The sequence below is a fragment of the Alligator mississippiensis genome, chromosome 3 (assembly GCF_030867095.1).
Source record: "Alligator mississippiensis isolate rAllMis1 chromosome 3, rAllMis1, whole genome shotgun sequence".
In the NCBI taxonomy this organism is placed as follows: Eukaryota; Metazoa; Chordata; order Crocodylia; family Alligatoridae; genus Alligator; species Alligator mississippiensis.
The window spans coordinates 193,743,596-194,031,953 of record NC_081826.1 but is presented as its reverse complement, the minus strand read 5'-3'; the positions used below and the strand labels follow the sequence as shown (position 1 = coordinate 194,031,953).

General features: G+C 43.2%; 4 protein-coding genes across 8 annotated transcripts in view; 2 read left to right on the top strand and 2 right to left on the bottom strand.

The window, feature by feature from the left end:
* Positions 1–19,446, bottom strand: part of CFAP95 (cilia and flagella associated protein 95) — a 41,823-nt gene extending 22,377 nt beyond the window's left edge. The window contains exons 1-3 of one of the 2 annotated variants that reach the window (XM_019478219.2): positions 19,278–19,361; positions 12,632–12,768; positions 4,902–5,010 (exon numbers count right to left, since the gene is read on the bottom strand). In XM_019478219.2, the coding sequence (XP_019333764.1) occupies positions 4,902–5,010; positions 12,632–12,636 (114 nt within the window). In that variant the 5' untranslated portion in view covers positions 12,637–12,768; positions 19,278–19,361. Of the gene's footprint in view, positions 1–4,901; positions 5,011–12,631; positions 12,769–19,277 lie in introns of both variants that reach the window. The other variant, XM_014608658.3, reaches the window with a different exon arrangement.
* A 7,267-nt stretch (positions 19,447–26,713) lies between these two features.
* Positions 26,714–44,571, bottom strand: LOC102559085 (uncharacterized). Its single transcript, XM_059724779.1, has 12 exons — positions 44,456–44,571; positions 39,333–39,565; positions 39,110–39,241; positions 35,243–35,329; positions 34,452–34,743; positions 33,450–33,732; positions 33,067–33,303; positions 31,334–31,410; positions 30,594–30,698; positions 30,288–30,499; positions 29,766–29,930; positions 26,714–27,319 (listed from the first exon to the last, which is right to left on the bottom strand). The coding sequence occupies exons 2-12, from the start codon at positions 39,557–39,559 to the stop codon at positions 27,196–27,198; spliced, it is 1,941 nt and encodes a 646-aa protein (XP_059580762.1). The 5' UTR covers positions 39,560–39,565; positions 44,456–44,571; the 3' UTR covers positions 26,714–27,195.
* PTAR1 (protein prenyltransferase alpha subunit repeat containing 1) lies at positions 44,460–101,391 on the top strand. The gene is made up of 7 exons (XM_006265191.4): positions 44,460–44,686; positions 58,015–58,184; positions 66,066–66,132; positions 75,641–75,745; positions 79,071–79,284; positions 88,149–88,465; positions 90,260–101,391. Exons 1-7 carry the CDS (start codon positions 44,460–44,462, stop codon positions 90,603–90,605), a joined length of 1,446 nt encoding a protein of 481 aa, XP_006265253.2. The 3' UTR covers positions 90,606–101,391.
* A 42,230-nt stretch (positions 101,392–143,621) lies between these two features.
* On the top strand, positions 143,622–288,042 carry APBA1 (amyloid beta precursor protein binding family A member 1). Of its 4 annotated transcripts, XM_019478127.2 has the most exons (14): positions 143,624–143,820; positions 190,322–190,509; positions 234,129–235,333; positions 254,388–254,489; positions 257,528–257,567; positions 262,117–262,262; positions 268,519–268,551; positions 269,621–269,707; positions 270,701–270,886; positions 274,405–274,584; positions 275,350–275,562; positions 282,641–282,760; positions 283,909–284,049; positions 284,470–288,042. In XM_019478127.2, the coding sequence occupies exons 3-14, from the start codon at positions 234,182–234,184 to the stop codon at positions 284,539–284,541; spliced, it is 2,472 nt and encodes an 823-aa protein (XP_019333672.1). In that variant the 5' UTR covers positions 143,624–143,820; positions 190,322–190,509; positions 234,129–234,181; the 3' UTR covers positions 284,542–288,042. The 4 variants fall into 4 exon arrangements, with proteins under 4 accessions (XP_019333675.1, XP_019333672.1, XP_019333673.1 ...); XM_019478128.2 differs by lacking the exon at positions 190,322–190,509; XM_019478129.2 differs by lacking the exon at positions 268,519–268,551.
* Positions 288,043–288,358: the final 316 nt, after the last annotated feature.

Below are 288,358 nucleotides of genomic sequence, written 5' to 3'. Positions count from 1 at the left end.
TCTGGAGACAGAGAACCTGCCTGAGGCTTTAGCATCATGATTCTAGCTAACTGAGACACTACCTGAGTGAAAAGATCAATATGGTCACTGTGAGCTCCTCTGTCCTGTGTGATTCTTCACAGAGGCAGGACCCCAAGATGCTAATCTGCCTAAGAGCCCGAAATCCAAATCATCTTCTCCTGCTCCTATATCTGGGCTCCAGTTGCTCCATCAGGCTTTGTGTAGCTTTATCACACAAAAACACCAGGGTGAGTCAAAGAGATTCAGGCCAGCCAGATTCAAGATTCTTCATAGTCAGCTACAATTTAACATTTGCCTTCACCTGGTGGGAAAAGGGGATCCCATAATGGCCAGATAATTATGGGAAGAGACTGTTCTAAAAATCTAAAGGTTTTATCTCCATTTCTTAAACAATGAGAGTAATCCAGCATCTATATTGGTATCAACATATTGACACAAAACATGTATGGTTCCAACAGTGGTCATTATAACATGATTTTGTTCACCTGGGTCAGCTGTTTTGTAAATCAAAGGAAATCCTCGTTAAAACGTGTGAGATGTGTTTAATTTGCTTTAACACACTCTTGGCAGAATATACAGAGAAAATACCAAGCTAAGTGTTAAAATAAATCTCCTAACCCATTGGCTTAAAAGTATTAGTGCACCCCCTTGTGTTATAAATGATCACTCTAAATCTTTCACGCTTGTCTAGCCTACAGTTCTACTGATTCAAATTGTACCTTTAAGGATGCAAGAGGTCCATCAAACCAACTCTCACTTCTAACCACAGTGAAATTCATTGATGTCATACAAAGGTACATAAAGTGTTAAGCGTTTACCATAAGACACAGCTGAAGAAAGAAGAGTGTTGTGCTCTCTTCACTACCAAATTAAAGCCTTGTATAGCTAGCCACAAATCTAATTAATTACTGAAGAGAAAGATGCCTACTTGAGGAAAACATTGTATAAAAGTTAGCTTTCATAATTTAAAAATAATATTAAATTATAGCATATACACTCTACACAGGGAACTAGTTTGTACCATACGCTTACAGTCCCAACTATTTTCTACAGTGCTAGAAAAGCTGAAAAAATATGCCTGATTCTGGTGGAAATTAGCTGCATGGATCTCCCCTACTGCCTATTCTTTTTTAAATTACAGCAGATTTAGGGGAATTTGACAAAACTAGAAATGCGTGATGCACAGAAAACCTATTTTCAATTAATACAATGTATCATTTATGTATGTCTATGACTTTCAATAGCACTGGAAGTTAAATAATTCTGTTACAGGTCACAGAATTACAAAGATCTCAGAGGTGTCACAGGGCCCAATTCCAATGTAATCTAAGATTTTTACATGATTTTATTTTCCTAGAGACCTGAATAATAAGAAAGCTAGACACAGAGATTTAGTTGACATATTTTACTGTAGTTACTGTTCCCTTGGAACATGTTCTTTATTAATTGGCAGGAGTGGCAAAATGTTTCATTTAGTAATGGTTCACCGTAAAGGATAATATTCCCCTATTGTTTTAAACAGATATGTATTTTGTATTGAATGTGCTTAAGTAGAATTGAGATAAAAACACAATACTAAGACTTAACACAAGGGTGTCAATGTCAGCCTACCCCCTGGGCAAGATCCAGACCATAGGCTTTTCACAGGCCAGATGTTGATGCAGCAGCAGAGCAACAATTGCTTGCCCCTGCATCACAAATGCATTTTGATCGCAGCCCCCGCCCTATTTATCAGCCCCAATTTACTGGATTCCTCAGCAGAGCCTACAGCTGCAGTGGGGGAGCAGAGGGTAGAGTGGGGAAAACAAGAGGCACAGGGGTGGGGTCAGGAGAAGGGAAAGCAAACTGCAGGTGCCCGCACAGCACACACACACGCCATGGTCTCTCCTGCACTCCTCCTGCCCATGTGCACCCTCCCCAACCTAATGAACCATTCCAGCCCAGTGCAGGCAGCAGCTCTAATCAGGCTTCAGCCCCAAGAACCAGGACAATAGAGCTGAACCCCTACCTGCCCCAGGCCAGTACTTGAATCCAAGACAAGTTTTTTTTTTCCCCCTTGCAGACTGGGGGGGAAAACCTCATCTTGGATTCATGTAAATATGGTATTCCCCCTCCATCTGAAACACCTACACCAATTATAGACTTAGTGCTACTTTTGATGCATCTATGCTATATTGGTTTTTTTAGATACTATACCCATATTAAAATTACAATCTGTTGCTTTTTTAATGTAACCATATAATTCAGTGCATCAAACTCTGTTGCTCTAACAAAGACAGAATTGAGACTCTGTTCCTGCTCTCACTGAAGTAAAGATTTACTTCAATAGGAGCAGGACTGGGTTCTTAAATCAACAAGAAATGGAAAAGAAAAAAGTTAAAACTCCTTAAGTAACAATAATTTATTTCTTTTGGGCATGTCCCAAAACCAAAATACTTTTTTTGTAAAAAATACATGGAACATAATTGAAACCAGTATACTAATCCACCACTTCATCTGTAAAACCTCTTAATGTAAAAGCAATATTTAAGGCTATCCTAAATGTCATCTTTTTTACAAACATTCTTATCAAGTACAAAGAACACATGCATTATGACAGTACAAACACCTTGAAGGTGATCATTATGCAAGATGCACAGTAAAGAATAGTAAGAACTCCAAGAAGGATGGAACTTGTAACGGGAGCATCTACATGTGAAATTAACGCATATAAATAAACTCTGGAGTTCATTACTCTGAAGTTTTTAGCTCTCGGACACACTGTTTGAACATGTGTCTGGGAGCAAAAAACTCTGGAGCAATGAGCTCTGGAGTTTGTTCATGCGCAGCACATGGGGCCCAGTGAGAGCAGCCTAGGGGGCTGGTTGAGACATGAGGATGCTTCAGTGCAGGGGCTACTCGTGCCTCAGCCAACCACTCCACAGCATGTGGAGCCCCGTCGGAGCAGCCAGCTCCAAGCTGAAGCACCCTCATGTCTCAGCTAGCATGAGGGCTGCCTGCCAGCTAGCATCCTCGTGCCCCAGCCAGCCTGGTCACTGTCTACACTTGCGTTTAAGCACAGTAATTTACTGTGCCATCAGACAGTACTTGTGGCTGACAGGACTATCCAATGGCACAGTAAATTAGTCTACTGCGCAGTAAAGCGCACATGTAGATATGCCCACTGATTATATATCATCTTCATAAATAACGTAGATTCAAAAACCATGTTTCAAAAAGACTTTGATCCATTAAAGTAATCTAGAGTTAATCAGAGTGAGAAAGAGGAGGAAGATGCCAACTTTGCACATTAGTAGCCAAGAGAGACAGATTTAAGCATGGAATATTTGGTATTTGTGAGTCAGATAAGTGAAAAATGCTCTTGAGTGTCACAACCCAATTAATCAGTGCCCATGCCACTAGCAAGACCATCCTCATTTCACACACTATAGTCAACCAAGGGTTAAAAAGAAAGAAGTCCTTGCCAAAGACTTAAATTTATGCCCACGTCACATCCAAGAAATGAAACTTAAGCATAATTTATGATTGGTTAGAGGAAAAGGGGATAGCCCTGCCATAAATCCCTGCGATTGGTCAAGAAACAAGCGTAAGCCCCTCTCATGTAACGGACAGAAAGCCTGACCCACTACCTTGTAACCTGATAGTAACCTGAGAGCACAAAGAACTGCTGCTTGCCAGATAATTAAAGATTCCACATAGCAGTTCATCATTGGACACCTTCGTTAGACACCTCTGTCTATAAATAGTTTAGCAACTTCCGCCCAAGTTGGAGAAACTCTAGGAGAACTCTGGGAAATTCAAAGAGGAGACACCTAGACACCTAAGCTCATCACTAGAGTGACTGACAGTTTGATCACCCGTCAATACTCCCCGTCAGCGCTAATTTTGACGTAGTAAAAGCCCTGCAGGCTCAATAGCACGCTTTCAGCACTCCGTCCGTCATTAATTGATTGTGTAACCTGAACCCGCGCGCTCAACTATATAACTGAAGCAACTGTAATGGGACCAAGGCTCAGCCTGCGTCGTACGTCACTATCTGGGCGACGTAAGTAAACAATCTCCTGTAACCAACACGCGTCTGTGTCTGGTTAATTTCACTCATCCATCACCTACCCACCTGTCAGGTGAAAGTTTTATTACCCCAGCTCCGGGATTCAGAAAGCAGCAGCGGCCGGCTGCTCTAATCCCGACATTGAGAAGAGGATATTCTAGTTTACTGACACCTTTATCCTAGAAATGACAGTGTGATTGACTACAACTTTCTGTAGTAAATTGCTATAATACAATTTTATCTTACTATAAGGTTTCATTAGAGAAAATGTCTCTGCTTACTGTTGGCAAATTCATTTTTGTTTCTCTATGCTAGATCCTCAAGTGGTGTAGATGAGCATACATTTATTTCTGTGGAGCTAAACCCCTTTCCACTAGCAGGATACATGGCCTGGACATTTCCTAGCATTGTAGGTTGTATTATATTATATATTTTTGAAAATGTAGTTGGAGGGGGGAGGGATTTGCGTGCTTCCATAATATCAGAACATTTTCCCATGTTTCTTACCTCTTTGTTGTTGTCATCATTACATTAAAAATAAGCATAAAATCAGTCTCATATTCATAACTCTAACAATAAACCACACTAAAACACCTTCAAGGAATTTGGGGAAGTAGTTTTTATATAACTAAAAAAAGTCTTAATTTGCTGGCAGCGAATTCAAATTTTAATTATACTCTCTAGAATGAAAGTCTCCTGTTATGCTTATGTAACTGGTCCATATCTGAGGCCCTAACAGTAGATTCTCCAAAATCAAAACCAGACTTAATCTTGAAGAATGATTTTATTAAATATCTTGAATTTAAAAAGAGAAAGTGAAATTACTTACTTCATCCATATTTCCAAGTCTCCAGTAAGTAGATCGACATAAATTCTTTGAACCCAAAGGAACTTGGTTTATATTATAATCCTTAGGTTCAGCCTCTCTGTCTTGAAGGCTTAAAAAAATGCACATTTATATGTTTATTTGTAAAAAGACAAAAGAATTATTAACTCTTGCTTTGAATGCAAATTGAAATTTCACTAGACATACATAAATATGAACATATATCTTACACTCAACACTACTTTCTCTCTTATGCTACTGCTATTATTATTAGTAGTATTAATATTATTAATTATTATTAATAACTAACCAATCATTCAGTCCTTCTTCCACTTTCAAAACTGTCATAACTCAAAATGGACCAAAAAAACCCAACAACAAAAAAACAAGCATAATCCAATTTTAGAACAAAGCATCTTTTGATAAGTGAACATATAGCATTTACTGAAAAAGCACTATATAAATTACAGTACAAAAACACTACAAATATATTACTGCATTATGTAGTAAGCCAGAAGCAAAGTACAGCTGTGCATTTTTCTGTCAAGAACTAGCATTCAGAAATGTGACATGTCCAGTAGACATTGATTCACAATTAAATATGATGCACAAACCCTAGAAGTTTTTCTAATTAGAGCAGTATCTAATATTCAATTCAAAGGGGTCCATACCTCCATTTGAAATTTTTTAGGAGTCCGCAAATGAAAAGAGGTTAAAAAGGGTTGGAGACAAATGTTCATTTTCCCCTCATTTTAGGATTAAAAAAAAACAACACCCACTTTTTGAATGTATGGAACTACTGTATTTTCTGACATAAAATACGCTCCTGAAAAAGATAAGGACCTTAGTTTTTAACGGCACAATGAAGTAAAAAAAAAAAAAAGTTTCCTTGAAAATACTGGGAAAGCACAGGCAACTGGGTAGGGGACTGAAGAACAGTGTGGCTGCTGTTAACCCCCAAACTGCAGGATACTGCAGGTGCTTCTAGCTGAGCCAAAATGCCCAATAACTCTTTTCTTCTCCAGCTGAGCTGGGTGGGGGAGCCAGCAGCACTTACCGGGCCAGCTGAAGGCCCATCTGATCCAGCAGGAGCTCTGCCACAGCACCCAGGGCTTGGCTCCACTTAAATAAAAAAAAACAAAAAAAAACTTCTATACTAGAAGCCTCTGCCACAGAGAAAGAGAAAGTCTCCACATCCAGCAGCTAGGTATCCCTGCATGCTCACTAGACTGCCCCCTGTGCAACACATGTAGCATTACTTTCTTTTTTCCCCGGGCAGAAGCTTGAGCAGCAGGAGCTGTTAGTACCACATTTCCTTGCTTAAAATATGCATCCTGATTTTTTTAGAAAGAAAAGGTGCATTGTATGCAAGAAAATATGGTAACAGAAAAACAAAAGGATAACTGAACAAAAAACCCCATATTTGGACACCAGTTACAGAATTCAAGAATAAGTTTTTCCTTTCCTTCTTGCCTGTAGGAGAAGCACATCAGTCAGTGTGGGTGAAATCTGGGTCTTACCAAATTCAATTGGTGTTCTGACACTGAATTCAATAAAGTCAGGATTTCATCTCACGTGCACGTGGGTGGGCAGAGAAAAAATGAGCAGCTGAAGCAGAGAAAGTATAAATCGGACTGCCATCTTCATGTTGGAGATAAGGTTAGTTCTGAGTCCATGGCACTGTCAATTAGTCTCACCTGCTTGGCTGTTTTGGGAAGCAGCCGATATGCACAGATAAATAGCCTAAGTAGGTCATTTGTTGAACTTCGGATGACCTTCCTACTTGGGAGCATGCTTAGTTAAGCTCAGAAGATGCTGGGAGAGAGTGCCTAGTACACAAAACTGTGTCGTGTGCACAACCCAGTGGAGCTATGTGCACTTTTAGTATATAAAGCCAGGTGTGTGCATCTGCTGGTCTGGCTCGGCCCATGTCAATCTGTGTACTGAGAGGGTCCTGTGAGCAAGAGAGAGACTGTCATTGTCTGAGTCTGTTGATTTGGTGTGCGTGAGAAAGTGATAAAAGTGTGCTGAATGAATGAAGTGGAAATGGTTTGGTGGAGTATTGGTGTGTTGGGGTGAGTGACCGTCGTGTGGTGTTGTGCCTTGGGCTATGCCGCGACTGTGGATGTCCAACGAACTGAGGACACCATTGGCAGTGAGGCCGCCATAGAGCTGGCCATCATCCCCACCGGCTCCTACTCCTGAAATTCCACCTGTCCTCAACGCTGCTGGTCTCCTGGTTGTGATCTCCCAATGAGAGTGGTTAGGGTTGGCTCCCTGGATTTTCTCCCTGGATGCTCAAAGAGCTTAAGTAGCAGCCCTCTGCCCTCCAGTGTAAGTATCACCAGCTCTTGCTCTCCCCTTCATTCCCTTCTCCTCCCTTCCCTATAGCAGAAGGTAAGAAGCCCCTCAGATAATCACCCTTGGTGTTATCTACACTCACTGTGACCCTGAGTGGCAGAAATCCAGTATTTAATAAAGTTTTCCCCTCATATAATAAAGTTCATCCCCATACCTGAGTCAATATTGCCTCCAAGGTTATAGTGTTTTATTGTGCCCCTATAAAAATTGAATTGCAAGATAGGTATTAGATTAGTTAGGTATAGATTTTAGGAGTTATAGGAATAGTTTTATTGGGTGTGTACTTGGTTTCTAGTCAGTGCTGTTATTTGATGTATCTGTTGTCCAAGTTATTTATATTTACCTGTTATTAATAAACTGATCAATTTGTTTCAATTACACATCAGTGTGTGAGTTTCCTTATTTAGTCATAGTACAAGCGGATGCCGGATTGATAGGGTGGTGATACATATGCGTAGTCAATATGTTAGCCAGTGCAGGGCCAAAGATCACCCCACTTGGAACCAGACTACTGGGTCAGCCATTAATTGGGGAGTGCTAATTAGGTCCAGGTCCAACATTCATATTACTGGCTTGTCAACCTGTGTTGTCACATTAGCCCTCTCAACAGTTCCATGCAGATGAATAATATGAGGAATATGGCTGAGTGTTGTTGGATTTGAAGGCTTTATAAGGTGGGGGGAAAAAACAATGCATTTCCCTTAACAACCTTGGTCTATTTATTGCACATGCCAAGATGGGGCTCTGAACTGAACTGAAGTCTGTAATGTAAAATGCCTAATTATCATGTAAATCAGGGCAAGAGATTTTGAAAAGAAATCAATTTTAAAACATTAGGAAAAACCTCAATATTTTGCAAAATAATCTTAAACTGTTGGCACAGTATTCCTGAAATTTAAATTATTAATAAAATACCAAAAACAATGCTCATGGGTCTACCTTAAACCAAAAAGGCTACAGCTGGCATTGTGTGCCTAACCTTCACCTTTGTGGCTTAGTATTTTTTTAGTTTCTAGAACTGCTGGTTGGTCATTGAAATTCTTCAGGAAAGGGACCTTGTCTTGAATAGAGAAGCAGATCAAAATCTGAAATCCTCCCTATATATTTAAATCTTAGCCAGTCAATGTGTATCAACTTTGCTTGACACTACAACCCTGTTATTAGTTGGGTCCTGGTAGGTTGAAGGTAGACGGCCAGTTGTGATCTCCAAACAGAGAAAAGGCCTGGGACCTCTGGGAAACTGTTTCCAACAATATGGAACCCAGCTGCAACAAAAGTTTCCTTCTGCAGCAGTTTTCAGGGAACAATGTTGCTAGTGGGTACTTCCCACAACAGGGACAATACGCCACATTTCTAGCTACTGACAGGATCAGATTTAGTACTATCCTACTTGGAATAACATTAATTTTTATTCAGCTATCAAGTCCAGAGGGGAGAATACCATGGCATAGAGTTACCATCTTGTACTCAGACATAGTCTCATGACTGTAAAGACCTAACCTGTGGAGTAGGAGCAGATGGGTTTCCAAAAATAGAGAAGGGACTGCTCCCCTCTTCCATGCTCATCAAAACTATGTTTTCACTGTTTCGATGAAGAGATCCACCATCTCCAACATAAAGGTATGCTGGCGATAAAAGGGAGACACCATTGCCATCTCTGAAAAAGCCAATCATGCATAAACCTCAAGGTGGACAATATAGTGGCCTTCAATGGACACACCACTACATTCGTCCCCAATACTTCTCAAACGGAGCAACACTATGAGTACTTTTTAGAGGAATGCAGAATGGAAGAATATATTATTAGGACAATAAATAGGAATAGTTAATCTTTACATAAACCACCCTCCGTACAATTCAAAAGAAGAATTAAGTGTGTATATGGGGGTGTTGTTTAGTTTTAATATTGGCTCTTTTCTTATACCTGTCAGAACCAAGTAGTTGTATGCCTATGGCACAGTGGAACATTCCTTTGGTTTGATCCTTAGTGGAATCTCCCGCCATAGTGGAAGATCCCGCTGTCAATCATTCTAAATGCTATGGCGCAGTGGAAAATTCTGCTATGTCAGAACCCAGTAACTATATGCCACAGTAATGGAAAGTTACAGCTTAGAAAAAGTTCCCGCCAACTTTATGCAAACATGCACACCACCATTGGCCAGTTCCAAATTATTCATATTTGGTGACTAGCGATTGGCTTGTTAGTCATATAAAAATTAGAGCAGTTTCCGCCCACGTTAGAGAACTCAGAGAACTCCGCACATTTCTCGGAGTTTGGAGAACTCTGCATACACCTTGGAGTTGGAAAACTCAGTGCTTTTCTCGGAGTGAACCTGGCGCACTGATCACCCACCAGCGACTCCCCGTCACACAACACTCCTGACGTACCCTGACCCCAGTACCGCAGTAAGCCAATTACGGGAACTTCATCCCGGTTCTCTCACGTGTTTAAGAGAGTCTTTGTAACTCATTTGCAACTGCAACTAAGTCTGTCAACTCTGCCTGCGCCCATACATCTGTGGCATAAGTAAACAATCTATTTGTTACCAATATGCATCTGTACCTAATTCCACTCCATCGGTCAAAAGTACCCGCCTGCCGTTTCGGGGCTACTGGCCACAGCCCGGCCTACCACTCGACCGCCACAATATCTTTGTGCTTTCTAGTTGGACTCAAAATGCTTACAGCTTTATTGACTTTATTGAAACAAGGAAATGTTGAAAATATTGTCATGAAGACTACATTTGCAATATCCTCACCCTCTCTGTGTGTAAGTGATCAGACTAATGAAACAGAATTCTGCAAACATGAATTCAGCATAACTCCCAATGAAGTTATAGCAGTCTTTTCAGTTAAGGAGCTGGGCTTGTTAGCAGCAGGGCTCCCTAGGCTACTTTAAAAGCATTCATGCATTAAAATAAAAATAGAAGAGAATATAAAAGCACTGAAGAAAAAATAGGGTTTTATGCCAAACAAATCAGGATAGTTCTCTATATATGTCATACTTTGCCTTTCAACAAGTTTTAAAACTGAAGTTCCAGATCACTCCTACAGCTCCAATGGCCCTATTTTCAAAAGTAAATGTGTTAAACCTGGCTTTATTGATAAATTAAAAAGCTGAACTACTTATATTCTGCCTATTTGAAATCTCCCATTCTAGTGGGAACTAAACCACTAAGAGAAACCACGCTTATAACATTTTCTAGACTTGACTGAAATAGGGAAATGTTTAAGGCTGACAAGTTATTCTTCATTTCAGAAATGTAGCTTTTTGGAACTCAGCAGTTATTCTGAGAAGCCACACAACTGATGAGGCCAGACCCTGATGGCACAACAGAGTCTTCAAGAGGCCACTCTCCAGTCAAGTATGCACTATGCCCTTATTTATAGTGTATCCCAGTGATTCTTAACTGGGGTTTCACAAAATCGTTTTAAGGGTGTGCAAGGTGGGAGGAAGCAAGTACATGCTCAGCCCTGCCCAGCCACTGTGTGAGGAGGTAAGTGCTCACCCTTCCCCACTCCCCAACTACCTGGCTCCTGTGCAAGAAGATAAGCACTGTAATAAGCAAACTAGTTTTTGAGAAGGGGTTCTGCTCAATTCACAGAATTATGGAGCCTAAAAGGACTAAAGACCACTGCCACATCCACAAACACAGCCAAAGGTCTAAAAGGTCTTGCACTTTGAAATGCATATTTTCTTTGAGACGGATACAGGCTAAACAGGAAATTTGCACTGAGTTTCAAAGTCTCATGCCCCAACAGTTTAATAAAGGTATTTAAAACAGAAGGAATCCCGCACCCTATCCAGGTAAACATACTTCTGATTAGGAAGCAACAATAGCTGAATAGCATCTGGGAGAACACAGCTCTTCATTCTGCTTCATTAAATTTAAAACTCCTTATGATTGAGATCCATATACTGATTGATTTGGTAGCAAACAGTGTAAACGGATAGGAATATAAGAAAGTAAGTGGAAGATAGCTAAGTACAGCCGCAGCGAACTATAGAATAAAAATCTGAAAAAGTTATTACTCAGAGTAATTCATACAATAATTGCTCACACTAAAAAATAGATGTATAGCTAGGGTGAATATACATCCCCGTTTGGCCGGGATAGTCCTGGATTTTATAGGTCATGGTGGTGTCCCAATCAATTGGTAAGAATTGAATCGGAAGTCCTGGAATCACAGGAGTGCAGTCTGGCAGAGAGGTGAAGGAGTATGGTGCACCAGGCAGGCAAGCACCACTGCTGCTGCACATGAGAGGCAGAAGGACTGGAGCAATGCCTAGCCCAGCCTGCCTCCTACATCTACCCGCTACTGAAGAGGAACCAGGCTGGGCACGTGCAGGCAGGGTAGCACCTGTTCGTCCATCCATCTGGCACACCACGACACTCTGCCTCCCCGCCAGACTGCACCCTGACTGCTGCCTGGCTGCCTCTGCTACCAACCGCACCGCTGATTTGAGGGGGGGCATCCCAGATTTCCTTAAACATAATATAGCCACCCTATGTATAGCTCAACTTCACTATAACAAATGCCCACAGAACTAAAAGAAAAGAGGTATTTGCTACAAAAAGCGTTAGTCAATGATAGGATGGACATATGTCCTGGTTTGATTGGGATACTCCTAGATTTCATAGGCTGTCCCAGCCAGTTGGTGAGCTTTTAAGTAAAAGTTCCACCTTGGGGCCACCCTGCCCACACATGCCTGGCCTGGCTCCTCCTGAGCAGCCTGGAGGCAGGGGGCAGGCTGGGCTAAGCACTCCTCCTCCTACCTGGTGGTAGGAGCCAGGGCGGGGAAGGGGGAAGCCAGGACCACAGCCTGGGTACCTGCACAGGGTGAATCAGGATGGCAGAATGGGATGAGCAGGACAACATGGAGACTCACAGCCAGACTTCATTCCCCATATTCAGAGGTTGGACCCAGCTGGAAGTGACCCCTGTGTGGTGCACCCCAGGCTCTGCCAGCCCATGCTGCATGGCCACATGGCACCTACCCCCCACTACCAGCAGCCTTATGCCCTGCCAGTGCAGCCACTGCTGAGACTCAGGCAGCTGCCAACAGCAGGGAAGAGGTGCTACGTGGCTGCACAGTGTGGGCTGGCAGGTGCCACACAGAGGCTGCTCCTAGTGCAGTCCAGCCTCTGTGCACAGGGAATAGATCCTCTGTGCACAGGGAATAGATCCTAGCTACAGGTCTCTGCACTGTCCCCACTGCCCCACTCCACCAGCAAGGCTCCTGGGAGCCAAGGGGATCAGGGCTGTGTGTGCGCACATCTGTGCGGGAAGGGGGTGCAGAAGCACAAGGTGCGCATGTGTGTGTATGCACGCAAGCCTCCTCCCCGCCTCCGTGTCCCAGATTTCCTTACCTCATCCTGGATTTCCCTAAAATTATTATGGTCACTCGAGTCAATGGTGCAAAAAGTCACTGCCTGTTGCTTACGCTTGTTAAAGGTGGGAGCTTGCTATTAACAGGGTTTGTTCAGAGGAAGTAGTATTGTATATGCTGCAATAAAATTATACAGACTTAGAACAACACAGCAAATAAAGATTTAAAAAAAAAGTCAGATCACTCTACAGTAAATTTGAAAAAAAAATATCAAGTTACTTTAAAGTTGCTCGGGGTAATATAAAAACAATCTACCTAAAATGAAACAGCAATCTAACTATTACAGGTTATTTATTTATCAGATATATCTTTTTCTGATGTCCTTAAAAATGCAGACCTATTGGTAAGCACAGCACAATTTTCATGTATTTTAGGATCATAAAAAAATCAATTTAGTAAAATTCAGTTTTATAAAAGACATGCCAGAGTACAGAGAAAAGTAAAGGTTTAGGTCAAAAAAGTAATGTCTCATTTTCACTCTAAACAACAAAATCCATTCCCTTTATTGAATTTGAGAATCAGGCTGGCTCTCTTATTAGCTCAGCACTCACCAGAACAGATAAGGTTATCATACTTGTGCACATTTCATTCATGGTTATTTCCATCCTTTTGTGAACTATTTTATTTAATGTTTTATTATATTTAAGCAATAATTTAAATTTATTTTGCACATAGACATTACAATGAAGCAGTAAGAGATCCATTTCTCCAAATTTTGTTGCACTGGCAAGAAATGTAACAACCAATTATGAACCAGATTTACAAAAATGGAAATCCATATAGAAAACACACACACAAAAAAGCATATCTGCAATTGCATGCACAGTTACTAAGTTTTCCTTTACCTGATTTTGCATGTGCACAAACTGTTAGAGAGCTAAATAGCTTTTCTACACTTGCAAGGATATTTTACAAATAAGATTTTTCTATATGAATCAGACTTCTAACCTTTAAAAATAGACTATATTCCCCTCTCACTGTGCAAACAGTGGAGTCTACAAAATAAATACTGACTCCATCTATCCCACTGAGACAAGAAGGAAATCAGCAAGAGCTGCATCAGAGTATGACAGAATTTGGACTGTTATTCTCTCTGGCTAAGTGCAGACATTCAGGGAGGTTAGATCATGTTAAAAATAGCCACCTGATCTAAGGTAAATTGGGATGGGAGGGATGAGTGGTGTGGGTTGGGGGTGGGACACAGGGCAAGCAGGCTTTGGAAGGGGGGTTAAAGGTGGGCAGGTAGAATCTGCAGAAGTGATCAAGGCTGGTGGGGGGGCCAGGTGGCATCCATGGGAAGGATGGGGGGCAGGTGAGGTTCATGGGGGGGGGGGTTGCTGGGGTCTGGAAGGTTTGGTAGGATCAGGGGGAGCTCATAGGGTCTGCAGTGGAGCTTGGGGGGGGGACCTGTTTTTAGCCCCCTAACCCCCGCCCCATGAATACTTACTTGCTCAGCTCCCAGCAGCAGCGAACGCTGATAAATCTGGCACCTGGAATGGCTTGAGGGACTGGGAGTGATGGGGGGACTGGCTGGTCTACGGTGGGGATGGCAAGAGGCCAGGGGGGCTAAAAATTGCCCAGTGCTATGGGGGCAGATACAAAAAGTGCAGCCCCAGGGCCAGAGCCAGCAGCTGGGTTTTCCCAGCCCCGGGGCTGTGAAGGTAACTGTACAGAAGTTACATGCACCAGTCTAATCTAGATCGATTAAGTCTGAGTGTACATCAATCCAGGTCTATCTAAGACTGGGTTCTGCCATTTTTAGACTGGTCTGTATGCGTGGAACTTCTGTACTGTTATGCGTTTAGATTGATTTCCGATCACTGAGACCAGGTCTAAGTGTAAGGTCCATACCTTGGCAAACAAAGTAGATTGGGTGGCCATTTTTAACCTGATCTAACCCCCCAGCCCTCCCAAATGTTTGCATTTAGCCTCTATGCAAGAACTGATCAGAGCATGTATTAACAGTAAGCTTTAAAAAAGAAAAAAAAAAAATCAATAACTTCTGGAAAATGTCAGAAGTACTCATGAAAGGTAGACAAGAATAATTACAAGTAATGAGATTTGGAGCCTAGACTGAGAAAGATTAAACATAAACATGCTTAGGAGTCAACTTGACTCCTTACAGGAACCTGAAGTTACTGAGGTCCCTACCAATATAGCCCTTCAAAACCTTCATTAGCCCATCCTTATTGCCATTTAATCTAATCTTTTTTATCCCCTTCATTTTCAGTCTACTTTTCCATTACCCACACAAGTCCACATGACCCTCTGATTCTCCTTTCTTTAACAATCTCATGAACCCCATCCTGTTATACTGCACATTCAGTTGCTTCCACATGGACTCTAATCTTTAATTTTTTGTTCCCCCATGTACTCAGGAACAGCAAGGTCTGATAGAACAGGAACATCAAAGGACTAGAAAGGCAGAACTGCAGGAGAATCCATATAAGCTGGCATTTAGCCAGAGGTCTAAAGAGTTGACAGTCAGCCAACAACAGATGGTAGGCAATCAAAAAAGCTGGTAATAGTTATGTTCCACAAGATATCAAACATACAGCCCACAGGGCTCCTTCAGGGGCTGGAAATTAATGGGTGGGGGTCCACTACCAAATTTTGGACTATGGGAACTCATTTAAGTGATGGCACAGTGAACAATGATTGCATTAACTCCTATGGCTCCCTGAGCTTGACAAATTATCGCTGCTGCTGCTAAGCCTGCTAACAGAGTCCAAATTTGGCCCACAAAGAGACCCATGGTCCAGATCAGGCTTGTCCAACATATGGCTCACAGGCCACCATGCCGTTTTCTGAGGCCCAAGGTGCTGCGATGGGAAACAAAAGTAAACACTGTTTACTTTCATTCCCACCACTTGTCCCTCCCCCAGTCCCACAGCAGCTTCCTAATGGCTGGGGAAGGGACAAAGTTCCCACACGCACCGTGTCAGCTTCACATTGCTGATGCAGTGCAACTCCTCCCCTCCCCCCTAATTTCACAGTGTCGCTCCCTAGCCCCGCCCTCCCTTCCTCATTTGCATGCTGGCCCCGCCCTGAGCCGGTCCCTGCCAGCTGCACAGGCTGGAGCAGGTTGTGGTGCAGTGGGCAGGTGGTCGCAGATGCCAGTTCGGAGGGATGCTGCAGCTGGGCCCGCAGGAGATGCTGCTGCCGCTGCTGCTGTGACTGTCAGGGTGGGAAGCTGGCACCGCTCCCACCTCCCCGCATCCCCCCACACCCGCGGACATTGCGCTGAGGGTGGTGAGTCGCAGGCCCCAGGGAGGGAGGGAGCCCTGCCACTCGGGCTTGGGCTGCCCCAGGGGAGAGGGAGCAGGGGAGTGTCCCTGCACGTCCCACACCCCCCTGTAGGGTCCCCACATGTCCTCCTGGCTGCTGAGCCCAGGCACGCAGGTGTGGGAGCATCCTCGAGGCCGCCCAGGTGGCAGGCAGGACATGGTGAGGTCAGGAGGCACTCTTTGACCCCTGCGCGCCACGGCCGGACTGGACAGGCTGCGTGAGCGCCCGCTCCTGCCGGCCCACTGGGTGATAAAAAGTTCATGATCCAGCCCTACATTCAAAAAGGTTGGACACCCCTGGTCCAGATTCAGCCCAGGGAGCCGAACTGCTTGAGATCCCTGCACTACGATAAAGATGTTTAAATGTGAGAGGAGACACTCAGGACCTCAAGAAATGGTATAAATTCAAAGGCTACTGAGCCACACTACAAAATTCAAGGCCAAATACCAACTGCCCCATCAGAACTAAATACAACCTCCATCTGTACTGCAGCCCTCCCACAATAAGAGTCTCACTCTCGTGCAATTAACACTTCACCCACCCCATTTAACCCCCTTATGCCAGTGTTTTAGTGGCAAGGGAGAACAACAGACACACAATAACTTTTATTTTTACCTTTGTGAAAGAACAGCTCAGATGCTAAAGCAGTGCAGTCTCAACCTTTTTAGAGTCAAGGCACTCCCCACAAAATGCTAGCTCTTAATTTCCACTTGTATTTTGACTGCAGGAAAAATACTAGAGCCATTCTTCTGTTGCAAAGAATGCAACAAGACCACAGCAGGTCAGGATGTTTGTGTCACTGTGGATTCCTACTTGAAATCTATGGGCTTATTTTGTGAACGATGTGTAGGTGTTTGCACACCTAATTGTGCTGTTTTTGCATGGCACCTCATCACCCTTAAAACACTTATGGAACATTAGTTGAGAATCACAGTGCTAGAGTTAAAGGTATCATATAAGAATGCAGCAATAGGCGGGAAAGTTGAAGAGAGTATGGTAAATTCAGTAAATACAACAGCTTCTATTAGAACCCTTAAAAATGAGGGGTGCTAGCAGCTCCAAAACTGGCAAGTTCCTTTAATGTTCAGGGCAACACCAGCCTGAAACTGTCAGAAGTTTAAAAATGAAATTGCTACTAAGTATCAGGACTGCAAATTCTACAGCACAGACAGCAGCTCAGCTGGATTATTCTTAATGAGTATTAATTACATTAACTTTGGGCAACTGCATAGCCTTGTTTCAGTCACAAGTCTATGCAATTAAATTGAATATACTGTAATCAAGATATAGCAATCACTAAAGAGAAACCTAATGCAAAACACAAATCAGGAGAGAGAATGAGGCAGAAAGTTTTCTTACCCACACTTATTCTTATCTATCTGCAATATAGCTTGTGTCAGTTATGAGACAGACTCTAATTGTTAGGGTAGAAGTTGGCAAACTGCTGGTAGGCAACACCTCAGTAGGAAATAGTGAAGAGACCCATTGTTGAGGACGGACACTGAGGAGAGTTAAAACTGCTGAACCACTTTAAAGAGCAGGTTGGCAATCTATGGTCCAGGGGCCAAATGAGGCTCATGAAGAGGTCTGATCCAGCCCATGAAGGTCTGATCCACCACAGGGGAATTAGAGGCACAGGCCTGTGCCATACCACCCATTCTTTCTACACTAATTCTCTCCACCATGGAGCTTGCTACTCTGCCATGTCTGATCTTCCCTTGCTGCAAAGGGGTCAGGATAATCTGCAGCAGGAGTGACAGCAGATGGCAAATCACAAAGTCTGGCACATGCCAGCCAAGACTGCTAACCCCTGCTTTAAAGGCCCATATCTGCCATATTTGTTTTTATGCCATGCACGCCCTTCCTCCAAAAATTAGCCTTCCAAAACTGGAGTGCATGTCTTAAACTGGAAAGCTGATTTTTCTTTCCAGAACAGAAACACAGAGACATTGTAAAATGGCTCCTATTTCTATTCCTTCTCTCCCTCCCAGGAACCACAGAGAGAGAAGCAGCAGCCACAGTTTTAACTTTTTCACAGCTGAACTGAAGCAGAGTCTAATCTTCAGCTCACTCACCCCTCCCTTTCCTGCACAGGCAAAAGCAGCCAGTTCAGCTGTGAAAGGGTTAAAACTAGCTTTTGCCATAGCAAGAAAGGGATGTAAGGAGAGCTGAATATTAGGCTCTGTCTGTGCTCTGGCAGCTGTAACTGTGGAAAAATAAGTTTTTCTTCATTCTGCCTTTCCCCAAACAAGATGCATATCACATTTGAGGTGGGTGATATACAAGAAAAATACAGTATTTGGGCTCTGTTGAGATCATAATAGGTGTTTACACCACCATTCATCCTCAAAATATCATCTCAGCACTTTCCAACACATTAGTAGTGTGATGCCTTTTGAAGTTTCGCTCCCCATTTTTGCTTGGGGATAGATTTCTCCCATTCTTGTCATGCTCCTGCTACCATTATGAGTACATTACTTACCCTAGTAGTTATTGTGAGAAAACAAGGAGAAAGAAAAGAATCTTATGCAAGCAAGGGAACTTACAATACACACAACTTACCATATTCCTTGCCTCCCCCTGCTCCCACAACTACAGAGCCAACCCTATCATTATTTACTGGGTGCACAAATAGACCCTTAAATTACCCCTATACTCACTGACTGCTCATTCTTGGGAGACCACTAGCTTCTAAACATAGGAACATGTCATAGACTGTTCCAGAAGAGTAGGTTAACTAGGGCCGTAATCCTCCAGCACTGACTTTGGCAGGAGGTAGAAAAATAACAGCCACCACCACCACCGTACCACTCATGGAGCCAGCCACCAGTGCCCCCAGGCATCCATGCAGGATAAAATGACCAACTAACCACAAAAGGCACATTTATGGTGGATCATCTTTGTGGCTAGTCCCTACATATCAGGGACAAAGCATAGAGGGTGCATGTGAGTGCACGTGCACCCCCTGAGCATGGCGGTGCACCCCCTGCAAAAAGGCAGTCACTTCTCACCACCCCACCAGTAGTGTCTGCGGGTGGTCAGCAATCCCCGCTGGCTGCCACCGACACTGCTAGCAGTGTCTGCGGGAGCTCCCTGCTCACTGCCGCCGTGCTCCCATCGCTGCTGCCAGCACAGCCATGCCCCCCCAGCTGCCGGGGGCATGCGCCGTTCATGGCACATATGCCAGGCGCACTCCTCCCCACCAGAAAGACCTGAGGCTGGTGGAATGAAAGGACCAACCAGCCCCAAACGGCGCTACATTTACGGCAGACCAGCTTTCTGGCTGGTTCCAAAGCACCATACATGGCATACATGTCATGTGTGCCAGGCCCCCTTACCTGGGCAGCAGGAGGGTGGTGTTGCTGTACCGCGTGCAGCCTGAGCGCAGGCTCAGCGCCCCCTTGCGCTCCATCAGGTCCATCCCACTCCCTGTCGCAGCACCCACCCTCCAGTGGGAGCTCTCGATGTAACCCTGCGCCTGGCTCCCCCCCCACCAGAGAAAACAAATAGTCCCTCAAACTAGCTGCACCGAGTCCCTTGACGTCAGAGGATTCTCCCCCGCAGGCGGCGCTGCTGCATCTCCCAGGCAACAGGAGACGCTGAACTAACAATAGGAAACGCTCCGCGCTTGGCGCCGGAACTACTTCCCCGCGTGCCTCTTCACACGGGGCCTCAGAGGACGGTCCACCTACACCCGGGAACGGACTACATTTCCCGGCGTGCGCTGCAACTGCCGGGTTCTCGTAGCTAGGCAATAGGGATCACAATAGGCGGAAGCGGTTCTTCCCTAGACGCCCCGCCCCCTCCTGGGGGCCGGCGTTGGCATCTCCGCTCAGTCACGTGGTAGCGGCGCGCGGGTGGCCGCGGCCGCCTCACGAGGGTGACAGTGGGTCGCAGTACTAACCGTTGAGTCTTTGATTGACCCGGGCGTCCCGCCCCTGCGGCGCTCGGGCCAATCGCTAGGCAGCAGGCAGCTCTGTAGAGCGAGTAGGAGAACCCGAGCCGGCCGGAGCTGCAGTCAAGCTGTCTGATGACGTAGATTCCGACGAAACGAGCTCTTGCTCGCGGTAGCTTGTGCAGCTGACTCAGTTAGTCTCTGAGGGGCAGCAGAGCCCTGCCCCTCCCCCCTCTCATGCCGTGACTTGCAAGACTGTGGCTTTTCTTGGGGGGAGGATTTACAGCTGTAAGACAATAATATTTCCTGGGGCTGACTGCATCATTCCCTTTGAGCAAATTAGGTCTCAGCAGGGGAATTCATACACCAAAAGGACTCAGGAAGGGTTAACATGTTAACCCATAAATGTTTCACATATGAAAAGGGGTCTAGGTTGCAGCGATTTTGGTCTAAGGACAAAGACAGACAAGGTTCTTTGGGTAAATCCAGTATCTTTTCTTAGACCAATGCAAATAGTTGGAAAATTTCTTTACAAGCTTTCAGGTATAAATACGCTTTGACAGGCTGAGGAAATGTCTGCAGTTGGTTTTTGCCCTTCCTAGATGTACTAGTAAATGCCCGTATGCATGTGATAAAGCCAGACAATGAAAACATAAATTGGTAGATAGTATAGAGGTTACCTGGGGAGTCAGATGTTAGGCAGGTTGTGTGTCATAAATCCAATGTCTATATTTAGTCCATGATTTTTTGTATCCAGTAGGTTAGAAATAAATGTTTCGGTTACTCTAAACGCCAGAAGATGCTTTTGTTGCCTGCAGACCTCTCCAGCCTTACCAGAGCCCTGCCAATGCCATGCTTCTGGCACACCCAGGGGCACCAGTCAAAATCAAGAAACAGACGCACAGGCAGCCCACAGGATCCACCTGGAATAGATCTACAGGACAGAAAATACCATCTTTACTGGAATCCAAGACAACTTTGAAATTAAGGCTACCCGTGCAATAATTAGATCCTCTACAGGAAAAATGTATAATTTTTGTTATAATTTTCCATATATAAGAGCTAATTATTGGAGGGTTGTATTTGAATGTGCCCCACCTATAGAGAGAGGCAAGCAGTGGTAGGGAGGCAGGTAGTGGGGGAGTCAGAGTGGCTTGACCTGGGAAGTGGCATAAGCAGGAGGCGGCAACAGGGGAGGTCTTCTCATTCTCATTGAGACAGTAGGATAATCGGCTAGTTACCTTGGGTGTCTGTACACACATGCACAGAGCCTGGGAAACAAGCAGGAAGAATTGTAAGTCCTTGAACAGTCATGGAGCTGATGTGATTGGAATAACAGGGGCTTGGTGGGATAGCTTGTGTGACCATAGCACTGTCATGGATGGGTACGCATTCTTCACAAAGGACTGACAGGAGAGAAGAGGAGGAGGAATTGTGCTTTATGTAAAAGAGCCATATGATTGCTCAGAGCTCCAGTATGAAACTGGAGATAGGCCTGTTGAAAGTCTTAGGGTCAGGGTCAGCAGTGAGAGCAACAAAGGTGATGACATGGTGGAGGTCTGCTATAGACCACCAGACCATGAGGATGAGGCTTTCTTCAGTTAGCAAAAGTTTCCACATCACAGGCCCTGGTTCTCATGGGGGACTTCAGTCCCCGTGACATCTGCTGGGAAGGCAACACAGCACTGCACAGGCAATCCAGGAAGTTTTTGAAGTGCTGGGATAACTTCCTGGTTAAAGTGTTGGAGAGGCCAATTAGGGGCTGTGCTTCTCTTAACTGCTAGCTCACAAACGGAAGAATTGGTAGGGAATGGAAGTGGATGTCAACTTGGGCAACAGCGACCACGAGATGACCGAGTACAGGATCCTGAAGAAAGGAGGGAAGGAGAACAGCAGAATATGAACCCTGGATTTCAGAAAAGCAGACTTTGACTCACTCAGGGAATGGATAGGCTGGATCTCCTGGGAAGCCAGTCTGAGTCCAGGAGAACTGGCTGTACTTTAAAGAAACCTTACTGAGGTCACAGGCACAAACCATCCTGATGCACAGGACGACTAGCAAGTATGGCGGAAGACCAGCTTGGCTTAGTAGGGAACTCCTCAGTGAGCTAAAACACAAAAAGGAAGCTTACAAGAAGTGGAAACTTGGACAACTAGGGAGGAGTATAAGAGTCTTGCTTGGGCATGTGGGTATGAATTCAGGAAGGCCAATTTGCAATTGGAGTTGTAGCTAGCAAGGAATCTGAAGGGTAATTAGAAGGGTTTCTACAAGTATTTCAGCAAAAAGAGGAAGATCAGGGAAAGTGTGGGTCCCTTACTGAATGCCGGAGGCAACAGAGGATGTGAAAAGTACTCCGTACCTTTTCTACCTCAGTCTTCACAGGCAAGATCAACTCCTGGGTTACTGTACCTGACAGCACAGTTTGAGGGGGAGGTGAGCAACTGATAATGACAAAAGAACAGGTTAGGGATTGTTTAGAAAGGAGTTGTCCAATGTGATTGCAGAGCTGCTAGCCATTATCTTTGAATACTTTTGGCTTTTGGGAGTGGTCCTGGATGATGGAAAAGGGCAAACATAGTGCCCATCTTTAAGAAGGGGAAGATGGAAAATCCAGGGGACTACAGATCAGTCAGCCTCACCTCAGTCCCTGGAAAAATCATGAAGCAGTTCCTCTAGGATTCCAATTCTACACACTTGGAGGAGGAGAAGGTGATTAGGAACAGTCAGCATGGATTCACCAAAGGTAAGTCTTGCCTTACCAACCTGATTGTCTTCTGTGACAAGATGACTGGCTCTGTGGATACGGGGAGAGCAATGGATGTGATATATCTTGACTTTAGCAAGGCTTTTGCTATGTTTCCCACAATATTCTTGCAAGGAAACTTAGGAAGCATGGGTTGGATGAATAGAGCGTAAGGTGGATAGAAAACTGCATGGATCACCAGGCTCAGAGGGTAGTAACCAATGTCTCGATGTCTAATTAGCAGTTGGTGTCAAGTACAGTCCCCAAGTGCAGGTTGGTCCTGGGGCTGGTTTTCTTCAATATCTTCATCAACGACCTGGAAGATTGGATGGAGTGCAGCCTCAGCAAGTCTGCAGATGACACCAAGCTGGGGGAGTAGTAGATATGCCAGAGGGTAGGGTTAGGATGCAGAGAGACCTAAAAATTGGAGGCTTGGACAATCCCATGCACCAGTACAGGCTGCAGAAAAGGAGTTAGGGTACTTTACTGGTCTACTGGGCTGACTTCCTCCTGGGGAATGTGAACCCTCTAAAAAGATCATAGGATTGTAGAAAACAGAGCCGGAATGGACCTCACACGGTCAAGGCAGGAGCATTCATTCTTGACTAAACTATCTCAGCTAAGTGGCTGTGTAGCCTGTTTTGGAAAAATTCCAAGGATGGAGATTCTACAGGTTCTCTAAATAGCCTATTCCAATTTTTCACCACCTTCACAACCAGCAAGATAGAAACAGGTTCAGAAGAAAATGGGCAACTTGAATTACATAACTTTAAGGAAAAGATAACTACTCAATTTCAGAACTTTTCATCCATGGAATGAAACACTAGGTGGTGAGCACTACTGTGTCCCTTCATTCTACAACTTAACTTGAAGGAAATTTTAAAACAGAGGCTGTTTGAAAATAAAAGTAGATGCTGAGAAATTAACTTTCACAATGGTGAATGCTTGTTACTTTCTGGGGAGAAGCATTTATTTAAAAAGTATTGCAAATGGGGGTTACATTGGACTAGAAGCTGAATATGAGCCAACAGTGTGTCTTATAGGGCTGTGCAAGGCTTCGGACAGAGCTTTGGATCCGGAGGTGCTTCGGACGCTTCGGTGTCCAAAGCAGCATGTCCAGATGGAAGCGCTGGCTTTGTTAGGCCTTCCGTAATGGTTCAGCGCTTCCAAAGCGCTTTGGAAAAGTGTCAGAGCCGCTTTGGAGATCTGGCCATAGGGTACAATGGGGAAACAATGAAATATCTATAAATTTGTTGTTTTTTTGTCTGATTTGGATGAAATTTGCAGGGATTGTAGTTTCTGCTGAGAGCATGAAGCCTGCCAAGTTTCAAGATCAGTGCGGGGGTTCGGGATGAATTGCACCCCAAATTCTTGAAAGCAAGATTAGTGCAGGGGTTTGGGGGAAACTGCATCTCAAGCTGCAGACGAGCAAAACTAGTGACATGGGTGACACTGTGTTAACGTGCAGTAGAGTGAAGGCTGCAGGCCTGCTAGCCCTTGCTGTGGGCACAAAGCTTGCCAGCTGTCACAGAGATTGGTGCAGGGCTTCTGGCTTCTGGGGCCCTGCAACTCTAGCTGCTGACAGGCAAAACTCATGACATAGGTGCTTGTGCAACTGACTCTATCTTGGGGCATGGGAGACACTACTGCAGGCCTGGCTGCTAAGCTACTGTGTTACCAGTTACCAATCAATTTCACTTAGGGACTCTTAGGGATTCACGAGTTACCAACCAATTTCACTTAGGGACACTTAGGAATTCACTTAGGGACCAGCTCAATACACAGGACCTAGCTAATGTAGCCAGTTAATTACCATCAATTAACACCTACAAAAGCAGAGACTAAGGAGAGGAAATAATCAATACAGACAATCAACTGCCCCAAGACAGAGACAGTCAGTTGCACAAGCACCCATGTCACGAGTTTTGTCTGTCAGCAGCTAGGGGTGCAGAGCCCCAGAACGCCCCTGCACCAATCTTCTTGACAGCTGGCAGGCGTCATGGCCGCAGCAGGGGCCACCATCCCTGCAGCTTTCAGCCTGCTGCACCTTAACGCAGTGTCACCCATATCACTAGTTTTGCTTGTCCGCAGCTTGAGGTGCAGTTCCCCACAAACGCCTGCATTGATCTTCTTGAAACTTAGCAGGCTTTTTGGCCTCACCAGGAACTACCACTCCTGCAGTTTTGACCCCCCTGTGTTATAATACATAGACGTGACATGAGTTTGCTTTCAAGAATTTGGGGTAGTTCCCCCCAAGCCCCCATACCGATCTCCTTGAAACTTGGCAGACTTCATGCTCTCAGCAGGGGCTACCACCTCTGCAAGTTTCATCCAAATCAAACAAAAAACAACAAAGTTATAGATATTTAATTGATTCCCCATTATACCCTATGGCCAGATCTCTGAGGCGGCTCCAAAGCTTCGGAGCCACTTCGGCCGGATCGAAGCAGAAACCCAGTCCAGAACTCCAGATTGGATCGCTAGCATCTGAAGCGGCCGGATCCAAAGCCAGATTGGATCGCTGCCGACTCGCACAGGCCTAGTGTCTTGTTGTCAAGGCTAACAGCATACTAGGCTGCATTAGTAGGGACATTGCCAGGAAATAGAGGGAAGTTATTCTATTCCTCTATTCACCACTGGTGGGGCTATATCTGGAGTACCATGTCCAGTTTTGGCCCCGCCCCCACAGAAAGGATGTAGACAATTTAGAGAGTCCAGTGGGACAACAAAATGGCTAGGGGGCTACAGAACATGACTTACAAGAGACCAAGGGAACTAGATTTATTTGGTATGGAGAAGAGAAGACTGAGCGGGGGTTCAATAACAGCGTTCAACTACCATGGTGACAGATGACAGAACAAGGAGCAATGGTCTCAAGTTGCAGCAAGGGAAGTTTAGGTTGCCTATTAGGAAAAAACTTTTTCACGAAGAGAGTAGTATAAGCACTGGAACAAGCTACCCAGAGGGGTTGTGGAATCTCCATCCTTGGAGGATTTTAGGACCCAGATAGATCATCCCAGCGAAGGCTTTGTCTAACTGGGGATAGTCCTGCTTTGAGCAGAGGGTTGGATTAGATGACTTCCTGAGGTCCCTTGCAACCTTCATTTTCTATAGGCACTTTTACACGTACTCTGGGGGTGGGGGTGCCTTAATTAGAGTGGTTCTGAGAGCCAGTCTAATTAAAGCTCCGCAGCATCTCATGTATCAGAGTCCCTGCACTTCAAAATGGCAGCAGGGGTGTTTGAACTAAAGCTCATTGTACGAATTTTAGTTCAAGAGCCCCCACCACCATTTTGAAGTGTGGGGATGCTGGTACAGAAGACGCAGACAGTAATTACCACACTCCAGCAGACTCAATGAAATTGAGTCTGCTCCAACCTGCTTTCCCCTCCCAATTGTCTGCCCCTCCCCCACAGTGCCTGTACCCCTTGACACCTGCTTCCTCCTCCAGTACCTGTACCCCCTGGCATCTGCCCCTGCCCTTTTGCCCCCCCCTCAACCCTGGATCAGAATCAGAGTTTGAGCTGCAAGCAGCTGTCTGTCCTTTTTGCTGGTAGTCAAATGCAAGACAAGAGGCTTTTCCCCCCACATCTTAAATGGAGAAAACACCTTGCCTGGTATTTCAGTAAATACAGTATGTTACCTGTTAAAAATATACATTGTTTTTGTAGCAACATTTATTAAGTGAGTCCCTTTCACTGAATTAGTGATACAACCATATAAACAAACAGAGGATCTGTCTTCAAGTGGATATATTTTCAGAGAAGATGCAGATAACATATCATCACCTGCAGATTTACCTTATAATTTTAGAAGGATGTACAACATGGAGATGTATCAAGTAGAAAACTTTAAATCTTGAGAAACTGCCACATTAACAATCCTGAATTTGTGCCTCGTCTCTAGTCACAAATTCTTGACAGACTGTCACAGCCCTTAGACCACATCCCTCTGCAGCCACGGACAAGTCACTTATCTACCTCTCAGTTTCCCACCCATAGAGTATTGTTTAGTTGCACTGGATAGGAGTCATAAAGCTATTTGTATAATAATGTGAAAATGAAAACTGCTAAGGAAATTCAAAGCATAGTTACCAAATATAATAATGTTAAAGTAGATTAAATGATTGGCCCAGTGAGCATAAAAGAGCATCCTTTTATTTAAAAGACATTTTGATAGTTTGAAATAAATACAAAAGTTTATAATCTATGAGATTTTGTGTCATACTGGAAACAAATAAATTACCATACATAATATGCATATCACTTTGTATCAAAAAGTAGTTTTAATCTTTGAGAATTCTCCCAAAATTTTAGTGTATATACATGTTGTAGACAAATATAAAATTAAGAATAGGCCAGTCAGTTATTAGTTAAAACCTGATTATCCATTTCTTGCAATTTTATCAGTACAGAAAGATTCCTGCTCACAACCATTCGAGACTAAATGTTAAATAATTATATCTTCCTACAGAGCCAAGCAATGGTGTTAGTAATTGTGGTAAGTATAAGTCTAGATTTTTGTTTTTAAATTGTGACAGCAGCTAATTAGTATAAATCATATTGAAATAAATCGTGAAACATTTTGTTCCAGGTGTTTCTCCTTCAGGACATCTTTTTATGTCTCCAGGCAGCGTTGGAATATTTCCTCCATCATGTTATCAATATATACATAGGGTTTATTTTCTTTCTTGGGTACCAAAGTCCACCTTCCAGATTTCCTATGGTATATTCTACGGTATCTATTATAAAAGGAAGTGAAAATTATTTTTCTTATGAGAAAAAATATGAATCTAATTTAAAAATATCACATATCAAATAACCATAGCAATAAATTTTGTTCCAGCTTCTGAAGACTTGAGTCATACACTGACTTGCAAAGGATCATAGAAAGTAAGACTGGAAGGGACCTCACAAAATCATCTAGTCCAATCCCCTGTTCAGGGCAAGATCATCCTTGACTAAACCATCCCAGCCAAGTGTCTGTATAACCTGCTCTTGAAAATTTCCAGGAATGGAACTTCCACAACCTAAGTAGCTCATTCAATGCTTGACAAACTTCATAGTCTTAAAGTTCCTCCTAATCTTTAAACTAAATTTCCCCTGCTGAAACTTAAGGCCATTGCTCCTAGTCCTGTCCCCTACAGCCACAGAGAAAAGCCCCTCTCCTCCTTCTTAAAATCATCCTTCAGGTATTTGAAGATAGTTAACAAATATCCCCTCAGTCTTCTCCTTTCCAGACTAAATAACCCTAGTTCTTTCAGTCTCCTTATAAATCTTGCCCCTAAGGTCTCTAATCATTTTTGTTGCTCTGCACTGGACTCCTTCCAGATTGCCCACACCACTGCTCTTTGGTGCCTGAACTTGCATAATTAAGGACTATGACATCAGACCCTACAATCTGCCCAAAAGTAATTCATTCCTTATTCCTTTTGTTCGTTAGGTGAAATCAGTGAAGTTATACTAATTTAAAACTACTGAGGATCTGGTTCAATGTGCTTTGTCCTCCTGATACTTGAAATGGGAATACTACTTATCTACCAAAAAGGGGTGCTCTAAGGCTTACCATGAAAGTAATACATAGTTATCCAAAATTCTTAATGAAGAGACAGATACCAAACAACACAATAAGATGGAATATACTCACCCAGTCATTTCTCCTATCACTCATATTGTAAAAGCCAATTCATGCATGCACCCGGTCTCACACAGGTCTACATGCAGCAAATTTTCTAGGATTTTGTAGGTCATTCTTTCAATTGAAACTTAGCTGACCTTCTCTGTGCCAGAAGCTAGTAATTATTGCCAGTATAACAATAGAGGTGGAAAGGGATCCATATAGAGCAGGGGTAGACAAAATATGGCCCATGGGCCAGATCCAGCCCACAGAGGGACTTTGTCTGGCCTGCAGCAAGTCCCTCAGTCCCACCTGGTGCAGGCTCCTTCCGGCCCATGGGTACACAGTGGGGCTGGGGCAGCTCCAGAGCTAGACTGCCTTTCTAGGCAGCCCAGATGATGGCGGCTCCTTCTGACTGCCACCACTGGCTCCAACCCTGTGGTACTGGCAGGAACCCACATGCACAGCCTCAACCAAGCCTGCCCCACACCCACTCCAGACCATCTGGAACCCACACGCACAGCTCCAACCCCAGCCTACCCTACATCTGCTCCCGACTCTCTTGCTTACACTGAGCAGTGGCAGCAGCAAAGGCAGCTGGCCAGAAGCTGCTGCTTGGCATGGGGGAAAAGCAGCCTCTGCCCTTTGCCGTTGCTGGGCCCTTCTTGCTGCAGCCACCCGGAGCCTGCACCTAGGCTGCCCTATGGCACCTCTGCACTGTCACTGCCGTCCTGCTGGATGACCTGGAGGTGGTGGTTACCATGGCAGAGAGGAGCTGAAGAGCAGCCCAGGCACAGGCTCTGGGCAGCTGCAGTAAGAAGGGCCCAAAAGTGGCAAAGAGGAGGGGTTGCTTTTCCCTTGCATTGAGCAGCAGCTTCTTCCCAGCTGCTGCCACTGCTCAATATACAGGTGCAGGTGGGCTGGGGTTGGGCCTGTGCACAGCTGGTCTGCTCTGGCCGTAGGTGCGGAGCAAGCCAGAGTCAGGGCTGGACATTGGTGGTGGCAGGGAGAAGCTGCAGGGCGCAGTCTCTGGGCTGTTTTTAAGAGAAGGGTGCTGACTGGCCTGCAGCAGCTCCCCAGAACTGCCTCTATGGCCCATGGGTCCAAATAATTGCCCATCCCTGATATACAGCATTAAATGGACTAAAAAAACCCTATGTGAGATGGAAAAGTAATGAATACCATCATGGTTTTTTCCATGGCTCTCCTTCATGACTGGAACTAGGATCATTCTAGCTGCTGGAGATTGGGAATTGGGCTAGGGCATGTGTTTTCTGAGCATATCTGAGTACAGAAATATCTGTAACCTTGTGTGCTCTTCCACAGAAATTACAAAGAAACCTGAACTTAGGTTAAATATAAAGAAAGAGTGCTAAATTTTCCACTGGCAAAACTATATTGAGAATTTGTCCAATAATAAATATATATATATATATATATATATATATATATATATATATATAATAATACAGGCAGAGATAATTGTTTATGCACTTATTTTTCAGAAAGTCACAGTTAATTTGTTGTAATGTACAAACTAAGACAAGGGAAATAAAGTGTAATAGACTTACATTAACTGATTTTGTGGGTTGTGCATGGTTTGCCGGTTCAAATGCATATTGTAATCAATTGCTGCCAAAAAACATCTTGCTCTGTAGACAGGGTATGTGTATTCATATCTTTTGGTAGCATACATATGCACATGCTGCTGAAACTGCTCCAGATCAAAGATGGATCTTTATGAAAATAATATATATGTTTTCAGAAGCACTTTAATATCTTAATGTCAGGAAAACAATTATTATATAACTATACATAAATGTTCAGAAAAACTTAAAAAAAAAAAAAAAGAGTAATTCCTAAGTAAGCAATGTTTTTTTACCTTTATTTTCATTTGTAATTACAACACTTAGAATTAATTTAGCTTTTATTTTGTTCATGGTGTAACACTTCTAAATAATAGTTTGAACAATTTAGCATATAAGCAAAATTATATTTTTGCCATACATTTTCCACTTAACTGAAGCAGGGAGGGAAGAGAATAATTTGGAGGGAACAGACAACCTATCATCCACAATTCAAGTTCATTATACCTAAACTGTAGAAAGTATGGGATGTTTCTCAGAAACTTTTTATCCAAAATTATTCTGCACATTTCAGTGTGAGGTTTGCTTCCCTTTTCTAGCCATTCCTTTTCTCTTTCATCCATTTGAGGACCATGTTTGCACCGTCCCTCAATGATGCCGTTTCCACTAGCCCACTGATGTTCATTGACCACATGGTGAACTAAGCCACACCACATTCCCTACAATGTTAAGAAACCATGATAATAAATATAATTTATTGCAGTAAAATACTGTATTGGAATATTACAATTCAACTCTAAAATTACAACTTACTATAAATTTTTCATATGAACTAGCTTCCTTGCAGCAAAACCAGAAATAATTGACAATATCTGAGCACCAGTGTAAAAGATGTCGACAATCTTTCTGTCTGCTAGCCTGAAAAATAAAAACATATAATTATTAAAAACAAAATGACATGCCTGTGCGCGTACACTTTCTTGTGTTAAAAATACTGGATTTAAAGATTTGACGGCAGAAATCCTATTCTTCTAATGGAAAGATAGATGGCAAGTTTTTAGGAGGCTGGGTTGATGTGTCAAATCTATACAATACCTACCAATTTTTTTGTCCATTACATCATATAAACAATCATAATAATAGTACAGCACATATAATGACAATTCAAGCTCCCTCATGTCACTGAAGGCAACTAACAAAAAAAATCTCAAGAGAAGGAGAGATTAGCTTACACCCCATGCAAACAGTCAAGCTGGATGCCAGTTAGTAATAGCTGTGGTGTTTTCTGCTGGAAACACTGAGAAGCAAATCTTTATCAGGTATAAACTTTTCATATTTTCTATTTCATAGAAATTAACCATGATCATCCTATATCTGGCCACACAGTCATTAGTGATCACATTTTACACCACTGCTGACCTGGGCTTGCTCTGAACCTGTTATAAACTCTGCATCCTATTAATACTGTACTAGAAATGCACAATGATCAACTATACCACTGTAAGAAACTACAAAAATACACAATTATTCTATACTTATCTGAGGAATATTACCTCAATTAATTTGTTTCCAAGGTTTTTGGCACCACCCCATATATCATATGAATGGATGACATAAGGAAATTTCTTTTCTGTCAATATAGATATATGAATTACATTAGTTAATTTTACATAGGGGTTATGAATAAACTGAAGGGCAACAAGACAAACGCATCTGTTTTTTCCTGCTAAATTTAAATTATAGTACATTAGCAGAGCATATAAAATATAACCTATTTAAGACTCAACAATCGCTACAGAAATTTACACATGTGAATAACACACAGTATTTGCCATAGCAGCTAGCTAAATACCCATGCCACTCTTTTGTACCTTCCCCAACATAATAAAAGTACATAGTTTTTAAAAAGTAGATTTTATACAGGTGATTTAAACAAAAGAAAAGTACTATGTTTCAGTACTTTTTACACCAAAAGGAAAACTCAGTTCTATAAAGAAGAATTACTGTGAACCAATGTCATGGTTATATGCAATAACTCTTCTAACTTACAAGGAACATCAGTAGCCCTATTGTGAGTATTCAAAATATTCTGGTGGCACCTTATGGAAGTTACGTTTTGGTACTTCAAGTCTGCATTCTGTTCTCTGAGTCAGCCTCCTTAACCCAACTATCTCCTAAGGTACACCACCTTCCCTCTGCAAGCAGGGAAACTGATGCATCATGAGATGGCTACCTGGTTGCAATACCAGTCTACAGAGGAGAATGAGAACTTGAAACACCTAATGATAACTCCCATGGGGCATGGCAGCAGCATTTTCAAATTGAAATAATTCCATTTTCCACACACAATCCACCCATTTCAAATGAGCTTGAGCAAAAACTATTTTAGAAACCTGAAAATTAAATGTCATTACCTCCTATTTCCACCCTTTCTATTTGAGGTGTGTGTCCCAAGTGTGGAGGCTGATTTCTGTACCAGAATGGAAGCATGGAGATGCTGGAGTGGCTGCCAAGGTCTGTGCTTCTCTCCCTGCAACCAGGCACCATGGGCAGAGCCCACACTTCAGCATCAGAGCTACAGTTTCAACCCTCTCCGCCACTGCTGAATTAGCCATAGCTTTTAGCTAAGCAGCCAAAATCTGATACCAATTTGTCAACAATGGTGAGGTTAAAACTCTAGCTTTTGGCACAGCAGCCAGGGAGTGGCAAGTGATGCTGAAGAGTGGACTCTGTCTCTACTTCGTGTGGTCAGCATTCGGCTATGACAACAGAAAAATATTTTTCTTCCTTCTACCATCCCAAAACAATGTGTCCATATTATTGGGAGCACGTGGTATGAGAGAAAACACAATATTTTAAGATCACTTTGTGCATAGTGTTAAAGCTAAAAGCTGACAATGTTACTTTCACAGTCAATTACTTATTTTTTAAAAAGGGATGCAGGACCCAGGCCCTTGGGGCAAACTCTTAAATCTCTTGATCTTCAAGTAGTAAACTGCTGGAAAGCCCGCAGTTGACACCCAACAGCATCACACACACACACACACACACACACACACACGTTATGTAACAAGCCCCTCCTCCCCCAAAGACACCTGTATAATGTATTTTTCTCACTTCCCCAATCTCAACAAAATCTAAAAGGTCAGCAGATATTTAAAAAAAAATATTTTCAGCTCAATCAAATACGGACTAGTTTAAACCATCCAACAGTACACTGTATACAGCTCATGTAAGTTTGTAAAATATTAGTAAAAAGTTAAGAATGGATAAACAGAACAATTACTTATCAGAGCTGAAATTTGAGCATGTGCTTCAGTAACCACTTCTTTGACCATTAGCTGTTCATCCAACAACTTTTGTAATGCTCTCCGGAAGGCCTCCTTCTCCATAAAAGGGGAATTCAGTTGTGTTTTACGTTTATCCACAATTTCAACACCTAATATTTGTTTGGTTTCTAAGTCCATGAATGAATATACACAATACTGTGCAGAGTGGCCAGGTCCATCCATGTGTCCATCTCCTGCACATTGAGAATTAGAAAGAAGTTTTATTTTAAGTAATAAATAAAATCAAGGTTACTTTTTCTAACAAGTGTAATAAGAACATTTGAAAATCAAAGATAAAACTTGAATAAGGTTTAATTAAGTTTTGAAAGGCTTTATTTACCCATAATGACCACCTCCTTCCCATGTAGTTCCTCCAAAATGTGTTGCTTCATACGACACCAGAAGGATTCTATTGTTGGAACAATAAAATGGCGTTGCAGTCCGAAGAACGTATTTGCACTTGTGAATGTCAACTTCATAAAGTTTGCCATTTGTGAAATTTTTCCAAAATTGTTTCCTGATAGTATGACTGCAGAAGATAATGCAAGGTCTCCTGCATATATCTGTCCTTTTATCAAAGGTTGGGAAGACCATTCAAATGCTACATGTCCTGCACTACATTTCTAAATATAGTTGAGGTTAAGCAAAAACAAAGAGGGAAAAAAAGATGGTGAGGCCATACGATGTATTGTTTGGATATTAACAAGCAATACCATTTTAAAACTATCTGGAAAGTTTTAAAGTGCTAAAGTGCACTTTCAATTAAAACAGTTGGTCACTTTCATTTTCAGATTCATTTGTTTAGGAAAGCCAGGCACTACAACACAATAGTGATTTTTTTAATTGTGGAAATTTCTATCATCCTGGGTTTTTTTAAGTTTAATTTGACAATATATAAATTTGGGGTCCAATTCAAGATACTTGCGTCCACTTGATAATACATTCTATAATAAATATACATACAGAAAAGTACTCTTATAACAAAAAAAAGCCTATTTCCTGTAAACCTTTACTCATGAAAGCAGTCATTCCGTAAATAATAGGATTACTTACATGAGTAACTGAAAACTTGTCATAAAAGTTAGCTATGCAGAGTCAAGGCCAAACTATAGTAAAAAAGAACAACAATGTAATCTGGTCTATATGGGTGGACTTTTGCAGAACTCCGCTGACCTCAATGAGATTATCTGCAGGTACTTGTATGGAGTCACATTTAAGTCACTGTCATTCCACAAGGGCCTACTCAGGCAGATCTGAGCAGGTCCTTAAAAAATTAAAATGATAAATTATTGTGAAACAGTTACAGTATAATGGACAGAGATTAACAAGGTATATTACTCACCCATATCAAATGCACGCAGGAAGAAACAGGCTGTATAGAAACATCAACTTCACCAGCACAAAACAAACATTTTGGCATAACAATCTTTTTTGCTAGTTGAAGAAGGCAGTGATCATATACAATGTGCATTTTTTCATGAGAAATATCCTGGGCGTCATCCAGAGTCATATCATGAGTTGTTTCCTCAAAGCTTTCTATAAAGTCATCTTGTGACCCAGCATCACATTCATCTGTGATACCCAATATATCCTCTGCTAGAGACACATTTTTCAAATGTTTAACTGAAGAAAAACTAAATGAATAAAGACAAATAGAGTGTGCATAAATATAACACATGATTTAAAACATAGTTGGTCATTTAGATGCCAAACATGTTTAATTTCATTTTTAAAAATATAGTATAGAAAACCTAAGATTAAGGAGTTTAAATGTAAATATAGACAGATTATAAAAGTACTCTACAGAATTAGAAATAAGAACAGGATTGTGCAAGTACATGAGAATCAAAAAGAAATTATGAGCAAGTCGGACCAGCCTAAAGCACGGTCTATCCTGCAAGAAATTTAAAAGTAAGCATGTTACACAAAGGAAAAAAAAGAACATTTACAATTATTTTATTTAGAAGTATACAATTAGCTATTTGCAAGATCATAATAAGTTTTAAAAATGTGATTTTTGTCTTAACGACTACCTCTTTAAGTAAACATGGCACCACAGGATGTGTAATAGTCAAAACACTGTCATTTCCAATATTTCTAAAAAAATATATAACAACATTAAATGCTACTTACCTTTTAGAAAGGTCATATTCATTATCAATTGTAAATTCTTCCCCCGAGTTGTCTGTGGAATCATCCTCTAAATCTTCACATGGTAATCTGTTAAATAAATTTAGCTGGAAGTAACATTTAATGTAGTGTAACTAGAGAACTGCTTTCTTTTTTGAGATCCTATATCCCACAGCAAATCGTGGATACACCTTATTATTAAGATTAAAAATTCTCAGCTAAGTACACCACTTCATTATTCAAAATAATAAGCATACCAACCATAAAATAAAACTTATAATTCCTTCTGCTGGAAAACAGATTTCTACTACATAAATAGGATAATAGTAAATGTTACTGTACTTCAAAAGATGACAGACTCTGCATAACAAATTCACACAAAATTTTGCCCCTTTTTTGCACAACACTACACATAGCAAGTTGGCACCTAAAATAAACTCGATTCATTAATACTGGAAAGGATAAATGGAGCAAGAATTGCATAGTGAGAAAGTTATAATCCATTCACTGGACATCAGTTTTATTTATTCTGATCTCTTTTACACTGAGCATATATGAACTACTACCTGGGGTCTTTATAATGTCTGATTTCAATTCAGTTTGCTCATCTGAAAATAAAATTAGCATACTGAATATTTACTCTTCCATATAGTTAAGTTATGTCTGTAAAATATAAAATATTCATTCCCATTACTAATATTGCATCATCCAGCATTGCATGAATCATAATAGCAAAGCTGTTCTCTCTATATATTCATGAAACAGTTCTGCTACGTTGATGCCTGACTCCACCAAATTAAAGTACCCTCCATTTTCTTAGAAGACATAGCAGAATAGACTAACTGTTCAAAACTAACAATTAATTTCTAAGCCAACCTGATGTGTGTGTGTGTGTGTGTGTGTGTGTGTGTGTGTGTGTGTGTGTGGCACTTCCTTGGAGCCACACTCAGGGAGGGAGAGTTATTAAGAGATGAAGGAAGGTGGAAATAGGTCCCTCACAGTCAGCATTTATGTCAGGGGTGGGCAAAATATGACCTGCGGGCTGGATGCGGCCTGTGAGGCCATTCTATCCAGCCTGCGGAGCCCCTAAAAAAGGTAGAAAATTAATATTTTGCTGCCCTTAGTTCCTGTCAAAAATGACTGGAACCAAGGGCAGTAAGACCCAGGGGAAGCCTGGCACGCTCCAATAACAGCAGCCTGCTCGGCCCCGCCCCCAGCTGGAAGCCCCTGCTGCAGTTTCTGGGCTGGGTTTCTGGGCTGGGAGCACATGACTGCCCCGTGCCGGAACCGCAGGTAAGGTTGGGGGGGGGGGGGAAGGGCAGGGGGGACCCAGGCAGGGAAACAACGTGGGGTGGGGTGGGGTGGGGCGGGAAGCAGCCCCTTCCCCATCCCGTGGCTGGCGCCCTGTGCTGCAGCTGCTCACAGCCCATGTGGGCCTGCTTGTGCCTGCTCCGGACAGCCCTGCGGGCTGCGAGTGCCTGCAGCAAGGAACATTGGCCATGGGGTGAGGGAGGAACCATTCCCCCCCGCTCAGCTTTTTCCTGGGCTCTTTCCCTGCGCGGAGAAAAGTGGCCCCTCGCCTGCCCCATGGCCGGCGCTCCCTGCTGTAGGCGCTTGCAGCCTGCGCGGGGCTGTCCGGAGCAGGCACAGGCAGCCCCAGGCAGGCTGCGAGCGGCTGCAGCGCAGGGTGCAGGGCATGGGGTGGGCAAGGGGCTGCTTCTCCCCCACCCCATGCTCAGCACCACCTTGTAACCTGGCCCCACTGCCAGGTGGGCAGCAGGGTCAGGTTACAAGCTGGTGCTGAGTGTGGGGAAGAGCAGCTCCGCGCTCACTGTGTGGCCGGTGCCTCGCGCTGCAGCCACTCACAGCCCGCATGGGGCTGCCTCTGCCTGCTCCAGACAACCCCGCACAGGCTGCGAGCAGCGAGCATCGGCCATGGGGCGGGTGAGGGGCCACTTTTCCCCACGCTCAGCACCAGCTTCTTCCCTGCTGGCAAGCAGGGGGTCGGGGCTGTGCACCTGCCCCCAACCTGTACCACGGGGCTAGGGGGCACTGGGAGCGAGTGGACGGGGAGCCAGTGGGAGCACGGGGCCCACACTGGTGCCCTGGGGTCAGTGCCAGCAGGGCCCAGAACAGGGTGGCCCAGAACAGGGTGGCTCTATGGACCTGGGCCAGCTCCCCCGTCTCCCTGCAGGTGCAGCCCAGCCCAGCTCCACGGACCCCTGCCAGCCTGCACTGCGCTTTGGGCCCCACCAGTGCTGGCCCTGGGACACTGGTCCCAAGACACTGGAACATTGGTCCCAAGATGGTGACTGTGGGTGGGGCACCTGTCAAGCGGTGGGGCAACCCATGTGGCCCTCAACAGCCTGCCAAAACTGGGTAAGCAGCCCTCTGTCCAAAATAATTGCCCGCCCCTGATTTATGTAATGGTGCACATCTTCAGAGGGGCTATGACCCTTTAGACCTAATTTAGCTTCAGGAAAGCCAAGTAGGGATTTCACCTTGGAGATGCTAAGTACCCCAAATTTCAGTGAAATTCAAAGAGCCACTCCTGCAATTAATATGAACAACTCACACAAATCAAGATAGAGCTGGCCCACAATGAAGCAGGAGGCAGCATAGTCCAGCGTAGCATTTCTCAACCTGTGGCTTGCCACCCAAAAGTGGGTTGCAAGAATACATGGAAGGGTCATGAACAAACTTAAAAAAAAAAAATGTATCAACAAACTTTAAAAATAGATTCTCCTTTAAAAGAGAAAAATGTAGGAAACCACAGGTTTCCCCTTGCAGGCTGCAGAGTTCCAGCCTGCAAGGGGCTGCTTGGGGCTGGTGGGGAGCAGGAAGAGGGTGATCAAGCAGGGAACATCACGTGCATGTGATCATGCACATGGCAGCCAGGCAGTGTGGAGAGCAGTCCCGTAGCTCCCTACAGGGAAGTCTATGGGTTGGAATGGAGTGGGGGAGGGGGCAAAAACAACATGTCACAGTAGCAGGAGGGCACAGGTGACACCGCCTGCCCCTCCATCTGCTATGGGGTAGAGCCGTGGCCTGACGGGAGTGCTGGCGGCGGCTGAGCCATGGCAGTGGGGTAGAACCGCAGCCTGGTGCATGAGGGGCTGGTGATGGGAGAAGGTGAGGGCAGCATGGCCCTTCCATCCCCCCAGTCTGTTACTCCTCGTGATGCTGGTGGCATGGCTGGTGTGGGGGTTCCAGCAGCAGTGGCAGCAATGAGTCTTGCTGCTCCACTCTGCCCTCCTGCGCTGAGTCCTGCCCGCTGAGTTGCAGAGGCACTTCCTGCCCATGCCGGTACAGCCAGTCTGCAGCCTCATGTCCACTGTGGGGCACAAATCTGGGGGGGGGGGGGGGGAGGGAACATGCCCCCCCATGTTGCACACACCCACCCCCTGCCCCACACACTGTGGGGCTGGGGCAAGGGGCACCGGCAAGGCTGGGGGGTTAGGGGACTGCGAGTTGGGAGTGAGGGGCAGGGTTGGGAGCGAGGAGCACCAGCAGGGCCAGGGGGCTGTTTTCTACTTAAACTATCGACTGGATTGGACTGGCCAAATCTATCTGTTTACAAATAGATCCTGGTACAAAAAAGGTCGAGAACCACTGTTCTAGAGCAGGGGTGTCAAACCAGTTTGGCCCCTGGGGCTGGATTTGGACCATGAGAGACAAGGGGGTTTTGACACCCCTGATCCAAGCTAACTCAAAGAAAACAACAAGTGTGAGCACATATTCAAAACAAGTGCTAATAAAAACCATTAAAATTTAAAATGTAATGGCAGTTGAAAATGGTATTTTATTGACTTTTTATGCTATTTCACAGAACAACCACAGAGAAAACACATTAAAAAAAAATTAAGTCACCTTTCAGTAGCTGATGTTGAAGAGGTCTGTGGAACATCCTTTTCTGCACTTAATGTTGAGTTTCTATCCACTTTCTGTATTTTGACTTCAGATTCCTTACATACAACATCTCTGTTTTCATAACTGTCATATCTGTATTACAAAATAAGATCAAAATCTCATAATGACACAACCAAAACGGAAGTTGCATTTTCTTTCAGATATATAGACTTCGTTTACTTACAAGTCCAATAAAAACTTGGCAACTTCAGCATGCGAGAAGACATTAAGTGTTTCTCTAAGGGACATCCATCTTCCTATTTGTTCTCTTATACATATCCTTGATTGAGCCCTTTTCCTCTCCAGACTCTTTCTCCTCCTCTTCTTTTCCGAAGGGGAATAGATAGTGGGTCTACCAGGTCTTCTTGGGGGTGGTGATGGTGAAGCTGAAGATGATGACGATGATGACATTGCAAACTTTCAATGAAAGAGAAGACTTAATTAAGCATAATTAAAGCTTTTTACAAATTTCATATTCTGCAATGACTAACAGGTATAATACACTATAATTTTTTTTAAATAGCAATGAAATACAAGTGTTATAGTTTAAAAGCAGGGTTTAAATCTTCATTTATAGCAAAGTTACATCTTAGATAGGCAGGCATAACTCCCTCTGACATACAGAAGAAACAAACAGACATCTGAGGACATGATTTGGTCCTTGCAGAACTAAACTGCATATTAAAAATAACAGATGTAAAAACTGCTAGTCTCATGTACAGATAAAGCAGTAAAATAAAGGTATACTTCAAGCAAAGGACTAAAGAAAAGAAAATGCATTTTAATTACTGTATAAAGACAGTGACACAAGATTTAAATGTAAAATGCATTAAGCAAAACATCAGAGGCTCTTACGTGTTAAGATCTGCATCCTGGAAATACTTACATGGTTGCTTCGCATTATTTTGAAATCACTTGAACTGCTCACGCTCATGTTCAAGTTTTAGGATGCAAGTGTTTGAAGGATCAGGGCCTAACATATTTAAGGACTTTTATGATTTCCAACACAGAACAAGCCTATGGTAGGATTAGGCTGGCATTTGTGTAGGTGATTGAACCTTATGCATTAGCATCGTTGACCAGAGTAAGCTAGAAGACCTTCCCCATGAGCTCTGGCAGAAGGAAAGAATTAGTTTCAGTCACAGCAAGCTCTTAACTCCAAGTAGAGAAAGCAGTTGGTATCAAATGGGAAACTGGGGAACCTACAAGTCGTCCCACAGGACCTAAGAAACCCTCTATAATTTCAATGGAATCACTGTATCCTGCAGTGGAAGACTACCCTGGTAATATCAAAATAAAGGTAACAAGAAGGTAAATGATCCCTCATGGAATAACAGCAAGTTTACATGCCTTGTATACTCAAATCCAGACTCTGAAGTTTAACATTTATTAGGCTCATGGCAGGGTATGTTGGCTTGTTTACAACATTGTGTTTGCTCACCTACAGTAAACTTTATTGTCCTAGGTAAAAATCTTGAAGTAAAGAAAGATTCTGCTTGTGACTACCTATTAAGAAATACTCCAGACCATACTATTTGGCTATCCAAGACAATCTAACAATATTTTTATTTACCAGAAAAACGGGGGGGGGGGGGGGTCTAGTTTGTCTCTTAGGGGTATGGTTTATGCTTTTTAAATATATTTTTAAAAATACAAGTTTTAGGTTTAGGATAAATTTTATCATGTCATAGGATGTTCAACATTACTTCTATACATGCAATTGTGTGACATTCTCCAATGTCAGACTTAAAATGAAGAAAAAAATGTTTGATATCTGTAAAAGTAGTGATCACAGTTAAAGTAATGCCCACTGTTATCTGCACACTGCTCTGGAAGGAAAGAATCCCAAAATAAATGTTAAAAATCCAACAAAAATTAAAAGAAGAAAATAACAAAGATAAAATACATAAGAAATCCCACTTCTTAACTATTTAATGGACAGAGCTGACAATGCTTGATCTGACGCCACACCACACCAGCGAATAAGTTCGCTGCATCACCTCTCTCCTTGGAGAACATCTGTCCAAACTTCCTTGGACACTTTCTTAAAGAAAGCTGAAAAGACTCCAGAAAAACCTGCAGCCAAGACTCCTGAGAAGACTCCAGCCAAGAACCCTTCAAAAAGTCCAACCAAGAGCCCTTCAAAACATCCAGCAAAGTCACCTCAAGAAAGTCCTTCCAAATCAATATGATTGTTATTTACAATATAAATACATTAATGTAGCTATATTACCCATCTGTAATCGACTGAGTACAAAATTCTGGGTTATTTTTGGTGAAAATAGGGTATCAGACCTTTGCTTAGGAACCAATCCCCCATTCAAAACATTGTTTCCTATGGCAAAATCATTTCCGAGTTACAGCATTTCGACTTAAGACGCAGTTTTCAGAAACCAATTGTGTCGTAAGTCTGAGGACTGCCTGTACACTCATTTTATGGGTTCTAAAATTGACACTTGTAATTGTAATGTGTAACATCTGACCTTTCATAAAAATAATTTGATGATGGTTGCCTCAGGATTCTTTTTCTCTCATTTTAAACATGTTTTATACATGTATGCAGATAGACACACATTTGCTTTTAATGAAAACTGATGTACAGGAAAGCACAATTACTGCTTGTCAAGTAATATTTTTGAGACTGACACACAAGAAATTGAATGCTGTCACTCCACTGCCAAGCACTAACAAATTATGGGGTACTATAGCTTAGTTTCCCACCGGCAGGAGTGATATGGCAAGTTCTAGGTATTTTCTCAGTATAACTTGCTTTATTTGCCAGCTTGCTTCCACAGAATCCTGGCTTCATTCACTGTACAGTTGGGGTGGTGCCCACTGACTGAGCAGCCTTCAAGTTTCATCTTCACTGTTCAATGTGTGGCCCTAACCTTTTTTTTTCTTTACTGCACACTGATGAAACCCTGCTCTGAATACAGAAATATTTCCTCACACTCTTTTCGATGGCACTCATCACCATAGAAACTGAGCTCTTCACACACGTTAATTAATTTATTTTTACAACCCCCCTGCAAAGTGAAGCTGTATTATAATTATCATTTTACAATTGGAGAATCAAGGCCATGAACATGTCCATTAATTTGGGGTCCATAATTTGAGGTACCTATGGACAAATTTTCAGAGTACTTGGTATTATCTAGTATTCAGAGAGCAGCTTCCACTGATTTCAGCTGCAGGTATATCAGTCTGCATATCAGTGGCCAGCATCTCAAGTTCTGAGGATAGGACATGAGAACACAATTAGGGCCCAGCTATGAAAGTAAGATGATCCAAGTGATTTGTCAAGTTTCACAGGTATTCATTTCCTAGCTTCTGAAGGCTTGATTTTACAATTATAAAAGCTTTTTTTTTTGAAGTTGCGTGTGGGTCTAGAAAAGTTCACAGAAAAACTAAGCTCCATCATGTGGGATCATAACAATACCCATATGGCTGGTCAGCGGAATAGGCACTTTTAGATCCATAGGTATATTTTCACTGTGTTTTACCGTAGCAACCTGTGAACTCTACCCTGAATTAACTGTGGTAGAGGTCTACCTAAGCTGCTGGCACAAAATTCCTTGTCTCTTGAGCTAATGGAGTAACGTATAGTAATATTAGGTTGTCACCCTCTATTTTGACCAGCTGTTAGTGCAGGACAGATGTGTATTCTGTGAAAACCACTGGCAGATTTTTGCTGGCAGCAGAGCAATGCTGAGACTCCATCCAGAGTCTGAAGTTTCAATCCAGATTCTGGAAGGAAGCATGCTCTAGAGGAAGCGTAACTTCCAATTTATCCCAATCTTGTCTCTGCCACTCCCCACCAAGATCTTGTCCCAGTACCTTCCACCTATGTTTCTTCCCCCTAGGCACTTTTCCCTGTCTCCTTGACCATTCCAAACCCTATTCATCCCTCACCTTGCCAGCAGCAGGTGGCTGAGAGCACAGAAGAGACTGTATCCCTGCTTTGAGTCCTGGCTCTCAGTGCAACAACAGGCAGGAGCAGTAATTGTAGGGAAACTTCCGTTCACTGACTGTGGTTCTGAGCTGGAGCATGCTCATAATCTGAGAATTGTGTGAAGAGATAAGCAGGGTGTGAGGCGATAAGCAGATACCTGAAAGCTCAGGCTTGTTCCTTCCTGGCCCATTCCCCATCCCCACTGCTCATCCTCTCTCAAAAAAGGGTATTTGATGGTATTTTTTAAAGCATCTCCCTTTTTTTGAAGAAACTGTTTGCTGATTAGGCGTTTAGTAATTTGCTTCATGAGAACAGTTAGGCCCTGCAATCCTGTCCTCACACATGTTTGTGCTGAGCCTACAGAACACAACCTATAGAACCTATAGATCATATCCTAATTTATTTGGGTTAGACATGGGCCTGTCACAAACCCCTAAACTGAAAACACTCACAGTACAGGGATATGTGGGGCCAAACCATTCTCTGCTACAGGTTAATTTTTGCCCTCAGATTCACACATCCAGATCCTACCAATTCCAGTGGAAGTTGGGTACTGCAGCCCTCTCAGTAGAATTTGCCCTAAATACTGATGGATATGTTTTACCTTGCAGACAGAAAATGCTTTGGGCCATGCTAAAATTAACTCTAGGGTCACAATGACTGTTTAGAGCAATTTTATCAGAGAAGTAGGCTGGAAGGGACCTCCAGAGGTCATCTAGTCTAACCTCCTACCTGAGGCGGGATTATTGCTCTCCAAACCATCCTATACAATCTAGGTTTATCTACCCAGCTATATCACTACAGGATGCAGTTTTGTAAATGAGCAGATATAAAAACTCTCCAGTTCCATTAATTATAGAAAATGAGGGTTGGCAGGGACCTCAGCAAATCATCTAGTGCAACCCCCTACTCAGGAGGGGGACCATTGCCAACTAGCTCATCCCAGCCCAAGGTTTACCTGGCCAGTTATTGCTGCAGGATGCAATGTTGTAAATAGGTAGAGATGAACGGAACTGGAGAGTTTTTCTCCTAGAAAACGAAGGTTGCGAAGGACCTCAGGAGGTCGTCTAGTGCAACCACCTGCTCAAAGCAGGACCACCCCGACTAGATCATCCCGGCCAGGGGAGACTCCACAACCTGTCTGAGTAACCGAAACCGGGGGCTGCCCCTCACCCCGCTCCGGGGAACCAAAGCAATGACACCGGACCCCTTGGGGCGAGCTGCTGCTGCAGCCCCCCGGCCCATGTCCCCGGAGCCTCCCTGCCCCTTCTACCGCGCCCCGCCCGCACGGGCCCGGCAGAGGCGGGGGCAGAGGCGGGCCGCGGGGGGAGGATCCCGTGCGCCCGCCCGGTTACCTCAATGCTGCCTCCGCCACTCCCGCAGCCGGCGGGCGGCCCGCGCCGAGCCGAGCCGAGCCGAGCAGCGTTGCGCCGTCCCTCCTGCCGGGTGGCTGACCCGGAAGCGCTGCGCCCCGCCCCGCCCCGCCCCGCCCGGCCGAAGATGGCCGAGTCCCCGGAGGAGGTGGCGGTGCTGGTGCGGCGCGTGGTGCGGGACATCCGCACCGCCTTCCAGCGCAACCCGCACATGTGAGTGGCGCGGGTGGGGGGTCGCGCCCCTCGGACCGGCCCGGCCCTGCTGTTCCCCAGCCTCTCGGCCGGGCCCGAGCCAAGGGCAGAGGGAGGGGGGTGCGGGCTCGGGAGATCAGATCCAGATCTTGTTGGTTCAAATGACACTTTGACTCGGCAAAAAATAATTAAAACCGGTTCATTGGAAGAAGCAACCCGATGGGAGACACCCCTCCTCGCAGGTTATGATTTTCAAATCTTGCAGGGGGGCTCTCGTGTCTTTTGGGGGGGCTCTGCCGGCCCCCCCGTAAGTCGCACCCGCCTTACTGTGATTGCCACATCAGCGTGGGGTCGGGCACCTGCTAACCCAACGGGAGGGAAATTATTTGGGCATGTTACAGAAAACAAAAGCGGCCCCAAGCCTGCTCTGCTGCATCTCTTTCTAAGTACCAGGGGGGAGTGTTTCCAGGTCTTTAAAATCTCTATCCAGAAATGGGGCTGGAGGTCATCTGGGGTCCAGCATTGTGGGTGGTGGCCCAAAAGTGGATTGCAAGACTATAGGAAAGGGTTGGGAGCAAACTTTAAAAACAGGTTTGCCTTTTAAAGAGAAAACTGTGGGCAGTGGTGGCTCTTCCCTTGCTGGCTGGCAGAGGTCCAGCCGGCGAGGAGGCTCCCCCTGCCCACGCACCCACCTTCTGCCCCACATGCTCGGATGGCACTGGGTGGGCACTTGCCACTGATGTTTACAAATGAGTCCTGGCACAAAAAGGGTTGAGAACCACTGATGTAGTCCAGCCCCCTGCCTGAGGCAGGTTCACCCCCTTCCAATCCATGCCATACAACTCATGCTGCCCTTGACCCCGCAGCTGCAAGCAAGACCGGAGGGAGGCTTCCTAGTTCCTGACTGCTTTCCTAAGGGCTTGTTGGTAACAGCTGAAAATTGAGTGCATTTGAAAGAGCTGCTTTTACCCTTCGCCTCCTTATGCTTTTGATCCCTATTTCTGGGGTGGGGGGTCCCCCCCATTCATTTGGCATGACAGATTCACCTCTTTGCTCTGAGATTTCTTTTTTTTTTCTTCCCTTTGGCTCTTCTTTACCCCAGTGACAGCACAATGTCCACACTGTTCACCGTTCCACTTCTATTTCTAGTCCGTGGCATTGAGGAGGGGTGTGTTGGCCTGGTTTCTCACACTGCTAGGAAATGTAGATCTGCCGACCAAACGGGAGAAAATTTATTTGCATGTCAAGGAAAACAAAAGTGATCCCAAGCCTGCTGCTGCATCTTTTTCCAAATACCAGTGGAGGTTATTTCAAGTCCTTAAAATCTATATTTGAAACCCATGTTGTCCCTTTAAGGAGAGGTAGTTAGCCACATTAGTCAGAAGTCTCTCAGAAAGCAGGGTAGATGCGTCCCTTCATAGCTGAACTAAATAAACTATATCTCAGCACAAGCTTTCATGAACCCAAGGTCACTTCATCAGATGCTGATGATCCCTTTAAGGACTCAGGCCTGCAATGACATCCACCTGGGCCTAGGGTTCAGCTATGTTGATAAGCGTGATTGGGGCTGAAGTCCCTGATCTTAAAATTGAGCACACAAGTGTACAGAGCCCCTTTGAAGTCAGTGGATCCTTACCTGTGTGTGTTAGGATGTGGAGCAGAAAGAAGCAAGTATTGATTCACTTGCTGAGCGTCTTAGATAAATCACTCAATTTCCCTGTCACTCATTAAACAGGGTTATAATTCTCCAGGGTCGGAGGCTCTGTGTAAATACAGATTGTTGTGAGTTAAAAGGCAAGTTTGTCTAGGGTGGACTAGGAGTCAGGCCATCTGGACTGTATTGCCAGCTCTTGCATTGACCTGCTGTGTGATCTTGATCAAGTCATTTCACCCCTTTGTTTCCCACTCATTTTGCTTTTCAGGTTGTAAACTGAGGCAGGGGTGGTCTCTATGGGCATTTGTACACATGCATGCGTTGCAGCAGTGGGCTCTTTGAAAAGCACCCGGTGCTGCAGGACATGCAGCTGTATAAGCGGCGAAATGCATGTCAGCACTGAGAAAATGGTGGCAGCATGCTTTTGAACTAAAACACATCAGAGGTTTCATAGCTTTTTTAGATTTCATAGACGTTAGGGCTGGAAGGAACTTGGTAAGTTCATCAGGTCCAGCACCATGCCCAAAGGGCAGGAAGTCAGCTGGATCAAAGGATCCCAGCAAGATAAGCATCCAAATGTTTCTTAAAAGTGTTCAGAGTAGGTGCTTGCACCACTTCTGGGGGAGGAATCTATTCCAGGCCTTGAGGGCTCGGACAGTAAAGAAGTTTTTCCTTATGTCCAGCCCAGTGCTTTAATTCAAAAGCACACTGCCAGCATTTTCTGTGCACTGACATGCATTTCACTGCTTGCACAACTGCATGCGGCATAGTGCGGTTCACATTAGCTCACATGCAGAGCAGACTTGATTAATTGAGCCTGCACCGAAGCGGAAGATATCCAGTGTGTCATGGAATGAAAGTGTATGTGTATAAATGCTCTATGTGGTTACCTTGGTCTTGCTTGTGACTCCTAAGTACCGCCATAATACAAAAAAAGACTCGACAAAATATAGTACTGTAATAAAACAACGGTCAATTTTGTAGGCCCAAGAAACTTATATCTGTGAGGTATGACTGTCCCTTATCCCTTTCACAGAGACTCAACAAACCGTGCTGTTTGACAGTTTTATTTAACACTTTGGATGGAGGAGAGAGCTTATAACCAAGATGTATGGTTTTGTAAGATTATGCTTACAGGTATGTTTCCTGTGTTTGGCAGCAGCCCCTTCAAGCATGCCCCGTTTCTCCATGTGAACTGCCCCTGGACACAGAAGCAGGGTGGCTGCATCTTTGTGGCCCTTTGATCTGGCTAATTAATGGCAGTGAGTGCCCTCCCATCCAGATGAGACTAGGCCGCTTCCCATTTAGGAGGCAGGCAGCACATGGCAGTACAGGGTGTTTGGGGAGGGGCAGGTTGTTGCTGCTACTGGATAGATAAGACCCAAATGTAACAAACGGTTTTGGTCGGTGGTCAGGTTTTAAAGTACAGTAGTTGGTGCTGTCGGGAAAAGAAAAATACAACCATAAAGTTTCCCTTGAAGGTTGTGAGCTGTAATGCACTGTAAACAGTCTGTAATTTGTGTGGGGGTTATATGAGAGGACTGATCTTTTTCTGTTCAGTGTAATGGCTGCTGTTCTCTTTGGTAGTGGCACATATCAAGCCCTTGTTCTCTAAAAATATGCTTCTGTTGCCACTTTCCTTCATGTACAGATAACAGGTGATAAAAGTAGGACAGAAGCAGTATTTTAGACAGACCTGCTATGAGGGAGCTTTTGCGGCTGCTACTTCTGTATATTTGTTCTTTGCATAAATAGGCGATTTCTGTGTCTGTAACTATCAAGCTGGGCTCCTTGAGGTGAACATGGGTACATGACTGATGTGGTCTTGTCCTTAAAGTTGCTGCTTCAGTGGAAGGAAGGAGACCCTGAGGCATCTCTTTCTCTAGCGTGCCAGTTTGTAGTTGCCCTTCCAGTTTCTCCCCAACATCTTGCTTATGTTCTGGCTGCACTTTCTCCTTCATCTCCCATCTGTGCCCTCTGTTTTCTCTGTGGCCTCACAGACTTGCAAGACCTCTTTTCTTTCTGTCATGTTGGCCAAGATTTTTTTTTTTTTAAGGAAAGCTTTTCACATTCCAAGCCAAATCGGTCAAATCGATTCCAAATCCATGAGTCGTTCAAGAACCAAATGTGGCCCTAGTACCGGCAAACATCTTCCACCCCTGCCTAGGACTTCATATGTTTCCAAATCCTTTGACAGGCATCCTACATGCAGGCCCAAGCCAGAAAGCTTGGGGTTCGCATGCCCCCAAGTTTGGCTTACCCTTAGCCAGATGGCTGCAAGAGCAAGCTAGGGAATGGTCTCCCATCTCCTTAAAGTCGGCATGTAGCCAAAATCCTTCCAGTGGAAGCTGGTCGGTGGGAAGCTAATTACGGAAGCTTTCGTAGGAAGTCCTGTCTGCAAGCAGACAAGGATGCAACCCTCCACTACACAGTGCCATTTTAATCACATTACCTCTGTCAGGGTATTTCCCCTGCCACCATCGTGGTCATGGTATTTTCCCTGTTGCGTTGGCCAAGATGGTTGTACGGTAGTTCAAGAGGAGGAGATGGCATGACAGTCAGGTGCCTTCCAATGTGAAGCCTATTTCTGCTCTCTCCTTGTACAGCAGGGTCAGGCAGACTGTCTCTGGATGAAATTCGCTGTCTCCATTCATTCCTTTGTGAAACAGCTGCCCAAGATTCTCTGCTGGATGTCCCTTTTCTGGGCCCACATGTTGGACTTTTGACTCCCACCCTCCACCCCCTTCATTTTTCAGTTTTAGCTTTTGTAGTCACCTATGGCTGATTTATTCCTGGCTGAGAGCACTTCTGCATTTGAGGAAATGCACCTTTGGTTTTGTTCAACTCTGCCAGGGTTTTAAATAGGCTGGTCTTACTGAGTAATCAGCATGTTAAAAGAGAGAATATTAAAAAAACCCCCTAAAATTCTGAATTAAAGGGGTGGTCATCTCTCATGTTATATTTAACATTAATACAGAGGAAAATGTTGCATCTTGTTAATGCACATTTAATTCTGCTGTAATTAAAAATTCAACATAAAACTCTCTAACTTTCTTGCTGAATCATGTTCCATTTACGAAAATGGGGCCTGCTGTCTCTGCATACTATGTTCTATTTTTGAACATCTATAATTTGTCAAATTTATTGCAAAATGTCTTTGGCCATAGTCCTACAAACACTTAATCAGATGTATAAAATTACTTACACAAGTAGTTCCATTGAAGCCAAATAGAGTTGCTCCAAATCAGCAGTTATGTAGGTACTGAAGTGTTTGCAAGACTAGAGCCTTCTGATTTTAACAAGTGCCATGTCCCGCTATTCTGCTGGTGTAAGTGGAGCAGAAACATGTTTTCCATCTCAGTGACATGGGACCTGTCCTGCTACTAATTGCATTTGTTGTCTTTTGAATCTGTTGTCAAACTGAAATTCTGGCCCCTTGCAGCAGTGAACCATATTTCCTAGGCAAAATCCATTTTGGGATAATGAAAAGATGATCTCATGCAGATAACACATGCCTAAAACACAGGAAGTTTGTTACATCTGGTTTTATCAGTAACTACTTGTGTGACCTTGATTAATTTGGTTTCTTTCTGTTGTTTCAGTTTCCTGTTAAGTGTGGTAATAAATAATGCTTTATTTCATTTTTGTAGTAAGATTGCAAGCTTTAAGTCAAAGACTGCCACTTAATGTGTTTATGCATATTGCTGAGAGAAGTAGTTCATCCTGTTAGTCTGGAGTCAGGCAGAAGGCAAAGTAAATTTTCACCTTTATAAACCAATTAAATCAAAGATTAGTAGAATTAGCTGTCATAAGCAGAAAGCTTGTTTTATCAAATGCTGTGAAAGAAGCAAGAACTGCTGAATAGAAAGCAGTGATTAGAATACAAAGGGTAGGAAAGTTGGGAGGATAAAAGGTGTGGCATTGCTGAGAGGCAATGTGGGAAGGAGAGAGAAAACAAAGCAGTTAACCCATTGAGGGACAAGGTTTATAAAAGCTAATCCAAGTAATGGGATAAAAATCTATAGTCTCAGTTTAGACCATACTTAACACAATCCAGACTGTGAAACAAGGAATCATCCACAGTTTCTTATTCAAATTCTGAATTGGGGATGTTAAAGTGCCTGTACCCAAAAACTTGCTAAGAATAATTTTTCCAACTATTTGAGTTGGTCTAATAAAAGATATAGGATTTACCCAAAGAAACTTCTCTGGCTATGCCCTTAGATCAGGGGTAGGCAATGTTTTTTGGCCGGAGTGCCGAAAAACACCACAGTGCCTACCTTGGAAGGTGCCGAAGCGCTGGCATGCCAGAAAAACAAAATGAGGGCAGGGGGTACATGGTAGGGTGCTCTACTTGTGCCCCTGTGCCCCCCAGCTCTGCTGCCCCTGCCCCCCAGCCCTGCTGCTCTGTGCCCTCCAGCCTTGATGCCCTGTGCCCCCCACCCAGAGCCCCTGCCCCCCAACCCCTGCAGTCGCTGCCAGCTTGGAGCCTGGTACAGCCATTTGCAGCCTGCTTGCTGCAGCTGCCCAGAGCCCGGGTTGGCTACAAACAGCCGTGCCAGGCCCCAGAGCCCAGTCACCAGCTCTGTGCCGGGAACCGGGGAGAGACCGGGGTTGCACTGCCTCAGGCCCCTCCCCTACCGGGACTCTAAGGCACACGTGCACACTGGTACAGTGCTGATGCCTGGGCTATGGAGCCCAGCACAGCTGTTTGCAGCCTCCTGGCTGCAGCTGGCCCTGGCTCTGGGCAGCAGCTACCCAGAGCCGGAGCTGGCTGTGGCATGCCGAGCAAAATGGCCTCGCGTGACATGCTCGGCACACGTGCTGGGGGTTGCCGACCCTGGCCTTAGATCAACACAGCCAGGGTAGTGAATGCAACCTTGACAGGAGCAGAGCGGAGCTGCAGGCAGCTTGTCCAGAGCTTGCAGGGTAGCGGTTCTTATTTGCTGCACACACCCCCAGGTTAAGCATGGGAAGCATGTGCCCTTCCCAGATTTGTGCATGGGGTGGAGGCGGGCTGCCTGCTGTGGACTCGGGAATGGGAGCTGCACTGGCCTCTTCCTGGCAGCAGGGTGGGGGAGGAGGGGGAGGCTTGACTAGGGCTGTGCTCAGAGTGGGTGGCTACCCCAAAATTCACCATAGCCGCCTCTCCCAGTGTCGCCGCCTCCCACCCTGAGCACAGCCCTGGCCAAACTCCCCCACCAGGAAGACAGGAAGAGACCAGCACAGCCCCCAGCCCTGAGTTCGCAGTGGGTAGCCCTCCCCGTCTCCCCCTTTTTCTGCACACAAATCCGGGGCGGGGGGGCACATGCCCCCCATGCCTCCTCCTAGGGTGCACACTGCGGTGGGGAGCTATGCCTCCTCCCCCCTGCCCGCACCCCCAGACGAGCCACCCAGAGCTCCGGCCCACTCCCAACGGGGTCACATTCACTACCCTGTCTGGACAAAGCCTGTCCCCTGCCCTACTCCCTAAGGCACAGTGGGGTCTTCAGTCTGCCGCCCCCCCCCCCCCCCCCCCGGCATAGCACATACCCAGAAGAGGTATCTCGTCAGTTTGACCAGGCTCGTCCAACGTTTGTATGGATCATGTGCTTCAGTGGGGCTTTTGGGCGCTTTTGATTGAATCAGCTATTAGATAAAAGTGCCCGGAAGCCCCACTGAAGTGCACAGTCTATATAGACGTTGGGCAAACTGGGTCAAACCTACGGTTCACGCTTCCTCTTACGGTAGAGTGCTGTTTTTTGTGGATGGGGGTTCACATCTGTCAGCAGCTTTTATGTCCTTGTGTTTGTGAAGTACCTTTTACTCATCAGATTGACATACAGGGTCACTACTTCCTGGACATTCATTTATTCTCTTAAATTCTAGAACAAAGGAAGATCTTACGTTGCCAAAATGTATACAAATACAACATAATAATGAAACAAGAACCTAGTTTCACTATTTTTATTTTGGTATTAGATGGTGGGGAGAGGAAGTTATTCTGCTTTCATTAGTTTTGAATCCACTGGTTTAATTGTGTTTAGTTTAGCACTTGAGTAGATTTATTTTTTATTTTAAAAGCCTCAATACTAAAAATGCACATCCAAAATTCTGGGTGGGTTTTTCTGAATTTAAATCTTGCCATAGATTACAAGAACATTCAGTTGCTTTAAGTTCAGTATTTTTTGCCATTTCTGTCATAATTTAGTCCCACGTAGTATTATGGTATCTGAAAAGATTTCTAAGCCTTTAACAGCCCAACATAGTGCCTTGGATTCACCTGAAAGGCCATGGGCAACTAAATACAAATCCTTGAACCTGAGAACAGTTACAGGCTTCAGTACACACAAAGGAAAAATGTAATGTAATAAACAATAAGCAATATCAGGAAATCAAGTACATGAAAAAGGTCATATCTTAATCTTACCATAGATAATGTTTCTATTAAAGAAAAATACTTTAAAGGAACTTACTTGTTCTCAGCATTTTAAAATCACAAATTGTAGCCCCCTACCCAGTTTCTGAATGTAAGGCATGGTTTCAAAATTGCTTTTTATCAGAAAGACTACCAAAATGACATTGTAGCCTACCCAGCTACCAAAAGATGGTTTCTGATTTACATTAATTTTTCTGGAATATGGCAACTTGTACACAGCTTAAAACCAATTAACACAATATGAACTGTATTGAATTTCTTTACACAACAACAGTTTATATAATAGTCTCCATTTTAAAAGTGTTGCATCTCATACAGCCTTGTGCATTTCTGAGCAAGTCCTACCTATATGTAAAATATTTAAGGCATTCATGCAAAAATCCAGTCTCCTGGGTTGCATTCTTTTTGTGTTTTGTAGGAGTGGGGATGGAGTGCTTTTCTTTTTCTCTCGTCATATCGCTTGAAGGCTTACTTACAGATTTGGCATTTTTAGTGGTTGAGCATGGGCCGCTAAAATTATATAATACATTTTCAAGGTTGTTGTGGTGGGACAGTGTTTTGTTTTGTTTTTGTTTGTGTAGTTGACGGTGATCTAGAGTTAGGTAACTCTATCACCATTTCCAGCAGAGAATATGCATCCTTTGGTGCAAGGTTGATGAAAGCTTGCCCAGTAGCCACAATTAATCTTCATAATCATAAACTATAGTGACTGTAGATCCTAGGATGCACGGCTCTGTCTTGAATCAAGCTGCTTACCTAGATCAGGGGCATCAAACATACACCTACAAACCAGGTCCAGCCTGCAGAGCCACTCCATCCAGTCTGCTGGGGTTGTGGAGGGCCAGGAAATTTGCAGTGTGACTAGCTGGAGGTAGCACCTGCTGCAGAATCCAAGACCCCATTGCATATGGCCCTTGACTGCAGGGGAGCAAACAGCCCCATTGACTCTGCAGTTGCTTGGTCTGCAGCTGCTAGCCTGGCCACCACTGCCACTATTGTCAACTCTTCCGTGGCAAGTGGCTGCTTGCCATGCTGCTGCCAGTGCCTCCATCTCCACTGCTGGCCCCACCACAGCTGCTGCTGCTTGCCCTGTGAATCCAGCCTATTAGAAAGTGTATGGTGTAGATTCAGCCTGAAGCACCTCACCTTAGTGATGACTGTGGCTTGCTTAATGTGGCTGATAAAATTTTATAGTAGTATCCTTTCTCATATATTGGAAAAGCTGGTGAGCCAGTGGGAGGGGAGAGATTTGGGTATCAATTTAAAAACAGAGCCAAGTATCTTTCTGATTTCTTATCAGGGGCTACCTGGAGCCTCAGAGTTTGTGATCCATGTTGCAATTAGATAGAATAAACTTGGAATCCTTTGTAATTTTTCTGGATTATATTTCAAAGCATGAGCCAAGCATATACACACTTAAGCACATTGCAGTGTTTCATCATTAATTAGTTTAGTAATGATCAAATTGAAGTCATAACTAAGCCTGAATCAGATCAGTATGTTCAAATAACCAAATTAATATAGCAGATATCAAATCCAAATTATGACACGAGAAGAAATTACTTTGTGTTAACCTTGAATTGAGAGAATTTGAGGCAAAGCCTGTTTCCTTTCATTCTGAGACTGCAGCAAGGCACCACAACATGTTGATCTAGCTCAGTGGGGGCCAATCATTTTTGCCGGCATACCCCAAATCAGCCATGCACCCTCATCAATCCCCTTCCCCTGCCTGATCTGCTACTCTAGTTTTCTGCTCCCTGTTCAATCTGCTGCTCTGCCCTATGTTCCCTGCTTTATCTGCTACTCTGTTGCTTGTCCCCTCCCTGATCTGCCACACACCACACACAGAGACTGCCAGTGCTACTTGCAGCACACATGCTGCAGGTTGGCCACCCCAATCTAGCTTATTTTCCCACCACTCTTGATAACGCAGAATATTTTCACTGACTTCGAACCCAGACAGAGTTTCAGTCATACAGAACTGCAGCATTTTGGCTGAAGTAGAGCCATTCAAAATAATCTGTGTCTAATTGTAACCATTTAGTGTTTACCTTCAGTAAACCAGGGCCATTCAACCGATGTTCTGTGTGTGGGCTGCCTGTGGCCCCTGAAGGGTTAGCATGTGGCCCACAGCTGCCACAGCTCCCCTTTCCTGTAATTGCTCCATCAACAGCAGCTGGTTCTTCAGGTGCTCCTGCTCCTGGGGGTAGGGTTGTACAGCAAGAGGAGACCTAGAGTGCAAGAGCTGCATATGTAGTAGGGGACCATAGCTGGGAAAGGCAGAAGCCTGGCTGCCCACACCTCAAGTGGGCATGTCCTGGGGGGGTGCCAGGCTGCCTATGTTGCAAGTCAGGGCAGAAGGGACTGCTTGCTCAGCATGCATGGCCAGGAGGTGGTGGGGAGGAGCCAAGCTGCCTGTTAGGGGTGCAGTGATAGAGATTTGGGGGGGTTGATACCGATAGCTGATTTTTAAGGAGGCATATTGGCCGATATCAATCCGATTTCAAATACAGCTGCTTCCAGCTGGTAAGTCTGTTGTGGTGATAGGGAAGGGGGGAGGGAATGGACGTGGCGGGGCAGATCAATGCCCCCCCACAGTGAGGGATGGTGTGGGGCTGGGGCAAGTGCTGCCCAGTAGGGGCAGGGTGGGGTGAAGGGTGGATCTGTGGCTCATCCAGGGGTGTGTGGGGGGGTGGGAGGCAGCTACGAACTCTGTGTTGCACTCCGGGAGGGCATGGGGGGCATGTGCCCCTGGATCTGCATGGGGCAGGGCGGGTTGCAGCTGCGGGCTGGAGCCGGGGCTGCTCCAAGCTCTTCCTGGCAGGGGCTGAGCTGGGCCGCTCTAGGTGCAGGCAGTGACGGCACTGGAAGGGGGACAATGTGTGTGTGGGGGGGTGGCAGCTGCAGCCACCCCAAATTTTGCCGTAGCCTCCCCATAGCCCCTCTTCCCAGCGCCGCCACCACCTGCCCAGAGTGCAGCCCCAGTCCAACCCCTGCCCCCCCCCACACTGGGAAGAATCCAGCACAGCCCTGGCCCCCACCTGCAGCCCACCCCACCCATGTCCCTTGCAGATCTGGGGGGCACATGCCCCCTGTGCCCTTCTGGGGTGTATGCAGCAGCAGAAGCCGCCCCCCACTCTCTATGCCCCCCAGACAAGCTGCAGTTCTGTCCCATGCCCCACCCCGGTTGGGCAGCACCTGCCCCAGCCCCACTCCCTCCCCCAGCATGGGGGGCGTTGATCTGCTCCCCCCACGTCCCTTCCCTTCCACCACAACAGATTTACCAGCTGGACGCAGCTCTTCAAGCTGCTGGGCTGTGCTCTTCACTGCCTGAGTGCTGTGCTGTGGCTGCACACATGCACGAGCATTTATCAACCAAATTATCAGCCATATCAGGCCAATTTCTAATACACTCAATTTTCTTTATGTTGGTGCGGATCCGATATCGGTCCAACGTATCGGTGCAACTCTTACTGCCTGTGCTATGTGCGCGGAGGAGGTAAGCGAGGGAAGGTGTGCTGGGCCACGTGTGCAGCGGGAAAAGCCTGGGGGAGGGACCGCCCACATAGTGAGCTGCCTTCAGTCAATGACCAGCATCTTATGTGGCCCCCAGGACTGTGGCCTGTTCAGCACGTGGCCCCCAGCTTCCTGGAAGTTGGACTGTTCTTCAGTAAACTATGATAGGTACCTTTCCTATGCACGGATGCATGCATGCATGCACTAATGGAAAAAAAACGAGGGGAGTTTGGGAGAGGAATGAAGGTAACCCTTTGAGAACAAAGATAAAAATGGGATCTTTCACTCATGCTGTTGTGAGTACTAGTTTTCTGGAGGTTTGGTTGAAGCCTGCAATGCACGTGGGTCTCTTTGTTAAGTGACAAACTAGTCAGGATGATTCCCTGGAGGAAAACGCATCTCCCACTTCTGTTTCCTCTGGGTGGCTTTTCCAGGGAAGTGGGAGCCATGTAGCCTTGGATATTGCTAACAGCACAAGAGGAAAAAATCTATTTCCATTCTGCCTGACCTTTGCTTTCATAAGGATTTTTTCCCCTTGCTGTCCCTCATGGATTGCTATAAGGCAAGTTCGGTGACCTCAAGTGTCCCGACAGCCAGTGTGGTCCCATCCTCTCACAGGGGAATCCTTAGGCCTTAAGTCATTGCGGAAATTTTCAGTTGTTAAATCATTCAGCTTAAATTACAGTCTGATCTTCAAAAAATATGAAAAACAGGGCATGTGAACTTGGCTGCTAAGGAAATGGACGACTGACTTGTCAGTTAATACAAATATATGCAGACAATTTTTACTATCTCCAGGAATGAATTTTTTTAAAGACAGGTCATTGTGTTCAGAATTTGCTGAAATATTCTGGACTTTCCAATGACAAAGAATTGGGAACTAATATAAATTTCTAGCTTGTCCCAATGGCTTTTGATCTAAAAATTAGAAGCCATTTTATGTATTTTATTAGAATATATTTTTAAATGCATCGACATTTTAAAAATATAAGTTTGTCCCATGCAAATCCATGCTTGTAATTAGGAAAAGGCATATTGAAGTGAGATGTTTGGGATGTTTCCAGTTGTAAGTTCTTACATCTGAAGTTCACTAAGAGCCAAGTAGGTATGTCAACATTAACAGGCGTAGAATTGACTGACCCAGCGTAGTGTTCAATCTTTTTTCCTTGGTAGGCTGCATGGGCAGTGCCTGGTCTATCTGCATGTCAGATCTAGCCAGTGGCCCTGATCTGGTGCCCAGGGCCCCATCTGGACATATGGAAGGAGGTAGGGGGCAACCTGGGTCCAATCCAGCTGCATGGGGGGAAACAGGCATGGCCCAGCCCCGATTCAGCCATGCTTCAGGAGGGGAGCATGGCCTGGCCCCCAACCCATCCGTGCAGAGAGAACAGGGCATGGCCCAGCCCCATTTCAACTATGTGGGGCGAAAGGGGTCTGGGCTAGCCCCAGTCTGGTTTGTGTGGGAGAGGGGGCACGGGAGTTTGATATTGGAGGAGGGTGGCAGCATAATGGCTGCTGCTCCCCCACTGTCAAATTTCCTGACCTATGGGGAACCCCATGGGCCAGATGGGTGCTTCTGGGGGTAGGGCAGTGCACCATTTGGCCCACAGGCTGGAGGTTGAGCACCCCTGGACTAACAGGAGGAAAAAGAAGGTATACTGAGCAAAATGGGAGGAATTAGCAGACTGTTTTAAGAACAGTAATTGGTGAAAGCACTGAATAAATTAACTAATTACGTTATTTGTGTTTTTTACATTTTAGAGATGAAATTGGATTAATCCCCTGTCCTGAAGCAAGGTATAACCGGAGCCCCATAGTGCTGGTACAGAACAAACTTGGTGTGGAGAGCTGGTGCGTCAAGTTCCTTTTGCCATATGTCCATAACAAGCTCCTCCACTATAGACAAAAAAAGCAATGGCTCAACAAAGACGGTAAGTACTTGATTGACTAAATTCCTCTCTGATTCCTAGTGTGTAGTTTTTTATTATCTATTGCGAAATACCACAGACATTTTAAGAAATACTGTGTTGGGGAGACTACCCAATGCTATATTGGAACAGCTTCATGGCAGAGAGAATGGATCTATTGTACAAGCTAAATCTCCAGTTTCTTCTACCCAAGCTGAAACTCCATTTCATTTTTCTTTTTCCTAAGCTGGCAGCGATGTAAAGAATGAAACAAGTAATTTTACTAAATTAGGACAAATGTTACTGTCCTTAGAGACAATTTTATCTAGCTCTTCTCGATCAGATGTATGGTCATGGTGCTAGGTAGCTCTGAGATGGAAAAGGAGCACAAGATTTTCAAGGCTCAGAGGATTACATGGGGAAATATTAGTTGTATAAACAGCTTGATATTGTACAGTTCCTGTTTATTAACTCATTTTTGTAGGCGTGTAAAGATATTGTTGACTTGGAATGGTTTCTGCATTCCTTTTTTTATCAAAAGATAGTAAATGTATAAATTAGGAGAGATAAGTTGGTATAAAATTGACACACCATTTTTTTTACTGGGCAAAAATCACTTGGCTGTTTCTCTGTAAAACACAGTTGTGTTTGGTGTAAGATACAGCTAGAAGGTTAGATCCATCTTAGCAACATGGAATTTCTCATTGTTCTACTGGACTATCATAGACTTCACTCTCTGAAAAAACTGACGTGCTTCTCTTACATGGACTGAAAAGCATGCTGGTTGGATGGGTACAGTGTTTGGGATGTTACAACTACAAATAATTTGCATTGTGAAGAGTGTAAAAGCCTGTAAAGCTGTAGAATCATAATATCATGTTTACTTGAATCTAATATGAGGCTTTTTTCCCCCATTCAACATGTGGGGAGGGAGCCTTTTGTCTTACAATCAAGTATAAGTTGCGGGGGTGAGAGGAGGAACAGAGGCTGCAGCTCTGACTGCAGCCCTGAGCCCAGGGCTGGAGTTGAAACCATAGCCACTGCCCCCCTTGCCACCTGCCCCCCCTTCCCCCCTACTCCTGCAGCCTCTGCTCCCCACCACTGCTTACCTTCCCCTTGCAGCTCTGGCTCCTGCTGGGGCCTCACTCCAGCTGGGAGCACAGAGTATGTGCTGCCACCAACCACAGCCTGACTACACAGCAGCCACAGCAGCGCTGGCCCCAGCTCCAGAAAAGCAGCTGTGTGGCCAGGCTGGGGCTGGAGGCATCACATGATGCATGCTCCTTGTCTAGGGCTGGAGCAGGGCCCCAGCAGGAGCTGGAGCAGCAAGGGAAAAGTAAGCAACAGTGGGGGAGGAAAGAATTAGGTCAGGCATTGGTGGGAGGGAAGGGAGGACAAGTGCCACAGGCACCACAGGGGCATGCAGGAGCGGGGGCAAGTGGCAGAGGAAGCCAAGCAGGGTTGGCAAGCACTGAGGTGGGGGGGCAGGGGGGGCAGGTAGAAGGGGTACAATTAGGGGATAGGCAGCAGGGGGTGCAGGCAACACGGGAGTAGGTGTGGGGCATGCAGTCATTGAGTAAAGGGGTCAGGCAGCCAGGGCGGCAAGGGTGGGGAGAGGCAGCAAGGGACAGAGGTCAGGTCACTTGACTCCCTTGCTGTTTGACCCACTACCACCTCCCACCTCGCCACTGCTTTCTCCAGGACAATGCTGGGGCAGAATGAATTTAAGATAGCCTTCCAAACATTAGATTCTAGACACGTAAGATGTATAATAAATTTATAAACTTCCATGTCTAGAATTAATTATTGGGGGGTCATCTTAAATTAATTATTGGGGGGTCTTGGATTTGGGTAAATGTGGCAATTTAACAGAATGTGAATGGAACGGGAAAGAGTTGTGTTGAAAACGTTTTGTTGCATTTGATTGGGCCCCTCGGGCCTGGCACTGCCCCTGCATGCCAGGCTTGGGCTCTGGGGCCCAGTGCCACCCCTACCCAGCCCTGCACACTGGATTGGCCATCTTATCCAACATACAGGGCCTGGGGCTCCCTATAGATCCAGAAGTTTGGCAGTAGGGGAATGGTGCCACTGCCCTCCCCCTTTCCCCATCCCCCCTGCCGAATTTCCAGACCTGTGAGGAGCCTCATGGGCTGGATGACAGTACCGTGGTCTAGATCTGGTTCACGGGCCAGGGCTTGAGCATCCTTGGTCTAGAACATATGTAGGCAGAATGCACAGGTCCTCAAACAGTTACTTATAAGGAAAGCCTATAAAACCAAAGTTTGATTCCTGGCAAATTGTTTTCATCAGGAGGAGAAATGGATGGTGGAGCATTCACCAAGCAGCACCATCAACAGCCCACTGCCCTCACAGTTCAGATTATTAAATAGACTAGCACATGCCTCATTTTTTTTCTTTCATTTATCTGAAATAAAGGTGGATTGTTTCAACAAGATTTAATCCAACCTAAAATGCATTGAAGGCCCTGTGTGTTTTTTTTAATATATTAAAAACACAGTTCTACAAGTAAGAGTACAAAACATCTTCTCCTTGAGGCAGTACCAAAAATTGAGAATCAAGCCAAACAGTATCCCATCCCACTCCCCATCAACTGTCTTTGGCACATTTTTTTTCTTACAAAGCCTGGAAAACATAGATATGCTTTGCAGTGTATCCTTATTAGTAATGAATTTGAAGTGTTTGAAATCAAATGTCAGGCTGTCAGGTCCTTCTCTGTCCCGCAGGATTGCAGCTGTGGCTCTGTTATGTTTGCATGCACACATATGCGCACACATGCACATGCACACACGCGCACACACACACACAGCTTTCTTGTAGGTAGGTTCAGAGACATTTAGAAATTTAAAGGTCAAGACTGCTACCTTTACATAACACTGGGCAACTGCTAGGAAGCTAATCCAAATCCTGGAATGCTGATGGTATACTTTTAATTAGATATACCACTTAATAAGTGAGTTGCCTCATTTTTCCCCAGCTTGCATTTCCAGGTGAATTTTGGGTATAGCTGCAAGTAGGGTTTACTTAAGTAAAAAAAACAGGTCTGCTACCTAGCCCTGACTTTTCCCCAGGTTAACATATTTCACTTTAGTTTAACCAATTGAGGTCCATGCTAAGCTCCCCAGGATTTATGTTTGCTAGGAAGGTGGTATAGGTCAAGCTGAATGCCATCAATCTCTTGTTGGCATGCTCACCCCTTTTGAAGTGCCAGCTCTCCCAAGAGTTTTTTCTATGGGTTTTGGATACTAGGAAGGAAGATTATTGCGCCTTTTGGGAGGTAAGCATATTGAAGGTAGAGGAGGATGTCCACCAGGGCCATTTCACTTGGTCTCAGCATGGGAGACCAGAACTATTTCAGGTACTCCAATTCACCACAACAGACCCTTGCAGGCAGAACTGTATTTTGTGAACAGTGGTCTCAAACACCAGAGATATGAGCGTGGATGTTTATTCCTTGTCTCTGGACTAAGGGAGTCATCCTTCAAAACAGTAAGTTTTGCCACTGTCTAGTGTAGGTACAGCTCTAGGGCAGAAGCATTTGCTGGTTGCAGACAGTGTACCAGCGCGTGTGTCACAACCTGTGACATATGCAGAGAGATGAGACAGTTCTGAGGTGCTTGGAATTGTTTTGCCACAACTCTACATATGCTTAACCAGAAATATAAGAGAAGATGCAGGGTCATCCAAGTCAAGTAATGGTTTCATAAGCAAATGTCAGAAACCTCCTCAAAAGAGGCCAGCAGTTATTCTGTCTCTAAGGAAGGCAGGTTCATTTTCTTTCATTAGGACCCCAATTTCTCCCCAACCAGAATTAGGTCATTGCTGTTAGATAACTGCAACCCTGGTACTGACATCCAGCTCAAGTGGCAGATTATGTCCCAGAATTAACGCTCTTCTAAACAGCCAGTCTGGTGTAGTACAGTTACGATGAGATTCTTGGGATGAGGGAAAGATATTCTCTGTTTCTGACAAATAGACTTTCACAAAGAGACATCTGCTCTTGTTTCTGATCTTGGGATTATGCTTGCTTCAGTTGTCTTAAAATAGGAGCTGAAGGCTGGAGGACAGGGTTGTTTGGGTTGCTATCAGAGGCAGAGACTGCCGACACAGTTCTGCATGCTCACAATATTATTCTGACTTCTTTGGACAAAATACTGAAAATCTAAAGCAGGCAGAAAGCTGTAAGTATTCTGTGTAATGATGCATGACCAGTTGCTTTTTGTTAGACAAATTATCAAGGAATTCCCAAATCATGTCACATCATTACATGATTTGCATATGCAAAGTGCCCTTTTCTGGTTATGTAAATTTAGCATTTGTCTACTCTGGTGACCTTTGAAAATTTACCCCAAACAACCTATCTATATTTTCAAATTGTTTCTTTGTTGAAGCTAATTTCAGCTTTTTACACGATAAAACCTCCTCTTTTTAAAAGCAGCCACAGCCACCAGTAGGTTGTTATTGTTGCAAAGGGTAATACTATCACTGTTTTTTGCTAACCTGGTTGGTCAGGCTTTGGGGTAAGCAAAACTGAAATAGCGAGCCCTGTAACTATGGGCCCCTCAACATGTGCAGGCACGATGGGCTCTAATGCACAGTCCACACAATCACACCCTCTGCCATGCCATACCTGGATCAGATCTCATCATGCCTTATTGCTGGGCTCCACCTGCATGGCCAGAAGCAAGCTCCTGCAGCTGGGAACCCCCCTCAGCTGCTCTACATGCCCCCACAGCTGAGAGATCACATGAGCTGCAGTCTTCTAGCTGCGGGGGTGCATGGGGCTGGGAGCCCTGTCAGTTGGGAGCTCCCAGGCTCAAGGATGGACATGGGCCTCCCCAGTGGGGAGCTCCAATCAGCTGATGGGACTCTCAGCCACAGGGGCCCCTGGCCACAAGTTTAGTTAACAGTGTGATAGGAAGCAGCTACAAAATTATTCCACATATTTTGTGGAATAACTTTGTAGCTTATTTCTTTTTAGCGCACCATTAATTGATTGAATGTGTAGCCAGGTGGCCACTTAAGGTGTTGTTATCTGGTTAAGAGTGGTCTGTAGATGTTGCCTAGTAAAGGTTCTAGCTACACATTACACATATTATGCAGTTACCTTCTTAATCCCACAATACATTTAGAACATCCCCCATGTACAAAGTAATTATGACACCATAAAATTGACAGTCCAGCTATAAAAAGAGCCAGTTTGCTACAAAGTTAGTGCTTGAAAATATGTAACAACTTTATAACTGGTTTCTAATTAAATTTAATTTGAAAGTGTGGCAGGGCCCAAATGTTTAATCTGACATCTGATTTTCTGCATAATTCCATGGACTTCAAAAGGACTATTCAGGTGCTTAAACACTTTGGTGGACCAGGTGTAGGTGAATTGGTTTTAAATATGCTAGGTTTAGGGGTTTTTTGTTCAAGTATTATGTAAATATGGGTGCTGCTACTTGAATTTGAAGTATTGGTAAAGCAGCACAATGTGTCTTGCATCAGGCATTTACACAGCAGCCTTTAGGCAACACTGGAGCCTCAGGTGATTAAATTCACCTTTCCCTGGCAGAAATCCCAGTTGAAGGATGCATCTGACCAATCTAGCACCTCTTTCTGCTGTTGGGGGTCAGTGTGTTTTATGGCTCCATATAGTCAGCTGATTGTTAATTTCTGATTGTGCAGTCACCTCAATTGAACCAACCGTGGATTTAGCTCAGTGTAGACTCCCCTCCTTTCCCCCTCTCCTCTTCCAGCTCTTTTCTTAAAACACATTGTGGTCCAATGCCTCTCCTTTCTGGAGATGCAATTAACTGAAAATAACTTCAGGTTTGTAGGCATATCACTCTAGTGTACAACCTACTGAGTATTTTGAATGTAGGGTGAACAGTAGGGAATCTAAACTAACAGTCTTGGCAACGGAAACGGTGATAATTATGCCTAGTTTGTCAGAGATTTTCCTCCCCCTAATTCAGCTCATTAAGTCAGCCTGTAAATTTAAGGATTGTGGCTGTAAGAGAAGATTAACCAAGCTGATCTTGTGACTTTTGGAAGCAGGGGTTAAGGAAACAAACCCAAGATATTGTGTCTTGTCTCTGTTTTACAAGGAGATGCACAGAACACTAAGCTTTTTTATGTTGGTAGGCCTCAGACTAATTGATTAGTGCAGCAGAGTGCAGGGGGAAGAGGAGAGACAAGGCTGGAATGGAATTACTCTTCTCTTGTCAGCCACCCACATAGCTCTCCCTAATTTTATGACATCATTAAATATATATACATCTGATCTGCAGAGTTTTTAGAGGGAGTGAAGCAAACAGATATTTATAGATGCTTCTGTTTATTGCTTATTTTGTGAATTAGTCAGAATAGCTCAATCTGTGGAGAGGCAGCCTGTTCAGAATACATTAAAAGTATTTTCTGTTACATAGCTGTGCATCTAATTAAATGAATTAATGTGCAGTATTTGCTGCTCCTAATTCATAATTATTGTAGTTTTTTCCCTTTCACAGATAGAATTGTTATAGTATTTGCAGTTACATAAAACTGAACAGCTAAAAAGAGTTGCCATCTGTAGCTCACAGTTCTTGTATCAACACAGTCCTTCTGCAATAGCTGTGATAGTTTTAAGATCTCATTCCAATTTTTTGTGAAGAATTCTGTGCGTCTTTACACAGTTTTCAATCACTAAATGGACTAGCATGATTACAAAACTTTACATTTTTTAATCATATTCATACAGCTGGAAGTAGCTCATGATTTGCAAATGACACCAATTTGAGTGGAATTACAGACATTCTGGAGGGCAGGGCTTGGATCCAGAATGACCTGCATAAACTGGAAAGGTGGTCTGCGGTCAATCAGATGATATTCAACAAAGACAAGTGCAAAGTCCCATACTTGGGACAGAATAATTGCATGCACAAATACAGACTGGGAATGACTGGCTATGTTGCAGTACTGCAGAGAAGAACCTGGGTATTATACTGGACCCTAAGCTGAATGTGAGCCAAATAAAAGCCAACAGCATATTAGGTTGTATTAGCAGAAGTGTCACTGGCAAATCAAGGGAAATGATTCTTCCTCTCATTTCAGCACTTGTAACATCTTACCTGAAGAACTGTGTCCAGTTTTGGGCCCCACACTTCAAGATAGATATGGGCAGATTGGAAGGAGTCCAGCAGAGAGTGACAAAAATATTAGAAACCTGGGAAGCATAACTTACAAGGAAAGGCTGAAAGAACTAGGATAATTTAGTCTGGGGAAGAGAAGACTTGGGGGGGGGGCAGGGATTTGATAATAGTCTTCAAATACCTGAAGTGCGATTATAGAGAGGGATAGAAATAGCCTTCTTTCTATGACTGTAGGGAATAGGACAAGAAGCAAAGACCTCCTCAAACTGCAGCAGATGAAAAATAGGTTGGAGATTAGGAAGAACGTTCTGACTCTGAGGTTGGTTAAGCATTGGAACAGACTACCTACAGAACTTGTGGAATCTCCATCCCTGGAAATTTTCAGCAGCAGGTTAGAGACACTTGGCTGGGATTGTTTAGTTAGGGCTGATTCTGCCTGGAGCAGGGGACTGGATTAAGTGACCTTTATGAGGTCCTTGCAGCCCTGCTTTCCTATGATCCTATAATGTAGTGCATAGATACTAGTGTACCCTAGTTTAAGAAGTTGCATTATGCAGAGAGGGAGCTTTAATTTACATTCCCCCATTTGTGCCAGCACTTTCTCTGGAATAGAAATGAAGAGTATCTCCAAGAGAGGTACCATTTAAGAACATATGTCATGGAGAAGAGGCTTTGCGGAGGTTCAGGGTCTGAGAGAACACAAAGGGAAGAAATGCTCAAGTTTTAGCACTGTTAATCTTTGATGGATTTTTTTTCAATCTTTTAGAACTGATAGATGTCACATGTACGCTGCTGCTGCTAAACCCAGACTTCACCACTGCATGGAACGTCAGGTATGTCACACTCAGCAAATGACTTCAGAAAGAGCTTGGCCAGCTGCCTTCAGTCTGAGTCAGCCATAAGCTTTGTTTTAAGTGGGATTTAACAACACAGCAACAGCTTTTTGGATAAGATGTGCTGAAACAATATTTGGAACCTCTTCTGTTCTGATGTCCCTTGTAGCTAACATGTCACATTTCACACCCTTTTTTTTTTCAAATGCAAATTAAAGGTTATGCCACTCTATTTGAAAAGAGATCTTGGATAAATAAGTTATTTTATGGAAGGACTATAGCTGCTGCTTCCACCCATCTATTGGTCAGCATTTTCATCTTGGTTTAAATTCCTGTAAAATTCCACCTCTGTTTGCTAAGATTTTTCATTCTGAGCCCCTGCATTATACGAGGTTACCTTTGAAGAGTAACTGTGTTATATGAGAAACGTTTCTTTGTTTACAGTGAATGAAACTGATTGTAGCTGGCAAAAGCCTTATCAGTGGGTGGCTTTTCTTCTGTTTAATAAATGAAAAAGGGGAATTAAATATTCAGATTTTATATTACATGGAGCCTGGAGTGTCCCTTTTGCCAAGACGTCATGTTTAATCAGCATTTTGTTCATTCTCCCTGGCATCAGATAAACCAGAGTTTCGTTTTGCACTAAAGAGCATTTCTAAACTAACTTACCTTATGGGGTAGTTTAGAAAGCACTGAGCAGTCTGACCGTCTTAAATCCTAACCTGTTGCAGATGTGAGGAAATGAGTTAATAGAATACAGATATATCTCCTTCTTCCCAAGCCACTGGGGGAAGAAAGGAACAAAGCAGTCCCGAAATATAATAATAGTGCTTAAGACTTTTGTAGTGCTCTACATGCAAATCAGTAAGTACACTTAGGGAAATGGAGACAAGCCATATGTATGGTGAATTAGTCTCAGGCTCTGAACTGAATACTTTGACTCCTCTCCTTTCCTGCATAACAAAGGACTTGCCTACTGGATTAGACTAATGATTTGTCTAAATGATCCATCTAGCCTAATATCCTATCTCCAACAGTAGCTAATACTAGGCACTTCCATGGGAGCTGTCAAATCCTCATTAATGGTCAATTAAAGAATAACTTGCCTATAAGAGAAATTTTTGCCAGGCGTCAAAGTGGGTAGTGAATTTCTTAAGAGATATTGCAGCTGATGTAACCATGGAAGTTATCTGTGTAAATGGCTAACCTGCCTTTATTGAGTTCTGCTGGGCTGTTCTTTTATTTTTCCAAAATCTAGGTCTTTATAACATTTTGTGGCAGAGTTCAACACATCAGTTTGTACAGAAGAAAAAAACAGCTTTCTTTTCATCTGTTAAGATAGCCTGTTGCCTTTTTAATTAGGTGTTTCTTTGTTCCAGTATTAGAGGGTGCCCAGTTGACCTTTGCTGTTGTAATTGGCTTAAAGTTACCTCTGCCAGGATTGTGCACCTTTATCATTTTGAGCCTCTGGTAGTTCACTCTCTAGCACAGTAACAATACAGCTCATCTGAGTTAAATATCAACAATTCATGTTCTGCCTTTTAGACATCCCCCAAAGTGAAGGGAGAGCTCTGGGACTGGCTTTGATCCCAGGCATCTCTGCAGATCCTTCAGTCCACATGGGAATCTACATGCCATATCCTCAGTCATGACAGTGTAGCCCTGCTTCCCCAGTATATGTGAAGAGGAAACAGGAATCAGCTTCCTTGCTCCTGATGGTGAAGCAGTTCCTTACATTTCCCTAAGTAAAGAGACTAAAGCTAATCTTAGGTCTTGCACAGAGCGCTTTAGTAGGAATAGTCTCTTTCTGCCCTTCCCCCTATTTCTCACCCCCCTTGAAGGATAACTGGAGGGGTTTCCTAAAAATGCAGCTCTATGTCTGGGTAGATTAAAGTGCTTACAAATACAGGTTTTCTGCTGTTCAGATGGCTTCATGCAGTAGGAAGAATGCAGAAATGAGTCCATTAATACTGTTTTTCTAGTGAGTAACTATCAGATCCAGATAAAGCAAACTCCATTTTTTTTCTGTCTATAGTGTATTTATCAAGGTTTCTGCTGCGAACCAATTCTTTGAAGTATCATTGATGTAAGAAAAAGGGAAGTAAGGGTCATAAAAGGTTGACTCTATTGTGAGAAAAATGTATCTTTGAGTATTCTTGAAATGATAAAATTGATGGGGCATTTAAGTTGAAAAATAGCTTGTGATCCCGTTCAGTAGCATTACTGTGTGTCAACTTCTCAGGAGTTGCTTTCAGTAATGTTCCCTGTCGCTGTGCTGCTGCTGCTTAGTTGAGCCCATTTTTTCTAATAGCAATACATCTCCTGTCTGTCCATCCTCATCACCTTATATTTTAACTGCTTGAAAGCTAAAAGGGTTTGCAAGTGCAGTCTGTTAAGACCATTTTATTTTGAGTCACAAATACAATTTGGATAAATGCCTTGGCAATAAGGATTGTACATTCCTTCATGTAGTGCAATCTGTGTGGTGGTTCCTAAATCTAAATGAAGAAATGGTCATACTCCCATAAACTCTGAAACAAACTGGAAATAAATTATGTTCTTATACTCTTAAACAGTTGTGAAAGATTTAGAGCAATGGTACTCAACCTGTACCCTGTGGACTGGATCTGGTCTATGGAGCCATGTCATTCAGCCCTGGTGGCTCACCATGGGTGCAGAAATTTGGCAGGGCAGTGGGGGAGTAGTAACAACATAAATTCCCATAGTTCCGAGAGCCACAGCAATTAACACTGTCACTGATCCCCCACCACCAAATTTACAGACCCATATGAAGCCCAAATAGCATAACTGAGGGAAGATGACCAGGGAAGCAGTCCCAGGTGCTGCCTTTGGAGGTGAGGGGTGCAAAATTAGCCACCACCATAGCAGTGCGTGACCCCACTGCTGCCATCATCATGGTGGCAGCCAGTGCTGCCCTATGCATTGCAGCTTCCTCACACATGGAGCTGCCCTGCTACACCTCGAGGAAGCTGTGCTGGCCAGCTGACATGGCCCTGCATGCCTGATATGAAAGAGAAACACAAGAGAAGACAGAGTGGAACAGTAGAGCAGTTATCAGTCAGAAAAGGTGGATGGGCCTAGGGGATATGAGCCACAAAAATAAAACACCAGCAGAAGCACACAGCTGAGCGCACCAGAAAATGAAACCTCCCTCTGACTATGTTTGTTAGTGATCAAAGACCTGGGGTGCCTGAGAGAGAAAAAGATTGGATCTGAGTTTTTCAGCTATAGTTGAGTAGTACAGCAACAGTTAACTTTATAAAAAAGGTAAGCACTAGTTTAATTTTCTAGCCAGGCCAGAGTATACTTTGCAATAAAATAAATTACAGTTTGATTATGTGCTGCTATGCCAATGCACAACTTGTTTTTAATTTTAGGAGATAGATGGCTTCTCTTTAAGAGCTCATTAGTGTTGCCATTACAAAGTTGGCCACTACAGCTAGGGCCAGATAGTTTAATTTGCAAATTTGTCCTTGACTCTCATGCTATTTTATACACTCACATAAAACCCATGTGTATTTGGATGGACTGGATTTGACTTTTTTATTGTGTAAAATATCTGTGGAGGGAAGAATAGGCAGGGAAGTATTTTCCACTGCCAGTTCAGGTTATACTGGAAGTTTATGGGCCACATAAGAGTGAATCCAGTGGCACAGAAGTATATGGTACAGTTGAGGGGTATGATAACTGAGTGATAAATGCCGTTACCATAATGGATGGGAAACTAAATATTCATGGAGGAAAGAGAGACCATTTGGTATAGTTTACAAAAGAAATAAAAGCTCTTGTGAGAGCAGCTCTTTCAACAGTATGTCCGAGCCTTTAGAAATGATTCCTTCAATGTACCCACTTCCTTTGCTATTCTTATGAAATGTGGAAGCAGAAAATGTTGCTTAGTCTGCAAGGTGATTCTGTTACTACATTTTTTTCTTAATATATAACAAGAAGAGAAACTGTGTTTCTTCACCTTGTTTAATGCAGCTTGCACAGTAACTAAACACAGTTTAAATGTTAGAGGTTTACTACTGTGCGGGCTGGGAGCGATCCGGGCCCTTTTTCACGCCGCGCGGGCTGTGGCCAGCAGCCTGGGCACACTGGGTCGGAGAAAGCAGGCGACACGCTAGAATTAGGCACAGACGCTTAATGGTTAATTTAAGATTGTTTGCTTACACCGTAGATGGTCGTGGTGCAGGCGGGAAAACTTGCTTGAGTTGCAGTTACAGATAGAAAAGAAGAGAGGCGGACTAGAGTTCCTTCCCGTGAACATTCTTCTAGCCCATCCGGTTGGAGGCTCTAAACTGCGAGCCCGTCGCGCCAACCGAAGAAAGTACTCGAAACAAAGAGCTCTGAATAGACTCACACAAAGTTTGCTAGGTTCCGTGGATCCTTTTTGCGCGCAGGGAAGAAGGATACATCGAGGATTGCGCTCGGTGACGGGGAGAGGCTAGAGGCTGATCAGACCTCTGTTGCCTGCTTGAAATACGCTGGGTCCGATAGGCTCCGCAGCGCTTAGAGATCTTCACGCAGCGTGAAGATCCCTCCTCCTGGTGTTCGTGGAGTCCTCCAACTTGGGCGGAAACCACTCAAGCCTTTTATACAGCTAGCAAGCCAATCGCTAGCCGCCACGCTTGAATAATTTAGAACTAGCCAATGGTGGGGCACAAATTTGAATACGAATGGCAGGAACTCCTTGCAACGTGCATTTCTGTGCTGCAACAAAGAAATGCACCCTGCAAAGAAAGCTACTGGTGGCAGGAATTCTTTTGCACCGGGGTTCTCCTCTGCAGCAGAAAACTCCACCGTGCAAAGAAGCTGCAATTTAGCGGGAACAATTTAGCAGTGCCGAAGCACTCACAAAACAAAAATCACACCCTTGGGTTGTGACAACTACTACTTCCAGGCCAAAAAGTAGCCTTAATTTTGAATCAAGCTATTGAAACTGGAAAGGGACTCTTTCACTCTCTTGAGAAGGTATCACAGAGGTGTATGCAGAGAGCTAGATTTATTAGAGGTACTCACTGGTGGAACCACAGATGGGTAACTGAACAAGGGTCAGCGTACATCAGATTGAAAGTGTCTCAAAATAAATTCAAATTCTCTAAGTCCCAAGAGATGACAGCAACCTCAAGCTCTTGCTAATGGCTCTGAGGCAGTTGAGAGGTATCCTGACATTATTTTTCATATAGGCTAGAATACTAAAGGCAATTAGAACAAAACAAAAACCAGAGTCAGTGACATTGTTGCCCAAGTTTGGTATATTTTTAAGGAGCCCAAAGAAGGCAAATTTGTACGCTTGTTGTCTTTTGAGATGGATTTTAGTCACACCTATAATTGAATCTGTTCTTTTTCAAGGGGGTGCTTTCATGTTGAGAATCTGCAAAACCCAGAAAGTACTATGCTGCTACTGCAGCAGTGAAAGACAGCCAGGCCTTTATGTTTGGAAATCTACCTTGAAGCACTGAAAATTAAAAGGGCAAGTACTTTTGGGACTGTAGAGTTGCAGACTATTATTCACTGGCTTCACTGGAGATCAGTCCACTATATGTGGACTTGCAGCATATTCAATAAATCATTAGCCTCTTAGTGCAACTTATGTAGAATTTAGGTGCCTTCATTCAAAAAAACTGATCTACAACTCCCAACATAGTTTAAAGTTCTGACAGTCCTTAGATACCTAAGTTTTGTGTAGTAAAGTTACTGAGGTGCCTAAAGTTCTGTTGTTGTCTGTGCTCAGAGATACCACTTCCTTGGCTAAGCATATTGGTGCCTATCACATGCATAAATATGTTTGGGATTTACAGACTAGGTACCCCAGTGCCTAACACCCCTGAAGGCCACAAGGCAGAGCATGTTTAGAGCATGCCTAACACATGCTGACAGCCACTTTCTTTCAAAAGCAAACAGACAGATCTGGCCCATGGGCCAGAAGTTGAGCACCACTGGTATAGAGGTTAGAATGCTCTCCAACAAAATTGGAGACCTGTGTTCTAGTCCTCCTTCAGTAGAAGGGGCTCAAACCCATCTCTCCCATCTTCCAAGCTGGAGGCTAAACTGAAATGAAACACATTTTCACCCCCAGTGATGAAGCTGGCTGTTCTACATCGCAGAATGCAAAATTCCCTGGGTCAGATAGAGAGTAAGCAAGACTGTACTCTAGATTAAAACCATATTTGTGTGGGTGAGGAGATTCATAGATGTTAGGGTCGGAAGGGACCTCAATAGATCATCGAGTCTGACCCCCTGCATAGGTAGGAAAGAGTGCTGGGTTTAGATGACCCCAGCTAGATGCCTATCTAACCTCCTTTTGAAGACCCCCAGGGTAGGGGAGAGCACTACCTCCCTTGGGAGCCCATTCCAGACTTTGGCCACTCGAACTGTGAAGAAGTTCTTCCTAATGTCCAGTCTAAATCTGCACTCTGCTAGCTTATGGCCATTATTTCTTGTAACCCCCAGGGGCACCTTGGTGAGTAAAGCCTCACCAATATCTTAGATTCTCTTCTCTGCTTCAGTGTTTATCCATTTTTATTTGGTATTATAATGAAAAATGTTCAAACAGTGTTGGGAGGAGGCACAAAAACTGAGGACTGCTCTATGTTTCCACCACTTTCTCAACCAAAAAAAAGAGTGAGCCAGTTGCTCATTTCCAAAAAGAACATCTTGAGTGCCTAAGTGTAACAAGTGGGCTGTCCTGGGGCCGGTCCAAAGGTTGGCCCACACACCTATCTAGGGCAGTCTGCCTACCTGCCTTGCCTGCCACACCATTGTTGTAACTAAAGATGTTCCTAGGTGAAAGGCTGCCTATGTAATTGCCCTGAAGCCAAGGGCGAATACACGACTCTGAACCTCCCCTTATAATGTCCCATGCCTTGCAGATGGCAGCCACCTCCACTAATACTCCCCCGGCCCCTTAGCTGGGCAGCACTCAGCCTTACCCAGCCCAAACTTGGCCTCAGGCGTCCTCAGATGTACCTGAGCCCCATGCCCCCCTCACTGGAGCATCTTCCCATGCCCTACTCTTTAATGGGGCCTCAACACCCAGCTCCCTCACTGGGCTTCTACCCACTTGTTTCCCCTCAATTGTGTCCTCTTCCCCTGTCCCATGCCCCTCTATATAAACCCCTTTCCTTCTGCCAATCCATTCATAGCATCTGACAAAACATGTGGTCCAGCATCTGACTGGGCTGCTGGGCCTAATGCCCCTTGGGGCTCAGGCCTCACTCAATGGGCCTGGGCCCCATCTCTTCAATCAGCCTGGACCTTGCCTCAGGCCCTGCTCGGTGGGCCTTGGCCCTGTGCTTTTCTGTCAGGGTGTGTTCCGACAGTCAATGGTCAGGGTTCAGTTTCAACAGGGGACACAGATAATTTGCATAAGCCATGATTTAGTGCTGCCAAACCCAATGATTTGACTGTCGGAACGCACCCCGACCATTGAACCCAATAATTTGAATGGGGTGACCATAGGGGCACCTGCAAGGCAGCGGGGACTGCAGCTTTCCAGCACCCCATACTCACCCTTCACTGGGGAGGCACAGGTCTGGCATTTCCTGGAGACTGCCCCATCACAAGCAGCCCTACCACAGGTCCAAAACAGAACTTAAAAGGTCAAAACTGGGGCCAAAGAATGAGGAAGCTTCATGAGGCACAGCTGTCTAAAGCAAATCAAGAAGAATGGAAAGAAATGCTACCAAACAGTCATAGTAAACAATGATATTTCATTTCAATTTACCTAAAAGACTGAAACTAATTCAGAAATTGTCACCCATATTGTCAGGCTACTAGAAAGTCTTATCTGCCTACAGTAGAACAATTAGGATTTTTTTCACCTATGTTCTTCTTAGGGGTCTGATCTTTTTCCCCCAACAAAAAACTGTTGATCAAGCATTTATTTCTGCATGTGCAGACCCACATGAATTCACATCCTCATTTTGATTACAGGGTAAGAGCAACACTTGTACCAGCAGCTCAGATGCACTGAGGTCTTAGAGCTAAGGCCTTAGAGGAGTGATTCTTAACGAGGGTGGAATGAGATCCTTTTGAGGGTATTCCACAAAGGCCTCATACAGATATTCATTTTCTCCTGGGAGAGTCACTGCTTTCCCAGGAGAAACCACAAGTACGCAGATATTTAGTCTTTTTCTCCCAGAGTAAAAATGCTGCTCCAGAAGATTAAACTGGAAACAACCAGGGTTAAATCACTCCAGGACAGTTTCTCTTGGGGCAGTGAATGGCTGTACATGCTGTGGCTTCTCTCAGAAGAGAACATGGTCCTCCAGCATACTTTCCTCTCTTGCCTCCCAGAGAGAGAATGTCATTCACTGGACTCTGCTGCTCCAGCACAGAGCCAAACGTGCTCCCTTCACAAACCCCATATTGTGCTGCAGGGTATTAGGCTGACTATGTGCAGTTGACGTTAGCGAATCAGGGCTGCCCTGTGCATTGCTTACATCTATCACCAGGCAGACTAAGGGAGTCTGCGGATCACACTGCTGTGTGTGTGCAGCACCCCCCACCCCCTCCCCTACTGCATGTTGTCAACACTGCAAGCTTGCCCCTATTCAGGGCCTCAACATTCAATTGCCTATAAATGCAGCTCTGGCTAGGTTTTTCTACAAGGAGAGCAAACCTGGGAGAATTCTCAGGAGAGATTATTTGAATGTGTGTATGCAACCAAAATTAGTATTATTAGCAAATAGATGATTCATAAGATAAACCAGAGATTTCAAATAGGAATCCATAGTGTCAAAAACATTCTGACCTGTTATGGTCTTTCTGGATTCCTTACAACAGAAGAATCGCTCTATTATTTTTCCATAGTTAAGAAACAAGTAAAAACAAAGAGCTGGCATTTTCTGAGGGGCTCCTTGAGCATCTTTACACATGCCTCAGGATGCTTTAATTGGAGCTCTTGGGAGCCACTCTAATTAAAGCACCTGCAGCATCTCATGTTTTCAGTGTACCACACTTCAAAATGGCCAGTGGGGGCGCTTTAATTAAATCTCATTCAAGGGGCTTTAGTTAAAGCACCCCTGCCACCATTTTGAAGCATGCGATGCTAAATACATGCAACACTTAGGCTGCTGGAGCATGCTAATGAGCACTCTCCAACAGACTCAATTAATCAAGTCTGCTTCGACATGTTCTAATCCGCAGGTGTGGGGCATGTGTATAGGTGCCCCTTGAGTCTAACAAGGACTGCCTTGAGTCTATAAAGGTAGAGGACCACTACAATAGCTGATATTGTCCAGGTCAAGTTAGAGAGCTGAGGTTTTAAAATTTACTTTAAATGCACTATACTTGGTTGCAGTGCTGTGCCTTCATCCACTAAAGGTTTGTTTATTTTCAAGCTTTATATTTTGGGAAAACATAGTTATATTATGCTTCAAAGAAAATTACTTGCTTCATATTTCTTTTTTTTTAACGAAATGTATTTTTCGTTAAAAAAATTGTTCTTTGTTTTTACAAATGTATTTTTCTTTTTATTTTGCAGGAAGGAACTAATATTGTCTGGCACTTTAAATCCACTTAAGGACTTACATCTTGGAAAACTGGCATTAACTAAGTTTCCGAAGAGTCCAGAAACATGGATTCATAGGTTTGTCCTTTTCCCACCCTCCCCAAATTTATATACTTCCAGCTCTTTTTCTCTACTTTCTCTTCATTAGGGAAAGTGGTGTGGGCATTTGGAAATAGGCATAGATGATTGTGGGCATTTGGAAATAGGCATAGATGATTGTGGGCATTTGGAAATAGGAAATCTCCAAGCCATCTATAGTAAAATTTACAGCTTTGGCTTTGAAAAGAATCCTCTCTACCATGTTTTGGGTTTGCTATTTAAATAATATGCTTCTCTTTATGTTGTAGGTGTTTGTAATATAGCCATAGTAGTGTATAATTTCCCCAAAATTTTGTATTTACAGCAGCACCCAAAAGCAGCTTGAAAATTGCCATCAAACTATATATTTTCAAATTTTTAACTTTTTTAAGTACTAGTTTTGTTTTACAGACCTGCCAGAAAGATAGGATAAAGTAAGAATTAAGATAAGTTGTAACATTAATTGTATGTAGGTTTATATTCCTTCTTTAGTTTCTTTTTGTGCAACAATCTTATTTTCACCATCAAGAAGATTATTCAATGGCACCATTCAAAGATACTGCATTTGCCGCATTGAATCCCTCTCTAAAATCAAAGATTGTGGTTGGTCTTGGCATCCTGTTTTAGGTACAATAAATGTTTGATCATATTCAAAGTTGTAAATATATGTTTGTTCTCAGTCTTCATTTAAAAATCACACTTAGGAATTTTACCTGTCTACTCTTTCTTTGAAGTAACATCCATTACTGAAAGAGTTTATTTTATGTATAGTCAGTTTATGGTTAGTTAATTGCATTATTTTCCTTCATGTCAATGACATTTCATAGATTTCATAGACATTAGGGCTGGAAGGGACCTCGGAAGATCATCGAGTCCAGCCCCCTGCCCAAAGGGCAGGAAGTCAGCTGGGGTCATAGGATCCCAGAAAGATGAGCATCCAGTTTCATCTTGAAGGTGTTCAATGAAGGCGCTTGAACCACCTCTGGTGGCAGGCTGTTCCAGACCTTGGGGTCTCGGACAGTAAAGAAATTCTTCCTTATGTCCAGCCTGAAACGATCTTGTAGTAGTTTGTGACCATTCGACCTTATCATCCCTTGGGGCGCTCTGGTGAACAAACATTCCCCCAGATACTGGTGGTCACCCCTGATAAACTTATAGGTGGCCATCAGATCCACTTGCACAGTAAGTAAATTCTTGCACAGTATAACAAAAAAGAGAGCCACAGTAAAGCTGAAACATAGGAACAATTAAGAATGTTCTTGTAAAATAAGAAAGGAAGTGGGCAGGAAGTGTCAGGAGCCAGTGGAGACCTTGAAACCGTTCTTTATGCAACTAATTGGACCTCAAGATGATAATTTCACCTCACCACTTTCAGACATTTCTGTAATTTTATGATTGACCTTTTTTTTGAATGGCTAATTTGTAAGTTGTAGAGCCTTTTCAAAGATTACTTTTCTGCAAGCTGATGGGTAGTGTTGGTGGCATTTGAAATGGAAGTGAGCCAGGATGAAGTATACAAAAGGATGTTAAATTACATTTTTTACCTGTTGGTTATTAACTTGCAGGTTCTTATCCACAGATCTGTTCAGTTCAAAAGTTTTTATTAAAGAAGTATCTGATAAGAAACTCCTACATATTAACAGGGTTATGATCAACATAGCCATTGCACATTTGAAGCAGAGTAAAATGCTGTTATACATTAACAAATAAGTACTGTAGCAGGTTTAGCACTATGATGCCGAGTCTAATGTCACCTGGTGGTTGACCCTGCCTGCTATGCACTCTAGCCTCTCTGATGCCTCCCACTATCAAAACTTTGCTGCTATGTGTCATAATTTAGGAGGCTACTCTCAGTTGCTGCAGCAATTTAGGTGCTTTTCTCTGCCATTCTTCTCATCAGATGGCCCGTCCAGCCTAATCTGGACTCACTGTAATGAACCCTAGCAACAGCTGCCTCCTGGCTTTCCAGGTTCACTCTGTTTCCAAGCTGATCTAAGACATTATTAAGCCTAATTGGATCCCCTGCAAGATATGGACCAGGATGAGCTCCTCAGCCTAGGAATCAGACTCCACCTCCTTGTGGTCACATGATTTCTGATGCTCAAAACCAACCACAAGGGTTACTCTTTATCAGCAGCAGCATCCCACTGGGCCCTGCTGTAGCGGTTCCCTAACTAGCTGCCTGGAGCTCTGAATCCACCTGTTTTTGCAGCTTTACAGCTTGGGGCCCTGCTGTCCTTCAGCTGTACTTAATTAACAGAGATTAAGAGCACCTGTTACAGTATTAAAATAAAATAAATCACTTGAAATACCTTGCTTTTCTTGGTGTTTCCATGTCATATATGTCTAGCTTAGTAACAAAAAGGATGTTTTCTAAGGCTGCTGGCAGAAGTTAAGGCAGTCACACAATCAGGCTGGAGAACTTTATGCTCTAGTCCTCAAATCACTTGATCTGCCATGTCCCACACATGCAAGTCACATGATTCTGCAAATGGGGCATAAAATTCCTCAAATCCCAATTGCGTGACTGCTGTCTGCCAGCTTGTAGAGGCGGACACCAGCATGCTCCCTCCTCCTCAGCTGCATTCCCTCCCGTCTCAAACATGGAAGCAGCAACTGGGGAACTAGGAGCTCCCCATTCTCCAGGTGCTGTTTCCACCTGCACCCAGGAGCATAAAAAAGTATACATGGAGCTGGGGCTCCCAATGTCACTCCCAATGAAATGAATGAAGTGAACTACCAGTGTTACACAGAAAGGAATAGAATCCCTTTCGTTTGCTTTTAGCTGTACTGACAGGTGCAACACGCAATAAACTGTTTTTTCTTTTGTTACTCAAGTCAGCCAATACGAGTAGATTTACATGGGGTTTCAGAGCAAAAAAACTAGTTTTACCGTAAAACTTTTTTCAGCATAAAAAGCTCAGGTCAGTATTATGTAAGCCTTTTCAAAAAGGAGTTCTTAAAAAAAAATTTAAACATCCTTTTGCAGAATGTTTTTGTTTTCAGATTCTTTTTTTTTCAGTTTGTTTTCACAGTTATACAACTAGATATGGCTGATAATTAGAACCAAGTACATTAACAAGTCTAGAGCTGGATCAGATGCTGTGAAATGTTTCCATAAACTGACGGCTTTGGCATCTGAATAACTCACAAGTGTTCTATTTCATATGTTTCTTTTCCAACCTTACAGTTTCATGTTAATTCAGATGAAAACTTAAATATGACTTAGTCGCCTTAAGCAATGAAATAAAGAGCAAAAAAGTATTTTGTTTCTTGTGTTTTCCTCTTAAAATTGCATTATTAACCCTGTGCACCATTTAACCAGACGATGGGTGCTGCAACAATTAATTCAGGAAAACTCCTTGCCCACTCTTGTGAATAAAGGGAACATGGGAACAGTGCCTACAGAAAGAATTCAGCGGCTAGTGCAGGAGGAAATGGATGTCTGCTGCGAAGCTGCTGGGAGATATCCAAGCAACTACAATGCCTGGTCCCATCGTATCTGGGTTTTACAGCACTTGGGAAAGCTCAATGTCAAGGTACAGTATAATGACAAATGCACTGCTGCAGCTAAATATCTGTATTTTAAATGCGGATTGTCAAAGGGCACATCATGGAGGGAGAAGTGAATAATCACCAGTGTGGAGTGGCATACACAGCCAATGTCTAAAGCATTGTAGTGACGAAGATGGTTCTGGCATTTTCCTACCAAAGTACCATGCATTTCTCAGGATTTAATGAACCAGTAGAGAGTAGATGAGAGTGTGGGAGAAAGCAGAAAAGAGCACTGAGCATAAATTATGTGCAGGCATAAACTTTGAGAGTCCATTAAAATAAAAAGATGCTACGTGGCACGTCATTCCAGTACTATAATGTTCCTTTTTTTGTTTTGCTTCTTGTACTCTGTCATCTTGAGCTGTCAGAATGTGCATGAAGGACTCAAATAGGATAAAGACACCAGGCAATTTAGAAATTGTAAAGTGGTGCTTATGAAAATGGTTACAAGATCCAAGGGCACCCTTCAGCAGAGTTTATGCTGAGTGTAATGAATTGTCATATCAAAAAGGCAGAACTGGCTAACAGGCCTGTAGTGTGCCTCTTCAGCTTCCACAGAAATGTCTTTTGAAAATCTTCTTGTTGCCCCTCAGGCATATTCATAAGGTACAGCCTATAACAGAATGTACTTAGGACTTCCAACAAGGTGAGGTGGTTGACGTGATGAGATCTAAAATTAAAAAGGACATTTTTCTAATTACTACTTATGCTGTAGTTTTCTCAACTGTGAAGTGAGACGGTTTCCTTTATTTTGCTGACAGTGACCTTTCTTGGTAGCTATATCTGGCTCTTCATTATTTCAGCCATGAATATGACCATTTGTCACCCCATCTGTGTGGGGGTTTTTTGGGGGGGGTTGGGGGGGTTGCTAGGAGAGTGCTGACTACACCTCTGAACTCTGGCCCTCATGCTCCCATTTGGCTTCTAATATTCCATGTTCTAATTTGTCACCAAAAACATTGTTTTTAATCTGTATGAGTTCAATAATAACCTGAAAAGTATGTCATAGTCCAGATATTATAGTCCCCATATTATAGTCCCACAGTCTGACTACCTGTCTCACTTAACTTCCAAATAAAGAGTAAATGTGAAAAATGCAAAAGAATAACAGAATGTAGTCAGTGTGGTGATTATGAAAAGGATAGAGACTTAAGAATCAGGGATTCTCACACAAACTCTTGCTTGGTGTGCTTTTTATTTCGGTGCAGCTAAATGGAGCATAACCATTCCCTCCTTTAATAGGCAGCGGTTGTCTGAAGGACAGAGCACCATCCCTTTTACAACTCTAGATTATAAAACATATATAAAGGCAGAGGGAAGATGCAGCTTGACACAACCTGTTCTTTTTGGAGCCAAATGAGATTCGCTGTCCTCTGTTTCGGGTTCCTATTCACAGAGCTCTGTGAATTGCATTGAACAATGGCAGTTCACAAATAATTAGTGGCAAAGGAAATGCAGGTTACATACTAACTGCCTCCCTGTCAAAGATTTTTTTTTTCAAATTTATGTTCTGAAACTCCCAATTCTCTCTGCTTTCTACTCATCTTGGCAGTCCTCCCAGTTCCCCTATTGGTCTCCTTTTAATCCTGAGGAAAGATCTATATGCTGATTCCAGAATCCTTTGCAACAAATGCTGATACAGCACTTCAGCATCATTGCTGCCCTGCATTCGATATGGTGCTGGATGCATGAAAGCTTTAAAGCTGGGTGGGAAGCCAGGAGGACTGGGGGAAGGGTCTCAGGGTCTCTGTAACTTGGGGAACATAAATAGACAGAATTAGAAAATGGGTAGTTTTAACAGATACAGAATTAAGCAATGTGAAAAGAATTAAGGAAAAGACAAGCCAAAATAAAGAAACATGACTGAAAGACTTTTTTTACTCTTTTAACTGAGACATGAAGGACTATTTTTTTAAAACTGGTCTAATTTGGCATCCTCAGTTGGGCTTAGATTTGTATAACATACTGTGAATGTATGTTTATAATATTTTAGTGTAGAGCTCCCTTTTTTGCGACTAAGAAGAAAATAGAACTCTGCTTTGTCCTTTATCCCCCACAGCTTTTAGTGCCCTTAGTTTTGCAACTAAGTTGAGGTCCCTTTTAAACCTTTGGTTCAATATTATTATTATTAAAATATGGATATTTACACCACTACACTGTCCTAGAGACCAGCTGGGTTTTTTATTCTATTTTTTTCTTAATCTAGACCATTCTTAAAATTAAAAAATGTAAATATATTTCAGTTAATTCTGACAGACCTTGTTTTTGAAAGAGTGTAAGAAGTATTAGAGGAGAGAGTTTGATCCTTCATGTAGATTTTATTACAAACATAGCCTCATTCTTATTTATGGAGGTATGAAAATGGTCTGTGTTATTGGATTCTAAAAATCTCAGCCTGCTTATGAAGTACACCTAAGACCAAGAATCCTACTACAGGCCTTAAATATTTTATCATGCTAGTGTTAGTGGACAGGTCTGTATCATCTTGGCGGGAGGTGACCAGTGGTGTCCCTCAGGGTTCAGTTCTTCTTCCTCAGTTCTGTATCATCTTGGCAGGAGGTGTCCCTGTGCTGTTCAACATTTGTATCAGTGATTTAGATGCATGCTGGCCAAGTTTACAGATGATACTAAGTTATGGGAAAACTGGTCATGCTAGGGGTTAGGATGCAAATCCAAGTGAACCTGGACAAGCTGGAAAGGTCGGCAGAGTGAAACCAGTTGCTGTTCAATAAGGATAAATGCAGAGTGCTTCATTTGGGAAGAAGTAACCAGCAACATGGATATAGGTTAGGAGTGTCGGGGCTGAGGGGCTGTGGCCAGCAGCCCAGGCACGTGGGCCAGGGAAAGGGTCAGCACAGCGAATTAGAATTAGGCACGGACGCGTAGAGGTTGATTAAAGATTATTTTACTTACACCGTAGGTGGTCGTGGTGCAGGCAGGAAAACTTTCTTGAGTTGCAGTTACAAAAAAAACACACACACGTGGAGTTTGCTAGGCTCCACAACACAAACTCGAACAGAGCTCTGGATACACACTCACGGAGTTTGCTAGTCTCCATGGACCGTCCGAAATGAGAGTCCGAAAGGTGACTCTCCACGATCGCGCAGGGTGGGGTACGTCGAGGGATCGTGCGGCGACGGGGAGAGACTCTTGATGGGTGATCAAGCCACCATTCGGTCCGAGATATACGTAGAAGTCCACAAGGTAATCGTGGACTCTTTGCCGGAATTCTCTCGGATTTCTCCCAGAATTCTCGGAATCGGGGTTCTCAGGATCCTCCTGAGATTCTCGGAGATCTCCGACTTGGGCGGAAACTGCTCAAGCCTCTTATACGGCTAGCAAGCCAATCACTAGCCGCCACATGGGAATAACGTAGAAACAGCCAGTAGTGGGAAACAAATTTACATACAGGTGGCGGGAACTCCTTTGCACCGGGGTTTTCTCTCTGCAACTGCGAATTGCACCGTGCAAAGAAAGCTCCATGTGACGGGAAATAATTCTGCAGTGCCGAAGCGCACACAAAATCATACCCTTTGGGTCATGACAAGGAGGAGATGTCCTGGCCAGCACGATGACTAAAAGGGACCTCAGGGTTATGGTTAATCACAGGATGAACATGAGCCTCCACTGTGACTCTGTAGTCAACAGACCTAATAGCATGCTGGGATGCATTAGCTGATGTGTCACAAGGCTAAGGAAGTGATACTTCCTCTCTGCTTGGCATTGTTGAGACCCCAGTTGGAGACTGTGTCCCGTTCTGGGCACCGCACTTCAAAAAGGACATGGAGAATCTTGAAAGGGTCTAGATAAGGGTCACAAGAACGATTGCGGGCCTGGAGGACAAACCTTTTGAGGAAAGAGTAAGGGATCTTGGACTGTTCAGCCTGGGGAAGAGAAGACTGAGGGGGGACTTAGTGACTGTCTATAAGTAAGGTGTGAATGTCAGGAGCTGAGAGAAACTGTTCACTAGGGTGCCCCTGGTGAGGACAAGCAACAATGGCCATAAATTTAGAGGATGGTTTCAGGTTGGATGTAAAAAAAACTTCCTTATGGTAAGGGTGACCATAATCTGGAATAGACTTCAAAAGGAAGTGGTGCAGTCCCCAACCCTGGAAGTCTTCAAGAGGAAACTGGACATGCACCTTGCTGGGATCATTTGATCGCAGCAGTATTCCTGCCCCGAGCAGGGGGGGATTGGACTCGATGATCTTTCAAGGCCCCTTGCAACCCTTAATTTCTATGATTTCTATGATTTCTAAATCACTTCTATATGCATGACTCACAGTAAAATGGGTTAACTTTTAAAGTAGTTCATTCCTGTAAAAGATGTGACCTTCTAGGTTGTACGTGCTGGTCCTCTGGTGGATCTATCTGTTTCTGTTCAGGGAAAAGATCATTGTGATGGTTTCAGGTTCTAGTTCAATGCATTCAGGACTCTTTTGCTCTATCACTAGAATCCTATATAGGCAAAAGGTAAGGCATGGTGGCACCTTAGTTCATAAAGGCATGAGCTTTCATAGGCAACCATCTTCTTCCATAGCCTAGTAAAACCTACTAACATCAACCATAGGCCAGGTGAGGCAATCCCTGTATAAGAGAATGGATGACCATTGTTTCGACATCAATGCCAGAAATGCACAAAAGCCCATGGCAGAACACTTTACTATCCCATCACTGGCCCCAAAGTAGCTGTCCTTAAATAAATAAATAAAACAAGACTTGAACTTGAAACTGGGAACGAAGAAATCATACACAGACTTGATTGTATTAACCATGGTCTCAAAAGGGACTACATATTCTTTATATCTGAACTAGCTGTTAACTCCAGTACCCCACAAAGCGTTAACTGCCTTGTTCATCTCAATTGATCTAATCAACCTACTTTTTAGCTCTCTTAGCATCCTGGCATCCCCATCACCCTCCCACTCGCATGCCCCCATCCTTTTACCTTCTATATAAAACCCTTTCTTTCTGTTAGTAAATTCATAACATCTGATAAGATAGATTGTTGCCAATGGAAGCTCATGCCTCTCTGTACCAGTTAGTCTGTAAGGTGCCACCTTGCCCTACGTATTGCCTGATTTCAGACTAGCACGGCTAACTACTATAGGATCCTATCTACATAGGGTGACCATACATCCTGGTTTGGCCAGGACACTCTTGGATTCCATAGCCCAGTCCTGGCCAAATGTTTAGAAGTCCAGGTCAGAGTCTGGTGAGGAGGCGAGGCAGCATGATGTACCAGGCAAGCAACCGGGCAGGCACCACTGGTGCTGCATGGGGCAGCAAGGCCATACCTCATGCGGGCAGGGTGGCAGTCACCCCCTAAAATGAATAGTACATCTCTTACATTAGAATGGTAGAGGATATGTTGAATATTGGAGTTGGGATACTTAATGTATTGCGCTCGCATCTATTTGCCATGCTTGAATATCAGGTAAAAAAATAATGCTGGGGTTCATAGGGAACAGGTTGATGAACAAAACACTTTGTATAGCATTATGCTATTGCTTGAATTCTTCCAACATCATCTCTCTCTTAAGCAGCAAGCGTCTTCCACTTCTGTAGAGTCTATAAAACTCCGAGACAGTCTCTTTTCTCAAAAGATCTAGTGATTTAGTGGAACTTTGTAAGCCTGTTTTTTTAAAAGATATGCTGCAAGTCAAACAAATTCCTATGGCCTGTGCTATACAGGATGTTAGACTAGATCTGTCCAACTGGCAGCCCATGAGCCACATGTGGCCCACAAGAGGTTAATCTGTGGCCTGTGGTCTCCCACTAGGCCACCATTCCTCCTATTGCTCAGGCTGCAGCAGCAGCTGCGGTCTCCAAGCTCCCCGCTCCCTCCTCCAGTTTCTATTTTCTGTCCCCATCCCAGAGTGCAAGATGCTGTGTAGCTCAGTCTAGCCAGCAGTGCTGGGGGATATGGCAGCCAGGGAGCTGAGGGGCCCATACAGCGCAGGCCACCCACATGGCGTCTAACTTAGGAAGCCCATGGCAAGTCCCAGTGTGGCCCCCAGGGTGTACAGCCCTTGCTAGTGCAGCCCCCAGCCACTTAGAAATTGGACAGCAGTGGACTAGATGATAGTTGGTCTCTCGTTTAGTTTTATCTACCCATTTTCTTAAAAAACAAAGGCAAAACAAACCAGAATCTGACTTTTTCATGATACACATCAAATGCAACATGTGTTATAGAGGTTCTAATGGCTTAAACGTTGTGTTTCTGTTTGAAATATGAAGACAGGGCAAGGTTGCACCTTAGAAAACAACTGGTTTGGAATGGCATAATCTTTCATAGGCAACAGCCTACTTTGTCAGATGCTGTGAAACATCTGCCCTGGTCTTCCTTCTGCCTGACTTTAGGCTAACACAACTATTTCTCTCTTATGGCTCTAGAGATTGTCATTGTCATAGCAAAATTGTAAAACTGTAAAAGGGAGAGGGAAGTTGGTCTCATGGTTAAAACACAAGATTGAGAGTCAGCAGTTCTGGCACCTGTTCCTAGCTGGAAATGATAAAGAGAAGAGTGCCTGAAATCCTGCCCCAGACTTTGGTACATACCTGCAACCTTGAGTTAGGTACCTGTGAGAAACTAAGATTCACAGTCAAAAATCTGTTTCTCAATTATTCCTTTGTCTACAGTGAGTGGCTCACTCTTTTCTTTTAAAACACTGATTGAGGTGACCTCAGACTGAAGGGGTTCACACTCAAATCTCCCATCTCCCAGGAGAATGTCCTAGCCATTAGACTGTATGCTAGGTTGAGACTGGGCCATCCTCTGGGTTTGCTGTTTAAGCTGGTTTACTGTGTAGAAAAGAATAGAAAATCCATGGCAACAGAAGTGAAACTATGTCTCTAGCCCAATTATGAGAGTTCTTTGGTTCTGGTCCCTGCTTCCAGCAGGTTTTGCTTTTTTCATTAAAGAATCATTGGATACAATGCATAAGCAGTCCTGGCAGCAGGGACCATAAGGAAATAGATGGATGGGTACCATTGACATTAGATGGTTTTAAATTTCCATATTGGGAATAATATGGGGAAAAGATTAAATCCTCTAAAGAAATGCATCACTTAGAACTAGACATATTTTTAGGCAGAAATAAGCAAGAAGAAGCACTATCCAATAGTCAGACACACCAATCTCTCTAAAAATCAAATTTAGTGTTCAGAAGTTTTCAAAATAAATTGGGTCTCTTAACAGAAAACACATCAATATTGGCGTTGGGAAATATATTAGCTGCAGGCAATGTTCTAAATATTTACTTCAATTAATTTAGAAAGACTTCCCAGGAGTTCAGTGGTTGGCTGCTTTAAATAACAATTCTGTAGTAAAGAACATATTACTTGGTTTTCTTAGTGTTCTAAGTCCTAAAATGTCAAAATTATTTTACTGGTTATAAGTCCTTCCTGGTAAAAAGATGTAAATTATTTTAAAATCCCTTTTAAGGAACACAATAGCCAATGCTCATTAGTTCAATATATCAAATTCAACCATTGCTTCCCTGCATAGTGCATCTTGCTTTTTGCAAAGTAGCTTGTATGATAAATTTTGGATAGCCATCAACTGCAAGTGTTCAAATCATGTTTCTATCTTCTTGAAGAATCATTCACATCCCATGCTTTGCTTTGGCTTTCCTTTTAAAGTATAGTGAAAGTTGCTGGATAACATGCTTATTGTTTAGGTGGCAGGAGGCTTTTGGTTAGGACCTATTTTTAAGATCTGCCATTCAGACTGCCCCTCTTCTAATTCAGAATGTTATGTCCCCAAGTAAGATGTGAAGGGAAACCAGTCTCTGTGTTCAGGAATCTAAATTTTCACTTCCCAGACCCTGCTTTAGTTTGACTCTCTCCCACTGAGAAGCAGTAGAAGTCTCTCTGATCTCAGTCTCTGCTTCTGAGACCTGTCTTGTCAGTACAGTACCAGAGGGTCACTGTATCCTGAATTAAATGAGATTCCTGTTTTGTATTTTATTTGTTCTAAATTTACTGCACATTTACTTCACTGAATGATTCAGTGTCCTTCTACCATGTGGCAACATAATAGAAGGTATTACAATATCCTTTATAGTTTTGAGTACCCTATTCAAGTCACTTCTAACTCTTCTTTGTCAGGCTAAGTAAAGCTTGTTTTTCAATGTTCTTGTGTGCTTGTCCAAACAGTTCACATCTATCATAACTCTAAAAGATGGACACAAAATGAATGCAATTCTTATGATGTTATTCATCCTGCAAAGGGATTTGTTTGGAAAGCAATGGTTAGTTGTTTGCCAGTCTCCTGAACCAGGTAGATTTTTTTTTTCTTTTTCCTCCACTATTCTCTGGATTTTTTTAAAGTTATTACTCAGTCCTGCTTTAAGCCCCATGTGCTTTTAGCTCTGTGCCAAATCCCTTTAAAGACGGTGCTTTAAAACCTTGAAGGAAAGCTTCTGATGCCTCTTCCTTTTTAAAAGGTGGGAGATATGAAAGCTGTTTTGTGCAGAAATCCCTAGAATATCCCTCAGGGCAAAATCGTGAATAAGCATATCAGAATGCTTAGGTTCAATAATCTGGTCTCCAAATATATACTTGTCTTGTATGTAACAATACCATTTAAATCTGTTGTAAGATAAAAAGTGTTGAATAAGTGTTCTAATGTGGAAAATCTGTATTAATGAGGTAGGCATATGTTTTGGTAAAAATATTTAAATAGATTATTTCATTCTCTTTTTTCTTTAAAATGATTAGCGCAGCAGTGGTGACTAAAAACTGGCCAAAAGCTTTAAGAGACCTATTAAGAGGAGTAAATGTTGATACAGGAAAAATCCATTTTTATATGGATTATTCTACTACTTCTTGTTTTTTGTTTCAGATTCTTCTCGATGAACTTTCTTCAACTAAATATTGGGTATCCATGCATGTTTCGGACCACAGTGGATTCCATTACCGCCAGTTCTTAATAAAGTCCTTGACTGGCAGAACTGTGGCTGACAATACTGTACTGGTGCAAAATCAACTAGTAAACCAACAAAGCTCCAGTCTCCCAAAGGATGAAGAAAATGAAGCGGCAGAAGCCACATGTGCAGAAGAACAGAATGTAGATCTCTCCCAACTTTTAGAGGAAGAATTGGAACTCTGCACTGATCTTATTGATACCTACCCAGGGCATGAAACATTGTGGTGTCACAGGTAAGAGGACACTCAGAAAAGTTTGTTTGATATCTTGATTTGTTTTGAAACATAGGTCAGAGGGAAATCTAGTTATCATTGCTAGAGGTACAGCTGAGCAAAAGACGTGTTCTGCTTTATGCAGAGCATTTAGTTTAGACCTGCACATATGTTAGAGATAATAAATGAAAAAATTGATGGGCCTTCAATACCTTGTTGAAACAAACTCTGTGACTCTCCAGAGAATGGTGTGAGCAGGATAAAGCTTGGATGCTAATTGGTCTTCTTGTTCCTAACATTTGAAGGACAAAAGATGGATTAATTACATAAAACCTCCAAATTGCCAGCTGTATGTATGGGCCTGACTGGATAAAAGGTGGGATGGCTGATGTGACACTGAACTTGTTGCTAGTAAAAAATGCTCAACACTTTTTTTTATCTTCTCCATAAATAAAATACTTTTGTTACCTGAGGGGAGGAGAAAAGGATGGAGTGGAGGCATTCCTTGCATTAAAATAGCGATTCGCAAGCAAGGTGCCATGGCACCCTGGGGTGCCTTAAGATTCTTTCATGGATACTGTGGGGTGCTGCACAATATTAGTAGTGTTACGTTTAGAAACATCTCTCAGTTTATCTTGTGAATCATTTCAAATAGAAATTCAGAGTTGTGGTCTTTTCTGAGATATTTGCAACAGAAAAACCTGCTCCATCATTTTTCTGTAGGTAAAAAAGAGTGAAAACTAAGAGCTGGCATTTTCCAAGGGGTGTCTCAAGTCTATTCAGGAGTTCCTTGAGTCTAAAAAGACTGAGAACCACTGCATTAAAAAATCAAGTACAAAATGAGACCAGATGAGGTTTGAATTGTGTAAGTAGGGTAGGATAGGGAATAACATGCTATTGATGATAATCTGGCACCTTTAATGGGTATTAAATCATTTTGGGGGGCAGGAAACAAACATTAAGTATTTACTGTCATCCATCAATTCATTGAAGAGATCACTTTCATCTTGTCCTGAAAATGTTAAAAATAATTGGGAAAAAATGTTACTGCATATGTGCAGTAGTTGCCTGTCTGAATCAAATCTCTGCTTGGTGATATGACAGGCTGCAGCTTGGCTGACTGCAGAGTGTGAACTGGGGGCCTAGGGAGCTGACAATATGAGTATCTACAGCTTGAGCTAAAGAGTCCAGCTCTATAGCTGCGAGCTGAATAGGTCCATATCTTCTGTAGACAAGATCACAAAACAGTTTCTGATCACTGCTTTACATATGCACACAGCAGTGAGCATTAGTGAGTGATTTTTGGTCTTTGTGAAGGTTCCAGATTAACAGTCCAGTAGATGAAAGTCTTCTGTACAGCCTTGGAACAGGTACAGTGTTCACCACACAAATTGCAATTCCCTTCGTTGTCTGTGCAGTGTTTCCACCCTAAAGTCTGAATTCTTAGTGCTTGACACCGCTGCTGAAACTGTCATTTAGAATGCCAGTTGCGATGGTGACTTTAGTGCACTGGTGTCTGCATCACTGAGAAGTAAAGTAAAACCACCCACTCATCTGACAATATGTGAAATACCAGCTGTCAGATGGTAATATTCAGATCCGTTACAGAGAAGTGAAAAGCTTCATAACCCACTGCAAAACTGGAAATCAACTTCTTCCGTGCCAACAAAATAACATGATTTTTGTAGTCAGGCTGGTTGGGGGGTACTCACTGAATTCTAACATCATTTAATGTCTTCAGCAATGGCAGCAACTTGACTTGAAGCATATGACTTTTTAAATATTTATTTATTTTTCTCTCCTTCCTGTTTGAAGACGGCATGTGTTCTACCTTCAGCACCATTTAAACAACACACTTCTTCTTCCAAATGTATGGTTGACATCGGTAGACAGCAGCGATGGAACTCTAAATAATTCCCACCCCAGTACTGCGGTCAGTCATGTTACTCAAGCCATGGATGTTGACGGTTTGCATGATTCCAACAAACAAGGCTATACCCAAGAAACCAAACGACTAAAACGTGCCCCTACACAGGACTCTCTTGGCCTGGAAATGGAATACAGGTTCATTGACAAAATTTTATCAACTTGTAGAGATGTGGAGCAGGCTAGGTTTGCTACTGCATATAAAAAATGGTTAGTTAATTTTCCAAGTCAGTGAAGGAAAAGCTAAGACCTGCAGGATTCCTCTTTTAGTGCAATATTCTCTTTTCAGTCACAAATGCATGTCATGGTTGCAAGTGTTAGCTAGCCATGTTTTTCTCACTTTTTTATGGTCAGTGCTGAAATTCATATGCAGAGTAATAATCTTTCATTTTATTTATTTAAAAAACTGGCATATCTTTTTATTAAGCAAACATAGTTTGTTTTTCTTTAGTCCTTCAAAGATTTCAGACTATATTTTTACTTGTGGCAGCTTCATGTCATGCCATTGTTCCCCATGAACCTTTTCTGTATTAGTGTGGACTGTGAACAGAGGGGCTTAACAAAAAGATTTAAAATGATTCTGATCCAAATGGAGGGCCTGGGAAACAAGTTAGTAGATCTGTCAGCATAAAATTAGCTTGTTCCTATGTTGTTCCTCTCCAGCATAGTCAAGGCTGGCAATGACTCCTACAGAGCCAGTGGACCCAGATTGTATTTAGTGAGTTTTTACATCTGAATTAGTAACCACTAGTAAAAGAGGAGGCTGCTGTGTTTCTGCCTCCAGTGCCCCTTTTAATTCCTCATAAAGGCAACATGTATTGCTACTATACTGGAATTACGCTTTTTGTTTTATTTGCCTGACAGCTCTATCACATAAGGTCGCTATCAAAATCTAAGCTTAAGTCCATGCCAAATCTGATGCAGGTAGAGATGGGAAAACAAACTGTCTTTCTCTCATGCAACAAGCGAGTAAGGTTAAAGCTGTATGTGGAAGCATTTCTGTCTTTAACATTATATACTTTTATTTATTTATTTATTTTACCTCAAAAAGCCAGAGTTAATGACACTTGATTTACATTTGTGAATGTATTGCATTAACACTACAGAGCCCAACAAAGACTATGCAATCACACACACATCATAAAAACACAGTATACAAGCATTTTAAGTGATGGAAGTAAAAAGGAATTGTGCTAGCTGATTTGTTAAACTATACTATGAAGACAGTTAGTCAGGATTTCTTCCTTTCTGCATTTGTGTGCATGCCTGTACTTCTGTATTTCTAGCTTAGGCAAGACTTCAATTCATTGTCTTCCCTGTCAGTCAGTGGACCTCCTCCTGCCCAACACTTCATGTATATATTGTGATTATACAATTCTAAGGTAGTTTTATCCTGGAATTTCCTTTTGGTTATCAGTGCAATTAAATATGAATAGTCTGTATTGGCATTTCTTAGAACCTCTCACCATCTGCACCAGTGTAGTTGAACTCCTGTAACTATGCTAGTGCAAGCCTCATTGTAAAAATGCTGCCCTGTTTAAATGAAAGCTTGCCACAGGGCTGCTTTACTCCTAAAGTTCAAACATTTTGGAAATTTGGGAAAGCTCCTTTACTATGATCTGTGCTCGTTTTCCCTGTACAAAGTCCATCCTCAGAATGATCAGCTTCATGCTCCTGTTCTTATCATTGAGAAAGTACAATGAGGAGTAGAAATGGAGGTGTGCTGCTTGAAAAGATGTTACTCTCAGAAGTGTGAAGGGCACTGGAGCAATGGGCAGTGGGATTCCAGGGGTCCTAAGTCATGTCTGGGTAGCAGTTATTCTTGCATGTCAAAGGGAAAATAGACTCCCTCTGGTATGTTTGCTTTTAGTGATGTGGCTAAATTTGATGATTTTGAGACCGGAATGAACTAAAGAGTTATTCAGGTCATTCAGGAAATAGGTAGTAGTATTAAAACAGGGTCTCTATCATCTGGGTATGTTTTGGGTTGGGTTTTTTTTAACTCTGAAGAGTTAAACTCCTAGGCCTTGGAGTTCAAAACCACTTTGTGGCTAAAATGAGTTTGGTAAAGATGTGTCAGATTGTACCTTGTATGTCTGTAGTTTGCAGATGAGTGAGTTGAGTGACATATAGGTTTGAGCATCTCCATTGCAAAGCCTTATTTGTGTTAGTGCCTTCTCACCAGTTCTGCAGTATGTCTGGGGTTTGGGATGTCTGTGTGTGTCTGGGGTTTTATTTCATGGTTCTTGGTGCTGAGATACTCTAGGATTCTTTCCTAGTCAGTTGTATCAATTTTAGAAGAACTTGTTTGGCTTTGGGGCAGAAGCGGGGGATTGTGGTTGGGGCTTTGGAGGACCATCAAAACTCAAAAGATTTTGCTGTTTTCTTCACTGTTAAGTACTGTATTTGCTTTTTTTCCAAAATGAGGTTTATTTTCCCATTCAACATGGGGGAAATGAAGTCTCATCATAGAATTGAGTATAGGACCACTCCAGCCAGCAGCTGCAGCAAGCAGTGGTGTCCTCAGCTGATCCAGGTACAGGTGAAGCTGCTCCTTCATCGTGCTGCAAGGAGCAGCTGTGCAGGGAACCTGGCTCTGCCAGGGACATGAGCAGCGGCACATAGGTTCCTCCTTCCAGCACTTGTTCCATGCCTGGCTCCACTCTTTTTCCCCCTCCCACTCCCACCACTTCACGTTCTCCACTGGTGAGGCGTAGTCACTGGAAGGAGGAACCTGCGCTCTCCTACTGTTGTCTCTGGCTATCTGATGCAGGCTATCTCTAGAGCTGCTCCTGCTTCTTGCAGCAGGGAGCAGCTTTGTGGGGAGCCCAGCTCAGCTGGGGACAGCAGCAACGGTGCACAGGTTTCTTCTTTTAGTGCTTGCTCCCAGGCAGAGCGGGGAGGGCAAGCACTGGGAAAGGACAGGTGGTGGGGTGACATATACTAGGGCAGATAAGTGTGGGGAGGTAAGTGGTAGAGGGGGCACTTGTCCCCACCCTGGTATCCTCCCTACCATCTCCCCTGCCATTGTTTTCCTGCCCCTTCCCGCTATTTTTCCTGCTGCAGCAGTGTGGGGGCCCTCCAACAATTAGATTCTAGACATGGAAAAATTATAACAAATTTATAATTTTCCATGTCCAAAATCTAATTATTGGGGGGGGTCATCTTAAAGTCAAAGTCATCTTGGATTCATGTAAATATGGTAGCTGAGTTTCAGCCTGAGCTTAATAGAAGTTAGGGCTATAACTGATGCCTCAGCTGAGTAAACTAGTCCAAATGTAAAGTGTTAACCCCAGGTCAGATGGTTCTCTGTGTGATGGCAGGTGAGGCTAGGATGAAACCTGAGTAGAAGCTTGGGTTCAGAACATGTAGGTGATAAGTGCCTACTCAGAAAGTATGCAGGCATTTGGCTCTAAGTTTGTCAGAGACTGTTTTATCTGTGCTAAAAGAATTTACTTTTAGAGTCAAGGCAGCATCTTAATTTTGTCTTCTCCACTTTTACTCTGTGTGGGTTATAGATACAATGGAAGGGTATTGGAGGAGGGAGCAGACTGAGGAGAATTTGTGCCTTGTGGGACAAATAAAACCCCATCATTTGAGGCAGAGAGGAAGAAAGACAATACTTACTGTACTTGTACTGTAGTGACTGGATTCTGTAGAAGGAATTTCAAGGATGGCAGTGGAACCTGACTTAAAATCCATTATAATAAATATCAGTTAGACTTTTTAAACTCTCAGTCAGCCTTCCTAGAGCTATGTAGTAGAAATAGCCTGATATTGAATTTGACAGTCATTCTGTCATAAACATTTAAGGTCAAACCCTGCCTTCAAAGTTGTGTACAATTCTCATTGATGTCAGTGTGAATTATGCATGCCTGTATGAAGACAGGATTTGGTCTTGTATAGTCAAGTAGTATTACAATGCATTTAAAGCATTCCAGTAGTTCTCAGAATAAAGGTGAGGTATGGTTTTTTAAAATCATTTTACAGAAGTGCTGCCAACTGAAATGTTACCCAAATTGTAGATTTTTTTTTCAATACTGCTTCCCCACGCCCTACCCCCCCAAAAAATGTCTGATGGAGATATTTTCATGATTTTTTTAAATCTCCAGTAGAAGCAACTACATTAAAATTGTCCTCCTGTTTGTGGCGCTGAAAACCCAACCATAAAAAAGATTTAAATCTAAGTGAAGCTGATGATAATAAGTTATACTTTCCCAGCTGAAGAAAATCTAAACAGTGAACTAACAGTATCCATATTTGAAACCTAAGCACAGTTTTTTCACTTTGAAAATAGTGAAAAAAAAATACATTTTCTTAAAAATATTATTTTCAAGCTGTCTGTGTCCTTTAACCTTTATATGAACTGATTATTGTAATTTGGGGGGAATATATTTTAAAACTGAGAATTTTGCAGTGTCCTGCATGTGAAATTTTACAGCTGAGACCAACTAATCAGTCAAATTAAAATTTCTTAAGTTCTAATGGAGAGAGGTGGAATTACGGCATAGTAAAATTTTTTAGATGTCAGGTCATTGGCAGTTAATATATGCATCATTTCCTGAGCTCAGCTTCTCAATGTTAAGTAACATATATTGGCCAATTAGTATGTCAGAGGGCAGCATATCTTTAACTTTTAATGTCAATGAGTTATGCTGGGTGACTGTAACTAGGCAGCACCAAGTACTTATTCTGGATATAAATTTGGGCTTTGACTATCAATAAACTGTTTGAGTGCTTTTTATGGTTAAGTACTTGTGCTAATTCTATCTTTTGCTATACCATTTATCATTTACATTGGTGAAAACTTTAATTGTGCACTAAATCAGTCTTATAGCAATATCTTTGCACTAGAAACTAAGGAAAGCTTTGAAGAATGAATGTCACTTGGAACTTCAGAAGTGAGAACACAGTTAAACAATCAGGTGAAAGTGGACAATCTCATTTCTAAACATGTATTATTTACTGTAATGTGCATTGACTGGTGTTATGTTGGCATTTGATATTTTATCTCGTGGGCTGTAGTTGCTGGAACAAAACTTGCAGTAGCACCAAACCTGGTGACAGCAATGAACTCTTGTAGAAATTTAACATTGGGACAGGTCATGTTTTTATGTACGTGTGTGTTAACATACCCATGCCTGCTTATTACAATATTTGGTTGACCGCTTACGCATTCTTTATAAAATCTTGTTATTGTTTAAATATGCAGAAAATATACTTGTCATTTTATTGCTAATAGCTTAGTTACCTTATGCAGCACTGGTTTAAAGCAAATAGGTATAGTGAAGAATTAATATAGTAAAGTTGGGATTCCATTTTACAACTGAAATTTGCTTAAGTGTTTCACTTTGTTTTAGTGTTACATTATGTATAACTAGTAATTTATGTAAAGCAGTGACTTTGTTACTCTTCAGCTTGAAGTATTTAATTGTTTTTAAACTGTACTGTATAGTATGGACAAACAAATCAAAGTGTCTTGGAGGGGCTTGTCTACATAGCCAGACTTAACAAACAAATGTCTTAAAAATAGGTACTTAAAAACCCCCCATAATTAAGCAACCACAAGAGAATTTAACAATCAGTTTACCAATACTTCATGATCAAAATTCCAAACAAAGGTTGTGTATGGCTTTGCTCTTGCCTGTAGTGCTATTTCCACATGATCAAAGTGTTACTCATCTTTTTGGGTTTTTTCTACGTCAATGTAAAATAATACAATTGTCAGACTGTCTTCAACAGAGCTGTTGAGATTAACAGAGTGAAAGGTAAATGTGACTTTTCCATATCCCCATGTTTGACATTTACTTACAACTAAGTCTTTTAGTTTTATATCAAATGCAAAGAGGAAGAATAATTGCCATTCTCAGAAGGACATAAAATGCAGTTTAGTTGCAAAATAAGATCAGCCTACTTCTCAAAAACATGGTTCTTGTCTTTCCTATTACATTCAAAGAGTGTTTCATTCTGAACTGCTTTCCCCCACCAGTGAACATTGAAAAACTATGGGGAGGTGGCCTCATATAATGTAAGGGTAATGTCGACTACCTCCCAAAAAATGCTCTGATAATGTCCTTAAATGGAGATCATCAGGCTTATTTTATTTTGATCCTCAGGCTAGATCTAGACCCTCTTTTCAGAGGTGAAAAGCAAGAGCTTTATGTGTTAGGCCATCTAGTTTCCCCTCAAGAGTTTAAACAAATGGAGGAAATATTAAGCAGTGTTTAAAGTTGGGAAAAAACATAATTTGTAAAGGCTCTCATCAACCACTGCCTCTGACAAAGCATTATTTTGCCGTCAAACAGAGGAAACCAGTGCTTCCAGGAAAATTCCTTGTAGTCAGTTTAGGCTTTCAAAATATTACTGTGGTCACTAATTATAAACCTGACACTTCCTTGTGGCTTTTACTTAGTGTGCAATGTAACTTCTCAGGGCATAGATTATTTTAGAAAACTAGGGTACATTTTTACAGTTTATAATCATTGGTAAAAATGCATACATGTTAAATGTATAATAAGTGGCTCTTAATATTTTTAGTCTAGAACAGTATTTTATATAGCCCGTAGCTAATACTGTAGCTAGTTGCCTGCTTTAGGCCTGCCCTTCTCACCTGCCTGTATTTTAAAACATATTAGTGATTTCATCAAGAAACTATGGGCCAGATCTTGAAAGCTGCTGGATATCTATCTCCTGGATGGCTCCAAATGCATTCAGCAGGACACTCAACACCTCACATGGCCAAGTCTTTTAATACCAGGGAAAATGTATTCTGTATCTCTGATATGTTACAGATCCTGAATTTCCTGAATCTTATGATGAGTCTGAACACTAAAGTCCCATACCTGTTTTATGAGGCACAAGATTGTTATTTGTTGTCTAGCCAACACATGTTTATATACCATACAACTTTGCTAAAGAGCAGAACTCTTCATTGAAACATGGGTCATTAAGCTTCCTTATTTGTACCATCTGGAACCTGCTATTAATCCTAGTTAATAGTGAAGAAAAAAACACTAAGATCTGTATTTTGTGTGCATTGAATTTTCTGAGTGGACTATGATTATGTTGAAGCAAGGGTAGTTTTCTTGGAAGACTTAATAGTTTGCGTATGATATGTGAATAGCAGTTTAAAGTTGGTGCCTCTGCTACAATAGATTCCTTATACAGAGAAGTAATGAATGGAGAGATGCAACTGTTAACAAAGTATGGATTATCCCATTGTCAGCTGTTGAAAATATCATAAGTGATGTAAAATGTAAATACCCTGAGACAGAATATATTTATATATACTGTGACCATTCCCATTTGTTCAGGTTTTTCCTTTGTGAAGTGGCTACATTTAAAGCAGCGTTCCCCTCCTGCAACAGTGTGCCTGGGAAGGTTCTCATAATTTTATATAATAGTAAACAGGGAGCTTTTTCTAATGGCTCCGGGGAGCACTGAGATCCATGGTACTGCAAATTTCTAGGTCAGTACTATAGAACCTACGTGAACCAGTGAATATTGTTTAATTCTATAAAGCCATCACTTCCACTTCCATCTGAGTAGTATTCTTTACAGTGCAAACATTAGCCTGTCTGGGAGACATGTAAGAAAAAAAATATTTCACTTTTGTGGCTTTGGGATCATTAAAAATGTTATGGTTAAAAACTGTTTTGTTAAAAGCAGCTTTTAACCATAGTACCATTATATTTTATCAAAAACTTTGGGTAGATAACTGTGACCACTGTAAATTCACTGAAAGCTATTTGGTGCAGATGAATCAGGTTAAATTGGCAATATTAATGGCACTTGGAATAGTATGATGACAAAACAATCACAACCTTATGGCACTAGAAATAAAAAAAATATTCAGAAACATTTGCAGTATTCCAAAGTCAGGGAATTTAAAAGCATAAATTATCTTCCAGAGCTTACATTTTAATGGAATATTTTTTGCTCAAAGAGTACCACTGTAGTGAATAGGAATCTTGTTTGAATAGTATCACGAATAAACTAGTCATGGATAAATAACCTGTAATCTGTCCACTTCAGTAACTAGGAAGAGAGGTGGGGCTGTAAATTCAAGTATAGGACCCAATTTTCTCATGCCTGGGTTATTCCTGTGTGAGCTAGTGAAAGAAAATTGTGGATAATAATTCATCCCTTGGGGACAATATGCTGCCCTACTGTTAACTGCATAGTCCCATTCCATCTTTAATTTGTGAATTTTACACAGTGTCTGCCAACTTCAGGGCCTGCTCATCCACTATATCCACACTGAAGCCCAGCTGGGCTTTTTTCCAGAGAGCCTGGAAAGGACAGTGGAACTTGCAGTCCTGGATGCCCTGACAGGAGTTTTCCAAGCTGTGGAGGAGCATGCAGCTTGAATTACTGTAGACTGTGTTCCCTTATAGCATAAATGGGACAATGTGGTAGTCTGGTCAGTTTTCCACTCATTAAACTGGAAGCCCATAGAGCGTTCCTTGAGAGTCCTGCATAAATCATAGTATCATACAAAAAGTAGGGCTGGACGGGACCTAAGGAGTTCATGTGATCCAAAGGTGTCAAGCATAGGGCTCATGGGCTGGTTCTGCAGCAGTAGCATTAAACCCCATTATTTCAATACAGCACCAGAACCCAGGAAGTTAATGCCACTCACCTCCCTTTTCCCCCCACCTTGCCTGCTGCTGAAATCAGGATGTTTTAGTCACCTCCAGCAACTAAATTAGGCAGCAAGGGAAAAGGAGCGGGGCAGGGGGAACAGCATTACTCTCTGGGTTCCAGAGCCCTGTGACTACAGCAGTTTTGGCAGCCATAGAGATTAACACCCACGCAGCCCATGGGAAGCACTGCAATCTGTATCTGGCCCATGGTAAACTCCACAATTGAGATCCGGCCCACAGGACCCAAGTTTAACACCCCAGTCTAATCCAACCCCCTGCTCAAGGCAAGATCATCATCCCTTTCTAAAGGAAGGGTGGAGTATATTTTGGAAGATGCACTGCTCCATGTTCCTTTTACAAGAGTAGACGGAGGGGAGCATGAAAAGCAACACGGGTGATGTACTTCTTAGTTTTTGGTATTTCCCAGTGGCTGATCCTTTTGGGGGTTGGGGAAAAAAGTCATACTGTCCAAGATCTTTCAAAGTGGCCAGTTGTTTTGGATGCCTCCCTTTTAATTTATTCTATTGAGACCTCTTTGAAAGGGGTCTGAGCCCCACTCCTTCATCTGGCAATCCAGTCCCTGTTTTAAGATGAGCACCAAAAGTCACAACTGAAAACCTTATCCCTTGTTTACAACTGAAGATTATTGCAAAGCTGTCAAATTTTCTATCTGTAGAAGCATCATTTGCCCTACTGGTTGCTGGGAAAGATGAGTAAAAATCTGGAGGAAATTGTCAATGTGCACTTAAGTTTCAAGTTTGTTATTCTCTCTGAGATCTTTTTGAGGGCTAGCAACAATGGATACAAATTATTTTAAGGCTTGATCCTGCAACCTAAACTCACATGAATACAGGCTGCTGGATCAAATTGCTACTGCATATACTGCAGGTAAGATGTCAAGTCACTACATGATAGCGTGATAATAAAATGCTTGCTTTGATGGATTAAGTGGTTCTGCTGTCCTAAGTGAATAATGTTATGCACGATTCTAACCTAGCTTTCTTGTGGAAAGAAAGCTGTTATCGGTGTGGTATTTATCAGTTTCTGCTGTCCTTGAGGAAAAACGTAAAGTTTTTAGCTGTTAGTAGTTTAAAAAAAATGGTGAGAGTAGTATATTGAAGCATTCCTAAATGCAACTACTGCAGAAGCAACTATGTTTTGGGCCAGTATTTTTAATAGCTGTGAAAGGATTGTTTGAAATCAAGTACCCTCAGATCACTGGGAGATCAAGGGAACTAATCTGAAAATCTGAAACAAGCAATAAAGATTGTTAAAACAATATTTACTAGTTAAATCTGCCATTTCAACAGCCACTTTCTTTAGGGATACCCAGAAGGGTTATGCTCAGCCATTAGATACACAGAGGTTTGCTGGAGGGATCAGTATTAAAAAAATCCAGACATGGTGGGAAGGATTTCACCATGGCGGGAAGGATGCAGTGCATGCATGTGTGAAATATACAGTAAGATGCAGAACAAGTCTTAAACTGTTGAGATAATATTGCTGATCAATGGCTGCATTTAGTTTGACAGCTGAATTCAGTGCAAAATGCATCTTATGAAAGGATGGGTGTAGAGGTTTTGGGCATAAAAGATGCATTTGATGTAGTTTGGCTGGTGGCAATTTTAACAACTATTGAATGGCTTAATCCCCTCCCTCCCAAAAGTACACTATACATACTAAATTATATTGTGCAGTAATTAAACTGCACAGTTATCTGTTGTCTTATCATCTCATAGTCACTTATAAATCAGTAACTGTGGTGGGTTTTTTTTTAAATGTAGCTACTTCAAGTTTGATTAAGTTTCTAGAATCATGCAGTAAAAATCTTGTAATGGATAACTACTTCTGCTCCTACTAACTGCATCTAACTAACTTCCTTCACATGTTCTACATAAAACAGGACCCAACTGAGCATAGATTTTGATCCTTATAAATTCAGCTTTCCTGTGAAAGGAAGTGGAAAGTCTACAATGTTTAAAATGCCCTGACTTCCAATGCATTAGAAACCTAAGAGAGCATCCTAACGTTGTTTTTTAGTTGTGCACACTAAACTCAGTCTTGTTTATTTCAGGTATTTTGTATTACATGCCATTTTAACATGATCCTATCAGTACAAAAGTATATTAAAAACCAGCCCTAGAATCCTAACAATTCTATGCAGATGTCTTCCAGAATTACAGGTACAATCTTAATGGTGGTGGTTGGCAGAATGAATTTTCCACTTATTTATCAGTAGAATAATTTTTATATGTACTAGTGATAAAATGTATTAAGCACAGCTATAAGTTATTGTATTTCTGTAGAAATTGGAAAATAGTGTACAATTTTTTTGCTAAATATTAAGTTTTTAAATAAACTTTTCATCTCCTAAGATTCCAGTGTTTTGCTTGATGTCATATTTCAACACTGAGTTCAAATTCATTAATGGTTCACTAATAAACATGAAGCCTTAATCGGGAATATTCTATGTTTAGATTACATATTCCCTTTTTATGTATGTGGTATCAAACATAGTTCCTAATGTGTATAAGTAGTCTGTATGCACATAAATAGTAAAGACATTTTCAAATGTGTTTCTGTATATTTGGGTCAGATTTAACATATGGGCAATTTTTGCATGTAAAACTTGACAGAATGCTAGAGAACAGAGATTTTTAAAAACCCTTAGAAAAATGAGACGACAAACAGCGAACTGTACTGTAAAATATGGTGTATAAAAAAAAAACACCAGTTTATGTATCTTCATTCAGATGTCAGTGCATCTCTCTCCAACTTCAACATGGCTTTTGTTGAAGTTCTTGTCATTTCCTAAACCTGGGTTGTCAACGATGGTAGATTCTGCTACATTTAAAAGAGGCTGCATTGGACAATTTTCTTTGCTTATAATGTAATGCTAATCATTTTTTGGAGCTTAAAAGCATGAGCATACTCTTTTTAAATTAAAAAATGTGCTTTGCTAGATTCAGATTCAGGGAAATATTATAATGATGAGAATATTAAGGTATGATAATTTGATCCCAGCCAATGGACTTCTAGGAAAAAATTCTGCTAAATAAGTTGCATGAAGATAACTGATTACTAATCTTTAGATAAACCGTTGCCTGAATATCATGAAAAGCTATTTGAGATATATGCTTACTACTTGCTTTAGGTAGTAATCCTACAAGTATACGTGCTTTAAAATTTGAACCTCTTGAATTTGATTTTTCAGCCGGTGATTTCATTTCTAATGGGATTTCAATTGAAATTTGGATTTTTTTCTCTTCTTTTTTTTTTGCCTCTGAAATGGGTCCTGATTTTTCTACCTTAAGATATCTTTCATCGATCAAGTATAAAACGATACTATTATAGCACCTTGGTACATCAGTGTAGTTCAATTTTCTGTCCAAAAGATACTTTTGTTCCAGGAAGGTAACTAGATTATACTGAAATTCATTCAGTTAGCATGTAGCATTGATAGTAGCAGGCTGCTTTTCTTTCTAGTTTCTTTTAAAACATTTTCATTCAACAATTCCAGAACATGTATACAGGTAGGTAATTACATTTTTTTTTTTACAAATTTTATAGTGTACTTGATCCAAGGCCATTAATGCTCAAATTTGCCTATTTGAAAGATAGCTTCTTGGGCCATCTTCCCCTCCAGACTCAATCCCTTAAAGCAGCAGTCTGCAGCCTATGGCCCACAGGCTGGATGTGGCCTGAGGGGCTATGGCTTTGGCAGCATTAGAACTGGGAGTCTTTCTCTGCACCACATTGCAGTCAGTTGCCTGAGGCTCTGGCAAAGGGGGAGCTCTGCCTGTGCTGCACGATAGTTGGGCAGAATTGGCTCCAATGGGAGGACTGGAGGGAGGGTGATTTTTGCTGCACCATGCTACAGCTGAGTGGTAGGGAGAAGTGGTTGCAACGGTTGGGTCTTAATGCCTGCCGTTCTTGATGCCTGCCCAACTCTGACCCAGACTGGTAAAATACTGCTGACCCCTGTCTTAATTTGTTGCTACCTAAATTGTTAAATATGTGGGAAAAAGCAATTGACCAAATAAAAATAAACTAATGAATACAACCAGGAATCTGGCTTCCTGGCTATACCCCTCACTACACTTTGTACTTACATTGTCCATTCATTCCCTGGGAATAGATGTGAAATCTTCCTGTATTCATAGATCTAACCCATGGAGATGCTTCGTTCACCTCAGTGTACCTAATAATATGTTCAGGGTCCCTTATCTTGAATAGCTTAACTGAACTTTGGCTCTGGATCCCTGTGTTCGTTACCCACCTAATTTAAGTTGTTGGCAAGTTTTCTTGTACTTGAATTTATACCAAAGAGACACCCACAAGGAAAGCTTAGAAGCAGCTGTAGTGGGGGAGTGCTGCTTATTTTCAATTTAGTTCAAAAGCATCAGAAGACCCACTCAAAAATTCCTGGACTGATCTACAATATTTTCACCCCTCTAAGAGTATTATAACAGAACCTGGATCTCATTGGTCTTATCTGGAAATTGAAATATATTTGAATGGGAAAAGAAAAAATGAATAAGGATGACTAGCAGACATGCCAACAAGGTTAAGGACAGTAAGGAGCATGCAGTCATTCTCAGTGTATGCATGTCATAGCAAGATGTAAACTAACAAAGAATATAGCTACTTGAATATGCTGTGTATCCTTTTTTCAGGAAATAGTTCTGAAGCATGGATATGTGAAGTATGAGTTATATAAGGGCTACAGATGAGCCAGTAAAACATTCTTACAAATTTCATAGAATCATAGAGAGGTATGGCTAGAAGGGACCTCCAGAGGTCATCTAGTCCAACCCCCTGCTGATGCAGGATCATCCCTATCCAAACCATCCTATACAAATCCATTGTCTAACCTATTAGCAAAACTACACAGTCAACCCCGACACGGTAAAGTGGGGGAACCACACCACCCAATGGCCTGCTGCTGCAAAAGTTGTTAAAAAAAAAAAAAGCACTCAAGATCCAACAAAGAGGGCCACACACTCTTTCCACCTCCCCCTACTACAGAGAAAGGCAAAACCTCCCCACAGTCCCTATCAATCTGACAATGGAGTAAAATTTCTTCCTGACCCCAAACGTGGTGACTGGTCATAGGTAAGTTTCTGTGTTCTTCCTTTGCCCCATCCCCTTCCCATTTTTTATTTTGTTTTGTTGTTTATGCATTCTACGATGCCATTTTGAAAAGGCGTAGTAGCTGTTACTTTTCAGAGATGTGGATTTTGTTGTTTTGTGTACTTCCACTGGAGCTGTGAACTGCTGCACTTTTGAAAAACATTGAATAAACTTAGTAATTTCTTTCAGTCAAAAATTTGAGAGGAGATGGATCTTCTACAGTATGCTATGTGCTAGGGCAGGAGCGGGCAAAATGCAGCCCGGGGGCCAGATGCAGCCTGCCAGGCCATTCTATCTGGCCTGCGGGGCCCCTAAAAAAATTTAGAAAATTAATATTTATCTTCCCCGACTGCCTGTCATGCAGCCCTTGATGGCTTGCCAAAACTTAGTAAGTAGTCCTCCGCCCAAAATAATTGCCCACCCCTGTGCTAGAGAGAAGTGAAATTGCATGATAAAAGCTTTTCCAATGGAGATAGCTTAGGTGGCAGCAGCATTTTGTTTTTACCTGGTTATCACCACCACATATTTTTTTTAACATGCTCCCACTGTAATGCACCCAAGCATTGTCTGGCTAAGAAAGCAGTAAAAGAGTATCTGAGAGAGGAAAAGTCCTTTGAGAGAACTACATGGCCTGAAGTCAGGAGAATATTTTGCAAGTGAAGGAATTTATTTTGCTCCACAACCTTTCCTCTGCACTTACATACCGTGCCTCTATTCCTGGAAGCCCTAGTTCATGTCTTCCCTGGCTGATGTGGGATTTCTGGTGGCATGGAATCAGCATCTAATGGGTAGATTCCACAGCCTTGGAATTGCAGACTATTACACAGTACTAATAGCTTGCCATTTTTCTCAGTAAAAAAGACATGCTTCTCTAAATAAAGATTGACTCCTTGAGCACAGAGTCACCATCTGATCAGGCAGGGAAGTCATGAAAATACATCAGTGACATCAGTGGTTTCCATAGCAAATGTAGGATTTTTTTTTTTTTGACTGAAAGGTCAAACAGGAAAAGAACATAGATGGAGAGGGCTTTATCTCACAAGTCCTTTAGAAATCTGCCAATTATAAATGTGTAGGCATAAAACAAAACCAAACTGCCTGACACCCCGGTGGTGCAGTGTGAGATCAAAGGTATGAAAGAACAGACCCAGCTACAATCATCCTGTGGACAGAAATAGAAGGGCATAGGTGGGCGTGTCCATCATGGCTCAACTCTTGGAAATCCTTGTTAGCACTGAAGAAAGAGATGAGCAAATCTTCAGCTGGTGAAATTTGTCTTGGCTGCACTCACTTCTGTGGAGTAATGTGAACTTACAGCAGTTGAGAATCTGTCACATTTGTTTTCCTTTAAGACCTAGTACCTACTGAAGGTCCCTGCCCCCTCGCATGGCCTGAGAATCTCTCTTACATGCTCTTTGGGAAGTTCCATCAGTAACACGATCCTATCTGGGACAGTTTTCTTATGGCATGGGGTTAGGGGAGCCATGGGTTCCTACATGGATTATATAGCTTGAGGATGTTACCAAAGTCCAGAAACTTGGGACCTAATTTTTTCACTTCTTTGATCTATGTATAGTCATTTACAACCATGCTGCATAGTTGTAAATAAATAGTGGCAGAACAGAATGGAATTTTTACACCTATTTTATACTCCCTTTTCACAGGTTCAAATTAGTATATACTGCATGAAGCAATGGAGAGTCAAAATTTCAGGATTTGAAGTTCAAAAGGCTCTTTCTAAACCCAGTAGCCCATTCAGGTAGTACGGTTAAGTATTCTCTTATCTGTGACCAGTGTACACAAGGCAGATGTAGTTAGCATTAGGTCCAGCCACATTTGATGTCTCAGTCCAAGTGACTAGCTAACCATTTTCAGCTGGGTCAACTGGTAGCAGCCTTCAGCATAAATCAGACCAGGGCCCAAACTTACACCTCTGGAACTGCAGCAAGACAACTATTCTGACACTATATACCAGTATATCATGAAAGTGCATAGCCATAACTGTGCTCCTGCAACTAGCCAATCTCATGCATCCATCTGAAGGGTTTGCATTATGTTGGTACAAAGCAAGGAATATGTTTGCACAAAGTAATTACTGAGCTATATTGCCATAGTTATGCTCTGAGGGTCACAAGGAGGATTAGTATTGCCAACAATGTTTAATGGTGTCTTAGAGCTCGAGGTACTACGCATCCTTTGGCCCAGGAGTAAACTGCAAAGAACAAGGGCTAGTTACTTCATGGCAGTTTATGGATTGCACCTGCCTGGAAGCCCTTGTAAAGGAATTGTATTTTTACTTTATTTAAGCAATACAACCCGACTTGTCCTAAAATAAACTTTTTGTTTATAGAGATACAAGTTCGCTCTTTTCTGGAAAAACCAAGATATTCCCCATGTGGGGAGAGCTTCTAGAATCCCACAACATCTTATTCTTTGAATTCTCAGATCTTGTTCAATTTTGACTGAAAATCCAATGGTTTTCAAAAGGCTTCAAGGGGAACATATTTCTTGGTTCCAGCTCAGTTCCTGCAGTCCCTGTAAACTCGGTCTATTCAATTTAGCAGTGCTTGACTTGAATGAATATAGAAATTAAAATATGCTTTCCAAACCCATCCATCTGTGGTGGCACTGCCTTGCTGCCGAAACAGCAGTGGTGCTCAAATTGAGAAGTCTGAAAGAGGCAGGTGGGTGGCAGAGGTGAGTAATCATTTCCTTGGGGGCTACAGGAGAGGGGGGGGGGTGTAAAATGAAATGCAAACAATTTCTCAGTCAGCTTCACTTCACACGGGCGGGAAAGCAAAATGTCTTCAGTTATTTTCTTCCAAATCTTAGGCAACTAGTATTTTGTTTTTCCCCTAAAAGAAAACATCTGTATTATTGAAATGGTCATTACTTTGTAAAAAACTAGGGAATTAAGACTTAAAATGATATTTAATACACAATTCAACCATGCAAGCTGCCCACTTCCCCTTTAACTATGCTAATAGAAACTGGAATCATACAATACAATAGAAATAATAAGAGGCACTCCAATCTGCTCCATTCTACATACCATACAGAGTATTCTGACAAGCTAATGAAGAATCCCTTGCATTCAAACTATTGCCTAACTCTATGCCAACTACATCGTTGGTCCCATAAAAGATTGTAGTGGGAATCAGGAATCTTTGCCTCACACAATTTTTGGACCTTCATGGCTACATCACTTACAATACTATTACTCTCTACAAGAAGTTGAGGAACCATCTTATCAGTGTTCTATGCAGCAAACTGGAACAGATCAATAAAACAGACCCAGATACAGTAAAATTTCCATTTTCCGGCATGAGTGGGGAATGCCGGGTGCTGGTAATGTAAAAATGCCGGTTATCTAAAAACACTGGGGCTGGAGGGGAGGCTTGCACATGTTGGTGGGGGGTGAGGGGGTTAGAAGTGGCTTGCACTTGGCAGCGGTACAGCGGGGTGGATGGTGGCCGGCAGTAGTGCAGGGTGGTTGCACACGGCAGTGTGGAGTGGTGGATGGCAGCAGCACGGCGGTGGTGGCATGGGGCTGGTTAATAGAGTATACCAGCTAGTAGAATGCCAGAAAACATGGATTTTACTGTATTAGCATACAGAACTACTCAGACATAACAGCCATTTACCAAGAAGAGATCTCTGCATCCAGCCATGAAGCCTATCACACCTAAAGAAGATGAAGAAAGCAAAACTCCAAAATGACATGCTCCAGCAACAGCCCTACAATTCAATGTAATGTTACCAAGCTATCCAATCATACCCTTAGCCTGGTTACCTCAGTCTTTTTTTCTGCCCCACTTTGCAATTCAAGAAGATGAAGGTATATGGAAACCTTGAGGCTCTTTTCTGCCACCTAAGACTAAGGGAATACAGGCAGTCCTCGAATTTACAACATAATTGGTTCCTGAAAACTGTGTCTTAAGTTAAAACATTGTAACTTGAAACTGATTTTCCCATAGGAAACAATGTTATAATTGGGGGATTGGTTCCTGAACCAAGGCCTGATACCCTTTTTTCACCAAAAATAACCTGGAATTTTGTACAGTACTCAATTATAGATGAGTAATATAGCTACATTTATTTATTTTACACTTTACTGAGACTTAACTTTTTTCAGTACAAGTAGTACTGTAGTAGTAGCAGCGGTGACAAGCGAGCACCAGATGAGCTGCCCAATAAATGGCTCCCAGATGAGCAGCACACTGCTGCTCCACCCACATGTCTGGAAGGGCGTGGGGGGTGCCCTTGGATCTGCCCTGAGCGCAGCATCCCACCCAGATCTGGAGGCACACATCCTTCCTCCCCCATGCCCTCCCAGATAAGTGTCAGGAGTGGCCAGACGAGCTGTAGTTTCTCCCATGCCTGCCCATAGCCTCTTCTCCCAGCACTGCTGTGGACATCTGGGCAAGGAGGCATGGAGGGGCCACCCCAGCACCAGGGGCTTAAGTGTCCAAGAACAGCCCCTGCCACCCGGGCGTAAGTCTCCCTGGCTTCCACTACCCCCATTTCCCTAGTGCTTCCCCCCCACCACCACCAGTGGCCTACCCCTTTCCAGCACTTCCCATGGGGCAAGCTGGCCTCTTCCCTGCTGGCCAGAGGGGCCTGCTTTCAGGAGAAATGGCGGCGGGCCCAATCCTTGTTGCTGACGATCCTCCCCTCCTGCCACGGGGCTGGGGGGGCGCGATCTGCCAGCAGGCTGCCCAGCCCCTGCTATGCAGGGGGATACAGGCATTCCCCCCAAGGCGGCCGTACCCCCTGGGGCCATCCATGGGGGGTGCAAGCTGGGCCGCTGCTGCCCAAAACCTCAGGCACCCGATCCAATGGGAGGAGCTTTCCTGGCCTTCCAGCCTCCTGTGCCAGGTCTCTGCCAGCTTGTGCCTCCCCCAGCAGTCTCAGCTGCACCCCTGAGCTGCTCCCCAGACTGGCCTGGCCCTTCCTGAAGAGCCCATGGGTTCCTGGCAGCTGCAGGAGCCTCTGAAACTCATAATCAACTGCAAGCCCAATCCTTTTTTCCTCTAGGCCCAATCCAAGTCTCCAGGCCATCGCAGCCCTGGCACTGCCTTCCTCACCCCAGTGGGAGCGGCAGCAGGAGCAGCCAGATGAGCCATGGCTTCTTCCGTGGCCACCCATAGCCCCTGCTCCCAGGGCTGCCGGAGCGGGGCCTATGGGTGGCTGCAGGAACAGCCCAGCACTGCCCACCTCACTGTGGGGAGAGCAACGGGGGAGCAGCCAGATGAGCCATGGACTGTACTCTGGGGGTTATGCACGGCTGCAGGAGAAGCCGTGGCTTTTCCAGTTGCTCCCCCCATGGCAAACTGGGCAGTGCCAGGCTGCTTCCACAGCCGCCCATAGCCCACGGAGCACAGCCCAGCACTGCCTGCCTCACCACAGGGGCAGCAGCTGGATGAGCCGTGGGCTGCACTCCAGGGGCTATGGGCAGCCCTGCCTTGCCATAGGGGGAGAAGCCAAGGGAGCTGCGGTTTCTCCCGTGGCCACCCATTGCCCCCAGAGAGCAGCTGCAGCTCATCCAGCTGCTCCCCCGCTGCTCCCCCTGTGGCAAGGTGGGGCTTCCCACAGCTCCCAGAGTACAGCCTGGCACTGCTCGCCTCACCACAGAGCAGTAGATGGACAAGCCGCGGCTCCTCCTGCAGCTGTCCATAGCTCTCACTCCCAGCACTGCTGGAGCACAGCGCCAGCACTACCCACCTGGCACTGGCAGGAACAGCCAGACGAGCCATGGCTTCTCCCATGGCTGCCCATAGCCCCAGCTCCCAGAGCCCAGTGCAGCCCTGACTGGGCAGTGCTTGCTCCAGCCCCTATCCCAGCCACAGTCCCAGTCCCTCCCTCACTGCAGGGGCCTTGATCTGCACCCCCCATACCCCTTCCCTTTCCCCTCCCCTTCCACCACGACAGACACTGTATCCAGCATTGTAAAGCTAAGACCCATGCCAGAACTTTGAAACTGGGTGTCAGTTTACAAGTGTCACAACTCAAACAATTGTAAGTTGAGGACTGCCTGTATTTCCATGATAAAGAGCCAGACAGTAATTAATGCACCATAGATCTGAACCATGCACAGCACAGAGAAAGCTCCTGGACATCACTTGAGGGCCAAGGCCCCACTCTGGACCTGTATATAAACTATTTCTACCTCTTTGCTGACTCTGAGATTGAAGAAAAAGGAAACGTGCGCACGCGTACACACACACACACACACACACACACACACACACACACACACCACCACCACCACCACCACCAGCACTTGCATTACAACCTCAGTCCTACAGAATGAAGTGCCAAACTCTGCCTTAAAAAACAACATTGATCATCATACAACAGGCTGATAAAAGGGGATGCCACAATTATCACAGACAAAACAGCATACCTACAGGAAAATGAGAGAGAACTTTCCAACATAAAGTTTTACAAACTCCTGTCTGAGGACACTATGGCACAATACCAGAAGGAATTAAATAAACTCTTAAAGGAACTATCTCTGGAAGCATAGGAGAGGATTTGTGCTTCCATCTCCTGGGAGCACAGGCCAGGCAACTTCTACTTATTACTCAAGATCCACAAACCTGCTAACCCAGGATGTCCTATTGTCTCTGGCATTGGCACCATCAGAGAGGGAGTTTCTGTCTACATTGACTCAACCCTATTTCTATATGCTACAGGAGTTGTCAGCTATTTTTAAAGATACCATAGATTTCCTAAAGAAATTTGTTTCCATTGACAGGCTTCCACATAACACTATAATAATTACCATGGATATTACATCTCTGTACACCAACATCTCCCACGAGGATGGATTACAAGCTATAAAAACATAATCTGCAACAAGGACACTGCTTCAGTTTCCATCATGCTCTTGTGTTTTGTCTTTGCTGTAACAGGGCCCCTACCCCACCACTAAAGGAATGAGGGAGCCAGGGATCAGCTTGTTGACTCCAGCCTCATTGACAAAGGAGAGCCCTGGGGAGGAGAGAGGCCTGACAGTAGGGAAGTTACAAGGAAACACCTGCACAACCAACAGACCTTGCTCCAGACCCAGATGGCAGGTGTGCCCCCTCATCAACACAGACCCACATCATCACTTAACTAAGTAACACAGATTATTACATTTGGGGACTATTTATCTGCAACTCAACCAATGTCATATAGGCCATCACCTGCTTACAGTACCTTTACAGTGTGAGAATGAATGAACAAACACCAATCTGACATCAGTACAGGCAGTCCTCAACTTACAATGTTTTGAGTTACAACGTTTCGCACTTACAGCATTTATAAATTGACACCCTGTTTCAACTTTCTGACGTCAGTTTCAGCTTTACAATGCTTGATTCAATGCCATGCCATGCCAATGAACAAGTTCACTGTGTTGCCCATCTCCCTGGAGAACATCTGTCCAAACTTCCTTGGATACTTTTTTTAAGAAAGCAAACAAGACTCTTGCAAAGACTCCAGCCAAGAGCCTTTTAAAAAGCCCAGCGAGTTACAATGTTTCAACTTAAGATGTGGTTTTTCAGGAACCAGTTGTATCATAAGTCCAAGGACTGCCAGTACCAAAGACACGTAAGTTTGTGGCAGAGCACCTGAATCATCCTGGACATTCCATCACTGACCTCAGAGGGGGCTGTTCCTAAACAATAAAACTTTAAAAATGAACTTGAAAGGGAAATTATAGAAATCATAGAATTAAAGGACTAAAAGTCACCTGTAAAATCATCAATTCTGGTCCCCTGCCATGAGCAGGAGATTATTGGGCTCAAATGTGCTCAATGCAGTGCTTGTCCAGCCTCCTCTTGAACAACTCCAACGTTGGTGACTGCATGACCTCTGCTGGCAGTGTGTTCCAGATTCTAGATACCCTTACGGAAAATAAGTTTTCCCTTATATCTAGACTAAATTTTCCTCAATTAGCTTATGCCCATTAGTCCTTGTCCTCCCAAGGGTTGCCTTTCTGAAGAGCTGCTCCCCTAGATCTTGGTGTCCACCCCTGACATACTTGTAGGCAGCTATCAAGTCACCTCTTAGTCTTATCTTACTCCTACTGAACAAACCCAGTTCCCAGAGTGTCTCCTCATAGGGCCTATCCTCAAGCTTATCCACATCCTTCCTGAAGTGTGGTGCCCAGAACTGGACACAGTACTCGAGCTGTGGCCTCAACAATGCCAAATTGAGGGGGAGGAGCATCTGTTAGCAACACATTAGCTGATGCACACCAGAGTTCTATTTGCCCTACTGGCGACTTCATCATACTTTTGGCTCATATTCATCTTCTGGTCGATTGTCACCCCCAGGTCATTTTCAGATGCAGTGCCAGCCAGTGGACCACCACCCATCAGATAGTTATGATGAAGGTTCTTCCTACCCAGATGGAGGACCCAGCACTTGTCCCTATTGAACCTCATCTGATTGCGTTCAGCCCATAGGACCAGTCTGTCAAAGTCATCCTGGATCCTTACCCTATCCTCTGATGTGCCCCCATTTCCCTACAGCTTGGTGTCATCCACAAACTTAATAATTGTGCTTTCCACCCCCTCATTGAAGTCATTGATAAAGATGTTAAAGAGCACGGGTCCAAGCACTGATCCTTAGGGGACACCACTGGAGACAGCCCTTGAGGATTAGGCCATCCCATCGATTACAATTCTCTGGGATCAGCCTCTGGACCAGCTGCCAACCCACCTCTCTGTAGACTGGTCAAGGCTAGTACACACTAGTTTAATTGAGAGAATCTCATGGGATTCTTTGTTAAATAAGGAATCATCCATAGACTGGATAGTGTTAAGTATGGTCTAAACTGAGACTACAGATTCTACAGATTCCCATTACCAGAATTAGCTTTTATAATCCATGTGGCAGAATGCCACCTCTGTCTCTCCCCAAAAACTCTGCTCTGTGACAATTTGGTTAACATGGGCCCTGCAGAGGGCAGACGTCCCATCTCTTTAGGTAACCTGAGTTGATACATTCCTGAGGGAGTGGGGAAACCTGCTTCTTCTGCCTACGTGACTGGCTTCACATGCCTGGGTGAGAGGCTTACACTCCCTATTGTTCTAAGCAATGCCAACCTGACTGGGTGGGGGCTAGAGACCCTGCCAGTCTGCCTGGCAACCAGTGATGCATTTCAAATTGGTTGGCTGGCAGCCAACAGGTGCTGGTCTCCATTGGACCAGGTAAATGAGGTCATAAGGGCTATATAGGTTAAGGACTACCCAGGAGGAAAGGCAGAAGCCATGATGAAAACTCAGAGAGAGAAGAGTTGGACCATCTGAAACTTGCTCTCTCTCTTGAAACTGATGATCACTGAACTGCAGAGGGAACTGCCTCCAGAGGGAATCCCTACCTGTCTCTGGATGATACTCGTGAGTAAGCTACCTGAGATCTAACTAGATATATAGCTTGTAGTAACTCAGATGCGTGATCAAAGGCTACCGAGCCACCCTGCTCTATGGAATTTCTCTGATATTGCTCAACCCTGTACCCTATTTCAAAGCTACTCCTTGGTACCAATAACATTCTCCTTTGTACCTAGCATGGGAAATTTATTGGGTCTAGATTATGCCTTGGGGTCCCCTTGGTTCAGCGGACTAAGGGAGACCACCATTTGTGCTTCAGACTGAGGGAAGCACCCCACGTTCTTGAAGTGAGTCGAGTACCTTCAAGGGCTACCAGGCCTGTGTTACCCAGGGGGCACAGTGCCAGGATCAGGCCAGACCCTGGGTGGTGGCGGCACTACCCCCAGGCTATCTGGTGTGCTCCAGGAAGGGAATCAGCCAGACACGAGGCACCCCTAGGGAGGCACTCAAAGCCTGGACTGTGGTCGGGCTCAGTGAGGTGGGTGGCTTAGTGCAGGAGCACCCCCTATTGGCCTGCCCTTTGTATTCTAATCATTGCTTTCTATTTAGCAGCTCTGCTTCCTTCAGTCCCTTCACAGCCCTCTGCTTACCCAAGTTTATGCTATACATCTCTGATTTAGTTTATAAAATGCAAATCTACCCTCCATTCTGCCTATCAGAAACTGGAAACCTTACAGTAGTTTACTAATCCCTGACCTAAAAAAAGTCTGTTTTTCTAGAATCTGCAAATCATTATAAAAGAAGTGTCAAATGAATGTGCTTATCTGGATTTGTTGCATATAATAAATATTGGTGAAGGGTGCTGGGACAACTAGTTGGTTACCAAAGTTGCTAGAAAGAGGCAAAGAAAATACAATGCTTATGTCCGTATTCAGTGGTGACTGTATCAGCAGCAGCAGCATGGGCAGCGGCACTGGTATGGGCAGCAATGCCAGCAGTGATGGCAATGGCATCGGTGGTGGTTGCATTGGTGGCAGCGTGGGCACTGGCATTGGCTGCATTAGCATCAGCAGCAGCGGCTGCATTACCAGCAGCGATGGCATGGGTAGCAGCAGCAGCGGTAGCAGCAGCAGTGGAGGAGAGCCTCTGGTGCTGTGGGTGGCACCTGGTCCTGGGTTGGGTGCTTGGCATCCTCCACCCCTGCTCCTGGGGAGAGTTTTATGGCATGGCCACCACCCCACACCCCAATCCAGGCTTGGTTTGTTAGCCCATGCAGCGGCAGCTGTGTCTCATGCAGCCCAACCACCTGCGCCATGAGGGGCAGGTAAGTCTGGCAGAGGCCTGCTACATAGGTAAGGAAAAAGAAGGCCTAGTTCTTCCTTGGGACCAAAACTAATCTCAATTTGTTATGCATACAAAAAAACCTGTTTCCTGTGTGCCAGAAGCCCCAACTATCCTCTGTTGCTACTTGGAAAATTCAAGATTACCTCAATGAGCTACCACAACACAGCTGTGTATTTTCAACTCTCAAATCTCAGGCATACTTAAAGTAAGTGTGGAGGCAGATGAAAAAAAAAAACCTGAATATAATTTCAAAATAAGTAACACAATGAATTAATACTGTTATTTTCTAGTCATTTAAAGCCTTCTTTTATTTTAATGCTTACTTGAATCAACAAAGGACCTCTAGAATGAGAGGAAACTGGTAGATTTGCACCATTAAAGACTGGTAGGCATGGAGATAATCAAGAAAAACTCTGTAAGGGACCAGGCATAGCAGTCTGGCCAAATGGTTAAGACACTGAGGGAAAGCAGGGCCTAGAGCTGGGTCAAAGGGCAAGAGCCATATACCAAAGCCCGAGGGAGATCCAGAAGCAGAGTCCATGACACAATCCAGGGTCAGGATGAAGGGGTCAGATGCCAAGTACGAATCCTGAGGGCAATCCACAGGGCAAAATCCAAAAAACAGAGCTAAACCAAGGTCAGGAGCCAGGAAACAGAACTATGGGGAAAAAAGTATTATGTGGAGCATAGAAAATCCTATTTTATCATACTTCGTTCTGCACTTAATCTGAGAATAAAGACAATGTAAGGACTAGTTTTTATAACAGTTCCTTGGAGCAAGCTCCTGCATTCTGAATACTTCTGGAAAACTGGCCAATTCAGTAGGATACTTACATAGCACCTGAGTGTTTTTGATAATCTCTCTTTAAAAGTTCAGTGCTACCAATTTGGCATTAAAAACCCAACATGCCTTGAAATAGGAACCAAAACTAAGGTAAATGTCTTAATAAGTAAGCTAGCAAATCATTCTAATTCTTTCCTCCTCCCTCTGGCTCAGTCAATCTTGTGTTTCTTTCTGCAAAGTGGAATTGCTTCAGTAGGGCAGGGTAGAGAGCTTCCCATCCCATCCTTCAACTACAGCATGGGTCTTAGGGCCCTCTTCTGGAAGATGGAAGACATAGATTTAAGTTCTTGGAGGCAGAGGATCCTTCTGGGTGAAGGTTCTAATCACTATGCTGTTGTATAAAAGTAAACTTCTTTCCAAACCCCATTTGTTAAACAAAAAGGGTGACCCTTGTTTGGTTTCTGATAGAAACTGGGTGTGTCTACACATGCATTTACTCCAGCCTAGATTAACTGTGCAGTAAAATACTGCGCAGTAAGTGATTTTGAGTAGGTGTCTACACATGCAGAGACTAGACAGAAAATTTGCTGCTATGTCCCTGCAGCCCTGCAATATGCCCCTGTGGCCACCAAGGGGAGCATCAGGCTCCAGCTCCAGCTGCCAGCAGCCCTCTTTAAAAGGCAGCCCTGCTCTGTGCTCTCTGGGCAGCCTTTTCCTGTGCTCAGGAGCAGCGTGGGAAGCACACAGGCAACATATGGCAGCTTTGTCTGTGCCCACCCAGCCTCCTTGTGCTATGGCTGCCTCAGCCTTTGGCTCTGACAGCAACGAACAATGTCCCAAGATCCTGCTGGCCACTGTGATCACCCTTCTGGCCCACCACGCTGACCAATGGTTGGCCCACAGTCATCTCGCCCCACTTGGCTCCCCCATAACCAGCTACCACCTGGCCAGCTGCAGTGCACCCTTCCAGGGCTGCTGTCACTGTACACCTGCCAACACCAGGGACGCCAACGAGGGGCTTATCCAGCAGAATTGGGACAATGAGCAGTGAGTGGATGCCTTCAAGTTCACCCAGGCCACCTTGCTTCAGCATCTCCAGCCCCACCTGGAGTGCCAGGACATTGGCAAGTGCGAAGCAGGGTTATGCAAAATTTTGCCCGGCCTTTTGTTTTGAAGCTGTTTCGGTATTGGGGCAGTGGATCCCCACACGAGCTGATCTACCCCAGCCCTGCTAGCCCCAGGTGGCAGCACCCAGCTCCAGTCAGCCAGCAGGCAGATGGGGGTCTGCCGGCACCCCCAGGAGGGCTGTGAGGGGCTTTGCTGGAGTCCTCCCAGAGGTGTGTGCCCCCAATCTGCCTGCCAGGGACAGGAGCCGACAGAACCAATTTTCCCAACACTGGGTGCAGGCTGTGCCCAGCACCAGTCTGTCATCTGGCAGGCAGATTGAGGGCCTGCAGCCCCAGGAGGATTCTGGCACAGCCCCCGCAGCCCTCCTGGAGGTGCGGGCAAGCCCCTGATCTGCCAGCCAGATGAGAGGAGCCAGGTGCTGCTGCCTGGGACTGGCAGCAACATCTATCTTCCTGGCACCGGTCCTAGGTGGCAGCACCCAGCTTCTGTCATCTGGCAGGCAGATCGGGGGCCCACACCCCTGGGAGGACTCTGGCACAGCCCCCACAGCCCTCCCAGGGGTGCGGGTGAGCCCCTGATCGGCCTGCCTGCTGCATTTTATGTCTCCCCATAATAACCTAGGGGCAAAACATCAAAACAGCATTGAAACAACAAAACACTTTTAACGAAATGAAACAGAACAGTGCCTTCGGAACGAAACTCAAAACAAAACACTCTTCCATCGAATCATCGAAATGGAAGTTGAATTGGATCAGTGCTGTTTTGCACAGCCCTAGTGCCCAGCTCTCCCTGCCAACACACACCTGGCCCTAGTGCTACTGAACCTGGCCACACCTGCCAGCCTCTGGTATGTAGGCAACCTGTTTGGTGTGGGCAAGGCCACTTCCAGGGAAGCTGTCCTGCAAGTGTGTGGTGCCCTCCAGGATGTGCTGGCAGACACCATCCTCCAGTTCCACGAACCCCAGTCAGTGATGGTAGGGTATTATGCACTGGGGTTCCCTCAGTGTATCGGGGCCATGGACAGGACCCACATACTGGGCACCTGCCCACCACATGGAGACCACCCCTATTACAGTTGCAGGGGATTCTACTCCATGGTCCTGCAAGCCATCATGGACCACCAGGGCATGTTCATGTACATGAATGTTGGGTGGGCGGGAAGCACACATGACACCCACATCTTCAGCAACTTCAGCCTGGTGGGACTCATGGAGAACAGGCACTTCATTTCAAGGCTGCCAGGCCTGCAGCTGGGAACCTTGGCCATCCCGCCTCTGACTATCAGGGACCCTGCCTACCCACTCCTGCCCTGGCTGATGAGGCCCTACACTAGCCACCTGGACCCCTGCCAGTCCACTTTAACCAGTGCATGGGCTGGACCCATGCCCTGGTCAAGTGCGTCTTCTGCTACTTCAAGGGCTGTAGGCACTCCCTCACTTCCCTCCTCGAGGTCACTGAGAACCTCCCCTGGGTCATCATCGCAGCCTGTGTACTGCATAATATCTGCCAGGCCTGGAAGCTGTTCCATGAGGGCTGGATGGAGGAGGCGCAGCCTTCAGAGGCAGCCTGGCAGCAGGAGCACCAGCTGCGGTGGCGGCGGCAGCAGTGGGTCTCCCCACTGAGGCCCCAGGAGAACAGCACACCTGCCAGCGGGGACCAGGGAGTGTGGAAGGCTTTAGCAGACCACTTCCTGCAGCACTCTACTTTTAGCCTGCCTGCCCTGCCACCCATAGACCCCTTGCCCCACCTATCCCCAGCAGCACTCTCATGACAGACACATGTCTAAAGAGGAATCTTTATTCCCCTCACAACACATACCCCATCCCTTCTCTGTCCCCCACAACAAACAGCTCCCTGCCCCTGAAAAAAACAGAGCCCCTTCACCATCCTCCCCACCCATCAAAAAAACCCCTCCTCCCAGTGTGAAAACTATTTAAAAAGTCTCTGCTTTGCTGTCCTGGAGTAGGGGGCCCTGGGGTGGGGGCACCTAGGGGGCAGAGCCTTGGGAGCAGGTGGCCAGTACCCTGGCCTCGGGCTGTTCCCCCATGGGTGTGCACATCACAGCACATGCAGCAGGTGGAGGGCTTGCCCAGGGGCAATGGTGCCCAGTGCTCCTCCAGGGTGGCAGCTCCCCATTCAGCTGGCAAAGTACAGACCCAGCAGGGCCAACATTCAGGCCCAGTGCTGCACCAGGCAGCTCTAGCTCCACACCCACATGGAGTCAGGGCAAGCAGCGGGGCTGGGACCAGGTGGGTGGTAGTGGACCCAGGGCAGAGGCAAAGCCAGGGGCTCCTCCAGGCAGGAGGCAGCAGAAGACCCCCTCCTACATGGCTGCCAGAAAGACTGCAGAGCTACAGCCAGGGGCCAGGCAGCAGCAGGCACACATGAGACAGCCAGGCCCAGGACAGTGTCCAGGGTCTGATGGTCTTCATCTGTGGCCTCCACAGCCCAGTGCAAGATCCTATTTTGGTCCCACAGGACCTAGAGCCACTCCCACTCCAGAGCTAGCAGGTCAATCTGGAAAGTCTCCTCCCAGGCAAAGTCTTACACCTGCTACCTCTCCTGAAAGACCAGGCCCTCCACCTGCCACCTCCCCTCCTGGGCCAAGTCCTCCTCCCAACAGGCCCAGGCGGTGTCCTCCTACTCCTTGGCCACTGCCACCAGCCCCTGGAGGAGGACGGTCTGATCCTGTGTGTGCCAGTGCATAGCCAGTGCATCCAGAGGACCCTGGTCCTGGGTGGTAGCATTCCTGACCTGGCATCCCTGCTGGACCCAGTAGCCTGTCTCCTGCGTCCAGATGCTGGATCTGCAGAGCCAGGAGACAGAAGCTTTTTGTGAGAGTTTGCAACATTTCAGAGATACGATGCTCTGCACCATGGGTGTGTAGTGCCCCACCTTAGATTAGGGGTCAGCCATGCACTGGTGTCCAGGGAGCATGGTAAGTCATCTGGGCAGGCCCTGGCCCATGCAGCTGCTGGCCAAGCCCCCATCCCCACATGCTCCCCTGGGGCTAGCATGCCACTGGGTGCTGGCCACAGGCAGCCTGCCTCCCCTAGCCCATCCCCAGGGTGGGACAGGCCAGGCCAGGCTCCTGGTAGCACCTGCTGCCATGGCTTCAGGCCCTGCTCCCATCCCTCTCCCCCTGCAGGCTGCCTGTTGTGCTGCACTGCTGCCCAGCTCATAGCACTCAGGCTCAGGGCACACAGGGCTCCCAGACACCTGGGAAGAGAAGCTGCCCACACCCCCACCCTTCTCTCAGGGGTCCTCTCTGGGGAGGCCCTTGTGGCCAGCTCCCCAGTGCACCTCCACTGCACCCTGAGTGTGCTCTTGCTGCATGTGCCCTGGGCAGTGTGCAATGGACTATTTATGTGGGCTGAGGGGTGCCTGACCCACTACACCTTGCAGATGATGATCCTCCTGGTGTACCTGCACTCCTTGTTTGGGGCCCTGAGCTATGAAGGTGCAGGGGGCAAGCCTGAGCTGCCCCTCAACCTCTGCTGCTGCCTGAAGGGCTACCTGTGGCCGTGCTACATGTCCCTGCCCCACACTGCTGAGGAGGACATCACTGCTGGCATCAACACCTTCCTTGGTGTGTGAGAGGCCCATGGCCACCTATCTGTGGGAGCATGGGCTGCTCAGAAAAGTTTTGCACTGTGTCCTGCAATACCGTTGCGGAGGGGGACCTCAGGCCACAGGAGTGCAGACTGGCCAGGCAGGAAGGGGGGGCTAGGGCTGAGGGCAGAGGCAGAGGTGGAGAGGGTCTTCCCTCCAGTGCAGGGCTTACCATGTGTCTGGGGCTGGCAAGGTTGGTGGCTCAATGTGGTCCTCTCCATCAGTGATGGCATGCAGCTGTGTCCGGTATCCTGATCCTGCAGTGCATGGTGTGCAGGTGCCTAACTGTGCCCCCACCCCGAGGGAGTTGCTGGCAGTGCTGACAACCAGCAGTGACATGGCTAACTGATCCTTGTGGTGGGATCTGGGGTTATGCAGCTGCCAAGGCAGGTGCTGGCCAGGATGGACTGCAGGTGAACTGTGTAGCCGAGGAAGGTGGGTGGCATAGGACACTCAACTCCTGAGAGTCCCTCCTCCAGTGGCATGTGACTGGAGAGCTTGGTGCAGGGCAGGATCTCGGACAGGCCACCCACGCTGGTAAAAACCACACAGTTGTGGCCTGGGTTCCAGGGCCCCAAAATGTGAGTCAGCTGCCATATAAAGGGCATGGTTTTATGGGCACAGCTGGACCAAGTATTGTGGTCAGTCATGCCACCCACTGTCCCTGCAAAGCCTTGACCTTTATGTGGCACTGCCATGTTGACTGGGAGTGCCTTCACTCCTGCACCCCACCCAACAGGGCCTCATAAATATGGACATTTGAGCACCTGTCCAGCTTGAATTGGCACTGCACTGTTGTGTCACCCCAGAGCACCACAAGGTCACCAACCTCCTCGTGGCTCCAGCTGGGTCCCCAGGTGGAGGGCATGGGTGTGCACACATGGGTGGGGGTGGGCCTGAATGGGAAGAAAGAGGCTATCATGGGTCCTACACCTGTTCTCTGGGTCCCTGTGCAGTTGTCTCTCTGTTGCAGGCCCTGGGCAGCCGCCAGCAGCATCCAGTTCACAACAAGGGACTGGCAGCCACATAGCAGAGGCTATGCCACACAGCAGCTGCAGGCAAAGGGCAGGCTGCTGGGAGCGTGCAACAGGCAGGTGGCTGCTGCTAGAACCAACCTGAAAGCAGCCCTGGGATGCTGACAGGTTAGCCAGGGGAAGTCATCTGCTTGATAGCAGTGCCCTGGCATCCACTAGGCTGTGCAAGGCCAAGCAGCAGCACAGCTCTCCAGAGAGCCAGGCACAGCTGGGCTGTGGCCTATCCAGGGGGGCACACAGGACCTGCAGAGCCCTCAGGCTGCCTGTGTGGCCCAGGGCAAAAAATAAATGCGTGCTTTTATAGCCTGCAGGCAGGGGCTGCCAGTGAGGCAGCCCAGCCCTGGAGCAGCAAAGGCTCCTAGGCTGCACCCCTGGGGCTGGCCTTAGGCCAGCCCCCTAGTGGCTTTGCACACTTAGCAGCAAATTTTCTGCCGGGTTGTGTCTACACACTTGTTACTGTGCAGTTACTAATCACAATTAAATTTGCTACCTGCATTTAGAAGGTAGCAAATTTAATTGCCATTAGGGTTTTTTATTGCACAGTAAGCATGCGCACATATAAATGCATTCTCTTACTGTGCAGTAAATTAGGCAACGGCGCAGTAACGGGTCTCATGTAGATGCACCCACTGTTGAGGTGCTTAACTCCAAGAGGGTTCCATGTTGTGAATTCTAAGCAGGTGCAAGCTCTTTCCTACAGCTAGAGTTGTGTGCCTAGGTGCCTATGTTTCAGTGAGGGCCGAATTTACTGGCTTGTCCTAAGTCTTCCTTAATCATAGGCAGCATGCTGGCTAATGTGTATTCCATTCTCAGGCATTTAATTTATGCTATGCATTGTAAATGGGCCCTCTGTGGCTAACCTAGGGTTGTGGATTCTACTCCAGGGCCAGGCACTTAAAATTAAGGAAGTGCTGTGATGTTCATTGTCATAGAAACTAAAACATTTTGTGGAGCTATAGCTCTTCATTAAATTAATTTTGTAATCTCTGCAATGCGCATGTGGTGTGAGAAGATAGCCCTTTTTATGCACAGGGATTGGCATACTGAGGTTAAGGTCAGAATTTTCAAAATCCCACTCATTTTGGGTTCCCAACTTGAAAAGCCTAGGGCCTGGTAGGCCCTAGCACTTTATGTGTTCTGACGGAAGTTTCCTTGCTATAGGTTACTTCTGTTCAGGCTCAAAAGCAGTAGCTGAGTACCCAGAAAGTGAGGAACACCTTTTGGCACATGTGAAGTTTAGCTAAATATTTATCTACTCTCCCACTGCAACTCTGTTGCAAAGGGAAGGCTAGAATCCAGTCCTCCAAGGTAAAATTTAACTCCCTAATCCTGATACCCCTTCTTCCACTTCCTATAAGCCTCTGCCTCATTCACTAGATACCCTTTAACTTCTCCAACAAATGGGCAAGGGTTCAATAGATAAAGAGTCTTCCTTAACTACATGTCACTAATTCATTCTCAGAGCAGGTTTGTCCTCTGTACTGAACAAGGCCTGGGTCCTGTGGACAAAACAGTAAATGATTATTCAGTGGAACACTGAGTAATTGTACAGTAGGGCTGAGTGAAGCTTTGGTAGCTGATTTGATTTGGAGGAGATTCCGCCTGATTCAGTGGCTGAATCTCCGAATCCGAATCAAATTGGGAGACACATTAAAAGGTCCAAATCGAATAAGAAGCCTCTGAATCAATTTGGAAGGATTCAGAGATATTTGGAGATTCAGAAAGCTTGCAGCAAACAGAAACTGAGAAGAGGGAGAGGGATGGGGTGATCTTCCATATATGGAAAAGGCTGAGATGGGGAGGGGGGGTGGGGGAAGACTGCTCTGATATTGACATCTGTAGCTGGCCAGTGACTATGATCATTCTCTGAGTTCCCTTCCAATCACAGTGCTCTGGGGGAGGGACATAGAAACAATATATAAAGCTGTGTCTGAAGTGATCTGTGCCTTTTGTGAGCTGTCTGTCTCTTGGAGCAGCAGTGTCTGAAAGGCTTAGTCTCTTGCTAGCTAGTCTCTCTTCTTGTAAGTTGTATCCAATCCTTTCCTACCTACCCTTGCCTACAATCCCTATCATTATCCCTATCCATTCCTTTCAACTTATTCTTCCCACAAAATCTTCTTATTTGTTCTTGTTAGTCTGTCTTGATTCTTTCCTCCCACAAATATAAATCTGTGTTTTCCCTGACAGCGTGTCATCATTGTGCAGGAAAGCACAATATATATTACACACACACACATTTTGCAGCACATCAAAAATGAAGCATGCTGGAAAGGCAGGTGCCAGGTCTTCTGGCAGGGGAGAGAGAAGGGGCAGAGGGAGATCTGCAAGTTCCTCCTGCTCCAAACAAGGACGCACCCTCTTTCCTGGCAGCAATGAGTCTTCTGCTGCTAGTGGGAGCAAGGAGGTGGAAGCAGTGCCTGCACTTGTACCACCATCACTAACATCACTAAACAGCAGCAGCATGACATTCTCTACCCCAATTTCAGTTCCCAGCATGAGTCTTCCAGTGCCAGAGGAGGAGCCGGATCTGGAAGCAGAGGAACTGAGGGCCATAGTGAAGGAAATTCTGGGGAAGGAGGAGGATTGTGCTCCACACCCCTCAGCATTCCCCTAGAGGCAGGTCTCCTTCTCTGGAAGGCACTTTGGAGGAGGGTGGGGGGTAGGTGGCTCAGCTCCTCCTGTTGTTGTGCCTTTGCCTGGTGAGGAGGGGGTAAGGCAGAATCCCCGCCCTCAACCCAGAAGCGGGTGGGTAGTGCAGTGTGGGATCATTTTGAGGTGACAGATTATGCTACCTACCAGCACGGCCAAAGACAGATCAGCCGGGGCAAGGACATGAAACACTTCACCACCATGGCAATGCTGCTGCATCTCAGGAGGCAGCATCCCATTGCCCTTGCTCCTCCTCAGCCTGGCACCAGTGGGAGCATACCCAAAAAGAAGTCTCCTCTCTCTCCAAAGCCCCCATCCCCATGAAGCAGAGGCAGGCCACCCTGGACCAGGGGGGAAAGATGGAGACAAAACGGGGCGTATTCCGAAGGTGAGCGAGGTCACCCAGAGCATTGGGGAGATGCTTGCTGTGAATGGCCAGCCCTTCTCCTTTGTTGAGCATCTAGGGTTTATGCAGCTCATGGCACTTTTGGCCCCATTGTACCAAGTGCCTGCAAGCACCACCTTTAGCAGGATGTTGGTGCCCTCCCTGTATGAGGCATGCAGGGAGTACTTGAGGGAGGAGCTGCACAAGGCAGGTCTGCATGTAGCCTTGCACTTCACCTCTAACATCTGAAGCAGCTGGGGTGGAGATCATGCCTACCTCTCCCTCACAGGGCACTGGTGCAATCAGTCAGGCTGTCAGTGGGCGCTGCTTCAAGCAGAGGTGATGGATGGGTTCCACATGGCAAGGGAGATCATGGTAGCTCATTGGGCAGGGTGAACTCACCTGCGGGTTCATGGTCACCAACAACGGGGCTAATATGGTCAAGGTGGTGCATGATGACAACTTTGTTGCCATCTGCTGTGTGGTACACAAGTTCCACCTCATAGTCAGGGACGCCTTGAAGGGGGACAGGGCTCCCGGTGATAGTGCCATCACTACCAGCCAGTTAATTTCAAAATGCAGGAAGGTAGAAAGCTACTTCCATCAAGGGGGGCAAGATACTGTGGGACAAACAGGCAGAGCTGAGCATCCCACAGCAGAAAATCATGCAGGATGTGGAGACTCAGTGGAACTCCACATACCTGATGCTCAAGAAGCTGGTGGAGCAACAGAAGGCCATCCATGAGATGGCCTTGCTTGGGGAGATTGGGATTAGCATCCCCTTAACAGAGCTGAATGGGATACCATCTCCCAGATCTTGGTGGTCCTCAAGCCATTCCTCAAGGCCACCAAGAGCCTCAGCATTGGTGATGCCCTTCTTAGCCAGGTGATCCCCATAGTGAAGGAGCTTGAGAATGAAATGGAGAAGTTCCAGGGGATCCATGTTTCTGGCTGGGGCAAGTCACTTTCACCAGAGGTGCAGGCATTGCTAAATCACCTGAAGGAGGGCATCAAAAAATAGCTGGATCCATTGCAATCCAGTATGGTTCATGTGCTGGTGGGCATATGTGACCCAAGGGTGAAGGGAAGCATCTGCAGCAGCAAAACCCTTGATCACTGGATGGAGGTGCTGGTGAACAGAGTCAGGGAGGCAGAAGGGCAGAGGCAGGGGAATGTGGAAGAGGGGGATCCACTTTCCCATGTCAGCACTCCAACCATGAGTCAATCTTCTCCACCACAGCTGCTGCCAATGTGGGCCAAAGGTATGGCTTCAACTTTGGGGTCCAGAGGCACCAGACCCCACCATCAGGCAGGTAGCACAGAGACCTCAGTGGCCATGGTTGCCTGGGAACATATGTCCTGTCCACCTACCAGTGTTCCAAGCGAGAGGGTATTCAGCATTGCTGGTGATGTTGTGACACCCCACTGTACCTCCTTGGATCCTGGTTTGGTGGAGCGGCTGGTGCTCCTGAAGGTGAACCTCCCGCTGCTGGGGTTCCCCAACCTCACGTGCAGAGTGAATGCCAACTTCCTCACACTACGCCTATTTGCTTTTTTAATTTGTTTTCAGAACCTTAAGGTGCACTTTCACAGAAACCCCTGCACCACTCTGCCTGAAACCTGGCAAGCCTCATGCCAGCATGAGGGGCTACTATCCCTGCTGTTTTCATCCAACTCTGCTTTAACACACACAAATAATACAAGTTTTACTTTCAACAGTTTGAAGTGCACTTTTACAGACACTCCTATACCAATCTCCTTGAAACTTGGCAAGCTTCATGCCCTCAGAAGGGGCTACCATCTTGGCTATTTTCATCTGAATCTGCAGAAAACTGACAAAGTTATAGGTATTTTAGTGATTCCCCACTATAGTCTATGGCCAAATCTCCGAATCGGTACCAAATCTCCGAATCCAAATTGGCCAAACTGAATCAGAACAGTGATTCAAATGATCGAATCGAATCACTGTCCCTCTGAATCAGCTGAATCCAAATTTGAATCCAAAGTGAATACTTGCTGCTTCGCACAGGCCTATTGTACAGCACATGTCCAAGAGGACTGAATTAAGTTTTCATGGGCAACTTCTGGCATTTCCAAATCTTACAGGGTTTGACTTTGCATAATGCTTTTTAATGTAAAATAATTTTGTGCAGCTGCAGATCCAGGAGTGGGGGGGGGAGGGGGGGGAAGGGGTACACCTACAGACACCATTTGGCCATGCTATGCATCTGCATTGAGCTCTGAGCTCACTGCCTGCTCAGCAGAGGACCCTGCCAAAGCTCCTCATATACAGCAAGCTGTATGGGCTGAGTAAAAGTTCTGGCTGGAGCAGCTGCTTTTGCACAACTCCAGAGCCCAGGGAGTACAATTGCCGCCATGCAGCCCCTCTTTTCCCCTGCCATTGAATTCAGAGGGGGTAGGTGAGGAAGGTGAACAGTAGCAGCATCCACGTCCTGGGCTCTAGGAGCCATGCAAAAAATAAGTTTGCCGGTGAAAGTTTGCACTGATCAGCTAGTGAGCTCATAGAGCTCACTGTGCATGCAGAGCTCCACCAGGAGTCCAGGCTGTGAGGCCAGAGCAGAGCTCCACCAGGAGGCCAGGGAGTGAGCTCAGAGGTCACTCTGTATGTGTGGCACAGTCAAAGAGGGGTGCAACCACACCACCACACCCCCCTGGACCCACTTTGATTGTGTGTAAATATATGTATGTATGTGTGTGTAAAATATATATAAAATCACAAAAGTTTAAATTTATTTTCAGCAACAATCTACATTATAGAGAGACATAGGAAGTGCTTAGGGAACATTTCATAAGAGTAAGGAGTCAACAGAATCTTTACCTGACTCTAAGTTAAACAGTAGCTCCTTGTAGCAGTACTATACATGAATTATAGTATCTAGATTTCCTATTGTAAAACCTTCTTTGACTGAATTGTTTGTTGCTTATAGAACCACAGACACTTGGACAATGGAGTTTAACTGCCAAAACATGGTAAGCACTTACTACAGTTTGCTTCTATTAAAACATGCCCATTAATCTCTACCCATTTTTATTTCCCCAACCGCTTTTGCTCAGGAAAGTCCCTAAAATTTTTACTTAAAATTTCATATTATTTTTTGTTCTTTAATTACCTTTTCATGTAATTGTTTCCTTGTTGTAAGACTTAACACACAAAATTCTGTACTTTGTAGGATGGTAGAATTTCACTTTCCTGCATGAAATATGTATGCAGTGTACAGTTTACTTATACGTTTTCAGTAGAAACCTGAAGGACACTTTTTATATTCATGACAACTTATATAAAGAAAATTTAATTGCTTCTTCCTCATTCACCCCTCCCCCATTTTATATACTTCAGTATTATTCTTGTAGGAGTATATTGCAAGACCCTAACAAGAACACATCTTAGAAGGTGTTACAAATACCAGTACATACCTAAAGCTAAAATCAAGTGATAAGATGTCATGTGTTGTATACATAACAAACATTTAATAGCAGGCTACATCACTTTATTACTACTGACATGTTCTGAAAGTAACTGTTTTGTTCATATCTTCTTTTATTTGTCTGTATTGCCTGCAGCCCACTAACACATCTTTTAAATATTTGTAAGCAGGTCTGTTCTTGTTGTGTTTCATTTAACCACCTAGAAAAAGGAAAATGTAGCTCTTCAGTTAAGAACAAGATGTAGGAGAGGCTGATTACAATTGCCTCTGATTTCTAAGAGGGGTGTGTATGTGTGTGTGTATAAATTTGTATACATATATGGACAGTCTATGCACACTCAAAATTAAGAATAAATGTTATATAATAGGTACCCTTTAAGTCAATGGAAGTTTTGCTGTAAATTTCATCAGCATGACCAGGTCCAGTATGCAGAGCCAGTTTTTGGGGTGGGTGACCCGGGCAGTTGCCTGGGGTCGCCAATTTTAAGGGGCCTTCAAATTTTGCAACATGCACTGTATGAAAACTGGAAAACAAAAAAAATAGCATGATTGCCAGCCAGGTTCAGCATGCATTATTTGCTAGGACAGTCAAAATTCAATATTATGTCTCCACTGTGTGCAGTCCTTGGCATTGGCTGAGGGGAGCCTGCCCTGTCCCAGCCCATTGTTTCCACTCCCCCTGGCCCCACTCTGCAGCTGCTTCTCACCCAGCCACACTCCCCACCCGCAGTCTCCAGGCTGGGGAGCTGTACAGCAGGGTGGGGGGATGCAAGGGTGGAGTGGGAAACAGGTTGTGCTGCTGCTGTGGAGACAGGAGGGTTTCCTTCCCACTCCTTTCTTCCTGCAAGTCCAGCAGCCCCATGGGGTGTGCACCAGGGGTCTTGCTGCCCCCATGCCTGCAGCAGGCATGGGTGGATATCGGTGCTGGGTGGAGTGGGAGTGGAGGAGGGAAGGCAGCTGCAGGGACAGCTGCAGGCACAGGCAGAGGCTGTGGGTTGGGAGTGAGGGGCACTGGTAGGGATTTTGGGTGCAGGGCCTGAGGATTGGGAGTGAGGGGCACTGGCAGGGTGAGAGTGGGGCTGCAGACTGGTTTCTCTTGAGCCTGGGACCCAAGCACGGCCAGGGTAGGGGGTGGGCAGATTATTATAATTATTGCGTATCAATTTACACTGAGTTATTCCTCACAATGCAAAATACTTAATATTGTTATATGGGGGAAGGGGGGGAGGGGAAATAAGTTTGCCCGGGGCCGCCAAATGTCTAGGACTGGCCCTGCCAGTATGTTAAGTGAATATTTGTATTGCTGATTAATCATAAAGCCATTGAAAAGCTCATTGTCCAAGGGAGGGTTCATCTGCAAGCAGATACAGTACATGTGGATTAAATTAAATCCTTTGCTGAAAGCCTGCCCAAAATCTATTCACTACATAAATCAAAGCATAGTCCTAGTGCAGGCCGTGCTGCATGGGGGTGAAACTCACCCACCAAATGAAGGAAGGAGCAATCCTCCTTTAATAAAAGCCATGAGATAGTATCACCTTAAGTTGGCTAATATATTACTGAGGGAAAAACAGGCATGCAGTCCATCAAAGTGCAGATCTGTCACACTCTCAAAGGTCTTCTTTCATGAACTGATGTCTCCCTGTTTTTCTAAACTTCCCCAAAACCTTAGCACTGATGCAAAGATTTCAATGCACATTGCAGAGGAAGGCAAAGGCAAATAGGAAGCTGTTGCAAAGGAAATGTACTGCCCTTTCAATGGGAATGCATTTAATTAATGAATAATTTAGCTAAAAATGTTAATAAAAGGTACTGGCCTACTGTCAGGTTTAGTCCAAAATTAGTTCTGGAAAGGGGGTATGATTTTTATTGGAAGGGATCACAAGGGATGTCTACACTACATACTGCAATGCAGAGGCAGGGCAGATGGGGGAGAGGGATGGAGAGCAGTGGCATAGATGCATGCTGCCTTCTGCCATCACTGCCACTGTCCTCAGCTGACCCGGATGCAGGCGGACCCACGGAGCCACTCCTGCCCAGCTGCAACCATGGGCTGAAGTAGTGCAGGGTGCAGTGGTGGCATCACACAGGTTCCTTCCTCCAGCACCTAGCTGCATTACATAAAGGAATAGATATCAATATTAAAAGTAAAGGAATAAAGGGGGGAAAATCACACCTCAGAACAGTGAAAAGCCTGATTAGAAAAAATACACTTTGCAGCAGGCTGGATGGATTTACATAGGAAAGATCCTATGCCTCAGATCTGCCAGGCACTTGGACTAGGTGACCTGTTGAGTTCTCTTCTAACCCTATTTTTCTATGACTCTATGCTCTGAAAGTCACCAATTTCAAGTCTGAATGTATCTCTGGAGAAAAGGGGTATGGGTTCTAGCCATGTTGGTCTAAGGACATAGGCAGACAAAGTTCTTTGTGTGAATCTGATATCTTTTATTAGACTAACTTAAATAGTTGGGGAAAAAATTTTGCAGCCACCTGGCAGGTGTCAAAGTGCCCCACCACTGCCCAAGCGTCCAAGAGGAGCGGCCTCTGAGGCCAGAAGTGATTGCGACACCATCAGCACAGCTGTGGCGTGGGGGTAGGAAGGGATGGGGGAACACATCTGCCCAGGCAGGTAGCCCCATCTCCAGCTCAGTCCCCAGTGCTGTGGACATCTTCCCAGCCCCATTACTGGGTGTGGAGAATGTGCTTCCACAACTGCCTGTACAACCCAGCCCAGCTCCCCCTGACCATGGCGCCCTCGGCAGTTGCCCAAATTGTCCACCCCTAAGGCCAGCTCTGGATGCAGTGTTCAACATTATTGCTTCTAGGGCTGTGTAATAGTTACCAACGAAACCATTTCAATGAAACAAAGGAGAAACAAAGGAAGAGAGGCGTAATTTTGAAGGATGCCAGTTATCAAGTCATTAAATAAACATGTAGAATTGCAGGAGGAAGCTAGCTGAAGGCATTGGAATACAAGAGTTAGATGCTCATTCTAACCCATTCTGTTAAGTAATGGGAGTGATGCACTAACTAATCTTCCACGTGGCATTCTTCCTTCATCTGAACTGGACCAGATTGCTGTAGTCCAACTTAGTCATGGTGAGGAAAGTGCAGTTCTTTGGTGGGGCTACATAAGAAGAAGAAGCTAGAACCTCCTGTCTACTTAAAAAGAAACTCTGCCAGCTTCCCTGCTACTTGGGAATCCACAGGCTGGCAGGTGTTTAAGAGTAGACCAGAACTACAAGTATTACCAGCAAGGGTTTGATATACTTCACAGACAGGTTGAACAGAGACAACACTGCTGGTTCTCAGCTTGTTTCATCTCTACCAATCACTATCCACCCCTATTTTCTCCATAGCAAGCTCTAGGCAGCTCACTCTTATCAAGGTTCCTATCTTAGCAAGGTCCTAAAACCAAGAAAATTGTGCTGCCTGCCTATAATAAAAAGAAGTATAGAGCCAAAAGTCATCAGGAAACTGGTGATACTGGAACCCATAACACCTTTCGATCCCACTTTATTAGTTACTGTCGCAGGGCACCTCAGTGCCTGCTCCTAGGGAATAGAAACTGCCAGGGAGAGAGAGAGCCCTGGCAGAACATAACAAGCACAGCTGTGGGTTGCTGGGGCAACTAAGGAGAGCCAGCTGCCTGTAGGAGGCAGGGCCTGACCCTTATAAAGCCCAGGGCTGAGGCCAGGCTGGCAGTTCCCTGCCAGCAGCCGGAGGGGCTCGGGCTCGGGCTCGGGCTCGGGCTCGGGCTCGGGCTCGGGCTCGGGCTCGGGCTCGGGCTCGGGCTCGGGCTCGGGCTCGGGCTCGGGCTCGGGCTCGGGCTCGGGCTCGGGCTCGGGCTCGGGCTCGGGCTCGGGCTCGGGCTCGGGCTCCTGGAGCTAGGGGGTGAGCAATGCAGGAACCGCTCTAGCTGAGAGAAGGATGGCAGCTCTGAGAGGTTTGAGCACCATGGTTTAGCCAGGAGGCTTTATGTTTGAGTTAATAGCCAGGAGGCTCGAGTTTATGTTCGGCTTTGCTATTAAACTGGTGGTTTGGGTGAGGCTATAGGGGTTGGAGGAGGCCTCATAAAGGGCCCCATGGTGGTGTGGGGGCCCTAGCGCCAGTCAAGGCGCAGTATCCTCATAAAGGGGGGAACCCCAGTGGTATGGGAACCCTGGTGCCAGTGAGGGCACAGTGCCAGTGAGGGTGCAGTGTCCTCAGGGGGAACCCCAGTGGTATGGGAACCCCGGTGCCAGTGAAGGTGCAGCACCAGTGAGGGCGCAGCTGGCGGTGAGGAGCGCAACCAGTGGGTTGTGGGCGGGGAACATAAACCCCGGGTTGTGTGCGGGGTACGCAAACCCCAGCCCCAGAGACAGGCAGCTTTGAGATGCCCTAGCATGGGCATGACGAACCCCAGAGAGGGGGCTATATTATTAGGAAGCCCAGTGTGGGCACGGTGAGCCTCTGAACAAGGGCTAGTGCTGTGGCAAACCCCGAAGCAGGGTAGAGTGCTGCGGTTGCCCCGGTGAGAGGGGGTAGTGGCACGGTGGGCCCTGGGAAAAGGGGGCAGCAGCGCGGTGGGCCCGAGAGTCAGGGGGCGTTACTGAGAAGTCCCCAGAGTGGGCACAGTGAGCCCCAGAGAGGGGGTGATACTATTGAGAAGCACAGCATGGGCATGTAAGGTCCCAGAGAAGGGGGACTATTGAGAAGCCCGAGACGGGCGTAGCGAGCCCGGCTGTAGGCTAGTGTGGCAACAGCCCTCAGATAGGCAAGGTGCTGTGGTGGTCCCCGGAGAATGGGGATAGCAGTGCGGTGAGCCGGGATCAGAGGGGCTAGCTGTGCGGTTGGCCTAAAGGACCGGAGACCCGCTAGAGGGTCCCTGAGCGGGACAACACTTTTAGAGAAGGCCCAGAGTGGGCTCGGCGAGAGTCCCAGTGGGGGGCTGTGTACTAGAGAGAGCCCAGGAGTGGGCTAGATTACAGAGGAGGCCCGGGAGAACGGGCTTGTATCATGACAAACCAACGTCCAGCACATCAGCGAGGCTTGGGGCGTGGTATTAGGGGTTGGTAGGAGCCACGCGTAGCCCATAAGGCTAGGGTGCCTGGGGAGCACCCATCCTACCAGGAGACCCCCAGGGGGTCCAAGAACACACGGGGACCGAGGTCCCAGCTAACCGTGCCCAGGGAGTTGTAGGCAGCCTCCCAACTATACATAAACATCAAAGACATGGCGGGCGAGAACTTGAGGGTGCCCTTGGGCCGACTTGGCACGGTAAGGGGGCCGTAGGGAAATCACGGCCCTCCTGGCGGACCCCGCCGTGACAGTTACATCTCCCCATTGGACAGAACAGTGGAAGGCTAGGACCATTCAGGTTCACGACCCAATAGAGTCCTTGGGGTAGAATTAGTGGCTCAACTCCACTCAATAATACCTCAACTTTTAATTTACCTTGCAGATCTCACAAGCAGATCAGCAACTCCCCTTAATACAAGTGTAATAGATTCTTATGAAGCTGAGAACTGATAACACAACCTTGGAATGCTGGTGGAGGTTTCCATCAGCATGCATTTTCAAATAAAAACAGGCCTGGAAAATCAGGACTCTCACTGCAGAACATCAAGGAAGTTTTTTTGCCTCCCTGCCAGCCATCTGACACCTCCAAGGAAGGAATTCTACCTGATCAACACATCAAAGAGCTACTCAACACAGCTTACAAAGACACCCATGGACCCAGAGGGACAGACTTCCATGTTAAACTTCATTTTTGCACAGAGGGAGCTGATTTCCTACCTATGGCGACTTTTTACCATCTTGTACCATCTACACTTTACACTTTTCCCAGAGCCTGACGAAGGGACTTTGCTCCCGAAAGCTTGCAGAAAAGGACAATTTTCTTGCCATCTTCCAGTTGGTCTAATAAAAGGTATCAGTTTGGAACCAAGAGTTTTAGTTTTTTGTAGGACTCTCATTAGGAATTCAGAGTTGTGTCAGGGTTGACAGAAGTTTTACTAAAAGGTTAGATTATAGATTTGTATAGGATGGTTTGGGTAGGGATGATCCTGTCTCAGGCAGGGAGTTAGACTAGATGACCTATGGAGGTCCCTTCCAGCCCTACTTCTCTGATTCTATGATTCTGTGAAATTAAAATTACCTTTCAACAAACTAACAGCAACATCATCAAGAATGGGAAAAAAAGGTTCAAGGCAAGTGCTGCTAATTGGTGAGGTCATTTACTGTCAAATGACTCTGTCTTGAGCAAGGCCCTAATGATTGCTTGTTTGGAGGTTACTAGAACCTCACTTGTTTTAGGGGAGCAATAAAAACACCTGTCAAAATGTGATCTAAAATCTTCACTGCTGACTTCCACCCATTGTAAGGGACCTGGGTTCATTTTGGGGGACATAACCAACAGCTCAGTCTACCAACATTACACCAGGAAATGTAGTCAGACAGAGGTGGAGTCTAAAGGTAGTAGTGTATGTTAAATCTGCTCGCATCCATTGAGCCATACACCAATTATTTCACCCTGTGAGGGAATCTATTAGTGTAACTTATGCACTAAGATGGATGAAAGGGTAAGTGCAGCTGCCTGACTTCTATGTACCTTTCCTTATCCTTCTTTCAGATATGCAAGTTAGACTCCCTTGTATGTGAAACAGCATGTGTAAATAAGTATAAGGAGGGTCTAGGAAGTACAAGACAGTCTTGTCCTTCATATTATTTTTCAATTTATTTGTCCTAGTAAACTTCCACTCCTAACTGGACACTGCTCCCAATAAAAGCAGCCAAAATTGTCTGGACCCAGCCAATTTTGTGTGCAAAGTAGGTGGTAAATTTGTCACAGGAATAAATACTTGAATCTGACCCTGAATTAAGATATTTTGGGTTCACTACACAGAATAGGCCTTCTCACTGTTATAAGAGAGGAAAAATAAACTCTCTTTGTCTCCACCACAAATTCTGTCTTGGAGAATTCAGGCTAGGAACTGAATACAAAGGAGCTTTCTGTGTGAGGAGTTCTACCCACGTTAAGCTCAAACATATATCTCTGGTTAATTCAGCAACTCTATTTAATTTTCATTAACATTATCCATTTGAAATCTAGTTAAATAAAAAAATTAGTTACAAATAGTTTTAATTATTTTTCCTGCCCTACTCCCTTCTCCCATCTTTTGTGGATTTTTCAAGTATGTTTTCTTTGTTCTGTTGCAGTGTGAAAAACTAACACGCATAACAGGGGAAATGACTAATTTACTCTTCAAGGGGAAAAATGATATGGTATCTACAAAGTGCTGTCAACTGTAGAGTAGGGTAAGTCTGATGTTTAAGTTGACTGTGTCCTTTTACTCTGTTACACAACTGTGAAAGTTACCTGCTTTGATTCACACTGAAATTTGATGCTGATTTCCCCCAGTGCTAATATACATCATGAAATGATCAATGTGGTAGATTCCTGCTTGATTATTTACTCTTTTTTTTATTATACTAAAGACATTTAATTATTTTAAAAATGATTTACCCTTTTTTGTAATTAGTTTTAGTGATCAGGGTGTATTTCATGTTAGATAACACTGCAGTTTTCCTTTAATTTAACTTAGAGAACTTCCTTATTGACAGGCAACATGAAAACTTTTAAAGCAAAATTAAGGAAATTACAGCATTTCAGGATGCTAAACTGTTTTAAATGGGCACACTGGCTTGCAAACGACAGAAAGATTGATACAACGGCAGTGCAAATGTGATTTTTTTTTTTTTTTCATATTTTCATGTGAAGTATCAACTATGAAGTCTGGTTAGTTTGTACTCGGATAATAAGTCAACACGTGCTAATCAGATACTAAGTCCCATAGAAATTCTGCAGATTTCTCCTTGGGGTGCATTCATCTCCTTGGGGAGAGGAGCAATATATGTTGCTAACTGCCCAAAGAAGGAGGCAGAATTGATAGGCTCCAGATAGAGTTGATCCCAAGTCATCTTGGTTGAAGGTAGGGTCATCCTGAGATGATCCTTTCTGAGGATAAGGAAAGGCAAAGGAGGGGGAATGTAAGAATTGTCTCAAAAAGACAAGGTATTAGAATGCCTTCTGTGGCCTTCTAATACCCTCTTAATTGTCTATGCTAATTCAGGTATGTCCTTGTAGGCTTGTCTATCATGCCTGGATGCATCTGGCAAGATGTCCTAACATATTGCTGACACTAGAAATGATTCTATGAAGGAGACTGTTGGAACTCAAGTACATTTTGGGCCTCAGCCAAAGAAGTTACAGCTTGATGCAACAATATTGGATGAAATGTTATGATTGTGTTATGCAGAAGGTCAGATTAGATTATCATAATGGATGCCTACACATGTACATTGAGCCTGCTCCAATGCGCTATAATTTGGAGCAGACTTGATTAATCCAAATCAAGTCTGATTAATTAAATCTAGTCTGCTGGAGAGTGGTAATTCACATGCTCCAGTAGATTAGCATCACATGTATCAGAGTCCCCACACTGAATAATGGTGGCAGGGGTGCTTTAGCTAAAGCTTGTTAAAGTGCCCCTGCCACCATTTTCCAGCAAGGGGACGCTGATACACATGACACTCCGGGCACTGATATATGTGACACTCCAAGAGCTTCTCTGATTAAAGCACTCCCACCCTGCCTCCTGGAGCATGTAGATAAACACCACAATGGTTCCAAGCTTAATCTATAAATCTACCTCTTCACCCTTTACCCAGCTATTTCTGCCAAAATTAAACTAGAAGCCAGAACAGTTAGATGAAGAGGACTCCTTAATAAAACTGTCTGTTTTCTTTTAGTTCATTGGTTAAGAGCTTAGAAATTTTTTCTGACTCTGAGAACATCTCACTGTTATACCACTAAGCATCTTTGCAGGAGTCTTTCCCATGCAATTCCAGCAGCAAATATTTTACAAACCACTAGAGTTTGAGACTGATGCTTTATGACATTTGAAAGCTGTAATTCCAAGCTTTCAGATGGTATTACACATTCATTCCTGTCCCTAGCGGTTCTTGAGCTACTGACCTAAAATTATGTCAGGCCTACACAGGTCTCTTCAATCTAACATGGTTTTTCTGGCTTTGGTCCAAATCTGAAAATAGGAAGTGGTGGACCTGAGACCTGCATAATTTTCAATCCTGTGGACTACATACAAGTTGACTGTCTGTTAGATCATCAGACTAAATGTCTGAAGTGCCATTTGTAAGGTTTCTAGGCAAATAGGTGCATTAATAGATGTGGTATATAGCAAGATAGACATGCTAATTGGATTCTTAAATGGCATATTTTTTTCAGCAATAACAAAGTTTTCATTTATTTTTCTTTAGAAATATCTGGACCCAATTACAGAACATAATTATGAAACCAGTTCTCCCATGTAACAGAGCCACTTCGCTTTTGTACCACTGTGCTACCACAAAATGGTTCTAAAGTTGACACAGCCAGATCCTAAAGGATCACCACAGTATGAGGCAGGGGTTGGCAACCTTTGAGCAGAGGCAGGGCAAATTAACAGAGCTCAGTCTAAGGCAGGCCACTGTCTGCAACACACCTCTCACTACTGCATGCTGCTTTGTGTAATGGATTCTTCTGCCATGTAATCCTGCTAAACTGCTGCTGTCCTGGGTCCATGGGCCATTCATGGCCAGCATCCCGCCCACGGGCAATAGGTTGCCAACCCCTGGTCTAAGAGGTTCATCTGGCAGAGCAGAGTATGTGTATCTGTTGTTCATCATTGCACCTTCCTTGAAGATGGCTAAGGTGAGAGAAGGATGTATGAGCTGTTCATTCAATTTCCAGCTGCCATCTGGGCTCCTTCGGACTTTTAGCAGACAATATAAGACTTGCTTCAGGTTGACAAAAAGTGACTAGTTGGATGGATAACTGGCCTTTCCTTGCCTTTTTCATGTCCTTGTGACAAGGTATTTAGCCAAATTTGCAGATTTGTTGCAATCTGACATGGCTGCACAATGAATGCTTCTGCTATGGCCTAATAACTAGCCAAAGATCCCTGAAATGCAAAGGCCCTTTTGTTACCCCTCTCTTCTGAGTTACACCATGCACTGCTGTAGCCAAGGATATAGTCCTTAATGATGTTAACCTATAACACACAGGCAATCTTGTCTTTAAATTCAAATATATATGAATGGATCTTTAACAAATCAATTTCCATGTGCAATGTTCAAGTTAAGTGAGGCAAAGTGTAACTTAAATTTTTTTAACACATCAGCAATGTTAAACTTATGGAATATTGATTTTTTTTCTCTGTTCCTTAGAAATGTACCTGCAAAACAAATGAGGAAGTTGAAACTTTCACTTGGTTATAATCTAATCCTCATCAGATTTTCCAGATTCAGGGTGGCTAATTTTTATAAATTTATAGTGTTTTGACATACTCAATGGTTTTATCAAAACTCTGGCTCTATTTCTTTCATTTATCTTACAACCTTAGATTTTTTACTAAAGAAAATGTTGATTTCTAATCCTCACATTAGTAGAGAAAAGGTAAATCATACAAACCCTAAATACTCAAAAAGCAGAAGGCAAATAAAGAACATTTTTATTTATGTGTTCATTATTTGCAAGCCAATCTCTTGATTTTGGAGGGATCTGACTCTTAGTTTGGTTATATTTATAACTTTAACAAATTGCTCTGTTTAGTTATGTTTCAAAGCTTATAACTTTGTCCAAAAGTTTAAATCAAGTATATGCAATGTTTTACAAACTTAAAAATACCTCCACATTAAAAAGACAGCGAATACAACTACAGAAGTGGACAAAACCTAACCATTTTTTAAAGAACTAGCACCTAACTTCACCTAAATAAATACATACGTAAAACTGTTTATTAAAAAAAGTGAACATGGCTTACTTCTCACTCCCCTACACAAGAAAATTCCAAAATAAAAATTAAATGCTACTAAGAAATGTGCTTGATGAATGCATTTAATTTATTAAATATGTCTGTCAGGGACAGCAGCTATCAAAAGCTAAGAATATGTTCAAGTATAATAAAAAAGAACCCATGCCATGTAATACTGAAGGAAATAAAGTAAGGGCCAAACTTCTTGACAGTTGTGCCACAAATTAGCCCCACAAGCTTTCCAAGTACCACCCTGATTCCCTTCCCCTCCACTCCCTGCCTGATCTGCTGCTCTGCCTTCTGCTTCCTTCCCTATCTGCTGCTGTACTGCCCAGTCTACTGCAAGCCATACACAAAGCTACCTGTGCTATTTGCAGCACACATGCTACAAATTGGCTACTCCTGGTTTAGACAGTCAGCTACTTCCACAGATAGTAAGCCCTTTGGAGAAGGTATTGTATTTTTAGTGTGTGTGTGTACATAGCAGCTTTCTTTAGGTGCTACCATGGTAAAAGCTGGCAGTAATAATAACATGGTATCTCCATAATTCATATTTGGGGTGAGAGTGCTTTGCAGATTTCTATTGTTTCCACTCCCCATTATAGCTGAAAGTCAATAACTCAGTTTAATCCAATGCGATGGAAAGTACTGCTTCACACCTATTTCTTTCCTGTGTACCAAACAAGGGAAAGAAACAGAGGAGTAACAGTAGAAAGTGCATGCTGGTTCCGCCATTCAACCTGGAAAGCTGTTAGAAGTTGTGCCACTGAGAATATCACAGTTTCAACTGGGTAAGTGCAGTTCATAACTAGGTAACATAACTGTTTTCTCCTCACCTTGATGATAATCAGAAGCCTACTGGGCAATGCCAATTCCTTTTATTTAAGAGTGCTAATACTGTTGAGTTAGTATACCAGCATCTCCTCAGGTTCACAGGGAACCGGTGCTTTATCAGGCCATTTATTCTAATGTAAGAGCAGAGATGATATGAAATGGAAGTGTGACAGGGGAAAAAACAGAAAAGCACATTTAATTATATTTTCCTGTCAAGATTCAACAGTTTTGTCAAGGATCAATAGCTTCAGGGTCTTACATACACACTGTGCTCCTGCCAGTTTGTGGTAGGATGTACAATCAGATGATGATGATGCATTCCACAGAAAGGCACATCTTTCTTTGCTCTGCCCTGTGCCCCTTCTGCAGAAAGAGTTTTTCTCTTCTCATGAGTTTATGAAGGTAGGCAACATTCCCAGGAGGGAGGAAGAGAGAGAGCATGTACATTAGGTCATGAAATAAAGACAGCAAGCAAAGGAAACATGAAATTGTGGGGCGGGGGGTCGAATGTGCTCATTGTAACAAAGGGAGAAAGAAAAACCTGGAGCAGTCACTGCCTAAGCAGAAAGCACTGCAGGATTGTTTGCAGGAGATTTTACAAAATCAGTCTTTCCACCATGCTTTTTTGCAGTCTGCACATATTTGATATGCTTTGCACTTCTAAAGTGATGTAGTGAATGGACTGTGGCTCTGGGATACAGCTGGGCTCTACTGAATGGAATCAGAAGGGCTCAGATGTGTCAGAGGCTCTCCCCTACTAAGATGTAACAGTGACATTCTTCCATGTTGATATCTATGTCTTAGGATATCAGCCTCAGGACAAATGAAGTTCTTCTGCTGATACCTTTAGATTCTAAATTAATATGGTGGATAGTATAATAACAACTGTTCCATTACTAGCTAGGTACAGGTTAGTAATGCTTAAAATGGCTTAATTATCACAGCATTTGTGAGAGGTAGGGAAGTATTGTTAAGCCTCCAAGTCTCACTGATTTGGGATGGGGATGCCATCATTCAATCAGCTTTTAAAATCTTTTTCGTAAAATAAAAACAATTATAATCTTATAACTAGAGGCTTAGAGACCTCCCTGGGCATGAAAAAAACCCAACACATGTACATATAAGCCCCCCCCCCCCCCCCCACGCACTCATTCAGTCAAATGAATACAGTCAAATAACATGCACTTTAATGCAGCTAAATACAAGATAATGGATTTGGCATCCAGGGTAAATTTACAGGATGGAAGACTGTCTCAGAAAGCAGTGACTCAGTGAGGGACTTAGAGGTCATTAGGGATAAATGCCTCCATGTGCCTCCCTTGTGTAAAACTATAGCAAAACAGACTAATCCAATGCTTATTTATAAAAGGAGACTATCCAAGAGCAGGGAAGTGATTTTGCCTCTGTGCAAATGCTTGAATGCTGTGCCTATATCTGGTGTTCACATGGCTAGAAAGGGATAAAAATACTGGAAGAAGTTCAAAGGAGAGCCACAAGCATGAGATCTAAGCACTGAAAAGCAATCTTTGTCGTGTGAGTCTGAAGTGGCTCAATTTATTCAGCTCATTGAACAGAAACTGAGAAGTGACTTGATTGCTATGTAGGGATACTTGAACATAAAGATGTTTGGTAGTGGGGTGCCTTTTTCTGATATCCTGACATGACTGTAACAAGATCCTGTGGATGGAAATTGAAAACAGATAAATTCCACTTTGAAATAAGACACAGCTTCCAGGGAACGGGAGTCATGACACACTGGAATATCTCATTAGAAGAGATGGTGGCCTCACCAGCACTTGGCTTCTATAGGGTGGATGGATATATCATTTTGAAAGATATGCTCTAATTTGGCTTTTAGAATAAATTCTTCAGTCTGTGTGGAGTGTATGGGCCTAAGTAGGATGGAAAATGATGTTGATCACTTCAGCAGCCACTGAAAGTTGTGGATAGCAATCTCCCTGTTTATAACCTTCTTTAATGGGTCCTGGAATGACTGGGTTTGTCTACATTGGTTTCAACATGCTCTTAACAATTGCAGTTCTGCATTAAGACAAGTACTTGAATAAAATCTCCTGCTTCAGGCAGTTGCCTCCAGGAGTCGAGAAGGATTTTTTTCTTGCATAATGCATAATATAATTGCTTTTTTTTTCTTTTCCTTCCTGCTTTCTTCTAAAGCATCAGATTGGCCACAGGTGTCAATAGGAAATAGGATGGGGTATCTTGGTCCTCTGAAGCAGTATAGAAAATCCTTTCGGGTCCTGGGACGTAAGTCTTGTTCATATAAGGTGTATCATACTGATTACAAGCAATCCTTGGATTTACGACACAATTGGGTCCTGAAAACTGCATCTTAAGTCAAAACATTGCAACTTGGAACTGATTTTCCCATAGGAAACAATGTTGTGAATGGGGGATTGGTTCCTGAACCAAGGCCCGATACCCTACTTTCACCAAAAATAACCCATAATTTTGTACTCAATTATAGATGAGTAATATAGCTACATTAATGTATTTATGTTGTAAATAGCAATCATATTGATTTGGAAGGACTTCCTTGAGGTGACTTAGCTGAACTTCTTGAAGGGCTCTCGGTTGGACTTTTTGAAGGGTTCTTGGCTGGAGTCTTCTCAGGAGTCTTGGCTGCAGGTTATTCTGGAGCCTTGTCTGCTTTCTTAAAGAAAGTGTCCAAGGAAGTTTGGACAGATGTTCTCCAGGGAGATGGGGGATGCAGAGGATCAAGCATTGTAAAGTCAAAACTGATGTCAGAAAGTTGAAACAGGTGTCAATTTATAAATGTAAGTGTGAAATGTTGTGATGCGAAACATTGTAATTCAAGGACTGCCTGTACTAGGTTCAGGTTGAGAGGGAGTTTCTGTTCTCTTGAGGTCAGGTTGGTATGGTCCTCATCTTTCTCTACTGGGAACCTCTGAGCATGTCTCATCTAATCAGTTACTTGTTAGTGCAGGACTTCAGGGAGTGGCACTTTGGTCATTCCTGTACTCTGCTTGTGGCACACCTTATAGGTTTTGTGTGCACTGGACTATTTAGTATCGTTTACACTGCAGATTTCATTTTGGGTGTTTGAGTGAAGCCGGCTGGTTTATGACATGGAGAAGGACTAACAGGATGATCTGATGCTGTGTTCTGCCCTTCTATACGTCTGGGAAACCACACTTGAACTGATCAACACAATTTGGAGCATGGTTATGAGAATCAGGTAAACAGAAATACAGATATCTCCTACCTGACCTTCTAAGTCACTGCAGGCTGCATGTATTTCATGATGCTGGCCAACACACCCAGCAGTAGCTGTACAGATAGGTTTTGCTCCCCAAATGTAAAACATGAGTAAAACCCCTGCCTGTGTTAGCTCTCCCTTGTCTCCATGAAAACATGAAGAGTAAAACCCCCACCCTTGTGTCAGCACTTCCTCAATGCCATGAAAACAGGAACAGTAAAACCCCTGTCAGCTTTCCCTCTGCCATGAAAACATGAAAGCGAAAACCTGTGCCCTTGTGTCAGCTCTTCCTCAATGCCACAAAAACATGAAGGGTAGAACCCCCGCCCTTGTGTCAGCTCTTCCTTAATGCCAGGAAAACAGGGAGGGTAAAACCCAGGTCCTTGCGTCAGCTCCTCTTCAGTGCCACGAAAACGTGAAAGGTAAAACCTGTGCCCTCGTGTCAGCGCTTCCTTCATGCCAGGAAAACGGGGAGGGCAGACCTGGTGCCCTTGTCAGCTCTTCCTCAAAGCCAGCGAAACATGAGGCGTAAAACCCCCAGCCGTGTGTCAGCTCTCCTCAGTGGCATCCCTATTGTGCAGCTGGGCAGAGGGGAAAGTGGGGACCAAGCGGGGGGTGAACACGGCCTCGCCCCTGCCGAGGGGGCTGGCGGTTGTGGGAGGGAGGCCGAGGGGCCCGGCTGCACGGGGACACCCTCTCCTCGGGCAGCCTGGCTGCGGGCACCGGGGCGGCGGAGGCGCAGGGCTCGGCCCTCGCCCCTCGTGCAGCGCCGCGCGGGGCGGCCCCGGCGGGTGACGCGGGCGGGCGCGGGGCGGGGCGGCAGCGAGAGGCGGGGGCGGCGCGGGGACGGGCTCCGCCGGCGGCTGCGGAGCCCGAGCAGCGGCAGGAGGAAGATGGTGGAGCTGGGGCCGGCGCTGGAGGCAGCAGCAGCAGCAGCCGCCGCCGAAGTGCCGGCGTGTGCCCAGGCTCGCGGCTCCCGCCTGCAGCCGCCCTGCCCCACCGCGGCCTGCTGAAGCGGCCCGCCAACCCGGTGAGGAGCAGGACAGCCGGGGGTGGCTGCACCGCGGTGCGTGCGGGGCCGGAGGAGGAAGCGGGCGGGATTGCATCCGCCCCCGGCTAGGGCTGCGCCTGCCGGGGATGCTGCGGCGGGGGAAGCAGCGGCCAGGCTTGGGCAGCGGGGGAGGGGAGGCGGATGGGCGGCCGCCTCCTGCGCTGCAACGCAAGAGACCGAGCCAGGCTCGCCCCATCCTCGCCCTGCTCCGCACCGGCACCGGCGCCGGGTCCTGCCATGTGGGGGTTGGGGCTGCCGCAGGGAGCACGTGGTGCTGGCCTGACAGGAGCGGGCTGGGAGGAGGGCATCTCTTCCTACAGCTTGGGCTGCCCGTCCCCCCTGGATGGTTTTTTTTTTTTATGTTGTTCAAGGCCACATCGTTTCCAGATCCAATTGGGCAGAGCCCGAGAGTCAAGTTCCCAAATTCACCTGGGCAGAGCTCGATCGGCAAGTCTGCGTGTGGCTCTACCCCCTCCCAAACCATCCCTCTGGGCTTCGGGGACTCCCCAGACCCAGGCAGGCAATCTTATGTGCAAGCCCTAGGCCTGGAGGCCTTGGGGTTCGTGTGTCCCCGCCCCCAGTTTCACTTGATCCTTGCCAAAAGGCCGAGGCAGTCGGGGTTTGCAAAGAGGTGCCAGGGAGCCCTCCTCCATCCGCCTTGCTGCCTCCCTGCACTTCCCCCCTCTGCTCTCCACCCCTGCGCTGGGAGAGGGACCAGCGGCTGCTGCTGTCACTGTCTGCCAGCAGATTTAGGAACTGCTATTCTTCCCTACCCCCCACCCCAGCCACATCTGCACAGCGCTGTGGGGCCCTTCCATTCAGTTACTGCAGCCCTCTGTGTTTCACTTTTCCCAGAGCTCGGTCTTGTGGGGCGCAGTTCCCCAAGGCTTGTTTTTCTGTCAGCCTGTGTGGAAATCTGCATGGGAGAGAGAGGCCAGGATGGAGGCCTGTGTCTTTGGAAGCGTGATGTTTCGTCGTTTTGCTTCCTTGTGGCTTTATGGCGCTGAAGGATTATGGCTCACTTCACAAGGTGTGCCATAGATCTCTGGCTGTTGTCATAGCTGCCCAGGAACTAAAGCAGTGGGACTAGAAGGCGCGGATGTTTTTCTGACTGCAGGCATTAAGGATGAGCTAACATGGGGCAAATCAGGCATATGGTGTGGATTTCTATCTGCACTGTACATTTACCTTATGCCAGGTGCCAGGAGCCCATCCTACAATCAGTGTTTTGATACCTCTTTGTTAGCATGGATCAGAGGGTCCCAACCAACCTGTTCTGGAAAATATTCCAGTCACAGTACTTTAAATTCTACTGCATTGCTGTCAAAATCTGAACTGGCTGCCCCTGTCTTTGCAGCCTGTGGCTGCCATACCTCCAGAAACAAATACGCAACACATCGTCACCTTTGTTGTTTGGAAAATAAAGGTGGAATATCTTTGTCGCTATTGCAGTGGAGGGATTTAGAAATATTTAGGGGTGAGGTCAGTTGTACCTTTAAATCTATCAGTCATTTTAGAAACTTCTAGTGTCCAAAGTCTACTTATCATTTTAATTTTCTTTTCTTTTTTTTCTACTGTTGCATCATAGACATCTGCAAACCAGACAGTGCAAAGCACAGCTTTTATTTTTGGTTTCTATACTCTTTAGTTATGATCCAAAGTTGTGACAAATTGTGCTTTGAGTAATTATGCAAGATTTAGGGGTAGATTTACATAAATGGAAACATTTAAATCTTAAATCTGTGTTCATGTGTTGGCTTTTTTGGAACTGTCATCTAAAATACAGACTAGTTAGTTTTCTCCTTTTAAAAGCTCTTCCTTGCCAATTAAGAGTGAGCAAGCAGTTACCAGTTTTTAAAGCACCGCTATCAGCTGGTGATATTGTTGGAATGTATATGCTGAAAAGTTGAGTGTCCAGTAAATTGTAATGCACTGACATAGGTAGTTGTAAATTGTGGTAAATTGATCATTTTTCCTGCACTTTGAGAAGTTTTGATGCATTTCTAATTATACAATATAAAATGTATAGAAAGCTTAGTTGAAAGAGAGAATATCTGACTTGTTTAGATTGGAAAAATGGTTAACAATTGGAAATAGTGTGGATTAAAAAGTGGATATAAGCTTTACATTTGAACAGATTCATTAAATGATGGGCAGACAAGGCTTGGGGTACAGCACAAAAACTATAATTCACTGGACTAAGTTATTGTCCTTTTCTCTTGTAGCTTGCAGCAATGCATTTGTTTTGCACTAATGCGTTGTCTTTGCTTAAAATAGCAGTAATGTTTTCAGACTATTATTCTGTGTTCTATCAGATGCAAAGGCCAGCCTTTTAGAAGCCTATTAAAGAAGAGATATTCATAGATTGACCCTTTGGTTATAAAGTGAAAGATGCCAACAGAAGTACATTTTATTAGAAGGCCCTAGTTAGCTAGGAAAGAGCTGTTCTCTTGAGGGGGCAAGGTCTGTGGAGAAAGCAGAAATGCTTTCCAGGCATCCTTTTTCAGTTTCACAATTACTTAACTTCAAAGTATTGTTTATTATATTAGTGACATTTTTTTTTTTCAAATATCTATCTAGGTTTTGTCATTCCTCACCTTTCAGGAGGCACTGGGAGAGATCTGCTTCTAAAAACGTTCCTTGCACATGTGCACACACACTCCGATGTGTAATAGCTTGGAAGCTGTCATCACATTCAATAGCATCACAAAATGTAATGGTATAATGGACATGCTGTCGTGTTGGAAATCCCTAGCCTCCATGGAACCAAAGAAGAAAATTCTGGCAGGTTCAGTTCATTCTCCTGAGACTGATATATTCAGTTACATGCAGTTAGGTGGATACAGTTTTGGGGTATAAAACTGTAAACGTAAAGGTCTTGTTTGCTTTGTGTTACTATGAAAGATTGTGTAACACCTTCAGTTAAGAAAGGCTTATACTTCATTTCCTCAGTTTAAAATGTGTGAGAACTGAGTGAACATAGCAGTAACCGGGAACCTATTTTTTCTCTACATACTGTTAAATTAGGACCCATTGTCTTTAATGGGACAAGTAATGGGATCTATAATTTTCTAACACCACCTCTTGTATGTTGTTGTATAGCCTAAAATAATGTATACCTCTAACAATGCAATACATTTTAAACAAGATTTTGACCTAAAGAAAAGCTGGCAGCTTGAAAATTTTGCTGTGTTTCAAAATGCTTTTATCTGACAGTTTTAAAGATAAGACCTAACTAAGCATTCTAGAATTGCTAGAGATGAGAGGGGAAAAAAAATCTCTGCACTCACTACCTGTTCTTTCCTGTTCATTTACTAGGTGCGTTTGTGTATAGCATTTTGAGTATAGACAGTTTCACTGTTTTAGTCCATGTGGGTCTTTAAGAAAGCATTATGACAGATAAAATCAAAGTGTGGTAGTTAGTCTGAAGTCAGGAAGAAGGCAGAGCATATTTATACCTGATATGCTATACATCTCTGATTTAGTTAGTCTAAGTTTTTGTAAGCAGGGAGCTTACTTCATCAGGTAAAATTGGGAAACTGTGATTTTAAAACCACAAAAATTGACAGACGACAAATCACCTAATCCAGTGCACTATACTACTGCATAAACGAAAGGGTAGATTTAGGACATGAAATGAATTCTTACTTTTTATTTTAAAGTGAGTATAGATTGCAAGGTTTCAGTGTCCCTCCACAATGAAAAAACCAAGAAAATCAAAATGAAGGCTGAAGCTTTCAACCCACATTTAGATATCACAGACCAGACTCTTTCCTTTAGCTATGATGTTTATTGCTATAATGGAGTTACTCCTGATTTACACTGGGTTATATGAAAGAAGAATTGTACTGTCAATCAGTGAATGATTTTACATATACTTTATGCTGAAGAGTGAAGGGCCACCATTCATTAGCTAATTAAGTGAGATGTACGTCTGAATAGGATCCTGTTCATATACCTAGAAGTCAGACTTCTAATATTACAGGAGTGCATTTTTGGTTGTTTTTATTATTGAATAAAAGTGGCAAGTCTTCTAATTACTATGAGCTATTCTCATCTGAAGTAGAACAAATAAATGTAGATTGGATTGGGTTGGGGGTGTTTGAAAACAAAGGATTGATTAATTTTGCTTCATAGTATTGAATTGGTAAGCCTGCTGCTCAGAGCAGTGCAGTAGTTCTCACTGACTAAAAATGTGCTTTTCTACAGAAGTGCATTTTTGTGTTGTTTTACCAGAAGGGGCTGGGAACATTCTTTGTGTGCTGCTTCCAAAATAGATATTTAGCATTTTCACTTTCTATTTCTTTATTCATTTATTTATACATGATGTTGTTCTTATTCTAAACATAAGCTTCATATATCTTAATGAAAAATCACCCAGATCACCTTGCTACCTATACAGACATAGTGCCTACAGAACATTTTCCACCACTTTGTCCAGACTACCTTCAAATGTCTTGAAAGAAATGGTTTCCCCTACAATTCTTGAAGGAAATTTCTGTCCTTGAATAGATCTCACTTTAAGTAAGCTTTCCCCTAATCATCAGTGGGATTTTATGCCATAGAAAGGGGACTGACAAGAGGGGGAATAATAACCATCTCATAGCAAAAGAAAAAGGGAAAATTTGAAAATAAGATGGCAAATTAAAAACTGATAGAAGGAGATACTTAGATGCACAGTGGGCATGTCTACACCTGCATTTGCACTGGCTTAAATTCAGTGCGCAGTAAGTTAAAGTGCATGTGTTAAAGCACATTAGTGTTATGTGTGCACTGACATGAGACTGACATTGGTCCCAAGTCAGGCCACACAAGGTAGTGTTACTCCGCCATAAGGTGTCTATACGTACATTACTGTGCAGTCATTAATTGGGCATAAATTTGATACTTCTATGATGCAGGTCAAATTTACGTTCAAGTAGGTATAAGTTGCCGTATTTACTGTGCAGTATAGGCAGGCACATGTAGATGCATGCCCATACTGCACAGTAATTTCGGTTACTGTGCAGTATATGCACACACGTAGATGTTCCCACTATGTAATTAAACTGTAGAACTCACTGCCAAGAGCTGAAACCAAAAGACTTACATGAGGATTCAGAATGAGGCTGCTCATTACTATGGATAATTTGAGTATCCAAAATTAAAGCCTATTTATATTTTGGAAGAAATATTAAATCTCATGATTAATATCTTAAAACCAGTTCCTAACTACTGGGGATTAGGAGGATGTGTGTGTGTGGGTATAGGTGGATCTAGAATTTTGAAAAGAGGGGTGTAGATGGTGAGGTGCACCATCACCTATAAAACAACACATTCTTCTCCAGTTAAAAATAAATGAGAAGCTTTGCTAATATGCTAGGGTCCCAGGGCTATATTATTCAGTTTAAGACTGAAGCAAAAACAAATATAACTTAATTGAAATGTGTTAAAAACCAAGCTGCAGGCCTGTGAAATAGAAGCTTCATCACCAAGAGCAGCTAACAGACAGCAGAACTGCAGAACAAAGGATAGTTTGGTGGAACATCAAGACCATTTAAAAGGAGAGAGAGTCGTAAACACCTGTGGAAGGAAGAGTTTAGAAGGTATTAGGTAGATTACAATGAGCCATGAAATCATCTGACTCCCTCAGCACTGCCTGACTAGAAATGCTGCTGCCATTGCCTAGCAGCTGGTTTTAAATTTTGGGTGGAGTAAGAATCAAAGGAGGGGGGAGGTGCAAGTGCACCCCTGCTGGATCTGTCCCTGTGCGGGAGGACCAACTTTATCCCACATCTGTCTAATGTGAGTCTTATTCCACATGTCTCTGAATCTAGGAACTGTCCAGCACAGATGACTAGAAGGTAACCTTTGATTCTGGCTCAGTATAGTGATCTTGGAGTACTGAGAAGGGAAGTTTAGGTTAGATATTAGGAAAAACTTTCTCACAAGGAGGGTAGTAAAGCACTGGAATAGGCTACTTGGAGAGATGGTAGAATCTCCATCCCTAGAGGTTTTTAAGATTCAGATAGACAGCCTTGGCTGGGATGATATAGTTAGGATGGTCCTGAGCAGAGGGTTGGACTAGATGATCTCATTGTCGATGATTCTATGCTATGTCCAGTTTGGGGCCCCACACTTCAAGAAAGCTGTGGACAGATTGGAGAGAGCTCAGCAGAGAGCAGCAAAAATAATTAGAGGCCCAGGAAGCATGACTTATGAGGAAAGGCTGAACAAACTAGGGTTATTTAATTTAGAGAAGAGAAGATGGAGGAGGGATTTGATAACCATCTTCAAATACCTGTGGGGCAATATATAGATGAGCTTTTTTTCCATAGCCAGGACTAGGAGCCAGTGGACCCAAGCTGCAGCAAAGGAAATTTAGGTTGGAGAATAGGAGAAACTTTCTGATTATGAGGGTGGTCAAGCATTGGAACAGGCTGCTTAGAGAGATTTTGGAATCTCCATCCCTGGGAGCAGGCTGAGCAGACATTTGGCTGAGATTGCTTAGTCAGGGATGATCCTGCCTTGAGTAGGGGGATGAATAAAATGACTTTGTGAGGTCCTTTCCAGCCTTACTTTCTTATGATTCCTATGATCCGTATATTTCTAAGAAATGATTTTGCTGATTACATATAATTTCTCACCTATTCGCTATCATTTTGTTAGTTTCATGCACTGAACTAAGTGATTTATTCTACTTGATGCTGGCACCTTAGAGGATGGTTTAGGGCTCTAGATTCAAAAGTCAAAGCAGCTGAGTCGTCTTCAGGAGGTCTGCTGCTTTTACATTATGACTTTTGCCTCTTCAAAGAATTGAACCATAAAAATAATCTTCTGAACTTCTATAGCATCTTTTTTATCAACCAAAAGCTTCCTTGTTAGACTTGCTATTCAGACTTGCAACTCTTAAAATTGGGAAGCAAATCCGGAAAATAGTTAAGATAGCAGAGCTACGAAGTCCGAGAAACCCAGTTATCTGTCACCTGGATAAGAATGGCAATTCCCTTAAATTTGACTCTAGTAACAAGGAAGTTTTCAGTACTCAAAATGCCTCTTCATTTTTTTTAGATGAGTTTTATTTTGTAGTTAGGGACACTGAACTGAAGCTAGATTCAGTTCCCAGGTCTTCTGTAGACTCCCTGTGTAAATCTGGAAAATTACTCTCTGGGCAAATCTACACAAGATGTTTACTGCATAGTTGACTAATTATAATTAATTGCTCAGTATACATCTCCATGTCTACATGTGTGCCCCTATTAGGGGGTGAAGGAAACTAATAAACTCCGCAGCAGGGTAGTACTTGTAAATACAAGTATTACCCTGCTGCAGAGTTGTTTTGTGTGCAGCAGCGTATGTGTAGATGCTGGCTGGGGCACGAAGGTGCTTTAGTACTGGGGCTGCCTGCCAGCTAGCCCCACACTGAAGCACCTTCATGCCCCAGCCAGTCCCTCTGCAGCACATTGAACCATCCCCAGGCTGGTAGGGGGACCCCTGTGGGGTCCAAAAGGTGCTGCAGTTTATTGCTGCCCCTGATAGTATGTGTAGATGTGCCCTCTGACTTCTTATTTGCATTTTTACAGGTGCACAGGTGGAGAGAAAGGAAGCAGTAGTTAAATGTCTCTGGTCTATTTAATAGAGCTAGTAAAAAATCTTTTATCAAAAGTTTTCTTAACGGGAAATGCCTTTTCATGAAAATTGGTTGAATCTTTTGTACTAACACCTAACTTCATCAGCAAGGAAGAAAAATAAATGTGTGTAGTGGGGGATGGGCAAGACAAGTCAACACATCCCAAAGTCTAATAACTAATCACCAATATCTAAAAGAATTCAAAATAACAAGTGGATGCTTGTTTGCAATACTCAAGAGGGGAGAAAAAGCAAATAATTCAATTTTTAGAAAAAATTGAAATCTGTTTCTTAAAAAAATTATTTTGTTTTTTCAACTAATATATTTTAAAATCCGAACTGTAAACAAAGCATGTTGTATTTTTTCTTTCTAGCATTCATCTTCACTAGCTAATGGATGAGAGAGTACAACTTACTCAACATGACTGTAAACAGTGTATTTTTTGCTAATATATTTTTAAAATATACCTTTTACCCTAGTTTAAACAACTCTTTTGATGATAATAAAATCAGAAGCTGCATATGGAACTCTGGGATATTTTTAAAGAATGGAAAAGCCTGAACCAATTATCTTTTTTCCTGAGTGGAATCCGAGATGACTTGCTCTAGGGTTATAGGTTGTAGCCATGTTGGTCTAAGGACATAGGCAGACAAGGTTTTTTGGGTAAATCTGATATCTTTTATTAGACCAACTCAAATAGTTGGAAAAATTCTTCTTTGCAAGCTTTTGGGTGTAAATATCCTCAGCCTGACAAAGGGTATTTATACCCAAAAGCTTGCAAAGAAGAATTTTTCCAACTATATGAGTTGATCTAATAAAAGATATCAGATTTACCCAAATGACTTGCTCAACATTTTTTTTTAAGTTTTCAAAATACAGTCCAACAGGTCCTGATGTAGCTTCAAATTAACCTTTGGTTATCTGCCTAAAGAATTTTAAAGACATGGGGCGCATCCAGATGAGTGCAATCATGCAGTATGTGGTGCTGCAAACACGTTTGCAACACCACATACCACACAGTTCGGAGTTCTCCACCGTGCAAGGGCACACTGCCCGAGCATGTGCTGCTCCATTTTTGGTTTTTTCCCACAGGTTTTTTTGACCCCGGATATCCAGAAGTAAAAAAAACAAACAAACAAAAAACCGTGGAAAAAACCCCAAAGCAGCACATGCTTGGGCAGCATGCACTGCTAAAGAGCGGAGCCGGGCTGCCCAGAGCCATGCTGTGGCTGCTGGCTAGGCTCTGCCCAGCATGATCACTGTGGCTGCAGATCCGGGAGGTCCCCAGATCCCCAGGTAAGACTGCTGGGCCTAGCACAGTGCTGGCTCCAGCCTCTCCTATGCCACCCAGGGCCACTTGCCATGCTCCAAAGCGCGTGTGGCATGGGCGTTCCTCAGGGACAAGAAGCAGTGGCTCAAGTTGTGCCGTCATTATTTGTCCCCAGGGAACCAAATGTCCATGCACATCTGGATGTGCCTATGCAGTTTACTTAACCAGCTACTATTGTTGAGAAGAAGGGTAGGAGGCAGACAGCATACTTACTCAGAAGGAAAAATGATTGCTTCCCCAGGAATCTTCTAACCATTGTACAGTAGTTGGGAACTTCATTCGGTTTAGAAGGCAAGTAATCAAAGAGTAGAGTAGTAACATATCCTTTTAGCCCCAGTTACCCTAACAAGCTTTAAAGAAATACCAAGTTTTGCATACTGAAGAAGTGCTGAAATATTAAGATATGTAAGGTTAGAGAAACTCAAGTAGAAAAGGAGTCTGAAGGTTATTTTTTGTTATTAAATTAATGGTTGTTTGCAATTAAAATGGAAGTGCTATTTGTTCAATGAAAGATTTAAGGAATTTATTTTCCTGCTTTTTATGGTATGCATTTAGTTTCGGGGATTATGTTTTACTTCATAAGAACCTCTTCAGTAATTTTTATAGCGTCTGATGAGGTCGTCCCACTGCTTACAAAAGTTTACGCTGTATGTCTCTGATTTAGTTAGTAAATATGGTACAAATCTATCCTGCCTTCTCTCATGGTCATAACTGAGTCCCTATAGTCTGTGTATTAAATAAGAAAGTCTATACAACATAATATTTTAATTCTTTTTATGTAACTCAAACACTCTAAACATTCTTAATATCTTCTCCTTCCCTTAGTGTCCTGTCCTGATGTTCCCAGCTATGATACTTCTCCTTCACTGTCATAGCTAAGCACAGCTAAACTCAGGTTTCTGCTCTCACTCAAGGAGGCATTACCTTGCTGATAGTGATAAGTGACTAACATACACCACTTAAAAGGTTATGGTGACACAATTCAGTTTGTTTAATATTAAATAAAATTAACCATAACAAGGTGAGCTAATTTTATAGTTCTTAAAAAGCTTTCTATTCTAGAAGTATACTGAGTTTAAAAAAAAACAACAATGAAGCTATTTGCTACCTTGCTACATTACTTTTCTAACAACATTCAATTAATTGCTTATGATAGACTGTTAGTATATATTATAGTTATTACTGAACTAATATTATTTAGGTTTCAACTTTATTATGTCTTTAGCCATGACCTTACAATAATTAAATGCTGTCTTTGCACTCAGTGGGTGCATTTACACAAGGCATTTACTGTGCAGAAGACTAATTAACTGCACAGTAAATGTCTTAACATCTACACATGCGCCCTAAGAGGGACGCATGAAACTAATAAACTCTGCAGTAGTGTATTTTTGTAAAATACAGGTACTACCCTGCTCCAGAGACTTTTTCATGTGCAGGAGCGCACACGTAGCTGCTGCCCGACTGGTTGGGGCACCCCCATCTCCACGTGCTGCTAAGTGGCTGCCTGGAGCACAGGGTTTCTCAGCACAGGGGCTGCTAGCCCCGTGCTGAGGCACGCTGCACCCCAGCTGGCCAAGACAACATCTTCACATGTGCTACTGTGCACCAAAAAACTCTGGAGCAATAACCTCTTGAGTTTAGTCTTGCACATTCATTACATGTGTAGATGGGCCCAGTATGTAGTTTAAATATGCAAAAAAAATACTGTTTAACTTGAAAAAGCTTGACATTAATTATTTGTGTGCTATAATGATAACTACCTGCAGTTTCATTATCACTGTAAATTGACTGAAATCACCAATTTTAATAATGATTGAAATCAGCAAGCAGGTAACATTAATTGAAATAATAGATTTTATTCTTGTTTTTCCATTTATACTTTTAAGTTCCTTTCCTAAATAAAGGTTCATTCTCATTGTTTGGTAACCATTAGACTTGTTAATTTGTAACTACTTATAGCCTTTATACACATCTGACACCAACTGGGGTACTTCAATTATCACAGTGTTTGCTGAGATTGTAAATCATGCACACAATCCAGCAAGACTTTAGATTAAATTTGGCACAGTTCTTGGAACAGATTATAAAGAAGCCAACTGGGGGGAGGGGGGGGGGCTTATTATTTGTTCCTTATTCATAGGAAAGAATTGTTTGAGATTAAGTATCTGAGTTGGGGGTTTTAAAACCTGCATCTCCCACTTCCTGGTCAAGCACCCCAACCACTAAATTACTGGAGATAAGATATGGAAGGGCTTTCCTTCCATCTACTTCCTAAGATCTGCACTAAGGCAGTGGGGGGAGGGGCAGCAAGCTTTTTGACAGTCATGCTACAAATCAGCCCCACGTCCTACACCCTACCTGAGTGCCACACCAGTCCTCTTTGCCTTATCCACTGCTCTGCCTTTTGCTTCCTGCCCTGTTTTCCTTTCATGATCTCCTGCTCTGCCTTCTGCTTCCTTTCCTATCTGCTACTGTGCTGCCTGTCCCCTCTGTCATGTGCCACAAAAAGAGATTGCCTAAGCTACTTCAGGCTGGTTACCTGCACTAAGACATGTGCATACATAACTATGTATCTACTCAGCCAGTGTTTACCCTGCTCTGAATGCCCAGTAGCCGTGTGACATCCACACTGTATGAGTAATAGAATAGAACTCTGCATAAATGCCAAAAATGCCATTTATGAGACTGGAAAGCTTGCATTTAGGTACATAAAGAATAATAGAATTCCACCTTAGAAAGATACTTGATATGCATAATTAATTAAAGCTTAAATGTATATCTATTGACTGTCTTAAATATGTACATTTATTATATTAGAAAATTGTGAGGTTTTTTTTACCTACCAGTTGATATTTTTTTAAACTTTTACATAGAAATTGGAATTCATTTAAAACTGCAGAAGACCAGCATTTTAAAATTATTCTAAGTTAATTAAAACATTATTAGATGTGCTGAATACATAAGGAAAAAGGTTTATCAAATCATGTTTTACCTTTAATACTAATAACTTTAAAAAAAAAGAGTATTATCTGTATTTTGTGAATTGAACCAATTGTTTCTGGTCACCAGGTCCTTTTGGATTTGAGAAGTAATAGATCTCAGTCTCAGAGCTAGTTTTATAAATTGGAAGAGAAAAATTAGTATTCTTGGGGGGAGGGGAGTGTTCTGCTACTAATTTCTTTCTCACCAGTGAAAAAGCTGGTTATTGAACAAAATAAAAGGAGACATTCTCTGTGCACCTTCAAGAGAGAATGTAATACCAGAAGTTGGTCCTGTACCAGCTATAGTTACAAAGTTTATTTCATTCAGGGCTAAGATGTTCCTTTTTATTTCACTTACCTTGTGGTAAAAGCAGTCAGATGGATAGTTAAAATGTTAGCTATTCCACGGCAAGTCTTTTTTGAGTCCTCTTTTAGCTTGCTGTGTGGTTGTTTGCCTGATCTCTTCTTGATAGTGGAGGAAACTCCCAACTAGTTCTGTAGAACATTAAATGAATGACCCTTCCATGTATACTACTAACCAAAACTGCATTCATAGCAGAGCAAGCAGTTTTTTTCGGGCAGGCTAAATATCTTACGCAAAATATTGTTATTGGTGTTTCTAAAGAAATGTAAAGCCCAGACTAAAGATTCCAGTTCACATTGATACCTAGGGCATGAGTTGTTCCCATGTACCCCCTTTTTTTTTAATGACTAAAAAAAGCAAAGTGTGTGTTTTCAAAAACGCATTAAACATTGCATCTTTTAATAATCAGGGAATACATGGATTTTTAAAGTTATACTTTACCATCCCAAACCCTCTTAAAATAATAATTAAAAAAACAGATTCAGAAGCATTTATTCAGGACAAATATATGGGTTTTTTGCTTAACTTGAAAATCTTGCAAATTTCTAGAAAGTAGCATTTGAAGCAGAGATGTCAGCAGAAGAAATTGAAATTCTTAAAAAAGATCTGCCTGATGGCAGATGTCCAGGGCCATAGTGGCATCTAACAATGAGTTCTGCAAATCTTTATGCTAGCTTTTAGTGTGTCAGATACTTCAAATGTTCTATTGTTCCCTTGAAGAGAGAGCATTTCCCAGTTTCTGTTTGGAAGCCCATGTGAAAAATATAAAGAAAAATCCCAAAGGTGGTAATTGTAGCCAAGTCAGAGGAGGTCCTAAAAGACTGTTAGGGAATGTTGAAGATTGCCCCAAGACGTGGCTTTATTACAATTTGAAAAGTTCAAAATTAAATTTTACATACCTTGGAATGCCTACATGTAATTGTAAGAGAGGCCCCACAGATATCCTGTGACTTGATCGAAACATAAGACAATTACAAACCACAGACACACACTAGACTTTAGAGATGCTGGGATTATGTTCAACTGTATCATTCCATTACCCAAAGTATTAGCACTTGTTAACTTATAATGGACTAAATGGATATGAGAGAAATTTTATTATTTGGAGTTTGTAATTACTAGGGCAAATGTACTTGAAAAAGAGAGGGAGAAAACAAAGCACTTAGTCTGTATTCTGAGTGCTTTCTTATGTACTATGATTTTCCTTTTTAAAAAGGTGGCAGGAAGAGTAACGCAGGAGTAGGATGGATTTGGCTTTAGTTTGTTTTTCAATTCAGTAAAGCCTAAAAGAAATGTTACCACTTCCTGCCCTATAGCAGCAGCATTGAATGGCAAAAGCTGTAGAATGGCAGGTGTGCAGGGAAGGAGTGGTAAAGGCTGTTGATGCCTTGGACACATGGATCATGAAGGAAAGCTATCTACTATTTCTTTTGTAAGTCTCTTGCTACAAGCACAAAATGAATGAGGTCATAAGGGATGAAGAGGAAGAGGAAAAAAAGGTGAGAAGGGTGGAGGTGAATAATTCAGGGCCTCATATAAGATCGAGAAAAACAGGTAGAAAGGTTTATTTAAAAAAAAGAATGTTTTGAGTGGTTAATAATTGCATGAAAACCAACTAGGAAAAACTTAATGATAAAAGAAAGAGATAGCAACACAACATTTGAAAAAATGAACCAAGGTATTTGTAAATAGCAATGAAACACATGGCTAAGGATTAAAAAAAAACCCCAAACACAAAAATTAAGTAAAGTAAAAATCCTGCAAACTCACAAGGTATATACCTAACATCACCTTAAACCTTGCTTTTTTTGTTTTTGTTTTTCTGCCTCCTTAGATTCAGAATGGGAACTTCCTACAGTGTGTTTTTGCACAACAGCTAGCACAGTTACAACTTTATTTTTAAGCATACCAACTCTGCTGGTGGTCTTCTGCCATTACATTTATAGGAGGGAACAAAACCCACATCGGAGATAGCGCAGTCTTAGTACCATGGATAAAAATCCATTGACTTGTTTGATCTGAATCATAGTCCAAAGAAATCTGTGGGAGTCTTTCCATTGATTTCAGTGGTCTCTGTCACAGGGGGTGGTGGTAGACACAGCAAACAAATATATAAACAAATGCATGATGCCACTAGATATTTGAAGTCCTCATACCGAGATTTAACAGTTTATTTTAAGTGACATGCTGTAAAGTTGGTTATAATCATTCATCCTTAGTTTGAACAGCACGAAGGAAACAGTTGAATTTTTATGAGTGTACAGAAAGAGGGACCATATTGCTTATAGAGTAAAGATGAGCAGTACAGAGAAGAGATTTCTCTAGATGATTCTATTAGTAACTTCAAGTTAGGCTACTTGCCTGGAGGTTTCCAGTGAGTGTCACATAAAAAAAAAAAGAAAAAAAGGCCAAGCACTAGTATGGTTTGGTGGAAAAGAAGTCTGGCTCTGTAGTTTATCAGTCCAGATTTTACGTCTTTCAGATTCTGTGAAGGAAAAACATGAATGTATATGTAAAAGAAAAAAGATTTTTTTGAGGAGGTATCTCCCCTCCTCCTCCTCCTTCTCCTCCCCCACCCCCGCCAAGAAAACAAGTGGTAAAAACTCATGGATGGAACTTTACTTGTAGGTAAAACACGAAGGAACATTGTTGAATTTGCAAGCCTGTCTTGAGCAGTTCCGTATCTATTTTCACAGTATTTACTGCACTCTGAATTATTATGTTTACATGGAAAAAGGCATCAAAATAGGTATCTCGTTTGGTACCAGTGAAGATCTTGCATGTATGGGATCTTATAAAACAAGTAACAAAGGAAGATTGATAGGCGAAATAAGCCATTTGTTTTATCTAAGTCCCTCTGGTCTGTAGATCTCTATTACACACCCATACACACACAAATATGTGTGTGTGTGTATGTAATATTTATATATGTGAGTATATATAATATAAAAATGATACACGCACATATATGTACAGACACACGCACATACATAATAAAGTCCTAAGATCTTCAATGGTACCAATAGAGATGCCTACTTCACTGGCTCATTCCAGGTAAATGTATGTATGTATCTATGTGTGTTTCCTCATTTACCATAGTAAAGAACATGCAAGAGCTATAGCAGTACATTTTTGCTTTGTTTTTTATTTTATTCTAGTAGGTCAAAGGTCCTGAAATTTTGACACCTCTCACCAGATACCTTCCCCTGATTTTTAGTACAAATTACTAGAACAGCAACTATATTGTGATGAGTGAGTCATTTTCAACAGGAGCTTCCATACTGGGTTCTGCCTCTTTAAATATAACCCTGTCATCAAAGTAAGAATAGAAAAATTATCTTAGACTACAGGTAGGAGACACTTTGGTTATCCATCCAAACCTACCATCAGCTTTATTCTGTTGTGTTGCCACATTGTCCTGGCATGTCATGGTTGCTACTGCTGCTGTTCATTTTACAGTGACAAACATGCTGCTAGTATTGAAACTTTCAGGAAGGAACAGTCCTTCTGCATACAGTTTACAGCTTAGACTTGAACTTTACAGCTTTGTTACTGGTTCAGCTGTTTGCCATCTCATTCATGAATTTCATCTTGTGGGGGAAACTCTCAAATCTGACTGTTAAAGAAAGCTATGGCCATAGATTCATGAGCTCTATGGCCAGTTTAGTAATACCTAGAATTAGGACACCAGGGTGGATAAAAAGCAACACTTAAAAAAAAAAAATCAGATCTTTTTTGTTTAAATGTAATCATATTTTTTTATGTTTAAGATACTTTAAAAAAAAAAACCTATATAAAAATAGTTTTAATTTAAAATATGTTAGAGCTCAAAGATATCATCATAGAATAGGAATGATAACTTCTAATTAGATACTATTTGAGTATATAATGTTTATATTCATGTAACATTTTAGAAAAAATATATAAATAGGTCACAACAAGCCATGGACTATATTAGGGGCCCAATCTTATGGGGTTCCCAGAGCCTTCTCTATAGATTAGTAAAGATTAAAGAAAACCACTCTACTCAATGGGATTCAGTGTTCAGTCTAGAACAGGAGTGGGCAAAATATGGCCTGCGGGCCAAATACAGCCCACCAGGCCATTCTCTCCAGTCCACGGGACCCCTAAAATTTAGAAAATGTATATTTATCTGCTCCTGGCTGCCTGTCAAAGATGACAGGAGCCAGGGGCTGTAGGACCCAGAGGGAGCTGGCACGAGCCAGCAACAAGGCCAGCCCATCCCCGTCCCCCCAGCCCTCCCAGTCTCTCTCCTGCCCCTCAACCAGAAGTCTCTGTCTGCTGCAGCTTTTGGACTGCTCCAGCACCACATGGCTGCATTACTGACCGTGGGAGCATGGACCGCACTAGTACCCCAGGGCCAGAAGTAGGAGGATGGGTGTGTGTGGGTGTCTGTATGTCTGTCGGTGCAATGAGGGAGGGTGAGAGACAGAGACCGAGAGCAATGAGGGAGGGAGGGAGGGGGAGAGAGAGAGAGAGAGAGTGTGTGTGTGTGTGTGTGTGTGTGTGTGTGTGTGTGTGTGTGCGCCTAGGGCAAGTCCCAAACACACACCCCATCATACACATGCACCCATACCCCCCCTTGCACTGCCATACATGCATACCCCCTTACACACCCCAGCCACCCTCCCCCCACACACAGTCCCCCACATATCCACACACATGCTCCCTCACCCCGCATACCTATTAACAGCCCCCCACAAACCTATCCTCATGCCCCCACCCTCCCACAACATACAAGTGTAAGACTTCATTTTAAGCTATTGTGTAATCACCTCTATGTATGCTATACAAACACATGTAAATCAGGACAAAAATATTTTTAAAAAATCAAATTAATGAATGTTGTAGATGTTTGATTTTTAGAATATAATTTGATATTTTTTCTGGCTCCTAGATGGCAAAACCCCTTTGCTGAAAGCAGTATTTCGGGGGGCAAGGGGAGGGACTTCTGATGGCAAAAGTTGGGATTATGGGTTGGGACTTCTGGTCACAAGATGGTGACCAGGGGGTGGGGCACCTTTCAAGAGGTGGGGCTACTAATGCAGCCCTCAACAGCTTGCCAAAACTCAGTAAGTGGCCCTCCGCTTGAAATAATTGCCCACCCCTGGTCTAGAAGATCCCATTAAGCATCTCTGTGATGCTTAGTTTCAGTTCTCAAACTGGATTTGTGTCTCTAGAGATAACATCCTTGTTAACAGCAGTACAGGTTTCCTTTGCTTTATGTGGGTTCTGTACGTGCGAATTTGCTCTTACGTGATGACCCTTTTTATACCAAAAATTCGTTATATGCGAGGTAATTTCACTCTTATGCAATCTGTGTGATGGAAAAATGCAGTCAACTGCTTTGTGTGGTGCATTGTGGGAGTGACGAGCACCCAAATATAGTCTCCTGTGTAGATCTGTGCTCCTTGCTCATTGTCTGCGACGTGTTTCTGTAGTTGCCATCCCCATTATGATAGTGCCCTGTGCTTGTGTGTACTGTCTGCTGTTGGAGAGTACCAAAATTGTCTTGTAAAAGTTGTAGAAATGGATCTGGGGGTCAGTACAGCCAAGGTCTTGGAACATATCCCTGTTTGTTACATTGTAAAGTGGGTTCCCTTTATGCGAATTCGAGTTATGTGCTGTTTTCCAGGAGCGCATGTACAGCATACAGCAAGGGAAACCTGTATATGGAGATGAGAAAGAAGAGACCTGGTTATCTACCCATCAGCCCTGTTGTTTCTCTGCAAGTTTGTGTACAAAGTCAAGCCCTTACCTCTCTCTAAAAGTGCAAAGTTAAATGTATAGAGGATTGTTGGGGGTGGAGTAGATCTGGGTAAGGAGGAGGAGCCTAGAGATAAACGAAGGTGGGACGGACAGTAGAAACAAAAGAGAAACATTTTGAGCAGAATATCCCAAAAGTCTTGAGGGATAAATTTCTGAGTATAGCCTCTCCATTGATTTGAGATCTAGTGAGGGAATAACATGGTAGAAGGGAAAACCTATCATGGCAGCAAGCTTGCCAGGCCATAAAAGAGACCCTGTTTGGAAATATTTTACTGAAGGCTATATCAAACAGCAAGAATGCACTTTTTGTAGAAAACAATGATTCATAGATTCATAGATTGTTGAGTCAGAAAGGACCACAATGGATCATCGTGTCCGACCCCCTGCCCCTTGCAGGAAAGAGGACCAAGGTCAGATGACCCCAGCCAAGTGACTATCTAGCCTCCTCTTGAAGACCTCCAAGCTAGGTGACAGCACCACCTCTCTTGGAAGCCCATTCCAGATCCTGGCCACCCTTACTGTGAAAAATTTCTTCCTAATATCTAACCTAAATCCACTCTCAACTAGTTTACACCCATTATTCCTAGTCACTCCCTGGGGCGCCTTAGTAAACAGTGCTACCCCTATTCCCCGTTGACCTCCCCTAATAAATTTATAGGCGGCCACAAGATCTCCCCTCAGCCGTCTCTTGTGAAGGCTGAAGAGATTCAGCTCTCTCAACCTCCCCCTGTAGGGTCTATCATGATGGCCACTAATCATGCGAGTGGCCCTTCTCTGGACCCTCTCGAGATTCCCCGCATCCCTCTTGAAGTGTGGTGCCCAAAACTGGACCACAGTACTCCAACTGTGGCCTGACCAGTGCCGCATAGAGGGGGAGCATCACCTCCTTTGTTCTATTAGTCATGCACCTGCTAATGCACGACAAGGTGTGATTGGCCTTGTTGATGGCCTCGTTACACTGCCGGCTCATGTTCATCTTGGAGTCAATTATGACTCCAAGATCCCTCTCTGCCTCCGAGCTGCTAAGGACACTCCCCAACCTATAGGTGTGCTGGGGGTTCCTCCTTCCCAGGTGGAGTACCGTACATTTATCTTTATTAAATTGCATCCTATTTCTCTCTGCCCATTGATCCAACCTGTCCAGATCAGCCTGAATCTGCTTCCTGCTCTCCGGTGTACTAACTTTGCCCCATAACCTGGTATCATCACCGAACTTGGAGAGGGTGCTCTCCACGCTCTTGTCCAAATTGCTGATGAAGATATTAAATAATATCAGACCGAGGACCAAACACTGCGGGACCCCACTGCCCACGTCCTTCCAGGCCGAGAAGGAACCATCCACCACCACTCTCTGGGTGCGGTGCCTAAGCCAGTTGGCCACCCACCTGACCGTGTAGGCGTCCACTCCACAGTCTGCTAGCTTCCCAATGAGGATAGGGTGCGAAACTGTGTCGAAGGCCTTCCTAAAGTCCAGGAAGATGACATCAGCCTCGGTTCCCGCGTCCAGGCAGTGTGTGACCTGGTCATAGAAGGCTGCAAGGTTTGCTGGTTTCCCCTCAGCATCGTTTCCCCTGTTGGGCCTGCACAAACGTGTTCTTTGATTATTTTCTCTAGCATTTTCCCAGGAATAGAGGTAAGACTGACTGGTGTAAAGTTACCTGGCTCACCCCTTCTCTCTTTCTTGAAAATGGGTACCACATTGGCCCTTCTGCAGTCCTCAGGGACCTGGCCGGAGCACCACGAGTGCTTGAACAGCTGTGCCAGCAGCTCATCTATGACTCTGGCCAATTCTTTCAGCAGCCATGGATGGAGGTCATCCGGGCCTGCTGATTTGTACCCATCCAGCTCCTCCAGGAGCTCCTTAACTATTTCAGAACTAACCGTAGGCAGACTGGTACCCTGTGGACATCTGTCAATGATCGAGGTGGGGGAATTGGCTTGGTTGGTACATAGAAATACTGAAGCGAAGAACTCATTGAAGAGCTCTGCTTCTTTCCCCGCGTCAACCACCAACTGTCCTGATTTGTCCTGCAGGGGCCCTATGTTGCTCTGAGCTTTCCTTTTGCCCGCTATATATCTGAAGAAGGACTTTTTATTGTCCTTGATTGTTGAAGCCAGCCTGAGCTCAAGCCCCGCCTTGGCCTGTCTAACTGATTCCCTGCAATAGCACGCCAGGGAGATATATTCCTCCTTGGTGGCCGCTCCCTGCTTCCATTGCCTATATATCTCTTTCTTTGCCCCCAGACTCTCCTGGAGTTCCCTGTTCAGCCAAGGGGGCTTTTTTGCCCCCTTACCTTCCTTCCTACGTAATGGGATAGACTCCTTTTGAGCCCCAAATATCACTCCCTTGAGGTACCTCCAGCCCTCCTGGACCCCCATTTGCTCCATGGTCTTGAGTTGCATCCCCTCACTAACTAGCCTTCTAAGCTTGCTAAAGTTGGCCCTTCTGAAGTCCAACACCTTAGCCCCACTAATTACTTTACCCACCCTTCGCTGGATAGTGAACTCGGCCAAGTGATAGTCACTATCTCCCAGGCTACCATGTACTCACATGTTCCCCACGAGATCATCCCCTGTTGGCTAAGACCAGGTGAAGCAAGGCACTACCCCTGGTGGGACTAGACACCACCTGGGTTAGGTGGAGGTCCTGCACACAATGTAAGAAACTCCATGAGCAGCTTGTTTTGGCTGTCTGCTCCTCCCAGCAGATATCTGGGTAGTTTAGATCTCCCATGACCACCGCCTCCCTCGCCTGTGTGGCGTCTGCTAGCTGCCCGGAGAATACATTGTCTAGCTCTTGATCCTGATGAGGAGGCCTGTAGTAGACCCCCACAACCAAGTTCTTTTCCCCAGGTCCCCCCTGGATCCTGACCCACAATTCCTCGGTGTTCCCCTCCTCCACCCCCGCCTTAACGGTGGAAGACGTAAACCAAAGCTTTTGCTGACCATTGATTTTAATTGTGATTTAAATCTATTTGATTTAAATCAGATCCACCCTGCAGGACAGAATTCTACCATGTCCCAACTAGCAGAGGACTAAGCCTATTGGCCAGAGTCCAATGAAAGATAAGGTTAAGGAGTTACAAGTGAAGGGTGACAATAATGCCCTAGTGAAGTCTGGTTTGCAGTGCACAGGATTCCTGCAAGAGTGCTCCCCTTGTTATTTGCTCAAGATCTCTTCCTTTCATATTGACCTTTGGTTAATAGATAGATGGTGGCTTTCAATACTCCCAGTGTTTAGCCTCTGAAAAGGATCTGTCTTGCCATACCACATTGTGTGCTGAATGTGACTGCAAAGGATGATGTCAGGAATGAGCTACTCTGTGTCTTCAGCATTTTTTAAAGTTCCCAGCCTGTTTAATAGCTCCAGTACCTGTTCTTTCTGATGTTCACCGATCACTTACTATCAGCAAAAAGATACCTTATGATTTGTGTTGGTTTTACTCCTGGAAAACTTGTTTCTGAGCAGCAGGAATGAAAATGACCAAAATCTTGTTGATTTCAAGCTGCTTCTGAAGAAAATTGAAGCAGTAGCAGTGGTTATTTAGGATTCTCCTTGCAAATCAGGAAGACCACACCGCTTTGGTTCATGCTTACGGGGATAGCTTCACAATCATAATCTCTCTTCTCTTCTCTCTCCCCTGCACCTCACACATGGAAGGAAGAGTCTCCTATTTGCAGATGAGTGATAGTGTTGTTGTTTTTCCAAATCTTGCCTTACATAATTTGTCATATATAGTGCTGTGACTTATGAGAAATCTAAAACATTAAATATCAAGTACTTCTTGAGGACTCAGCCACCATGATAATTCAGAGGCTTGGTAAACATTTCATGTGCTAAAAAAGTTCATGAAAAAATCTTCCTTCCTAGGATATAAAGATGATCTGTAGCTGTTGTAGTGCCCCAGCCAGAATTATCCTCCTTTTTTACTGCTTTTTCAGAGAGACAACAGGTTCTTTAATCCACTAGTACTAATTTCAAGACCCCTTCTGAATTTCTCTCTGTTCAAGGTCCTTTCTTTTTAATCTTGGTCTTTTCATTTTTAGCCTTTTATTTAGAGAACAAAGGCAGAGTTCCTTTCTCTGCTTTTATTCATCCCTACCCAGTCATATAGCAATAAATATCTAACCTTCCAATCCTTCATAGTATCCCCCTTTGGGCTGACTGTCAAATTTGCTTTTCAGAAATGGGCTAGAAATGTTTCAAATGGTGCTTTCAGATATTGATGTATGTGATCACCACATCTAAAGGTGTCTGTGATCAGCCAGGGCTAGAGAGTCAGTTCAGTTGCACATTTTATTCTGCATATGTAGTATTTGGAACCATAAAATTACTTGGAAAGCTCTAGATGTGTTTAAGACACAAGGTTGTAAAGGGCAAGAGAAGAGGTGGGGAAAATGAGTTCAGAGAACCTATTAATTTGGAAACAGTTCTAAAATAAATTTGAATTATGCAGTGTTTGGTTTAGAGTTTACTTACCAAGTTTTTTGCTTACAGGAGAAACAAAACACATTGTGAAAAAGCTACCAGAAGGGTGTGGATGGTGTAATGGCTAGGGTACTGGCTATTTGGGACATCTGGCTTCTATGCCTGGCTTTGCCTTAGAGCAGGGGTGTCAAACTTGCCCCATGCCCCAGACCAGATCCAGACCAAAGGGCTTCTTGCAAGACCGTGGCAGTGGTGGGGCGAATGGCATTGTGTCAGTGCTGCTATCACTGGTCTCCCTAATGCCAAGCCCATTTCCTGCGGGATCCCAAAGCCCTCAATTCTGTAGCAACCCCCACCCTGGATTTTCTGGCACACTGGGAGCCCTGAGGGCCAGATATGCCCATGAGTCTAATGTTTAACATTATTGCTTAGAGGTTAATTTCTGAGCTAGGATTTCACCCCACATACAGAGCTTCATCATTATTTTCACTTATCCTTTTTGTTACAGAGAAGGGCAGTTCTTCCTCCTCTAACTTTTACCCTTATTCTAGCTGCTTTCTGCATCCATGATAGGCTTCTGTGCCTGCATATGACTTGAAAAACCCACTTGTGAATAGGAACCTTAGAAGTTGGGAGTCAGAATGCAGTTTGGCAAGGGAAGACCCAAGAAGCTGTAGGAGAGGCAGAGAGTGTGTGCGCACGTGATTACTTTTGCTTGTTGTTTGTTCTGCTTCAGTATTTAATTTGCTTTAAAAAACCTCCTGGAAAGCCTAAAAGAATCTTGGACTGCGTTACAGTTAACAGGGAGCCTTGGTATGTAAAGGCTGGCAGAAACGTTGGCATTGTGATAGAAGCAGCTTCATGAACCACAGTTTGGAACCACCAGCATCTAAATGAATCTTTTTGTCCTTTTCATACTAAAAAATTGGCACTGTGTGGTTGCTGCTCTGTGAAGCTTCAACATCCAGAATAACGAAGAGTCTGTTCCATGCTCTGTAACATTAAGGATGTATCTTCTAAATATCTTGGGGAGGTCTTTTTGGATTTGTTTTAGGTGAAGAGGAATAGTTTTTGCTTGATGACATCTATACATATTTGCATGATGGCTGATGGGCAAGATGGCATAAAATGTTTTTCTGGGTTAACTGCAAAGACTTTCAGATGTAGAAATAGATAACATTGTAACATGGATGGCAATGATTAGCAGGTTTGTCCACAGTGTGCCAAATACGTGGTTGTGTGGCACTAACTGGTAAGAAACAGTTCCTTCCTCAGTACCACTACAAATGTATAGCTGCTTTACGCTGTAGTTGTTGAGGGTTTATTGATTGTTACTACAGTTCTCGTAATGTGTCGGTTGGTGTCTAGTAAAGTGCCCTCCCCACCCCTTGTATATTTTTCACTTCTTAGAAATGAACAATAATGATCACAAACAGAATTCAGGATCTTACTCTTACTTCAGTAAGTGAAACTTAAACAAGTAATATTCTTAAATAATGCAGTTCAGTAGTGTTCAACAGCCAGCCTATGATCTGAATTCAATTTAGGGGGTTGTGTCAACTAGCCTGCCAGGCTCCCCATGACTAAGTACAGACAGTCAAAAAGCCAGATGCTGAATCGATTCAATCTTTGCAGGTTAGTCTAAACTGCATAAATTGAACTGAGAAGCAAGTGAACAGACATTCACTTTTGATTCCAGAAATGCAGCCACATTCCTGTAGTGGCTCAGGCCAGAAAGCGGGGAGCAGGGGAGGCACCAGAGCATGCCTCCCAGCCTGCCGGCCACAGGCTGGGAGGCCGGCGGGCTGTGAGAGAAGCCCTCCAAGGCTTTTCCTCCCTCCCTGAGTGGAGGGGGAGGGGCATGGCCAGGCCCCATTCTGGGGCCAGCATGCTGAGGAGGCAAAGGGGGTTTAAACACCTTTCCTGGCCAGCATGGGACCCCAGCCCTGGCCTATCTGGGGGGAGGGCAGCCCCTGCCAGGCTTCTGCCCCCCACTCCCTGATTGGGGGAGGGCAGCCCCTGCCAGGCTTCTGTCCGTCCCTGCTTGAGGAGCAGGGGACAGCCACTGCCAGGCTTTTGCCCCATGCCCTGCTCCCTGCTTGACTGGAGAGCGGGGGACATGGCCATGTCCCGGCTGGGGCCAGCACACTAAGATGGGGAGGTATTGTGGTTTAAACCCCCTCCATGACCCGCACTGGACCCCAGATGGGGTCTTCCTGGGGGAGGATAACTCCTGCCAGGCTTTTGCCTCCCTGGCTCCGGGCTCCCTGCTCAAGTGGAGAGCTGGGGACGTGGCCACACCCCAGCCTGCGGCCAGCACACTGAGGTGGGGAGGAAGGGGACCCCAGGCAGAGTTTGCCTTGGTTGGGCAGCCCCTGCCAAGCTGTTCCCCTTGCTTCTTGCTCCCCACGCAAGCTGAGAGTGGGTGTGTGGCCATGGCCTGGCCAGGGGCTCACATGCTGAGGCAGGGAGAGAGGGGGAGTAAACCCCCATTCTCCACTTCCTCATGTCAGTCTGGGGCCAGGATGTGGCCATACCTCTGCTTGAGCAGGGCAATGGGGCAAAAGGCAGGTACAATTTAAGATCACTTAAATCAACTAAAGCAAGTACTAAACGATTGCACAGTAACAACTGCGCAGTTGGGTGTACGTGTAGATCTGCCTACTGTGTTCCAATGACCTTTCCAGTGTAATCCAGAGTTCCCTTGTTTTCATATTGTCTATCGGTACTCTCTTCCCTTTCCCCATCAAAAATCCTTACACAAATAAGATACCCCACCAAGCGTATCCCATACCGTCTAATAAGGGGGAAGTTTATTTTTGTATGTGAGAGGGGGAGAGGATATGCTAAAATGCCCTCGAAGAAGATAGTTTTGTTCTATTCTTAATTCAGATATTCTACAGATCATACTTAGTTTTGCATGAGGGTTTTGTTTTTGTTTTTAGCAGCTTATACATATTTGTGGCCATGAATACAGAGACCGACTTAAGGTTAACTTTACAAGCTTAATAGCAAATTCCTTAAATTTCTAGCATTAAACTTTTAACATGCTATTAAAACTTAATTTCCTTTAATTATACAGTTATAGATTTCTAATCTCAGTGTTACTTCAGTATTGCTTTAATGTTCTTTGTCTTGGAATGTTCTCTAAGTACACATTAGAAGACTAGGACTGATTTTAAACAGTTTACAAGAAGACTGAATTTTCATTCTGCTTGGACACATCCAACTCAAATCCTTTTTCCTGCCAAAGCTCCAGTATCTTGCTGAAAGGAGTGGGAGACCCAACTGTGAACAAGTGTAAGACAGTGAAATAGGTATATGGGCATGACATTCAGAATAAGAAAATTTAAATCTTGGAAAAAGTATTCCAACAGTGAGATCTTTTAGATTATGAAATAGTCTCCTAAGGGACATAGGGGAAGCTATGCCGACATTATGAATTTGTTACCAGACTGTACAATGCACTGAAAAAAAATATCGCAGGGAATGGACTTCAGCAGAAGGACCAAATATATGGCTTTCTTTCTCTGCCTTCTGGGATTAGGTATGACACTGTGGTGTTCCAATTGGTTGTTTGTAGCATTTCAGTCACCAGATACCGATGTAGAGTTTCAACAGGGTGGGTTTTTCCCTGAGTGTATACCTTTCATGTCATAATTTGTCTTCCATTTTAGTTTTACCTTCAAAACAATATTTGCCTTCTATAATTGAATTCTGGCATGATTATTGTATTTCTACTTGGTCTATTTGCTTGATTTTAAATTTAAAATTCCAATCATCACTCTATAGTATATTAAACTTTCCATTCTGACCAAAGGAGACTCTACTGTGGCAAAATCAGGAGGAGATCTGAGGGGTGATGGTGGGCGTGTTGCATGTGATCTTGTAATGGAAAACCAATGGCATTCTTGTAGTACCTGCAACACCATTTTTATAAAGCACTGAGATTTCTGAAGGTGATCTGCTGATCATAATGTGAAGAAAGGTAAAGTGAAATGATAAGGGGTGGACCAAATGTGAATAATGAAGGGATCTTAATTTATGCAAGCTGTTTAAAAGGAGATTAAAGGGAGACATGATAATACTGTATCTTCAAAAATATATCCAGGGTGGAAAGGGATCAGTTACATTTTCTGAGAGTATAAAACAAGAAATAATGGCTGAAAACTATAAATATGTGGAGAAAGTCACAGTAGAAGTTAGAAAAAATTGTAGCAATAATGCTTGATTAGATGAAATGCTACCAGGGAATATGCTGGAGAATGATTTGTGGAGTTCAAGGGGTCTGCCTAAATAGGCTAACAGCTTTGCAGTCTTATCATCCCTAATTTTGTGATTAGTCTTATAGGGCTGGAAAGGTTTTTGGTATGTTCAGTTGTCATGGATATCCTTGTATTTAGGGCTGTTGCACATTGGGCATTAACTTCTGATTGCTTTATATAAATAGTAATTACACAGTGCCTTGCACTAGCACAGATTGGCTTCCCCTATTAACCATGTGGGGAGTCCCTAGTGGTTCTGTTGGAGTCCTAAGGATTCTTCTTTTTGATTGTCTGCTGCATCTTGTCTCCTCTCTTCTCACATTCTTAAAGCCTAACATTATGGCAACCTGATGAGGTTTCCATGGGAGTCTGTCATTACCTCTTGGTGGGCTCACTGGTGAATGGTGTGGCAGTTTCTCACAGTCAATCTGTCTTCATAGCTATGTTATTTAATGCTAGCCATCACCGTGGTTTCTAAGCATGTGGACTAGAGCAGGTTGTTTTCTGGAGCAATTGCAGCCCCTATTTGCCCAGACTCAAAAGACAGTTACTTTTGAGCAATGTTGTATGGTGAAGTTATGAACTATGACTAGGTAGCTGGCTTGGCTCCAGTAACACTGAGAATTATTTTGCTCAGTTGTGAAGTACAGTATTACACTAAATTGGCTTATTCCACAGCCATTTTCCCCCTTTCCATTCATGCATGTATGAGGCAATTATAATAAGGTTTTTACTGCAGCTTTACCAAAGAAGCTGCATATTGAAGGCCAGCAGTGAGCAAAATGCAGAATCAAGCTGGGGTAGGAAAATGACACTCAAATATCCCATCTCTTGTTTCAAATCCTTTTTCTGTTTGTTTGTTTTTTTAATATTGTGTGTGAAATTTCTTAGGCTGCCAAACTGTGATCCTTGGAGGTGGAAGCAGCAGAACATTTTTTTCCTTCCTCGCTTTTAAGGCATCACTGCAAGGATGGAGAAGGTAGTTCAGTCTTCTGGCTTTTGCTATCCTTGGGCTCACCATGGGATTGCGATTATGGCTGTTGTAGTAGTTTTTGGTGTGGAAACCTGTCCACTGAGCATGAAGTTGTTGTTCCCTGATGTATTTTTATTTGTTGATGATAAATGGCTTTCAATCATGGTCCATGCATGCCACATCTTCTTTACTTCTGTAGGGATAACTTGGAGATCATAGGCCTTGAAAATGCGGTAGTAGCTTACCTACAGTTTTATTTAACCTATAAATTCTGGAAGTCGTAAACTTTGTGTATTAAGGTTTCATGCATAACCCAACGTAGGGTTAGGTGTTTTTTTCTATACTAATGTTCTGAATTTGTGTTTGAGGAAAATGTATTGGGAACACTGTCAACTTAAGGACCATTCATCTTTGAAAATACTTCCCTGGTTTTTGGTATGTGTAGCAAGGGTACTGCTACTGAAAGGCATTTCAGTAACAATTGCTTGCCATTACAATGGCAAGAAATGACAAGAACTGAAAGAGATTTCATTTTTTTTTTGTGCATTTTACAGTACCGTTTAAATGGTTTGTTTGGCTCTTTCACACAGGAAGAGTAAAGAGAAGGAAAATGTGATTGTTAGCTCACACAACTGGATAAGACAGCAGTTATCTGAAACTCACTTTTTAGAACTTGCTAATGCTTACGGTGCCCTTGTACATTTCAGCAAGCTTCAGTGTATTCAGGGTATTCCATACTACCCATTGAAAGTTTGAGAAATACATAGTTCACTTTAATTCAAAGCCCTTGGAATATAATGTAATGGAAGTAATGAAAATAGTAATATTCAGGAATTTGTGCAAAGTTGCTTTTCTCTCTTTAGGAAATTTGTATGAATAGCAAGTTAAAGAGACATTATGAATTAACATTTGGGGGAAAAACACTTAGCTGATGCTCTTGAAAAAAGGAAGGAAAGAAATGGAAATTAAAGGTAACCTCCTACATGTAAAATAAACATTTACTTTATTTGTAGTGTAATTATTATGTAGCATGCTTCTGTTTACATTTTCCCTAATTGCTTGCTTTAGAAGTACTCCTAGAAATGCCCCACAGAGTTCAATGCATTAGTATTTTCAGAGTAATGAATAGGCGGGCAGTGCACAATGTTATGGAAGGTTCTGAATAGTAACTAGGACTATGCTTTTGAACGCTAACATCCATAATCACTGAGGTGAACATTAGAGGAAGTGAAAGATACTATTGGCAATAGTCATTCTACGTTCAGCTTAGTCTTTCCAAAGTAACATTTCTTTTCCAGTGACCTCAGTATTGCAAACTTTGAAAATTTCCAACACCAGTTTAGTTTGGGATGGGATGGGAGGGATTAAGAAAGAATTACTGAGTTTTTTTTTTTGCCTGAGAGTTCACATTCACCTGCAATCAAAATACTTGCCCATTACAGCCAGTTCCTAAATATAGCTTTGTATTCTGTGCTCTAGCAATATTATCAAAGTCCGGAAGAGGGATTCCATATAAACAAAGCTATCCACCAAGACCTCTCTATAACTAATCATTTATGTTTGTGGACAGAATGACATATTGTCAATAAAAACATTTCTAGCCAAGTGCAGCCATTAGTTAAACTCCCATGACTTCTTCTGTGGTGGGTTGCCCTTATCCCAGCTCTTTATTTCTAATTGAGATAGTTGGTATGTATATAAAAATTTAAGCTGTCACTAGCTAGTATTTCCAAAGCAAGAACTTTTATCTAATAGTTTTAGAATCATCTTGCTGTTTTCATACAAAAGATATTTTTTTCTTGTTGTTTGTTTAGTTGTCACCATGAGCAACCTAAAAAATATAGGAAAACATTTAAATTTTTAAAAATGTTTATCTTGAATATTCATAAAAGGTAGTATATGTTTTTGTACCTGTACAGGAATTGCCAGTGACTTAAAGCAAAACTGAACTCAGTGGAGCTGTACTATTGGAAAATCAGTTGGGAATCTATCCTTTGGTGTATATAATACATGTTCCCTGTTCTCTGCTTATCAGAAACCTGATTTTAGTATTATTTTTCTCTGATGCCTTACAGTTATTTCTGAAAAAGAACAAATATTCTACTTTGAAGCAATTCTACTGAGTACTTTTCTTTTTCTTTTTTCCCTGTAATTTAGTACTTGAGGTTTTCAACAGAAACCTGTATCTCAGGTCATCCTATTTAAAGTAATTGAACCGTATTCTATTCACAGTTATGCCAGCTTAAATCCAAAATGCTTGGTGGGTTAATAATAACTATAGTGACATACAAACATTATGGTTTTACTGGGAGAATTGCCACTCTCCTGATAGAAACTAGGAGCGTACAAATGTTCATTCAGTTTTTCCCAAAGGAACCAGACCCAATCTGGGAGAGAGATCTTTCAGCTTGACACCTGTAAGGTCTCCCTTGCAAGAGAGTTTCTCTTGCAAGAATAACCACCTGTATGCTGCTCCACTTGCCTCCTGGTCTGATCTGGGAGGGGAGTGGAGCTGCAGGGCAGTGCTCCCCACCTCTTCCCCAGCAACCCCCTAGCATGTTTTACAGATCAGGCAGCTCCTGGAAATGCCACACAGAGTCCCTTACATTAGCATTTTCAGAGTAATGGTAGTAGTAGTGCGCAATGTTATAGAAGGTTCTGAATAGTAGCTGAAATTATGCTTTTAAACACTGACATCCAGACTCACTGAGGTGGAAATTAGAGAAAGTGAAGGGTATTATCTATGATATTCATTGTTAATTTAGCTAAATCTTTCCTAAGGGCAAGGTGCACTGCCTGGTTTGGGGAACAAGCTGGGGGTTTGCCCTGCTACTCTCTCCACTACATTCTGAGCAGAGGAATTTGCTTTCTAACCATTCCCCAGATTGTACATCCCCAGTCTGTAGAATGTGCAGGGAGTTTTTCTTGATGCTCAGTCGTAGGGTCCAGGAAGATTGATGCAGCCACTGCTTCCCATACCTTACCCAGTCTGGGATTGCCCTGGTCCAAGAACGCCTCAGCTGCTCCATCTCCTAGCAAGGTTTCTCATTGTGACTCGTTGTCCATCTGTGTCATCAGAATTAATTGGGGGTTATAATGTCAAACTTAAAGTGTTACATCTTCATATGCAGAGGAAGAAGCAGCAGAAGTTGAGGAACCAGCAAAGATGCTATTTTGTGTTTTACAGCTGCCTGTAAAACACTGAGAGAAGAGAATACTAGCTGTGTGAGCACAATTGTTTCTAAATAGTTTCCTTTTCATGCTCTTTCATATTGGTTTGTTCAGGCTCTACACTGTCTTAAACAGATGTATTTATATAAAATATGGGTTAATGGATTGATGCACCTAGAAGTATATTTAAAAAAGAAAAATCCCACTAATCTGAAGCAAAGGTTTCTGTTTCTTTTGACCATGTTCTTTCTCATGTAAAAAATATTAGCCTTCATCTGTGATTAGTAAATTCAACAATTTTGTAGATTCAACGCTAAGAAAGAAACCTTACATTTAAGGTTTTTTTTAACTTTTGAATGCTTTCCTTTTTTGCAACCCCACTGGTACATTAACAGTGGTATTTTGCATGTAATAAAATAGGCTGATGATAATAATAATAGTATAATATCTTGGTATCACAGAGAGAACTTGATTTACATTACAAATGAGCCAGCTATTCAGAGGGGAGGTTGTCAAAACAGGTTAATACTTACATGAAAAGTAGCTAAACAAGAAAATAATTCTTCCATAATTAGTTTTTCACTTGTCTGAAATATTTTATACTGACATTTCAGATTAGCTGTGGAAATTTGTCTTATGAATCCTTAAAATAAGGCATGGTTGGTTGTGTTCTTGTATAGATGCCACATGCAGATACCTAAGCAGGTTTTAAAAGAAAATTTCTTCTGTTTCATTACCAAAGGCATGTGTGTTGTTCATTTGAAAAAAAAAATTGTTTATAGAGCTAGCTAGTGAAATGCCCCATCTTTGTTTTCACCAGGTTGCACATTTTACTAATCTAAATAATGCAAATTTGAATGGCTCATCTGGAAAGGGGTGTCATTCATTCTTCATATATTACTACCTTTTTGCCATCTTTTGTTCCTAATATTTTTATTTATTTCTTATTTTTTATTTTTATTTTTATTTTTTATTTTTATTATTTTTTTTTGCTCCTATAATTTTTCTTCCTATAAGCTTAAGAATGCTTATTGCCCACATTAAGGGGGCAGGACAAAATACACTGTACATTAATTTATTTACAATATTCTGCTGATTCTGGTTCAGCTTATTGCCAGCATTGTTTTCACCCAAGAATATCAAGTCAATGCATATTATTTTTCCATTGTTACTCTTTTCCTCAAGTACATGATAGCATTTCCTGCTTCCTCTGCTTGGCCCTTCTATTAGAGATGGAAGTGAAATTTACAGGAACTCTGTTTTCAGAACTTTTCTCAGAGGTGATAATTTAAACACTGAAAAGTGTATATTCTGGAAACACTGACTTTTAATGTCCTTCTTTGTCATCTTTGACTTGCCCTGTTATGCATAGACTTCTGAATCTGATCTGTGTAAAATGTTGTGATAAGGAATATTAAAAGTGGAGTTTCAGCCTCAGCTTTCATTTTTCCTCCCTTCCACCCCTGTCCTCTTGCTCTGGTTTGTGCTGCAACCTTAAAGATTGGGAGAGAGGAAAAAAAGAGTCATTTTGGAGCAGGGATGAGCAATTATTTGGGCTTAAGGGCCACTTAAGTTTTGGTGAGCTGTTGAGGGAGTGCTGACCTGAAGTTTTTGAGAGTGGGGAGATGGAGGGGGTGCTGACCGGGCCTCAGCCCCCCATCATGGCTGTTTACATCCCCCGGTGCAGCGAGGGGTTAGGGAGTGGGAGGGGTGGAGCGGGGCTGGGAGATTCCAATTGGTTCTACCTGGCCCTGTCTGCCCTACCACCACCACCAGGGGTGCTGGATGGTGCAGGTGGGCCTCCATGGAGACTGGCCCAGGACTCCTGTGGAACCAGCACCTGTCTCGGGGATGTGAAGGGAATGGATTGTGGCTCTGCCCTGTGATGTCACTGCCCCACAATCCTGGCCACGGCCCTGCCTGCATGTCCCATTCCTGGACGTTGCTCCCCACCCTCCCACAGCCCCATCCTATCTGCCTGGTCAAGCACACCCTGCCTGTTGGGGTACTGAGCCAGCCTCCATGGAGACCCCACCCAAGCACTCTGTCTGGCACTCTCAGTGGTGGTGTGAGGCATGTGGGCTGGGGTGCCTGGGAAAGAGAGCTGGGTCCAACAGTAGCGGAGGAGACACTGGTAGCAGCAGCTGGAAGCAGCTGTTGCTGCATGGGCTCCCAGGAAGTAGAGTCCAGCCACACTCTGCTACTGTGCCCCACAAGCTATAGCTCCCGGTGTGCCCAGGAGCCATGTGTGGGGATAGGAGGGGCTGTGTTCTGTGCCAGGTGGCACCTCCGCACCTGGGACAGCAGGACTGGTTGCACATGCCATGCCCTGGGCTGTCTCCCGCACCCTGGCTGGGCAGGGCTGAGGGACCTGCCGCAGGCTGGATAGAACCACTTGGCAGGCCGGATCCAGGCTATGGGCCACATTTTGCCCACTACTGTCTGAGAGTTTCCAGTGTACTTTTCCCGATAGAAGGGAGAAGACCAGAATGTCACTCCAAATATTATTATTTTCTGAGTCCATAATGTTGGGTAAGATCCTGTTTCCATTGACTTGAAGGAGTATTTTTGCATTGACTTCAGATGTGATTTATTCATCTGAAGTCATTGAGTTAATGCAATGATAATTTCTTAATTATTTGGTGTTAACCCTATTATGACAACTGTGAAAATGGGTCACGAACATTGAGATCCAGGTAAGCAAAGCTTTTCTCTGTGCTAAGGGGAATCTAGACTAAAGCTTACCAACTTGTACAGTTATCAAGTTCTGTGATTTTGGTTTGTTTTCAGACTTTCTTAAGATCTCAAAAGCTGGTTTTATTTCTAGCTTTCCAGCCTCCTTTCTTCAAAGAAGTGCTGAACAAACAGGTACAAAAATCATTACAATTAATCCCTTTCAGGTGGGAGACAAAGGGGCATTGCCATAATGTTCTTTGTTTTAACCCTTACTCATGTGAATAAATTACCACTCTAATCCAAACATTGCTGTCACTTGTAGTGGGATAACTTTTGTTTCAGTATGCTGGATGCCCATCAGCTATCATTTAATATGGTATGGAGAGCACATAGGTATGCTCAATCGCTGATCTTTGAGAGTTCTACAAAGGCCAGAGATCAATTATGATATATGTTGGTCTGGTGAGCATGTCAAAATACCCTTATTCCATTTATGAAGAGATCCTGCTGAACTGCTTATTAAATTTGAAATGGTTGGTTCTGTGCCTTGGGGTCTGTGCTTTTCCCAAAGGGTGTTTTGAGTACAGTTTATTCATCATGAGGATTCTTCATCATTGAGTTTCAAGTACCACAGTTGTCCTCCCTGCCACTACTTCTTCTGTGCAGTAATGGAAGCTTATTGCATTAAATTATGGTGTATATATGAGCTATTTTACCATGTTCTGACATTGTGGAGAAAATGCTTGTACTGTCCCAAAATGAGTTTGAGATTTTTGAGAGCATTTTTAAAAATATGTCCCTTTTCATTGAAAAATTGCAAAATGTGATTTTTGACCCCTCTGTCAGCATATTCACCTGTAGGTTGGGGGTTTTCCTTGATAAACCATTTCTCATTTCAGTCATCTACAGCTCTATGAAATTCAAGATGGACTATTATTATTCTTGGAGGATACTCTTTAACTACTGTGAAGTTTCAGTTAGCACATGGGTAACATCCTGCCTCTGGAGTACATTTAGTATCAGCACTCCTATTTGGGGCTCTGTGTACTGTGCTGCCTTTCCATCTGCTTCCAGGTGCAATTCAACTAATTCTTTTGAAGACCTGTGTGATCTGGGGGTTGGCTTTTGCAGATCCCTCTCTTCTAGAAATGATCACCAATTGCATATTTGTTTTCCAGTCTTGAGAACTAGAACTAGAGTGAGACCCTGGCCCATTATAGTTAATGGGAATTTTGATAATTTACTAAATGAAGCAGGACTTCCTCTATAGTATTCTTGGTAAAGGGTCCCCAGCTATGTTGCATGTTCCTCTGGTAGTCTTTCAGCACCTGAACTTAACCCTCGGAACACAATGCAAGATGCATGTTTTATGCCTGGCTTCACTAGACTAATCTGAGCTAAGGCATTTTTACTTCTTTCCTATTGGATAGTTAGCTAATGAGAGAGAATGGGTGTTACTATCTCTTGCTAGCAGCTTGTGTTTCTTTTGTGTGATGAGTTTTTGCCCTAAAGTAAGTGAATACTCTGTAGTTTGTTAAAGCAGAGAAACCCAAACTATTAACTGTTATTTTTTAAAGCATAAGATTCATTGTACAGTATTCCACCAGATTTAACGTAGTGTGAAATTGCTCTTCACTAATGCAATGTAATGCTGTTAGAGTTAAAGAGCTGAAGAGAGGTTAACAAGTTTAAGATGATGTATAGATTTTCTTTATGGTGATGGTGTATCAAAGGGTTGATGCTGAAACACAGGCTAAAGGTGAAAAGAAGATCATGTAATTCAATAACGCTTTTATTTTTTAGTCTTTTTTTTAAATTACTCTGAAAGCTTTGCCATGTAATTTCACTAATTTCAAGTCTTCTGCTGTGATATTGTCAAAGATAATTATTATGATAATGACCTAGTTTAATCTATAATTCTCCCTCTGGTTGAGAGAGAGAGACAATGATTTAAGAGGGATGGATATTATAAGGATTGATTAGCTTGATATTGTGCTTCAAGGCTTTTCCCTGGTAGTGTAATAAGAGACAAATCAGTAAGTTTGTCCTAGGAGCTACAGCAAACATTTTTTTTTCCCTCTCATTTTCTTTACCTTGAAAAAAAAATGATCAGTGCACTTTGGTTTTATAGTTTTTGTTCTGTGCTTTTGCTTAGTGGGAAGGTTGGGTGAATTCCACTGGGAAAAGGTATTGACTGTCCTTTTAAAGTTAGGAAAATCATCCAGGGTATAAAGCAGAGGTGGGCAAATATGGCCCGTGGGCTGAATTAGGTCCACCATCTGATTGGATCCAGCCTGTGGAGGGTGCTCACCAATTGATTGGATCTGGCCTGCAGCTGCCCCTGTAGCACTCTGCTTGACCTGGGGCAGCCACACCTGCCAGGCCAGCCCTGGCCAGCGCACACAGCTTACTGGCAGGGCTGCTCCTGGTGTAGCTGCAGCCACTCAGGTGCTCCTCTGCTCCCCTGGCCTCCAGTGGGAACTCTTCCTCCTGCTTTTGCTGCTCTGCCCTGGGCCAGGGAGAAGCTTCAGCCAAATGGCTCCTGCCCCAGGGCGCGGGGTTCAGGCTCCAACTCCCAGCTGCCTTCCACACACTCAGCTGCAGCCTCACTGCCTGGGTGAGTTTTGCTGCATACATCCCCTGACCAGCTCCCCCGATCTAGCGCCTAAGCAGCCCACCCCCCCAACACACACATGCACACCCCCCTCCATACCCCCTATATTTCTTTACACAGCAGGGGCTGCCCCATGACCCTGCCCTGTGATCTTGGCCTTACCTGCCTGTCTCAGTCCCAAGCACCACCCCCTGCCCACCCGTGGCCCCATCCCACATAAGGAGTTTTAGTGAATTGTTGCAGTGGCAGGTGGGAGTGGGTGGTGACAACTCATCAAAACTCCCTATGTAGCTCCCTAGGCCCAAATAATTATGCACCCCTGGTATAAAGTCTGTTCTTATTGGAAGGTGCTAAATGCTCCCATTAAGAGAATATATAAAAAGTCAAGGGACCTAGGACCCAGTTAAGCAACATATTTCATGGCTTTGACTGGTGTAATTAAATAGCAGGCTGTGAGTGAGTGTAGTGTCAGGAGGTCTGGAGAGCCTGCTGGCCTCAGAGTACAGTTTATATACAGGTTTTAAATTCATGATGATACTGGGTGTGTCTTTAGAAGATGCTTTACTGTGCAGTAGACTAATCACCATCTACCTGCACGCACCATTTACTGTGCAGTAAATTAATCTAAACTAACTATGCAATAGCACATGTGTAGATGCTGACCTGGAGCAACTTTGCTCCCAATCAACCCCAACACCAGGGGCCACAGGGAATGGGGAACTCCTCCAGACTTGGCGCTGCTCAGCCTCTGGCTCCCCACAGAACCTGGGAGCTGAGCAGTGCCAGAATGGGGTAGCTCTCTGCCCTACCTGTCTTGCTGCTGCTTAGTTCCCAGCTCCCACAGGAGCTGGAAGCCGAGCAGCACTGGAACTGTGGAATTCTCTGCTTCTCCGCCCAGGCTGGGGCTGGCCAGAAGCTTCTGGGGCAGCTCCCAGCCAGCCCCCAGCTTGATGGGAAAATCCCTGAGCAGCCTGGGGCTGGCTGAGAGCTGTCCTGGTTCTGGGGCAGCTTCTACCCAGCCCCTAGGTGGGCATAGACATCTCCAAGCAGCTTGGTGCTGGCCAGAAACTTTTCCGCTTCCAGGGAAATCCCGCTAGGCTCACGGCTTGTCCCTATATACGTGGGTCTGGGAGAGCTCTGCAATTCCCAGCCCTGTGCACATTGGGACCAGCCCCCATGCTCCCTGCCAGACCCTGGCCTAGCCCCCAGGGGGAGTCTGGAGCTCCCCTTTGCTCACTGCAGGGGGCCAGAGCAGGGTAGAAACAGCCCTGTACTGGGCTGCTCCCGTTGGGAGCAGACTTGCTTCTAGGGAAGGCTAACTGCAGAGTATTTTACTGTGCAGTAAGCCTTTATAGCATTGATAGTGTGTGTAGATGTACCCCCTGCCTTAAAAGAATAGTTTTATATCTTTTACCACCTTTCCATGGAACAAAGCAATTAGCATGTCTTCTGTATAGAATGAGTGGTATGTGGTGCTCCTAATAAATACACAGTAAATTAGTACTGTGAAGTAGAAACCTGTATTAGGGGCATTTTACTTTTTTTTTTTTCTTTAGAACAATTGACCCATAGTCAATATTGTAAACCTGTCTATGGAATTAGTAAATCTTGGATTTGTAGTCATTGGACTAAATTCATCCCTGTTTGAGGCTTCATTGGCTTCAGTGAAATTACAGTGGACACCAGTGCATTTTTACACTTTTGTAAATATTTGGTAGAATAATCCCAGTTGCTCTTTAGCATGTTTATAGAACTCTCTGTGTTGCCACATCATTTTACTACTGTGACATTATCTGATAGGCATTTTTTCCTATATAAAAATGTGATTGTTGCATGCAATTTGCACATGCACAACCCAAAGGATTGAAACAATATATGCATTTGACTGGATAGCAGCAGTCTTTGCTGTAGAACTCTGCCTAGTGTGACTGCTGATCTGCAATAGATAATTTAGATACTGGGTTCACAAGTGCCTTAAATATACCTATGATATAGTTAGGACAGATATGCATATCAGAAGCACTGGAGGATCATCTTGTAATTTATGATTTAATAGTGGGAGTCTTAAGCACTGCATGACAATTATTTGTATATCAGTGCCACAAACATGTCTTTTTGTGGGGTAATTTATAAATGCTAGTTATTTTGTATATTAGTTGGAATACACATATATAAACACACTTCTTCTATGCCTTGTCTCTAAAATTGTATGTGGCTTTTCTTTTCATTTTTGTTTTTCAGCTAAAAGGGAAATTCTAGAATAATTATTAGCCTGTACAAGTTTCCTGAAGGACTCAAATCCTTCAAATGTCTCCATGTAGGTTTTTTTCTCACCCTGCACAGATACAGTATAGCTATTAAATAAGCAATCTGGTCTGTAGGTATGGCATTTGAGGCATGGTTGGGAAAGGACATTTGCTCTCAGTAAACTGTGATTCTGGGTTGTTTTCATGTTTTTCTTGGAATCTTTCAAGTTCCAGGATTTAGATTGAGACTAGTGTATGGGTGCTTCAAATTAAAAATGTCAAGACCCCAAAATAGAGCACAAAATAATCCGCTTAACAGACTGTTTTCACTGTCACTCCTTTATTTCTGGTGTCCTCTCCAAACTCTGCTCTTCTCTACCTTCCTTCTGCTGGATGATTATACTTCAGAGAAAATGTCCAAGATGATTCCCAGAGGAAATGAAGAATTTCATAAAAGACTGGTCTTGGTGCAAAATGCTGTCAGATCTCTGAGAAACAAAGAATTGAAGTATAATTCAATTCATGTCACAAATAGAACTGCGTGCCTGGGAGAACGCAAATGGAAATTGTTTATGCAGAAAGTGAGAGCAAACTGTGTTATTTTGGGTTCTGTTTTTGCAAATGCAAATTGCAAATCCTATTCTTCTCAGATTCTTATTTGGTGCCCATCTCTGTGGTACCACAGTGGTTGGAGTGAATTAATAAGCAGCATGATTAATCTCTCTCAGCATTTCTGTGCATTGAATTTCAGTGTTTCCCAAATTGTGCCTTGGGACATCTCGCCCTCTGACTAGGTGTAAAGGTTGTTTTTGCTCTGCAAGGAGGTTGTCAAGTTTGAATTTAATGAAAGTGTTTCAAATGGCAGCATTCCCATTTTTACTAAAACTAATCTAATAAATGTGTGTGGACGAAGTGGCTGACCCTTAACATCTAGCAATTGCTACCCTCTTTTTAGTGTTGTTTTATATCAGTGGTTCCCAACCTTTTTAGATTGAAGGCATCCCTCCAAAACTTTTCAAAATGTAGTGGCGCCCCATTTTGAAAAACTAAAATATGTTATAGGCTTTATAATTCTATTCTTAATATGATAATAATAGTTTTAATCATTATATTTACCTCACTGCTACTGCTACCACTGCCACAGCCAGGTGGAACTATGGTGTGCATTGCCTACACAGCCAGATTGGAAATTAGCTGTAGCAGGAGTGTGTGCCCTTGCTGCAGACCTTCTTGGTCTGACCCTGCACTATGTCTCCCAGAAACAGAAGGGCAGATGGCACTGTGTTATATACCTCTGTCTTCAGAAGACACGTTGGAGCTGACCTGAGAAACAGCTGCAACAAAAAGGCACACCTGCCTGCAGTACCTACCTAGGCAGTTCTGCCTGGTGGCACCGGTAGCCTGGAGAAAAGTGCCACTGTCAAAAGCTAGAACTGCCCTTCATGCCCTTGTGTTCAGAAGGCACATCTGAGCTAAACTGGAAAGAGGTGCAGCAGAAACAGTACGCTTGTCTGCCTAATGTAATGCAGACAGTGTGTCTTTTGAGCTGCAGAAGCTTCTCAGTTTGGCTCCAGCGTGCCTTCTAAAAACAGAGGCACATGAGGCAACTTCACCCTGTCTGGAAGCAGCGAAGCTGGCTTTGTGTCCCTTCCCCCGCCCCAACAAGTTCTCGTGGAACTTCAGGGTGCTACAGCTCTCTACTTGAGGACCACTGTCTCTCAGATCACTGGGTGTTTAATGGTTAGTAAGCAATGATTTTCAGATAGTCACTGCTTTATCTTACATCCATGGAGAAATGCATGTACTCTACTCATGCTGTGCATAGAGGAGGGAGAGGGAGCAGCACCCTTCTTCCCTTGTGCAGCCAGGTAGTAGGTAGGTCTCAGAGCATCAGTGCTTTGATCTCCACCTGTAGGACTGCTAGAGTAAACATGACTCCTCTTTTTTCATTCTCCCCAGCTTGCTCTGTTTGTGATCAATGTCTTTCTGAAAGGATTTCATTTTTATTTCTTGTTTTACAAAGAAAATATACACCAGTAACAATGTGCTATGCTCTAAAGCATCGGAAATAATCAACACCATTCTTATATAGACCTGAAAAATAATCTTAAATATCCATTTACAGGAGAGGGAATTCTCAGTCCACAGAGAATTTCGGCTTTATGGCAGAGGGGTGAATCTATACTGCAGTGGGGCTTAGTCACCTCCCTGGAATTTCAGCCATGGTTTTTGATACTCCTTGCTCTAAATCTGTAAGGGATCTGTAGTGGGTCCTGAGTATCTGGACAATCAAAATGTGAATTTTCAGAAGGTTTGATTGATGGACATCCCAGTGTTAATGTCTCCCCCAGTGAACTGAACAATGAGTATTTAGAAAAGTGCTTTTTTCCATTTGCAGCATGCCTTTTGTGTTGTGACATGTGACAGCTGACAAAACAGCTTGTGATACATCTTTTAGTGATGGAAAGGCATCCTGCATGATACCCACTTCAGCATTTAGCAACAATTAATATGTAGCTGTAGTACATTATATTTAATTGGCATTTACAGCAATCAAGAATATGATACAGTATGAGAAATGAGGGAAGTCTCTGTGTTATTTTAACTCTTGTTGGATTTGCTCCTTTGAATTTTGTTTCATTCTGATCTTGATTACTGCCTAAAAAGCATGTTCTCAGCCAGACTACCAAAATATGTGATCAACCAAAATGTGATTTAAATGTGTCACATAGAAGAACAGAGTGAAAAGAGTAAACTCATCTGAATGTAGACATAGCTGTGGGTTATACACTGATAACTTTTATTAGAATTGAATATACCAAACCACTCCCATGGTCAGATCCACACATCTTGAGCTGCCAAAACAGAGGAGTGTTAGCTATGCATGCAGCTCAGAGCATGCAGAATTGAGCCTGAGGTCTCAAGTCAGTAAAATGTATCATGCAGAAGTTTGCTAGAAGTCTTCTGATATATATGCAAAAAACAAATATCATAAATAATGAAAAATGGAGGTTTTAACAGTTTTAAAAAGCTTTAAAAATCTGTTATGTACTTTATCATGGCTCCAGTTAGTGAAAATAAGTTCCATATATTATCATCTTAATGCTCTCTGACCTTACTACTCTGGAGCTTTACCTTCAGGTCTTTAGTTAGCCTCTGCTGTAAATATCAAACTAGAAGATGAAGCAGCATAATGGAAAATCAAGTTTTATTGTAAGAACAATAGAAAAGCAAAGTAGTCCAAAACACTTTAAAGGAGGGGGATAATATCTGAAAAGAAACAACTTATTGCAATTGTGTCTTGGACAACTTGTTTTTCAGTTACTTCATTTAAAAATATCTTTTATTTAAAAAAAAAAATGCATTCCAGTCTGAAAGCTGTGTTCTGGTATCGAGATCAGTAGTTGCAGGTTATCTTTGAAAGGTAGACTCTGAGGCTGATGTACCTAAAATTACCTCCACTTGATTAGAACTTGATTCTACCATCATTATTGACTGTCTTGTTCTATGAATAGGGCTAGTGATTTCAATAAGCTAGTCTCAGAATGAGGTAAGGCTGCCAATATTAGGCCCTTATAGCAAATGGAGGATTAGGTCCTAAATCTTTATGTGAATAGATCCTTCATACGGTCAGTCTCCTTGAAATCCATTGGATTCCAAGCAAACCCACTGGTACTTTTCTGTGAATCACACTGCAGGGTTGGGGCTTTTAGAACATGGGTTGCACTAACATTTGTTTTGTTGTGAACGTGTTGTACGTGTAAAAAGATGTGAGATGGATAGCCCTGGACTCTGAAGTCCACTTTCTGTTGACAGAACAGATACAGCACAAGCAGCCGTTTCTTAAGCTTTCCCATGCTGTCCCACTGGTATGCCTGTAACCTTAATGTCTTGTGGGGATGAAAAACATAATCCAGTCCCATATCACCCCCCAAAATCCAGTTTTTGGCCTTGCTGTGGAGAACATGAATAAGAACTCCAGTTCTCATCATTTTATTTCATGGTTACCTGTCTACTAGGAACTGGAATTATTCACCTGTGTTTATTGCTTAAGTGAATAATTGGGCAGGGAAGGATTCAAGCATTATATTGGGAGTATCACGTACTGTAAGCAAGTTATTTGGATATTATTTGATTAGCTCTAGTCACTACCCATCAACTTAAATCTTAACTGGCAGTCTAGAAGGGAAGGTTTTGCTGCTTGTGACACTGATTTCTTCAGCCATCTGTTCATTCCCTCTGCTGTCCCTTTACAGAAATATAAGGGCGTGATCCTGCTGACATTTACTATGCTGAGTACTGCTGGCCCATCAAGTGGGGCCATTGCATTGCCTTCAGTAGGAGTATGAACAATATACTTCCAAAGAAAGAAATAAAAGTGCCTGGGGGTTGTCATTTAGCTGGGAAGCTGGGATTTTTATCTGCAAGTCTTACTTGGAAAGACACACACACACACACACACACACACACACACTTTTTTTTAATCTTGAAAAAAATATGAGGTTAAAAAAGTAAGGTACATTAAAACTGGATGATAACATGACTGTGGTAAAAACTTCTTTATGGCCTCTAGTGCTCGTAACAAAAAAACTGATTTGTAAGTCTCGTCTTGATTAATGGGTAAAAAATAAAGAAAACAGGATGTTAAAACAAATCCTGAGATTAGAATCTTAGTCTCATCTGTGTTCTTGTTTATCACCCATTCAAATTAAATGATCAGGCTTAATAAATTGCCCGTATTAAATTAGCTCAATAAAAAGGAGTTTTGTCTGGATTCTGTTTGGGTCAGCAGTATTCTAAAGGAAATAAGTGCTTTGGGGCTGGGATTTGAAACATTGTGAAAAAATGAGTCAGTCTAGGTAGCATCCTATCCAGGACCTGTTCCTTTGGCTGTAGTTAGAAGCACCCATTGCACCCAATAGCAATTTCTCTATGCAGACTAGTTGTGTGATTAGATTCAGAGCCTACATGTCTTTGTGGAGTCAGGTGTTAGGGCAAAAGACAAAGCTACTAAAACTACTGTTTTGGTGTCCCTTAAGTAATCTTTTATCAGAAATCATGAAATGTCTGCATTGGGCACATTTAGTTTTGTATGGTGCATTTCCTGAAAGAGAGCCTTCTACATTTTTTTGATTGAAATTGTCCTCTTTTCTAATAAAAACATTTGTTTAAATCTTCCAAACTAAGGAAAACTATTCATGTTAGTAATATTACATAGGGGAAAGTTGTTCAATGACTTTTTATGTAAATTAAATGTTCACTTTTCTCAGTTTCCAAAACTGGTACAGCATATACATAAGGAGAACATAAGTGGGGCTTAGTCAACAAATGGACAATTAATTTTCATCATAAAACTCAGTGGCCCTGATCTTGCAGTGAGCTTTGTACCAGCAAGTGCCTCTTATCAAAGTCAGTGCATGAGTAGGTTTTGCATGGTGTAAAGAACTGTCTTTATAGATAACAATACAGGATTGTCCAGCCAGCCTAAAAAAGGGCATCTGATGATATCAAGTGTCATTGGTAGAGCACTTACCAAACCAAGTCTTTTGACCTAAGAAAGGGATCAACTTTCAAAGGCTCAAGTACCAGTAAGGTTCCTGACTCTCACTGACTTTAGTAGGAGTGGAAAGCCTAATTCCCTTTGTCTTTTAGAATTATTCCCATAATGTCTAAAGAACCTCCCCATCTTCTTCCTTCTCCCCCTTCCCCATGAAGCTTTCAGTGAAGCTTCACAGCAGTTGAATGTGGTTCAACAAACTATCCATGAGCCCTCTCAATAGAGAAACCTAGTAATGAATACTTGATGAATATTTTCATAAAAATCACAAGTAATTTTTCCGTGATTATTTTTTCTACATATGATACCTCTTGAAAACCAGATAAGCAGACATAATTTTGAATAGGGATCCATGTTGTTTAAATAAAAAGAGAGCAACAAAGGGGACACCAGAATGTGACAGTATGTTTTGCAATTAAATTCAGTTTCTATAAATAGTCATATATGTCTGTCACAGCTGTGCTGTCTGACTTGAGTATCAGCCAAAAAAAATTACATTACACATAATTAACATGCTTAAAAGGCATCTTATTTAATTATTGCTCATGCTATGTCCAAGTACTTGTATACCACCTATACATTTCCAGCAAATTTCTGACTCTCTTCAGAAGATAATGCATTTCTGGGAGACCATTTTTTTATATTCCCAAACTGAATACCTAAGCAGGCTGACTTCAGTTGAGCCTTATTTTGTCCCTGCTACAAAAATAAAGCAGCCCAAGGAAACATGGTTTGACTTTTTCCCTCTTATAATGTTTTTATTTCACATTAATTGACTCCCTTCCTCTTCCCAATTATATTTCCTGGTGCAAATGCAGTGTCATATCAAGAATATTTGGTTGAAATTGTGCTTTTCACCTGCAAAATTTATTACAAACATTCACTAATGAATTTTTCCAGCAGTCCTGACAGCCTAGGACAGGGGCAGGCATTTATTTTGTCTGCAGGGCCACTTAATGAATTTTGGTGAGCTATTGAGGGCTGCAAGGGTAGCCCTGCCCCTTGACAGGTTCTCTGCCCCCTGGTTGCCATCTTGGGACCAGAAGTCCCACCCCTTAATCCCTGAGCTTTGCCACCAAAAGTCTCCCCTTGTCGCCGGAAGTACTCCTCGGGGGGCAGGGGGTTCCATCTTGGAACCAGAAAAAAAAATCAGATACTGAAAGTCAAACATCTACTATAACATATTTTAATTGTATTACAAAAAATATTTTTGTCATGATTTGTGTTTACATAGTGTATATAGAGGTGATTGCATAATAACTAAAAAATAGTCTTAGTGTTGTATATATATTGTGTGTGTGTGTGTGCTGGGGTGTGGGGGTTGTGAGGGGGTGTATCTGTGTGTGTGTTGGGGAGCAATAGGGTATGCTGAGGGCATGTGTGTATGTGGAGGGCTGTGCATTTGTGGGATGTGGGGGGTGGAGGGGGGGGACCCGCCACACAATCCCCTCCATAGTGCACAACGCCCACTGGTGGCAGCAGCGGCAGGCGGGGGTGCTTGGGGCGCTCGTGCCTGGTGCAAGCACTGCCGTCCAGCACCGCACGGCTCTGGCCAGCACTGCATGTGGGGGCAAGCAGCACAGCCAGACCAGTCCGCCTCTATTGCGTGGAGCTCACATGCATTTCCCACTCACAAATGACCGGGAGGAGCCCCACGTTATGGAGCTAGCTGCCTTTGCTGCTCCGTGCTGCGCAGGTCCCAGGACTCCGCCAGAAGTGGAGGGGAGCCCCACCCCCTGCTTCCCTATAGAGTCCTGGGTCCTCCACAGCAGGGAGCAGCCAGATCAGCCAGTTTCATTGTGTGGGGCTTCTCCCAGTAGCATGTGTGTGCAGGAGATGCATATGCACTGTGGAGAGCTTCACACAATAGAAGCGGGTCAGCCTGGCTGCACTTCTCGCCCCCACATACAGCATTGGCTGGAGCTGCACACTTTCAGTGGCAGTGCCTGCTGCCGCTACTGCCATTGGCAGGGGTTGTGCGCCATTTGGGGGGGGGGGGGGGGGGGGGGGCTCCACATCCCCCTGCCCACCCTCACACCCACACCCTGCCGAACCGAGCTCTGCACTCCTGCTGCCACCAGTCTCAGCCCCATGCTCTGCACTTTCACCCAGCTGCAGCTCCTACCTCCACCCCTGCCGCTTCCCTACCTAGTGGCCAGAGCAAACGGGATGCCAGGGAAGCCACGCAGATCCCCAGAAGCTGCAGCAGTGGCAGCAGCAGCCCCACCTGGAAGCTGCATGCTGGCTGGGCCAGGCCCTTCTGCCCACAAGGGTGAAATTGAGGTACAATAGAGTATGTTGGCTGGGGGGGTTGTATGTATGGATGCCTCGCTCCCATCCTCATGGGCGCAAGGGCTGGGTGGGGGACCATTAGAGTTGGTGGGCACCCATGGGAGGGATGAAATTGCCTGCTGGGCTGGATTTTGCCCACTCCTGGCCTAGTAAGTGTTGTTGTTTATCTGCTTATTACAGGTGGGAGAACCTGTATAAGAAAACTTATGCGACTTACCCAGGATCCGTGAGGGAACAGAACTTGAGGGTGCCTGGCTCCTACTCCTATGCTCAGACCATGTGTATCTGTCTACTTACAAATGTAGTGAAAATCTTTAGATATTTCAGATTGATGCAGAAGTGACCAAATAAATCACCAATGCATTCAGGTCAGTTTTAATGCTTTAATGGTTCTTTCATATATAAATTTTAGCATATAAAATGTGTTTTCCTTCTAAGTGCTTTTTAATGATAATTTTTACTTCATCTGTCAACATTTTGTAGTGTTTTAATTGTTAAAAGTATTATGTTGAATTAATTTAGTGGTATATGTTGCACTACTTAAATTGCCCATGTCCCAGAGAACTTTCATTACCTGTTATATTTTGTGCCATTAATCACTTTGTGTCACCTGCAGAAGGTCCCTGGTTCAAAAACAACCTTGTGCAGGACTTGTAGCAATAAGGTGTGATCCATTTCCCATGGGAGTCAGTGGATATTTCTCTGTGGAATTAATGAGGAGTGAGGGGAACGCCTTGCTGAAAATGAGCTAGATCTTGTTGTTCTTTAATCTTAAAAGTTAGAGATACTTTTAAAAAATGAAAATATTTTGCTTTAAGCTTTTTGTAGAAATAGTAGGTTCGAAAGGGTCCTTGATAGATGATCTATTCTAGTCCCTCTTGCGCTGAGACAGGATAAGCATTCCTAGACTATTTCTGATGGACATTTCTCTAACCTCTTCTTAAAAATATCAAATGAAGGAGATTCTACAACCACTCCAGGTAGTCTGTTCCAGTGCTTCACTACATTTACTGCTAAAAAAAGATGTTCATAATGATCTAACATAAATCATCTTTGCTGCAAATGAAGCTAATTTCTTCTTGTCCTTTCTGCAGTGGATGTTGTAAATGCTGTCCTCATTAGGACAGCCTTTTGCATGTTGGAAGACAGTTAGCATTCCCCCCCCTAAGTCTTCTCTTTTCTACACTAAATAAACACAATTTTTCTTTATATGTCATATTTTCTTAAACCTTTTATAATTTGCATTGGCCTTCTGTGGACTCTCTAATGTCTATAATACTTATTCTGCTTCTCGTGGTTCTGTCATTTCTCAGAAGAATGCACTCTATCATTCTGTGATCACTTTCACCAAAGCCCCTGGCAGGCATTACAGTTAAGATGGGATTAGGCTGTTAATCACACCATAAATAGCAACCCAGCCACACATTCAAGGAATGAATGATGCAGAAAAGGGGAAACTGGCAACAAAAGCATTCTACAAACTATATGTAAGATTTTTGTGGCTGTTTTCCATTGCACCTTTAAGTTTAATGTGTGGCAGGGTAATGAGAGCTGGCTCAGACTTTGGTGCAGTCCCAGACCCCTGATCACACTAGAGTCTTGAGTCAACCCCCCTGTAGTTCCCAGGCTGGGACCAACAGTCAACTGATGCCCTTCATTAGCTAATAGTCAGCCCCAGCCCTGAGACTGCATTGGGTTCTGGAACTGACTACAATGTTTTCCCAGGGCTAGCACTGACAATCAACTGATTCTTGGTCTTGGCTCTGGGACCACGCAAACTCAGTCAGGCTGTGGGCACCGGACCTTCAGCTGCTGATGAAGGGGGCATCTGGGTTAGCTAGTAGTGATGGTGTCACTGGGAGCTGATCCTTCATCCCAAAATCATACATGCATGTATGGCACAGCAGAAGGCACAATTGTTGTGGTTGGTAATCAGATCTCATTGCATCATTAAGGCTGCTTACAGATGTGAGGAAAAAAAAAAGTGGCGCTTTACTTTCAGCTCGGTGTGTCCACACCAAGCGCAGCGCATGCCCAAACAAGGCATCACATTAGTTCAACCTGGCTCACCCAGTGTCTGTACAGACTGGGTGCTTCAGTGGGATTTTTTGGTCCTTTTATCTAATAGCTGATTGAATGGGGAACAGGATCAAACTAATGCTCTTCTTCTTTTGGTAAAGTTCTAGGGTTATTTGGGTTAGGGGTTTTTTCATGTCCATCAGCGGCTTAAATGTTCCATGTGCTGTGGCCCAAATTATCTGTCACCTTTAGATTTTTAATCAGTTTCTCCTTATTAGAACCACATCTAAAGCAGCAAAATCCCTAGTAAATTCCTCCTACTTTTGAGACAAAAGCTGCCCCCAATCTATTGCAAGAGCTTGAGAAATTACAGCTCTGCCTGAAGATTTTGATGTAATTAAAAGTCCCTCGTTACTAGCAAATTCCGGTCCTTTGGATACCTCTGATGGTTGATCACAGAAAGTAGGCCTGTGCACACCATGGGGCAGCCTTTCCCCCACAAGTTGATGCCCAGGGTGGCTGCCCTGGTCCCTCAGGCTTAGTTACATGACTGACACCATAGTCTTGTCCCATATCTTGTTCCATCAAAACTTTTTGATACTGCGTTTAATATACAGTGTCAGTTGTGAGCTAAGCCTTGCAGGTTAGACAAACATTTATCTAGGATGTTCCTACCTTGAGCTGGACTAGCTGTTTGTTTTTTATGGAGTTTTGTTCCCCAGATCATGGATGTTTGGGATGTTGCTCCATTATTCTCCCTCTTCTCCCATGCCCCTACTGCAGTTTCCCATTCCCCTCCCTCCCCTATACCCCCCACCCTCTGCCTATTTCAGACCTTTACAAGTTCACATTTTTAACTCATTTATACACTTTTATTGCCTCCCCCTTTCAGCAATCCTTACTAGTTTGGTGAGTTGGTATTGTAGGATGCTCTTACCCTTCTTCATAGAATCATAGAAGTAGGGTCGGAAGGGACCTTGTAGATCTTCAAGTCTGACCCCCTGCCTGGACAGGAGGAAAACTGTGCTCAAATGACCCCAGCCAGGTAGGCATCAAGCCACTTCTTAAAGATCCCCAGGGTAGGAGCCAGCACCACTTCCCTTGGAAGTTGGTTCCAGATCCTAGCCACCCTAACTGTGAAGTAGTTCTTATGGATGTTCTTCATCCATGGAATCTATCTCTTTGTAATAGTCTTCCTTTGTAGAACTTTTCTGCATCTGAAGAAGCCAGAGCACTCCTTGTGAACATGCTCCAAGCAGTCATGCCATTCTCCTGCAGTATTTTTCTGTCCTTACCCAGGTTTTTACACTCAATTACATCACCTGTGTCTCTGACTCCTTCTCTCACTCCTAGGGCCTTATAACCAGGACTGTGCCTGTCCATATCATTGCGCCCCATGAGGATGAGTGGCTGTATGAAACTTTTTCTAAAGCAGACACTCCTTCAGTATTGTGTGAAATTGCCAAAAGCATCCAAGTCATTTTAGAAGCTAAGTTTTCTGAAGGTCAGTGAAGCTTAGATTCCCAAGGGCTAAAGCTACTTTTGAAAATAGGACTCAGGTTCTTGAGTTCTTTTGAAAATGACATGCTTCAGAGCACCATTGTAAATTGTTCTTCAGGTATCAGATTTAATTGCATGTTGGCTTGATTTTCTTCATTCTTCTGCAAATTTGTGCTGTAGACACCTGAGTGCTGGTCCTAGAGCGAGCTCCATTTAGGCAGAAACCTGTGCCTTCAGACATACTTAAGTTACAGGAGCCTCAGCTGGTATATGGACCTATCCGTATTGAGGAAGTTGCAGGAGTGGGCTTCAGGGCGGAGCTGGTGTAACAGCCCACATCTCAATTATGTGTCTTTTAATCTGTTATGGCAGCTACACCTTCTTCAAGAATCACTAAAATATAACCTTGCCATAGGGTACTGATCTCTCATTGACAAACATACCAAAGTGTATGTCAGAAGAGAAGAGATGTTGAAGAGAACCAGAGGTGCTTTCTGTTGAAGCTGGCAATATTTGTTTCACTATTTTTATTAACAGTGACTCTTTCAGTACTTCACATGTCTCCTGTTGGTTGATATGCCAGTTTCTCATGGATTCTGTGCACAAGAGTGACAACTGTTCACTGTTCCATTAATGACGAAATGTATTTTGCTTATCTTGGGAAACTTGTAGCAATTAATTCACAAAAGTATAGGTTTTAGTAAGTATGCGGGTCTCTGGTATATTAGCTGCTCAGTGATTGACAGAAATCATATTATTCTTATCAGCTTTCATCACTAAAGTAAAAGGTACTTATCCAGCAATACGGTAGATAGATCATGTTTTTAATAAAAGGGCACTGCTGAATAATTTGGTCAAATTTTGATATGTTTGCTTTCAAATCTAGATGTATTAAAATGAATTCCATTTTACCTGATGTCTCTTACCCTGCTCAAATCTAGGCTTCATGGTGTTCTGGGTGTCTTTTGTTAGGCAAGTCTTAATAATTTATTGTTAGGTTCTGTCTTGCAGTTGAGGATTTTATGAGAACCTAAATCAGTGCTGTTGCTTAAAGTGTATGTAGTAAACTAGGTGGAGAAAGATTGAGGGCGAAGTGTGCGAGAGGCTTTAATTTATCATCGACATTATTACTATTCATTATGCTATTATTATTATTATTTCATTGTTAATTACCTTATTATTGTTTTATGGTGGTGGTTGTTGTTGTTATTAGGCCCAGAATGTTAAATGTCTTTGTACAATAATAGAAGAGTTCGGGGAATTTTAAGAAGATACTGTAACTTAAATCACATTTCTTTCCTTAAATCTGTTGAGGTATTATTGTTACAAGTGTCATAAGGGGACTGAAAATGAAAAGAAAATATTTTTGTGGGTGTTTTTGTGGGAGGGTGCAGATTAAGCCCTTTTAGGCTATATGCAGCCTGCAGTCTGCCAGTTGCACAGCTCTAATGTAAGCAGTTGAAGGTGGGAGAATGTTTGGCTCTGTGGCTGTGAATGGACTTGGAGGCTGGCTGTGATTCAGTGCCTTTACCAAGGTAAAGGTCCACATTTGGAAAGTTTGTACACTCTTAAGGACTTGATCTTTCAGACATGCTTGCGTATATTTAGCTTTTTCAACATGAATAGCCCAGATGGATTTCTTAATACTTGATCAATTGATTTTAAATATCAATACTTGATCAAATATCAAATGATTAATTGATACTTAAAATAACAGTTAAGCATGTGTAATGAGTTTGCAGGATCCGGGCCAAAGTTTGAAATTATTAGGTGGGATTTTAGCATTGAAATGGGAAAAAGAGAAGTATTGGGTGGAGAGTGGAATAGAAAACGTGATTATTAAAATACAAAAGCTCAGGGAAACGAGACAGCTGCAGCGCATGAAACTACTTGTCAATAATATTGCCATATTGATTAGATTCCCAATGGATATATATTTAAATCTTGGTATAGACCTCAATAAGGACATCATCAATCCAAGTACCATCCTCTTCCCTGGACACACAAGATCTGACAAAAAGAATAGCCTTTTCCCTCTTAGATGCAAATTTGCATCGCTGACATCTGTCCAAAAGGGGATTATCACTGACTGGCAAGGAAAGGGGAAGAGAAGGGAATTAAAAAAAAAAATGAATTCCTTTAAGTAAAACAGAGACTCCCAAATTAAATCAAACCTGCTTCATTGAAACACGTTCAGTTATAGCTGAATTTGCTAAAATTCTGGAACCAGTCTGAGATGTGAAAAATCTCAGATATGATATTATAGAGTCTGACAACTAGGAAATTTGCCCCTCTAGGACTTATGGGGATTTTATGAAGTAGGGATTTACCATACTGATTATGGCTTAGAGCCAAAGCACCCATCAGATCCTCACTGCTCTGAACCTTTTTACTGTTGTCTCTTGCATTCATTTAAATGTTATAGTTCACTGCAAGGTCTGAACTGATACTTTGCCCATCCTCCCCCTTCCATTTTAATGTTTTCTTTGATTTAAATTCTGTCAGTGTATAGAGGGTTATAGATGTTGATCTTCCTGTCAGGTGACTGTCTGCACTAATGTATCTTGTGGGTTAGCTGTTCTTGTTTACTGAGGACAATAATATCCAAATCTGTGTAGCCTCCCATGCAAGCTGCTCTTTTAAAACCTGTTTGTATGCATTGCTGAGCCCTCTTGTCATGTTTCCTCTGTCCATCACTGTGCCAGGTTTTTACCAGCCTCTGTTGACACGTAAATAAATTCCTTAGTTTCTTACTCCATTTTATTACTGGTATATGGGGCCTGCTATTCTTTCTCTTTCTCTTATGTTCCAGTAAATCTGGCCTGAATCAAATTCCCAAGTGGCAAAGAGTTAAATATTTTAATACAAAGAACCAAACATAGAGCTTGTAAGCGTGTTTCCTTATGGCTTTCCCTTCATGAAGCGAAGGGATTTTCTGCAATAACTTATGTTTTACTTGCTCAGTTTAATTGCAGCAGCTTTAGTGTGTAGATTTCTTCTCTTCATTCCTGCTGTTGAATTTATCCTATGTATCTTATCTATGTCCAGTTTTCTTCTGTTTAGTCTTGAGATTTACATGTGTCTTTCCTTGCATAAAATGCAATGTTTCTTGTGTTGTTCTTTCTGCTGTGCCTTCCAGTTTAGTAATCTTTGCAGATTGTAAAATCTTGCTGTTATTACTGTTATCAGGTCATTTCTATATTTGATTTTAAAAAGTCATGATTTCACTACTGATTAATGTAGTTTCCCAAATTTTTCAAGCTTGTAATCTGTCCATTTATCATTTCTACTCTGTCTCTTTGAGAGAATTGTGAATCTAATATGCGCTAATTTGCTGTCTCCTCTGTGACTTTGCACCTCAGATGTTGCCTCTGTTGCAGCATTTTGCTTCATGTTTTCAGGCTGTCAGGGTTTAGCTATCAGCATGCCTCCTTTGGTTTGCTCTTTTCAGTTCCTCTAGCATTCTACTAAATTGCTGCCAAACCCTATGCTCTGATATGCACCAGGCAAGAGCCAACAATACTAAAATAAATGGTACAAGCCCTCAAAGGAACAGCAGCTTTGCTAGAGAGATCCTCAAGAGCAAACCTGGGAAAATGTTCCTCTGCTTATGGATTCTGGAGATCTGTTGATTTTGGAGCTGGCTTCTTGTACTGCCTCTTTACTCTCCAAAATCGCTTCCTGCCCTAAGAGTGTTCTTGGGGCCTTCTGTCTCTCTGTAGTGGATTGGCCTGTGAGAGGTTAAGATGTGGCCTTCAGGCTTGATCTGTGTATTCCCTGACTTGATTCCCTAAAGGCCTGTTGTCCTTTGGCTTATGCTAGTGTGATTCTTCCATCTTTTTAGCCATTAACATTTTTTTCTGATAGCAGCTGGATTGACCTTGATTTGCATTTTTTTGTGAATTTATACCAACCACGCCATAACAAATATAAAACATTTTTGTGTCTATAATTTAGCCTAGATTAATCTTCCATTGCCAGCATGGGGCTGGTAATTGTGCTTGAAACTGTGTTTAAAAGTAGTCCCAGCTATTATATGTTTTTGGTTTACAGTTATTGTGGATCAAGCTGTCATGCTCGCAGCCTTAACTATCAGCATGCCTCCTTTTGTTTGCTCTTTGCAGTATGAGTAAGCCCTGTAGAATGGCTTCGTCAGTAGTAGTTCTTAACCATCTGTAGGTCAAAAGAATAAAAGGTTTTTGTTTTACATAGAGTGCCTTCTCCTTTTTGTTACTAGTTACACCATTCAAGACTCGTGACATTACCAGGAAAAAATAGTTAAACTAAGGATTTACTTTCTTTTTGTTGGCCGGTATTCATTCATCAACTGAAGAGCTGTCCATGGTTGCTGTGGTCTTTACTGCTGACTGATCGCTCCCCACCTTGATTATTCTTGATAGAAATACCAGATTATACCAAGATGAATATTTAAAGCATCTGTTTAGAGTTTTGAGGTGGCAAGCCACATTAGTCTGAAGTCAAGATAGAAGGTACAAAAGGGTGGTACCTTAAGAGACTAACTGGTCTAGAGAGGAATGTGCTTTTGTAGGCAACAACCTATTTAATCAGATGCTGTACCTGGGCCAAAAACCCATGACTACCAGGGAGAAAAGGAGCAGGGCAACTGATGTCCTCTTTATTCTCTATCCTTCTTAAAAAGTGTTGAGGTCCTCTCTGTGCAGGGGTTTCCAGGGGAAGGGATAATAGTTTGGTTTAAGCAAAAAAAATTAGAAATGGATTAATTGGAAGGAAAAAAAGAAAGGGTGGCCAACCTATGGCACTCTGTAGCATGTGTGCCACAAGTGGCATGTCAGTGCCTGTGTGTGTTATGTGGTAGACCAGGGAGGGGACAGGCAGCACAGCACAGATAAATCAGATGGAAGAAAGCATAGCAGCAGATCAGGCAGGGAGCACAGGGCAGGGCTCAGAAGGATTGGAGTGGCTCTTGGGGAAGATGGAAGCCTAATTTGTGGGATGCCTACCAAAAGGCTGGCCTCCACTGCTCTAGTGCATTGACAACAGAATTGGAACTCCTTATCTGCCTGGCTACCTGTGCTACTTCTTCCATGTGTGGTGCTACTCCTCCTCCTTGCGCATCTCTCATCCCCCTCTGTAAAAGGGGGAGGACATCAGCACTGTCACAGGAAGATGCAAATAATGACTGACTGATTGAAGTTCTTGTGTTGCTGCTACCTAAAGCAATTGAAAGCCAGTGCTTCCACTGTATTTATTTCAGGGAGAAATAAGGTCTGATGTTGCTTTGGCTGAAGCCAACAAGAGATTTTACTGCTAATTTTGGAAGGAATAGATAGGGCCCACATCCTGAATTTTCTTACTTGCACTGGTGACCCTTTGCTGTCACTCATGCTGTCCCAAAAGATAACGTCTGAGAGGTTCATCACTCATACCCAGGTGCCAGAGTATAATTTAATAAAACTAAAACATTAGCTGTGTCTTCAGTACTGCCTGCTTTTCAACTCTTTTTAGATTCAACAGCAGTCACTCATGTTTGTTTTTGCAAGTTTTATTCATATTTTTATTTTTAACTCCTCCTTTAGTGCTCACCATTGTTCAATGTATTTATTACTGCTGTTGAAGAGATGGATTTTCTATCTTGCTCTGAAAAGGCCTGTTTAATCCAATTTCCTGCACCAAGGAGTTTAAATTCAAGGTTGCTATGCCCCTCATTCATAAGAGCTTAAGTCTGGTTCTGTCAGTTTTAGCATTCATGTTGATCACCACATCTTTGAAGGTCATCACCACCGCTCCCACAATAACCACAGCCCACAACAGAACCATCACCATTCCTGGATCTTACACCTGCAGAAAGGTAATATATCTCATCCAGTGCACTAAATGCCCTGATGGAAAAGATGTAGGAAAAACCAAACAACAACTGCGTACCAGAATGAATGCACACCAAAAATCCATCAAAGACAAAAATATCCAATTACCTGTGGGTGCACCCTTCTCACAAGACAGTCACTCCCTCTTTGACTTCTTGGTTCTTATCCTCAAAGAGAATTCGTGAAACACCTTTCATAGACGAGCCTACGAACTTCACTTCATAAATCTACTGCATGGTAAAAAAATCATGGACTAAATATAGACATTGGATTTATGGCACACTATAGCCTGCCTAACATCTGAAAACCCCAGGTAACCTGTCTGCATTTTACCAGCTGCATTCTGTCATCAGGTCAACATTCCCCCTGCCTCCCCCCCCTCCTGCCTTGCACCCATTGTCTCCCATGGCCTCTGATCCTCACTGCCACACATTTCCATTTTCACAGACCTGCATTTTGCATATTGGCTTCTATTCTACCCAGGAGAACACAAAATAATCACAGACTCTCCCTATGCCTGAAGAAGGGTGTTTGTGCCCAAATGCTTGCAAACAACATTTGGTTGGTCTAATAAATAGATATCACATTTACCCAAAGAACCTTGTCTGCCTATGTCCTTAGACCAACATGGCTACAACCATCATCTTTTATCTTACAATGCAAGAGATACTAGAACTGGTTCTATGCTGTCGTGGTTTGTAATGTCAGAGAGAAAATATTGGGATTGTTGTTTAACATGAAACCAGCTTACTGCAGTTAAACAGAAATTGCTAGATAACTTATCTCCAAATACTTGATCTATCATTTTAGTACCTCTGGACTCCAAATGTCTGGCTCTCCATGGTGCAAACGGGGGCAGGGGGAAGAGGGAAGAGGTCCACATTTCTGTCAGTGAAGAATTTTAAATTGTCTATGGAAATCTTAGTGCCTTGGGACCCACCAAGGAAACACCAACTAACACACTTTGCTTATAGAGATTTGCTGACATTGTTAGCTATGTCTAGTAAATTTGTATGCAAACAAGAGGGGGAAAAGATCTATATCAACGTCAGTGGTTTTTAAAAGACTGAATTGACAATGTATTTGTTATGGAATAGGACCTTTTATGTTCAGTTTCCTTCTGCAAGCAATGACTGCAAGGACATAGTGCCTGCCATTGTGACTAGGTAGCACCATTCTTGTTAAGAAGTTATTGGAATAAGGAACTTAAGGAGAACAGAAGACAAACAATGGAGCATAATGTGTATGCACTATGTGTGAAATTCCTAGCCTGTGCTTATGTCTAAAACAGTTCCCCATGTAATTCAAAGGCACCTACATTTATGGAGAACAACATTTCAATGGGCCAGGCAAATTTTCACTGTGAGATAATTAATCATACTTTATCAAGGATGTGGTAACTCCTCTTACACTTGGGAGTCCATAAATCAACAACTCCTTACTAAAGAGTTCAGGTCAGAGTCCTATGTCATTGTACATGTGTAAATGGTGCTTCCCATTGCATAACTGAAGCCCCAGAAACCCCGATGACTGCTGGAGCAACAGGTGAGTGCGGAGCTGCTGCTTATTTTTTTTTATTTTTTTTAAGTGCCGGGACACTGGGGCCAAGTGGGGCAGTCATTGATGGGGCTGGGAGAGCAGGTGGGGGATGGGGGCCTGTTCGATTCGGAGATTTGGCAGTGGCTGAATCTCCGAATCTGATTTGGCCAAATCGATTCGGAACAGTGAATCAAATCACTGTCTCCCAAATCAGCCAAATCCAAGTCCGAAATGAATACTAGCCGCTTTGCAAAGGCCTAGTATTTAATATTCATTCAATAAAAAGGTACAGAGCAATGAGGAAGTTTTTGCCTTACTTCAAGCAAGGGTCTGTCCAGGCCAAAACTCAGAGTCCCCCCTCTTCCATAGAGGCAGCAGCCATCTCACTGAGCATCACACATTCTAGCTTGTTTTCTTCCTCCTTGATCTGTGTATGTTGTCTGTCCAAAGGACCAGCTTTAAAAGGAGTGATGAAGAGGGGACTAGAGAATGCCTAACTTATGGCCTAACAGTTAGAGCATTGTGATAGGAACCTGGCTTTCCCACTTCCTGGTCAATTGTCCTCCTGCTAGTCATGGGTTTTTGCCCAGCTACAGTTTGGAGACAGGCTTACCCAGCTAATCACATATAGGGGTGTGTACCTGCCTGGCCACAGCACAGCCTACTGCACATCCTTAGAAGCTGTGTGAACACTTGCGTGTTCACTCTGCACATATAGTAGGGCAAACTGTGCATAAGTGCTAAAAATGTCAGTTATGTGGCTGGGTTAGTGCCATGTTGCTGTGGAAAATTAAATGGGATTCTGCCCATAGGTTCTAGTTTAACCTAAAATCAATCCAGAACTTCTGGAAGAAATCATCTGGCCTGTGTTATGTGGAAGGTCAGATTAGATTACTGTAATGGTCCCTTCTGGCCCTAAAGTCTGTGTGGATGTATGCATGCATGCAAAGGTTTACCTTTTAGTTGAGAGGCAGCATAAAAGATTTCAGCCCCAAAGATGATTTTGTTCATAAAGTAAATAAAGTGCTTTCTCAACCATGACTGAAGTATTATGCTCAAGCAATTCTGTAATAAAAATAACCTCATGGCCTTTTTGAATACAGTTAATGGAATATTGCATTCCTCTGGTTGGAATATACTAAAAGCAATGAAAGAAATAAAATTGGAGGTGGAAGGATTCAGTTAGCAAGTTCAACAAAAATATACAAAAGCTTCTTCAAAATAATTATTTCAGTGTTTTAAACTAAATGATGTATTTGCAGTACTTGGAAGCTTTTTTATTTAACATCAGAGAAGTACTTCAGCCAGAATGTGAAGACCATAGAAGCTGAAATTCATTAGAGATTTAGAAATAATATATGGCTGGATTTTTAAAAGGAACATAAGGGGGTTAGGTTTTTATCTCCCATTGAAAGTCAGTGGAAGTTTGGAATCTAAGTGAAATGGCCCTTCTGTAAATCACTGGAGGAATATGTGGTTCAGTTTATACTCCTGACCTTTTATAAAACTAATCACACACGGTAAGGTGTTACAGAATGGACATTTAAGTACTTTTGGAAAGTTCTTATCCTGTGTGTGACTGCGGGCACGCTCTGGGCCAAGTCTCAAGTTGGCCCACCCACCTGTCTATGGGGCAGTCCACCCAGCCTCTCCTGCCATGATTTTGCTCTTACAATAATTTGATGATAAAATGTGGGATGCTTCCCATTACATGCCCCAATGCCAGGGGGCACTATTCACAGTTCTGTACCTTCCCTACACCGTGGCCCATGCCTTGCAGATGGCATCATAAGCTCTTAATGACTCCGGCTCAATTCCAGACTAAATTTACCCACAGTTAGGCCTCTTTCATTCAACATGGTTACGGACCTCATGCATACAGCCCTCTTCTCACAGGGGCCTCTTTTACTCCCCCTGCTCTCGCCAGGGTCTCTCTCTCATTCTGCCCCTCTTGGGCCACACACACCCCACCCTTGCTCCCTAAGTAGAGTGGCCATCATAGAGGACAGTCTGCTTGTCTTCTGTCCTCTATTGATACAAAACCAGACACCTATATGTCTTCTATTTTTCTCTTGAAGAGAAAAATAGAGGACATAAAGGCATTGGGTTTCATATCAATACAGGACAGAGGACAGAGTAGCAGAAAACCAGAATGTCTTCTATGATGGCCACCCTATCCCTGAGCGACCCCATAAAGTCATCAGGCTTAATCCCCTGTTCTCTTCAGCCAGCAGGGATGCAGCCTTTTGGGTCTCTCTCAGGCCCTCATCTGAATGGATGCTGAGTAATTCGCAGAACTGAGGCTGAATTCACTCCACACCCCTTTCCAGGCCACTTCACTGCCCCTATCACTCTGGGGCCTTCATTCATCGCCTTCTCACTGGGGCTCCACACTGCCCCCCTTGCCGGGGCTGGGGCTGTCTGGGATCCTCTATTCACACCACCCCCATAGGCTCAGATGCCTGCCTAGATGTGCGTGGCCCACCAATTCTAATTAAAAACCCACCGGATGGTGGGGTCTTGGATTTTGGTGCTCTCCCCCACTTTCCACTGGAGAGGCAACTGGCCTGGCATTTCTTGGGGACTCCTGCACCACCAGGAGCCTCACCAAACCATCCTTTCCCAGTAGGGTACAATTTTAGATCATACCCAGGACTACTGAGGCCTCTTCCTCCCATAGCCTCCCCTAGACCTCCGAGGTGTTCCTGGAGCTGGAGCTCAGCAGGGAAATATTTCTTCCCTGCTGGCTGGTCACAAACTGCTCCCATCAGCCCAGAGAACTCGGAATTAAAAGGCTGCCTTAATCAGTCACCTGCCTTATCCCTGGCCTAGCGCTTAAAGTGACAGGCACCAAAGGTGCTCTGTCACACTGTGCTTGTAATTTTATTTTAATGTCTTAATATTTTATTTTTTACAAATGGAAAACACTATGTCTGGATGGAAAACATTCTTGAAAAGAAAAGGAAATCATTTGGGTGCAAACAAAACAAAAGCTGAGCATAGCCTGAGGTTTAATAATAGGCAAGCATTGTCTAAATCTTGTCTCCTTTAGTATCTTTTTTTACAGGGAAAGATTATAAAAATATATGAATTGAGGGTAAGAAAAAGGTTAATATAAGCAAAACAAAAAAAAAATCACTCACAGGAAAGATTATAAAACTAAACACTTGTAAAAATAGTGATATTACAGTACATCTAAAATTGCTAGGATGAGGGATATAGAAAAAAGAAACTAATAACAGCCAATAATTGCCTTGCTTGTTTTCCATCTATGTTATGTCCATGCCTCCCATCCTTCTGCTGTTTAGCCTCTAATCCTGTAAACCTTTTAGCACATAATTTTAAGCACATGCATAGCCAAAATAAGTTACTCACCTGTATTAACAAATCCAGGCCTGATGTTTTTACTTTGCACTAGGGGTGCACCGATAAAGATTTTCTTGGCTGATACCGATAGCCAATTATTAACTAGTCATATCGGCCAATATGGATCCAATAGCTGATTTACAGAAATTCAGCTGGGCAACTTGGAAAGCAGGGCTGGGGGCTGGGGCAGGGGCCCGAAGCAGCTTGTCCAGGGGACGCAGGGGAGTGGGGAGCAGAGGGCAGCTCCTCGCTGCTACACCCCCCCCCCCAAGGGAGGCATGGGGGGAATATGCCTCATGGATTGGGGTGGGGGTGGGCTTCAGGCACAGGACCAAAGCCTGTGCCACCTTCATCGTAGTTGCGGGGGTTGGCTGGAGCTGGGCTCAGAGTGGGCAGGAACAGGGTGGGCTCAGCTGTGCAGGGTTGGCACCAGTGGCTCTGGGAGGGGTGTTTACAGGGGGACTATGGGGAGTTTTGGATGGCTCTACCCCCAAGGTGCCCCTGCTCAGGGTACTCCACTCGGCTGCCTTCCCCTTGGGAGCCCACCACTGCAGGGTGGGCAGGGGGCATGTGGCCAACGCAGGGCTCCTGAGGGAAAGACAGCAGAGCAGAGTGCCCCAAATACAGGCAGCACAAGGGGGAGGAGGGGATTGGGGTGCTATAGCCACCCCAAAATTCCCCATAGACCACCACATAGCCACCTCTCCCAGCCCTGCCGCTGCTGCCGCTACCCGCTCCACACAGCTAAGCCTGCCTGCTTCAAGCCCAGCCTCAGCCCAGCCTCCTTGCTGGGAAGAGGCTGGCGCAGCCCCTGGCTCCGAGCCTGCAGCGGGCATCCCACCCTTGCCCCATGCAAAAATCCAGGCAGGACACATGCCTCTCACGCTTTCCCCGGGGATGCATGAAGTGGCAGGGAGCCACCCTCCACTTCCTACCCTCCCTGTACCCACTAGATGAGCCGCCCATGGCTCCATCCCGCTTCCAGCTCCAGGATCCCATTCACTGCCCTACCTGGGCAGCACTTGTCCCTGCCCCAATCCCTCCCTCACCATCGGGGCCTCAGATTGCACCCCCTCCCATGCACTTTTCCTCCCCATGCCCCTTCCGCCCCCCCACAGACCTGCTGGCAGGACACTGCTCTCTAAGGTGCCGGGCTGCATGCATGGTGGCTGCACACATACACAAAGCATTTTTCTGTGACGTTATCGGCTACACTGGCCAAAAAAGGCCAATTAACATTAATTTTCCCTTTATTGATGCTTACCAGATATGCTACTGATATATTGGTGCACCTCTACTTTGCTCAGCATGATATAAAAGTAATTGGTACTGAATTCTTTGCTACAGCCATTAAATGGTGTGCAAAGAAACAAAAACTGCACTCATCCCTCAAATATTGTTCAACTCCCTTCCCTTCTCACCCCAGTTTTTAAATCAGTAAACTTTAGTTATCAAAGATGGGCTTTCCTTTGGTTAGTTTAGAATTGCAGTAAGAACTAGCTAATTACTTTGAAAACTTGGCCCATTATGAATATTGTTTTTTGCTCTCTGGATAACTTGCGTGAGTGTTCTTAAACAGCTGTCTGAGGTGCTCTCAAGGCCTTTGATGTTGTTTTTCAAGTAGAAAACAAATATGGCGTTATTTAAAAAGGCTAAATGGAACAGTCGAGGCCTGTCAGCTTGACGTTGATTCTGGGCAAAATTATAGAATGGATAATACAGGACTGGCAATTTTAACATCAAGATTTGATGTTTTTCTAAAGCATATTCATTCAGAGATGTCTCATGGCTTATGGAAGAAGTCAGGCAAATGTCATAATTGCCTTCTGGCCATATAAACCATGACTCTCTGAAAGCACTACTCTATACAGGCAAACCCTAGAGAATGTAATGGTTAATGGTAAGCATTCTACAGAAATTTTAAACCAAGCCATGGGATTCTACAGAAAGGATATCATCTCTAGTTAATTCTGTAGGTTGGTTTAAGACCCTATAGCTAGTATCTACTTTCTTATTATAGTCATAACTTACTATAAAAATGTCTATGAAAACTCATTTAATTTATATAGAAACCTCTTAACAACATCCCCATTAAATTCCATAGCTTTTTTTCATATGGGGTATATCACTTCCCAATTAATTTTGTTCCCAAATAAAAATATAGGTGTCTGGGTATGTAGGTGTATGTATATGTATATATTCATATGTGGGTGTGGGTGGTGGTGTATTCTAATATAATAAAGCGCTTTGTCTGTCTGTCAGTAACTGAAACAACCAATCAGAGTGCTCCAAGAGCATTCCGGACAGGAGGTGGTGTGGCATGGGGTGGTGGGTGGCAGTGCTCCATTCCCACCTGCCCACCCCCCATCATTCCTGGTGGGCAATTGGCTAGTATATATATAGAGAGAGAGAGAGACAGAGGAAAAGAAAAAGTGATTTAATACACCAGGGGAAAAAATCTGAGGGGTGAACTCAATGGAAGTATGTTTAGAAAAGTCACACTGGTACAAAGATGAAGAACTTAAAAGATAGTTTGAAACAGCACATTTGCATTGTACAGTGCAGAGAGAGGGACAGGCATGGCTTTTCATGTGAGTTAAATACCACTGGAGAATAGAGATTTAAAGTTTAAACGCTGTGTTTAAGCTTAGAGTTTGAAGGAGAGGAGTCATGCCATGGTGGAAAGGATGATCCTTTCTTGAAAAGGAACAAGAAGATAGTGAAATGGCTTAAATTTACCATTCTTCTTTTCTATAGAATTTGTTGTATCCAGATTTCATGGAATCTTATAAAGAAAAAAATAAGAAGGCTCATAATGAAACATAATAAAGCAACATAATTAACATTTTCAATTCCCAGAGAGAGAGAATGTTCATGGATTTCTTTTGAAATACATTTTTTTTTAATAATTGACCAAAACTTGTTATTGCTTTTTTTAAACCATCTGCAAGAAAATAGTAAATAGATTAATTTTTAGATGTAATAATATTTTAAATTATTAAAGTATTTCAGTTGCACTACTTTTCATTCAAGTTTACCCTTGAAAAGTATCCACATTTAACCAGCTATAATTGCATAAACTTGGATGAGTTACTAGCATCCTCAAGGTTTAGTGAAGATTTTAAGCACCATTATACATGTGTTACAAGACATATGCTTTTACCAAAAGCTAGAGATTGATGTATAGCAGGGGTGGGCAAAATACGGCCTGCAGGCCAGATCCAGCCCGGCAGGCCATTCTATACAGCCTGTGGGGCCCCTAAAATTTTAGAAAATTTCTATTTATCTGCTCCTGGCTCTCTGTCAAAGATGACAAAGAGCCAGGGGCAGTAGGACCCAGGGGAAGCCAGCAGGATTCAGTAGCAAGGCGCATGTATTTGAACTTTGCTGCTTGACTTCTAACTCCCTTATGACCACTTATATATGACTCCCTTATAACTTAATATACTTTTAATTGTATTATGTTATTGTTCTCCATTTCTATTTTTAAGGATAAAATATCTGTTGAGTTATTTTTTGCACATTTACTTGTGAGTTTCTTTCTTCATTTGCAGTGAAAATGAGAGAATCTATGTACATGTAAGTTTATCCCTCTTCTTTCCATAATTATGTTTCTGTAAATTTATTTTCTTAGGGAGGGGAAGAAGGAAAACAAGAGCCTGGACTGTTTCAAGTCTTCAGCAGATTGCATCTGTTTTATGTTGTGTTGGTCTACATGCTCATTGTAGTAATGTGTAATTTGGTTAAGACTATTAGTAGCAGTGAAATTTTGGCTATGTTTTCAATCTGTCAACTCTCTCCTTTCCTCAGATTTGAGGAAACTGTGTGATGGATCTGATTCTCGTTTGTATCCAGCACATTTCCAACACCCTTCATGTTCTGGTATAAGTTGCAAATGTGGAGAAATGTCAGTCTTCATTAAGGTGCAATTACTCTGGAAAAGCAGACTTAATTGCCTGTGAACAAGTGGTTCCACCCACAGAAATTTGTAATGGAAAAAAGAGGTCTGGTCAAGATCCTCCTTAATGGGAGGGAAAAACAATTAATCCACCTATAGACACATGCTCCTGTTTGAATAATTGTCTTTTCTCTTAATTGGTTCCAATAATGAAACATACTCATATACCTTTTATCTATTGAATTCATTTTAAACACTGAATGTAATTATAATTTCAGTCAAAGAAATGTCCTATTGTTTGACAGCCTGAGACAAGCAAAAAGTTGGAGATTACAGGGACATGCCACTCATCATAGCCTACCTGCAGACAAGGTGCTGCAGTTGAAAGATTTTGATGCATGGTGCACTGCTTCTGAAAATGAAAACTGGCCTGCCTGAAAGGGGCAGAAATAGATGAGGTGCCTGTTTAATACAGTTTTGCTAATGTCTTCTTCTGACCATCACACCCCGTGTTTTGGGAAGTTTATATGTGGGCAAGCTGTCCCCAAAGTGTAGTGTGGCTGCAATGGTCCTGAGTATGAAAATATTAATATTAGCATGGCACACATAGTATAGTATAATAGGTATGGCATTATTAGCATGGTATAAATACTGTAGTATAATACGATAATAATACATGGGAAAACTGAACCAGGAGGTCAGTTTCCATTTGAAACCTTTGGCTGGTCACATGAACCAGTCAGTACTCCTGGGATTTTTAATGCAGATTGAATCATCAGCTTGTCCTTGAGATGGAAGAGATGTGAAAGAGAATTGATCTGCAGATCCCATTAGACCGTAAACTGGTGAATCTGGAACATGAAAACCCCAGTCATAGCTAAAACAGTACTATAAAAATATAGCAGTAAGATAAATGGGGGAGATGATAGGTGGGAGAGAATTTCATTAATCTTTTTTTTAGCTACATCTGAGCTACCCCATACCCTTATTTGTGCATGTGTTGTTTTGTTTCCCATTCTTTGTCCTTTCTATCTTTTTTCCTTTTTTGTTAAGATCAAACATTTCCAGCAATATTTACATTCTAAGTTGCTTGCTGCTTGAAGCCTATGTAAAGTGGTATTATTGAAAATATGAGTTTTGTAAATCTGATTTTGGTTTTTAGCTGTAGCCTTAACAGAGAGACTTTGTCAGCAGATACCATATTTCTTGCATACATATATACATGCACCTGTTTTCCAAAAATCTGCAGCTGGAATTGGGGTGAGCACAGGAGCGAGGAAATATGGAATAACATCTTCTGCAGCATGAGATTGCTGGGAGAAAGAGAAACTTGCATCACAGTAAGCACACATGGCTCCCTAGCTGTTGGGTGTAGACAGCATGTTCACTGTGCTACCTGTGTGCCTGTTATTTTCCCTTTCCCACCCTACTGCAGAGACTAGTGCTGCAGAAGCTGCTACTGGCTCAGCAAAAGCCTTTGTCCCACCACCCAGGGCTCAGCTCCGCTGTATTTCTAAATATGAGATTATTATATATGTGGTTTTCTGCTATGTACCCATCTCCCTGTTTTCTATACATTCTATTCAATACCTACCTTCATAGGAATGACACTCAGTTGCTCTCCCTTGATTCAGGGAAGTCCAGTTATCCTGGCATGCTAATATTCTGGAATCTCCACTTGGTTGTTTAACAGATTTCTTTTGCGGTGATTGTATAGAGACTACTCATGTACTGAAGTTTCTTCTTGCAAGCTTTTTGCAGAGGACTGTGCTCCTATTTAACATCATCCAGATGGCTCTCTGCATTTATGATACCGGGTTACCTCATTCTGTATCTAGCACAGAGATTGTGGCGTGTACATGATCAATGTTTCCATTTCTTTGAGAGGTCCCTAAGACTGCCTGTGCTCCATGACTTTGGTTAGCTGCTGATTGAAGAAGGTGCCATTCCTGATTTCATAAAGTCCTTTTGGCTTGTTCCTCTTGGTGTTGAAATTCCTTCTCGGAATTGCTGTAGTAGATTATTACCTCCAGGTGTGTAACTTCATAGCTTATATCAGTGCCTCGTTTCCTTTGGAGAGAGAGCTCTGGGGAGAAACACTCCCCTCAGGCCTTGGCAAATAGAACCGGCAAAAAAGAAGGCATACTTTTGTGAAAATTTCTCTGTCCCCTACAAGTCATGAAGTCTGCTAACCACCTTAATTTTTCTCTTGTCTAGATTCAGCTTCAGACAATTAATCCACAAGAAATCCCTAGCTGTAGCCAGACACTTGAAAAGGCCTGAGACTGTAGCGCCTGGGTTGGATAAAAAGGAGAAATACAGCTGGGTGTCATGAGCATACTGATGGCACCTTACTCCAAATCTCTGCATGCTTTTGCCTAGTGGCCTCAGATATATGTTGAAAAGAAGGGGCAACAAGATGGAGCCCCCAAACAGGGAAAGCCCCGAGTGGATAACAGAATATGTGAGACCCTACCCTGCTGAAGGGAGGTTTTGAAAGCCCACACCAGCCGTGTTTCAGCTCAGTCTCCTGGTTGGTCTCCTGGATGGGCCCTAATCCAGTTCACAACTGGCCACCTACATCCCCAAGCATGTTCTGTGCATCAGTGGGTGATAGCAATTGAAACTAAATTGATGGTCCCCAAGCTGAGCTGAATGTGTGAAGTTTTGTCTGGGGCTACAACCTTGATGAACCAGGGCATCCACCACCTGGAATGGTCCCACCAGATGGCACTATGAACACATGGTATTAGGGGAAAGAAAAGTCTCTTTGCAGCTGCCACAGCATAATCCTTTAAAAAGGATCTATGCTGTAACTGATTGCTTTTGATATGGGTCAAGAGCCAACTGCTCTTCCCTGCCATTCTGCTTAAGGTGTCTCAGCTCTGCCATTTGCCATAGGGATCTGTGCCACTGCAGTTATGGGAGGAGCCTGGGTGCCACTGTGTCCAGAGTCAGGTGCTATTCTGCAGTTAATCAGATCATTATCTGTTAGTTGGTGAAAATATCTCCCAGAGAGTTTTGGAAGTTCACTGGCTTCAAGAGTCTCCAGTGCCAGACCAACTGAAATGGTCCATCAGCATACTGGAGACCCTGGGGGACATTGATCCTTATCTTAAGAATGTAATGGTCTGACCAAAACGGAGGTATCTGAACACCTCCGCAGTGATCACTCCTCCTGTTTCCCGGCAGGTGTAAAATGTAAGTCCAGCATGTGTCCTGCCTCGTGTGTCAGAGCAGTTGTCTGGGATAGCCCTGTGGTTATCATAACCTCCATGAAGTCCTGTTTCAACCCTGAAGAGCCAGCCTTGGTATGAATGTTGAAGACAGTAAGTATGGGTGTCTTCAACATCACTTATGAGACCAACTCGCCTAGCTTGGTTATGGAATCTGTTGTACTGTGACCCTCCAGTTCTACGCTTATACTGCACCACACACCTGGCTAACTCTGTCTGGGCAAACACTGGCCCTGATGCCTCTCCCAGCCAGTCTCAGTGATAGAGACAAAGTTGGCAGCCTCATCCTGAATAAGAGCAAAGATAATTGATGTTTTATTAACCACTGATCTTGCATTAAGTAGCAACAGTGACAGGTTGAACTTTTCACTGGCCATGACCCCTACATACTCCAAATATGTTCACTGTCAGTGCTCACCACTTCCTCCCACTCTTGGTAATTTCCACCCCTGGGGCTGCCAATAGGTTCTAAACCATGATCTGACTGGGGGAGAGAGTAGTTGGAGTGTCTGAGCTGAGCACACTGGGATGCAGACTGGGCAGCCAAGCAGGTAGATAGAAATTCCACCTCACCCCACCCACTCCCACATTGCCCACCCAGGAGAGTCTCCTCCCCACTCCAAATATCCCACCCATGCCTACACCTCCCTCTTTCCAAGGAGGCCCCCCTCTGCTCAAAATCTACCCATCCTCTTATTTCCCCCCAACAAATATATTCCTCACATGAAAAGAGCATTCTGTAAAAATGTTGAAAGTCCCTCTGTTCCCACTGAAAGTTGACACCAAATGGTTCCTTTGAGTATGGGTGAATTTTGAAAAAGGGGGGTGCAGGTGATGGAGTGCATCATCATGTATAACGCAACACATTTTTCTCCGTTTAGAGAGACCCTAGAAGACTTATGCTAAGGGCATGGTGCCATCTTATTTAGTTTAAGATCAAAGTAAAAACAAATATCACCTTATTGGAATCTGCACTAGTCTCCTAGCTTATGTATTAAGTTTAAGAAAAACACAACACACTAGGCAAAAATAGTCCAAAAATACTGTTTAATTGGTCCTGCAGTCATTATAGTTAAATGTATGCGTCTTATTCAGATTTATTAAAAAAAAAAAAAAATCTAGTCTTGTGCATCTTAATGGCAAATCAACATGTCACTGTCAGTCATTTCCACATCTGAGTTAATGTTCACCTGAGTTAATATTACCACACCTGAGTTAAGGTTTTTAGCTAGAACTAAAAACAGTCTATAGGGCTGTGAAATTGAAGAGAAATATTAATTGACAAGAGATAGCTGACAGACGGCAAAATTGCAGAAGAAAGGATAACTTAATTAATGGAATATCAAAACCATTAAAAAAGAGAGTGGGTTATTAATACCTGTGGAGTGAAGAGAGATTAGCAGGAATCGGGTATGTTATAATGAGCCATGAAGGCCATGGATTTCCTCAGCACTGCTTGAATAGAAATGTTGCAGCCTCACCCAGGCAGCTGGTTTTAAAGTTTGGGTGAAGCAGAAATCAAAAGGGGGTGCAACTGCACCACTGCACACATCCCCTGGATTATGCTTTGTAGGGACTGCATGTTGGGGGAGTCATCCTCTCCTGTACCATGGGTGGCCATGGTAGTGCCTATGCTGGGCCCTGCCCCTCCAACTCTGTTGATGACTGAGAGTGAATGAAATGACATTGGCTACCTCCAACAGGGGTGAAATGATATTGGATGCCCCACCAGGGGCATCCTGCTGCTAAATTTTTCCTTGGCTAAATTTCAACGTACAACATTTTTCCAACAGCTTTAAAATGTTATTGTCACTTACAGTGATTTATGACTTAGGGGTTCCCTTGTACAAAGAATTTGTGAAAGTTGCTAACCAGGGACATGGCTTTGGAGTTGAATACTAAAATGTGGAGTTCATTCAGTGACCAGGAGGTCAAAAAATGCAGTCCAATTCAATTGTAACCAAAAATCATGGCTGCATAACAACTGATGTGAGCTTAGTGAGCAGGATCCTTGCCTGACTGGGCAACTATATGACACTGCCTCCATTTTTTGATGCTAGCTGAAGCTCTTGGTAGATTTGGCAAAAAATTCTCATTATGGTTGTGGATCAGGGTTGAGGTACTCTGAGTCAGCATGTAACCTTGGCCTACACTTTACCTGGAGAAACAGGAATTCTCTTTCCAGAGTTCCAGGTTGTTTTTATTTTTCACTAACATCAACGCCATCTAAAAGGAAATGGAGCATTTATTTTACAGCTGCATAGATCTCAGTGTACATTAACATAATATTTATGTAGAAAGGATGAGAAGCAAAGGAAGTATAGTTTTCATCACTTTGAAAGTGTGTGGTTAATGCATTTTATTATTATGTACAGAAAATATATTTAGCATAAATGGTCACCATTAAAATGTCAGCAAATGCCAATAATTACCACATACTGCTCTCTGAGGTACCACAGCAATTTCCTTTTTCTGCAAGGGACGAAGCACTGTGGTATCTAACAGACCACCATGCAGTAAATGTCAGCAAATGATGACTTTATAATGTCAATCTCAGTAGCAAAGGTTGTAGCTAACTTTCCAATATAATCCCAGTTAATGCTGTTGCACTTTGACATTGCCTGTGTAACATTTTAATTTACCTTTCTTCTTCAAACACAGATTTTAATAATATATCATGACTTAAATTCAGATGTAGCAAAACATCAGTCCTAAGCTTTAGAGGCCAAATTCTGTCCTTCCTTTTGAGCATCCAAGTGGTTTAGGCATCCAAGTGCAGTTGTATTCTACCCTGTTCAAGTCCATGAAAATCGATTAGTTCGTCTATATTTGTAATGCACCATTATCTAACCCTTCAGATTGAATGCAGACAAAAAGTCAGGAGAAGAACGACCCACCCACTTTTTTGCAGCAGTAGTTTTGCAGGAACTCAAGCATGGTAGAGCAGTATCACACTTAGGCCCCCTCTGTACTTTATATCTACTACTCAATTACCCTGTAAATTGTGCAGTAAGTTTTGACTGGCTACATGGGCAAATTAACTACAGTGCCTAAAAAGGTCCAGCCAGCTATAAAGTTATGGCTTGAAAGTGTGTAATAACGGTATAGCTAGTTTCTATCCAGCTTTAATTTGCATGTGCAGGCACTCTGTAGCTGGGAGACTACAGCTGCTGTGATCTTTCAGCAGCTGGGGAGCACAACACACCCCTGAGGCTGGGAGATCCCAGGCGCTGTGATTTTTTTCAGCTGTGGGGACCCTCCACACAGTGGTTGGGAGATCACAGCTGCTGTAATCTCTCAACCATTGCTATCTTCCAGCTGCGGGGTGCTCCACACATCCCAGGGGCTTGGAGATCACAGCAGTGCCCCATGGTTGCCAAGGCTGAGAGTCCCACAGCTGACGGGACTCTCGATTCCCGCTGCTCCCCACCCATAGCTGGGACTGAGAGTGCCCACAGCTGATAGGAGTCTTGGTCTGGCTGCCCATGTGGCTCAGCCACGCTGAGAGTCCTGTCAGCTGTGGGGACTTTCCGGCCTAGCTATGCATGGTCCCCACAGCTAGGAGCCCTCTCAGGAGAGGGCTTCCTGATGTGGGAGCCAAGGATCAAGCTCCCCCTCCACTGGCAAGAAGGTGTGATGGGAACTAATGTGCTGTCCCACAATCCTGCCTCCTGCCATGCAATGTCATGGCAGGGGCCACAATTGTGTGGATTTCATATTAGATCCCATCATGCCTTTACTTGCATGTGTAGAGGGGGTCTTGCACACCTAAAGCCACTTACAAGCCTGTTATTTGGAATAGAATCTGGCCTCAGGTTTCCTGACAAAACCACAGTGGAAGCGTTTACACATGCATTAAGGAGCTTTTCCTAATAAGCATTACATTTTAGCACGTCCAATGTGATGTACTCAATATGCGCATTAGGCTGCCTTAACGTGCATTAACAAGTGCGCACGGTTTTTAAGTGATGCTTGATGTGTGGTAGCCTATTTTACTGCACTTTAGCATAATAGCACAGCTTTTTACATGATGCTTTAATGTGCAGTAAAACACGCTCTTGCATATTAAAGTGCACAGGTAGACATGCCCAGTCTATAAGACCTGAAAACTGTAGTAGGCATCTAATAGCCACCCACTGCCCAGAAACTGGAAATCAGCAATACTAAAATCCCTGCTTCTAGGCTCTCTCAAAATCCTGGACCCCATTTAGTAATATTATTTGTGTTGCTTTATTTCCATCATTCTGTTGACAAGCAAATTCTTTCATTTGCACAAAAAATGTCTTGCTCTACTTGGGATTTACTGATCCCTTGACATTTGTCAACAGCCTTGAAGGTTTGTTAATGCAGAGCACATGTCATTAATCAGAGTGTATAGTGTATTGCTGTATCTCGCTATACTTAGGAAATTATTTTGAGAATGCCTGCTCAAAAATGTTGTCTCCACAGTTTGTTTATTTTATTTCCTTTTTCTGTGTTCCCAGATGGTGGTAATCTTCCTCTGGTGGTAATCTTCCTCTGGTGACAGGTGCCTGGCTTCAACTCCTACTTGCACCTTTTTACTCTCTTCCGTATTTTGCTAAAAGTGAGGGAAAAGATGGCTGGCCCTGGAGAAAAAAAAACGCTGTCATTTTCTTTTATCACCTATAACACCTTGTGGGGGTCTGTTATATATAATTCATAAGTTTGATATTGCATTATAAGTCTCTTGCTAAAACTCAGGTTTAGTTTTGAGCAGGAAGGGAGAGTTTTTTTCAGTGGGAAGGAAAGAGTCCATGTGTGCGCATTACCAGGGCGCCTCTTGGTGTTACTAGAAACAGTGGCCATAAACTGAAGGAGAGTAGATTTAGATTGGACATCAAGATGAAATTCTTTACGGAAAGGGTTGCCAGATTATGGAATGGGCTTCCAAGGGAGGTGGTGTTTTCCCCTACCTTGGAGGTGTTCAAAAGGAGATTAGACAATCTGATCTAATAGGTCCTTTCCAACCCTAGAAATCTATTAAATCTATTAATAGACCTATAAGCATGCGCATTCTAATTTAATAACAAAAGAATTTGGGGACTTGATCATATGAGATGTATGTTCTCAATGCCTTTCCTTCACTGGGAGCTGGAGGATTTTATTTTCTTTTTTGACCCTTAACCTGTTAGATTTTTGTTTCTGATTGCTTAAATATTTCATGTGTATCAAACATTCAGTAAGTATGGGCAGCAGTGGAGTTCATCAAGCTTAATAACTATGATGTAAAACCAAAAACTAAACATCAGAAATTGGAAATATTGTCTTCTGAATTCAGTGCTGCCAACCCACTATGTTTTATCCACTGTAAAGTCTTATTAAAAAGGGTTAAACATGAATTGAGAAAGTATTGAATAATGTATCCTTTAATAAGCTGCTAAAATCACAGCTGTTTCAAATTTAATAAGGTACATCTTCTTTCTTGTGCCTGATGGTATATTCTTTGCACTGAACAAAGGCGCAGAGATATTTCCCAACAAACTTATGATTTCTAAACAGACTTTATACAATTTAATGGTGTTGGAGTAATGTTGTAGCTGTGATGTTCTAGGAAATATGCAAGAGGTAAGGATTTTTGTTGGTGATATCATCTGAAGAAGAATGCATTGCATTCCAAAGCTAGTCTAAGTCTATCCCAACCATGCAGTTGGTCCAATAAAAGATATTATCCACTGTATCCGCCTCCGCTCTACCAGGTGTTCGCGCGCCGCCTTTGCCCGAGCCCTGGACTTCGTGCGCCCTGACTCTGGAAAGGTACCCCAGAGGTTACCCCGGCTGGTATCAGGGGGGCCCCTGAACTCACCTGCCACGACTTTGATGATATCTTCAGTGGGGGGGCCCACCCTTGGAGTACCCACCGGTGTCAGCACGTCCCTCGCCAGGTAACCTTGGGGCTCCATCCTCCCCTACACCCCGTCCACTCGCCACCTTAGGCTCTTCCTCTTGGGGGTCTCCACGTCGCCCCTGATTTGTCACCCCCTCGCCTCAACACGCCATCCGTCAGCAATGGTCTTCGGGCTGGGCGTACTGCCGATGGGGACGCCAGCTCGCTCCCTCCGTCCTCGTACCTGCACTCCCCCAGGGGTCTGCGGGGGCACTGTCCCTCCTGCCGGCTCTGCTCTGTATTAGGCACCCGGTTGCCTCACTGGTGCCTTCTGTTTTACTGCAGCTGGCCTCCCTGCTGTTCCTGTCGCTCCTGCTGCAGCTGCCCTCGCTCCCCGCTCCGTAACCTGGGATCCAGCGAGCTCCTCCTTCCGTCCGGCTACCGGCGCTGCCACCGGCTTCTCCACCGGTTCCGCCGATAGTCTCAGTGCTGGCCTCTCCACCAGCACCACTGCCAGCTGCTCTGCTCCGCTTCTCGGAGCCGTGCCTGGCTCCGCCTCCTCCGCTCCCACACTCCGCGGGTGGCGGCTGACTCCCCGCTTGCTGGGGCTTCTCTCCCCAGCCTCCTTCGTCCAGCCGCCCCGTTGCCTCGGCAGGGCCGCCTTTTGTTTCTCCCGGCCGGCGTGCCCCGCCCCCGCTGCTCAGCCGCAGCCAGATAAACGCCCGGCTGATGACCCATGCCGGCAGCGCCGGCGCATGGACTTCCTTCGGCTCCTCCGGCCCTGCGGGAGGTAAGCAGAACCCTTTTCTGCCGCGGGGGTTTCCCAGCGTCCCCGCTCCCCTGGGACACAACCCCCCCCTCAAGATGCCTTGGGGCGTTCCTATTTTACCTTTCCGGGGCAAACTGGGGGAGTTGTCCGCCTTGTTCGTCTGTGGTTCCATTGTTTTGCCCGAGTCGCTGCTGTTGCACCTAGACAGGAAATCTGCCACAGTGTTTGATTTTCCAGGCCTGAACACGATTTGGAACTTCTAAGGCTGTAGGGCCAATGCCTATCGGGTGATCCGGGCATTATCGGTCCTGGCAGTGCTTAGCCATCGGAGCGGGGCATGGTTCGTTACTAGCTTGAATTCTCGGCCCATTAAATAATATCGGAAATGGTCCACGGCCCACCGTATGGCCAAACATTCCCTCTCTATTGTGGCGTACCTCTTTTCTGCCGGCGTCAACTTGCGGCTGGCATATGCTATTGGTCTTTCAATTCCTTCCTCGTCCTGCGTGAGGACGGCCGTTTCGGACGCGTCCGTCTGTAAAACGAAAGTTTTCCCAAAGTTAGGAGTGTGCATTATCACGTCCTCACAGAGGGCCCGTTTTAATTTTCTAAAGCACTGCTCCATCTGCTCCGTCCACCTTACCACCCCGTTCTTCCTCCCCTTCAATGCCTCTGTTAAGGGAGCCGTCAGTTCCGAAAAGTGGGGCACAAACCTCCGGTAGTAGTCAGTCAGCCCCAGGAATGATCGGAGCTGATGGCAATTTTAAGGGGCTGGGAAACTCCGCACCGTTTCTAATTTGTCGGCCAGGGGTCTGATAGTGCCTCTACCCACCAGGAATCCTAGGTATTTGGTCTCCCTTTTTGCTAAGGCGCATTTCTGCGGGTTCGCTGTAAGCCCAGCCCGCCTTAGCTCCGACAATACGGTCCGGAGGGCCTGCTTATGGTGCGTCCAGGTTGGCGAGTATATGATTATGTCGTCGATGTAGGCCGCCGCGTACCCCGCGTGGGGTGCCAACAGTCGGTCCATCAACCGCTGGAAAGTTGCGGCCGCCCTGTGTAACCCGAAGGGCATCCTTATGAATTCGTATAGGCTCCAGGGCGTGCCGAAGGCCGTCTTGGGTCGGTCGGCCGGGGCCACTGGGATTTGCCAGTATCCCTTGGTCAAATCCAGCATTGATATATATTGGGCTTCTCCGATTCTCTCTATTAACTCATCCACCTGGGGCATGGGGAATGCGTCGAAGGCTGCCAGTGCGTTTAACCTTCTATAATCAAAGCATAGTCGCAGTGACCCGTCCGACTTTCGTACGGGGACCAATGGGCTTCTCCAAGGGCTTCAGGAAGGTCTCACCACTCCGAGTTGCAGCATGGAGTCCACCTCCTCCCGTACGGCGTCTAGCAAGTGGTGCGGAATGGGCCTCCACTTCTCCCTTACTATAGCCCCAGGGGGTGTCTTAATGGTATGCATTGTGCCCTGGACCCACCCTGGCTCTTTGCAGAACACATCCCGGAATTCCCGAATTACCTTCTGTATTTCCTGCTTCTGTGGTTCAGACAAGTGGTCTCCTATCCCGATTAGCTGCTCTACCTCGCCAGATGGTGTCCCGTCTCGCTGTTGCCCTTGGGGCCCCAAATCCTCCCCTTCAGTTTCCTCAAAAGTTACCCAGCCCGTCAGTTCTTTCCATTCCCGCAGCAAGTTTACGTGGAAGATTTGCTTCTCCCGGCGATGTCCTGGCCGGTGCACTTAGTAGTCCACGGGCCCGACTTGCCGGAGGATCTCGAAGGGGCCTTGCCATTGCGTTAGGAACCAGCTCGTGGACGTGGGTAATAGCACTGGTACCCGCTGCCCAGGTTCGAAGACCCACTCCTTGGTGTTGTCGTCGTATCTCTCCATCTGCCGTGCCTGGGCGTCTCTCAAATTCTCGCAGGCTATGGTCTGGGCCGTTCGTATCCTTTTTTGGAAAGCCTGGCGATACCCTGCCGGGTCCTGCAGCCCCCTGGCATCCCGCTCCCACTCTTCTCGGAGGACCTGCAGCCATCCCCTCGGGCGATGCCCGAGGACCAGCTCGAATGGGGAAAACTTCATGGAGTCCTGAGGGGTATCTCTGAGAGAGAATAGGACTAACGGCAACAGCAAATCCCATTTCTGAGGATCCCCCTGGATGCACCGTTTCAATACTCTTTTTAGGGTGCCATTCAGGCGTTCCACCAGCCCGTTGGTTTGGGGGTGGTACACCGCGGTTCGTATCTGCCGTATTTGCAGGATCTGACGCACCACCTTCATGACGCCGGACATGAAGTTCCTGCCCTGGTCGGTCAAGATTTCTTTAGGGACCCCCATTCTTGCAACCCATTTTATCAATTCTTCCGCCACCCGGGGAGCCGTGGCGGCTCGCAATGGGACGGCTTTGGGGTACCGCGTCGCGTAGTCCACCATGACTAGAATATACTGGTGGCCAGACCTGCTACGGGGGAAGGGTCCCACAATGTCTAGGGCTACCCTCGCAAAGGGGGTATCTATGACCAGCATTGGCTGTAAAGGGGCCCTAGCTGGGCGCTTGGTCGGGTCTTCTGGCACTCTGGGCAGGCTGCACATTGGCGGGCGACCTCCTCTCCCATCCTGGGCCAAAAGAACCACCTACCTTGGCCAGGGTTTTATCTCGCCCCAAATGTCCCCCCACTGGGCTTGCATGGGCGAGTTGCCAGACCGCCTGGCGGAACTGTCTCGGGGACCACCAGCTGCGCTTCTGCGGGGCCCCCCCACCTGGGCCCTGGCACACGATAGAGGAGGTGGTTCCTTACTTCGAACTGGGGTTGCTCTCCTCTGGGTGATGTGGCCTCATCCCCGTCCTCGTGGGCTCATCTCCAGAGGGTTTCGAGTTCCGGGTCCTCCTTCTGCGCCTCCTGGAACTGTCGACTACTGGTGATACGGCTTAGGTCGAGGTTTATAGGTCCCTCGATGTCGGCCGGATCCATTTCTTTCTCGCCCAGCCACCCTTCGCTGGCTCCCATCTTTTTACGGGCGAGTTCTACGTCTTTCACTCGCTCCAGCACATCATAGAGGGGTGCCCAATCCCGGCCTAGTAGCATCTCGCACGCCAGCTTCAGCACCACTCCTACTAGTAGCTCCCCTTGGTGCTCTATGACGCGCAGCTGTATCCATTGTCGCCTTACGCTTTCGGTCTCACCATGGAGGCAGGCCACCGACACTGGTGGGGCCTCCCTTCCGTCTTGCCATCGGACCATGTCAGCTCTTACCATAGATTGGGCGCACCCGGAGTCGAGAGTGGCCCATACAGGCCGGCCGTCCACCCAGGCTTTGACGGTCGGGCGGCTCCACGTTGCATTTCCCTCACAGCTGGCATAGCTGCAATCCATAGGTTCCCCCACCTCCGTGTTGCGGCGCCGGTCAGGGAAGCCTCTGGATTGATTAGCTGGGACCCATCGTGCAGCGGGTTGCGTGGGGCATTCTCGCGAGAGGTGCCCCCTCTGCCCGCAGCGGAAACATACTATGTCTTTGCCAGCACCCCGGATAGGGGCCCGCCACCGCTCAGCCTCTTTCGGCGGCGGTGACGCTGGCCTCGGATTTCTCTTTTCCTTCAGATAACTCGCCTCTGCAGCCGCGTAGGCTTCTGCTAGCTTTAACGCTTCCTCACAATTCTGAGGGGCGTGTTGCCGCACCCAGCACTGCGTCCTCTCTTCCAGGTCAATCTGGAATTGCTCCAGAATGACCTGATCCACCAGATCCTCGTGGTCGGACCCCACCGGGCTCACCCATTTGTCGAGCAGGTCCCGCAGCAGCTGCAGTAGCACCCGGGGACGCCTCTTGTCGGGCCCTTTCTTAGCCCGGAACAGGTGTCGGTAGTAGTCTGGGCTAATCTCCAGTCGATAGAGTATGGCTTGTTTCACCCGTTCGTAGTCCTGGGCCTCCTCCCATGGGATGGCCCAGTAGGCTGCCTGTGCCACCCCGACTACCAGGGCTCCCAACTGGCTGGCCCAGTGCTCCTGGGGAAGGCTGGTCATCAAGGCGTGACGCTCGAAGGCCTCTATGTATGCCTCGGGGTCATCATCCTTTGTCATTTTTGGCATCTTAAAAGATACCTGGCCTCGCCTGAGCCATTCTTGCTGTTGGTCAAACATCTGCTGCTGAGAGCCGACAATTTGGGTGAGGGCCTGCAGGTTTTGTCCCAAAACTTCAAGCGCTGTCATAGGCACGGGTTGGGCGCCGGTGTAGGCCGCCATGTCTGGGTCTTCCATGTTCCCGGCCAATGCACCACTTTGTACCCGCCTCCGCTCTACCAGGTGTTCGCGCGCCGCCTTTGCCCGAGCCCTGGTTTTCGTGCACCCTGACTCTGGAAAGGTACCCCGGAGGTTACCCCGGCTGGTATCAGGGGGGCCCCTGAACTCACCTGCCACGACTTTGATGATATCTTCAGTGGGGGGGCCCACCCTTGGGGTACCCACCGGTGTCGGCGCGTCCCTTGCCAGGTAACCTTGGGGCTCCATCCTCCCCTACACCCCATCCACTCGCCACCTTAGGCTCTTCCTCTTGGGGGTCTCCACGTTGCCCCTGGCTTGTCACCCCCTCGCCTCAACACGCCGTCTGTCAGCAATGGTCTTCGGGCTGGGCGTACTGCCTATGGGGATGCCAGCCCGCTCCCTCCGTCCTCGTACCTGCACTCCCCCAGGGGTCCGCGGGGGCACTGTCCCTCCTGCTGGCTCTGCTCTGTATTAGGCACCCGATTGCCTCACCGGTGCCTTCTGTTTTACTGCAGCTGGCCTCCCTGCTGCTCCCGCTGCAGCTGCCCTCGCTCCCCGCTCCGTAACCTGGGATCCGGCGAGCTCCTCCTTCCTTCTGGCTACCGGCGCTGCCGCCGGCTTCTCCACTGGTTCCGCCAATAGTCTCAGTGCTGGCCTCTCCACCAGCACCGCTGCCAGCTGCTCTGCTCCGCTTCTCGGAGTTGCGCCTGGCTCCGCCTCCTCCGCTCCCCCACTCCGCGGGTGGCAGCTGACTCCCCGCTTGCTGGGGCTTCTCTCCCCAGCCTCCTTCGTCCAGCCGCCCCGTTGCCTCGGCAGGGCCGCCTTTTGTTTCTCCCAGCCGGCGTGCCCCGCCCCCGCCACTCAGCCGCAGCCGGATAAACGCCCGGCTGATGACCCACGCCGGCAGCACCGGCGCATGGACTTCCTTCGGTTCCTCTGGCCCTGTGGGAGGTAAGCAGAACCCTTTTCCGCCGCGGGGGTTTCCCGGCGTCCCCGCTCCCCTCGGACACCCACAAAAATCCTTGCCTCCCTTATATGCTTATGTTTATATGTACATGTAGTTTATATGCTGTGGTAAGTGCAGTATTGAGCATAATTTTGAATTGTTAACTGTACTATCAATCTGGTCCAAATAAAGGCTGAAAACCAGTCAGTGCATAACATTTAAAAGCAGATAGTGAAACATTCTGTTTGGAACCACTTTGATATAGTGCAGAAAATGGGTTATCCATCATCCATGTAATCCTGACATTTCTGTATTATATAGAAGGGTTGTGTGACTTGCGCTGTCTTCATTTGAAGAAGAATAACAATAGGCAAAATGAGATTTTTAGAAGTTATCTAATAGTATTTTTTACATTGGAAGCTGGAATTCAATTTAAATTTTCTATAATTCAGGATTTTTGCTGTGACACATTTTAAGGACACTTCTACTGAATGATATTGTAAGTAACCTCTCCTGTCACAGAATTTGGTAGGTTGGTTATACCCAAAATAGATTTAGAAGCAGCGGAGAAATAGCATCTTAAGTTCTGTTTGTTTTTGAGTCAATTCACAGCTAAGTCAATACAGTTTATATATTTGATCTACGTAGTTATTAATATAATATATAGTATATTCTCAGTGTAGGAATATCAATCATTACTCCAAATACCAGACCCAGATTTCTGCTCATCTTCCTGTGCAAACTAAATACTGTGCTTTCCTTTCCATGTCACACTTTACCTGTTAGGACTGCAAGGATCCCTTAAGTTGAGTTGCTGCTTAAATGGCTATGAATCCAGATCTCTTCTGAGTTCTCCGCTCCCAATTTTTGTGTTTTGGGCAGTGGGAAATCATTGCTTTGTTGAAGCCACTGAAAGCTCTGACTTCAGGGCTAGGGCCAGACATTACACATAAACTGGTTTAAGTGATCAGAAACAGGTTTAAACCTGTAACAGAACAGATGTTCAGTGCACATAAACCGGTTTGAGAATGGCTGAAATTGGCTTGAGATGAACCTGGTTGAATGTAGTATCAGACTTAACTGATTTGGCTTAAACTGGTTTATGCAGTGTCTGTCCCAGATGCCTTGCTGGTTTAAGATAAATCAGACACCCCCAGCATTTCTGCATGCTCTCTGGGCTGAGCAGGACTCTCTACTCCATAACAGGACTGGCCCCTCCCCTTAGCTCCCTGGCTGCAGCTCCAGCACAGACTGTGGGATGCTCCCCTCCTCCCCTCACCAATCTCTGCTAAGCAGGAATTCCTCCCTCCTCTCTGCCTTGCGGAGAGGTATCTGTGTATTAGCTAGCAGACCACATGCTGGCTACAGTCGCTGCTGAATCAACAGGCAGAATCAGCAGGTAGCTGGTAATGCCCCTCTGTTGTTTTCTTAATGGGATGATAAACACTGAATTAGGGGGTGATAAACACTGTTATCAATTCCCTGCTGGGCTAATCAGAGCCTCCTGCCGGGGTCTGGCCATGCTCCTCTCAGCTCAGTACTGTGGAAGGAAGGAAGGGCTGTTCTACGTCCCCCCCGGCTTCTAGCCTGAGCCACTGCAGGCATGTGCCTGCATGTCTGGGATGTCTGTACAGTTACAAAAAGGTTCAGCGTAGCCAAGTTAAACTAACCTGTAAAGATTGAATCAATTGAGGCTCAGGCTTTTTGAATGTCTGCCTCTAGCCCAGAGGAGCCAGGATTTTGCATTAATTTCAAACATGCCAGGATTTTACCCATACAGTTTGATCCTTGTCTAGTCATGGTCCTGTTAGCAATGCTTTCATTTGTTGCCATGGTATGATTTCACAAATATGGAATTGCATGGAGTTCTCAGCTGGTGAAAATTCTCAGTGGTTTCAGTAGAAACAGTAAAGAAATTGACACCAGTGACTAGGATTAAGAGTAGGGTCCAATAGGAGGAGAGGAAAGGTTGTTTGAAAATGCTCATAGTTTCTTATGATTAATGATTGTATTAGGAAAAGAAAGTCTGGTATGACTGGAATGAAAATGCACCATCTACAAATGTTATTAATTTGTGATTTTTTTCTAGAATAAAGGAAGAAATAATAATGATAGCAAATATATATGCATATGATACATAGACCAATGTGAGTAGGAGCAAGCACTATTGCTAAGATTGCATATTTTGTTCCTTCCAGTTTTAGTTTGCATATAGCTTAACAAAATTTCACCACTGACACTGCAATTGGCAGTGCTAGGTTTCTGCTTGAAGAACACCTTTCTTCAAAAATTGAGCAAAAGCTGTTAAACTGCTTTTCAGGGAAATGAGTGTGGAGAAAAATGCAGTTTCCTTATGAACAGCTTTGCAGTCACAAGCAAACAAGTAGAAATAGAAGTTTGGTAAGAAAATAGCATTGCTTGAAAAGATACGCCTTTTAAATATTCTGCTGAAAACAAGTTTTGATTTCAAAGATATTACTAATTGAAAATCTCCCTTATTCTATGTGTGTAGAAAACCACTTTAAAAATTTACTTGCTTGCCTAGGGGAGGAGGCAGAGGAGAAATACATATGCTATCAAATCCTCAATAATTTTTAATATAAAAAAAAATTCTGCATTTTTGTTTTTTAATTTAAAGATCATTTAATCTCTTGCCCTTCTATTTAATATATTTTTAAAATAAGTTTAAGTTTTAAAATAAATTAAGTTTTCCAAATCTTTCTTGTAAATTTTTTTGTTTCTGTGCTTTATTTGTTTGGTTAGGTTTTTAGATCTTTTTTCCCTTTGTGGCTCTATTCTACTTTTCCCTGCAGAACTGATCTACCTTGGTGTATCTATCCCTACCTTTTTTTCATTAAAAGTGTTCTCTTGTCTTCCTCTTCCTTCATTTCCTGTTGTTCCCCAGATTGCATGCTTTCTCTCTCTCCTTTTATTTTATGGCAGAGTCTGTGGAAACTTTGTGTTTTCAAATAAAATTAGGTTTTGAGGAGACTGGTGACTCAAAAAAGTCTTTCTGCTTGCTTTGGGGAGGGCACATTTAAGTCCTGCTGCTTCTAATGATCCAAAGAGGAAGCTGAACCCTCAGAATTCAGAGAAGCCTGAGGATTTGAAGGTCAGGACTCCTAAGACTAAAGTTATGCTATGCCTTTTTGTGCTTTTCACAATGTTGAAAAGTCCATGTACCAGTTTTAGAACATTCAGTGACAAAAGGTTCCCAGTATGTCCCACCTTCCACGCATAGCAACTTTTAATTTTGCCTTTGCAACATTTTACTCAATGTTCACAAGTGATGTCTTTTAAATAAACTTATTTTCACGGTGGCTGTTTCTAGGATACCAGAATTTTTACTAATGTATTCAGTATTTTTTGGGAAGAGATCCCCTTCATCACCTTATAAAGAAGAAGACATAGAAGAAGACAACAATCCGGCTTCCCAAATAGGTTGTCACTTGAGGAAAAGGGGAGCGTTGCCCCAATAGTAGGAGAAATATTCATTAGAAATTCTATCGAAGGAGTCACTGAAGATGCTATCAAATTCTAAGCCAGTTTTATTCATCACCTTCATGATGAATAAAATGGAACCCATTTTTTTAAATGAAAAAAAAAAGAATTTAAAAGAGCCTATTGAAGGAGAAGCTAAAAGAAAACTACTTGGAGTTCTCCATGGATTAAAATGCCTCTTTTCTTTTTGAGAAGGAATGGTGGTTATTTTAAATGGGTGCATATATATAAAAATACAGTTTATAGAAATGAAACTTCCATTGCATTTAGGGGACATAACAATACAAAATTGAATTGCTTTAACAGATAGTTGCTGGATAATTTTCAAAACATCCATCTTTTGTGATAGTTAATACTTTTTTGCTTGTGAAAGTGAAGGACTGATAATATTGCTAGATTCTAACAGAATACAAGCAGGTGTTCTGCAGAATTCCTTTATCATCTATGCCAATGCATCTTGCTCCAAAGATCTGTTTCCCTTGTTAATCCAGCCCTGAATGTCATCTATAATAGCATGGCTTCAGGTTGTGGATAAATATGCACTAAAAAGAAATAATTTTAGGAGTACCACAGTCCCATTAACTTACCTACTCAGTTAGTATATTAGTCTTTTTGTTTAAGACCCACCAGAAGAAGTGAGTATATTAAACTTTTAAGTTCTCTATGCTGTGAATGAAAATATTTAATAAAATATTGACATGTATGTGAGCAGCTCTACTGGAACTATTACAGTTCAAAACTTCATTTCAAAACCAAAGCCACATTGTTTGTCAGCTTTCCTTTGGGAGCAGTGCACATATGTATGTGTAAATGTTTTATTCCATATAATCAATAACTAGTCCCATGATAGGGAGGTATGGGCATATTCAGTGTAAGCTCCAGAAGAGCAAACAGAGGGCTATTTAAATGTGATGCTGTTACAAAGATAATGCTGAATTAGCAGAGAGCCATATTTGGATTAAGGGAAATATTTCAGTTTTGCCTGTTTTTATATGTATAATTGAGGAAAGGATTAAAACTGCGGGATTTAAAAATACTTATACCTGATCCTTCAGGGTTCTTTCTTTCCTCATCTCACTTATTGCTCCATTTAGTTTGGTAACTGATGTTAAAGGAATTGAGAGGTAGGAATACCTTTTCATGGTACTTGTATCCAAAAAGAGCCTGTGTTTAGTATAAAATTTGAGTTAAACTCAATTTTTAAGTTATCGTGATCTTTCTGTAAAATGTCCAAAGGTTTGAAGAATTACATGTAGGTATTCTATTTTAGTAAAGAAGTTCCCTTAACCTTCAGTAAAGGGCTGGTTGCACAAATAGTCAACCTCTGATTTCTCTGTTTTGGAGATGGATCCATCCATCAAGGTTTGAGTGCAGAGTTAGGAGTGCTTAGAAAGCACTTTCCCATATGTGCCTGATTATTAGAGCACAGCTGCTGCCTTGGGTAATTAATGTGAGAGTGCTGCATCTTTCAGATGTGTAGTATGTCTTTATTTTCAGAACCACGTGGTCTCTCCTGCTTTTGTTCTCTTGCATCTTATAACACTGACATTTCACTGATGATGGGTTCTTGGATGTATGGTTTCTTTTTTGTTGGTACCTGGTGAGAACAACCAAAAAGCCTTGTATCTGCATGGGAGAAGCTTACTGCTATTACCAGAAATCTGGTTCTTCACTATATATACCCTCTAGCCATTCAGCATTTAAATAGTTTGGCTGTCCTCTGTTATCTGAAGTACAATATTGAATTAAGAACCTGAAGTATCTAAATAAGCCTGGCAGCCCATGTCTCTTTTAAAAGCATCCAAACTCTTAAATCAAGTAAGTCTTATTTGCTTTCAAAGTGTAATCCTAGAGCTTCTGTTTTGTTAATAGGAACTTGTATAATATTCACAATGTTTTTCAAAAAAGAGGAAAACTTTTTATTTCTGGTTTTTGCTTTTACTTTTTAATGTGAAAATTTGAAGCAATTTGGTAAGTTTTTTAGGGAAATAGGACTCTTGATCAAAAGCCTTTTTCAGTCAAAAATCATTGTGCTTGAGTGAAAACCAAGACTCAGTATTAGAAATTATTTTTCCCTAAATTTCAGCTTTCACGGTTTCACATTCTTTGCTTCAGAAACCATTTCATGCAAGAAAAAAATTGAGTCCTCAAAATGGTAAACAAAATTTAAAGGAATAGTTTCTATAATTTTTTTAATCGTTATGTCTCACAACTGTACCTGTCTTCAGAATATCAGTATGTTGAAATTGGTCTGGAACTGCCTGCCTTCCAAGTAGGAAGCAAGCTTTGGATATTGTCTAAGGTCCGGTCTTAGTGAAGCTGTAAAGGGGTGTGTGTGTGTGTCCTCAAGAGTGAGGTATTATTCTTACAACTGAACTGTGAGTTTGTTCTGAACCCCCACTGATTTCAGTGAAGACAGCATAGCTCAGCACGTGAGGCAGAGAGGGGAATGCAAGACAACAAATCCTGTTTCTAGCTGTTCCACAGGCTTTATGTGAAGTCAGGCAAGTCACTTATTAATCTATTGGCACTCCTTGTTGACATCTGTAAAATTGGGCTACTTTTGAGATCCTTCCATTAAAGTTGGGCTTTTTTAAAGCACTCTATGCTGGTTTAATTCTATCCCCATATGGACCATAGAGACATTCGGTGGAGCAGGGAGAAACTATCACTTGAGATAGCAGTTTTGAAAATTCTAAGCATATATCCTGAAAGATATGCGTTGTTATTGCTCCGTTTCAGGTTTCCTGGAAAAATGCACATCTAGTTACCCGTTTTCTACACAAAATCTTTACTAGATTCATGGAAAAATCATTCCTTTGCCATTAGAGGATTCTTATCCACCTTCTTCTGGCTAACATGGATTTGCATTTTCTAATACTTCTCTTGACAAGGTGTCCTAAGTGAGACTTATCCCATTTTATTTTTTTTCTTTAAGAGGCTCAAACAATATTTTTATGCCTTATTTGAAAATTATACTGCAATTATGATTTAAGGTTATACTTTAAGGTGTGAGTAACATCTTGAAAGTTAAAGACAACAGTCTGTGGTCACTGATGCCATACACTAACTTTGAGTCTCAAGTAGAGGCACCAAGTATGTGGGTGCTCGAGGGCCCTGGCCCCCCTCAGGAAGAGGGCTGTCAACTGAAATGTGTAAAACTGTCCTCATGTCCATCATCTAAGGCTCTCCTCGAGCAAAAATGAAAGTCAGTGTCCATGGTCTGGACTGGAAAGTTTACTTGAAAATCTGGGTATTTTTATTTCCACTTTTGTTTAAGGAGGACTGGTTGTACAAACCACTGTTGGTGGGATAACTTGAGATACCTTACATGGAGTAGAAGGCTACTTAGCTTTTTTGAGAAAACAAATCAGTTTTTAGGGTTGATCAAGTATAGAGCACCCAACTTATGAGATACCAAAATTACTAGTCATTTCATCAAAACTTGGTCAGGGTTGTGCCAGGATCTTTGATAGTGATGATTTAGGGACAGGCAATGGAGAGTACTGGCCACTGGAATTGGACAAAGGGTGTGCAAGACTAGGGCTAGCGCAGGCATTCAAAAGGCCTGAGCTTGAATTGATTCAATCTTTGCAGGTTACTCTAATCTGACTAGGCTGAACTGCTTTCCAATCGCATAGACATTCCCTCTGGACTGAAGAAATGCAGACATATGCCTGCAGTGGCTCAGGCTAGAAACCAGGGGGCGCTACAGGAGTCCTCCCTTCCCTTCCATAGTTCTGAGCTGAGAAGGGGTGTGGCTAGACACCCTGGTTAGGGAGGGGTTCCCCCCCCCCCCCCCGGCTGCTCCTGATCTGTGAGGGAGCCATCAGGGAGTTGATAGCACAGTGTTTAGCACCCCATCAAAAAAACAAAAGCCTCTCTCAGTTCAAGCTCTTCTTAAACAACATTTTCCAAGGAAGGAACAATGGGCCATTACCAGCTGACCTGTTGATTAGCTCCAAAAAGCCCTAAGTGGACCCTGTCATGTCTGCCTTACACAGATACCTCTCAGCATTACCTAGCATACCAGATGCTGGCTACAGTCCATGCTATGGGAGAGGGGTGGGGGGAGTCCCTAGTTGAGCAGGGAGTGGTAAGGGGGATGGGGGGAGTAAGGGGAAGCCAGGCAGACACTGCTGTGTCTGCAGTCTCTGCTGGAGCTCCAGGTAGGGAGCAAAGTAGCCCTGCTCTGGAGCAGAGAGCTCTCCCCAGGGCTGCAAAGCATCTGAGATTTTGGGGGACTCTGGTTTAGTTAAACCAGGAAAGTGTCTGGGACAGACTTTGCATAAATAAGTTTGAGCCAAATCAGTTAAGTGTGATACTACATTCAACCAGATTTATCTCAAACCGGTTTATGATTTCCATTTCAAACTGGCTTATGTGCACTGAATGTCTGTTTTGTTACAGGCTTAAACCAGTTTCTGATCACTTAAACTGGTTTATGTGTAACATCTGTCCCTAGCCTAAGACGACTAAGAGTATGTACTGAATCAGAGGCTGCACCCAGCAGATCTCATATGGAGCTGAAGTACAAATTAAAGCTGCCCTTCCCTTTCAGGCAGAAACTCTCACAGAAGGCAGCAGAAATCACTGTTGCCTTCTTTACGCAAGAAAATTCCCCCTGTGGCTTAAAGGACTCATTTAGTGCAGCAAGGTGTAATTCAAACCTCTCTGCACCAGTTCACTAAATTTTCCTCAAGTTCAACATTATAGGAGTGTTAAATATGTTTTATTGGTATCTGACACACACATTTATAGTAGCTTCAAATTATAAATCTTCTGACAGGCACCTTTCCCCCTTATAGTTAGTAATAAACCACAGGCTAAAATTGTATTTTATTCTGGAGTACGTGGCTTGACTGTTGAAATACCTGAGAGCTTATATTTATAACACTGCATTTTTAAAGCACTGGGCAAGGTTCAGCATAGCTGAGACAGGCAGGTGAAAATGACACTTTCTGAGCTAGCTAAGGCCATTTGTACTGAGGGGGTTAGTGGTTCACCCTCAGGAGACAATGCTCCATTCTTATACGGTTTGGTTTTTTTTTTCTATTTCTGCACTCTGAATAGTTGTTTATCATTATTTGTCACAAAATGAAAGTGTGGCTTGGCACTTGATTTGGCAGGGGTCATGTTTATAAATATATTAAAGTCTGCTTCTTGTTTTAGAAAGGATGCTAGGAGATTTGAGTCCTGCCACATAACAGAGTCTTTGTGGACTTGACATCGGTGCATCCCTCATTTGGTGTGACTCAGGGCTCAGGAGTGCACTTGGCACAGAACCAGAAAGTCAGGATGGTAGACAAAGGTCTTGCCTTTGTCTCTCCTCTTTCGGAAACTGTCTGCAGGCTTTTGAATCCCTGGCCCATGTTAGCAGCTCTGACTTTCATACATACAGTTGCAAGAGCTGCCAAGTTACCTCTTAGGCCAGAGGTGAGGGGGGTGGTCTAGGGTGTCATGTGACAAAGGCTCCCTTTTGTCACTGACTAAGCCAGCTCTGCAGCTGCCTTGACCATCTTGCCACCAGACTTCAGGGCCTACATCTGGCCAAATATTACCAGCTCTGGTATTACCAAAATGAACTGGATGGACAAAAAATATATTTTCTAGTGGGTTTTTTTTTTTTTTCGGTCTGTTGTCTGATTTTTGAAGCTGTTTGTGAATTCCCCCCACCCAAACACACAACTCCCAGCTACAGTAGGGACTCCACTCTCTTACCCCATGGGCTCGAACCAGGGTGAGCACCCATTAATCATCTCTCATTTTCCTCCCTGATTATTCTTAAACCTCACATTTCCCAACCCATCTCGTATTTCTGTGCTGCTTCACAGTCCATATTCTACCTCTGCTCCTGCTCATTCATCTACCTCACCTGCACTTCCATACCCAAGTCTGCTGCCAGAAAGCACATACCAAATCCCTGGCATAAGGTACCATATATCTGGTTTATATCAGTCCTGAGCAATGCACCCAGGGCTGTTCTCATGCTCTGTCTCAGCAGTGCTCATTGGTGTGTTCATAGCCATTTGAAGGCTGTTACCTTGCCTCATTTCTGGGGTTTGTGTGAGCAGTGGTCTTGGGGACAACGTGAAGACGTACTCTTAGCATCATCAGTCCTTCAGTTTCTTCCTTACATGTCTTTCAGCTTTCTGTCCCCTTCTCTTTCCCTCCCTTTCTTCTCTTTCCTTTGTCTTCAGTTATTTGCCCAAGGGCTGGGGTGGTACAGGCACTAAGGTGCACAGTTGACCACCCAGAAGTTGCAAATTTGAAGCCAAAGCAGAAACGTTTATGGTGTGGCCTGTCAGATTCCAACGAATCTGCAAATTATGCTAAATACCTTGTCACAAGGACATAAAAAAAAGGAAAGTTATTTTCTCCTCGCTTCATGTTCCACTTCCTTTTCACTGCCATGCTGTTTCTCAATCTCCTTTCTTGTCCTTCCCACCCTTCTCTGTTCATTTTTCCTCTGGCCCCTGCCTCTCATATTTCTCTGTGCTTCCTGCCACATGACTTCTCCATATAACCATAACCTGTATCCTGTCCTCAAGTGATGCAGGATGGCAGCCATTTTCAATAGAAGGATAAATTGACAATAAAACTGCAGGGTGTCAGGAGATCATGAGGAGTTTTACCAGAAAATAAACAAGATCATAACAGAGTAAACTAGAACTGAGAGACAGTATTGTGAGAGTTGCCAACCTTGCTTTCTGTCAGTGTGCTAAATTGGGAATGTGTGCATACATACCCCCCCCCTTTTTTTTTTAAGTAACAAAAGTATGTGCTTGTCTTCCAAAATGAGAAGAAGAAAAAACAATTAGTATTTAGTTAGGTGCTGTATGTAACAATAGAAAATGTCTTCTTTTTTCTGCACGTGAAGGGCTAAACTCTGATCTCGGTTACTCCAAACTCTTGTTGGCATAACTCCAATCCAGTAACTAGAATTAATCAATTTTACATTACTTCAGCTAAGACTGAATTCTTTCACTTGGAATCTGTCCATAAAAATGTGACCCATCCAATTACTGTGGGGACCAAGACCTCATGTTCAGATGTACAGCATAGTTGTTAGACCATCTACAGGACAATCCATGTTCTGCAATTGCTGCCTACTGAGTCTAGTACTGATAAGGCTGTGAGCCTGTCTGTACAAAAACAGAGATGCCCTTTGTTTCTACATTATTTATTGACATCACATGGCTTCCTAATGGTGTTTTATAATAACTCTTTATCTTTTTTCTTTTTTTTTTACTTCTTTCCAGTCTCAGTAGACAAGATGTCAATAGAATAAGTGGCCTATATTCCAGACCTTGCCATGAACCATTTGGTGGGACCACCTGAGGGGGAGGTGAATGAAGAGCCAGCAAACGTAGAGGTGAATGAGTCAGTGGAGGCTGACCTAGAGCATTCTGAGGTAGAGGAGGAACAGCAGTATGCAACTCATTACCCAAGGCATACCAATAGCAGCCAAGGAGGACAGTCTGGGCAGGAGGAGGAAGGAATGCTAGCTCGATCAGCCAGCACTGAGAGTGGCTTCCACAATCACACAGATACAGCCGAAGGGGATATCATAGCCACAGCAGAGGACAGCTATGACATTGATAGAGTTCAGGAGAATGAGGATGAGACCGCCTATGCAGTACAGTATAGACCAGAGTCTGAGGAGTACACGGAAAATGCTGAGGCTGAGCATGCCGAGTCCATTCATAACCGAACTCTTCCAAACCGCTTACACTTTCACGCCATTGAACATGAGGAAGCCATGAATGCAGCCTATTCAGGGTATGTCTACACTCACCGGCTCTTCCACCGAGGGGAAGATGAGCAGTATGCTGAGCCTTATGCCGACTATGGACTGCAGGAGCATGTGTATGAGGAGATAGGAGATGCACCTGACCTGGATGTCAGGGAGGGTCTCCGGCTTTACGAGCAGGAAAGGGAGGAAGCAGACAACTATCGCAAGGAAGCTCTTGGTGCACGCCTTCACCACTATGATGAACGGTCTGATGGAGAGTCTGACAGCCCTGAGAAGGAGGCAGAATTTGCTCCCTATCCACGGATGGACAGTTACGAACAAGAAGAAGATATTGATCAAATTGTAGCTGAGGTCAAACAGAGCATGAGCTCTCAGAGCCTGGACAAGGCTGCTGAAGACATGCCAGAATCAGAGCAGAACTTGGAACGTGCCCAGACACCCAGTGGCGGGGGGCATGAGAGTAATGGCCAGCTCCCAACTGGCCCTAGGCCTGTAGTCAGCTCAGGAGAGTCAGTGCAGAGATATAGCAAGGAAAAAAGGGATGCAATATCATTGGCCATCAAAGACATTAAAGAGGCTATTGAGGAAGTGAAGACAAGGACCATTCGTTCTCCTTATACGCCTGATGAACCAAAAGAACCCATATGGGTGATGAGACAGGACATCAGCCCAACCAGGGACTGTGATGATCAGAGGCCACTAGATGGAGATGTAAGTATATAAAGCTATTGGCTTGCTCCATACAATTAAAGAAAGAAGGGATAGGTAATATAACCCTTTCTTGGCATACACTGCCTCTCTCTCTTTCTTTCTCTCTCTCTGTCTCATTGCAGTATACATTATACTACATGGCTTATTCTGTTACTTGTCAAGTGTATAACACTTTGTCTGTTTCACTCTTATATTTTACAAGCTGTTGTGTTTTACCAATGGAGTTTATTTCCAAACTCGTAGGCCTATCACTGATATAAGTAGAGTGGCTGCCAACCAGTTTACCTCAGACTTATAAAGTCCTGCATGCTTCTGGTAGTTTTGCATTTCTTCCAGATGACATGTAACCTTGCAATGCTGTTAGTGTTTACAGATTTCATTTTTTTGCTATGGGTTTTTTTTCTGGTTTTGTTTTTGTTTTTTTACACAATGTATTTCTCATGGGTCTTACAGAAGTTGGGTGCCTCAGAGACATATCTGAAATCATAGAATCATGGAAAAGTAGGACTGGAAGGTACTTTCAGAAGTAATCTAGTCCAGCTCCCTGCCCAAGGCAGGATCACACTACCCAAACCATCCTATACAAGTCCATTGTCTAAACTACTGTATTTACTCAAATCCAAGATGAGGGGCTTTTTTCCTCATGTTGCATAGGGAAAAAAATCATCTTGAAATCAAGTACAGGCTGGGGGGCAGGGAGCATGTGCCAGGGCATGCAGACAGTTTTGGGAAGAGGGGAAGTAGGAGGACACTGGTGGAGGAGACAGGCAGCAGGGAGCAAGGGGCTGGAATCAGGCCACTTGACTTCCCTTCTGCCTGCCCCCCATAACTGCTTGCCATACTGCAGTGGTGGGGGGATGACACAAATTTAAAGTTAATCCTCCAGTAATGTGCTTGTAGACATGGAAAATTATAACAAATGTATACATTTTTCATGTCTAGAATCTAATTATTGGGGGAGGTTATCTTAAATTCAGAGTCATCTTGGATTTGGGTAAATATGTTATTAATAAAACTACAGTCAACCTTGACACAACCACAGGACATAACCTAAACTGTCACAGATAAAGCAGAGGGACAGCAAGAGCCAATGTCCTGTTGCTGAGAAGGTTGTTAAAATATGCTCAAAACATCCAAGGAATAGGACCATGTCATCTGCTACAGAGGAAGGCAAAAACCCTAAAACTGTGCCCATCTGATCATGGGGTAAAAGTCCTTCCTGACCCCAAGCATGGTGACTGGTGTAACCCTGGGCAGAGGGGCAACATGCTGTAGCCAAGAACCTCCAGGTTTAAGTCCCAGCATGCTTCCAAGGAAGGGAAAAAAAACCCCAAAGCAATCCTGACATATGTAGCAGCAAGAGGGGAGAAAATTTCTTTTTAGCTCCATGTGGCAATCAGCAAAACCCAGGAGCATGGGAAATGCCAATAATAGAGAGTCCATAACTTCCCTAGGCAGTCTATACTGCTGCCTCATTATTCTAATAATGAAGTTTTTCCTGGTATCCAATCTAAATCTACTTTGCTACACTTCAGGCCATTGGTCTATGTCCTGCTCTCTGCAGGAAAATAGAAAAGGTATTTTCTTTTTTCTTTATGGAAGGCTTTCAGATATTTGATGACTAATTTCATGTACTTTTGATGCAAGCTGGACATGCCTGTTCCCTTCAACCTCTTGTCTTATAAAGGGCTTAGAAGACCAATCATTTTTGTCACCTGCATCAGGACCCTCTCCAACTTCTCCATGTCCCTTTTGAAATGTGGAACCCAAATTGTACACAGTATGCCAGATGAGACCTAACCAGTGCCAAGTAAAGAAGCACTAGTACCTGCTGTGTCCTGCACCTAATGCTTCTATTGATACATTCCAAAACTGCATTCATCTTTTGTGAAACTACATCATACTGCAGACTCATACTGAGCGTATGTTCTACCATGAATCCTATATCCTTCCCTGTAGAGCTGCCATCCAGTCAGGTGCCACCCATTTTGCATTTGTATTTTTGATTATTCTTCCTGAGGTATAGCACCTTTCGTTCATTAGCACTGAACTTCATTTTGTTAGATCCCATCAAGATCTTTCCTAATTGCATTCCTGTCCTCCAACATGTTCACAGTCCTTCCCAGTAAGAGTCATTTGCAAATTTGCTGAAGAAGCTTTCTATGCTAGCATCCAAATCATTAATAAACATGTTAGAAAGCATTGGGCCCAGGACAGACCTGTGGGATTCCTTTTGAAACTTCCTGCCATTCTGACATGGATCCATTTATAATTACCCTTTGCTTGTAGCTATCAAACCAATTGATTACCGTAGAGTAAAAATTACTTCATAATAATTTTTTCTAGTGCACATTTCTCTATCTTGTTTATAAGAAGGTCATAAGTGACTTTGTCAAAATCCCTGCCTAGTCCAGATACATTATACCTGCTCCATTCCCTTCATCTACGCGGATTACCTCTGATCACTGTTACCCAGTTTATGTTATAATAAAGTGTAGCCACTCTAGGCTGCACCTTAGTATAAACACCTCACTGAAGAGTTTAACCAGCCTGCCCAGCCACAACTGCCACTGTTGCTGTCTGAGCTGGGCTTAAGCCAGAGAAGAGCAGCAGCCCAGCAGTAGCAGCAGGGGGTTGGGCAGGCAGATTACCCTTTCCCTGCCAGCTCCCCTGGAACAGACAGCACAGGCAGCCCATGAGTAGGTGGGGCAGGGGAAGGGAGGAGCCCTGGTTGGTGGAAGGGGGGATCCCAGAATTGGAGGTAGGGGGATTCTTACCTTTCAGTCCTCCAGGCCCACTGGCCTGAAGTGCAACTGGTCTAAACTTGAGTTAGCACTAACACCAATCAACATGTATGGCTCACAGTGTAAGGTGTAACAAGGCCCTTACTGGAGCATATTATAAAGCAAATCCATTTGTAAGCATCTAGAGGAGAAAAAACTGATCACAAGCACCCAGAACAGATTTACAGAGAATAAATCCTGCCAAACAAACTTGATCACATCCTGCACCAAAGTAACTACTTGTGTAGATGAAGGGAATGCAGACTTAAATACTTGAGACCCACCAAAAGCTTGCTGACTCTTTCTTTTGTTATCTCACCTCTCTGCTTGTCCCCTTTCTTATCAAAATAATTCTTATTAGGTATCTGATAACACCTTAAATTTTGTGAAGACTGAGGCAAAGTAGCTGTTGAGTACTTCCATTTTCTTTGCATCTTCTGTTAAAGAGTTCATCTTGGCTATTTAAAAGTGGACCCACAGCTTCCTGGCCAGCGTACCTCTTCTTGTTGTCCTTAACCTCCCTTACCAGGTGCAGCTCATTTTTTTTTTAACTTTTGCCTTCCTGGTATGCTTTCGTGGTGACCTGCCCATCTTTCCATTGCCTGTATGCTTTCCTTTTGCATTTAAAGCATCCATAAGCAGCAGCATTGGTCTTCTACTATTCTTTCTGTGCTTCCATCATATTGGAATGGTATCTTGTTAGTTTCCAATACCATGCCCTTTAGAAGTTTCTGACTCTCCTGGGTGCCTTTATCCTTCAATCTCTTTTCCCATGGCACCATGCCTATTATTTCCTTGAATCAGTTGAAATCTCCTTTTATAGTGTTTTAGTTCTGCTGACCTCATACTTTTCCCCATCTCAGGATCATAGATTCTGTCATGTTTCCCATGACTTTCACATCTTCCACCAATTCATCCCTATTAGTCAGGACAAGATCCAAGATAGATGATCCCCAAGTTCTATCCTTCACCATCTAGAACAGAAAGTTGTCTTCCACATCAGTTAGGAACTTGCTTGACACTTTGTTTGGCTGTATTGTTCTTCCAACAGATATCTGGAAATTGAAGTCTGCTATCAGTACCATCTCATAGTTTTTGGATAATTTTGTCAGCTCCTTGAAGAGTGCCTCAGCCACCTCTTCTTCCCTATTTGGTGGCCTATAGTAAATTCCTACCATTATTTCAGTGCTGCATCCTTTTCCTTTTATCTTCACTCAGAAACATTCTGATCGTCTTTTTCCTCCTGAACCAAGGAACAAGTATATATATTTTTCACGTATAAAGTGTCCTCCTAAAACCATGTTTAGCCGTTAGTGTTGACATTCTAGTTATAAGATCTGTCCCACCAGGTCTCAGTGATACCAATCAGATCATAGTCATTTTCACAGACTGTGAATTCTAGGTCATCTTGTTTATTCCCCATACTTTTCTAATTTATATATATATATACATTAGACATATTTTGAATTTCGACCTATCACTTGATGCTGCCCTGTGACTCTCTGGCTCTTTACTAGGGTAGAGCTGCTTCTTCCAGTCCTTTCCTATCTGTTTGTTCTGTTGTTGGAAGCTTTTGTTCACTATCCCCATAGAAACCTGTTTAAAGCTGTCCTTTGAGCCAGACAACACCCAAAGATGCTCTTTCCAGTTTTGATTAGATGGATCCTGTTTCTTGATAGCAGTCCTCCTCCCCAGAACATCTGTCCACTCTCAAATAATCTGAAGCTTTCGTGTCAACACCACCATTTCAACCATGTGTTTATTTGCATGACACAATGGTCCTTCCTTGGGCCTTTGACTTCCACAGGGAGGATTAATGAGAACACTACTTGTGCTCCAAGCTCCTTAATCCTCCTGCCAAGAACCTTGCAGTTGCCACTGGTTTGCTCAATCATTCCTGGCAGTATTGTTGGTGCCTACATAGATGAGCAGGAAAGGGTAGCAGTCTTGATGGATGGGTGAGCTCTAGCAGTCTTTCTGTAACATCCTAAATACAAGCTGTAGGCAAACACCACACTTCCTGGGACACAAAATCCAGATGACAAATTGGTGCTTTTCTCTCCCACAGAAGAGAGTTGCCAGCCACCACTCCCCTCTTCCTTCTTGGTGCAGTGGTCTAGAGCCCCCATCCCTGGGGCCTTGCGTTTCCTGCTCTCTAGGTTGCCAAGTCCTTCAGGTCTTGCCTACTGATGTTTCCTCAGCTGTTCCACTGAAGAGTGCTTGAAAGAGTCTGCTGACTTCAGTCTGTTCCTCTTGAATTCTGGGGACCTCCTAGTAGTCACATAGTGCCACTTCTTCTCATTGCCCTTTGATCTCTCTGGTGCCAGCCTCTCTCAACTTCTGTCCAAGAAATCTTTATTTACCTTGGTAACACATAGTGTGAATATCTGTGCTTCCAACCTTTTGCTGTTTTCCTCCAGGATAGATACCAGCTTACACTTGATGTAGGTGAAATGGTCTTGACCCTCTGGGAGAACACGTGCATGGAACATTCCACTCAAGTCATAATTGCTAATCCAGTCTCCATTTATGCCTACTTTGCTCCCTGGAGGACATCTAGGATGTAAACAAAGCAAAAAAAAAAAAAAAAAAAGGAAGAAGAAGAAAAGAGAAAAACAACAACAAAAACTCACCAAAAAGCATCAAACACACACACACCTGTGCATCCACACAGAGTCTCCTGCTCCCTGTTTTCCTCCTGCAGTGAACTCCCAAGAAAACTTCTTCCCCATTCACTGAGTTAGATTGCAATCTCTAGAATTTACTACAATCTCAGATGCATTGTCATGTAATTGTAAAATTTATCACTTCTGGGACCTGGATATTAAAGGCTATTGTTTAGATTTACAATCTGTGGTAGTTCATGAAGTTTTTTACGCTTGGAGATTATTACCAAATTACAGTAGATTCAGTCCAAAACCACTTAGCCTGTGATCTTTCTCCTGGCAGTTGCAGAAGTTGAGTTTATACCTTTTCGTGTTTCATCTATTTTTGTTTTGGAAGCAACTTTTAATGGCGTTAAAATTTATGCCTGAAGTGAAATGGACCAATAGATTACATTCAGTGGACCCAGAGTGAACCTTTGAGAAGTGAACCTTTGAAAAATCATCAGAAATCCAAAACTGTTTAACTTCTAGGTGAATTGTGAATGCAATTCAGATCACATCATGTGAAGCCAATGCTATTCAACAGGCAAGGTTAATACAAATAATCGATTCCTATTGTGCCCCTATATGGACAAATCCTGGTATGCTTGTGGTCCTATCTGTAGTGTGACATGAGGTAAGATTGAAGCAGGATTTGACATGTAACCTGGTTTTAACATCCATCTTCTACAAATTTTTCCTAGTTCTTGTGGATGGACTCTGTGTAAAGGCATTTGAAATAGCTATATTTTTACAGTTATATTTGCATATCTTTTTCTTTCATACATAGACCAAACTTTGAAGTAGTGAGATACTCAGCACCTCTGAGAATCAAACTCTTTATAGAGTATATCGTTGGACATCAGTAGTCACATGGCATTCAGATATGAAGGGGCAAAGTGACCCATTTTATTTTGTATTGCAAAACAATTCTTACTTTTATAACATGGTGTTTCAAATAAAAAATCATTATTATTTCTCTCCTACAATACAAATATGCATCGCACTATTCCATGCATTATCCTACTGCAACTTTTGGGCAACAGGCCAGGTGTGGTTTCTTTCTTGGAACAACATTTGCTTAAAATACTGCAAAAGCTCCATTATCCGGCACCCATGGGAAATTGGGGTGCCGCATAACCTAATGTGCCAGTTATCTGAGAGGCGTCTGCCTGGTCAGGGAAAGACGCCTCTCCCGGGGCATCCACATCTCAGATTAACCGTGCCGCCCTTCCCTCCTCTCTGCTGGTGTCAGTTTGCCAGGGGAAAGGGACAGGGGGCTCCGCGCAGGCTGCTTTACCCCAGGCTGTGGGATTTGACAAAACTGGAAGTCCCACTTCCAGTTTTCCTTTTGCCATGTCGACCAGCGTCAACTGACATGCTAGTTAATAGAGCATGCTGTTTAATTAAGTGCCAGTTAACGCGGCTTTTACTGTACTTCCTGTTTATTGCCTGTTCACAATCCTAAATGCCAGTGATCTCCTCACATCAGGCTATAGGGATCCTATGATGGGCTGCACTTTTTCTGATAGCTGCCAACAGGGCACCATTCCCATTGACTTCACATTTTGTAAAAATTCGAAGCCCCTTCCAGAATAGCAAATTTGCAGACTACGATTCATAATTTGGGGCATTTGTCCAGTGATAAAAGCAGCTGTTTCCTTAAATCCACGTTTGTGACTTTTATTAAAATACATTAAACTACGAGTTCTCTTTGACAGGCATCAACTTTTATTTTATATTTGTACAGTACCTAGCCCAGTGGAGTCCTCTGATTCTAACTTTTAGTGCTGCCTATGATGCAGATAATTGATGATGATGATCATTGGCTGAAATTGCAGATAGATTTTTGTCAGGTATGCAAGGAACCTGAATTCTGGGGAGCAGAAAGCGTGATCCTAACCTGTGATACAAAAGGATAACAGGAGACTGAGAAATGTGCCTGTCAGCCGAGGAGAACAGAATGTATTGTGGAGTTCTTTCTGTTTGTTTTCTTTTTCAGTGAAGGTAATTGCTTCTACCTCTATTTGCACTTCTTCAGTAAGGTGCTTGGTACAACACACAAGTCTGAGCAAATCCATTTTCGCATTGAACTGGTTAGCAGCATGCTGAACAAAATAGGATTGCCTTGATTAAGTGAACACAAGGGATCGATTTTTGTAATAAAAATATAGTAGAAGACAAGCCCATTTATCAAAACATGTATTCCCCCAGCCCCCCCAAATAAGGTTTTGGAAAAGTCGGGGGAAGGGCTTTCCGATGTAACTGATGCATGCCAGACATATTACTTCACCTGTAACGATGATGCATGCCAGAGATATGACTTCATCTGTAACTGAAATAAAAGCAAATTAGATCAAAGGAGGTGTTTTTTTACTGAGGTGGTTTTGCATGCTTCTTTGTTTTTTCAGAACTACCAAATACTTACTACTCTGACTAAAATCCATGCTTATTACTAGTATTGTACATCGTATTCTTTCAGATTAGTTCTGAAAACGATTCCCTCCCCCATTCTTTCATAAGGAAGCTGAAATCAGCTTTTTGGTTTCAAGATAAAATCCTTTTTTTGAATATTTGTAACTATTTTGTGCCATTAATGAAATAATGAATAAAACCTTACAGCTTTGGCCAAGGATTAGAATAACAGTCCCACATCACCTAGCTCGTAGTTTTCCTCAGAGAAAGCGATGAAGCCATGGAGACAGAAGAATGCTTTGCAGTTGACAATATTTAATGTGGCAGGTTTTTCCTTTGCCTTTTTTGTCTGAGGAAAGTAAATGTCACCCTGTAGTATTCAGCATATGGATCAAAGCTGGATGCTTCATAGGGGATGGATCAGTAGCTGGGATAAGAGACTGGATCACATTGGGGTGCTCAGTTATGTTTAAAAAGCCAGCCTCTGGGAGAAGGGTTGTGCATTATGCCTTAGAAACAGCAACAAGGAAGAATATAAATGAGGTACTTATGGGAAACCCTACTTATGAATAATTATGTTTATTTCTAGGTTGCTAAGGGTTAAATCTGCTAGCCAATTCCTTCCATTCCCCTTGCCCCCCCACACATGCACATAACACTGCCAATCATCTAGCAGTCATGAGCATGTCCATATGATGAGCTGCTGTGATCAAGTGTTGTAGAGAGTAAAAATCAGCTAATAAATAAAATACCAAGGCATCCATTTAAGACAGAATGGGTGCATCTACACAAGACGTTTACTGCGGAGCTGACAGTGTGGGGGCTGCGTGTCAGCCAGCCCTGCATTGGAGCATCCTCATGCCCCAGCCAGCTCTGCCACAGCACATTGAGCCAGACTGGGGCAGCCCCAGTCCAGCAGGCTGACCCCCTGCCCCTTCCCCAGGCCCTCTGCCAACTGGAGCTGCTCAGATTCAGCTCAGTGTCCTGGGTGCACATTCAAACAGCATGCCCAGAAGCAATAAACTCCAGTGCAATTATGTGCCAGAGCTTATTGCATCAAATTAATCGCAAGTGTAGACATGCCCAATGAGGCAAACTGTACTAACTCACACCTTGTACAGTGTCAGTCCTTTCAGTGGACTTTTGCAAGGGATAAGTGAGCCCAGAATTTGGAACCCTGAATTTTTATTCACAGTGATGCAGATTTACAAACACACAAATTGATCTGTATTTCTGGACATTCAACTTCTTATGCAAACTGGTGGTTACAACAGTGTATCTTTTGGTTTCCACCCATTTTCACGTTTGGTAGACACTAGGAATTTTTTCTGTTATCAGAATTTACATGGTTAGCAATTTAAGTAACTTTCTTGTTTCTGTTAAACAGAAGTCCTTGAAATTTCCTTGCAACTCAGCCGTATCTGGTTGCAGAATAGAACCCTATAAAGTATTGCCTTTTCAGATATGCCATCAGTTAAGCCTGTATAGACTGTGGCTGAGCACTTAAGACACTAGACTGAGGAGACTGTGGAGCTACAGAGTTAGGTTTCACCTTTCAAGACCAAAGAACATCTAATCTCAAATGTGCAGCTTATTCCCCTCCTGAATAGTGTGCATAGAAAGAAGCTCTAACAGGGAAAAAAATTCCCCAAGGATCCCTTCAAGGAGTTTTTCACAGATACATGTGTGGGGTTTGAAGACAGAGATTCCCTATAGAAAAGGCTATGCATGCCATCTCCATTCTAGCAGAGCCCCTGTGATGCATGCAGCTCTGTAGAGCAGACTCATTTTTTGTGGAGGACCAATAGGTTTGAGCTAGCTATGGCCACTTACCCAGTCCTTCTATATTTTCACTAGAGCTAAGCTATTGATAACTTCTTGATGGCTTCAGGTAGGGGAGTCTCAAAGACCAGACGCTTCTGCATTGTAGCAGGGGAAATCCATGTCTAGATCATCCCTTCAGTGCACAGACCTGGTAGCTGGGAGGGGTCCAAGCTATTGAAAAACTAGGTTGCAGCTTTGTACAATGGTAATATTAAAATTCAGCAAGGTATTCTGAAGTATAACTTGTCCAAAAGGCCCATGTCAGCTTTATAAAACTTCAAACTAGCAAGAACAACAGGATATTCAGTTAAGGATTACTGAGTCTTCCTACAGAAGGCTAGAAGAAGCCAACTGCTTTTCTAAAACAAAAACCGTCAGAGCTGGTTTACAAGGCAACTCATCTAAGACCACCTTTGTCTTCCCTTGGTCAGAGAAAAGGAGCAGGCCTCCCCTACCATCATTTGCCATGGTACATAGGAAACAGTGAGTGTACTTTGGGTGGGGACTTTAACTTTAGGCCTAGGGAAGGGAAGTTGCTCTCTCCAGACCTTCACCCGTCATCCATCTGTAGTGAATCAGTGAACCAGACACTGTTGACACATGTGCCCACTTGGCTCCTTTGGTTCTGCTTCTAGTTTCTCAGCTCTTTGTCACTGGTGTCCAAAATCTATGTTAAAAAGACTTTTTCCTATGCCTGCCAGTTTGAGATACCAAAAGGTAATGTATGCTGCTGCTATTGTATAATGGTAAATTGCATGTATGGCTGGATTGGTTCTGTGAAGCAAAATATAACATTAGAAGACAAAGTTTCAGGAACCAAGGAGCCAAAGTATAGTGTGTTTCTTTTTGCTTTGGGTTGCATACAATATCAGATTCATTTTGTTGAAAACTTAAACTTCTCTGCACCAGTTTTCCTCAGTTCTTATCATGCTGTCACTAGAGCAGTTTCACAGAGATGAATGTGTTTCTGTTTTTTTCCACAGCAGGAGTTATCTATTATTAATTAGGGAATAGAGAAGTCTAGTCTAAATTATTAAGCAGGTTTCAATACTAGATGAACTTTAAAAAAGTGAAAGAAGGATAAGTGGTTGGCTATATTAATGTGATACTGTTTTCTTTTCTAAGCAAAGTTTTCTGAGTTTCTTTTTGGAACACATTTGAAATTCAAGCCTTCACTGGGCTGCATGTTGCTGATATGAAGTTTTACTATTATACAACATGCCTAGTAACAATGAACATTTTAATCACTAGGGCAAAGGCTTTGTGTTGGTTCATCAGCCACATAGAAGAGAGATGTTTATGCATTACTGTGTTGGAAGATGCATACCCTTCTCTGCCTCCCCCACCCCCCAAAAGGAGCTAGGGATATTTAAGTTATGGTGAATGTTTGATTCAGGTCCTAGTAATTATTTAGGGGAGAGGGGTTGACTTTTTGTTGTTGTTCTTGTTTATTTCAATTTTAAATAATTTATGGAAAGATGAAAACAACTTTGATTTTCTACATTGTAAACTAGAACACCACCTATGATGCAAACAATTTTGATGTCTTCTGAAAAAACATGGACAAGATCTGCAGTAATTGCTTTAGAGTGACACATGAAGTGCTGCAGTTGAAGTCAAGCTACAAGTTAAAGTCAAGGTACAAACATTAAAAGTGGAGGAAAACCACATTTACCATGATGAGGTAAAAAGCCAGGATTAAGATAGTTCCCTGCTATTTCTGTGGTTTGCTGGAAAGATCTGACCTACTTAATGTGTTTTAGTGAAAAGTTTCTAGCTTTTCTGGTTGCAAAGAAAACCTTCCAATGGACAAAATTCAGGCATGCGTTGTTGCCGCAGTCCTCTGAACAGGAATTTTTATGCAGTCAGCAGTGAAGGTTCTTTGTAGGGACCACCTGCAGCAACACAATCAGCTGCATTTCATTATGATTATTCATTCAAGCAGACCTTACCAGGGCAAATGCAAATTTTGCATTTCTTGATGTTTAGGATAGATATTAACATACCTGGAGGATTTAGTAAAGCTAGTACCTTACAAGTGGAAATAATTACCTTTTGAAGACTTTAAAAGAGGTATGCACTTAAGGCTAGAGTTAAGGGACCCAACTATAATCTAGTGGAGGTTAACCAGTTTTTTTTGGAGAAATTCACTACATATAAGAACATAATAGCTCAATAGATACGACATATTCAGTAGTGTTGTCTTTTCTTACCTCCGTTTTAATTATTTTTTTATTTTGATATAGCCTAACAAATCAAAATAATCCAATACATGTACTAAGAATTAGTGATGGAATAAAGAAGTTTTCACTTACAGGTTTCAATGTACAAATCAGCCTTGATAGGAAGCTGTTAACCATCTAGCAGCTATTTCTATATTCGAAAAATGTAATATTTTCAGTCTAGTTTTTAGTGGGCAGGTCCCTAATCATTAAATTAGTGGTTCTCAACTGGGTTCCCATGAGACCATGCCAGGGTGTTGTGCCCTGTGGTGAAATTGCCCTATGCGTCTCTGTTTTCAGGAGGCACATCAGAGCCATGCTGAGAAGTGACTGCAACAGAAAATTGGATGGCAGGCACACTGTTTCTCCTGCCATAGCCACTTCCCAGTCTGGCTCTGTAAGAAATGCATGGTGCGCTTGCATCTGGCTGCAACAGTGGGGGCAGCAGGGTGAACTTAATATAATTATAATAATCTAATAATTAATAATTAACACTGTCATGACAATTTTATATTGCTATATTCATAATATATATTTATATTCGGGGGGTTTTAAGGAATGCCACTAAAATTTTGAAAAGTTTTAGAGGGGTGCCTTGCTTGTAAAAATGTTGAAAATCACTGTATTAAATGACACCTTTGGGTATGTCCAAACGAGGACACGTGTGGTTTGTGGCGCTGCAGATCCATCTGCGGTGCTGCAAACCTCATGCATTGCACATGCAGGTATTTGCCACTGCTAATTTGCCCTACAGCCATGCTGGACTGAATGCATCTGATTCATCTGCTCCTAGAAGCTAAGTAGTCCTGGGCCTGGTTAACAGGTGCTCTTGTTGAACCACAATTCCTTGGCTTCTACCACTTAGTAAATGTTAGACCTGAGAAACCAAATTCATGGAAAGGTTCATTTGGCTTCCTTGTAATTTATGAGATGATGGATGGGTAGATGCAAATAGTAGCGATTGAGTTTAGTAAAATAGGGATGCATGAATTTCAAAGAACTGTACTATAAATGTTAATCATGGAGCATTAAGCAACCAATGCAGACCCTTTGGCTGGTACTAACTAGCTTATCTGAGAGACCATCATTTTGATGCATTCAGCTGTGCAGCCTGGTTTATGCTACCTTGCACATTTGGATAGTCTGTTCTAGAGACAAGTCTCCTGCACACAGTAGCCTTACTTGTAATACTCTATCTGCAATGCCACAACTAATCCCATCTCCAGTCAGAGATTCTGTCAAGTTCCCGAAAGCACAATTCTTACTTAGTCTCTTTAGTTCAGTAATACACACACACACAAATTTGTGTCATTCAAGGAACTCGTTATTTTTTGACCCTCAGTACCGCTCAGATTTCAACAGTATTATACTTAATTGCATATTTTGGCCTCCTTCAAAGGTAAACAGCCAGGAGTTCCTCCCCCACAATACACAGAAAGATTAAAAAATTGACTTTGTCATTTTTCTTTTATGCCCCTGTGGCTGCTAGGTACTGTTCAAATTTTGTCTGAATGCCTTCAGGTTCTCTGCTTTACTGCCTGACATCAGAAGGGCAAAAGGAGGTTGCAATGTTTCCATGACTAACTGTCCTTTAATGTAGACTATAACTGTGCAGGCAGATCACTTACAGAGACCTTTGTCTTTCCATGTTGGCTGCATTGCTCCACTTGCTCTCAGGTTCCAGCTTTTTCAAGTTGGAACTCAGTTCTTTCAAGTTCTAATCCAGGGGTGGACAGTTATTTCAGGCAGAGGGCCGCTTACAGAGTTTTGCCAAGCCATCGAGGGCCACAGGACAGGCAGCCAGGGGTGGATAAATATTAATTTTCTAAATTTTTTAGGAGCCTCACAGGCCAAATAGAATGGCTTGGTGGGCCGCATCTTGTCCGCCTCTGTTCTAATCCATTTGCCCCTTCTGGCACCCTCTAGTGATCACCAGGTTCAGTAAAACACAGGCACGCATCAATGAGAAGAACTAAACGGTAACTTTATTCATGCAGTAGTAAACAACCCTTGCAGACCCTTTGCCTGGCTCTAACCAGCTAACTTATTTGAGGAACCCTCATTTAATTCCCATTCTCTTGTAGTTTGAGAAAGGAAGCAACTCCACACTACAACCTTCTTTATCTAAGGAAAGAAAAGTCAAAGGACTGTGGATCAGAAATGTTGATCTTTAAACTGAGTATCACTTATGAAATTCTGCTATGATCAGTTATTGGATACTTTTTTCCCCCCTAAACCTACATGTGTGACAGTAAATAAGCTCTTTTTGTTGTTCCCAGATACCTGGCCACTAGCAATGGGTAAATAACGGCACTTTTTAAAACAAAAGCAGTTTATTGTGACAGTAGTTTCACTAGCTGTGGAACGTGTCTTCACAGTAACCTAAGGACCTAAATGGATAGGTTTGACATAATGCAGTGCTCTTGCATCTCCTATTACAAGTTCCATTATTAAACCAAGTTCACAATAGCAGTTAAGCACTAGTTTATCTCCAGTTTGTAAGTGGAGCACACTCTAGTTACAACAAAACTTCACCAAAAATCAAATGGAGAATTTTTGGATATACCAAGCTGAGTATCGTAGGAGGATGGTAGGTAGATCATCAAAGAAAAGAAAAAAGGCTGCCATTGCTTACTTTTTCACAATTCTAATAGCATATATAATATTGTTACAACAGAACCGTTAATATATATATGTTTTGCTTGGGTCTTGTCAGATTTTTTTATTAGGTTTCTTAAATCGTTTAGTTAAAGGATCAAGTAACAGTTCTAGTTATTCTTTTTAATTGATACTTTATAAAGAGATTGTTTTGGAGCAGCTGAGCAAAACGTCTTTCTACAACCTCTTGCTGAGTCTGTATCAAACTGTCCAAGCATAAAAACTACCTGTAGGTTGCAAGCCTCACTCCATATTATACTTTGTACCATCTGCTTAGAGGATGATGATTAAGCCAAATAGATATTATGCTCTCCCCAACTGACGCCTCCTTCACTCACGCCTCCACAGGGACAGTTTTTGTAGTAGCTAATAATATTTTTATTTATATATTGTGTTTTATAGGAAACTATATCTTGTGTTGTATGCTTTGTTAATTAATTTATTTACCATTTATTATTCTTTAATATTTTTGTTCAGACTCCAGGTATAGCTGCGACTTTTACATCCGGAATACCAGTGCTGTAGATAGAAGACATTTTCTATGATCTCTTACGATAAGTGAATAATTCCAGCGCTACTTAGATGAGAGTAGTTTGGCATGAGTTCACCTATAGCGATTTTTGTAAAGCTACTGAAGCAGCACTGTGCATATCTTAAACAATGCTGAACTACTAAATGTATAGGATAAACTAACAATCAGATTTATGTATTTTAACGTGAACATGTGAACTCGATAGCATTGAGGTATTTTAAAGAACTATTTGGGGGATAATTTAAGTGCTAAAATATTAAATTAGTTCTTGTAGCTGGGTGCCTTTGTGGTATCCTTAATTCATTCTCAAAACTGGAAATACATTAAGTACCTGTTGCTCATGGGTGAGAGCTACCTTTTCATAATATTTTCCTGGGGAAAGAGGTCACACCTTATTTTGAGTAAGAAAGAATCTTAAGCCATTTTGTTTTCCCTGCAGAGTCCAAATGTTCAGCTGAAGTGGGGACTCCAGCAAGAAAAGACTCGTAGGTTAGAGATGCTGGTGTTCCAAATCAAAGGTTGGGCTTGTCGTAATATAACGGCATTGGATGGCCCAAAGAAGAGGCATGTCACAGCTGCTCATGCAGTTAGGAAAGTAGCAGTCAAGCATTTTATGATCTGCTCAATTTTAAAGATTCAGTGGGTTGATAAAATTAATTAAGGGTCCAAACTTTTGTGCATTAGAGGGGATCACATTGGGTTTCAATTTGTATAACTTAGTGGCAAAATCTTTCCTTTAGCATTTCATTACAGTAGCTGTGAATGCATATTTGGATGTTCCTCATAAAGGTCTGGTTTAGAAAACAAGGTTCTCTGGGTTAAATTCTATGAATACTTGCACATTTTGCAATTATATTGTTGTCTCCATTTGCCTTAAAATACTTTCAGTTTTGCCTTAAATAACTACTAATAGCTTTCTCATTCTGAGCAGTGCTTCCTACGCTCCCTTCTAGTTACAGTAATTTCCCCAAACCATACTCCACAAGACACGTGCTGGTAGCCCATAGAGAGCTGGTTGATCATATGATATCAGTTCTCTTTGCTATTCCCTTAAGCTTCAAGCTTTAATTTAAAAAAAAATAAGATGACAAATGTTTTCCTACTGTGACTTTCCTGTATAATCAGTTGCTGCTGAAAGTTGCTGCAGGAAGCTATGTAAGCCTAGCTGAGAGGGAAAAATGATTTTTGCAAGAATGAAAAGGGGGGGAGGGAGGGAGGTGGTACTTGAGAAAGTTTCTGCCTTAATCCTTTTTCCACATGCAGAACCTAAGAATGAATCTAAAGGAAGTGCTCTAGAGTGTTCTAGAGATTACAAAAACTTGGGAGGGTCCATCTTACGACAGGTCTGTGTCTGTATGGCAGGCTGCTCCTGGGTGCTGAATGGCCAGAAGTGGTGGGGGATGGAGCCCCCTTGCCTCAGGAGCCTGGCCTGGCTTCCCCCAGTACCTGAGACAGAGCAGCTGGGGGGGCTGGATGTGAAGTGAGGGGTCCCTATTTCCTGTCCCATTCTCCACCACACAGATCTTGCCATTCAGCAGCTGGGAGCTCCCTCTCCTTCCCCCTCCCTACCCATGGCAGCCCAGGGAGTAGAGCTGGGCACTAGCCTAGCCCTGCACAGAAAATTAAAACTGGAGGGAACATGACTTCCCTATGGTGCTCTGCTTCTCTGTGCCTTAAGGTAATACCTGCTAAGACCAGGGTTACTTTTTCACACAATCGGCCATTTTAAAACCACTCTACAGCTGTGCACGTGTGTTTTGACCAGGGATCCAGGTTTTCTTTTTCCCATGGAAAAACATAGATTTTCTCTGTTAAAGGAACAAATCACAGGAGAAAAGGCTGGTAAATTATGTGTTTCGCTTTGCAGGCTGGTAGAGTTCCAGCCTGCAAGGGGCTGCTTTGGTCTGGGGAGGAACAGGAGGAGGGTGATCAGAGGCAGTGGGTGCCATATGAATGCATCCATGCACACATGCACATGGCTGGCAATGCAGCCAGGCAGCATGGTGGAGAGCAGCTCCTGCAGCTCCCTGTAGGTAAGTCTAGGGGGTGGGGGCATAGGCAACATGTGGAGGAGCATAGATGATGCACATATCCCCCCAGATTTCTACGCCCACAGTGGGACACGAGGCTGCAGCCTGTCGGGACCAGCACTGGGTAGAAGCTGGGTCCACAGCCCAGCTGATGGGACCCAGCACAGAATGGAGGAGTGGGGCAGGGACTCTCAGTGCTGCTGCTGCAGCTGGGAGCACAGCACTACCATGACCACCAAGGCCCCCTGCCCATCTGGCAGCAGCAGGGAGGCACAACTCCGCACCGCCACTGCAGCACTTCGCCTTGGCAGCCTTGGCAGTGAGCTGGCACAGAGCTTACAGTGACAGCACGGAGTTGTGCCCTCCCTGCTGCTGCTGGGTAGGCAGGGGGTGCCTCACTTAGGTGGCCATGGTAGTGTGGCACTCCATCCTGCCCTGGGTCCCTCCTACTGGGCCATGGAAGTGGCTCCTACCCAGTGCCCATCTAGCCAGTTTGCAACCCCATGGCCCATTGTGAGGAAATAAATTTGGGGTGCATGTGCCCCACACACCCACCCCCTGCTCCACACACACAGTCTTCCCCACACTGCAGGGCTGGAGATGAGGTGGGAGGGTGGGGAGCAGCAGGTCAAGAGTGAGGGGCACCAACAGGGCTGGGGGAGGTGGAGGACTGTGGTTTGGGAGTGAAGGGCATTGGCAGGGCCAGGGGGCTGCAGGTCAGGAGTGAGGGGCACCAGCAGAGCTGAGAGGGATGGGGGGCTGTGGGTTGGGAGTGAGGGGCAATGGCATGGGCAGCGGCAGGGCACAAGCATATCAGGGCTCCTCAGCTCTACAAAGCATTGGAGGGGAACAGCTGCAGCTGGACCTGCATCCTGGTGAACAAAGGAGACAGGGGGAGCTCTGATTTTTCCGTGATTAAAAAAAAAATCAAACACCGAAATATATAGGCAATTAGAATTTATTTTATTACAATGACTGAGGCACTGGTAGGCTTCCAAACTGCTTTAAAATTTTTAATATATCAATAAAACACTATGTTCAACTGATACCTATATATAGTGGTGTTTCATTTTAATTGCAGTAAAATGGACTTCGGGGGTTTTAATCAGAGAATTTGGGATTCTTTATCAGAGATTTGTTTGTTTGTTTTTTTAAACAGAAAAAAAACAGGCTCTGTAGTTGTGACATGGATATAGGGTGCTTTCAGGGGCCAGATAGCTCAAAAAATGTCACTTCTGTCTTGCACCCAAAAAAGCCAGTTAGGCTGTAGGAGGATGACCCGGAGTGTGGCATTTGGTGGTTCAGGATAAATAATCTTAAAGATGCATCTTCACTTTCTGACCATGGTTACTTTTTCATCTTTATCGCTTCATGTGTTTTACCATGTTTTTTCAGAATATGAAGCTGAATTGTTTGCAGTTTTCATCTAGCTAACAGGCTAAGTTGTTTGCATATAATACAGATAGCCTTGTGTGGGTGAACGTAGTGTAACTGCATCTTTATTCAGTGGCTGACAAGAAAAAGTATATGAAAATCACATTCATTCAAGCCAGGCAATACAGATTTCTCCTATTCAACCCCAAAAGACATATTCTCATGTCACACTTTTGGAGTCAATGTTGTTTACCCCAGATACAACTTTTAATTATTTTTTTTCAAGATATTTAAAATAACAAGTTATTAACCAACAACATAGTCTCCCCTTAAATTTGCAGCTGATGTGATTAAAAGTTGCAAGTTCTGCTTGTTTGTTAGAACATGAGACCAAGCTTGTAATTATTGCAGGCCAAAAATAATAACTGTTATTGGTGATGGTTTCTATTCATTGTTTGTTTTTCATCTTTGATCCTTTTTCTCTTCTTTCAAGTTAACAGAAAAAGGGAGCAAGATTTTGACATTGGTCACTCAGATTTTTATTTCGTTTTATTTTTTTTATCATGTCTAGTCTCCATCTCCTGATTCCTCTTCTCCCCGCGGCGCTGAATCGTCAAGTAGGCAACATCATCAAGATGTCTGCAGCACAGCAGAACCATCCACAAATAAAGAGGTAGGGTGCAATCTTTTTAAAAGCTGCAGTCCTGTTCTACTTGCTGCTCATGCCTTTAATTTTCCTCCCTTCCCTTTCCTTAGTATATGTACAGAACACTGGCTCTGTGTACCTTTCCTCTTCTCCCTTGTGCTTATCTCTCTTCGAATCTCTAACTTACTAACACTGTTTCTGATGGCATTCCTTGACTTGCAGTATTTCGGCTGCAGTAATGTTTGTTTAATAGATTTAAGGGTATTGATTCATTTAAGAGCAGCCAATATCACCTCTGGATTTGGGGTAGGAAGAAGCAGCTTTTCCTTTTCTCTACCTCTGCAGAATGTCTTGCCACAAAGGAAATTACATTTCTAAATTGGGCGGACAGGCCTTCCAAAATAAACAATAGCATGGAAAAGCAGATGTCCTAGGCAGATGTATGTGTCTGTTCAACTGTCCACATTGCTAGAGTCTCTTTAACAAAAAATGGGAATATTATAGTGCGGCTACTACCATGTGAAAAGCTAATTCTATGCATAAGATTTCATATGACTGGAACCTGGATGATTGCACAGATAGAAAAATTACCATTCTCTTTGTTGTTTGTTTAGGACTTAAACAAATTTAAAGGTAACAAAAAAAATCTGCATAGAAAGTAGGTACCATCTAGCCATCAATTAAGGATGTGATATCTGTATATAGTCAGTAGGAATTGACCAAGTATCCTTACAAATGTTGGTTAAAATTGAAAAACTGATTAATAATGAATAGTTTTTCTTTGTTTTTTCATGTAGTTAAGAAAAGCTATAGGTGTGCTGCCTATGAACTATGATTACTCTCTCTAATCTTATATACATATTGAGAGGTAGAGGCTTTCAAAAAAATTAAACATAGTTTATACTAATTTCTCCAAATCTTCAAGAATATTAAATTGTAACATTGTGCTTTGATTTGCAATATTCTTGGCTCATTATAGCCTTTGGCTTTAATTGTTGACTGGTTTAGGTACCTCATGTAGTTCACTCAGCTGCTAAGTAGGGATGCACCGATATAGATTTTTTTGGCTGATACCAGTGGCCAATTATTAACCAGCTGTATCAACCGATACCAATCCGATAGCCGATATGCAACCTGGCAGCTTGGAGAGCAGCGTCCAGTTAGTAAGTCTGTGGGGGGAAGGGGTGTGTGGGGGGGGGGTGCAGATCGAGGCCCCCATGGTGAGGGAGGGAGTGGGGCAGGGGCAGGGAAGGTGCTGCCTAGCCAGGACAGGAAGCAGGACAGAGCTATGGGAGCCTCATCCGGGAGGGGGAGGGGGTAGCGGGGGGGGTGATGGGAGAAGGGAGTTGGCTCCCACCACTGCTTGCACCCCCAGGGGAGGCATCAGGGCCATGTGCTCCCTGGATCTGTGCGTAGGGTGAGGGTGGGTGGCCCACTGTGGGCTCAGGGCCAGGGGCTGCACCGGCTTCTTTCCAGCAGGGGCTGAGCCAGGGCATGCAGCACTGGGGCAGGCGCTATCGGGTGGCTACAGAAAATTTTGGGGTGGCTCTAGCCCATCCTATAGCCCCCATCCTAGCACTATGGCCACCTGCCCTGGTAGACATTATCCCTGGTAGAGGGGTTTCCTATGTTTAAAATACAATTTAGTCATTTTTGTGCAGAAAGCCAAGTATTACAAGGATGCCCTGATATCCTGACTGGGCTTCCTGCTTAATGAACCTTTTTTCTACCACCAGCAGTTGTTTTTTATAGGTAGGCAGTTGTAAAAAGTGGAAAGATGTGACCTTTTCATAGTACCCTTGTAGTAGGAGATGGAAGAGACTGCCTAGTACATCTCCTTGCCACTTAGGATTGTATGCCTAAGTAGATCGCCCTCTTTTCTTTTCACAAATATGTATAATGCTAGATGCACTATATACATTAATGTACAGAATTACTAGTACCTAATCTGAGATACTGGGTGTTATCGTAATTTCATACCAGTTTTATATCAGTATAACCACACTGAGAAGTCAGTGAAATTAATTTTTATCTACTCTGCTGTAGAATCAGAGTTAGGCAAATCAACACCTCGATAAACTTTGACTTCCTTTTGTTACTAATGTATAACAGCAGCACATGTCATAATATACCATATTAATCTTGTTGCAGTGCACTGCATTATCCAATGTATTTTGATGCATGGGGTGCTTTTAACATATTCTCTCATACAAGTTTATTTCTCAGTGTAACTAAATGGTTAAGTACCCTGAAATCAGAGATTCTACCTGTATGACTTCCAATGACTTTCTACCAAATTTCAGGTGTACCTATTTATTTATTTTGGTCCCGTGCCACTCTAATCCATTACTTTAATTTGAGACACATCAGATTCCCCACCCAACACAAACAAGCAAAGGATATATCTAATACTCACTATCAATGTTCAATATACTTCTTTGTTTTGTGTTAAGTATAGTATATCTGTCATCATTTTAGAGGCCCTATTAAAGGACATTACTCCAGAACATTAAGATTAATGCTTAGATTATTAAAAAAACACCAAGCATACTTAAACTGGCTTAACTCAGCTCCTAATTACCAAATTATATTTAATCTGTTAACTGATTCGGTCTGTGTATACTTTTTTTGTCTAGAATTATTGCAAGGCTGTTTAAATTTTCCTAGATTTCTTTTTTTATTATTATTATTACTTAGAAGTTCTTTGGAATGTGATTTTATTTGCCTCTTTCTTGTTTGTGCTATATATAGATCACAGCACTTCAGGGTACTCAATAAAGCAGCTATCTAATACCAGTGACTGACTAGAAACTGCGTGTAAGATTACCTAATTAATGGAACTGCTAACGGAATCCACAACACTTCAGGATAATAACCCTCTAATAATTGCTGACATTATGAATTTAAACACTTTAAATTTTTTTCTAACAAACCGTCAATTGTCCTTGTTTAATAACTGTAACTGTGATTTTTTTTTTTGATTTTTTTTTTTTTGCACGGAAGGATTTTAATGCATATTTGAGCATGCTTTGTTTTGTTTGAAATCCTGTTTGTCTTAATTACAGTCAAGAAAAAGCTTGGCTTCATTCCCAACTTATGTTGAAGGTAAGCTGCAAAAACATATTTAAAAGTATAAAACCGTTAATATAATTATAGCATTTTACTGCACCATTAAAATAATTTTGAAAAATCTATTTACTGCAAAGGTAAACATTAACAAGGGTTGGATGAACTGGTTGAGAGGAAGTAGAATATGTCTAGGATTTAAACCAAGGCCCAGAATTATATTTTACAAGTTTAGAAAAATTTAATTCCCTTCTTCTTGTAAGTTTTCATTGGTGGTCCCTGTGGCAGGCCAGTAGGGGGCGCTCCTGCATTGAGCCACCCACCTCACTGCGCCCAACCACCTTCCAGGCTCTGAGTGCCTCCCTGGGGGTACCTCACGTCTGGCTGACCCCCTTCCTGGGGCACATCCGCTAGCCTGGGGGTTCCACGGCCACCACCCAGGGCAGAGTTTGATTCTGGCTCTGCGCACCCTGGGAAACAGACCTAGTAGCCCGCAAGGGTACTTGATTCACTTCAAGAACTTGGGATGCTTCCCTCAGTCAGAAGCACAAGTAATGGTCTCCTTTAGTTAGCCGAACCAAGGAGACCCCAAGACATAACCTAGACCCACTCCCAATAAGTCTCCCATGCTAGGTACAAAGGAGAACTTTATTGGTTACAAGGGGTAGGGTTGGAATAGGCTACAAGGTAGGGCAATATCAGAGAAATCCCATAGAGCAAACTGGCATGGCTGGGTAGCCTTTGATCATGCATCTGAGATACTGCAAGCTATATATCTAGTTAGATCTCAGGTAGCTTACTCACAAGTATCATCCAGAGGCAGGTGGAGATTCCCTTTGGAGGCAGGCAGTTCATTGATCATGAGTTTTGAGAGAGAGAGCAAGTTTCAGATGGCCCAGCTCTTCTCTCTCTCTCAGTCTTCCTCATGGCTGCTGCCCCACTCCTGGGCAGTCCTTAACTTATATAGCCCTTGTGACCTCATTTACCTGGTCCAATGGAGGCCAGCACCTGTTGGCTGTGAGCCAACCAATTTGAAATGCATCACTAGTTGCTGGACAGACTGGCAGTTCCTAGCTCCCCAGGGAGCAAGCCCCTCACCCAGGTATGTGATACCAGTCTTGTAGGCAGAGGGAGCAGGTTTCCCCCCTCCCTCAGGAATGTATCCAGCTCAGGTTACCTAAAGAGATAGGGTAAGGTGTGTATCCTCTGCCGGGCCCATCCTAACAAAATTGTCACAGAGCAGAGTTCTTGGGGAGAAACAGAGGTGGCCTTCTATCACAGTCCCAAACTAGTTCCTAGTGAATGGATATGAATATTACCTAAAAAACCACAGGAATATAAAATAAACCTTAGTCCTTTTTTGGAATTCAAAGCAGATGTGGTTGTGCATGGAAACCTGAAGTACCGTCTAATGTCAAGGGCCAGAGGTCAGATAAGTTGATCATAACGATCCCTTTGGGCCTTCAAATAATAATAACAATAATCTATCCATCTTGCAAAGCTGAATCTTTACTAATGCTGAGCCTGTGGAGTAGCAGGTGGCATTACTATTGCCTGTGGACATGTCCCCTGGATAGAGGACTGTTTGTTTTAGAGCCTCAACATGGTATCTTTCACTAGTGCCACATTCTTGCAAAATTAAAATTAAAATCAAAAAGAATGTTCATCCACCACTAGAGTTAATGTGTGCCTGCGTGTTCTGTGTGTACACATAATTATTCACCTGCATGTATTAAAACATAATTAAATAATGAAGTAATGGAAGCATGGAAGAAACAGAAACCTCTAAGTGAATTGTGCTATTCAGATCTTCAAGCTTTTGAATTTCTCCCTTTCAGTATATAGAATGGCAAAAGTTGGAGCCAGCAACAGGGCTTCCTGAATTGAACATCCTGGTATTCCTTGAATTGTTCCAGTGTGCTGTATTTGGAAGGGTACACAGTCACTCTTAAATTCTGTAAAATGTGACTGATTCAGTCTTTGAGGTGCACAAAACATCTTCTTAAAACTGGAACTTGAGTCTTAGCTGGAACAAATTGTCATAGGTCCATTGAAGCCTTTGGAACTATCTATACCATAGGAAGATCTAACCTCAGATTTATGAACCACTTCTGATCCTCTGACTGACAGACAAAACTTAGGTCAGGGACATTTTTTAAATTTCCTGTTTCGTTTTCAGGGAAGCTATCCCAGGTGCTAGCCCATAAGGTGGTTGTTACAATTAACTCTGTGTTTCTTTTCACTGGATGGATATCTCCAATGCCTATAATATATTCTTATCCAACAGGGAAAAGGCGCTATTTTAGCTTGCTTATATCAAATTTGGCACATAAGGTGATTTTTGTGAAGACAATTTCTCTGTTCTGAATTTGTGTGCACATAATGGACAAATAGGAGATGCTTCTTTCCCCCTGTGAATATACTTCCTGGTTGTACTACTTGAAATATCATATAACAAATAGTGGCATTTGTAATAATGTGTGTTTTCAAGGTTTTGGTTACAGTGTTCAAAATTGTAGAATCTCCAAATGTAATGAAGTCCTTATTTTAAAAAGTGGAAGAGGGGACCCCTTTGGGCCACATTTTTTTTAAAATAACTAATCTAAGTACTGAGCTGCACCTCTGAAAAGCAGTTTCAAAATAGGGCACCTAAAAATTAGCTGTCCTAAATCACTAGTTACTTCTGAAAATGTAGACCTTTATCTTTAAGAAAAACATGGCAAGAAAAGCTGCTTAATTTATAGCATTAATAGCATTGCCAGGACCTTTGGGTATAACACAAGTATGACTTAAGGATTAGCTTCCTTACCCAACTTCACTATTTTTGCTTGATCACAACTTAACATTTTTGGAGGGCTAAAACTTTCTGTGCTCTAAGTGGCTATAAATTTATTATTGGAGCATTAATCAAAACTGATTGAGCCACTTTTGAGTTATGCTCAAAGGATAGACCTCATTGCCTTTTAAATCTCTTTAGATAGTTCCCAAGTCAATTAAAATTGTTTCACAAAATAAATTTATTCGCTGCAACCTAACAGTTTGTGGGGCTTTTTATATACCTGACAAAAATAAAATGTAATATCTTTTAAAATTTCATGACAATGCTATATTGATCTTTTTTTAACAAAAATTATCACTAATGTAAATACTGTGTACATTTAAATTGTTCCTGAACCCGGTTTTTTTTATCTGCACACCAATAAGCAGCCTCTTGCATGAAGCAGAGCATGTCAACATGAGACGTTTACTGTTCAGTAGACTTAATTACCTGTGCAGTAAACACCACGTGTCTACACGTGTGTCCCTATTCGGCTGAAGTAAACTGATTTACTCTGCAGCAGGACAGTACTTATATTTACAGCATAGTCATTGTAAAAAACTCCACACACATGGAGACACTGCCCAGCTGGCTGGGATACAAAGATGCTTCAGTGTGGGGGCTGTCTGCCAACTAGCCCCCACGCTGAAGCATTCTTGTGCCCCAGCCAGCCCCTCTGCAGCCTGTTGAGTAGGGGAGAACAGCCCCAGGCTGGCAGGCTGACCCCTGCCCCAGACCACCTGCCAGCTGGGCCTGCTCTGATCCGGTTCAATGTGCTGCGATCCCAGGCACACATGTAAATGTGCACCTGGAAGTAATAATAAACACCAGAGTTTATTTCAGCACATGAGTATGCACATGTAGATACAACCACAGTGTACAAGATCATGAGAAGTTTAAGAGTTAAAGAAAGAAATCCAATCTGTCATAGATTAAATCTTTGAGATAGAGAGGACCACATCAGTTTTAAGTAATTAGCCTGAAAATCTTTAGCCCATCAAACTATTACAGGAACTGAGCCTGTAGTAGGAATTAAGATCATTCAGCAGCTTGCAAGACTTGAGCCAGTCGTTTGATACTTTTATACTTACATTCAGTTAAAAATCCCTTACATTTAACATCAGTTCATATATCAAGGCCAGTTTCTTTATCAATATTAAAAATTATCCCCTAATCCAAACCCTTGTATGATTGTTGTAAAGAGGTCTGGCAACAAGTATGGAACCTCGAATATGACATGGCAGTTTTTTTAACTCATCTCTCAAACCAATCTCAAACTTGTAGAATGCTCTCAGGCGATGCGCTGCCTTGTTGTTCCCTTTATCACCACTGTTGAATGAGCAAGTTGCTGGTAGTTGTCTCTAAATTACACATTAGCCTTCTTTTTATTTCTGACTATCTTACTGATGATGTGTTTACCTTAGGCAAAACATAAGTATTGGAAGTGGGAAGGGACAAGTTAAACAGGTTGATGTCTGTGTACTTACATAGAAACAGAGGCTATTTTGCTGCAGAGTGAAACTTGCCTTAGAGAAGAAAAAACTTCTGCCAGCCAGAATGGATTAGCAGTTGCAGTTTCCACTGTAGAGATGCTGAGAGCATGTGCTCAGTGTTTTGTCTGTCTTGATTGAAAGTGTTGGATGTCCTGCTGTCAGGTAGCACAGGGCAGCTTTTATAGCCATCAGATGCACGTTCAAGTAGTGCTATTGATGTTTCTTTCCATGGAATAATACATAATTTTGCTCAGCAATTTTGTTTTCTGAATTATAGTACCTGGACCCTGTGATCCTGAAGACTTAATTGATGGAATCATTTTTGCTGCCAATTACCTTGGCTCCACTCAGCTTCTGTCTGACAAAACTCCCTCTAAGAATGTGCGAATGATGCAGGCACAGGAAGCTGTCAGCAGAATCAAGGTGAGGTCCCACGGTTTGTATGACATGGTGGGGGTTTTTTAAACTGCAGATGTGTAGGTCACATGCTTACACCGTGCTAGTTTTCTAATGCTGGATAATGCACTGTTTCAAAGTTTAGGTATCTAACTTCTCATTCTGAAAGATGTTATTACCACTTGTTTAATACTGATCTTGGGGTGGGTTGAGGAAGAAAGGATAAGTGAGTTTGTACAGGATGATAAAGTCTATACTAACAGTGGTCTAAGTTATTTTCACAATATACGTATCATGTATAATAGGTTTAGGGGAGACTAATAACCCATATACTTCTTTTACAAATTGGGTGTGCAGTGAAAATTGTATTACATTAATACTTACATGCTTTTGCTAGCCACCTCTCACGGAGGTTACTGTTACCTAATTGTAGGATCAGGATTAAGAAATTTTATCCCAGATCCCAAAAGTCATGCATCCTGTCATGACACACAAGTATCATGTGCACATGCACATCACACACGTACGGCAAGAGATGCAGTTTCGGGGATCTGGGATAAAACTTGTCAGATCCCGATCACACAACATGGAAGTGGGGAGTCCAGCCAGCCCAGATGTTCATAGGGCACCATGGAAAGTGTGGGGATTGGTTCTGATGCCAGGCTTCTCATGGTACCGTTTCAGCCTGCTAAATGCCAGGGGAACCCATCAGCTGAAATTCTATATAATGCAGAACATTTTTGTGGCTGGTCTCTTCTTTTGTCTTACCATTAATTGCTTGAATGTGTGGTAGAATTACTATCTATGGTGTGATTAACAAATTAATCACATCATAAGTGTAACATCTGAGAGGGGCCTAGGTGGACTTAGGTGCCTACATATGACTCTATTCCACCCTGTTCAAGTTCATGAGCATGTATTAATGTATCAGCTTTTGTAACATATTGCCATCTTACCATTAAGATTTAGCCACAAAAAAAGCAGTGAGGAGAAGAAAGGCCCACCCACCTTTTATAGTAATAGTTTTTCCATGACTCAAATATGGTGGAAAAAAATTGTACTTAGGCACTTACATTCAGTTAGATACCCAGTAGGGACACTACTACAACAAAAAGTTGTGAACATCCTTTTTAAAGCATACATCCAGAATCTATTGAAATGTTTTCCTTTTAAAAATGGCTAACAAAGGTTGTGAATTAATAGAGCATCCTTTCTCTCTTTTTTTTTAAGAATGTAAAAATAAATGGCCTGATTTTTTCTTAAAAGTGCATACATCTTCCATTGAAGTCAGTAGCTAATTTTAGGTACTTTCTGAAAATGTTCCTTTTCTTTCCAATAGTCCTTGGTAAAGTTTTCTGGTAATTAAGAGAGAGCTTCTCAGTACACAATTGCTCAGCTTGTCCGCGTTGCAGATCTTTTCCCCTCATTTTTGCTTTAGTCGCATACCTTTGTGTTATACATAGAAATATTTTTTCTTGGGCCCTTTTTGCCACTGTATTCAGCCAGGTTATAAAAGTGCATTACTTTGAAGACATTCATCTACACATTGGTAACATGAAGAATCTATTGCTGTTTCCACTTAACAGCTCTTTTCCCTTCACCCTTGTGCAACTAGTCTTTCAAAAGCAAAAATGGATCCATATCATACTTTTAATGATACTGAAAAAGTTCTGTTTTTGTTAAGAAAAGGAATTATATTGTAACCATTCAAAGATTTGGTTGACCAAGGAAGATTCTTAATACAAATTATTTTAAAAGTAGATGTACTATTAATGGGTACTATTAATGAGTGCTGGGTGAAATGTTTGGAAAACAAAATCTATTCATAGGACAAATACCACATGGAGGACCTTGATAAGACCAGTGAGCATATTATAATGCTTCAATAAGTAGTTGGTACATGGGCTGCTACAGAGCAAGCCTCTCCTTGTCATACCATTAGTGTGGCTTTTCTGTAGACTGGAGAGACCACTTCCAGTGAAAATGAATTAGTTTCATCCTTAGGATGAAATTAATCACTGAATACATAGCCAAGGCACCAGAGAGCTCTCAAAATACAGTTTAAATAGTATTTCAGTGGCTCTACACAAGGATAAATTTCAGTGTCCATTAGTTTGTACAACACTCTGGATACATCTACACAAGAAGCTTTACTATGCAGTAAGCGTGTGTGTCTACATATGCACATGCTTACTATGTAGTAAACTTCACTAATTGCAAATAAATTTCCTACCTGCAAATGCAAGTAGCAAATTTACTTGCAATTAGATACTGTGTGGTAGCACACACAAAGATGCCTGACTGGGAGCAAATCTGCTCCCAGTCAGCCGGTCACCAGGGGGCAGGAGATAGCTTCCTGCCCCCAGGAGCTCCCTGCTGCTGGGGCGGGCTCTGTCACTAGAGCCTGGGTGGGGACTGTGTCCTCTTACCCTGGCAGTAGGGAGCTCCAAGGCCCCTGCTTTGCCATTGTAATCAGGGAATAGGGAGCTGGGTGACCCTTATTTCCCAGCGCCAGCCCCACAACCATGGAGCCAGCCCTAGGAGATAAAGGTCTCCCAGCACTGGCCCCACAATCATGGAGCCAGTCCTGGGAGCTCCTTGCTGGCAGGGGCTGGAGAAACTGGCGAGGCTGGCCTGTTCCCCGCCCAGCTCCACCATCACCTGTTCTCCAATCACAGAGCTGAGCAGAGAATAGGCTTTCCAGCCCCCTTCCTGAAATTGTGGGCGGGGGCTGGGATCTGTCCCAGTTCGGGGCAGGTCCCAGCCCTGTGCCTCAATTAGGCAGTGAATCCACGTGCAGCTGTGGGCTCACTGCTAGCTGCCCCACTGGCAGATCGGGGCAAGGAGCTGGGACCTGCCTCTCCCTTGCAGCTCTCTCCAAGTCTTCTGCCCAGCTGGGGAGCCAGGGCCAGGAACTTCCTGCTGCTGGGTCAGGGGGACATTGTCCCTGCCCTGGCAGCAGGCAGCCCCTGGGGCACAGGGGGCAGTTCCCAGCCCCAGCCAGGAGACAAGTGTCTCCTAACACCATGTTCCCTGCCAGGCCATGGGCATGAGCCTAGAGCTCTCCCTGGTGGTGGCAGGGGCCCACTGCAAGGCTCTAGGAAGAGGGAGCAGTTTGCTGCCATTAACAGCAAATCTGTTCCTGCTTCTCTGCATGTGTAGACACCTGCCCAGGAGCATTTACTTATGAGTAGTGTACTCATGAGTAACCTGCTCCTGGATCTAATGCACTTGTAGAGACACATCTGAGAGGATAATGCATTATAAAAAGACTAAGAATTATTGTTTGTTTGCTTCTGAAACAGCAGCAAGCATAGTATCAACAGGACACTATAGTGTTTTTGCAATATAGACATTACATAGTTCTGACATGTATATTGGGTCCAGTTTTTAAGGTTTGCCTTTTGAAGGCTATAATTTCCACTCACTACAAGCTTGAGAGAGTATTAAATGGGTGACCTGGGATATTTAAAGGCACTCGTTACACTCTTTTCTAATCTCTGTACCCTCCCTGTGCACAAATCTGAGGGCATGTGCCCCCTACCCCAGGAGTGTGCACAGCAGTGGGGAGCTAGCTCCCCCACCCGAGTCCTGAGCAGCCAGCCCACATCTGCCCCCCGCCCCCTGCCGTGGACTCCATTCCAGCTATGCCATGGGAAAGGGAGAGCTGGGCTCCACTCTGTCACAGCAACCACCCACAGGCAGCATCTGGGGTTTAGGTACTGCTGTGTGGGGCAGGGGGCTGCAGACCTTGCCCCTTCACCCTGGCAGCTGGGAGCTCCCTCTGGCAGGGCTGGGTGAAGGGTACAGGTGGGGAGTGAGGGGCACCACCAGGGCTGGGGGTCAGGAGTAAAGGGAAATGGCATGGGCAGGACACCAGCATATCAGGGCTTCTGAATGCCACAAAGCAGCAGGCAGGGGGCAGCCATAGCTGAATCCATGTCCTGGTGAGCAAAGCTGTCAGGGTAAGCTCTGATTTTCCATGATAAAAAACCCATAATCAAACACCAAAATGTATAGGTATTTAGTATTTTATTATTATAATGATTGAGGCACTGGTAGGCTCCCAAATTGCTTTAAAATTGTAAATATGTCAATAAAACATTGTGTTCAACTGACACCTATATATATCCGCATTTCATTGTAATCATGGGAAAACGCAAATTTTGGAGGTTTTAATCAGAATTTGCTATTTTTGTCAGAATTTGCAATTTTTAAACGAAGAAAACCAGGATTCCTGGTTATAAGGCAAATTAAAGTGAAATTGTAGATGACCTTTTTAGCTGCAAAATGAAGTTTCTTTTAAAAAGCATTTTTAATTACATTCTTTAGACACTACAGACCAATCGTATATAGATAAAACATACCAAATATTGCCTACACAAGTTGGAATACTCTGAATTTGTCTTTCCTCGATGTATTTGTTAAAAAAGAAATATTTAATTTAGAATATGAGTACAACAGAACCCATGTAAGGATGTCAAAGAGACCCTTAACTAATGTATTGAGAATTAATTGTATAATCTGACAGATTATACAGATTTCTCTTTCTTGCACAGAAGACATTTTGATATCGTTTTCACTGACCTCGTTTGACAGCTACAGATTTCAGCTGCATTCATCTTCATTTTCTCTGCAGCATCAGTTATTTTTTAAACACAGGTATACAATTTTTTAGGGTTTTGTGACATGTTTGAAAGTGGTAGTCCAAAAAGGTAAAATAAAACAAAGGTCTGGCACTGCTTCCAGTGAAGCCAAGAGCAGAGTCACAGAAAAATTGAGTAAAAAGTTATTTTAGCTTCCCTTTAAACTGACTATTGCTGCACACACCCAACAAGCTTTTTTTTCCCTTTCCTCGGTGACTGGCACGCTTCTTTTGAGTCTTGGTGTTGAGACAAGACATTACTTAAAAAACCATGTTCATTACTTTTCAAAACAGTAATAATATCTCTGATTTGCTGTGACAAAAAAATTAAAGCAAAGATTTTAACCATGAGTCAGGTCTAATGGTAGTAGTTTGCTGTTGCCATACTTTACCATATGTTTTAATCATGGCAAGAGATGAAAGTTTGATTTTGTTGGTAAAGAAAGAGCAACATTTTAGGTAACACATTAACTGCTGCTTTCAAAGCATTTTAAAGTAATACATATAGAGTTAACTGGTGCAGACCAATATGAAATATTCAGTGTATTTATGATCCAGAGATCTCTGGACCAAATTATTAGTAATATATTATCATATGCAAAAAGACATGATAGATCCACATACAAAGCACGCACAGCTAATTAGCGAAATTGGAACTAAAATGGAAATCTGCCGGCATGGTGAGTATTGCACTTACCCAGTAAGAAGGACCATAAGAGCAAGCCATCAGATTTCTTGGATTTTTACTTAACCTGGTAATATTTGCAGGCCATTTATAAATGCTTGCATGATAATATGACAAGAATTATGATTATTACTGTGTGTTATAATATAGGATCTCAATCTCTTCTCATGAGCAAGATAGAAAGTCCCTTTGGGTATAGCCCAAACACGGATTATTATAGTTAAAAGCTTTACAATAGCAGACTATTTCCAGAAGAGATGTAGAGGGGATGCTCTTCTCCCAGAGCAGATATTTGGATATATCAAGAATAGTATGGGAATATCCCTGTCCAATTTGTGAGGGGGGACCTGGTTCCCAAATTCATGATCTTAAGGCTGGCAGAGGTATACCTGGGGTTGTGCAGAGAACAGTTTCAATATAGCCTTTTCTGTCATTACTTTTGGGGGGGAAAGTTTTAATGTTTTTGACAGTATTTTCCTTTACATTTAGTCTGTATATATTGTTACACAGCCTGCATCTAGGCTCTTTAGATTGGAGAGAGCTTAAATATTTATGGCTCTGGTCCTTTTCTCACTTATACCAGTTTTACATTGATCTATCTCTGTTTAATTCATGGGAGTTGAACATGATTTGTAGCACCGTAACTGAGAATAGGCCCTCTATTTTTGAAGGGAAAAGAACCCACAGCAATCTGGTTTTAAAAAGTAACCTTTAAATTAAAAATGCCTTTTTAATTCTCTTTCTTTTCTTTATGTTCTGAAACCTATTGTGGTAAACGTGAAACTTTTTTTTCAACAAACAGGGGCAGGGGGGAGGGAATCCAAGCAGAGACTAACTTGGAACAGCTACTAGACAAAGCCCTGGCACTAGTGTGTAGACCCCTGCTTGACTTTGAGTCTCTGCAAGTTCTGCTCTAACCATTCTCCTATCTCTGTTTATTCCATGCTAAGCAGATGGCCCAGAAATTAGCCAAAAGCAGGAAGAAGGTGCAGTACAACCTCCATCAGCTTGGTGTTATGCCTGTTCTTTTGGTTTTTATTTATTTATTTATTTATTTGCCTTTCTTACTTTTGATTTTGTGTTTTTATTTTCTGCATCCAGCAAGTTTTTGTTCAAGTTTGTTTCTGAGTCACCACACAAGTTGACATTTCTCAAAAATCAGTTGCCTAGCTGGCCATTTTTTTGTTGCTTATCATTAGCCATTTCATGTTAGAAATAGGGTAAAGATTGGATTTACCAAATGGAAACAGGCAGTAACCAAAAGTTCCTATTAAGAAACAGGAATGATATGGCGAAGGTTCTACTTCTGTAAAATGTCAGACTAAAAGAAGTGACTTTTTTATTTTATTCCTCTGTAAAGAGTGTTTTTGGTCAATTTGCAAATATATTAAATTGCTGGATGCAAAAAAAAAGTTTACATATATACACACGATTATACACTGAGATTGACTCATACTTTAATAATCTGTTTTGCTTATGGAGTTCTCGGGTGCTTTTCAGCAAATCTGATCAGTTTTAAAGTACAAGCATTTGCTCTGTGTCTTTACAAAGGTACAACTTCTGGAGTGGGTTAATGCTCTCTCATTCTATTCTCTGACCATGAAGACCCTCTTACCAGAACTGCATTATAAATTGCTTAATCTGCACCTGCTACATGCATATTTCCCACAGCCTGAGCAGTTGCTGTCATTAGCTCGTATAGAAACCCTCTAGGCAAGAGCTGCCCATAGTTATTACTCATTTGAAAAACCTTTCTTAAAGATGCATACATGTTAAAAGAAAAATCATTTGGATTTCCATGGAATGTTTATACAATTCATGATGCTCTGTGTTTTTTTATTGGCTGCGGGGTCAAAGGCTGTAATATCTAATCTAGCTTGCTATCATTCCTTTATATAGTTTCCATAGCTTTGTGTTTAGCTTCTGCAATCAGACACTCTATTTTGCATTGCTGTTCTGGTGACTGTGTCTTGGTGCGCCCCTGTTTGTGATCTAACATTGCTATGAAGGATGTTCTCTAAAGCACATATTGACTCTAATCCATTTTATTTACAGGCACCAGAAGGTGAATCTCAACCAATGACTGAAGTGGACCTCTTCATCTCGACACAGAGAATAAAAGTATTGAATGCAGACACACAGGTATAGACAAAGAGAAACTTTTGCCAGGGTTGGCACCTATAACTGGCTACGTCCAGATGAAAGTGGATGAGAGTTCCCCAGGGAGAACTAGTGATGGCGCGCCTTGTGCCACCACTACTTGTCCCTGAGGAAGACCCGTGCCACACATACTGTGGCCCACGGCAGGTTGCTCCAGAAGGACTAGGGGAGGCTGGGGCCAGCACTGGGGTGGCCCCAGCAGCCTTAGCTGATGTCCTGGGGCCTCCTGGGGCTGCAGTAGCAGCGATCTTGCTGCTTGGAGCCTGGCCAGCAGCTGCAGCATGGCACTAGCCAGCCAGGCTCCGATTTTGAGTGGCGCATGCTACCTTTGCATGCTCCACTCTGCATTTTTTTTTTAGTGTTTTTTTTTTTACCTCTGGATATCCAGGAGTCCAAAAAAAACCCCTGCCCTGATCCCTTGCAGTTCAGAAAACAGCTGAACACGCAGTATGTGGTGCCACAGAGGTGTCTGCAGCGCCACATACCACACGGCTGAGCTCATCTGGATGCAGCCATTGAGAACAATTGAAATAGACCTGCTGCTGAGATTCTTATTTAAACTAAACAGTTCATATTACCTCGTTTCAGATAGCCTGATGCCATAATTTGCTCAGTGTCATTTATCACCAGGTTACTTTAAAAAAGCTTGGCTTTGATGGCTAAATTGACATCTTTAGTCCTCTGTATGTAGTGCAGGTTCAAACCCTCAAAACTGGGTCTTTGTCTTTGAGGTTGTTTCACCTCAGACATAGTAGCATTAATTAAAAAAAACAGGAGATTTGGTTCATTTAGTGAAATAGAAGCTGGCACTTCCTTTTGCTGGTCCCTATTTTAGAAGAAACAAAGGAGTTATTCTGTACATATATATATAATTCCAGTTGTTCTTAATATGTCATTTGTATTTTTTCATAATACCGCAAGTATGGTGAGTAATTGCACAAAACAGACACTGATCTTAGTATTTCTCTTCCCCAGGAAACTATGATGGATCATCCTTTGAGGACTATTTCCTACATAGCAGATATTGGGAATATTGTTGTACTGATGGCCCGTAGGCGAATGCCACGATCTAATTCCCAGGACAATGTGGAGGCATCTCACCCTTCCCAGGATGGAAAGAGGCAATACAAAATGATTTGCCATGTCTTTGAATCCGAGGATGTAAGGAATTATTTTATTACACAATGTTACTGTCTTTGGGCACTTACACACATACTTTTTTTCCAGCAATGCGCCAGAAATCCGCCACTTCAGAGCAGACTCGATTAATTGAGTCTGCTCCACACACAAGCTGAGGCGAACTGTATTGTGCCACGTGCAGTTGTACAAGCGGCAAAATGTGCGTCAGTGCGCAGAAAATGACAGCAGTGCGCTTTTAAACTGAAGCACCTCCGAGACACCGCCACCTTTTCAAAGAGCCCAGCGCTGCGACACACACGTGTAAAAATGTCCTTTGAGAATATAAGAAGCATTTTAAATAGAACTGAACTCTCACAGATGGTCCTGCGTATTTTTTACATGCGTAATAATAATCGGTCTGAAAAGAGGAATGCCCCCCCTCCTATTTTGGGCTTTAACTTTTGGCTTTCAAAATTCACAAAGAGCCTCCATTTATAAGAAGCAGTTCTCGTTGTTTTTAAATTTATCTTTCTTTTCATTCTCAATGCAACACTTTCCGTAGACATTGAGGGGCTGATCCACAAAAAAATGGTTAATATCATATTCACTTTACAGCAATGCAGGATCTGCTCCTGAGAGTGAACATCTCTCATAACAAGTGATTTTTAGAGGGGACTCATAGCCATGAGCATTGTAATTAGGACTATAGATTCATGCTGCAGAAGTGATCTATTGTGGATACTGGAGTTGAGAAAGAAATATTAAAAGCATTTTAGGAAACCCAATCAATAATATTGTGTATACATTTCTTAAATGCCCTGCATGCAGACATCTCAGAGCAGATGAATAACTATTTCATAAACCTATGTCGTGACTTCACAATGTAGAGGGGTAATTGAATGATCTATTTTATCTACTCTGCTGTCCTTGCTGTTTGAAGCCAAAGTAACTGGGAAAGAAATACCAGCCTACACAAGTTCCAGTTTAATATTTTAAACTAATTTGAATAACAAAAACCAAAAGAAAATAAAGCACTTAAGTAAATTAAATTAAATGGCTTAATAACAAGTCATCAATTGGTCTAATTTCCCATTCATTTAAAATAAAATATGATTCCATAAGATTTGGAGAAGGGAGTAAAACTTTGTTTGTTGTCAACCCCACCCAAGTTCTAGGATTTTATAAGTCCCTGTGGCACCTGATATGTCAGTCAAAGGCTGACGAAGGAAGTGTCGAATCACTCCAAAGTTGAAATTAACATTTAGAAGACAGCTCTGATGTCATTTGAGGAAGCCTGCCTAAATTACATGCGGTTAGGCAAAAGCCTATCTCTCTTCTTTGCTACCATGCCATTCATAGAGTTCTGTAGGAGATTTTCCAGTAGAGTTCAAAATTGTACTTATTCAGCTAACCAAAATCTAAGTGAAAATAATAATGTCCCAGAATTCAAACACCTCATGAAACATGTACATGTGAGATATTTCAGACAGCCAAGTTATTTAAGTTAGGGATGTGTTAGAGGTATTTGAGAAACTAGTTGCAGGCACTGTTCACAGATACAGTCTGTGGGTTTTATCCAGATGTGCTCACTCTGTCCCACTACCAGTCACCTGCTGGAGTGAAAAAGAAATACATGGGCAAAACATGTCGAGGCATCCAGTTAGTACCAGAAAAAAGCCAACACAGAAAGATGATTCTTATACAGAATGAGAGTCACAACTCTGTACTTTCATTCAGCTTAAGGAAACTGATGTGTGGTTGAAAGTATTACCCAGTGTTTGGGGGGGAGGGGGGGGGAGGTGCTCATCTTTCTAACATCACTGGGTTTCTTGACTCATTACAGACTGTTGTATATGTGTCTAGTGATGAATGTTGTTCATGGTGCAAAGAAAGTAAAGGTCTATTTAACCAGGCATAGTGGCATCACACAGCCACAGGCCGGAGCCTTATGAAAATAGAAGTCTGGATAGATCTTCCTTTTCCTTTTTTTCAGGAGTTCTTTGGATTAGGTACTCCCCTTCTGATGTCCCTGGCATCACCTAGTGTGGTTTAAATCTGTTCATGTTTGTGGAAATGCTCAAGCTCCTCCCACCAGTAAACATTAGCTTGAAAAGCCCTGAAAGTCAGGAGATCCAAAATTATGTTGGCATTTAGTCAATTTGGCAGGTCTTTGAAAATATTTTGAAACATTTGAAGAAATAATATTAGCTGTCCTCAGTCATGAGCAATTCTATAGACACTGTCTCAATATCTGACAAAAAGTAGTACCTCGAAAATCAGAAAAAATTGTGTTAGTGAAAAGCTAGAACCAGAATGTCATTTTACCTGTGAGAAGCAGAAACAGAGAAACAAGCTTTTGGGCACAAAGCGCCCTCCCCGCTTCCTGCCTGGAAGCTTATCTAATATCTCCCTTCCAATGATACAGTTGGTCCAATAAAAGATATCACCAAAAAAACAAACCCTTGCTTCTTGCATATGGAGGAACATCTTGGCTTCAACTTTCTGTCTTCTGGCAGCAAAGAGCCCTGTCATTCCAAAGGTTGTATTAGCTTACAATTTTTAGTGCAAAAATCTGTATGGTCTTGTGGACATTATCTTTACAAGGACTGTTAAGTAGCTCCAAAAGTTTTAGTTTTAAAATGATCTTAATCTATACAAGAATTAACTGGCAATCATTACATCAGCAAACAATGAGTAGTTGATAAAATTTGTCTCCATTTTCAATAGTTCTAATCTATTGAGGAACACTAGAGGAAGTAAATGCTTAAATGGGAAAAAAAGCAATCAGAGAAATAGATTTGGTTTTTAAAACTTCTACTAAGATAATCTTGGGCAATGGAGACTAAACGGTTAATATAGGCCAAACTTTTAAAAGAGCTCAGCATCAGATTTCCAAATGTTCTCCATCTGTAATGGGGACAGACTTTTGTAAAAGCTTGGCTCCCAGGATCTTTGTTTTATTGTCTACATAGCAGTCAAACTCCTGAAAAATCCAGCCCAACAAGTTAGCATATATGTAACTGATACAGCACCACTTTAAATGCCAGTGACCATCTATTGTTACTAGTGGAATCCAGCTCCAGATTGAGAGTAGTTTAAGATCCTTTCAGTCCTGAGATAAACTGAGGCAACAATTACAGCCTGCTGTCTTTTTCCATCAAATATTTTCACATACAGCTGGCTTATAAATGGGTGGAATGGCTTGGGCTAGAAGGCAGAATCATTTGAGAGCTAATATACTTACTCGACACATTCCTCTTTCAAGTTCAGCTACCTTTATGGTTAATTTAGCAGTTCCCTTCAGTAAAAGAAGGGCCTTCTATTCTTATTTTTCATTTGAAAATGCTTGCCTTGCTGAATTAACTAAATGGGCTGAGGAGAAAATGTTTGATTTTGTGTGTGATTGTTACTATGGGAAAAAGTTTTCAAATAGATGCAAAATGTTTAACTATTACCAGGTAGGGACCATTTTCAGCATGATTAAAATGGGGGAGCAAGATCATTTTTTGGTGCTGCATGTTTTATTTACTTTTTTCTCTTTTCTTTGGAAATCACTCTAGGCGCAACTGATTGCTCAGTCCATAGGCCAAGCATTTAGCGTGGCCTACCAGGAATTTCTGAGAGCAAATGGAATAAATCCAGAAGACCTAAGCCAGAAGGAGTACAGTGACCTGCTCAATACCCAGGACATGTACAACGATGACCTGATCCATTTTTCCAAGTCTGAAAACTGCAAAGATGTATGTGCCGTTCTTCTCATAACAGCATATTAGGCTCATCTGTCCCAAATGCAGCCCGGTGCTGGTAACAATTAGAAAACCATTAGAGTTTCCCACAAATGACTTCATTAGGACAGAACATCCTCTTCCCTGGTAGGATACCCTGTGGCAATTCAGTTCTAAGAGTACACAATGAACCCTAAATTTATCAGCATTAAAATGATTTCCCATCTGTTCTGTGCTCTTTTACCAAACAGTTTTCAAACACATGGGACATTGCACATCAGTGCTGTGGGCTTAAAACAAACTGTTAAGACAGTAGTAAACAACATAAATTTTATGGAGACATTGTGGTGGGTGAGAGCAGTTGTCACCAGGTTTGTTTTAAAGTTCTATAAATTTTCCGCTTGTTTTATTAATACAGATGAACCAGTGTACCATTTCAGTGAGCAAGTTATTGCTTCCCAATCTGTAGGAACTAGTGCTTTCAATCTCTGATTATGCTTCATCCTGGAAGTTTACCCCCACCATCATTCCTTGCTATACACCCATGAGGTTTATTATGTGCATGTGAATATTATGAGGCAAAGGCTTCTTATGTAAGAGACCAATTTATCTCACATTAGGACTGAATTACAGAATTGTTGATTCATGTGTCTCATTATTTTTACCTTGGATTGGGAAGGAGACAAAGTGAGGGAGACGATGGAGGTCTGCACATATTTGAACACTGACTGTTTCAGATCTTAGAAGGATGTGAAATTGTATTTTTAACTCCTGATTCAGGTCTACATTGAAAAGCAGAAGGGAGAAATTCTAGGTGTGGTGATTGTGGAGTCTGGCTGGGGATCCATCTTACCCACAGTTATTATAGCCAACATGATGCATGGAGGACCAGCAGAGAAGTCTGGAAAGCTAAATATAGGAGACCAGATCATGTCAATTAATGGTACCAGCTTGGTGGGCTTACCTCTGTCAACATGCCAGAGCATTATAAAGGTACAGAGAATATTTTTAAATTGTATGGGAACAGCAGTAGAATGTGAAGGTTTTAAAATTAAAGATTCTGTTATCTACCCGTGCTTCTTAATATACATTTTATAGTAGGATCCATGATCTGAAAGCCCTTCACTAGTTTACTAGCCCCTGTGAGAGAGGAAAAGTCACCATCCCTATTTTGCAGATTATGAAATGAAAGTGCAAGAGAAAGCGAATCACCCAAGGTCACACAGGAAGTCTGTGAAGGATTGGAGAATAAAGCCTTGACCTCATCTTTCCCTCTCTGCTATCATTTGTGCTGCTCGGTTCATCCTTCACAAGGTTCAGAAGTATTCAGGAGCAAAGGTCAAATCCTGAAGGCATAAATATTTTTGCCGTAACTTTGAGCAGAACTTCCACTGAAGCTGATTTGAAGCTTTGCTTGAGTAAGGACTGACAGAAGGGGTTTGGGGATTTGTCCCATGGTAATGTGACTGATAAAAACAAATATAGCAAACTGAAGAATTGATTCATTTTCTCTTTCCAAATTATTTAAATCATATTTGTCTTTTCTGTAAGCATGGAGTTAATTTGTAGATATTTTGAGGTGTAATTTGTTTTCTTAACTTCACTACACTTGCAGCCGCATAATTGGGAGTGTGCTGTCTAATTGACATGAGAATATGTAATTGCAAAAAGCAGGCAAGTCAACTGGAAAAGAAGAGCCTATAGGGCAATGGCTGTGTATAATAGAGCAGGCATTCAAACATCAGTGTTCCAGGGAGGGGAAAAGATGCATCAATTGAGAATGTCATCAATTCCTCAAAATTGGATTCAGGGGTATTTATTGGAATAAACAGCTACTGTACAGTTGCTGTACTGCAGAGCATGTAGGAACATAAGGCAGGGCATGCTCCAGGGGTGGGGGTGGGGGGCACTTTAATTAGAGCGACTCCGAGAGCCGCTCTAATTGAAGAGCCTGTAGTGTCTCGTGTATTCAGTGTCCCACACTTCAAAATGGCGGCAGGGGCACTTTAAATAAAGCTCGTTCGATGAGCTTTAGTTGAAGCGCCCCCACTGCCATTTGGAAGTGTCGGGACACTGAATACATGAGACATGGATGCTGCTGGCCCACAGTAATTAGCACGCTTCAGTATACTGCTCCGATGCACTGTAGTTACAGTGCATAGGGGCAGTGTCCCTGCATGTCTACAGGCACTCATAATCTGGTGCTAGAAATCTTTCTCTAAATAAGCCTAGCAATATACTTGGTAAAATTGGATATTTTTTTCTCATTCCTGCCAGGTGGCTTGTTACATTGTTTGTCTATTTTGGACTAAATCCTTTTTGTGTAGTAATCCATAAAGTAAATGTCTTCCTGCCCCTTCCATCTCGTCTCTGTGAATGGTGTGTGTTTGACCATTTGAATAAAAAAATGCTAAGAAGACTTAAATTATTTGTTTCAGAAAATGAAAACTCTTTACCTAGGCAGTTGCATAGAAATATCTGAGGTAACAAGCCCTGCAAGTCTACATTTAATGGGTTCAAATCAGAACACCAATTACTGTCTCTGTCTTCAAACCCTGGTAAAAGCAGTATAGTTTCCTGGGAGAAAAATTCATAATTTTGTCTGGCACCTAGAAATAAATCTGAACATGTAGGGATCTAGTCAGTTGTTTCCTCTGCCTGGGCTTTCATTAAACATGGATTCCAAGCCCATAATTTTCATTTGGTTAGGCATTCATGTTTGGAGCTCATTTGGCCCTTGGTTAGGCTTTGCTGGCAGTGACTTACAGCATACCCTGAGGGTCAGGAGAATAGATTCAGGAGAAGTGGCACAGCCCAGAGGAAAGCTTTACCAGGGTGGGTGTGTAATCAGTAGGGCTGTGAGAAACTTCAGCAGCCATTTTGTTTCAGAAGTGTTTTGGCCCATTTCGGCACCTGAAACACTGAATCTGAAACAAAACGGAACCATCCGAAGTGTTTCGGAATGTTTCAGCGGTGCCCCCTGGCAATAGTCTGGCACAGCCCCTCAGCCCTCCTTTGAAAGTGCCAGGAGGCTGGGGCTGGTTGGGCGACAGGGCCGGGGAGGGCAGCCATGGGGGCTTCTCCCACAGCTCCCCACACTAGGGCAGAGGTAGGCACAGCCAGAGGAGCCATGGGAGAAGCCCCCGTGGCTGCCCTGCCCAGCCCCATCCCTCATCTGGCCCCAGCCTCCCAGCACTGTTTAAAAAAAAAAAAAGAAAGCCCCGCACTCACCAGATGTAACAGCAGTGATCAGGGCCTCTGAGGGCTCATGGCAGAGCCTCTTCACACAGCACAGGGCAGTGGGGAGCAGCAGGGATCCTCCCCTGCCTGGCACCCGTGTGACAGGTGCCCCATGGCATGGGTGCGGCACAGCTCAGCAGAGCGCTACACGCTATCTGGGAGCTGGGGCTGAACGGTGCTGGACTCCAACTGGCTGCCGGAGCTGCCTCAGCTCCAGACAGTGTGCAGCACCCTGCCGAGCCACGCTGCACCCGCACCACCGGACAGCTGCTGTGTGGGTACCAGGCAGGGAGGGGGTGATCCCTACTGCTCCCCACTGCCACGTGCTGTGCAGGGAGGCTCTGCCCCAAGCCCTCAGAGGTCCTGATCACTGTTGCTACAGATAGTGAGTGCAGAGCTCTTTTTTTTTTTTTTAAGTGCCGGGAGGCTGGGGCCAGGCAGGGCACCCATGGGGGCTTCTCCCACAGCTCCCCCTGCCTGGGGAGAGGCAGGCACAGCTGGAGGAGCTGCAGAGAACCTGCAGCCGCCTGGCTGTGCCTGCCTCTCCCCAGCTGATCCAAGTCTCTGAATCAGCACCGAAACAGCATCAAAACTCTGAAACAGATTCGGACAAATTGAAATGGAGCAGTGATCCGAAACAGCGAAACAAATCACTGTCCCTCTGAAACAACCAAATCCGAAATGGAAATGAAAGATAGACTTTTCGCACAGCCCTAGTAGTCAGGGCCTTATTCAGCATGTCCTGTTAATGTCTGCTAATGGTGTGACTGCTAAGGATATTGAAGGCAAAAACTGTTTTCTCCTTATTTCTTATTGGAAAGAGGGTTGACAGAAAAAAAGATCCTTGTTTCTCTTGGGAATGTTGCTGTCACAAAAAGGTTCAGATGCTTTAAAAAAAAAAAAAAGCAAAAAATAACCGTCTAACTTAAGAAGGTCTTTCCCATGCTATTATCAAAATCCTTAATGTTCTCAAACCTGCCATGTTGGTTCTAATTCTAATTTTGGAGATAACATAGGATATTAATCCTATGTTATCTCCAAAATTAGAATTATTTTCACTCCTCCTTCAGAGCCATTGCAAATGGACTGCTGCAATATTGTCTTGAGAAACTCCTTGCTTCCTCATACAAGGCAACACAGCTGTCTCATAGCTCCAGAGGAACTGTTCTGACATATATTTCTATTCCTTTCTCACTGCCACATTCAGCTGTTGTCATAGGAACTGGTAGTTATTAATTGTGCCCTTTTAAATGAGAAGATGGCTTGTAGACTGCCATAAGGAGCAGCACACTGATTAGGAGCTGTTCATCCATCAGTTCTGAATCACAAAAAGGTAAAAAACAGTCAAAACACAGTCAGAGGTTGTGTAAGATCTTATGATCAATTGCAAAAATTCTTTGATATGTTATGAAGAGGGCATAGAACTATCATAATTACATTAGATATTTTATTTAGATTTCTAAACTCTCATTATTAATCAATCATAAACAAATTACTAGATGACAGAGCTACCAAGAAACTTTCCAGTGTGGTGATATATTCAACAATGGTCCTATGCTTCTTTCATCTTGGTCCATTTTCTGAACTGTTTGAATCATTAGTTAGGTCAAATGCAAAAGTTTTTCTAACCAAAATTCCTAAGACATAAGATATTGTAAACTTCACAAGTTTGAAAGATGCATTGTATCTGGGAAATCCGGAGATTACTAAGGGTCACTTAAGATGTTTTGTTTGTTTTTCTAAAGCATACGAAAAACACAGTGCAGTTGCATACTTAGTATTGTAGCCATGATTAAATGCAAAATGGGTAGCTTCTGTTGGTCTTTTATTGTACATGTTGTCCTGAAGGCAAATTGTTCAGTGGTAAATAAGCAGTCATTTAATACGGCTACTGCAGTACACATGGTAAATAAAATGCAGCCACCGAATGTATGGTATGGAGTAGAGCAAAAAGAGATTTCAGGCCTTGTGTTCCAGTGACGGCCAGATGGCTTGGAACTGCCTCTTCTGACTTCATAATCTCATTTTCATTTGCCGTCTTTGCTTCCCAGAGCAGCCTCGCCACTTGCAGCCAACCTTGATTAATGAGCTGAGCAGAGCATAGTGCTGTGTGGAAACCAAAGGTGAAATGCTTTGGCAGTTGACGTCCTCCACAGTTTGTCCCCTCAGTCCTGAATTTATGTGTTTAACTGATCTGGACATTAACGGACTGTTAGATGCATAGATAGGAAAATAGAGCCTCTTGGGTAGGAGAGTGAGATGGCTCTATGGATCTTTCCGTGTTAAATATAAACTAAGTAATCACCCATTTCCCAACTTAAGATCAAACTGAGTGTGACCAGACTCGTTTCTTCATTCTAATAGAGGAAAAAGTTCAAGATGGTTTTAAATCACATTTTATTGCATTTGTATATGAGTAGAAAAACTAAATAACATCTCTCATTTGTTCCCTTCATTTTGGAAAGACCAATGGGCTATGTCAGCACTGGTGACTATGTGGCAGTGTTTCTGCCTACCACATGGGAGATCCAAGTTCAAGTCCCAGCTTTGGTGACTTGGGATGAGTGAGCTAACAAGGAGAAACTTCTCTTGCAGTGGAGAGGAGCCATTGTGTTATTGGGGGACCAGAAGGGTTTGGGGGAGACCTTGTTTCCACCAGCGCCCCCTGGGATAACAAGAAATAATGGCCACAAGTTGTTGGAGAGTAGGTTCAGATTAGACATCCGTAGGAACTACTTCACAGTTAGGGTGGCTAGGATCTGGAACCAACTTCCAAGGGAAGTGGTGCTGGCTTCTACTCTGGGGGTCTTTAAGAAGTGGCTCGATGCCTACCTGGCTGGGGTCACTTAAGCCCAGTTTCTCTCCTGCCCAGGCAGGGGGTTGGACTTGAAGACCTACAAGGTCCCTTCCGACCCTACTTCTATGATTCTATGTCTATGAACAGATAAATAGGCACAACTAAAAGAACCTTACACAGAAATGGATAATACTAGTAGTCGATGGTAAGCATCTTCCCCATTTGCATTAAAGCAGAAGTATTAACTCTCCCCAAATTAACCTGATCTCTGAAGAAAAGCAGGTCAGTTACATTCTACAAAAGAGAATGTACCCCTTCTTTCCTGTGTGCTACAGGAACTATTTTTCCCCATACAGATTCTGTGAATGAAGATTTCCCTCTACTCCTTTTTGATTCCTCTACTTCATGGAAATGGAATTCCATACAAGCTAGAATGTCCCAATAAAGCAACCATATAATCAGCAAAAGCAACAGGGAAAACTGTATGGAAGAGACATAGGGAGGTTAGCATAATTCCCACTCCAAATAAGAACTTTTCAGATAATGGGTGAAATCCCAGCTCTGTTAAAGTCAGTGGGGAAAACTCCCATTGGCTTCAGTAAGTCCAAGATTTCACTCTTTTGTTTGTGTAATGAAGTCAAAGGCAGGTATCAGTATGTTGATAAGATAGTCTTCGCCTTCTTGCATGTTGATGTAGCATTCTTTTTGGGGTAGGATGAGTTTCTTGGAGGTTGTCTTTGCTCATGGCTTGCTTGGTATATTGAAAATATTGCCTGTCCTGTGCATTGCTTGGGCAGAAGACTGCATGGGTGCCTCCTGAGTCTGGGGGGGCACCAATGCAGTGGGACACAACCAGAGAGGGTGGTCCCCCAGTGGCTAGCCGGCGACCAGGGGAGGGGCTGTCCCCTAGCAGCCGATCGCCGAGTGCACTGGCAGTGCAGTGGCAGCAGAAGTGCCGGCACCTCCGCATGTGACATAGTGGAGCCAATTTCAGGGGGGGCACTCTGTGCCCCCTACCAGCTGGAGTGCTCACTGTCTGGGGGGCACCAGCACTCTTGGGGGGGCACGTGCCCCCCCCCGTGCCCCCTCTATACATCACCTATGAAAGGCTGTATTTAAGTGCAGATAAATATGTTTTAAGCACTGTAAAACAAGATACATAAACCTACCGCTAGTATTAATCTGTAGGAAAGAGCTCTGAGGACTTTGAATTATATAAAGGTATGACAGAGACAGTTATCTTCAGTTTTATTATTTTTTTTTCTGTTTTTATTTTGTTTTTCCCAAATTTCAAAGTGAAATATAAGCATTGCTTATACAAATGATAATGGGCAAGAATTCTGCTTGTTGAATTGAATACTTGCAACCAGGAAAGCTACTTTATGCAGCTATCCTATTGCATATTTAAGACTTTAAAAATTGCATATTTAAGTCTCTGAATCAGCACTGAAACAGCACTGAAACTCCAAAACAGTTTCGGATAAATCAAAATGGAACAGTGATCCGAAACACTGAAACAAATCATTGTCCCTCCGAAACAGCCAAATTGAAAATGGAAATGAAAGATAGCCATTTTACACAACCCTAGTAATCAGGGCAAAAAATTGCATATTTAAGACTTAATTTTCATAGCAGACTGTGTGGTAGTTTTCTGCTTACTTGCACAAACCTACTTCTTTTTCTTTTCTCTGCTGTTTGTCTCTTTTTCTTTTCTCTGCTTCCTGTAGAACAACATTCTGTGTTCCACAGTAAAGAAATTGCCTATAGGAAGTCTGAATTCTTGGCAGTTTAAGATGACTCTGTCAAAGTTGTTGACAAGCAGAGGTTGACAGTGTTTCACTCATTTCACAGGATTGTCTTATTGCTTGTGTCTGGTACTTAATTAAGGGTCCTGTTTCAGAAGGATGCATATGTAGCAAACTGATTAAATGTTAACGGGGAAATAACACTGAAACTATTGCTTTTTTCAATGCCAGTTTAAATCTGTCTCAGCATATCTACAACCAAACTTTTCATGGTATTATATTTTTAAAGGGTTTGAAAAACCAGTCCCGGGTTAAGCTGAACATAGTAAGATGTCCTCCAGTAACCACTGTCTTGATCAGGAGGCCTGACCTCAGATACCAGTTGGGTTTCAGTGTACAAAATGGTATTGTAAGTAGCTTCCAATATCTTTAGTTTTGTACTGTTATTTGCATATCCGTGGCTTTTTTTCCCCTGACATTTCAACTTGCCAAGAGCTATGCATGCATGTTAAATGAAAGATCAAGACAATCAACATGTTTCTTTCTTCAGCAGTCAATTGAACTAATTCCTTCTTGCCAACAAAAGGCAAAAAAGAGATGTTAGTTCTGAAATAGAGTATCAGTCTACTAGAGGAGTAAGCAGGACCTTCAAAGTAGGCCAGTGGTTTTCAACCTTCCTGGGCTTGATGCAACCTTCGCTGGACTTGAGGCACCTCTCCACAACTTTTTTGAATTGAGTGGCACACAAATTTCAAAAACCATTTAATATATTACACTGCTTGCTTCCTTGAAGGGGTGCAGGGCCATGGGGGCAGGTAATCAGCCAGACAGAGATAAGCCTGAGCTTGCACTTATATGCATAGCTACTCACATCTCACGGCACCATTCAAAGGATCTCACAGCACCCTAGGATGCCACCCTGGTTGAGAATCCCTGGAGTAGTCAGTGTACAGTCTGCATCATTGGTGTGTCTGACTGAATTATTATATGTTATTGAAAGAAAGAGAGCAGCTGTCTTTGATTTTTCTTTTATTGTAAATAATGAAATTCTAAATACTATAGACCTACCCAGTCATCTAAATAATAAAAATACTAGTGTCTGAATGGACTGTAGTTTTCAGTGCCCATCTTCTTTTGTCTTGGAAATTTTTTGATTATTTTTTATAATCTTTATACACACTTTGTAATAAATATTCTGGTACTAGACATCAGTAGCTCGCAAGCTTTCTTTTTCCGTGCCCCGCTGCTGGGAGTGGAGTGCGGCGGCAGCCCAGGAGTAAGGGAGCACCTGGCATGCAGCACAGCTCGTCTTTTCTGTGCAGCGCCACTGGCATTGCCCCCACAACCCTCATTTAGGTTGCAACCCGGGGTTGGGAATCGCTGCTATACATTGTACTCTGGGATGGTATTTTATTATTTTTAACATGTTCTTGGAAACTAATGCCTATAAGCTTGGAATGCGTCATCTGTCATTGATGGGCAAATGCAGAGGCTAAAGTCCCTCTTTTTCATGGTTTAACATGTTTAACACTGGTAAAATTATTCTTTCTCTTCAAGATCTGTAGCCTTATGAGAGGAGGCATAGCAGAGCGAGGAGGAGTCCGAGTGGGTCATCGGATCATTGAAATCAATGGACAAAGTGTTGTAGCAACGCCCCATGAGAAAATCGTTCACATTCTCTCCAATGCAGTTGGTGAGGTAGGAGCTGGCAACACGCTAAAATGATATTCCAGGTCTCAGCATTGTTGCTTTTTCTGTCCTGTCATCCACATGTAAATGCTGGAAAAGCGCAGAACTAAACAGGAAGGCTTATTTTATTATTTTTATACAGTGTCTAGTAGGGAAGTCCTGAGCACCTGTTGGTAAGGTTTGTGAGAGCTCAAAATATTTTGAGTATCCAGCCCAGTGAATTTTAGTAGAGGCAGGCATGAAAACACTCATGCTCTTCATCTCTACTGTGTCATGTCATTAAAGCTACTTCCTCCCCCTTCTCTGCTCAGTTCCTTCTGTAGACACAGTATAGATCCTGAACAAGAGATTATCCACATCCTTTTATTGCCAAGGCTTTGCAGCACGTGCATGAGGAGGTTTGCTTAACCTGATTTTGTTTCCCCTCAGATTCACATGAAGACCATGCCAGCTGCCATGTACAGACTGTTGACTGCACAGGAGCAGCCAGTTTACATCTAAGGCCCATACCTCATCTTCACAATGTGCATGGAGGATGTTGTTCCTCACTAGTGGTTGTGTTTCTAGTGCTGCATTTCTGTGTCTCCAGAGACATCTCTCTCTCTCTCTCTCTCTCTCCAACATTTTGTTGTGTCCAGGAAAAACAATATCCATGAGACGTTTTTTGTTGCATCTCTTTATGAGTAAAGCTTTATGTAATTCCTCACAGAATAGAACAATAACAACTAAGGACTGACTACACTGCTTCAATACATGAGCAATTATATTTCTATGGCCGTACTTTGATGATTAAGTACGTTCAGTGTTACTAAGTTAGAAAGCTCGCTTTACCAAACAAATCAAATCATAGGGTAAAGTTTTCCTCTTGGACTCCGCATAGATGATTTTGATTCACACTGTTATCCCTGTATGTGCTGCATTTAACATTAGCAGCAACAAGCTTAGTGCATATAGGGAGAACAGAAAACCAGGAGGAAATTTTTGCCTTAAATGAAGAGTTAATTGCCTGTGAAGAATGAGTGAGTGACTAAATGAGGATGTGACAAATTCATCTTTCAAATACACATCTTTTATTTTCTTTTATCTTCATTCTTCAGGATAAAATGACCACAAAGGTGGTTTATAAGTTGCTGAAAGATGTAAGAGTTGCTTTGCCCACACTAGGAAGTACTGGAGATGCACTTTCACTGTTTGGTCCCAAAAGTATCTGAGCCTTCAGCTCTAACCCCTCCAAAAATGCCTTTGTGTTTAAGTATAGCATGTCTTTAGCATCGCCTTCCCCTTCAATTTCAGATATTAAGAATAGAGGAAGTGATCTATTAATATCCAGCTATATTTTGGGGGGCTTACATTGAAAATCTAAATTGAATTTCTTATTGGCATACACGGGAGCATGTGTTGTGGTTGGTGTATCTACATTTTTAAGATGTGTGTACTTGATTTTTATAAAGTTTAAAAGAATAGGTCTGCACATAGTTCTAAGTAGTTTTGCTACTCTACGTCAGTTTTAACATATCTTTGGTCCAAAGACTGTCTTATTTTAACAACGTTTTTCTCTGAGTCATGACCTAGGTAACAGTGGGGGGGAGATAGTGGGGAGGGAGTGGGGTGAAATTAATTTATTTTGTAATTTATATACAAGTTAATTTTAGGTTCTCTACATGTATGACACTTAATGGGTATGCGTATGTACTATATGCACTTGTACAAAGAAGAAATGTTGTAGTAGGGCTGCATGAAGCCAAGGATTTGAGTGGTTACTAACTTTTGTGTTTGGGGGGGAGGGCGTAAAAGAACAAGACGGAGCAACTCTTTTTCCTCCAAAAGAAGAGAACTCCCTTCTATGTAGCTATGTTCCATTAGAGCTATGTAGGAACATTTTACAATCAAATAGAACCAGAAATGTAAACCGATCTAATGCCTTGAATTTAAAGCTCCGTTTTTGCTACGTCTTATGCAAAGACTTCATGTGATAAAATCACAGGACCCAGAAAAAAAATCCCATTCTTCTTTTTTGTGTGTGGGATGATGGTCACAACCATTTATTTCTCATTTAATGAAGGATGGACTGTGCAATATAAGCAACATGGTTATAGACTGGAAATGACATTGAGAATTGTCTCCAGCAATTTTATGGGTATATATAAATATACAAAGGTGTGAATTTCTGATAGGTGAGCCATGAAAACTGCCTTTATTTGATCAGTTGGTTACCATCTATTGTCAGAAGTCCAAAACAATGGGATGAGTGAAGAAAAAATAGCTTTTCAATTTCAAGTGGCAGTAAAAATATTCAAGGGAGCTATTGGAATGGTGCATAAACTATTGTAGTAAGTAAATATGTTTTTCTGTAAAAGTACATGTGTATAATAATTTGATTTACTGCGTTTTTTCTTATTATATCATTTAATCCCAATCTCTGGAAAAGCAAAGTTCACAAGAGAATGGTATTGATATTCCTGGTTAGTATATACCTCTGCCATCAGACTCATACAGCTAGATTGTGAATGATATAGAGTTACAATTTTAGGCATCTGGTTTATGAGGATCATATAAACAACATTTTTCATAATTTCCCATATATATAGTAATATATGTAAATATGATATATACCATGTATAATTTAGATGATTATATACAGTGCAGCCTTTCCATAAATTGGTTAAGTGAAAAGCTACTCTTAAAGGCATAGATACCCCATTCTTAAGTCCCAGCCATGTTAACCCTTGCTAATTTGTCATTTGCGAGTCTGTCCAACCCAGAACAATAACAATGGAGGTCCCACTGGAGGATCTTTCTATTGACTCAGTAAACAAAAGTACCTCAGTAAACATATGGCTGAAACAATGAACGATTTCTAAAATCCAAAGCCCCTGTCTTAAAAACATACATTTATCTCGAACCACCCAAGTAAACCATTGATACTACACATTCATACTACACGTGTAGTATGCTCATTCATACTACATATGTGAGTCAAGTTAAGCAGGTGAGTGTTTGCAGGGTTTAATCCTAGTGTAGAATTTCAGTTGTTCTGTTACAATAGGCTTTGTTAAGATTCTAACAAAAAGAGATGCATGCACTCCCAGCTATAGTCTTGGAAGCAAACAGTTTTGGTTTGCAAAGGGAAAGACTGTTTCAAGAAAAAATATGAACTCAAAAGGGACAGATGAAACTACTCAAGTATATTTTTCCACTGATATTTAAAAGATACTATGCTCCAGTTCTAAGTGTTATTGGTGAGTGAAATTCTCCCTGGTTCAAAGGAAAACTCTTCCATTTTACAGTCCCTCTTTTCTGAGAAAGGTCTGCAAAGTTGTCCCTTCCTTGCTCGCTACACAATTCCTAACTCGTCAGTGTTTACAATAAGGATGGAACGTCTTTTTTTACTTTTATTAGCAAGTTTCACAATTGTTTGTCTGAATCTTGGTTATTATTTAAGGCTTGGCTAGCATTTCTTGAGTGCAGTATTTTGGTTTGGTTTTGTTGGGGTTTTTTATTTTTCTAAATGAAACGAGTTTATGAAGATGGCAGCGTGGGTGAGATCTCTTGTATATATTTAGCACAGTACCTAGAATATGAAGTTGTACTATTGTTCTGTAAAGAGGGTGAATAGAAATTATTGTAAAGCGTTGGGAAAAGTATAGTATTGTATTTGTAACAATATTGTTCTTTGTAAACACTAAACTCAATGATCTCTATATATAAATATAAATATATATATATAATATATGTGAGCCTGGAACGTTGATACTGCACATCTACTGAATGTAATTCCTCTGACTTTTTTTGTCACAGGTCTCTGACCCTCTCTCTGTAATGCAGCTGCAGTGGTTTGACTGACTCTTTATTTTTATTTTATTTTTTTATTTTGGAGGGTTTGATTTTTGGGGGTTTTGCCAGTTATTTTGTTGTGATGTGTTTACTGTGCTACATTTGTTTTATTTAACAGAGCGCCAATGTCTGTAAGATTTGTAACAATAAAATATAAGACAAAATCAACATGAATGAAGCTGAGATTTCACTGATACTAATTTTGGAAGTAATCTACCACTGTTGTAACGGATGCCTAACCACTTTGGCACTCCCATTTTATAATGAATGGCACATGAGTAATCTTATATACAGAATTAAACGCATGGTTTGGGTGTTGGGTTTTTTTTGGGGGGGGGGGGGGGTGAGGTAAGAAACTACCCAGTTGCGTCTAAGCTGTACAACAATAGCTAGTTTATAGTGGCACCACCTTACATGTTTTCATTTTTCATTTTAAACTCAATCCCAGTTGTATGAATCTTTCAAGAAAATCAGTGTAGAGATG

What these genes read in the sequence shown, in the direction of transcription:
- LOC102559085 (XM_059724779.1), bottom strand. Translation starts at nt 39,559, where the DNA reads ATGTCATCATCGTCATCATCTTCAGCTTCACCATCACCACCCCCAAGA. An exon ending in TCAACATCAGCTACTGAAAG is followed by an intron (nt 35,330 to 39,109) that starts GTGACTTAATTT and finishes TTTATTTAACAG; the next exon opens with ATTACCATGTGAAGATTTAG. An exon ending in TTGGAAACAAATTAATTGAG is followed by an intron (nt 30,699 to 31,333) that starts GTAATATTCCTC and finishes TTTATTTTTCAG; the next exon opens with GCTAGCAGACAGAAAGATTG.
- APBA1 (XM_019478128.2), top strand. Translation starts at nt 234,182, where the DNA reads ATGAACCATTTGGTGGGACCACCTGAGGGGGAGGTGAATGAAGAGCCA. An exon ending in AACCATCCACAAATAAAGAG is followed by an intron (nt 254,490 to 257,527) that starts GTAGGGTGCAAT and finishes TCTTAATTACAG; the next exon opens with TCAAGAAAAAGCTTGGCTTC. An exon ending in TCTCCAATGCAGTTGGTGAG is followed by an intron (nt 284,050 to 284,469) that starts GTAGGAGCTGGC and finishes GTTTCCCCTCAG; the next exon opens with ATTCACATGAAGACCATGCC.
- PTAR1 (XM_006265191.4), top strand. Translation starts at nt 44,460, where the DNA reads ATGCTGCCTCCGCCACTCCCGCAGCCGGCGGGCGGCCCGCGCCGAGCC. An exon ending in TTCCAGCGCAACCCGCACAT is followed by an intron (nt 44,687 to 58,014) that starts GTGAGTGGCGCG and finishes TTTACATTTTAG; the next exon opens with AGATGAAATTGGATTAATCC. An exon ending in GCAATGGCTCAACAAAGACG is followed by an intron (nt 58,185 to 66,065) that starts GTAAGTACTTGA and finishes TCAATCTTTTAG; the next exon opens with AACTGATAGATGTCACATGT.